General features: G+C 37.0%; 12 protein-coding genes and 2 long non-coding RNA genes across 16 annotated transcripts in view; 8 read left to right on the top strand and 6 right to left on the bottom strand.

Moving 5' to 3' along the window:
- The window catches only part of LOC115919452, a 19,354-nt gene extending 19,138 nt beyond the window's left edge, over positions 1 to 216 (bottom strand). The window contains exon 1 of the mRNA XM_030973306.1: positions 159 to 216. Coding sequence (XP_030829166.1) covers positions 159 to 216 — 58 coding nt within the window. The remainder of the gene's footprint in view (positions 1 to 158) is intronic.
- Positions 217 to 582: 366 nt separating this feature from the next.
- LOC115919446 (LDLR chaperone boca-like) lies at positions 583 to 3,759 on the bottom strand. Its single transcript, XM_030973281.1, has 3 exons — positions 3,484 to 3,759; positions 2,630 to 2,862; positions 583 to 1,233 (listed from the first exon to the last, which is right to left on the bottom strand). Exons 1-3 carry the CDS (start codon positions 3,652 to 3,654, stop codon positions 1,044 to 1,046), a joined length of 594 nt encoding a protein of 197 aa, XP_030829141.1. The 5' UTR covers positions 3,655 to 3,759; the 3' UTR covers positions 583 to 1,043.
- A 6,671-nt stretch (positions 3,760 to 10,430) lies between these two features.
- Positions 10,431 to 26,177, bottom strand: LOC115918069 (INO80 complex subunit D-like). The gene is made up of 10 exons (XM_030999871.1): positions 26,027 to 26,177; positions 23,063 to 23,300; positions 21,422 to 22,257; positions 20,581 to 20,671; positions 19,822 to 20,055; positions 19,134 to 19,237; positions 17,915 to 18,048; positions 17,431 to 17,557; positions 16,131 to 16,385; positions 10,431 to 15,615 (listed from the first exon to the last, which is right to left on the bottom strand). Exons 2-10 carry the CDS (start codon positions 23,278 to 23,280, stop codon positions 14,537 to 14,539), a joined length of 3,078 nt encoding a protein of 1,025 aa, XP_030855731.1. The 5' UTR covers positions 23,281 to 23,300; positions 26,027 to 26,177; the 3' UTR covers positions 10,431 to 14,536.
- Positions 26,178 to 31,049: 4,872 nt separating this feature from the next.
- Positions 31,050 to 37,377, top strand: LOC115919333 (snRNA-activating protein complex subunit 5-like). Its single transcript, XM_030972838.1, has 3 exons — positions 31,050 to 31,187; positions 33,558 to 33,638; positions 35,007 to 37,377. The coding sequence occupies exons 1-3, from the start codon at positions 31,098 to 31,100 to the stop codon at positions 35,292 to 35,294; spliced, it is 459 nt and encodes a 152-aa protein (XP_030828698.1). The 5' UTR covers positions 31,050 to 31,097; the 3' UTR covers positions 35,295 to 37,377.
- An 822-nt stretch (positions 37,378 to 38,199) lies between these two features.
- LOC752355 (transcription initiation factor IIA subunit 2) lies at positions 38,200 to 42,414 on the bottom strand. The gene is given in 4 exon segments (XM_030972831.1): positions 38,200 to 39,835; positions 40,357 to 40,376; positions 40,379 to 40,460; positions 42,259 to 42,414. Coding segments are annotated over 4 exon segments (324 nt in total). The 5' UTR covers positions 42,331 to 42,414; the 3' UTR covers positions 38,200 to 39,685.
- Positions 42,415 to 60,255: 17,841 nt separating this feature from the next.
- On the top strand, positions 60,256 to 73,052 carry LOC100890742. 2 transcript variants are annotated; one of them, XM_003724946.3, is made up of 5 exons: positions 60,258 to 60,473; positions 64,770 to 64,880; positions 67,488 to 67,599; positions 68,360 to 68,421; positions 71,710 to 73,052. In XM_003724946.3, exons 1-5 carry the CDS (start codon positions 60,443 to 60,445, stop codon positions 71,721 to 71,723), a joined length of 330 nt encoding a protein of 109 aa, XP_003724994.1. In that variant the 5' UTR covers positions 60,258 to 60,442; the 3' UTR covers positions 71,724 to 73,052. The 2 variants fall into 2 exon arrangements, with proteins under 2 accessions (XP_011667214.1, XP_003724994.1); XM_011668912.2 differs by lacking the exon at positions 71,710 to 73,052 and having other exon boundaries at positions 60,256 to 60,473; positions 68,360 to 69,789.
- Positions 73,053 to 73,874: 822 nt separating this feature from the next.
- Positions 73,875 to 74,867, bottom strand: LOC105439674. Its single transcript, XR_971369.2, has 2 exons — positions 74,724 to 74,867; positions 73,875 to 74,183 (listed from the first exon to the last, which is right to left on the bottom strand). It is a non-coding gene; the product is annotated as an uncharacterized LOC105439674 (long non-coding RNA).
- A 26,717-nt stretch (positions 74,868 to 101,584) lies between these two features.
- On the top strand, positions 101,585 to 105,988 carry LOC105438941. The gene is made up of 3 exons (XR_004066815.1): positions 101,585 to 101,629; positions 105,190 to 105,279; positions 105,899 to 105,988. It is a non-coding gene; the product is annotated as an uncharacterized LOC105438941 (long non-coding RNA).
- A 411-nt stretch (positions 105,989 to 106,399) lies between these two features.
- LOC105436454 lies at positions 106,400 to 111,434 on the top strand. The gene is made up of 5 exons (XM_030973312.1): positions 106,400 to 106,445; positions 106,945 to 107,034; positions 109,557 to 109,641; positions 110,402 to 110,714; positions 111,084 to 111,434. Exons 1-5 carry the CDS (start codon positions 106,400 to 106,402, stop codon positions 111,432 to 111,434), a joined length of 885 nt encoding a protein of 294 aa, XP_030829172.1.
- A 5,352-nt stretch (positions 111,435 to 116,786) lies between these two features.
- On the top strand, positions 116,787 to 140,237 carry LOC115919456 (delta-like protein D). The gene is made up of 6 exons (XM_030973315.1): positions 116,787 to 117,435; positions 126,154 to 126,295; positions 135,103 to 135,291; positions 137,172 to 137,285; positions 139,392 to 139,481; positions 140,098 to 140,237. The coding sequence occupies exons 1-6, from the start codon at positions 117,406 to 117,408 to the stop codon at positions 140,235 to 140,237; spliced, it is 705 nt and encodes a 234-aa protein (XP_030829175.1). The 5' UTR covers positions 116,787 to 117,405.
- Positions 140,238 to 145,513: 5,276 nt separating this feature from the next.
- Positions 145,514 to 150,490, top strand: LOC115919457. Its single transcript, XM_030973316.1, has 6 exons — positions 145,514 to 145,658; positions 146,286 to 146,431; positions 146,935 to 147,082; positions 147,633 to 147,717; positions 149,173 to 149,485; positions 149,856 to 150,490. Exons 1-6 carry the CDS (start codon positions 145,514 to 145,516, stop codon positions 150,213 to 150,215), a joined length of 1,197 nt encoding a protein of 398 aa, XP_030829176.1. The 3' UTR covers positions 150,216 to 150,490.
- Positions 150,491 to 163,463: 12,973 nt separating this feature from the next.
- On the top strand, positions 163,464 to 187,796 carry LOC105436968 (fibropellin-1-like). Its single transcript, XM_030973321.1, has 13 exons — positions 163,464 to 163,473; positions 164,037 to 164,225; positions 166,135 to 166,248; positions 168,220 to 168,333; positions 169,599 to 169,712; positions 170,976 to 171,089; positions 172,354 to 172,467; positions 173,731 to 173,844; positions 175,110 to 175,223; positions 176,489 to 176,602; positions 185,982 to 186,071; positions 187,144 to 187,233; positions 187,648 to 187,796. The coding sequence occupies exons 1-13, from the start codon at positions 163,464 to 163,466 to the stop codon at positions 187,785 to 187,787; spliced, it is 1,431 nt and encodes a 476-aa protein (XP_030829181.1). The 3' UTR covers positions 187,788 to 187,796.
- Positions 187,797 to 189,156: 1,360 nt separating this feature from the next.
- Positions 189,157 to 194,347, top strand: LOC100891709. Its single transcript, XM_030973324.1, has 6 exons — positions 189,157 to 189,310; positions 189,943 to 190,037; positions 190,889 to 191,099; positions 191,654 to 191,738; positions 193,310 to 193,622; positions 193,991 to 194,347. Exons 1-6 carry the CDS (start codon positions 189,277 to 189,279, stop codon positions 194,345 to 194,347), a joined length of 1,095 nt encoding a protein of 364 aa, XP_030829184.1. The 5' UTR covers positions 189,157 to 189,276.
- Positions 194,348 to 195,495: 1,148 nt separating this feature from the next.
- LOC584909 lies at positions 195,496 to 207,207 on the bottom strand. Of its 2 annotated transcripts, XM_030972449.1 has the most exons (9): positions 206,739 to 207,207; positions 204,434 to 204,559; positions 202,032 to 202,135; positions 201,296 to 201,369; positions 200,816 to 200,955; positions 199,212 to 199,387; positions 198,513 to 198,711; positions 197,846 to 197,895; positions 195,496 to 197,587 (listed from the first exon to the last, which is right to left on the bottom strand). In XM_030972449.1, the coding sequence occupies exons 1-9, from the start codon at positions 206,882 to 206,884 to the stop codon at positions 196,188 to 196,190; spliced, it is 2,415 nt and encodes an 804-aa protein (XP_030828309.1). In that variant the 5' UTR covers positions 206,885 to 207,207; the 3' UTR covers positions 195,496 to 196,187. The 2 variants fall into 2 exon arrangements, with proteins under 2 accessions (XP_030828309.1, XP_030828310.1); XM_030972450.1 differs by lacking the exon at positions 204,434 to 204,559 and having other exon boundaries at positions 206,739 to 207,206.
- Positions 207,208 to 237,680: the final 30,473 nt, after the last annotated feature.

A 237,680-nucleotide genomic window follows, 5' to 3' on the forward strand; every position in this document is an offset into this window, starting at 1 on the left:
AAAACATCATATTATCCATGAGACAGACTGAGTAAAAGAACATAACAAATATAAGTACCTAATGACCAAATATTGTAACGACATGTGCAACAACAAACTGAAACAATATAGGCAGTTCATGAGATTAAGATACATTAATGAAGTACACACAAGTCTACCTTCAACATTGATAGAACTTGAATATTTAGAATCTACAAGGCACTTTTCTTTGTACATAAAGACATACATACACGATTTTATAGCGAAATAAACAGCGACAAATAGATTTAAACAGTTTGATATTCATCTCTTTGAACAATAAAAGCCATGTTTCAGTTATATTCTGAGCTACAGGGCCTAACAATTTTGACAAATTATGGTACATGTATGAAATCAAAATGCACTGCTTACATGTTTTTATGCCACCCTCCAGCAACACAACATTCTAATGAAAAGCTACCTTAAATGCCATCAATGATTCAAATATTATTTTTAAGCTAAGCTACTTTGAAGCATGAGAAGAATTGAAATCTAATCCAATCTGAAAATGTCCTATCATTAGTGTCTACGATTTTGGTTGAATTTTGTAGTGTTATACGGTATGCAATTCCAAAAGCATGATCAGAAAGCAACCTGGTACTAATAAGACAGTTATGACAAAAACATGACGAGAAAGCAGATGTGCATCACTAACCATTGATTATATAGGGTGCATATGGAAATGGAAGGAATACATTTCATAAATACAAACAAAAAATCATTATTCAATTCATTTGATACACCTTATGAAAATATATAGTTTATGAAATGTTTACAGCATATTCAAAAAAGTTATTGCTCTAAGCTCTCACAATCAAATCATGATTGTATCACTGTCAAAAGAGAATGTGTTCACAATAGAGACAATACACACAATACACTTGTGTTACAGAACTTACACAAGACATTAAGAAACACAAAAGTACATGAAAGTGTTTTATTCTTTTGCTATCTACTTACAATTCTGTCTTATTATTTTCGATTTTAGTTTCCTTCTTCTTCTTCTTCCCCTTTCTTTCTTTGTCTTACTCTTTGAATCTTCTTTCCCCTGCAGGTTTGTTTTCATCCATCCTTCCAGAGCCCTTGCCATAATAGCTCTTGTTGTCGATAGTCACCTCCTGGCATCGATCCTGTTCTAAGAGAAAGTTTTTCATCTCCCAAGCAGTGGCACCATCTTTGGTGAGGAAGATGGCCCTGTTGCTGTCCACCATGTATCTGCATGTAATAAAACAAGTAACAAGTAATGAGAATTGCAGAAAAGATATACTTTGTCAAAGTATGAATTTCAATCATACTGTTGTACAATCTGAATACAGGTGATAAAAGCAAAAACAGAAAATGTTTTTAAAAAACATGACAGAATGATTGCACTAAAGTTTAAGTGAAGTTAATATATTACCCATTTCAATGGCATATACTTGCTCATTGTAAACACTTGTTTGTTGAACAACAATTGTGTTTAATTTTAAAAAAGAAAGAAAAAAAGAACAGAGTCAGTGCATTTCAATCTTATGACAAAAGTTTAGTACATTGTCGTACTATGTTAATATTATGACATACAACAATGTTGATGTTTAATTACGTTCAAGAATTAATGAATGTGAAAGATTTCTATCAATTGATTAAAAAAGGAACTTCAAAATACGCTAATTTAGGGCTGCTTCCATTTCATCAAATTAGTAATAGGGGAATACATTTTCAAAATAACTTTGATCCCCTGGCATATCGCCTCGTTTTCCCTTTACAGGTATTTCTTACCTGTATATCCTGGATATATTGTATATCCCGGATATATTGTATATCCCGGATATAAATACGAGATCTTCAAATTTTAAATCTTCACACTGGAGTTCAAGAACACAACTTTTAAAAGTTTTCAAATGTCAATATGAACAGGACTAGACTTCATCATGGTACCATTTCCTCAGCAGTGTGATACAGTCAAACCTGCTTTGGCAATCACTTGTCTATAAAGATCACATTTTTCTTTTTCTTTGAAAATGGTTTCCCACTGAAACCTGTACAAAAGGAACCTGTACATAAAGGCCACTTGCCTATAAAGACAATTTTTCATGTTTTCCTTAAGTGGTCTTTATGTAGGTTTCACTGTAATTACAAAATGGTAGTGTGCTTTGCCTCAGAGTCCATGTGTACAGTGTTTCTGTCTTGGAAACCATTAATGTATTATACAAAACCATCAATCTACAAAGATTTTTTTTTGGCATAAGCATTTTGTTGTTGTAGTTGAAACATATCTCAGAGAGGCTGTATTAGGATGATTCTTTGCAATGTCTTTCATACGGCATAAGTTACTATCTTTTATTTCATCCCACAAATAAAATCTCCTGAAATGACCATTGCCTACTGATTATCTGGTTTCAATACTATTTACAGTTTTACACTGTATAGTCAATGTGCATAAATGCGCATCAAAATACAGAAAACACATTCATGGAATTGTCCATTAGTGTTTTAGGACTAACATTACATACTATCTTGACTATGTACAGCTACAGATACCAATATGAGTATTCCCACAAACAAGGTAAATAGTATGGTTTGTATTGACTGTATTAAAATATCTGTTTGAAATGTTACCAATTTCAAATACCTCTGGATTTGATAGTTTGCATTGAATAGCTGATCTTGCCATCGCTGGGTGATGGTTTCTGCTTCCTCCTTAGTTGGATCCTCTGAGACAGTCACAAACATCATCAGGGTCTTGCCCTTCTTGCTCATCTGAAGGATACTCTCAGGATTGCTGGGATCCATCTTGGAGAAGTCGATCTTTGGTGCTGGTCTTTCATGTTCCATCAAGTCATCGGGATCTTTCTCTTCGTCTTCCTGAGCAATGATACAAACAAGGTAAAATGATAATTTATGTTTGAGATATTTGCTGATCCTCATTAGGGCACAGCCCATTGAGAATTTTTTGTTTGTTATTGTGGTAAACATTTTGTATGCAACTGACGAAAAAGTCATAAAATCAAGACCTTAATTCCCATATTGAATGAAGTTTACAGCTTATTTAACCCCCAAAACACAATCTACATTATCAAACATAAGATAGTTGCATAATTTGCAAGGCAAAATATCCCCCAATCAGTTTTAGAACTTATGCAAAAGACAGCAAAATGTGTTTGATAGTTTGTCAATATTTTCATTAAATCATACCCATTCCGTAGAATTTTTTTCTCTAGTCTAGTCTAGATCTTCAATCTTAGATTTTAGGTTCCTCTTTCAAATATTGGTGTTATCAGATTTTCAAAAATCTTACTGATTTTTTTAAATACAAAATTTTAGCCTGATTGCTGAGAAGTGATAAACAGCATTCTTCCAGGACCTCGGGTAAAAGTAAAGATAAAGAGAGCATAGCCCTCTTCCAGCTGGATCTAGTCTCATCTCACTCTTCGATAGGCACGGAGCGCGCTGGGGACGCGGCAAGCAGCAGGGCCGTGTCCTTACCTCCCACTGATCGAACAATCTTTCCAGATCTGCATCATTGTAATCTCGAATATCTTTCTTCTTCCACTTCTGTGACGGACCATCCTCCTCCTCTTCTGAAGCATCGCCACAATATGTTGTTGCTAGAAAAGTGACGAGAAAGACCACAATTAAAAAAGTAGACTTTGACATTGTTCTTGAGAATGTATTGACGTTCAGAGCAGATCAGCGGGCAGCACTACTCCAGCAAATCCGGTCGCAAAATACAATGCACAAGCTTTCGACCTCGGCCTACTATATCATCTGGCCGGATCATCGACGTCCAGGCCGCCGGGCGCCGGGCCAGGCAGCGTAGAGCTAGCTAGCTAGCTGGCTGGGGCTCAGGTAGGCGCGGCTGCGACACACACTAAATTCCTAGACAACTCGTCCACCAAAATCTCGTTCGTATATATTGGAAACGCGAATTTTACAACTAAAAGCTAAGGCGAGCGATGCGCGCGAGCTTGCGAAACGTAATATTTCATGTCATGAGCACTCGACTCGCGCCGTACCAGTGGCGGAAGAACTGGCCTAGTAAGTGCTGCACAATATTTCTTGGATACATATTCACTGTCGTCATAGGCGCCGAAAGTGGGGTGGCAGGGGGGGGGGGGGGGGGGGGGGGGGGTGGGGGGGGGGGGGGGGGGGGTGGGGGGGGGGGGGGGGGGGGGGCAGTTGCCCCCAATCAAAAAAAGTGGGAGGGCAAAACGTTAAATTTCCTAAAAATTGCGCATGCCACCTATATTTATCAATGGAGGTTTTTATAATAGCGATACGCGCCTATCGTGGACATATTTTGAGAGAATGGAAAGCGTGTCTGTTTTTGTTATAGGGGTGAGAAGACATGAGCCCCTGCGCATGAACGCTGGCGTACTGATGGGGGGGGGGGGGGGTATTTCTTATTCGCGACCAGTGATTTACAAATGTTGCTGACAATGAAATGAATTTTTTTTTGTAAGTCATACCTTTTTAACGTTTGTTCGAAAATCAGAAATTCCCCAATGTACAGTCGGGCGTAAAATATGCTAATTTAGCAGCCTTTATGTCATGGTCTGCAAAACCGCTGGGCTCGGGGGCTCGACCCCTCTCACTTTTCGAAAAAGTATGTTACAGAGAAAAAGAAAGAAAGAGAGAGAGAAAAAATTAAGTGACCTGCCAATATCACAAATGAGGTATCAAAATATGCATCTTGACCGTAATTAAAACTTGAAACCCCAGAGCTTACGGGGGCTCTGCCCCCGGACTCCACCAAGAGCCCTAAGGCGGTCCCCTGGATGCTTATCTGACCATAATAAAAAAAAAACCCGAGCTTCGGGGGCTCTGCCCCCTGGTCCCCACCAAGGCCTAAGGTGGGCCCTGGATGCTCATCTGATCGTAATTAAATACCTAAAATCCCTGAGCTTCGGGGGCTCTGCCCCTGGACCCCACCAAGGGCCCTATAGGCGGTCCCCTGGATGGTCATCTGACCTTAATTAAATACCTAAAACCCGAAGCTTCCGGGGGCTCTGCCCCCTGGACCCCACCAAGGGCCTAAGGTAGGCCCTGGATGCTCATCTGGCCGTAATAAAATACCTAAAATCCCTGAGCTTCCGGGGTGTCTGCCCCTAGACCCCACCAAGGGCCCTAAGGCAGGTCCCTGGATGCTAATCTGATCGTAATTAAATACCTAAAATCCCTGAGCTTCGGGGGGCTCTGCCCCTGGACCCCACCAAGAGTTCTAAGGCGGGTCCCTGGATGCTCATCTGACCGTAATTAAATACCTAAAATCCCTGAAATTAAGGGGGCTCTGCCCCCTGGACCCCACCAAGGGCCCTAAGGCGGGCCCCTGGATGCTCATCTGATCGTAGTTAAATATAAAAACCTCTGAGCTTCGGGGGCTCTGCCCCCTGAACCCCACCAAGGGCCCTAGGCGGGGCCCTGGATGCTCATCTGATCGTAGTTAAATATAAAAACCTCTGAGCTTCCGGGGCTCTGCCCCCTGGACCACATCAATGGCCTTAAAGAGGGACCCTGGATGCTCATTTAACTGTAATTAAATACCTAAAACCCCTGAGCTTCCGGGGGCTCTGCTCCTTGGACTCTCCGCCAATATTAGTGACCTGCCAGCATCACAAATAAGGTATCTAAATATGCTTATCTGACCGTAATTTAAAGCTTAAAACCGTGAGCCCCTGCCGAGGTTCAGGCCTGGACCCCAAGCCAATTTACGATCTACCTGATCGTTAATACTCCACTTTGAAAAACGTTCCGCAGGACCTGCATGTAATGTGTAATTAAGAGTGGTGGTAATCCAGATTTTTCTTCTGCCCCCCCCTTCCAAACTTTTTGGTCATTACATCACTGCCCCTGGAAGGTGAGCCCCCTGGAATGTTTGCCACCCCAATCCCAAACTGCTTCCGGCGCGCCTGACTGTCGTCATAGTCAGGCGCGTACACAGGGCGAGGGGGGGGGGGGGGGGGTTTGGGGTGTTAAACCCACCCCCCAGGACCAAAATCCAGTTGAAACCAATTGGAGCAAAACCAATTGAAACCAGTTGCCAACTGGTTTCAATAGGGAAATTGGAACAACTGGTTCCAATTGAAACCAGTTGCCAACTGGTTCCAATTGAAACCAGTTGAAACCAATTGCCAACTGGTTCCAATTGAAACCAGTTGAAACCAATTGCCAACTGGTTCCAGTTGCCTAATTGGTTTCAACTGGAACCAGTTGTTCCAATTTCCCTATTGAAACCAGTTGGCTTCAATTGGTTTCAACTGGTTTCAATTGGTTTCAACTGGTTTCAATTGGTTTCAACTGGTTTCAATTTGTTTCAACTGGTTTCAATTGGTTTCAATTGGATCCAATTGAAACTTACAGTTGGCATAAACTTAATTAGTTATAAGTTAATTAGCTCTTGCACCAATTATCGCTCATGTCAACACAGAAGCATTGTTATATGTGTCTACATTAAGTACAATGTAAAGGGCATTATAATATGCAGACCATATAATAAACTTAACAAGAAGGCATTGCCATTATATATGTTTGTATTTGATGTATTTTGTACATGGTTAGTGTTTTACTAATCAACTTATAATCTGTGTAATTACAAAAATATGTTACTAATGAACATGCTTTTCATTGCTAATTAATCTTTATATTTATCTAAAACAAATGCATTACTTGCAAATGAAAATTAATTAATAAGTACATTGTAAATCAAAATAAATTACATAAAACATTGATCTGCACACAAGCAGATAATATGCAAATTAACTGGTTTCAATTAGATCCAGTTGGGTAACTGGAAATATTTCCTATTGGAACCAATTGTGTAAATGGAAATGAATTCTAACTGGAACCAGTTGGGTAACTGGAAATTACTTCTAACTGGAAATGAATGCTAACTGGAACCAATTGGGTAACTGGAAATGAATTCTAACTGGAACCAGCTGGGTAACTGGAAATTACTTCTAACTGGAAATGAATGCTAACTGGAACCAGTTGGGTAACTGGAAATAAATTCTAACTGGAAATGAATGCTAACTGGAACCAGTTGGGTAACTGGAAATGACTTCTAACTGGAACCAATTGGGTAATTGGAAATAATTTCCAACTGGAACCAGTTGAGTAACTGGAAATGACTCCTAACTGGAAATGAATGCTAACTGGAACCAGTTGGGTAACTGGAAATGAATTCTAACTGGAACCAATTGAGTAACAGGAAAATCATCTTACTGTAGTTGGGTAACTGGAAATGACTTCTAACTGGAACCAATTGAGTAACCGGAAAAATTACCTTACTGGTTCCAGTTGCACTTCTTATTGGTTTGAACTGGAAATGAGTACCCATAACAATATTTTCCAGTTCGGCAATTGGTTTCAACTGGAAATTTTATATTCCAATTGAAACCAATTGAAACCAATTGAAATCAGTTGAAACCAATTGAAACCAGTTGGAGATTTCAACTGGTTTCAATTGGATTTTGGTCCTGGGCCTTTGGTATTTTTTGCGTGTAACCCCCCCCTAAAACCCCCTCCCATGGCTGACCTAAAATAGCTGATCTTACCCCCCCCCCCCCCGCTTATTCAGCGGCTGGGCTGAGTCGTTCCGAAATTTTCGGCCCGATTTATAAATGTTAACCCCCCCCCCCCCCCCTTGAAAAAATCCTGCGTACGCGCCTGGTCATATAGTATACATTTTATTAGGCAGAGAGTGAATGTTTTTTTTAGTTTTAAGGAGGAGGCCGATACGAGAGGCTAGTTATTCATCTTTAAAAGTTAATTGTGCAGCAAAGGCGTTAGAATATGCACTTAAAAATAATTGCAGTCAAAAAATATTTACAAAATATAATAACTTCATAATTATTGTTTGGGCAGGTTGAGCTTTTTCCAGGACGTGGAGTAAATTTCCAGTCTGTGCTCTTGATTTTCAACAAGAATGTGATTGTATATGTTTGTAAATTTGAGACTCTCAATTTGAGACTTTGAGTGCTATTTCAATTTTTTAACAAGCAGCTTTGTTGGTGAGATCGAGAGCTTACTATTTAAACAGTAGAATTTTATGCGGACGAGTTGTCTACAAACCTACAATACGTGCGGCGTTTACCGTAGTGAGCGTGTCGTTGTATTATTGGACGAAATCCTAGACATGTTCGCTACTCCTGTTGATATTTCCTTATAAGTTATAGATGTTGTTGAACGATATAATGAATGAAAACGATAGTTTACTTGTTTTGCTCCACGTTTCCATAGCATTGCCTTGAGATAAAATCAATTAAATGGTCGAGGTGCATGGCTCTAGCTATATTGCATGCCCCTAGCTATACCCAAATAATAAATAGAAAACATTTAGGCCTGCATGAATTTAGTGAGGTAATTCTACCAAGGAAAAAGAGAAAGAAAAGAAAAAAACATGACCTAGCATACTTGACTCAGAAGCCAAATTTTTTTTAACATGACATACCTATAATTGCTTTCATTACAGCAGCTTATAAACACATATCAGAATATCCACTGAACTAAAATATAGAACAAAGACACAAAAATGCGGTTATTTGATTTCTTACACCTGCCATAAACAGATTTAATGTTGACAATATTTTCCATCCTCTTTGTGGCAAAATAGTGTTTCTCTCTCTCTTGTAGAAAATATACCACAATACACAGGATGCAGACAGTGCTGCAATTCCTAATTCTCAATTACATATATTACAAAAAGTAAACAAGACATCAATTACACACATATATATCCATTTCAATAAACAAGTACATTCCTTACACAGCGAATAAAGATTCATGAACACATGCAGACTGCAATAGACTTGGCGTTCATGAGTTTCCTTCGACCAAAAGGCTACCTGAAACATTTCTACCCTTTTGAAAATCTCTCATTTTACAATAGAAAATGGTTCTTTATACTACATATAGGCCTACACGCATGTATTCTATAGTATTCATGTGATACACCACTGTTACAATCTATAGCTCTTGATTGTCCAGAAGTGGAACAGGAATCAAAATTGATGATCCCTGTTATTTTGTTTATCTGGCCATTAACATGATTTCTGTCAATTCATTGAATACATTGTGGTGAAAAGAATTGAACTAAAATGAGTGCATTAATGAATATTTCTTTTTATTAAGAGTCAGAAAGGCATTATTAACTCTAAGTAAAAGCTTAAATATCCTTCTGGCTCTCAGTTGGTTTCATTGGCCGACGGTTTTTACTTGGCCAGTACATGTCATACAAAGACGTCTAAAGTTCACTCCATGCATGCAGAGCATGATGCCTCGAGTTCAAATCTACCCAACAATCTTTTCTTATTAGGTGCTATCACACAAAAAATGTTTAACTTTTTCCTACAATCAGCCACTTCTAGACAGAAGACAGTCAGCTTATTACCCAAATAAAAACTAAAAAGACCTGTGGTTGTGGTTAAAAGAGATTTTCTCAAAAATAGCAACATGAACAACACATCTGAGATTGATGACTGAATTGAAATATTTACCATATTTTGAAAGCAAAAATATATAGATGAAACTGTGGAAAATGTATACATTTACACATTAACATGGTTGCATAGTACTATGTTTTTACTCCTTTACATAAGGAATAATAACTAATCATTTTGATTGTCTCAACAGCATCTTTATACATTTACTCCAAAACTGTTCAATCTTAGTTCTATATTCTCTCTACCCAGATTGCATGATACATTTACAATGCACAATATAGTGCAACAAACTTTGAAGAAGGAAAAAAGTCTAGAAATTTGGTTGAGAGGTACATGTACTACTAATAATAGCACTGGTGTATGTCGTGCTAAATTCAGACTAGTAAATTATACAACTCTTGATGATATACCTACTACGTGAGTAGTGGAATAAAGTATGTCTGTTTTCATGGATATTCCAAAACCTCAAAAATAATAATAATTTCATGTTCAAAATGTTGAAACCTATTAATAATTTATTGGAAAAAAGTTTGGAAATACAGCTGGCTTTTCCGTTAGGCATATTTTATAGAATGTTTGTTCGCAGACCTCAATGAAGGATATTCCATGAGTTATTTATTTAATTTTGCAGAAGGTATAGGGTTATACAGTGGAAATTATTGTAAACAAAATTTCTGGCCAATACCACGATGTGAACATTTTTCTAATCTTCATTCCATGCTATCAGTTATAATGAGTGTGTATTGTAGGAGACAAACACTGAATGAAACGTAACAAGGTGCAAAGCATACTCTTCCTTAACAGATAGATTTCAAAAGTCATCTTCGTAACTACAGTGGAACTGTAAAGCTCAATAAAACACACTACACCAATGTGGCAGACTTTGCAGTGCAGTACCATTCAAACATACATGTAGTAATATGATACACCAGTCACCAGCACATAATTTTGTTTACAACAAAACTTGTGAAGAAAAAATATGTGACTGCGAGCTAGAATTTGTCGACGTTTTTTTAATATCAAAATATATGATTTAAAAGCATACATGCATTGATATGCCCAAGTTTCTTGCACTTTCAAATATATTTTGAACTGTCAAAATATGAGAAAATATTAATATTGGCAAATTAAAAATGTGACGTAGGTAACAAAAAATAGTTATATGAATGAAGTTGTGATAAAAACTTCAATAAGCAATTGTTAAAGGCGACATTTTTTCAAGAAATCTCTGTGTGTATATGATATGGCATAAGGTATTTAACAGTAGAAACAATAATTGCAACAGTTGATATTTTATGCAAATGTTCTTAAGAATGTTCAATCACATCCCCCCTCCAAACAAAGAAATCTGAATTGTGTGTTGGCCACTTGCTGTACCCAATTCTAAGTGAGAGAAACAACACTTTCAGCATATTCTTCTACAGCCTTTTTCACTAATATAAAATGGGCAAGTACAATGGTTGATCTACATTTCACACAATGTCATAAATTTCTTTTGACAGGTCTTAATGTATCAGATAAGATTGTAAAGTAATCAACAACAGCAAAAAGAGTGTGGGGCGTAACATTTGTTAAGTCTTTTTGTGAAAAATACAATTTGCTTTATTACTCTATAGAAACAAGAGAAAAATACATTTGTTTTTAATTTTCATTGGCTTAATATCAAAGGTATGCAGGCTGGTAAGAGAGCAATGGTATGACATTCTTTTGAAGACATCAAAACAAAAATTAGAACAGAAGGAATAGTAAACAACGCACATCAAAAACATTTCTCCTCGCTATCCTTTCTTTAAAAATTGTTTGTCTCACTAAGTCTCACTAAAGGTTAGACTTTGAGAATATAATCAAAGTATTCAGTAATATATATTTTTTTTCTTCAGACCAAAGTATGCCCCTAAATATGCCAGCACTTTGAGATATAATTGCTTCATTCAATAATGGAAATTGATTCTGACAAAGTTATCAATATAAAACATTAACTTCAAAGATATAAGTATGCTGTAAGCCCACGTCTGAAGTTTACACCCCCTTCCCATATAGCTTTGTAAACATGTAACAATACCTTTTTCATACAAACATAAAGCATATGATTAGAATGAGACTGCAATAGTAGTTGATCACATGTGCCAAATTGTGATAAGATCTTAGAAATTTAATCAAATTCATCAAAAGTATGGCGGAAAGCCATTTTACCTGAGAAAATGTTTACACAATGTGAACTTGATGAATGATTGAGATGGCTTTGGAAGGTGAGTACAAGCAGAACAAATTAAATATGCAGCCTAGAAACTACTAGATTACACACACACACAGAAGTGCTTAAATCAACAGAAAAAGAGATTTATAAAGATCCTCCCCCCCCAAAAAAAAAGACAAAAATATACCACATTAGGACCATCTGTACTGCAATATTTTCTGTATTGTGAAGATGCTTCTACAGTAACAAAATTTGAATACCTTGAAAATCTAGGAAATAAATCATATTCATGAACTAAATAATTTGAACAGCCAGCTTGCCTAGATTTAGGAGATGAATAGGTGTAATTGCATTCCGTATATTACAAAAACACTTCAGAAAATCATGAATGATGATTAAAAACAGAATTACAGTACTTCTTCTATCAAATGGTAATTTTGTCTTGTTAATATTAATGTCTTTTTTGTCCTTTCTTTGTAGGAAACAGAGCGACAAATTCCATTTCTTGTCTACATCCATCCTTTGGCAGCCAAATAGTGCATACAATTTACTAATAATAAACAAATTAACAGATATGTAAGAAAATTGGTGTTATTACATTTTAACCAAGACAGGTGCCACATTACAATATATAAACTTTGAGATGAAACCAAGCTAGCCCTATTTCATATCTATACTCTAAAGCCAACCCTTTGCTCAGATGCACACAGTAAACACAAGTTGAATGCAACATGCAGCAACCACACTATATTGCTGCTACATAAAAATAGATTTGTATAAAAATAATTTACATAAATTTGGTCCAGCATATTGTTGAAATATGACAGCAGTATCAATCGTGAAATACACTGTACGCTCACATGCAATTATCTAAATAGAGTTCTGTTACACATGAAACAAAAATTGACTATTTCTGTGAAGGTGTGTGGCTTTCATATTATGCAAATGGTACGGTACCAGAATATGTTCATCTGTCATAAATACAACTTCAGTGGATCCTGGAAAGGTAAAACCTCGATTACACATTTATCACGAAAACTATGCTACTCTAATACAAAATTATACAAAGATTACAATAAACTCCACATACATTATTTCTAACAACATATGCATTACTTTTACACTGCTTCCAGATTATGTAGAAACAGAAGAACACCTTCCAGTTGTTGTACCCTTGACAGAGAGTGTAATGACATCATCAGCCAATGGAAGGGATCATCTTCCAACAACCTACAACAAACAGTTGCCATCGCTTCAAATCAATCGCAACCCTATACTAAAGAGATACGACTTTGTAAGTTTGCGATTGATTGGAGGCTTTGCGATCAATGTGGATCATTCGTAGCTGTTTAGACTGGCTGGAAGCCACAAGGTATCTACAAGTACATGCGCAAGCCGGATACGTTAAGTACTCCAATGCAGCAAGCAATGGTGGGGAAAAAAGTGTCCTGGTTCATATACCTTATTTATTGGGACTAAAAATTCTGTGTGACAGTGTGTGAAAAATAAATGAGAACAATTCTAAACATGCCTTAGGTTCTTCTATTTAAAAAATCATCAGTTCAGATCCAGAAGTGCATTATCTCTGTGTTAAAAGCATGTGAGTTAACACTCTTGTGGCTCAAAATTGAAAACTTGCAAGGTAGAAGAAACAGTGAAGGTTGAATTTGGAGAAACTGAAATATTGAGGAATAAAGCTAATACAGACCACTTTTGATGGGGGCAAATCAGTTAATTCTTGATAGCCATTTCATAGGAGAAAACCTAGTCTGAAATACCTTTCCAGGGTGTAATTCCATTGGGGCAGAAGAGAAAGAAAGAAAGAAAGACAGAAAAGATTAACTCATCCCTACACTGTACATCAAATGCAAAAAATAAAAGTAATAAATTCAACAGGTATGAAACTTGTAGATAAATTTGACACAAATTGCAGTTCAAGCAATTCCCTTAGAAATAATGTTTGAAATAATTCAAAAAACTGGCATGTCTTCTCATTTGGTCCCACAGACAGACAAAACACATTTCCTTGTTGAAATAACTTTCAACACCATGAAAAATTCATCCTTTTCAAACATGTAAAGAAAGTACCAGGTACAAAGAGAAGCAGATCAAGCTATGTGCAAATGTTTGTAAAAGAATACATGCACAGAAATACACGACATAAAAACAGGTAAACAAGGTGACACAGAGACTTACAGAGTGCAGAGTAAGGGTTGTATCATGTTCCTAAAACTACATGTAGTTCATCCTTAATTCCTTGTTGAAGGCCAACTGATTGTTGCTAACTTTGAGAGCTGTTATACAGCAACCATGAATAAGTTAATATGAAGATAAATCATATGTACCATAGTGATCTCACAGATTGAAAAAATATACAATGGTGCTAATTAAAATATGGCTCTCTATGGAGCACCGATAGAATCACTGCCTGATATATTTATATAAGTGCTCAACAAACTATACTTTGATGAGAATGAATGCTCAGCTGGCTCTCAATGCTTGAATCATCAAAATGGCACCTTTGTATTTCAATCTGCATAAAGTATAACTGTCTCCAAATTCTTCACCTTTTTAAAAATCATGGTTTCAGTTATTGTTTGATTCTCTGGGCTCCTTTCTGTATAACAGCTCTAAAAGTAACTCCCCACTATCAAAAGTAATTTACTTAATGAGGCACAGTAACGCCACATCTGTACCTGTCATTCTTGACAAAAATAAGAAATATTAAAGCATGGCTAATCTATTCAAAATGGCTTCTGAGAAAGAATTTAGGGTGTAAATATTCCAAATGTACATATGAATCTCAACATAAACAAATATACAAAACATTGTCAAACTAAAAAAATTGAATACTCTCGACATAAATTGGTAATATTTTATGAGCCACGAGCGGCTTGATATGTCACGTTCCTTGTTGTTTGATGATAGGAGGTATGTTTTTGATATTGGGTGCAGTGTAGGGAGGGGTAGGAATCCCACTAGTAGGTTGAGGTGAAGGCAGACCAGGTGCGAATCCACTTTGCTGCTGTGGAATATGGTTCTGGGTAATTCCTGCTACCACAGAGTTAAAACTTGGCAACTTCTGGGAACCCATTGACTGACTCGTATGCACGTTGTAAGGGAGTCCGCCATTAGAGTTGATGCCGTTCACAGCTGGTACACTGTTTGAATTGGTACGGCGCAAGGCATTCTGAATGTTGGAAACACTACTCCATGTTTGCCGGAAACTGGGTAGGGCTGCCTGATGAGCAGCCTGAGAAGGGGTTGGCGCTGATGCACTTGGGCTCATTCCAGATGAAGCGTTAGGGCTAGCTTGTGGCAAGGTGGTTGTGATGATTTGTGGACTCTGAGGTGACATCATAGGGTGAGGCACCTGCTGTCCTCCATGCGGAGACAACATAGGTTGAGAGATAGGGAACGAGGGCACCATTGCACGATTGCCACTTATGACTCCATTGAGGACAGTGTGACGCAAGGAATCATGATGGTTTTCTGTCGTTGCAGCTGTGGTGCTGAGGGTGTTCTGTGTCAGCAGAGATTGTGTCTGAGGGATTACAGGACCATTGAATTGAGCAACACTGTTCGTAAACACCCCATGGCCTGCCAGAGTGCTAGGTAGGGTGAAGGCCTGGCCAGATTGTGCTGTGGCAGACATATTACTCAAAGGCACTGCATTGGTGAGATTAGAGGACGGTGGCTTGATTGCATTATGATTAGAACCATCATTCGAGTTCTGTCTCATGGTATCAGCTATAAGTCTATTTGCTGCAGATTGAAGATCGCTGGGGAGTCCATCTGAACTATCCTGGCTGATGGCAGCCTCAGTCACATCTCCTGGCAGCGAGTTGCTATTTTCTTCTCCGTCGTTAAAGAGCTGCTCCAGAGAAAGCTTAGCATCATTGACATCCTCTGATGCTTGAAAGAATGCACGCTCCAAGGCTTCTGCCTCCTCCCTTGTAGGCAGGAAATCACCATTCCTTCCTGAAATGGTTCACAAACGGAAAAGGATTAAATATATGTTTACTTTCACTAGCAAGACAAATTTGACTTTTTTTATGAACCTAAATCTTGTTTGTTTTGTTCTTTTTTTGACATACAAGAATCAAGGAAGTTATGAGAGGGGGTAGGTTCATGTACCCTCCCAGTTTTCAGCCACAAAGATACAGCATTTTATCAATAAGCCCATGAAATTTCCTTTCTCTATCTCAAAGGTAAATTTGTTGTCAAAAGATTAGCAAATTTCCTGGCTACAGAGTCACATTAGCTCACAAGGATTTTCTTTCTTCCAAATACTGTTTGCAATGAATCTTTGGTGGAGAAAAGAATCTTTTCCTCTGGTATCTAGTTAAAAATATGACTTGGTTACATATCCTGCACCAAAGCCCAGGAAAACCTCAATAGTTTTTGATATCCGAGGATGTTATGCTGCTTCACAATCTAGTTGTTGTCTTTTTTTCTCCTGTTTTTTTCCTATTATATTCTAGTATCATGATTACCTTCAAAGATGTCATTCAGGTTTTGTAGAACGCTTGAAAGAGCTTCCTCCTCTGCATCTGAGTTGAGGTCTTCAGGAGGTGACTCCACTGCCTCTGCATTCATGACTTCTTCCAGAGCAGACATGTCCATCAGATGGACAGGGAGATCATGGGCACCAATGCTCCTGAATGCAGGGGTGTGAGGTGGGGGATGTGGAGTAGCCACAGGGATCACAGGGGTGCTGCTGATGGGTAGCTGGTAGTTTTGCAGAGGTTCTGAAGAGAAAGCAGGGAAGATGCAAATTATTTTACATACACTATGGGGTTATCAGCTACACTTGTAATGGCATGGTCTCCCACTACCATACCCTTTAGTAACAAGGAAACATTTACTAGTGGTGGTGGTTATTTTACCAGACTGCTAAGAAAGAATTAATGCTTGTTAGTAAGCAACCAGATGGCCGACGGCTTTAGGTCCTCTCCGAGGGACCTGGTAATGAAGATTAATGCCTTACCAAAGGGCACTAGCGCATCGACTTGTTTCGTACTCGGGTCACCGGATTACGAGGCCACTGCTCTACCAACTGAGCTATCGCGCCTCCATATTTTAATTGCTTTCAGGGTTGTAATCAATTATCTATAGATCATGGGTCTCGTGAGACATGACGTGCAAAACTTGACAGTCAAAATTGTACTCTTCTCGCTCAAGAATGGTATGAACTTGAACACCAATGTCACAGCAGACCAATATTTGTATTTTAAAAATATATATAATGACAGCTGGATTTTGAAGACGAAAAAAAATCAGTCTGAAGTCAAGTTGGCTTCAGCATCATGGATTGTAGCAGCCTTCTCAGTAGAATTGTTATATCCTCGCAAATTGATTGACTTAACCACCTTCTATTGAAAGGCATTGTGTTGCAGAACCTCATGCATTTTTAAGAAGTTAATGATGCACTGACATATCAACAACTGTTGTCAAGTTGACATTGCTTCTTTTATAATTACATTTATTTTGGTTTGATTATAAGATGGCTCATATACATGTATTTGAAAGGATCCTGTTTAGTAGTTGGTCCATGAATACAAGAATATTCTTGCATACAATTTTGGAAATAAAGCATTGGAGATTGAGGTTATAATGGGATATATTACAATTTTTACCCTTTGAATATCCACTTCAAAATAAGCCCTAAGGAAAAAAAAGAGCTTTTTCTAGAACTAGTGGCTGGAACAACAGGTAAATTCTCCAATTTAAAAAGAATTTAGTTCAAATTCTGACATGATAGGTCTAAGAAAGCATACAAAAGGAATGTCTTACCAAGTGGAGGTATTGGTTTCTGTGGTCGGTACTTCCTGCGCTGGTTCTTCTTTTTCTTCTTGAAAGGCCTGGTTAGAGCTGAAGGCTTGGTCTTCTTTCTTGGTCTCTTTGACTTTGGTTCCATTCGCTTCAAAGTTGAAATGGTTTCAAGAAATTGATTAGAAACTCAAGAACAATCAAACACAGCAAGAAGGATGTTTCAATGTAGTATTAGTATTTACCTACCGATTTTTCATGTGATAAAGTAATGCTTTTTGAAAATTGATAATTATAAGTTTTCATTATTGCCATATTTGTAAGTTGGCTATTCCCTGGCATCTGGCAAAGGCTGAGGTTATTGAATTGTCAAATGGAAACCTACATATAAGTCATTCTCAGCGAGTTTCCATAGGCATAGTGTTATTCTACAACACTTATAAAGATATGTAAAATAATATTTAGAGACAAAATCTATCATTTCATAAAATACATATAATATTCTTACCACTCTCTTGGCATGTTCCTGGCATAGAGGCTGCTCATTAAGCATGTCAAAACTTGGCTCAATACAGCGGAATCCTCCTGGGAATTCAGCACCACACTGGTAGAACAATACTTGATCTTCATCTTCAAGTACGTCTGTATATTAGTTTACTATTAAGGATTATATCTCACTTGATTTTTTAAACTTGTACTTCCTGCTTAAGCTCAATGCTTTAGAAGGTAATGCACACTGTTGATAAAAGTAAACTGGGTAACAAGAAGAAGAGTTTTTTATGTTCAGTGATTTCAGATTCACCTATGGGGGTAGAACGAGAGCTCCCAAAACTTTGCTCTGGAAATGCCTTCATTTTCGACAACTAACACATCTAGCAATGATCTCTAAGATGCATTCATCACAGCTATGGTATATATTTCATGTTGTGGCACATTTAACAAATTGTGAATATCGTAATTAACGTTGTATAAACCGCCCTCATGTATTAACCGCACCCCTCTTTTTCGCCCTCAAAAAGAAAGAAAAAAAAAGAAAACAAATTTGGGCGACTCTGTCGGCAGCAAGCCAGGTCCGTGTTAAAACCCACGCAGGAAGGCCTTTTATTTAACTGCTAAGTGCTGTTGAATGTGTAAGATCATTAATGTAAATTAAAAAACAGTAGAGGACCTAGGATAGAACCTTGTGGTACGTGTTTTGTGTAATAGAAGAAAAATTGGAGGAATTATTATTATAACCTACATATTGAGATCTATCAGAAAGATTACTTTCAAACCAAGATGACAGACAAATTTGAGTGTTGTTCTAGTTTTCGAGTGGTGAGTCAACACCGATTACTGAGCTGGGAGACTTTGCCAGGCATAGCGCCAGGTGGAGGGGCATAAATCAAAACTTTATTATTTTTTTTTTTTTTGTACCTGTGTATAAGACGCACCCCGACTTGGAATTTTTTTCGGCGGCAAAAAAGTTGGTTAATACAACGTTAATTATGGTACCAAAAAGATGAAATTGTCATGAGCAATTCAGAGATAGGCTTCTATGTATGTTGATAAATCTCAAGATAATGAAGGATTGGGAACCCCCCCCCAAAAAAAAAAAAAAAACAAAAACAAAAACAAAAAACAACAACAACAAAACCCCAGTGTATTAAAAAGAGGGATCAGCTCTTAAACATTTTGGCTCACATGGAGTTATATGTCAAAACATAACTCTTTGAATAAAAGGATACGTCTGAAGCAGTGCTTGCTGTATGGCATAGCCTCCTCTTGGCAAGGATCATCATTTTCTTCTTTACTGCAGCAGATCCTCTCTGGAGGGGCCTGAGGCTTGGGCCTACAACAATATTAGAAACTCAGTCAATTCTTGATCAATATCATCTCATGAAATAATAATGATGTAACAAGACAAGTAAGTCTGAGGTGAATCTCAATCATTTTCTACATTTACAAATCTAGTAGAATAATCAACACCAAGAACAACAATATTTGTTGATATCTAAGCATGTCTAGAAATATTCTACCTATGAAATCGTGAAACTAGTATCTAGGAGGACCATATTCAGATTGAAATCATATAGAATCATATTTTATCAAAGTAAATGCAGGTCATTTAAACAGCTACCATATTAACTACAAACACAATTTATTTGATAGAGACAATACTGCTAAAAACAATCAAATTTGGAGGATGAAATCATATGAAGTCTCTTTGGAATTTCAACTATCACACAATTTGCCTATTGATGTAAGACATTTTGTAAACACTAGAACAAGTATACATCCAAAATAGCCCAGATAACTCACATTAATTTTGCTCATAGCTAAGAATAATCATGGATACTAAATAAAAAATTAGAGAGAAACAGAAGATTATTGCATAATACCTCCACATTTCTTACAACACTATGTTGAGCGTACCTTTGTAATGTCTCTTCTTGAACCCTGAGTATAGATACAGCTGTTCCAAAGGGATGGTCTCTGGCAGCATCAGCTAGGAGTTTACTAGAACATCTCATGTCTCTCTGCTCATGCTCATCACATTGTATACCAAGTTCTAGCTTCCTTCTATCTCGCTGGAGGTGATTTTTCAGCTGCTTCAATCTGCTGTGCCGGCTCAATGGGCTATTGGTTTCATCAGTACTGGATATGTGACTGAAATACATACAATCAATTATTGTAATTGCTTTTTTATGTTTCATTCTCTTTAGAAACACTTTCTCTCCGAGATGTGTGAGTTTGTATTGGTATTTAATGAAAGAATGTCAATAAATACCATAACTAGATATTTAAAATCTTTGTCACATGCCTGTATGATTCATGTGATGGCTGAAAATAAATTCACAGAATCAGTCATCATACAAAACCAATACAGGAGCCACAGAACATTTTTGGAAATAGCATCCGGAGCATGCCAAGGACCATATTTTCTTTTAGTGCCCCAATATTGTAAGTGTCTCTAGCTGTACGAGAATCCTTTTTTTCTATTTCTTTGGAAATATAATGCACCTTTCTTGCGACCTCAAATTTCTAACTAACAAACTATAAATATTTCTAAACTTCTACCGAAATTTCCAAAATACTACTCAGGCAAAGATTTACAGTACATATAAGTAAATTGAATAATCTACGATAGGTTGGCATGTCTTGAGAACAGAAGACAAGGAAGACATTACTTACCTTACACTATATTGTTCTTTACATGTATTTCTACACCTTCTGTCTGTAACCTCCTCACTCTCTTCATCATCTGTGTCTGAAAAGTCTAAACCTGCAATAACAGAATGTCAGGGAAAGAAAGATCTATGTCAATCTAGACAATATTGTGAGCTTGTAATTTAAGGTTTTCATGGTATAAGATTGGATTTATTGAGTTAAATTTATCCTTTTACATGAATTTTGAGAATTTCATGTTAAATGAGCAAACAGTATAAGATACAAATGATACATCTACAGCAGTAACAGATTGACTAAGTCTAATTGATATTTTTCATGATATTTTTTAGAACTGCCCAGAAATATTAAAGAGAAATTAAAAACTTGACAGCAAATTGCTATGATGGAAAGCAGAGAAGCTAATTGGTGAATATTAGAATCATACTGAATAAAAAAAGTAGGTACATGTAGTTGTGATTGTTATTATTTGAAATCACTAGATATATTGGAATTACAGATTTGTGTTTTGGTATAAATGTCAAAGAGATGTAATGTGAGACCGATCTCCATTATGTCCTACACACAAATTCTTCCACATCTTATTGACATGGAGGCTCTTTCTTTATTGCAGAAAGTGAAAAGTCACATTGGAGATAAATGAACATTTTGGTAATTTGAGATTAGCATTAGTATAGAGGTCTGGGTTAACAAACATTCCACACCTTTCTCTTATTTATTCAGCTTCTTTCAAACTTTAACAAACTTGTGTCTCTTGATTTTTGTTTCATTAAACTGCTTTTTTAATTATTCATTTGTTCACAAGCTAGTATTCTCTAAAAGTTCAAAGGAATTAAATGCCACAAACCTAAGGGAAATATATCAGTCCTCTCATCTTCATCAAGCTGAAGACGTTCTCTTAGCAGGTCAACTGCTTTTGAGTCTAACTTGCGAGCAAAGAGATCTCTTGGGTGCTTCCGTTGAAGCTTCACAAATGCCTCCCTTGGCGAGGAAATATGCTGGGGCATCTGGGGCCATGGAAGGTTTGGGACTCGTCCTTTACCCTCAACCAATGGAGGTATGAGGGGAAGGAATTTCTGGGAATCGAGGTATGAAGAATTTTTGTACTGTGCTACTCCACTATCAAGTAGATTGTTAGTGTGTTCCAGGGAAGCAGCATTGGTGAATTGTGTGTGCTGCATAGATTTGGCAAGAATTTCTTTTTCTCGCTGTTGACGCAATCTTTGCTTGTTCCTCTCCAACTTCTCCTGAAGTCTTTCATGTAGCGTGCTGCCATCCCTCCTTCTCTTTGATTTCGTCTTGATTGCTCTTTCTATTGAGTTTGAGTGAATTGTAAGATTGTCAGCACCAATCACAGCACTGGCAAAATCTGGTGGCCTACTTCTGCACATTAAACTAAGGTCATTCAATTCAAAATTGCCTTTAGAGTTAAACATCACATCATCTAAAATTGATCTATTCCCCCTTTTCTTATGCTTTTCTTTCTTCTTCTTTTTCTTTTTCTTCTTCTTTTTGTCCTTTGATTTCTTTTTGTGCTTTTCTCTCTCTTGACTGCCTCCCTTGCTGCCTGCATTTGATGAGTCATTTCTGCAATCATTTCGACTGTCTGGAGATTGGTCCCCTTTTCTCTTTTTTCCTCTCTTTGGTACCAGTCCCAAGACCTGCATGTGGCTGTTACAAAATCTGAAAATAGCAAAACAGAGAGAGTAAATTAAGCACTACTAGAGTTCCTAGCATTTCTCAATAAAAAATATCTCCAGGAAGAAAGAAAGCAAATGTGTTGATAAAGCATTGCAAAACAAGTTATAGAGTGCTTATAGCAGTTGAGGAGTAGAGCAAGAACATTAATCATTTTAAATGTATGTGTACATTCTACAAACAAGATACAAAAATAGACCTTTACCATATTGAGGTAATTCATTTTACATTTGCACAAGTGGAAAAACAGGTTTAGTACACAACATAACATAAACATTAAGGTTCATTCATAATCGTTCACACTTTGTGGATAACTGATCTTACCAAGATAAAATTTGCATTTCAAGTATAACATGAAGAAACAACCCAGCACAGGCTGCACAGCACATGTACAATTATGACACCTGTACGAATATGACACATGTATCATTCATTAATGATGACCACAAGCACCAGACATAAAGCAAAAAGTGTAATAAATCAATAATATAGAAAATACTACCCCCTCCCCCCTTTCTCCATTACCAGCCAAACCCGGTGTGATCACGACCTGTGTACCGGTATGCTGTTCACTGTCTTGGAAAATATATCTACTGATTTGGATTTATTAGAATAGTCTGCAAGGGTTCTAAAAGGACTAAGCAACATAGTGCAACATTGTGTGCTGGATAAAAACAAGATGTTACTGTATGAAAAATATAAAAATATTCCAGAATGGAATGCCTGAAATTAATCTTGTAATGAAGTCAGATCATCGTCCAAATGCACAGCTATATTTACATGTACTTACTTTCTATTTTCTTCTCCAGGGATGGGATTGGTGCAGCGCAGTTTATTGTACTTTGCTTCAAACTCGCACTGCTTGAAGGGAGCAGATGTATCTTCCAACACATGGCGAATGCAAAAAGCATAGCCGTTGAGGCGCCGCTGCTTGCACAACTTGGCACTGTACGAACATAGTGGCTTGTTGTCAACTTCTGAGAAGTGAATATGCTTGCCTTCGTACATCACGTGAGTGCCAACATTGGCTGGAAAATGAAAGTATAAAGTATGTTAAGTCATTTCCCATCTAAAAATCAGGGAAATACGAGAATACATAATTCACATAAACTTAGATCAGTAGATACATGTAGACAGGTCACTGAAGTCGATACAATTACAATTGTACAGAGTACTGTAAGTCGGTACTTGACATTCATGATGAAATATATCAAATGAATAAAATTTATTTTCTGACAAGAAAAGAAAAAGAAGAAAAAAAATGGCTAAAGACTTGTATTTTATCACTTTGGTTGGAGCTACTGTAGTCGGCAGTGGCCATTTGCATTAAATTGAGAGGCTGACACATGTTCTTGAGTCAAACAGACCTGTTGAGAAGACTAATTGATGCATAGGTCCACGCTCACATCCAATAGAGTGCACACAGAGCCCAAACTGGACTTGGGTTCTGACGTTCTGTATGCAGTCTTTATTATCATGTATTTTCTTCATACGATAACCGTTAACCTATCAAGGCCAGGTAAAGTTTTTTCAAAGGTTAATTTGATACATTCTAGCTACATGTATACCGGTACACAAATCTATTTTTTAGGTGATCCGTTAACGTTAAAAATTGAGTAGCTTGGTGTTACTTTCAAAACAAGTGGTAAATTACCAAAAGTAGAGAGTCCTACATGTTTTTAGTCATGCACTACCGAGACTTACATTTTTGATGAATTTAATAGTGACATTTACATCTTAATATGTAGATCACTATTAACATTGGAGATTTTTTTAATCTAGTAGCATTGGGGATGTTTGTCTGGATGCTTGTAAAAAATAATGCCTAATTGAAAAGTATTCATCAATTGGCACTTACCAATTACCATCATAAATATTTGTCTTTATAATATTGTCCATCAGAAGTCTTAAAATATGTATGAAATTTGGAGTCAAACTTCCTAAAATTACTGTTTTAATTCAACTGTCTAGATAGACAATCAGTCCGGAAACATAAGGTCTGGGTATATACTGTGCTGTACGTTATCATTGAAATTTAAGGTTAGATTTTGGTTGAGGTCTCCAATAATAAACAAGATTGCAATGTGCATATTATACATATTCTATTTCATACTTGTATATGTGCATGTATGTGTAGTTCTGAACAAGGAATTACTAATACTAGGCAATTAAGCTTGCCAATTAGGCGACTTCTACTCTAGTTTGAACTTCCTATTATGGCCACTGGCCCATAAGCTGTATATCGATCTGCACCTTACAAATGCATGTGATGCAACACAAACTTAACTTCTGAGGTGACTGAGTGAGCAGATGACTGAGAATATCATTAAGGTTTGCCCCAAATTATATAAATTTTCGTTAATAAAGATTGTTCTATAATATAATCATTGGTTTAAATTTGAGGTAAAATGAACATTATACATGTATAGTTTTGTAATCAGTCACAAAATCAAGATTTGTATTCATTTATTACATAACAGACCCTTTAAATGTGACAAACAAATTTCACACAAGCATTTAGAGTGACTTGAAATTGTAGTGGTCTAGACCCTGTGTACATGTAAGTGTTATTGATGTTTGTCGGTTGTGATATTTTTCTCCAACTCAACCTAGAGATTAGGCAGAACCAATTTAGATAAACAAAAACACATATACTGAATTAGAGGATATGAAGCGTTTGAAAACAAGGTGGGAAGCTTAAACAGTTATAATAATATAGACAGTCGCCCACAATCATGCTCATCATCACAATGTAGTCTACAACCTGTATCACAACATGTGTCCAATTCTAAATAAAGTTTTCACAGACTGTACTAGACCTATATGGCTCTCGCTAGACCAAAAATTTCTGTCTCTTTCGTCCGTTAGCCTCTGATTTGGGTAGAGGAGCCGACCTTACCCAAATCAGAGGGTAACGAACAAAAGAGACAGACATTTTCGGTCTAGGCTCTCGCACTCACAGGTCTGTTTCCGTAATCTGCAGTGCAGCTCGTCATAATAACATTATTCTTAATCTTGCATTTAATTGCAGCCCAACTTTATCCTGATAAAACGTCAAGCGATATAAACATTATTAACACTGCATTATTTATCTAAATAATTTTTGTTAGTTAGTTTTACTTCAGATTTTAGTTTTAATCATTATTGTTAAAATTAGAAATTCATGATTGTCAGAACTTGTGCCAAATCACATGCCTACTTATTATGAGCATTTAAAAAATATCAGTCTGTGTAAAAATCTGAAGTTTTACTATAAAAAATAAAACATACTAGGGTCTATAGATAGAAAAATAAAAAATAAAATGTTCCCAGTGATATTTTTTTTCAGGATTGTGCCAGACGTGCATGCATAGCCTGATCATGGAGAAACCGATTACGCGAACTCACACGCACCGCGCCCTATCTAGCCCTGATGAAAATACCTGCAATATTCGCACACAACCACACACACACTTCAATGAGCTGTTAAGCCAGACCAACACACAAACAGACCACGCCCAAGATAAGAATTCCATAAGAAATACTTACAATATTAAGGATTGAAATTCATGATAAGATCACTAAAATTCCTGTCTTGTTTTCGTCATTAAAATTACATCGAATAATGGGGGAAATCCCATAAATTCCGCCTTCACACGACGAAGGGGAAATATTGCAATAATTTCACGAAAAAATAACAACATGATAAAGAACTATTTTCACTGAAATTTTGTCAATAATTATAATCCAGGGCCATAAAAATACAATGACTTACCGAAGCAAAAGTGGTAAAATACCGCAAACTTATGGCTAGAAATTGAACGATTTTAGGCGAAGACGTAATTTTCAAAATGGCGGCGGTGTTTGCGTGCTCGTCAGTGCATAATATAGGGCGCAGCAGCTGCTAACAATACAACGACAGTCCCGATCTCTGTGTATCATAATCTACATGAGGCATCTCGCTCAACTTGCATGCCTTGGCGTAGTAAGATCATTTAGGAAGACCTTATACATTTCCATTCTAAAATCGATGGAAATAAGTTTGAATTTACTTTTGAAACATCAAAATACATTCATTAGATATTAAGTCAAAGGACTGTTGTATTCAGAAGAAATAAATGTGCATTTTCTCATACTTAGAACACATTTTCATGAGTAAGTCAGCACAAGAAAACAGGTGAATTCAAGCAAATTTACGGGACAACCTGACACAAAATGAGAGACAGTATTCATTACTGATACCGAGTTTTACATATTTATATTATTTTTATAATTTGATTTCAAATCAAAATGTTGCATATTATGCATGGAACTTTGAAATATAAAATAAACACTACAGATTTTTTAATTTTATGAAACGACATTTTGCAATATATTTAGACACCCCTGCTTTGAATAATGAATTCGTCCACTCACAGAAATCTTTTCTTAAAGTTCAATTACCCATTATTGTCCGATATAAGTACAATATTGCATTTCATCCGGGTTATCTTGGTTCCATCATTATGATTCGTTGTATGGAAATATTGTTTTTAAACATTTTCATCGTGAAAAAAACAAACAGAAAAATGAAATAAGAAGCGCTAAAATAAAAATGTACATGTCAGTTCACTGGGCCGACCATTGCCAGACCTGGGGGGGGGGGGGGGGGGGGGGAGACCAAATTCGTGGAAAAATATTTAGCGGCGACTTAGCCAGCCGGTGAATAGGGGGGGGGGGGGGGGGGGGGGAGGGGAGGGGGGTAAAAGCACTTTTTTGTGAGTCGGGTCTAATTTGTGAGGAAATATTTTGCAGCGAATTATCCAGCCGGTGACTAATTAAGCGGGGGGGGGGGGGGGGGGGGGGGGGGGGGACACAATTTTGAAATCTTTCGTCTATGGCTGGCTGTCAAATTTGTTTGTTGCTACGACAAGCAGCCAGTGAAAACGAATTCTCTTCATACAATAATGGAAATGCAAGCACTAGTACTTTAAACAAACAGAACTTTGTTGCTCATTTTACCTGATTCGAGGTGTCATATAGGTCAGAAATGAACTTTCTAGAAATGTGATTTTCTCTTTGAAATTCAGATACCGTCCGCCAAATGGCTTTTTGGTAATAATAATAATAATAACAACAACATTTATAATGCGCACATATCCACCCCAAGAGATGCTTATGGCGCCTAACAATAAGGTTACATTTCACATAAGAAAGTACATGAGAATTTACAGAGAACGAACATAATTTAACATAATTCAATATAATTGAACAACATTAATTACATCAGATTGTGAAATATATTACGTCTTTACTAAGGAATTCAGACATTAGATAGGTTTTCAAATTTTGATATGATGACATTTTGATTGAATGTGGTAGGACAGGGAGTCCATAACCGGGGTGCAGCAGCTATAAAAGCTCTGTCGCCCCAACTCCTCTTTGTTCTTAATTGTATAATATTTGTTGAATTGGAGGAACGAAGACCTGCACGAGAACTTGAAGAGAGGAAATATATTCAGGGACAAAGCCATTTAGTGAACGGTATAGGTGAGTAGTAGAATGTTATATTTGATACGCTGTTCTATTGGAAGCCAGTGAAGGTTCTTGAGGAGTAGTAGGCCTATGGGTGGAACGTTTAGATTTAGTGACAAGGCGGGCAGCTGCGTTTTGAACCTTTTGTAGTCTGTGAATTTGGTATTTAGGAATAAAGGAGAAAGTTGTACAGTTAGCGAGATGAGATGTTACAAAAGCATGAATCATTATTGTTGAGTGGTTTGTTACAATTTCCTTATAGCGCAAAGATTACGAAGATGATAATAATTTTGAAATTTGTGCGTCAAGAGACATACTTGTATCGAAAATGACCGCACAAAGATTTCTTCAAATTGATTTTAATCACTCATGCGTGAAATAAAGAGGAGGATCTAAGCTTTACAAAACGTGTCATTTGTCAATTATGATAAAAAGTTATAAATAAAACATCGATAATTCTTGGTTTCGTTTTTTTGGGGGGACGCACTGTATAAAAAATGTAAACGCATGTAGGCCTAATACTGATATAAATTAGAAAAAATAAGGAATGGTTAACTGAAAGAATTTGGCTGCCCGATCTTGCCCGTCGTTATGTTAGAGCCGATTTCCCTTGCCACATTGCCCCGAAAAATTTGGGTTTTTGGGGTCCGCGGCTGAATCACGAAGGATTCGTGGTCATAAATCACAGCGCGAGGGGGCGCGTGACACTTGTTCTGACACCGCGGACCAAAATAAACACATTTTTCGGGGCAATGTTGCAAGGAAAACGGCTCTAACATCATAACGGGCAGAATCGGGCAGTCAAATCTGGTATCAACTTAAAGCTTAGACATCAGAGAAGATGTTGGTAATAAAATTTAAGCGAAAATCCCTGGAAATCCAAACATTTCCTCTGGATTTATAAAAAATAAATCCCCAAACATGAGTTTTGGCGCACTTTGGTTCCTCCATGGCCCACTGTGCGCCGTCCTCACCTCTGATAATTGCCCAATTCAACGGTGCCCCTTTTGCTTTGACATGCGCCCCTTTTGTAAAAAAGTGCCCCTTCCCTTTAATAACTACCCCTTTTTAACTCGGATAACTTTTTTTTTTTAGTTTTCCCTTTATTATTAGTGCCCCTTTTTCATTCTCATAAGTGCCTCTTTTCATATACGCGCCCCCTTTCCTTTCTAATAAGGAACCTATCCCTTTTGCATAAAGGCCCCTTTTCACTCTTATACAATAAAATTCCCCTATCAAAAATCTAATGGGTGCCTTTTTTCCGTCAAAAAAATGCCCATTTACCATTCTCAAATGTGCCTTTTTCATCCCTGGTGAGTGCCTCTTCTTTTTTTAGGTGTAATCAGAAGTACCCATTTTCACCTCTGATAATTAGCCTTTGTACTTTGAAACGTGCTCCATTCTTTTCTAATAAGTGTCTTATCCCTTTCGATAAGTGTCCCCTTTTCCTCTCATTATTAAATGTGCCCTTAATTTCAAGCGACTAAGAGCAATTTCTCCCAAAGCTCGATCGCTACGCTCGCTCGCGTTTATAGATGTTATATTATAATTATTTTATCAAAGATGTTATTTAGTCTTCCGTTATGAGAATGTGATATGCTTATAACCCCATCAGGATTGGGTTTTTTCCTCTCTGTAATCTTTCGCATTGCGACCTCACAAATTTTCGAATTTTTCCTCGCTCGCAAATGAATTTCCAGACCATCACACCCAACGTACTGCAAAGTATGCTAGCAATATATCTTATGATGTATAAAGAGAAACAAATATGGAAATCATCCCTGATAATGTAATCACAATATAGGGGTAATATACCAGCAGGCGCGTACGCAGGGGGGGGGGGGGGGGGGGGAGGGTTGAACCCCCTCCTCAAATGTTTTTATGTGTGTGTTTTGGGACCGTACCCCCCCCCATCCCAACTGAACGAAATATCGGTCGACCAAATTTTCGGGACCAAAAAATTAAATAAAATGTGCTCTTACCCCCCCCCCCCCCCCCGCTTATTCAGCGGCTGGCTGAGTCATTGCAAACATTTTCATCAATGCGTACGTCCTGTTAGTTAGTTTAGTATGTCAGCATTTATGTATGCATTAATCTTATCTGACGAGTTTGTTCTTTTAGGACATACTCATAAAGCTACTCATGAGGGACCTTAAATCCACAAGTCTTGCTTTCAACCAAGGTCACCTCATCTTTCTTTTGTAACTCCATACTTTGTTAACTTGTTACTATTCATGTCTAATTTGTAAATTGTATTATGAAAGAAAGATAAATAAAACTTGAACTTGAACTGTATACTAGTGCCTAAAAAATTGCATATTTTTGGTTAAAGATTCCCCTTTGCAGAACAGGTGCCCTTATTTTCTCCAGAAAGAGCCCCTTTTTTTGTTGTGCAAGCCCCCCCCCCCCCAATTAGGAAGTCGCCTATGACGGCACGCGTTATTTTTTTCTGCGGCACAGATTGGGGTTAGGTGCGTGTTGAGCCTATGGGAAAGTTTAGGGTTAGGGTTAGGGTTAAATCAAGACCTCTTAAAAAAAAAAAAGTCCCAATCTGTGCCGCAGAAAAAAATGACGCTGACGGCACGGGGTCCATGGGGTAGAGCTCCCGAAGCATAGATCTTGCTTTTTTGTCCGTTTTAGCATTTTTAAACACACGAAAATGGCTCTCCTCGCATATGCATAATACCCACACATTTTCAGTTGCTCTATAAGCTTCAGATGATACGCTTTTGATGTAGGCCTAAAACTCACTGAGCTAACATTGGGTATAAATCCAATTAGCTGTATGACGTTCAGGACATACCGGCGTGTGCCGCTCCAATGGGTGACTTTTTCACAAAAAACTCTAAACATGTTTTTTTTTAAACAAGAAATACAATTAAAAATGGGTCCGCAAGAGCGGGTGTTACGGGTGTTAGGGGTGTTTGCCAGGCAAATTAACACCAGAAAAACACCAGAATTTTTTGGAAAACGGGTCTTTTTTTTCGAGAAAAATGCCCGTATATGATCCCTAATAAGAGGTGTTTCGAGGCTTGAGCGGCCCACCCCAAATCCGAGTACCCCCCCGCCCCCCCCCCCATAAAATCCACACAATTTTCTCGCCTTTTGCTACTAGGAACGACGACGGAAAGCATATTTTCATTAAATACTTCTTTCAAATAGTAATTTTAGGCCCTGTGTGAATATGAAAACTTCTATACCTGAGTCCAAATATGTTATTTATTAGTTATCAAGATTTTGACCATTTCGATTTTTAAATCATTACGTAGACCTAATCGATCCAACAGGCAACAACGACCGCGACCCGTGGTCGTGGTGGATGATAACCCAAGATGTTGGCTAAACTTAAAGTTCTTCGACAAGAAGATAAAGCTTTACAGGAGATTGAGACGAAGCTTCGGGCACAACTCAATCGCTTGAAGGTATCGTTTTCCAACATTTTACAATCATTATGTCACAGTTGAGGATCCAGTGTGGCTTTATTTTTTTTCTTCAGTCCGACGTGTTCATAACCGTGTCGGGATGATCGAGGTTGGGTTGCACGTAAGAGAGCTCCGCTCCGTGCGCCCGCAGCAGGAGGCGCGGGGGAAAGTCCCGTTGAGTTACGTTCGTTGTGCATGCCCCGTAGGCGTTTTTTTTTCTGCGGCACAGATTGGAGCTTTTTAAAAAAGGGGTCTTGATTTACAGACTAATAATAGTGGTCGTGTGCGTACTAGTAGTAGAGGTCTGTTTTAATAGTGTTATGGTGGTGTGACCAAAGTTCGCGCGTGACCAAAGTTCGCGTACTAACACTAAAAGCGCTTAGGTCTATAACAGGAGAACGATACGCGATGCCTGTGTGGGACTGAGACAACGAAATCTTTGAGCACCGTCGACAACTCCAAAGGTCAAAATGCGGCATAAATATGTGAATAAGCTAGCTTTTTCACGCTTTTTATCATAACAAATTGTGTGTTTTTTACATGAAAATCAGTTTATTAGAGGGATCGACTCCGAAAAATAATGATAAAATTCCAATTTCTTACGCGAAAAACGGAACCTGCGCGCCTGCTTCCACCGTATCTGTGTTTGTGAATTTCAATGAATCTATGGTTCGTAAGAATACAAATTTAAAAGGGGAAAGAGGAGAGACAAAGAGAGAAAAGAGCGAGAACTCGTGTATGGCTGACATATAAAATGGAGACACATGATAATTTTTTCAAACAAACAAATGACATGCAGATAGGGACTACATTGACATTAACACATAAACATTGAAAAATATTGTCTTTTATTTGCAAAATTTAACAAGGGTATTTTTATCGGGCAATATTTCAATGATAGAGAGAAATTATTATATTTTCAAAGTTTCAATATAAAGTTCGGCTTCTGATTGAAACTACGTAACTTTTTGGAATGTTTACATATATAAAGCCCATCACAAGAGGGCAGTAAATATCATGCGCGAACTTAGGTCACACTTTTTGACGGACGTCGGTAGTGGTAAGGCTTCCGATATTCTCGTCTTATCATTGATTTGAAGTAAATAAAGCCTTGGAATGTTATATAATCTGATTATATGATAAATTACGAATCTTATGACGTATGGAACATGATATATGTTGATCTGGATTTTTTGAAATATGCAAGAAAAGAAAAATATCCGCGAACTTTGGTCACCCCTTCATACATGTAATCCACTACCGTATTGAAAATCATAACATCAACAATTAAAATGAAATTGGAAATCTGAAGAGGAGAACATCACAATTCAATAATTAGTCAATAAAACTTAACTAACTTGATATGACCCAGCAATTAAGCAAGATATAGCTGTAAAACAACTATGGTGCAAGACCCGGAAGCTGGGACATCCCCCCCCCCCCTTGAAGTTAGACCTGGAAGCTTGGCAGCTGGAGACGGCTTTCTTCCAGAAGCTTTTGGTATTCAAGGTATTCAAGGTATAACGAAGAGGAATGTTATCTAAACACATAGTTCGCGTTGGATATTCAAACTTCTTCGCAGCGCTATGCGCTAGCGAACATGACTAGTCTCACATACGTGCAGACACTATTCAGAAGGGAAAGAACATACTTCTCATAGGCTCAACACGCACCATGCCCCAATCTGTGCCGCAGAAAAAAATAACGCGCCCCGTAGGGCGCACAGTGCACAGTGCGTTGCGCTAGTATACCAGTGACTCGACTACCAATAATAATCACTCATTGATGTACGAGGGTTTGAGTTATTGAAAACAAATCATGATTATTCATTCACGAGAGTCACAAGACAATATCATGTTAAATAATAAATATGAACTAAAAGTAAAAGTCTCCAGGGGACTGGGGAGCTCTGACAACGATTAATATTTGCAAACAATGTGGTTGACCGAGTACTTTTGATTGTCTTTTTCTTGCATAGAATAATTTTTTTTCTTGTATATTTGTAAAGGTAATGTTACTTATAATATATGACCCAACTCCTCGTTATTTGACAGTGTATATAGCATTTTTTTGGGGGGACCTGAAACCGCTCTTACTTCTTAAGCAGAAAATGATTAAGCAAGAGATGAAAAAGGAGGAGATGTAAAATAAAGAGGAAGCGAAGAAGAAAACAAGAGAAGTAGTAGGAGAAGAGGAGACAGAGGTGAAGGAGAAGAAGAAGAAAGAGAAGATTATGATGATGGTGATGTGGAGTAGGTGGAGGGGAGGAGGAATAGGAAAACGGTGAGGAATTAGAGGAACATATATTCATGTATTTTATTAATCCTATGTCAATTATTGTCACTTTCAATTTGAATTTTATGAACACAGCAAGAGGAGCGTGTCTTAAGACGTCAAATGAGGAAAACTCATGAAAGAAGTTTGAGTGAGGATGATCAGGAAGTTACGAAGGTAAACAGTCATTTTATTTCCCAACTTACTAATCAGCCATAGCAACATATTGTACAGTTTCCATTTTATTTTAACCTTCCTTGTTAGACATGCTGTGGTGCTTTGTGATGACCACTGGTGTACTGATCGTGGGGGTTTGGGGGGGGGGGGGGGGTCGGGATGGTAGGGAAGGGAGAAAGATTGATGTTTGGAAAGGGAGATATGCATTTCATTTTTTGAGATTGTATATTTCTAATTCGATACCAGTGATTTACAGACATGATTTACTGGTTTTTTTCTCTCACTTTTTTTGTAAATGATATGCATTTTGTTTCTTTCTGCCCCCCCCCCAAAGTTTTTGCTCATTACGCCACTGGTGATGAATCTACAATGTAGAATTCAAAACAATTTTGGGTAATATTGTTTTCCTATCAAATACATTCCATTTCATTTTTTGCTGTATGTCAGGCTGATCTAATCAAGACTTCCCTCATGTTTGTAATTGAAATTTCAATAAAGTCCATCATTATTCAGATGAGAGAAAGTGGTGCTTAGGTAGTGACTTCAATGCTCGATGTACAATTAAAGATAGTCTGAAAATTTGAGTGAAAACGGACCATTATTAATGATACAAATTGGGAAAAACTGATCTGACTGATTCCTTAATTCTCCCAACTATATTATTACAATTTAATTACATTTTAGGTGAATGTAAATCGTCACAAGGCAATAAATTGGCTCTACATACTATTCCAGTCATTTAAGTGTCAAAAGATTTTTAATAGCCTGTTTTATTTATTTTTTCATCAAAAAATGGTTGGGAAAATTCAAAAATGGTTGGGAGAATTTACTGTTAATCACTGTTAGAGGGTGTTGCACAGTAATGCTTTCAAAGAAAACCATAGAAACCTTCGTGGTTGAAGAATTTTTTCAGGATTTTTGCATGTCAGTAGAAGGAATATAATAAGTAACATTTAATTCTAAAAAAAGCAATTTTTCATCAACCTTCAACTATGTTACTGAGTCACTCTAAAAGTTATTATGGCATTTAGATTTTATGCCATTCTTTGTAAAATCTAACCATCAGTTTAGATGAAATGTCAACATCAAAATTGGTAACAGCTAACAATGATACTTCATGATCAACTTATCTTACTGAACTGCTGAATGAAATGATTATTCAGTTAGGTTTGTTTCGTTTGGAAGTGCCATATTCACTTAAATTCAATTTGGCAGTTCAACTACATAAATGCACTAGCATAGTACATGAAGCGAGGTGCCCTTAAAGCCTTATCTTTTATATGAAGCAATCTTTGGTCCTAAATTGAACAATTGAATTTTAATGATTTACTATTTTTTCTGTAATTGATTTAAAAACATTAATTTCAGGACTCTGAGCCACACATGGACGACGAGATAATCAATCAAGAACCACTGCAGGATCTCAATGAGAGAGCAACTTCAATTCTGCAAATGTGTCAAGCACAATATATTGAAGAAAAGATGGATACAGAGGAAGAGGAAGACGAAGGGGAGGAAGAGGAAAATGACATTGATGAAGAGAATGAATATGATAATGAAGGAGGAGTTGAAGATGAAATTGGAGCCGAGTATAAAAAACTTTTTAAAGAGATGAGGGCTGAAGTAGACTATGAAGATGATTTTGAAGATTGCTGAGTCATGGTGACAAAAGGAATACTATCATGCAGGCCAAAGAAAAGAAGATGCAGGTTGAATGCAGAGGTTGAGGACCAATTTGCTTTTGGAGCAAGAAGCACGTATGGAGGCAAAACTTTCATCAGATGTCATCGGAATAATCAGAATTAACAAGATCACAAGACAGATGAATGTGGAGTAAATATCCTAAACAATTGGAGGGGGAAGTCTTTACGTCCTATATATCTGTAAAACTGTGAATGAAGAAAGGAAGATGCATTTAAGATTGAGGGCCAAGTCTTATTGGAGAATGAAGTATGGAATATGGAGTCAGAACCTTGATCATTTGTCATGGGACTAATCAAGGGATGTAAGCCAGATAAAGACACTTTATGACAGAGTAAATATCCTACAAGTCCGGACTGGAGGAGAGTTTTTATGTCTTGTAAGAAAGGAATATGCATTATGCATGCTGTATATTGTATGCAGAGATCAAGAGCAGAGTTTTGAGCATAAAGTGTGTAGGCAAACCCTTGAATATTTGTTATGGGAATAATTAACTGTTACAAACTTACAATATCAATGACGATATTAAATAACCTATAACCTTTGCATGATCTAGGTGCGAGATATATCTCCATCTTTGAGAAGTTCCATTCTAGCCTGAAGATTCATGCAGAACTGTTCAAGAAACTGTGGGTCACAAGGGTAGGGTACTTTGGGAGTGCCTGTGATGTGTCCTATTCAAGAACAGAATATTATGATAAATTATTATTATAAGGCTCCAATTACCAATACAGACTTAGATATCTGCCCTGTACTATGTCTGTTGAACACAAGTAAAATTGTTTTCAAAAATTGAATTCTTCGAGATGAATTGTGGAGAGATACATTGTAGGCATAGAAAGAATAAAGTTTGGTGCCTTACAATTGCAATAAGAGGATAGGTTGTATTACTTGTGTATGTTTTTTTTCTTCAGGGAACTAATTTTCTTGCCAAAGGGTGTTACCTGTTCAAGTTTCAAGCAACATTGTCTTTCATAAAAACTGCTAGGAGTATGAAGAGAATGGGTAGATGTATTCCGGTGCAAAAGATAAAAGTATTTAAATGTCAATAGAGACAACACTAAACTTCTTAAGGTTAAAAGAGAACCTATCCTTGAAAGAAAATCACTTTGAAAGAAAGGAGACAAGTCAGAAAAACAGAATGGTTCAGTTTGAATGAAATCAAATAGACAAAAGTAATGACATTCTTTGATGTGTCTAAGCTAAGCCGAACCAGGTTGAATTCCCTTTTATGCAATGTGACAATTGATTAGGCTTATATTAATTTCATACTGAAATATTTTGAGAGGGAGTCGGGAGTATAAAGACCAGCTCTCTTGTTTGCCAAAGTGAATGTCTGCCAGATATGTCGTTGAGATGACATATATTAGGCGCAAATGATAATTTGAACCCTTTTGGTACGACTCTCATCTCATTGGGTATTCGTCCAAAAATAAATCTCACTTGGGTGGATAGCCAAGATGCTTTGTACCCCCCCCCCCCCCCCCAAGAGAGGGAGGAGGGGGAGTGCTGCATGATCATGCCATTCATTACTTTATTGCTATTTATTTTATTATTATTATCAAATAGAAAATATGGTGTCTCGAATTGAGAGTTTATCTGGAGTTTTGTTAAATGACTGATATGCTAAATGAGAGAGTGTGTGTGTGTGTGGGGGGGGGGGGGGGAGGGTTCAGAAAACTTTACAGAACAATAAGGATCAAAAGTAAAGCTGCTGGTATATAATTGTGGCATTTAATAACTTTCTCTACTCTTTGATTTACATGCATGTTTACAGTTGAGAAGGAATAAACTTGTAAAAACCAAAAGAAGTATGCTGATTGCTGACAATGTTACATAAATCTCTTTGTAAACAAGTATCCTTTTTTATAACTCCTCATGTTAAGATGAAATTTGACCATCAAAACTGGTGATAATGATAATTCATGATTGCACTATCACTATCAAATGATCCAGACTATTTACAAGAGACTTTATACAAAGTTCTTTTTGGTGGTTTAAACACATGTTCATACTTGTATCTGTCACAAATCACTTACTCTACAAGATATAGAAATTTAATTTAAACAATTAAGAAACTGGAGAGTAATGAAAAGGTAATAATCTGTGAATTTCTTTTATTCTTAAAATTTAACAAAAATTTGACTGAAAGGGATAGTTGAGTTCTGTTTTCAGACCGCAAATGACTTCAAAGTGCATAGTTATTGCTCTTATTCTTATCTATGTAATTTTAGACCCCAAAATGTGTGAAATTTAGCCCATACGATCATACCAATTCAGATCCACTTTAAAAATTTGGTGACCGTTAATTAATTAATTAGTTAAAAATAACAATACATGGGCCAGCTGGTCGTGCATAATATACATGTAACCAACACGAAAAAGCCAACAAAAAAGTCAACATCGGCATTGGCTGAAATACGACGTAAAAGGCGTAAAAGAAATATTTCGTTTTTCAACGGCTTTTTCAAATTATTGAATATTTGTGGTCGTACACAAGCATTAAAAATCTATGGATATTTCAGCTGTCTCTGAACCGATTTTGTCTTTTAAATTGTATGTTCTTTCATATTTGACATTCATCTCTTTCATTATCTCAAAACAAAATATTTTGTGTAGCGCCCTCTGCAACAGAACTCAACTATCCCTTTAAAATTTGACATATCAAAATGTTCAATTTAGTCTTGATTTGTAGTAAATCACAATGAACATTTCTTCTTCTTTTTTTAAACCATAGGCTGAAATACAGAAGTCTTTTAATAATGCTCCACTCAAGAGTTCTAACACTGTCTCACACATTTTACATTTTTGTTCATATATAGACTCATCAAGATGACATATGATCTCAAAGCAAAACATGTTCACCACAAAGAATAGAGTTACACTTGAGTAATGATTCTTAAGGGTTGGCTGCTGGTGAGAGATTCTACAGTTTTCTCAAAATGGCCGGTTATTTTGCCTTGAGACCAGTTCATTCAAGGTAAAACAAGCTGGTTACAACAAAATTCCATGGCCAAAATTGTGATACCAGTCTATCTATCCCTAGCCATCTTGATCAACACAAGTCACCTCTTTATTGGTATACAGATTACAGACCTTTCATAACTGATCACAGTTACCGGTAAAACATGTCTATTTGTCTACAATAAGAAGAAAAAAATGCAGCTAATATTTTGGAACATGAAAATAAATACATAATACAAAAAATGTGCATATTGCACCAACATTACATAATGCATCCTTTTGAGAGAAAAATATTGATGGCACGTCAGGATCCACCTAATTAAAACATTGACGATAATGGATTTACTTGACAAATTTCCCTATGAGAAAAAAATTATAAATTGTGAAGTGCAGTAATTTCTACTTTACAACCAAATCAATTGATTACTTCACTACTTGTTTACAAATGAAATGCTTGCACATTAATTTAAATGATAAATTCAGCAAGTCATTTGAATCTACATGTAGTCCGCCTTGTTCAGGACCAATACACCAGCAATATCACACAATACATGATATGTTTCTCAGAAAAATGACAGTGGTAGGTAGTTGCAGCACAATTTTCCCTTCATTGTTTTGCAAAATGAATAAAGAAAAACCTGGAAAATTTGAATTGGATTTATTTCTAAATTTTACACCAGCAAATATTTCATTTGCAGACTTCCAGTAAGTTTTCTTTAACACAGTAAAAATGGATTTAAGCAAAATTCATGAGAGGGAAAATTGGCAACAAGTACAATTGTACCTTTATAGCTACACCTGACATTCAAGAACAATATCTAGTTGTGGTAGCAAAAAAGGAAAAGAATTTTAATTTGTTGATTAAGTCCTCATATTGTTACATCTGTATCAAAAACAAATGTTTGAATTCCTATTGGGTCTTATTAAAATTGTAAATGGGCTGTGGCACACTGTACCCTGTAAAGTTTCCTCCACCCATCCATTCTCTATATGGGTTGGGGTAAGTTCATCACCATGGAATACAGGAGACATATTCAATATAGCTTCTCTATATTAGCTATGGAATTGTAAATATTCACATGACGAAAAGTTGGAAGGAGTAGAAACCAATAAATACAAATTAATAAGACATTGTAGACCTGTCAGATTCTTGTGACAATATAATCTTTTAAGATTCACTTTCGCAACTTTAATAGGATAAATGGCCAGATGCAAGCTCCTTTCGTTACATGTATTTGCCAGCCATCAGCGAGAAACATACATTTTGGCATCACAAACATCCCCTGACTTCCTACATTCTAGCCAGCCATCAATTTGCACAGAAGATTCTTGCTTCACTAGTAGTCTTTTGAATAGCGTTCTCCTTTTTTCTGTACTGGGTGTCAGTCCTGCCCCGATGCTGCTGATATCTTGCCATCAACAGCCACAATCTTGACCTTGTCAACTGTCACAAAGTCACCATTACGGAAGTCCACATCGTTAAGAACAAAAGTCCAAACGTTGTCACAGAATCTGTAAGTATTTAGATGACCCTGAAAGAAATTGAACAAAGAAAAGGTTATAGTAATTCAAGACTTTACCAAAGCATGAATCAAGTTGAGTGAAAGGAATGTGATCATTCACAACAGTCTAATCATTAATTTTCTCCTATATCTTTCCTGTCAATGGAGAGACTACAGAAATATTAAAATGAACGATTGATGTAAGCAACAATGGGGGAAAACCTAGTTTGCCAGGCCTCCTATGTCGTCAGTTTCAGGAAAAAGTTACTTTGTTCAGTCATTTGGCGAGAGGGGGGTGGGGCACGAATGCTGAAAAAGGCTTGTATAACAAAACAAAAAGGTTGACCCGTATAGACTTTACACACCAGACTTTTGCAGAAAGGGGGGGGGGGGGGGGGGGGGGGGGTCGCTGGGAACACGCATATGTGTACCCTAAATAACACTGAGTGGGGGGGGGGGGGGCGGGACTATTTTAGGGAAAATGATCTTCAGTCTTGACTTAATTATTTTTTCTTCAAATAAGAACATACAAATCCAACTTTTTATTATACCTTGAAACTGATCTTGTTTTTAGTCTGTTTGCCAGAGCATCATTGATGGCACGATCAAACTTGAGCAGGACATTCAGAGCAAGTTGTGGTGTAATAAGCCTTGCCTGTATGGGAGAGAAAAAATGATTTTAATTAAGCACAGGATCAAGATACATGTTTTTTTAACTCACATACAGATTTCTCTCACTTGAGTTTCCCTGCATTTTACTCTTCCGAATACAATGCCTGACAGCTAGAACAGACCATAGCAGGGAAAAAATTAATATTTATTTTTCGGGGGCTACTTTTCAAACTTGCCTGCATGAAATCAACACTCTAAAATTTGTTTTGTATAGAACTCTAAGAAAAAATTTACAGGGGCTCTTTTCAGATTTTTAGGGGCTCTTTTGGGCATTTCGGGGGCTATTTCGCCCCGAGCCCCCGTGTATTTTTTTCACTGGACCATAGCTTGGTTTGCCAGACTCCTGATAAAATAGTTCACTTTCCCATAACCCATTCTCTATATAAATATAGGTCATTCATTCAGGATTCACAATGAAAGTATACCAGTTGCCAATACACATATTTTCACCTTTTGGCTTAACAAAAAATCTCAACGTTAAGGGCTTCAGGCATTCAAATATATTCTTTTACATGTACTGGTATGTCAAATATATCATTCAAAATTCCTTACATGTATATATCAAATATCCATCCAATTGTTTGAAGGGTGGGTTGTTATCCAATAAAAAATATATGTATGGAATGAACTCCCTGCCCTGTTGTCTGAAGTTCTTAGCCAAAAAAACCGGTAAGCCAAAATACCGGTAAGAAGGAAATGGGTATTTTTCCCCATTACTGAGAAAACAACTTCAATTAGATCTACAAATGATATAAATAAATATTTATCATTGGTAGTCACCGGAAGGAAAGCACCAGATATAAATAACTCATATTTTCCTTCCAATTTCTTTTCCCTTATTCTCATCTTATCATTCTATTCACCTGTCTTCTTTCCCCCTTATTATTTTGGTTCTTTTTGCTTTGTTAATTCCTCAAATCTCCTCTTCTGTTCACAGTGGATTCCATGCGTGCACCTCCATAGACTTAACTAATCACTCTTATTGTGAAATAAATATCAAATTGGAAACGCGAAAACAATTTTTTTCGTGTACACCTCATGTCTTTGCATTTAAGCCTGAACCAACATTGCGCACTCTTGTAAATTGTGCCTAGACTAATTATCATCATGCATCAGGAACACAAGGAAGGTAAGCAAATGGTTATCACTCCGGTACCAAAATCATGTATTTTTTGTTAAATTCTTGACAAATTTTAAAGTGCTTTAATTGAGAAGAAAGAATAGTCCAGTAGTCCACTAATGCTCATCATCAATTCAATGAGGATCTGAGATTACAGTCGCTAACTGCATGCACGACTTTGAAAAATTGAAATCATGACCATTAGACCCCCCCAAAAAAAATCAGTTGGCTGTCCTCGACCGTCCGCTCATCAATTTCGGCCCCCTCATATTTTGTTTTGTTTTTGGAGCAATTTTTGTCAAACATACCATTTTATTTTTATGCATAGTCTATTGCATGTTTGATGGTAAGATCAATCCACCGAACCCACTCCGTAGCGCCTATGGTTCGCTTCTGTCTCTAAAGAGAGGAGCCGACCTAGTCCAAGAAGTTACTAGCTAGTAACTTCTTGCCTAACAGTTAGTCAAATCAGAGGCTAACGAACGAAGCGACAGAAATTTCGGTCTAACCAAAAAGTTAGGCCCTAGATCTACACGTAGTGCAGCGCCTAGAGGCGAGCTAGAGCTGAGGTCAATACGCATTTAGCATTGATTCTAGATCTATGCTTCTATATTAAAACATTTGCATTTTGCTAAGCCTCTTCTGTCTTTAAGTTACTCACCTGAATTAATTCGTCCAGACTCTCTTGCAAGCTGTTTCCAAGGGCTGTGTTTCTATATAGTTGATGGCTCATCTTTGCTGTTAAAAGTGGTTGTAAAATGTCAAATTCTGGAGTAGACTACGATTAGTTATACACAACGCATATATCGCTTTTGGTGTCGCTGAGTGGACAAATTAAAATAGAAATGTAGTCTACGATGGTACTAATCGAAAACCCTATCGAATGGCAAAAAAACAGAAGAACAAAAGAGAGAGAGAGAGAGAGAGAGAGAGAGAGAGAGAGAGAGAGAGCTAGAGAGAGAGTGAGAGAGAGAGAGAGAGAGAGAGGGAGGGAGAGAGAGAGAGAGAGAGAAAGAGAGAGAGAGAGAGAGAGAGAGGGAGAGAGAGAGAGAGAGAGAGAGAGAGAGAGGGTTATTATATATATATTTTTTTTGGGGGGGGGGGGAGGAGGGGGAAGGGGGAAGGAGGAAGGGGGAGAGAGAGAGTAGAGAGGGAGGATACTACGTTCGTAATTAATTATACCGTTCTGAAACCGATGGGAAAGGTCAAAGGTGTATATATGCACCCGGCCAAGGGGGGCCCGTTTCTCGAAACTGTCATAAGTCTTACACTCAATGTTACACTATAACTTTGACATTGGTTATCCAATATATGTGTACAAAAATTATAACTAGGAGCGAGCATAGCAAGCGAGCTTTTGGCAAATTGCTCTCAGTCGCTTGAAATTAGGGGACACGTACTTATCGAAAGGGTTAAGACATTTATAAGAAAGAAAAGGAGCACGTGTCAAAGTATTAAGGCTAATTATAGGTAAAAATTGGCCACTTCTTGGACCTAAAAAAGAGGCACGCACCAGGGATGAAGGGGATTTTATGAGAAATGGGCATTTTTTGACGGAAAAGAGGCACCCATCAGATTGTGATAGGGGCATAAAGTGATAATTGGCATTTATGAAAACAGGGATAAGTTCCTTATTAGAAAAAAAAAGGGGTACATATCATTGTTAAAAGGGTAACTGTCAGAGGTGAAAAGGGGCACTTATCGCACATGCAAAGAGGCACTTATGAGAATGAAAAGGGGGCACTAATGATAAAGGGAAATGTGCATTTGTTAAAATAAAAGGGGCACCCATCACATTTTAATAGGGGCATTTATCGGAGGTGAAAGGGGGCTTATATGAGAAGGGGGGGGGGGGAGTGGCTCTTATTAAAAAGAAAAAGAGGCACATGTTAAAATAAACGAGACATTTATCAAAGATGAAAAGGGGTAATTATGAGAAGGGGAAGGGGCACTTATAAGAAGGAAAAGGAGCATTTATTAGAAAGGAAAAGGGGAACGTGTCAAAATAATAGGGGCTCCACTAGTCAAAGTAAAACGAGTATCTCTCAAAATTGAATAGGGTTATTTTAATAGATGAAAGGGCATTTATTAAAAAGGACAGGGGAAACATGCATGTGAAGAAAAAAAAGGTGCAGCTAATAAAAGGGGAAGGGGCACTTTTTACATAGGAAAAGGGGAACTTGTCAAAGCAAAAGGGGAACCTCTGATTTGAATAGGACAATTATCATAGGTGAAGGGGCGCTTATCAAAAGTGAAAAAGGGCACTTCTCGTACCTGAAAAGGGGAACTTACTAGAGATTAAAAAGGCAATTATGAGATTGGAAAATGGACACTAATGGCAAAGGAAAATGGGAACTTGTGAAAGGAAAAGGGGTATGTGTAAAAATAAAAGGGGCACTTATCAGAGGTGGAAAGGGGAAGGGGCAGTTAAACAATTAATAGGGGCACTTGTCAAAGTAATAGGGGCACTTTTCCTTCCGGGAGCACTGCCTCTATCCACGTAGTTAGACTTATGACGGTTTCGAGAAACGAGCCCCCTGGTATATATATTTAGAGGTCTATTATATGTTCATGGAGAACTCGATTTCTAAATGAGATGCAATGATTGAAACTATATAGCCTTTAATACAAATGTATAACAAAATGTATAGCAATATCCATTTGTATTATGACATTCTGCTTTCCTTTTGATATACATCTGATTGATTTACACAAAGCTTTTATAGAATCATTATAGTCCCCAACTGACAATTCTAAAATTCATAACCTAAACCATTTTAAAAACGTGTGCGAAGAAATGACTTTACTTATTTTGAGAGATTTATTATATTATTGTCCATAAATATCTACAAGTTTAACCGCCAAAGTGTGTATGAGATATAAAGCAAAAATACTGTACAGTTTATCAGCACGTCATGGGCATCATTTTCGTACATGACGTAATATGTGAAGTCTTCTATCAAGTAAATGTATTCAAATCTTGGATGCTTCCTTCCCAGATGTGTGTGGTGATGAAGTATCATTCCCTTGCTAAGTATTATCCCTTACAGAACAAAATCGTGAGATTCATCAACTATTCTGGTCCAAGAACTCATGTTGGCTTCATCCAACTTTCTAAAGCTGGTTTTTCTTGAAGTCAACCTTTGACCCTAATAAGGCCGGGGGGGGGGGGGGGGACATTATGGCCCCCCTCCACGATTTTTCTGATTGCTCAAGAACGCATATAGATGGCGCCCCGCCACTTGCTGACTTTTTTCTTTCGAGTCTTGCGCAACTTTTAAAAGAATTTTTTTGAAAATCGGACCTACGGTTACAATGTCACGTGACCTTTTGTCTTTGCATGTCAGCCCGAAAATCGCTCATTTTCGTGATTTGTGTACGAAACATATGGAAAAGTCATTTTTCCTAAAAACAGATCAAACATGGGTTATGGGTCTTGTTTAAAGTTTAGGTGGTTGTTTTGGGTGTCAAAATAGTTGAATTGTAGTAAGAAATGAAATAAAATAAAACAACAAAAACAATGAAATACGTAAGTTAAAAAAAAACAATGAAATACATAAGAAATTATCAAAACAAGGGATAACATAAGGAATAAGCTGGCTCTTCCAAATTTGTTTGTTGTATTATTATTCAGAATGGTCTAATGAATATATGTAGTGAAAAAGAATGCCTAATTATGAATAATATATGATTTATGGGTAAAAATGTGAGTTTTATGACTTTATTTGCATAAATTACCATAAATATGCAAATGAGTGAATTTTTCAAAAAATTGAAATTATCATATTATTCTATACACTTCACTTGACATGCGTGCAAATTTTCGCGAAGATCGGGCGCTTCGCGGCCGAGATCTTAAGGGGGGGGGCCATTATGGCCCCCCGGCCATACTAAGACCTCATATAGCCCGGCCTTATTAGGGTTAATATCAAAACAATTCGTATTGCATCACGTGCATAAAATATATCATACTAGGTCGAATCATATTCGATCCCACTTCGATCTTGTTACCGACTCTCATGATTATAATACAAGAAATAACCGATTCTACTTTAACTATTACCATAAAAAGTATAGGAAGTATTGGCATTCGTTTTATTACATTGCCATAAAACATTGGAATTCCCTTCCTAATGATATAAAGGAAAAAAAAAAACTTTTCTCATTTTAAGGGGAAATTAAAGGAATACCTTACACTTGAGAGACAGAGGAGAGAAGCGAATGACATGTTATATTATATGATTGAACTATAGCCTGAATACAGATTTTTTTTTCTTCCTGCTGATTCGTACTTTTTAATTTTGTATATTAAAAGGTCCAGACATCTTCCTCCGGCAGGTGACCTATACAACCATAAAGCTGAAAATCTCTCCTTTTAGAATATTTAATCAGCTCAAAGATTTAGGTGCCCTGACAGTGGGCACTTCATTTTTAATTATTGCTTGAACGGGATATGAATTGTTCGGAATAACCGAACTTTTTCAGAATACAGCCCAGAGCCGGAATTCCAGACATCTTCCTCCGGCAAGTGACCTATACCACCAGAAAGCTGAAAATATCCTCTTTTAATGAAAGGGATATAGCCATTGTGCGGAATGACCGATATTTTCAGAATACAGAGCTGATATTAAAGTTAAACAGTATTGAGTAAGGTCCAGACATCTTCCTCTGACAGGTGAGCTTTAACACTAGAAAGCCGGAAGTTATTACTCATTCGTTGATAATATTATTTTGAAATAGACGAGAAATATAATAATTTTCTAGCGAGAAGCATCTAACCAGATTAAACTTATAAAAAAGCAGAAACACGAAGTTGCAAACCATCCAGAGACTCCTAATAAATTGCATTACTGACTAATTAATTATGCCATTACAAATCTATATTATCAGTTTTCTTATGTATGCATGGCGTATATACTATATATTCAATACTACTGAATGAACGCCATTAAACTATTAACAACAATAACAACAGCATCTAAGGCCAGGAGAGACAGAAAGAGAGAGAGAGAGCGAGCGATATTTTTCTTTTTCTTTTCTTTCTCTTTACCCTTTTGACGACACCGTAAGTGGTAAAGGCGCGAAAGAACTTTTACAGCGCACGCAAGATTGAAGTTGGCCGGATTCCAGCCGGAAAACCAATTTGAGGAATGTGAAAAGTATAAGGGTCTAAGATTAAAATTGGATTAACGCAACTAAATGAATTATTTATTGACCTGATCTTGAATAAAAACGAAAAGTTTGCAAAAATATTTAAATGAAATATATTTTATATTAAACTGGAAAAAATAAGGCTAAAAAAGACGGTAGTTTTCCTATTACTCTATGTGTAATATAGAACAATCAGAGGGGGTGGGGTAACTTTGGATCGGTACGCTAGCGCTCAGAGAAAATACCTATTGATGAGATTAATGGAGGTTCAAGAACAAGGTCTCATTTTCCCCAAAAATGACATTTTATCAAAAGTTAAATGGTTCTTCGATAGCAGAGAAGTCTTTCTGCAGACGGTCATTTTCCTAACTCTACGTGTACTACCTATGGGACAATCGGAGGGGGAGGGATAACTTTGGATCGGTACGCTAGCGCTCAGAGAAAATACCTATTGAAGAGATTATTGGAGGTTCAAGGTAAAGGTCTCATATTCCAAAAAATGACATTTTATCAAAATTTAGATGGTTCTTCGATAGCAGAGTAGTCTTTCTACAGACGGTCATTTTCCTAACTCTACATGTACTACCTATGGGACAATCGGAGGGGGAGGGGTAACTTTGGATCGGTACGCTAGCGCTCAGAGAAAATACCTATTGAAGAGATTAATGGAGGTTCAAGGTAAAGGTCTCATATTTCCCAAAAATGACATTTTATCAAAATTAGATGGTTCTTCGATAGCAGAGTAGTCTTTCTGCAGACGGTCATTTTTCTAACTCTACGTGTACTACCTATGGGACAATCGGAGGGGGGGGGGGGGGGGGTAACTTTGGATCGGTCCGCTAGCGCTCAGAGAAAATACCTATTGAAGAGATTAAAGGAGGTTCAAAAAACAAGGTCTCATATTTCCAAAAAATGACATTTTATCAAAAGTTAGATGGTTCTTCGATAGCAGAGTAGTCTTTCTGCAGACGGTCATTTTCCTAACTTTACGTGTACCACCTATGGGACTATCGGAGGGGGGGGGGGGGGGGGGGGGGGGGAGATAGTGAACACATTTTTTTTTTTTTTTTTTTTTTTTTGGGGGGGGGGGGGGGGTCCCCGAAAATTAAAAAATTTGCACCCCTTGAGCGCCTGGGGGGGGGGGGGGCCCAACCCCCCAAAAAGTTGAAAATCACGTGGTTTTTACATGATTTTTCATATTGCTCCGTTTAGTCTCATTTCACAACGCCCCTATCGTCAGAGCATGATCAGAGTCAGCAGCCTAACATGTTAGCCTATGGACGTTTAAAAAAAAAAAAAAAAAAAAAAATCATTTTTTGTTTAAACGAAAAGCACATCCACCCGATGTACGTTATCACTAGCTCTTTCATTGGAGCCCTCATGTCTCATTGACTTTTGAAAGTTCACCCACGTAATTTTTCAAAATAGGTTGCAAGCTCATCATTGCCTATAATACACATGTGAAACAAGTCTAACTTTGGACTCAGTTTTCCAAGCGATTTGAAGATTATAGGTCGAGCACACGAAACATAAAAAGCATGAATTATTATAGATCACTTCTGCCTATTTCATTATGTCCATTTCATCCAACCCCCCACCGTAATTTTTCAATTTAGTAAAAGCAAACATGTAGCCGAGGTAAGCAAAAACATGAATATTCATGACACACCATGGACTATTCGGTTATTAACAGAGGGGTGCAATCGGTCATCACGTCAAACTCCCCTAATTGCCACCAAGTATTTCATATAATTATATAGTTTGGTATGTTTCTTTTACTCACTCATGAATTATTAAATATCAATGATGGTTTAAAGAAATGTAAAAGAAATTTTAGTTTATATTTATTAACAAAGTAATTTATATTTAGCAAAGCAATCTCACATACAAAATGACTATCAAGTGTCGTCTGCTACGCCGATTGTCGCATGCTTCGTTAAAGGCACATATTTATCGTTTGGACTGTAAGGTATACCAGGGAGATTTGTATTTTCCTGCAGTACAACGTATAGCAGGAAAACGTTGATTATGCAGATCCTTTTAATGATTACGTAATCGAAGTGGCGAGGCGGTATGGTTTGAATAACTTAGGCAGGTGAAAGTTATTGTATTGAGAAGGAAAGGAATGTTCAGAAAGGCATAGAGAGGGAAGTGGGCGTGGTAGTCATTCTAGCTTTGCACCTACATCAGTACAAGAATACACCCGACGGCGCGGTGGCCTGTACTTATAGCGCGCGAACACATCACACCCAATAGCATACACCCGGTACCCTGCAACACAGTGGAACATTCTAAGAAATTTAAAAATTATCTACAAAATGGACCTCTTGAATCATCTGAGAAGTAACTTACCCTATTCTGATTACTTCAATGAATGTCAAAATAACAATGGCTGCTTTTCCATCCAAAAATAAAACTAGTTGCAATTAGAAATAGTCAATTTCTCGATAATTTCACAAAATATATTTGCCGCCGCATTCAATATGACGTCATAATAATAATAATAATAGCCTAATAGTCCACTCCAAATTTTTATTAAACCGAAACGGAAATTCTTTTTGCCCAATTGATCGTGAGCCCGGCAGCCACTGAGCAGCGCCAGATCGACGTTGCTCTATCCCTTAATGTTGAACGCCTAACAAGGTAGCAACAACTCCCATCTTTTAACGTCTTTTGGTATGACGCGGCCGGGGTTCGAACCCACGACCTCCCGGTTGTCATTGACAGCTGATTGGCTAGTTTGGTAGTGACGTCGAACGAGCTATGTTAACTTTGTGCTGCAGTGATCGAGCGAGCGAAAATGAGACAATCGGAGCAAAATGTTTTCTCAAGGGGGGGGGGGGGGCGGCCCTCCCCCCCCCTGGATCCGCCACTGCTAGCTGCCCCTGCACCACACCCGGAAAAGATAGCTCAGAGCGGAGCTTCTCAAAGTCCGGACCGCCCTGGTGTTCATGTGTTTTTTGTTTACCTTACTGAAGAGAAACCCACATAGGCCCTCTATCAAAATGTGCAAATGGTACCATAATGTAGCGTCAAAAATCGTCGCGCTGCACACAGCTAAAATTAACATTTATCCCATATTATGTTCTGTAAACAATAGAGAATTGTCACTCCGCATATAATGTTAATTTGTACCATTTGAGACATAGATATGACATTTCATGGACGTATTCTTTTAGTTTTTAGTAAAAGAATTTTCATCATTCCATGGCCGAGATACAAGACTCATTTTCTAAGTTATAATTCCAGTACTGTAAGTTTTAGGAGTAGATTGTCTGAACATTTTTGCATCATGGCGATGCTTTCGTCTTGCAATCACTCAATTTGTGCCAAAGTTGGTTTAAGCAGCTTACATGTCGTAAACTAATGTAATTTTCCCTCTGGTATTAGCTACGTACATACCACTTTGATTGTCTTCACACTTGAAGTATTTATAAAATCACAAACTTATGTGTATGAAAGCAATTGATTAAAACAAAAAAAATTAGCCCATTGTTTAGGACCTTGGGGGGGGGGGGGGGGGAGGGGGTACTCAGATTTAGTTTTGACTGGGGGGGGGGGCGGCTGAAGCGTCTAAACCCATGTCCATTTTAAGGGTCATCTTGGCAGAAAATAGTACCCATTATTAGGGACTTTCATTCAAAACGCAAACCATGTTTAAAGGAATGCCGTATTCCATTGCATAAATGATATACACTTTCACGTACCGTAATCCCTTAATTTATTTAGAAACAGCTTTCCCAGTTTTTCCTCTAATTTCTTTTAAACGTTGCACACTTTCTTCTACTTCCCATCAGAGGCGGCGTTCCCGAGAGGGGAGGGGGCTCAATGCCCCCCTTTTTTGAAGTACCCCAAAAGTGCCATTTTTACGTAAGAAAGTGACCCTTCCCCTTTTAATAACTACCCATTTTTAAATCCGATAAGTGCACCTTTTATTTAACATATGCCATTTTCTTTTCTAATAAGAGCCACTTCCCCCTTCCGATAAAAGCCCCTTCAAATCTGATCGGTGCCCTTTTTCTTTCAACAAATGCAAATTTTTCTTTATTATAAGTGCCCCTTTTTCATTCTCATAACTACCCCCTTTCAAGTGCGATAACCCTTTTCACCTCTGATAATTTCCCTTTTAACAATGAAACGTGCCCCTTTTCTTTCTAATCGATCTATCCCCTTTTCATAAATGCCCCTATCAAAATCTGATGGATGCCCCATTTCTTTCGACAAATGCCTATTACCATTCTCATAAGTGCCTTATTTAATCTCTTGTGAGTGCCTCTTTTCAGTTATAAGAAGTGCCCCATGTTCACCTCTTATTATGTACTTAAACACATGCTCCTTTTCTTTTCTAATAGGTGTCTTATCCCTTTCGATAATTGTCCCTTTTCCCTCTCACCTAAGGCTCGCTCGTTACACTCACTCGCATTTATAGATGATATAATTATGTAACTTATCAGAGGCCTTTACCGTCTTCCGTTTGAGAATGTGCTTATAACCCCATCAGGATTGGATTTTTTCATCTTTTTAAGATGTAATTTTTCGCACTGTGACCTACCAAATCCTAAAATGTTTCCTCGCTCGCTCGCAAATGATTGTTCAGACCATCACACCCAACTGCAGAGTATGATGCTTAAGCAATTTCTTGTATGATGTATACAAAGAAACGAATATTGAAAGCATCCCAGATAATGTAATCACAATGTAGGGGTATAAACCAATTTCTAAAAAAAAAAATTCTTTCGCTTTGAGATTTCCCTTTGTAGGTGCCCTTTTTGTTGCCCCCCCTGCTTCCCATTGTGCTCCAGCCTCTTTAGCTTTTTTAAATAATTTAGAACCGATCAGTTTGTAACTATTATGTAGCAAATTGGAAAGGGCTTATGGGATAAATCAACAAAAGCAAACTGAGCAGCACACAGGAGCCGTACATCTCGAAAGTGCTCTCTTACTCTTGAATTATTAGTATGAAACCCCACAGAATTTTCTTTTGCGTACGCTCGAGTGGGGTGGGATTACCCGTTTATGTCAGAAGCGAATGAAAAAGCGAAATGATTTCAATTGTTTTTGCTAAATTTTGCATCTGGAATTGTCATTTTATCGAGATTATGGGTGAGATATTATCCTGAAAAAATAGTAACCCATGTTTAAGACCAAGATCTGAAAAGTGAGGGCACTTTTAGGGATTTTTGCAGCACAAATTACACCCCATGTTAAGGGATTTTTTGCAAAAAAGTGACCCATTAAAGCAGCACATCTCCTTATACCGTATTAGGTGAGTACCCCCCCCTCCCCCAGGCGCTATGTCCGTTCGCCATTACTGGGGGGGGGGGGGGGCTCCCCTGTACACGATACCCACGCATCGCCTACAACAGCGTACGTTCGCCATTACCGGGGGGGGGGGTCCCCTGTACACGATACCCACGCATCGCCTACAACAGCGTACGTTCGCTACAGTATCTTTTCGATTCGCTCATTATTAGCTTCTATTTTTACATCTTTTAGATAGAATAAAGCGCTTGGGCACTGAGGGATATCCTGACTCCACGTCTCCACCTCTCCCCTGTTACATTTAAGTTTATTCTTGACACAGGTGAACATGTGAGGAAAGTGTTTATGAAAAGGTATGAGTGCGCCCTCTGACTGAATATACATTATATTATGCCAGTTGACTAAATCACATAAACAGGATACTGCTACATCCTCCCTTATCAGCTTTGCGCTCGAGAATGTAAATATTTCTGGCGGTCAAAAATGTTTCAACCAAGAGCCAAATATACAAAAATAAATATTGTGGTCCAAAAGAGTTAACGTGATTTTTACAGAGTTTAAAAACATATTATTTTATGCAGAAAAAATATTTAAAATAAATTCGGTTTCTTTTATAAATTATTCCCTCTCAAACCGTTCGGTTTCAATATTCATTCCTTTCTCTTTTATTTTTATTTTTATTTAAGTCTCACAGTCAAATGGCCAAAATATGGTGTAGAAGGTTGCATTCAAGCAATAGATTTTTGTAGCTATAAAATTTCCATATGGAAATAGGAAAAATGTATAAGTCTCTCTTAAATGAAACTGTCCAGTTTATCATTAAAGTTCCGTCTTGAGGGCAAGGGCGTCGCTAGACCTTTTTAAGTGGGGGGGGGGGGGGGGGGGGGGTGTAGAGGCCAGCGATTACCGACAAAATGTAATGTCCCAATGTCTACAAATTCAACCCTTTAAACCCGGGGCCGAAGGCTAAATTGTTTTTCTTATGAAACTATACATACGTATGCGCAAATGGTCATTTTCCTCGACGACATAAGTTTAGGTATCATTTTGTCAACTTAGTCAGCATCGTAGCTATTTTAAATCCAGGCGCGTAGCTAGGATCTTATTTTATAGGGCGGTAGTAGGCAAGTAAATTACTAAAAGCCCAGTGGGTGAAGGTCCTCCCGCGTGAAGCGCGGAAGCTTAGTCGTTTCATTCAATTTTTTAGGGAAAGAAGACGATTCGTTGTACCGTTCTCGACTCTTCATACTGTCTGAATTCAGTTCCCCCTCCTTATAGAAAGAAGACGGTTTTTGGCGCCGTTCTCGACTCTTAATCCTTATTGTTGAATTCAGTTCTCCCCTCCCTTAGACGTTTCATTAAATTATTAGAAAAAGAAGACGATTCGCTGTACAGTTTCCGACTCTAAATTAGGCCTAATAATTATTGTCTGAATTCAGTTTCCCCCCTCCCCCGCGAAGCGCGGAAGCTTTGATGTTTCTTAAATTATTAGAGAAAGAAGTTGATTCAATGTACCGTTTCCGACTATTAATTAGCCCTAATAATTATTGTCTGAATTCAGCCCCCCTCCCGCGTGAAGCGCGAAAGCTTAGACGTTCCTTAAATTATTAGAGAAAGAAGACGATCCGTTGTACCGTTCTCGACTCTTAATCCTTATATGAATTCAGTTCCTCCCCCCTCCTGCGCAAAGTTTGAAGCTTAGACGTTTCATTAAATTATTAGAGAAAGAAGACAATTCGTTGTACCGTTTCCGACTAATAATCCTTATATATATATTCAGTTTCCCCTCTCCCGCGCGAAGACGTGCCTGAATTATTAGAGAAAGAAGTCAGACGATTCGTTGCACCGTTCTCGACTCTTAACCCTAATTGTCTGAATTGAGTTTACGAAGCTTTGACGTTTCCTTAAAATATTAGAGAAAGCAGACGATTCGTTCTATAGTGTTTTTGACACTCAATCCTTGTCTGTATTCAGCCCCACCCCTCCCCCACCCGCGAAAGCTTAGACGTTCCTTAAATTATTAGAGAAAGAAGTCAGACGATACATTGTACCGTTCTCGACTCTTAATTTACCCTAATTGTCTAAATTGAGTTTACCCCCCCCCCCCGCGCGAAGCGCGGAAGCTTTGACGTTTACCTAAATTATGAGAGAAAGAAGACGATTCATTGTACTGTTCTCGACTCTTTATCCCGTCTGGAATCAGTTTCCCCCTCTCACGCGAAGCGCGGAAGCTTTGACGTTTCATTAAACTATTAGAGAAAGAGGACGATTCATTGTACCGTTCTCGACTCTTAATTCTTGTTTGAATTCAGTTCCCCCCCCCCACTCTCTCTCTCGCGCAAAACGTTGACGTTTTATTAAATTATTAGCGGAAAGAAGACGATTCGATTTTATCGTTCTCGATTGTTAACCCTTGTCTGAATTTTCCAAATGTTTCCCTTTTTCTCTTCTCTCTCTCTCTCTCTCTCTCTCTCTCTTTGGCCGAGTTTTTTTTTTTGGGGGGGGGGAGTGACTGCCCCACCGCTCTTTTGTAGTTGTAGTCTCACTCGAAGTCGTCACATCCGATAAAAAGTCATAGTTCGTAGGGGGAAAAAAAATTTCCGGCCGACCGCTATATACATTTCTTCGACTTCAAACTTCTGCATTTATATAGTATTAGAGGATCAAGCAAGAATGTCGACACAGCTGACCTGACACAGCAACGTTATATGCGGTATCTTTCTGCTCCCTCCCAGGTCGAAATTCCAATACGATCCGATAGCCTATTAGACCATCAGAAACCATTCGAAATATTGGTGTCTATTGGTTTAGATAGCAGGCACGTAGCCACGGGGGGGGGGGGGGGGGGGGGCACGGGGGCACGGGGGCACGTGCCCCCTAAAAGTTCCAAGATCGGTTGAACTTTTTAGACCCCTTTTTGACCTCGATCGATTACATGTAGGTGACCCCCCCCAAAAAAACAAAAAAAAAAAACAAAAAAAAAAACATCGAACTCTGGCTACGTGCCTGTTCAATAGGGAAAGTGAAATATTGGACCCACAGAAACCAATAGAAAATATATATTGGACCAACACCAACCCACAGAAAAAATGCTGATGGACCAACAGAAAGCTTCTATTGGACCAACATCCACCCACGTCTTCGATGGGCTTATGTTGGTCCATTAAATATTTTCTTCTATGATGGGTTTCTGTTGGTCCATTAAATATTTCCTATGGGTTCCTGTTGCTCTATTAGAGATCTTTCTATGGGTTTCTAATGGTCCCATATTCTGAATTCCTTATTGAAAACCAATAGGCCTATTGGTTTTTAATGGTTCAATAATCCATTAGCTTTTATTGGTAAATCAATAATGGTAATTAAAAATCGATTTTAGCAACTGTCCGCCAAAAAGATATTTCTAATCTCAATTGCATTTAACTCCATCACAAAGTTCACTTGAAGTGAGTTTAAGAACATCCTTTATTCAACTAAAGGCTTGTACTATTCTATATAATATACATACATGTTGTTTCTTGGTTTAGTAATCATTATAATCAATATATCTATTGCTAAAACGTGAATGTAATTGTAACATGTAGCTTGTAGCTTGATGTGCATTGTCATAAGTTACTTAACAAACTATGATAAATGTATTTTTCTGTGAAAAACGTGTAAAGTAATCATTAATATGCATGAGATAGATTTAGCTGTTCGTTTCTATTGGTTTCGATTGGACCTAGACAAATAATCTTTTGGTCATTAATTGCCGAAAGAAAATAAAAATCACAAAATTGATGTGCATTGTCATAAGTTACTTAACAAATTATGATAAATGTATTTTTCTGTGAAAAACGTGTAAAGTAATCATTAATATGCATGAGATAGATTTAGCTGTTCGTTTCTATTGGTTTCGATTGGACCTATTGGTTTCTATGGTTTCTATGTGTCTTAGTTCTATTGGTCCCATTGGTTTCTATTGGTCTTATTGGTTTCTATTAGTCCTATTGGTTTCTATTGGTCCTATTGTTTCTATTTCTATTGGTTTCTATGCAAGGGTGTCGATTTGTATCCTCGGTTGGGGAGGGGGGGGGGGGGATGATAGGTGCCAAAATATTTTCGGTAATGGATCAAAGCAACCACGAGGTAGAGGCGTGTGGTAGGTTGCACCCCCTCCCTTCCAAGTTTTTAACTTTTTCAATAAAGATAAACATTAAGAGAATATGCATGGGACCCATGTATGTCCCACATGCATGCTACCTGGGTTATTATCATCTCAAGCATATAGGCAGGATTTTATTTTAGGGGGGCGGTAGTGAGCACCTCCTAGGGGGTGGGGTCCAGGGAGGGGGAGTTTTTCCTACCGCGCGAAGCGCGGAAGCTCTGATGTTTCATTAAATTATTAAAGAAAGAAGACGATTTGTTGTATCATTCTCGACTCATTATCTCTCTCTCCCACTCTCTTCTTCTTTTTTTGCACTTTTGCGCTTCGCGCTTAACATTTACTAAGCTCGTGTTCTTAACGCTGCGGCTTTGCATTTGGCGCACTGCATTTATATGATGCTGTTGATTGAACAAATTGAATAGATTCATCAGTCCCTGATGAAGCGAGAATTCGATTATTCTTGTCTCATATACGGTCGTCTCATTTACTTCGTTTTCTATTTATATATGTATGTATTATGAAAATGAGATAGCAAAATGTGTATATTGATGGTCCATTTTGCGAGTAATAACCATTAACTACTCTTCATTGGGCTCTCATCATTAATTTTTCTCATTTTCTTTTTTTTTTTTGATGGTGAATTATTGGGGGGGGGGGTGATTGTACAGGCCATCCCCCCACTGAAAATATTGGGGATATATCCCCCCAGGCGCGTACGCAGGATTTTTTCAAGGGGGGGGGGGGGGGTTTTTTAACAGTTATAAATCGGTCCGAAAATTTCGCAACGACTCAGCCAGCCGCTGAATAAGCGGGTGGGGGGGGGGGGGGGGGGGGGGGGGGGGGGGGGGGGGGTAAGAGGACACAATTTTTTTTTTTTTTTGGTCCCAAAAAAATCGCAACGACTCAGCCCCGACCGCTGAATAAGCGGGGGGGGGGGGGGGGGGGAGGGGGGGGGGGGGGGGGGGGGAGGGGGGGGGGGGGGGGGGGGAGGGGGGGGGGGGGGGGGGGGGGGGGGGGTAAGAGGACACTTTTTTTTTTTTTTTTGGTCTCGAAATTTGGAAGTTTGACATTTTGCTCCGTTGGGGGGGGGGGGTTAAGGTCACCTTTTTAGGTCGCCATGGGAATAATTTTTTTTTTTTTTTTTTTTTTAATAATTAAAAAAAAAAAAAAACAAAACAACAAAAGGGGGGGGGGGGTTTTAGGGTTTTTTTTAGGGGGGTTTACACAAAAAAAAATTCCAAAGGGGGGGGGGGGGGTTTACCCCCCAAACCCCCCCCCCCCCCCCACCTGCGTCGCGCTGATCCCCCCCATCCCCCCCGGATCGACACCCATGTTTCTATGGGTACTATGGTTTCTATTGGTTTTGATGGTTTGAATGGTCTCTATTGGTCTCTATGGGATTTTCGACCTGGGCTCGACGAGACGATCGACTCCACCCAACAACCCCCCTCTCTCTCCTTCATTCATCCGTTTCTTTTTTTTCCTTCTTCTTTCTTTTTTTTTTTCCTTTTCCTTTTCCTTTGCTTTTCTTTTCTTTCTTTCCTTTCGTTCCTCTTTTTCTGTTTTTTCTCTTTGTTTCTTCTCTCTTTTTTTCTTTCTTTCCCTTCCCTCTCATTTACCTCCCTTTTTCTTATTTTACCCGACCGGCAGCGCAATTTTAGCGACAATATCCCCCTTTAGCGACGCCCCTGCAAGCATTGCTTTTTCAGAATAAAGACTGTATACTCAAACATATATTATACAGAATTGCAATTATGACTTTTTCTTTCGTTAAAACACAATCTAACCCTAAAACCCTCTCCCTTCCTTTCACCTAACTCCAGGCACGTAGCCAGAGTTTGATGTTGGGGGGGGGGGGCACATACATGTAATCGATCGAGGTAAAAAAAAGGGGTTTAAAAAAGTTCCACCGTTCTGGAATTAGTGCCCCCGTGGCTACGTGCAGGCGCGCCGGAAGCAGTTTGGGATGGGGGGGGGGGGCAAACATTCCAGGGGGCTCACCTTCCAGGGCAGTGACGTAATGAGAAAAAAAACTCGGAAGGGGGGGGGGGAGGCAGACGGAAAATCTGTATCACCACCAGTCTTACACGTTACATGCAGGTCAGGTAGAGCGTAAATTGGCGTGGGGTCCAGGACATGAGCCTCGGCAGGGGGTCAAGGGGCTGAGCCCACGGAAGCTCAGGTTTATTTTTGTGTATTTATTTACGGTTAAATGAGCATCCAGGGGCCCCTCTTTAAGGCCATTGACGTGTTTCAGGGAGGTGGATAGCCCCCAGGAGCTCAGAGGTTTTAGGTGTTTAATTACGGGCAGATGAGGACAGGGGCCCGCCTTAGCGCCCTTGTGGGGTCCAGGGGCAGAGCCCCGGGAGCTCAGGGGTTTTAGGTATTTAATTAAAGGTCAGATGAGCATCCAGGGCGCCTTAGGGACATTTGGTGGAGTCCAGGGGTAGAGCCCCCGGAAGCTCAGGGGTTTTAGATGTTTAATTACGGTCAGATGAGCATCCATGGGCTCGCCTTAGCGCCCTTGGTGGGGTCCAGGGGGGCAGAGCCCCGGAAGCTCAGGGATTTCAGGCATTTAATACGTCAGATGAGCATTTTCTATACCTATTTTGTGACATTGGCAGGTCACTATTTTTTCTCTCTGTCTTTCTTTCTTTCTCTTTAACATACTTTTTCAAAAAGTGAGGGGGGGGGGGGGGGCTCGAGCCCAGCCACTTTGCAGATCATGACTTAAAGGCTTCTAAATAAGCGTATTTTTCGCCCGACTGTAATTTGGGGAATTTATTATTTTCCAACAAACGCATAAAAAGGTTTTTGACTTGACCAGAAAATCATGTCATAACAGTAACATTCGTAAATCACTGGTATCGAATAAGAAATACACCCCCCCCCCCATCAGTACGGCAGCATTCAGGGTCTCATGTCTTCTCACCCCTTAATAACAACAAAAACAGACACGCTTTCCATTCTCGTGATTGTGATTTAATTCAGGTTTTTATTATTGTTATGTTCTTTTGGGTTAAAAATACAAACGATGTTTACTCCTTACTGTTTTTTTTTTGGGAAGGGGGGGGGGGGGGGGGCGTTTTTTTTTTTTTTTTTTTTTTGGGGGGGGCAAAATGCGTTGCCCCCCCCCACTTCCGGCGCCTATGGCTTCGTGCCTGCCTAACTCTTCGGAATTACCCCCTCCCCCTCGCTTTACTTGGTGGATAGGGAATGCAATGCATTCTGGGACCAGTTTCTATACAATATCGAAATGTCTTCTTGACTTCCTTCACCTCTATACGCAGTGGATGGACCAGGGGGGCCCGGGGGGCCCGCCCCCCCCCCCCTTGAGAAAAAAAAATCATGTAAAATCACGTGATTTTTACCTTTTTTGGGGGGTTGGGCCCCCCCTGGCGCTCAAGGGGGGGGGGGGGGGGGGTGCAAATTGAAAATCCCCCGAGGACCCCCCCCCCCCCCCCCCCCCCCACCCCCCCCCCCCCCCCCCCCCCACCCCCCCCCCCCCCCCCCCACCCCCCCCCCCCCCCCCCCAACTGAGCGACTTTTCGGCCGGCGCGATTTTCAAATTTTCGGGAGCAAAACAAAAAGAAGAAAGTTGGGCCCCCTCCTTAAGAAATCCTGGATCCGCGCCTGTCTATACCTAGCTCACCCTTGAACTTCCCAGTTGTCCCATTTTCTAAGACATATAGGATACAACAATCGATTGATGGACTAAACGAATCAGAAAAATACTCGAACTCTGAAGCAAACAAGAAAGGAAAAGTGTAGAAAAAGAAAATCTACAAAAAATGGGACATATCTTTGATTTAGTAATAAGGAGTGTAATACGCCTGCACTAAGTAGTCTATTAGCCTTTATTTCCTGGGTGCTCATCCCTCCCCCCATTTTTTAGCCATTGATAACGAATAGTTCATTTCATGATTTATTTGTTACAACCAAAAATAGACGATCCTGAATTAAAGACTACGTCATTTGTCCTCGAGCAAAAATGAATATACTTCGGATACGTTTTTAGAATAGTGCTTCTTTGCACCAGCGCGGTCCGCATTCAGCGACAATCTCCGTGCCTTTTGCACTACGATGAATCGCTAGTTTCATAAAGTCATCACGAAATTGGCAACGTTAAATCGGCCTTTTTCGGATACCAATAATCTACGTGATTCCGGCCAGGATCAACGCACGGCACGTAAGGTACATACAAATACGTGTGTGGGACTAGCTACACGAGCTGGACTTTTTTGCGTTACTGAAATAGTGCTCAGAATTCAAGTAATTCATCTACTAAATGACCATAACAGACAAGAAACAAGTCAAAGGTAAGGACAAGAATCATTGCTTATCATTATAAAGAAATTTTGCATGAAATATCATCAGGAAAGCCATCTAAATTTGTCTCAAATTAATTAGCAGATTAGTAGACTAGTATAGACTAGATCTAACAGACAGTTAGAGTAGACTCTAGGCCTAGAGACGAACACACCACATTCAGCATGTTCAGCGCTGCAATCTTCTTCTTCCTATGAGTACAGACCTCTTTACAGAGTATTATCGTAGACCTACTATATTATTGGGGGTGTGTGCAGGTGAACCACTACACCGGGGTTTCCCCTAGACCTACTCTTAATTATACGAATAGTGCAGTGGGTTCTTAACGTGCAAGGTAGTGGTAGTCACTCCAGCTCCACCTCCCTGCTCCAGCAAAGCATATAGAGTCAATGCTAAAGCGTATTGACCTCTAGCACTGCATACATGCTGTGACTGTGAGGCAGGGACCTAACTTAGAAGTCTATACACAAATATACACACCACACAATATCGCATAGACTGTACACAATCATGTCGAGGCAGCTGTAAGCAAAGTTTGACACTAGACTTACAATTTGATTTTATAAATTATTCTTTTTAACATCAGTAAGTTAAAAAAAATATATTTACTGCTATTTAGGTGTCATTGATTGTCACTAGAGTACCGATTTTGAGTGAAATCAGTTGAGTTTTGTACAGTGGTGTTTGAAATGTTGAGAATCAAAAGCACAGCTTTTACTACACAGCCAGGATAGTGATGCTCCTATGTGTGGTGGTAGTGACTCTTCTCTACACGGGGCCTCCATTTTACGTCCTATCCGAGGGACGGAATGTTTTCCCCGTGACATAACCTGCGTCTACAAGGGAAGGGGCACGTTAACACACAATGCAGGCTTCAGTCATCCGCCTGGGTGGGAGTCGAACCCGGGATCTTTGGTTTGACAGACGGACGCTTTACCGACTGAGCCAACTCGCAATGGCACAAAACAATGTAAAATTCAACTTTTCATCCTCCAAATGAATAATATGAACACTTGCTTTATACAATCTTCTTCAATATCTGTATCACCATTATCGCAAACAATAACATCACAATCTATATGTAGAATCTACATCTAGTAATGAAGAAACAATGTAGCTAGATGTTACTTTGTTAGTGTTACTGTTACTGTTAGTGTTACTGTTTGTTAATAATTAATATAATAGCGTTACAAAAAAAATTAATTCTCAGTCAGAGTCAGAATTCAAGCTCTGTCTTGCTTTCTACCATCAAACAGAGCTTGATAAGATCTTTTATTTGATGCCTCATTTATCCTAATGGCCCAAGTAATAAGAAAGTTATGCCAATTCTAAACGCCCGGCAATCATGTATTTAATTGCTTTGTTTTCCTTTGTTTTTAAAACAAAAGCTGTGATCCCAAATGTGACTGAAAGATTCTATTTCATTACACAAAATGTATGTAAATTAATACGCGAAAACCGCTAATCAGGCTGTCATTTTTTCATGACATTTCACATTCCTCATCCCAAAAAACATATTTCCCATCCGTATATTTTGCTGAAATTTCACCAAAAGCAAATTCACATGTTAAATGATCAATTAAATACTTTTTTCTCAATTTCATTTCAGGATCAGGGTACAGAATAGCATTAAACACGGCTCTTGTGAACAGTGCAGCTAAACAAACTGCCGAAAACATAAATCATAGAAATTTTAGTATGAAATGAAAGATAACAATGTCATTAGTTTAAACATATTTGTGGCTTTCACCCAGTAAATAAGATCGATTGATCGATCTGTAATTGAAAAGCAAGTCAGAAAAAATCTTGGAACCAGCGGGATTTGAACCTGCCATCTACTGCTTGCTGGGCAGCGACTCTACCACCAGGCCATCACTGGTCCATGGCACAGTCACAGTCAGATCGCATGTGCACGATGTATATGCGATACACAAGACTTGATACCCAGTGCGGGGAATAAACACCAGACTATGGTACATGGAATTCAACTACTTTGTTAGTTTGTTTGCACTTAATGTGTGACAGTTCCAACCACTTCAAATTATAATTTGAAGAAGCCTTTGACGTGGAAAAAGGTTGATTCTTCGTCCTAACCCGACGTTTCATCTGGCCAACTAAAAAAAAAATAATAATAATCATGTTTAGCATAAAAGCATATCCAAGCTCGCTTCCTTTTTGGGGGCCACCTCCTTTTTAAAAATATTTTTTTAAAATTTGTTTAAATTAATAAAAACATGAAAAACAGGCGCTAGTACTGTTGACCCGTAACTCTGGCGTGGAAATACCCTACTAAAAGTAAAACATACTAAAAATTCAACTTAATTTTCGATTGTTCAAATAATGGTCATGAATGATATGAGTTGTTATATTTCTTACCCCTTTCATGTCAAGTTTCTCATCTTTTTTGGAGTATAATATGGCAGTCAACGTATCCAATTTAAAATTCTTCTCCTTGTCTTTAAAATCCGTAGAGGCTGCGGCGGCGGAGCTCCCTAGAGTTATAGTGGACTTTTCTTTCTTCTCATACAAAGCACTCTGAGCTGAGCTGAGCATACATTGGTCAAAGATTTAACCAAAAATGTGAATTTTTTATACCTCAGTGATAAGGATTTGCTTACCATCCACATGTTCCTGATGATAATAAGGTCAGAGTTTTTTTAAATATTAATCGCATATGCACATGTAAGCTCATTATCATCAGGTTCAACCGTTCAAGGTTTGTTGGGTGCCAGAATGGGTGATTACAGATGCATTTTAGGTTTTTGTACATCACTTTTCAAGCAGGGGTATGGGTGCCAATTAAGGATAGGTGATATCAATTTCATATTTCATATTATGACCTAACCCTTGACTTGCTAGCCAGGCAAGCACGTACATAGAGGTTAGCGTAGATTTAGCTGTAGATGATGATGATGATGATGATGCTGGGTCTAGATCTATTATTATTCTCAATATTAATATTACTAGTAGTAGTAGTAGTAGTAGTGTTAGTGGTGGTGGTGGTAGTAGTAGTAGTAATAGTAATAGTAGTAGTAGTAGTAGTAGTAGTAGTAAGGAGTAAAGAGTTTTAAGAGCTGGAAAGTACTGGAAACCCAACTGGCAACAATTATTCCAAGCAGCTGCCCTTTTCTAAGGTTGCACAATAGAATCTAATAATAATAATAATAATATTGGCATTTATATAGCGCTCTTACAGACATACATGTGTATCACAGCGCTTTACAACATATTATTATTACCCCGGTCATCGGATTCAGGCTTACCCGCACACAAGGTATGCACATTCTCCACTCCCTGGGGAGCATTCCAGCCAGTCGCCATTTTACAAGCGCCACTTGCTAATCAAACCACATTAGCTTTCGCATCCTACCGGGTACCCATTTTAACACCTGGGTGGAGAGTGGCAAATGTAGATCAATGTCTTGCCAAAGGACATTAGTGCCGTGGCGGGACTTGAACCGCGGACCTTGTGATCTACAGGTGTGCTGTACGCTTTGATTTCCGAGGTTCAAAGACGCCAATAAAGCCCAATATCATTGGAAAGCTTGAGAAGTGATTTTTTTTCACAAATAAAAATCCTTAATATTTCACTTCTTATTTGAACTAACAAAGGGAAAATCTAACAGATGATAAAATATGAATACAAAAGCCTAATTGTGTCAAGAAATTTGCTTACAATGTATGATAGCAGCTTTAATGTGTGAAGAATAGTAACATTTGACAATCATAAACCTGCAATTGACACTTTTCTGATTACTTCCGGTTCACGATAATAAAAAGTGAATTTGTTCATGTACAGTTCTTTATTATGTTATGTCAGGTTAGTGCCCACTCATGCCCAGTCAAGTAATTTTGATTAATATTTCAGGAAATTTTGCTCCATTTCCTATCGCTTGCCTCCTATAAAGGTTAGCACTGTGTACTGCTAGTATTATCAGACGAGTGGTAGCAAAAATTAATCATCAATACAAAAGAATATTTCCCTTTGAAAGTGGCCCATTAGTTTGCAGCTAGGCAAGAATCTTTAGTCTACGTAATTATCTGCAAGGAAGATCCACAGAAGCACATGCCTGAAATATTTTCTCCTGGCGGCATCGAAGATGGTACAAAGGGAAAGAGCTAGATATGACTCCATCTCTTAAAACTCATTGGTGGGCGTAGTAGTGGTGGTGGTGGTGGTGGTGGAGGATTAATATTTCAGAACCCACTGCCATATTATAAGAATATTTTATATTATTAACAATGATGATCATCTTTCAACTGTTGATCTAAAATTCTTTATTTAGACTACAGTGCCTACACTTCAGGAAGGATGGAAGATGTATGCTTGAACCCAAATGAGGACGTTTCAAGTTGCGGAAGCTGTCTTCGTGACTTTGCTACCCTCCCAGACAAACGTGAGTGTATTTATAGCTTACTATAGGCCTACTAAGTACATTCTGTAATTTGTAACGATCCATTAATGAAATAATTCAAGATGAATACACTACGGTATTCTCTATCATAAAGATGGACATTCTGATAAACTAAGAAAATGTACTCTTAGATGAGCTCTTACATATACTTTGCTAGTTTGCTAGTTTGTGTGCGTATATTTGGGTATTATGATGCTTATTGTGAATAACAAACGCAGCTGAAGACTTTTTGACTTTTTAGGCTCTACATAATCTGGGACATGTGATTTTAATTTAATTTTCTTACATTGTATGAACTACTGTAGATGTTGTAGATCTCCATAGTGTTGTTTTTGTATGGTGCATGAGAAACAACATACCGTACTAGAGGGATCATCTGAATTTTTTTGAGTATTAATAGTTCTGTGAAAAAGAGAAACCTACAAATGTTATCCATTTTAAATGACATAGAAATCCAGATGCCATCATTAACTTCTGTTCATTTGCATACAGATAGGCAAAACCTGGGAAGGAATTTTGTTACAAACTTACAAAAATAAAGATGTTTAATTGTTGGTTTATTTGCCAACATTTTGTAGACCCCACTTTTTTCCCCCCAATTCATAAGAAAGTACATTTATATCCATATAATTCTAAGATAGACCTGTATGTATACACAATTTTCATGATGCTTTTTTTTGGGGGGGGGGGGGGGGGGCAATCGTTGATATTATTTTGAAACACTATTTTTGAAATTACATATTTTCTAATACTTAGTGGTCTCTCCTGTTTTGTCTGTTCATTCTGTCACTCTTAAAATTTTTGTTCTTCATTTAATATGCCCAAATGTATACATGTACATTTCTTCTGTCAAAAAACAAAAGATTGTAGGATATTGTAGGATTCATCTAGTACACACAGCATAAAACATGCATATTCTGTGTACTTGACATTTCATGAATCGTCATTCCCAAATGCAAGGAGAACATTGACTATTTTATTACCATTTCTAGGTTTCCATTATCTGTTGGTCTTATTGCTATAAAGGTGAAGATATAGGCCTGAAGAATTGAAAAATAACATTTTCATGGAATTTATTGTGAGCGAAACTGCCTTGAAGACTCTGACTTGTAGATCATGTACTAAAATACATTTGGCCAATTGTTGTTTATTATTAGATTTTGGAATCATCTTCAGTTGCTAAAAATCACAGACCATTAAAACACAAGAAATAGATATGGATACATGAGACTAAACTACAGTAACATGTGGTATCAGAAAATCAAAAATTGGTACGAGTCTTAGACCCCGTTTACAGTGAGAAAAGGGCCAGGGCCGCGGCCGAGCCAGGCCTACTCGGCACCGCAATTTTGTGCGTTTACAGTGGCAGGCTCGGCCGCGGCCTGAATTGTAACCTTTCAATATTTTGTCAGAGTGGCGCTCTGCATGTAAACAAACGATTATTTGGGGGGGGGGGGGGGCGCGCCGGGGTTCACAGTGCAGATCCGGTCACGCGCGATTTGCAGTGAATCTTTTCCCCATTTTCCTATACACGGCGAACTTTCACTTCCAGGGTAACAGTTGGCTGCACATTTGGACCTGCGTGCGTTTACAGTGAGAAAAGGCCGGGGCGAGCTGCAGAGCAGGGCCAAATGCACGGCCAGTTTGGCCTCGCATTTGGCCTTTTGCGCGTTTACAGTGCTAGGCCGGGCCGCGTTATTTTTTTTATGCGGCACAGATTGGGGCTTTTTTTTAAAGGGGTCTTGATTTACAGACTAATAGTGGTCGTGTGCGTACTAGTAGTAGAGGTCTATTTTTAATAGTGTTACATGTAATCCACTACCGTATAGAAAATCATTACATCAACAATTAAAATGCAATTGAAAATCTGAAGAGGAGGCAGCACGTCAATAAGGAGAACATCACAATAATTAGTCAATAAAACTTAATTAACTTAAACGAAGAGGAATGTTATCTAAACACATAGTTCGCGATGGATATTAAAACTTCTTCGCAGCGCTAATGCGCTAGCGAACATGCCTAGTCTCACGTACGTGCAGACACTATTCAGAAGGGAAAGAACGTACTTCCCATAGGCTCAACACGCACCATGTCCCAATCTGTGCCGCATAAAAAAATAATGCGGCCAGGCCGCGGCTCGCCCAGCCGGCCTTTTTGCTCACTGTAAACGGGGTCTAAAACTCCTGCTAGTCATTTTGAATTAAGATAGCAGTTAAAGCTTATCTGCCATAGTTTACAGGAGGGATTAGACCGCCCTACAAGGTCACTGGACAGGTGGTTATCTCATCAACTCGGCTCTCAGTTAACATAAGAAAAAGAGGATCATGGGGGACCAATGGTCACCGATTAGGCATTGTTTGCTATATAGAGGGCGCAAGTAGCTACAAGTAGTGCAGTGGGCCTTTAAAGAGCAATGCTTTTTAGGAACATGGCATACTAGGATAATATTCCACATTTGAAAAAGCTCATAAATCATTTTTCACCTTAGGCTTAAACTAAATCCAGCTTTCTCTTTAACAAGATTATAAAAAATAATGTGTTCTCTGACAAGTCAACTTAACTTTTGTAATTTCTCAAATCTCTACTCAGCCTCTTGGTGTGTAGAAAGCAGGCCCCCCAAAAATCTACTGGCATTATGGATTATTCTTGCATTACTTATTGCCTTTGCTGTCTGCTGCATCTTATGTTATCATTTTTGGAAGTAAGTTTTGGAAACATTTATTCATAAGTTATACAAAAAGTACATTGTAGAACCTCTGTTGACATTAGTCTACCTGTTTAGAGATAAAGACCAGTTATGGTCATGCGATTGCATTGTGAAAGAAACGTTGTGGAATCGATCAGAAAAGGTTGATCATCTAGTATATGAGTATTGGTGTGTACTGCAAGGTTCTGGAATCAATCATCAAAATGAAAAGAAATTTGGCCCAGTCTTCGTAGAATTACAAGCACTGTACACAGAAAGATGTATATGGGACTACACACACGTGTGTGACACATGCATTTATCTTTCACACACCAATAGATAAACTTATTTACCAAATATATCAAAGAGTAGGCAGTTTTCTGGCAATTTTTTATCATCATGTATTAGTCAAAACATACTCTTTCACATGATTGGTAATAAGAGCTTCCATTTCATTTTTTGAAATTGGGGCGTTTCCAAGACTGGTCTTTACCTTTAAGCAAAAGATGGTTGATAAGCATAGATTTAAAAAAATTATGAATGGAAGAACTAATTAAGAAGGAAAAAGAAAATGGAAAATGATTTATAAAGCAAATGAAAAGGGAGCTACAGAGTATGTCAAACCGAAATGATATAGGACATTTCAAAATATATCAATATTAAGATCATATTTGCAAAACGTGTGATTACTATTTCATTGTTCCTGTAAGATATTCCATGTTGCTACGTGTAAGAATTCTATGATTTTTTTTATTGTTTTTTTTTTTACTTGTAGGAAGATCCGGAGGTGGACTCTGATTATCCGGATCATTCGCTGGATTGATCATATTAGAACTGGTACGGACACTACTGATTCTCCTCAGTCAGATCAAAACATTCCATTAGATAAAGGAAATGGATCAAAGGATGATAACATTGCACCTGAAAAAGGAGATAAAAAAGATACATCTCCTATGCTACCTTCTGAAAATTCTCCAACTCCTGTGTAACAGTGTAGCTTTAGGCCAACTTGATAAACAACAGTCCCGGCCTCCCGGGATTGAATTCAGTATTCGGATTGAGTCAATACTTTACTTAACACTTAGTTTGGCCAAGTGAAAGGGCTTAAGCCTTTTTTTAAATTCAGATGATTACATCATCCCCGAAGTTTTTTCCTTTTGAAAGCCAACCATTAGCCAAACTGCTCTCTTATAGTTATGGTGACACAGAACCAATCCAAAATTAAGCTTATGAAACATGTTGCATTAATTATGCAGGTTTAATTTGCTTTTGCGCAGATTATCATGACCGGTGTAATTGAAGGGGGAACCGGTCAAGGCGTTCAAAACATTGGCTCAAATCTGCTGGCCAGCTTTCTTAGATTTCAAGTAAAATACCTAGCCAACAATTCAACAGAATATCAAAAGTTGAAAAATACTTGAGGAAAATGGTATTTCTGATTTACATGTAGATATTGAATCAAATACCATCCCAGACCATAATGATTTATAGAAATGTATTTGTAGCACAAATTGAGGTTAATCAATCAAGCCCTGCATTTGTCAGTACATGGTGAATTTGTCTTGAATGTCTATTCTTCTATTTATGTTTTTTTAACATGAGGGATATATAGATGGGGTATTAAATATTTAAAGGTCTAAATTTTCAACAATTTTAATAACTGAATCAAAAATTGATGTTTAAAAAAAAAAAATCAGAAATTGCTGAAGCATAGCAATGATACTCTTGCCATATGAATTTATCTAAATGTAATGTTTATTTCAGAGCTATGTTGTATATCATGCTTGATAGAAAAATCAGATGGTATTTTAATGTATACTCTTTTTTTTTTATTACCAAGTTTTAAAAACATCATTTGACCACTCATTCATCAATTCTCATCGGTGGTGAATTAAAAAAAAAAATCAGTCATTAATACACACATGAATTGCCCCAAAATTGCCTTTTTAAGAGTTACTCTAACTTCCAAACTAACTGTATGTTGTATTCACCCTGTGTATACCATTGAATATTCTTGACATTTAAAGCCAGGGTAATAATCAGCCGCGCCAGGAGTGTCAAGTCAGACAGACATGAGCCCACTATTATTGTTATAAATGTAAGCTGCAAATGTGCTGCCATGCCTTATCAAAACCGACCAAGGATTTCATCATGAGAACAGTGTAGCCAAAAATTATTTGTGACACCCAGAAAAAATAAATCAAACTGAGATTTAAAAAAAAAAGATATCGACATATCATTTATTAACTGGCTGGAACATAATTGTTAAAGGTGTCCCCAGCAAATGAAACAGACTTAGTTTCATACTAGTTGGTCTAATATTTAGAGTTTTTCCAGTTTTGTGGTCACAAAAACATATAATTTTGACACATGGTGGTTTCTGGCGATTCAGCAAGTTCACAAGTCCTTGTTTAGTATGTGGTTGGTCCTCCCTTGGCTATTTTCACTGCATGTAGCCTCTGCGGCATGCTATCAACCATGTTGTAGCAGATCGCTGGGTCAAGACTCTCCCAGGTACGCTGACGCATGTCCTTCAGGCTCTGTTTCCTGCTGGGTGGTTCTGGGGGACGTGTCCGCTCTAACTCATCCCAACGATGCTCGATGTGGTTTATCTGGGGGCCACTTGAGGACATTCACCAATTTCTTCTGGAGAAAGGCCTGAACTTGCTTTGCAGACTGCTTCAGATCATTGTCTTTTTGGAAGATGAAATGGCGCCCAAGCTTTCCTTTTTTGTTTGTTTTTTGGTTTATATACTGAATTCTTACTATTGGACCTACTTATTATAACTGTTGTCTGCACTTCTACTGAGACAACCATGTTTTTAATTGCATATTTATCTAAAATACTTGCATAGAGCCATTATTCTTAAAGGTAATACAAAGTTTTGGGAAATTTAGAAAATTGGGTGGATAGTGATTCTTTACAATTTTGATATATTTGGATGCCCCTGAGGATGTATTATAAGCACCTCAAACACTTCTGCTTTCGAGAAAAATTGAATATAAAAAAAAAAAACGGTGCTCCTGGTAAATTTTGATAAATTTCAAATAGTGCCTAAGGCCGTAAAATGGTAGCTACAACCATGAAAATCTCAGAATATGTAGTTGTGATTTATAATTTCGAATCAAGAATAGCTAATCGGTCAAGAAACATCGTTTTATAGCCTAATTAATATCTTGACCTTGAGAGGGAGCTATACAACATAAAGAGTTAATTATTTACAATTTCATAACTTTAGACTCGATTTCAACGCGACAACGATCACTGAATATTAGGATCGCATATGCTTCCAATATGTTCATTTGAACAAAACTCGTGACCCTGTACCAAAACTTTTGTATTACCTTTAACAATATGTATAAAATATAATACAACAACTTGTCAAATACACTATGTAAATAGAAATAATTTTCATGTTTTATTGACAAGGCTATCGTGTTAATTGATTTGATTTGATTTATTGGTTTCTGCATCTTTTTTCTTTTTTTCATCATACATTTTCATGAACATAATATGGCTTGATACAATATTTCAAGTGTATATAATTTTATACAGATAATAAACGATATTAAACAAATATATTGAATTTAAACGTATACATTGAATGCATAATTAACATACATTAGATGCAGGGGGGCTACAGAAATAAGCAAAGTAGCTTGACATGCCGGCAGCCCTCAACTTAGATACAACAATACAAAATAAAAATAAAAAAGAGTGACTTGCAGAAAAGTTATCTTCATATCTACACTGGTCAGAAACAGTTTCCTTACTGAATTTTTAATTTTTTGCTGATTTTATTACTGGTTTTATAAACGTATCAACACTCTTTTATTACCATCAACCATACCCTCTTCAACCCTCTTCTTTTTCCCCTTTTTTAAAACTTTTTTTTTCCTCCTTTTTCTTCTCTTTCTTCTCCTTTCTATTCATTTATTGTATCAATCCCATTACTAAATATCTTAATTTCATATTCGCCTATTTTACAAAGGACTATTTGGATTTATTTTATATGTTGCAGTTTTATTTGTATATTTAAGATTTATCAGCTTTTAGCTGTGACTATGATATTTTGTCAATAAATCTTGTAGATTCAATTCAATTCAATTCATTTCTTGTGGCAGATGGGATCATCTGAGTGCACAGGATCTCCTGGTACATCTTGGCAATCATCGTCCCTTCAATAAAATGTAGGGTGCCCTCACCGGCAGCTGTGGTGCACCCCTATCCCATTATACTGCCACCCCCTTGGCCTTGCTTCACAGTTGGGTCCAGACATTGAGGGTTGCTTTCTTCTGCAGAATGTCGCCAAATTCTTTGGGGACCATCGGAGCCAAACATGTTGTTTTGGGACTCGTCGAACCATGAGGCGAATTCACAGAAATGCATAGACTTGCCAACATGTTTTTTTGCAAAGTTCAAACGTTTTTGTCTGTTTTTGTGTGTGCTGATATATGATTTCTAGCGCATGACTCTATCATGCATCCCACGTTCTTTCAACCTGTTCAAGTCTTGGTTGTGTGCATGCAGACCCGAAAACCAGTAGCCTCCTCCGCCTGCTTTAAAAGATCCTCTAGAGACAACTTCCTGGACTTCATTACCAATCCCTTGATGTAATTGTCTATCGTTGAACTGGGCGTCCCTTTTCTTCCATAATTGCCCACCAGATTCTTGATTCCCCCCTTTTTTTCTTGAATTACTAGATGGTATACTGCACGGTAGAGAATTTCATTTCCAATCTGGTTGCAATCTCACAGACAGAAAGTTGCTCCTCGTGAAACTCAAATACACTCTCACGCAATGTATGGGACATTTCTGTAGTTTAGCCATGTTTGCATGCTGAATAGACATACAAATGTGTTATACACCATAATGTTACAGTACATGGCTTTTAGTAAGGTACCCAATCCCATGCAAATGCTTATGAATATCAGAGAGAATAGCTTTTGTCTGGCATTAATACCTTTCATTCTCATCTTTTGCCCTAAAGCAGCAGGACTTTTGTGTATTGATGCATGCCAAGGAATGTCCGGGATAATTCTGCGATAGTGTTCAATACAGAAGAATATAGATTAGAATATGTCTGGAATATGTTCCCAAAGACCAGGTGTTCAAAAAATATTCTGCGACCCTAAAAGTCCTCTTTCAATGATAATTTCATAATGTTGGTACATAATATATAATCCCATTTTTCACTTTGCCGCATGAAATTCACTCTAATAATATTCAACCACTGCTACACAATCCCTGCTCAGAAGACATCACTCCGGAATTTTCGGCTACACTGTATAATATGAAGTGTTCAAATAACACTTAATTAAGAGAAATCAATCCAGTACAAGTCTTTGGTATCACTTTTGAAATGTGCAAACATTACTCTGACGAACAACACGATCCAAATATATGATTTCTGTGGGATAGCCAATTAAAGCTATCAAAATTGCCTTTAAATTGCATTCATGAAAATCTTTGCCTTCATGATTAGCAATTTCTGAATGTATTTTAACAGGTATTCTATCTGATTTATATGCATGTGAACAGTCTTTTTAAGTGTACTTCTTAGGGCAGTGTGGTTTTGCTCTATTTCTTCCTCCTATCAAAGGGTAAATCGACTGTTGTAACAAATTGTGAATTGTACCATCTGATATTTTTATAAATGACATCATTCATGTGTGCCCCAGATTTGTATCTTTAATTGACTCACAGTAACTTGCTTTAATGGTTGACTTGCCACTGGTCTATTATAATTATTGACATAGATCTATAAGTACACATAGTTGTGAGAAATGTCTTTTTGGTGTTAAATTATTATATATTCATTTATAATTTATATAGGTGTACAAATTTAGAATGACAAGGCTGTCATAAACAAATATATGTATATGCATTCATATAATGAAATTATTGACATAGATCTAGATAAAACAACATTTTAAATGCAAATGTGTGACATACGGTGGTGAACCTTTCTGAATATATGCCTAGCATGACACAGAGAGAGAGGGATAAATTCCGTGACCAGACACTTTCTCCTGCGGCAATCGCTCCGGATGTTATGTTGTCGAAGGTTCAGGTTTACAGTTGGAATTAGGTTGGGGTTAAGGTTTAGAATAGTGTTGTGTCGTGGTCGATGATATGAATAAGGTTAGAGTAGGAAATTGATTCAAGCATTTGTTGAATGAGCAAATAAACACATATTCACATAGGAAGGACTGCAGTGTGCTGGTAAATGTAGGATATGTGTATTTGGATTATTTTGATTATTGTAGTTTTTATACATCACTTCATTTAGATTTCTCATTGATATACGAGTTATGTTTATTTTTATATTATATTAATTAACTAATGATGTTTCCTTTTAAATCTTATCCAAAGGGATGGTAATACCCGAGACACCCACTAAACAGCTGTTCAAAACAATTGGATACTAAATGGAGCCCTATTATTTTGTCATTAATTTTGTTTGCTGTTTTCAGTTTACTTATAATCACTACTTAAGAAGTGACTTAAAATAATTATGTACCGGTAGATATTATCTGTTCCTAATCCTAAGGACTGTTCAGTGGTCTACAAGTTGAATTGAGCGCACTTTATACTGCTTTAAAGGTACTATGTCCCATTTGCAGGCCCAAAAAATTAAAAAGTTAAATTCCAACTGCATTTGAAAGATAATACTAATTTAGAACTTCCCTAAAAAAGGTGGGGCTTGAAAATGTCTTCAAGTGGGAAAATAATGACTATTAGTTGTCAAATCGACTTTAGGGCTATAGAGCCCAAAAGTAATAGTCTTGATTTTCAGACAATTGTACCGAATGGTCATACGTTTTATGCTGCGCAAAGATTCAATCAGTTTAATCTTGGCCATGACAAGAAGTGGGTTATTGATGTAGACAAATGCTCATGTACCCTTTACAACTCTTTTCATGTATGTTATTACCAAAGAAGAAAAAAAGCCAGTCAGTCACTCAATAGTGTCTGACAGTGAAGTCTAGCAAGTAAACGGATTTCCTTGCATAATTTGAATATGAGGACACTGCTAACGTTGAAATTTCACAGCTAGGACATAAATGACATATTCATAATTCCTGCAAACTGAGTTCTACAGAATTTGAGGTTGGCTGCAAAAGGGACATAGTACTTTTAAGTAAATGACTTATTGGTAAGGACAATTTTTACATGAAATGTATGAATGTTTCTGCACCTTCTAAATGTTTATTATTATTATTATCATTGTTATTGTTATTATTGGTATTGTATGCTTCCATTTTGGTTTTGGTTCACTGTAAAATTACTCTATAGCGGGGACATCGTTTTTTACTGCGCGCAGTCGAAGTTCCATTTAGTTGTGGATGGTTTGTGTGCGCCTATAGGCCACATTTCTCGAGGTATTTCGTTCAAATTTAGATGTCCATTGGTATTATCAACAAGCCTATAGATTTTGCTGATGCTGCGCCCAGTGCTCCGTCTTTTATAGGGTCAAATGTCATATTTTGATAGATATCTTGTGTGCACTCTAGTGTGCGGTCTAACTGCATCATGACAGATTTCTTTCAAATTGAGTATGGAAGTGTATGTTGGTAAAATCTATGCACCTTTAGTTTTTGGTGATGCTGCCACCAGTGTTCTGTGTTTTATAGGATCAAAAGGTTATATTTTGGTGGGTGTCTAGTGTGCGCTCTTTTGACGTATATCTTTCAAATTTTGCATAGAGAGTATTTTGGTACAATCTACACATCTCTCCATTTTGGTGATGCTGCCCTCATTTTTTCAATTTTTATAAGGTCTACAGTCATTTGTCCCTTTTGTGCGCTGTAACTGCCACATTTTTGAATGAATTCTTTCAAATTTTGTAAGGAGGTGTATCTTGATCGAATCTACATATCTTTCGTGTTTGGTGATGCTGCCACCAGTGTTCGTCTATTATAGGGTCAAAGGTCATATTTTGGTGGGTCTTTAGTGTGCGCTCTGCAGAACACATTTCATACCGGAATTCTTTCAAATTTTAAATTGGGATGTAATTTGGTACAATCTACATATCTACACGATGCTGCCCTCATTGTTGCGTCTTTTATATGGTCAAAGGTCATAAGTCTTTTATGCGCTCTAACAGCCACATTTCTTGACAGATTACTTTCAAATGTTGTTTCGAGGTGTGTCTTAGTACAATCTAAACATATTTAGTGTTTGGTTATGCTGCCACCTGTTTTCCGTCTGTTATAGTGCCAAGGGTCATATTTTGGTGGCTGTCTTTTGTGCGCTCTAACTGCCACATCTCTTGACCGGATTTCTTTCAAATTTTCTACAGAGGTGTATTATACTATAATCTATAAACTACAAACTACAAAGTTTTGGTAATGCTGCTCTTAGTCTTGACAATAGTGGCGATCTCTACATCATCCTTTGTTTCAGGGAGGGGAGAGGGGATGTTTGTCCCTCCTTCGAACATAAACATGACACAAAATCGCTGCCGCTGCCGGGGGATACATTCGCATTGCGCGGCAATACAGATTGCGATATTCCTAGTTATTCTTATTCTTATTCTTAATTATTCTCAATATCATTATTATCAGTTTTATATTTTCTACATTCGTTAGCCTGTTCTTGTATGTATAAATTAACTAGGTAGAGTCATCGTGATTATCTACAAATTTCATTTATCAACCATTAATATCCACCCTTTGAATATTTCGTCACGTCTAACAAAATACCCGTTGCACACGAGGCGGCATGCTGGATGCGCTCTGACGTAGGCTAATCAAACCAACAGACCAATAGGTTCATGCGCTAGTGACCCAACTCATTGTTAGCTCTGTTCATTTTGATAGTTTTTTCTACGACGGCGCTCCACATGGTGAGTCAAAGACCATGCTAGTCGATAACGCAGTCCTACGTCACATAAATGACGCTTCGTGTGCAACGGAAAGAATGATTCCCCAAATTCTTTATGGACTTAGCATGGTGTCCATCGAGTTTACAACCGATCAAACCATACGTTATCTGTTCGTAGCTGTGAGATAGAAAGCAGTATGAACACCCTAATGTTGTTATGTCTACATGTACTTCTGTTTTTTAAATTTATTATTTCAAAAATTTAATATAGGATTGATTTGTACAAATTTGATCAGGCATTTCGTCTTTAGGCCGTTATCGGAGACTGGGATTCAATGTGATTCTATGTCTTTTATTAATGTTATAAGAAATTTTTGTGCAATGCACAATGTATCTTAAAAAAGTCTTTTTAGTATTAACCGTTTTGCTGTGAATATGAAAGTGAAGGATTTTTCTAAAAAACCCTCTATATGTATGTTAACTTGCTTGTAAAAAGCGGCGGAAAGCTCTATATGCTCATTGCGTTGACTGTTACGAAAACATTAGGAAATGTTGTTCTTGTTTTAGCTTATACCCAAAAAATATTATCCCTCATTTTCTCCATTGTAATCTTTTCGTAAAACGCAAAACTTATTCTCCCATGCTTTTTTTTTTGGTCGTCTCTTTCTCTTTATATACCTGTTGTTAGTGCCCCAAATGTCATTACTGTCGACCTTTATTGCCTGCCACCCTTTTTGTAAACGACTGAAATCTTTTTGTTTTGTAAAACCTACATATGTTTTTAATAAAAACTTGTTTTGTTGCTATTTTTCATAACTTTGTATGTGGTTGCTTGTTTGTTGGATCAAGACACGTCCGTATCTTGCCAAGTCGTGAGAGAGACCAAAAGAGAAAGGGAGAGAGAGAGAGAGAGAGGGGGGGGGGGGGGGGTTCAGAGAGACTGACCGAGAGAGAAAAAGAGAGAGAGAAAGGGAAGCCTTTGGAAAGCATACGTCAAATTTAAATTTTACAATATCTGGATAACTAATTGATGAGCAGCGAGGGACCGAGTGTCTATTCAAAATGTATGACAGTACATGGTCCGTATTCTACTTATAAACCGGTTTATTAACATAGGCCTATTCAAATTTGTGGATGTCTCTTTTCTGGGGACTTGGTTACGAGGTATTCCATTAACATATTAAACTATTTATAATCCAGGCTGCATACATTACTTATTGCTATTTCGAGCAAGCGTTCTACTTGTCAAGAACAATTAACCTTTCTTAAAACAATATACATTAATCACGGTAGAGGTTTACGGTACACCATGTGTAAAGTCCTAGAGGGACTAAGGAAAGTGGATAGAAAATAGAAGTGAAAATAGAAAGGCGAGAAAGTGGAGGTTGGAAGGATCGAAGAGTATCTTTCAGAAGTGAGTATAGTCCTGAAAAAAAGTCGACACCCGACTCAAAGAACACAAGACCCACCACCGACGCAGCGACTGGGACAAGTCAGCCATCGTCAAGCACGCACAACAAGAGCTCCACCGCATTCACTGGGATAAAAGTCACCTCATCACCACCATCCGACATTGCACACACGAATTAGGGTCCGAGAAGCCATCGAGATCCACCAACACAACACCGTACCCCAAGACCCAGGCCTTCACATCAACAGCATCTGGCACCCAATCCTTCCTCACCATTCTACTTCCGACCAATCTTCAACCAACTCCACAACCAGCACGCCAACCACCAACACGTCACCTATCCATCCATCCGTCAGCCCAAACACCACCTGCAACCACCCAACCACTCCTACTCAAACAAGCACTACACGTTCTCAACTAGCCACTTCACCCACACAAGCACCGACCACGCCCACACCTCGCTACAACCTACGCCGACGAAACCGCCGACCAACACACACAGAGCGACACCACTAATAGCTGTCCTCACCGCCGATCGATACACCCACTCATCAGCCGACACACCGCCCGCTACTCCGCCGACACCAACCACACGACGTCCGCATAACCGCCGCCCACTCGTTTCCCGCCAATTCACGCAACCGAGCGCCACCACCGACAGCTACCTGCCAACCCGCCGAGCCCGCCGGCCCAGTGCTTTCCCCCAAGTCCGCACTCACGCCATTATAAGGACCGCCGCACGCATATATAGCGAACACTCACTCCTGAAGAGAAAAAAAAAAAAAGAGAAAGAAAGAAATTAATATTAAAAAGAAAGGCGTTGGTGATAATAGTCAGGTCTTGACTGATTGCCATTACAACAAAAAACAACAACAACGAAGACGGACAGTCAACCTGTCCGAAACGTCGAGTCTACTCTCCTGCTCCTGCTCTGCAACTCTACTCAACTCTCCAACTCAATCCAGTCTTCTACTCAAACCTCTCATCCTATCTACAACTTTCTGGTTTACAGTCCTTTTCAGGACTATACTCACTTCTGAAAGATACTCTTCCTTCCAACCTCCACTTTCTCGCCTTTCTATTTTCACTTCTATTTGCAATGACGACCTTCGTCATTGCCTTGTTTTCGTTCACATTCTGCCCCATTAATATTCTCCTTTTCCTCCTTTTCCTTTTCCTTATCCTTATCCTTATCGTCAGGAAATCGCATTCGTTTTGCACGTAATGTTTGTTATTCCTAGTTAGGTGCTTTTCTCATGTCCTTTTCCTTTCACATTTCATAGGCATAGTCTCTAACATCCCTTCAAGGTCACTACATTCTTCGATTTTCGAAATCACTCATGCATAACCGTCCAGGCGCCATTTTGTCCGTTTCTGGTCCATTTTAAGGCCTTTCTTTCTTCCTTCCTATCTCCACTATCCTAGATCCTACACATTTGTAACAAATTCCTCTAGATAGTCTAAGAGATGTTCTTTTATCTGCGACGTATAACCTGCCCTTCAAAATGCCATCTTCATACTCAAAATTCAAATCTGAAACCGACTCCGTCAACTATCTCTCAAATTCTTGAAAAATTGACACCTAAATAATCTAAAACTGCCATAACTTTCTCATATAAATTCCGTTTTGTATTTAAATCTCACAGTATCCTTATCTCATAATTGCACATAGCCATGCCAAATTTCACGCTCCAATGACTTTGCACAACATAAATAGCGCCCTCTAAAGTTCTGGGAATTGGCTTTCTCTCTGTGGCCGTATCTCCATAATGGCTTGGCAAACCCGTACCCTTTTTTGGATTTAGATACTTGAAGATATGCCCTTTCCAGCCATATACAAAATTATATACCCTATCACTGACCAAATTTGAGAAAATTGCCCTCCAAATTCGCCATTTTCAAGAAAATTCCAAAATAACTTCAACTTGCTCTAAAATTACGATCCTTTGACCTACGTCAATAAAACTTGGCACACACATGTATTTATATACGTGACAACTGTCCGCAAAGTTTGGTAAAATTTGATTATGTCAGCGCAAAGTTATCTCAAAAAATGATGTATTTACTATGCATTGCGTGATAGCGCGTTAAATGCGTGCAATACATTGCGCGAAGATAACAATGGTGTCAAACTGACCGCAATGAAGTGCCCTTTCGAATGATACCAAGTATAGTATATGTTCACACAGAAAATTGTGAATAAATCGCATTTGAACAAAGATCACTACACGAATTCCGCCGAGTTTCCGCCCGAATCTAACACGTATCGGCTATGACGTCATTTTTTCAGACTGCTTTTCGCCCCTTAAACGTCCTTTTTTTTCCTTGAAAATTTGCAGTGACATGCCGAGTTCCAATACGCAGGGCACCTCATGGCCGGATTTTTAAAATTGGTCAATGTGGCTATTTAAGACGCCATTTTGTCCTATAAATCTATTTTACATCACGTGTTTCGATAGGATTATCATGGGAAAAAAGAGAGTGGTTTACAATAACATTCATGAAATTCTCTTTCTAATGATACCAAATACGGCTCATAAAGAGACATAAAGAGAGAGAGAAAAAACAATCCTGTACGTTTTCCGCTCATGCATTACACGCATTGTCTATGGGGCATATCGGGTTCACGCTTTTGACCCCCAGAACGATCTTTATTGCAATGACGAACATGCACCAAATCCCCTTGGTTTTTGCACGCAGTGCTTGCGAGCCCTTTCCACGTCCTTTCCCATATCCCAATTTCTTTCAAACTTCGTAGGCATAGTCACTACCATCCCATCAAGGTCACTGTTGAGGCCTTTCTTTCGCCCTACCTATCTCCAATATCACAGAAGCTACAGACTTCGTACAAATTGCTCTGGATAGGGCGAGAGAAGCTCTTTCGTTTGACACGTAGAAACATGGCGTCATTGCACGCACATCGTTGTGACACGATTGCATTTCTAAGTTTCTATCCACTTTCCTTAGTCCCTCTAGGACTTTACACATGGTGTACCGTAAACCTCTACCGTGATTATTCATACCACCATGCAAACCTTCAAACATCATCGAATATACATTAAATTGAGTATGTTTGTAAACCGGGCTATTCATTTAAATCTGATCCAGGGTCGAAATCTTAGATCTTATAGATCTCGGACTAAGAACCCCTTTGTTAAATCTGATTTAAACAAAAATCAAAACCCGCCGTAGGGTTTATATAGATAGTAGAATACGAGTCCATGGGTATCGATTTAATGTAATTTCTCTATCTATCCAGGAAAGTGATAAAGAAGGAGTGGAGTCAAGCCGCTCTCCCCATGCTCCAAGCCGCCGAAAGGTTATGCACTAATCTACAACTGTTGACCAGGTGGTGAGATAAACGAGCGCATGAAATATCAGGATTTAGAATTCCTACATCAGAAAATGGTATCGCAACTTGTTCGCTGTCCCTTTCACTGATTTCTCATCAATTGTTGAATGTGTAATGAGTAGAACAAGCGAACACAAACTTGTGTAATTTCATCCTTTTTCCAACTGCAAAAATACACACACAAAAAAAAAAACGCGAAAACACGCATTAGCAAACTTCCCGGCAAACTTAAAGTTATCGAAGATTGTAAATCATGGATTAAATGACAGGACATTGAAACATCCGAAAATAAGCGCATTATCCTAAAATATTGACTTTTTGTCAGGATCAAATTTTTCTTTTACCAACTCTAGCACACAAATTATAGGAAGGGCGGAGTTCGCTTGTTCTACTCATTTATTAATGAGAAATTATTGAAAGGGACAGCGAACATTTGCTGGGAAACCATTTTCTGATGTAAGAATTCAAAATCCTGATATTTCGTGCGCTCTTTTATCTCACCACCTGGTCAACAGTCGCAGATTAGCGCATAACTTTTCGGCGGCCTGGAGCATGCGGGGTCAAAGGAGAGCGGCTTGATTCCACTCCTTCCTATCACCTCCCTGATTGCAACATCTCTCCATTTCTTTTGTAGTTTTAGTCCACTCCCATCAGTTCTTGACATTCTCTTCCCGGTTGATTCTAGGTCCCCTCACGGTTTAGTTCCTCCGCTCTTCCCTCCAACACATCCTTTAAAGAGGCTTTAATTGGTGCCTTTTAACATGACCAAAGCATTTGACTTTTCTCTCCTTAACTGATCCTACCAGTGCAATTTTGTTTACGCCCTGCCATGTGCAATATCTCTTTGTTGGTTTTCATTCGTTTCCAGGATTTTTTTCATCATTCTTCCGTAAACCCAAAACATTTCAAAAGATGTTATTCTATTTTCTATGGCCTTGCTTATTGTCCATGTTCCTGCTCCATTCAATAGGACATACCATATACCAATAGGACATACCGTATACGTACCAGGTTACTAGTCTGTTTTAATTAAAGTGAAACGCATTTAAGGCGAAAATAATAATTTGTATATAGGTGCCACTATGAACATGACTGACAAAGAAAGCGGACATAATATACAGTTCCTCATGCAGACAAAGGAACATCCCTTCACTGCTATTAAGTAAAAATGTGTAGAACAGGTGTCACTTGCATAATCTTCTTACATAATAGCAGTGAAGGGATGTTCCTTTGTCTACTTGAGGAACTGTATATTTTGTCCGCTTTCTTAATTGTTAGTCATGTTCATAGTGTGCATGCTTGGTTAGCTCCTCAACTATTATTGATCCCTAAATAAATACTTGCCATCCATCGATATGAGGCCTACATCAGAAAAGTAAAAATGAAATTTAACGTTCTATATTTCGCCGGGCAGAGCGTGGGTGCAGTCAACATTCAGACTTTTTCATCAGGATATCAAAATAATTCATGCATGCTTTCGCTTTTTAACTCGAAAACGCCACTGTACTGTTACGGCCCTCCATCTTAGAACGGGTCCTGGATGCTGGAGGGCTGGCCTGTCCCTTGCCCCTATCACCGTCATCTGACGAAGAGTTTGCCAGTCTGACTAATGCGAGCGGTTTCTATTTGGCTTGTAGTTTAGAGGCCCGGACGTGGCTCCGTTTTCCCAAAGTATATGAGTGTGGAGATTAGAGGTGTTTTGGATAGCGCTGGACGTGTATTCTCTATGAGAGGGTTATATCAAGCGCGTAGCCAGGATTTCATTTTAGGGGGGGGGGGGGGCGGTAGGGAGCACGCGAAGCGTGCGAATCACTAAAAGAGCGCGCATAGCGCGCTCCCTAGGGGGGTGGGTGCAGGGAGGGGGGAGTTTTGAAAGAAGACGATTCTTGTGCCTTTCTCGACTCATAATCCTTGTCTGAATTCAGTCCGCCCCTCATGCGCATAGCGCGGAAGCTTTGACGTATTATTAGACAAAGAAGATGATTCGTTGTACCTTTGACGTATTATTAGACAAAGAAGATGATTCGTTGTACCTTTGACGTATTATTAGACAAAGAAGATGATTCGTTGTACCTTTCTACCCTTAATCCTTATCTGAACTTTGAAGTTTCATTAAATTATTAGAGAAAGAAGACGACTCGAAGCTCCGTTCTCGACTCTTAATCCTTGTCTGAATTCAGTTCCCCCCTCCCCCCTCCTCCTGCGCGAAGCTATGACGTATTATTAGACAAAGAAGACGATTCGTCAGTGTACCTTTTCCGACCCTTAATCCTTATCTGTATTCAGTCCCCCTCTTTCAAAGCGCGGAAGCTTTGAAGTTTCATTAAATTATTAGAGAAAGAAGACGATTCGTTGTTCCGTTCTCGACTCTTAATCCATAATTTGAACTCAATTTCCCCCTTTTCGCGCGAAGCTCGGAAGCTTTGACGTTTTATCAAATTATTAGAGAAAGAAGACGATTCGTTGTACCGTTCTCGACTCCTTTTCCCTTTTTCTTCCTACGTCCTCTTCCTTTTTTTCTTCTCTTTCTCTCTCTTTTTTTTTTTCTGGCCGGCGTTTTTTTTTTTTTTGGGGGGGGGGGGGGGGGGGGCGACCGCCCCCACCGCCCCCTGGCTACGCGCCTGTGTTATATTACATCAGTCTATGGAGACTCAACTAATTACACGTTATGAAACGGTGGATTGTTTAACTGTATACTTCATTAATACAAACATAAGTCAACTCTCCAACACGTTATCATAGTTAACACCGACACCAATTACCTGGATTAATCTCAACAAGTTGTAAAGGCAGGGATTGCCTTTTGTAGGAACTCTATTTCTCGCTTCCAATCCTTTTCCTTATTTTAGCTCAACTGGAGTAAAGTGGAAAGTTCGCTATCTGACCAAGACGAGAGCCAGTGTCGAGGTGACGAATTCACCGTGAAATACTGCTATCTATAGTCTCCGAGACCTGCTTTACGCATGGTGCGTCCGTAATCGCGCTCTGAGCTCTTTCGCCCCAAACAAAGAGATTCGATCATACACAGTATGTCCTCCGTAGGCCCCAAAAGCTTACTACGCCCTCTACGTTTTCTGCAAGATAACTAATTGTAACAGACTGGTTCGTTACAGTACTTTGCAGACAGGCGCGTCATTTAATGTCAACGAATCAATGCATCAGGAACGGTTATTTTTTCTTTTATACATGGTAACAGATTCGTTTAGGAGCTAGTAGCTTCATGGTGGTACAACATATTTTGCTGGATATAAACTTTCACGTTGCATGCATATAATTCTGATTTGTCCACTTGTTATCATGAGTAGGAATCATCGTATAGTGTCTCCTGTTTGACTTGTAATTCGGTGTTTGTCGACATTTTCCAGCGTATTTGAACGTTCTTCCTCACATGCATTGACCTTGGAAGAAATAATTGGTGACAAAAAGCTTCTGCGAGGATTGAGGAAAGAAGGGTAATATCTACACGGGACATTAAAAGCACAAATCATGGGCCATTCCTAGTTTTCTCACGCACTGGATCAAAGTATAGACTACATTTATTATCATCCTCACACTTTTGCTCTACCAATCTGAATCATGGATATCAGCTGTTCTTCTAAAAGCATAGTTAGTATAATATTCATTCACCTTTTCCTCGGTCGCATTTCTTTTCCCAATATGTCGAATTCCCACCAAGCTCATTGCAGGGCTGTCAACGTTAGGGAACTGCTTCGAGGGAGATCGTATGCAAACATTTGTTTTCCTCAACGGTGGGGGGGGGGGGGGGGGGGGGGGGGGGTGGGGGGTTGTAGTAGAGTCAAATAATATGAAGAAAAAAAGTGCCCACTACTCCCCCCCCCCCCTTGAGCAAAGAAAAAAGGTAAAATTGTAGTTATCATATGTTTGTCGGGAGGTTTATTCATAAACCGGGAGATTCTACATCGAAGCGGGAGAGCGGGAGGAAGGGCGTGGTGGCGGGAGTCTCCCGGTGCGAGCTGGTGGGAGTGGGACGGCGGGAGAATGAGCGTGGTGGCGTGAGACTAACGCGGGAGGGTTGACAGCCCTGCTTATTGTATACCAGGAAGTAGGCCTGTCCCATGCTGTATTCTACACAAATCCATCCATGTATGCATAGGCACCGGAAGTGGGGGGGGGGGGGGGGGGCAAAGGCAGTTTCGCCTCCAAGAACCCCCCATCCTTTAAAAAAAAACAGTTAAGGAGTAAAGATGGTTTGTATTTTTTTAACCAATAAGAACATTAAAACATTAAAACCCGAATTGAATCACATACAAAATATATTCCATTCAAAGAAAAGGAAATTTAACAGGAATTAAAATCTCCTATACATTCCACATGCCCCTATAGGCCTATATATGAAGGCTTTTTGTAATAGCGATACGCGGCTATCGTTGAAATATTGTGAGAGGATGGGAAAGCGTGTGTTTTTAATATTATAGTGGTGAGAAGACATGAGCCCCTGAACACTGGCATACTGATGGGAGTGTATTTCTAATTCGATACCAGTGATTTACAAATGTTGCTTGAAATGACATGATTTTCCGGTATTTTTTCTCATTTTTGGGTGTAAATTGTACCTTTTTATGCGTTGGTTGGACAATCCCAAATTCCCAAGTTTACAATCGGGCGAAAAATTTTCTTTTTTAGAAGCCTATATGTCAGGGCCTGCAGAACGTCGGGACTTGGGGGCTCCAGCGCCCCCACATTTTTTTTAAATGGATGTTAAAGAGCAAAAGAAAAAAAGAGAGAGAACAAAAATGAATGACCTGCCAATGTTAAAATGAGGTATTAAAATATGCTTATTTGGCCGTAATTAAATGCCTAAAACCCCTGAGCTTATGGGGGCTCCGCCTCCTAAACGCCACCAAGGGCCCTAAAGAGGGCCCCTGAATGCTTATCTAACCATAATTAAATACCTAAAACCCCTGAGCTTCCGGGGGCTCTGCCCCTTGGATCCCACCAAGGGCCCTACGGCGAGCCCCTGGATGCTCATCTGGCCGTAATACCTAAAACCTCCGAGCTTCCGGGGGCTCTGCAAATAGATCACATTATAGGGCTTCATTGTATGATAATTTTGAAATATCTTCTTAAACATCCTACTGAGAGTTCCAAACTTCCAACAAAAGCTGGTGAAAGCGGGCTCATTTACATAATATGCTGCAGTACACTGTGCAACAAAATAGAAAGAAGCTTTGATTGCATTATCCTCCCTCATCTTCAATCATCCATAATCTAACATGTTGGAAAATGTAGTGGGTGAAGGATTTGCTTGATAACAAATTTGAGAGTTGTTGGAAATTAACTGAAATGTAACAGGGGGCGCGATAGCTCAGTCGGTATATAGAGCAGTAATCTCGTAATCCAGTGACCCGGGTTCGAAACCAAGGCGATGCGCTAATGCCCTTTGGTAAGGCATTAAACCTCATTACCAGGTCCCTCGGAGAGGACCTTAAAGCCGTCGACCGTCTGGTTGCTTATTACTTACTTATGCTTTCTTAGCAGTCAGGTAAAATAACCACTACCACCATGTCTATTTTTAGAGAATTTTATCAAGCCGTTGAACTATTACGGAAAACACACTCCTGAAAATAAAAAAAATTGTACAACCAGCTGATTCTATTAGAACATGGTACATTCTCAGAGAGGAAGCTGCATTTGACCTACTGGACAGACGATTTGTCAACACCAGTAAATAATTGTTCAAAATCCGTACAAGTTTTGTATCGGAAGATTGGCACAATAACAACAATTGTACTGTTTAATGATCTATTAAACTCACCCAATCCAGAATACAGATTATTTGAAGAAGTGATTCTTGAATTTGCTGTTCCACTAAAAGATATAAGAGGAAGTACACTTTTCTGATGACAAATATTCTTAGTTAAGGTGTAATGACCTAAATGAAGATGATATTGACGTGCTAGATAGGATAATATCAGAACTTATATACGAGAATGAAGAAAATTCCTAGACATTCACAATGATGTTTGAAAGGAATGTCTCAGAAAAACGTTATGACTATTGTAAGGATAGGTTATTATTCCAGTAGATTTAGACTGGGAGGAGGTACGTAATTTCAAGTGTCGTAATGACACTCGATTTCATTCTCTTTATTTCGAAGTGAGTCATAATACAATTGCACTGAACTACTTTTTACCTAAGATAAGGAGAAAGGGTTTCCCGAAATGAACCTTTTGTGATAAACAGTGTTACTTTTATTTGGTGGGTGTAAAATAGTAAGGCCAATCTGAAATTGGCTTATTTGTCACTTATACAAGCTTTTAATCCTTCATTATTTGAAAACTTATTTGATGTCCAGAAGTACAAGTTTTTGTCATTTATGTTTTTTGTCTAAAATACTATATTTATGTGTGCACATTTCAAAGTAAACATCCATATTACGTTGGTTTAAAACAATTTATCAATAATAAAACACAAACGTAATATTTCATTGCCAAAAAAGAAAGGTAAATTAACATTTCATTTTAGGAAGTGGAAGTTTGAATCTAATCTGACATCTTCACCATCTATTTCTCTCATATTGAAGAATATTTTGTTTAATGATTTTCATTCTACAGTATCAGTATTGTTATTATCTATATTTTTTGAAGGAGAGGGGGGGGGGGGGGGGTCCTTTTTCTGCTTTGTTTTTATTGTTTGTTTGTTCTTGTTTCATGATTCTCTTGTTCATGGTCATTATATTTTATCATGGTGTTACATTTTTTTAATTTTTATATCTTTTGCTTTATAAAACAAATAAAACACGTTACATTTGTTTTGTTGTATCTTTTGCTTTATAAAACAAATAAAAAATATATATTAATAAAACGTTCCTTATAATAACGTCAAAGCCTGTTAGAATACCAAATACTAATCTATGCTTTGTGAAATATCACTATAACAGAACAACACAGTGCTTTGGTTAATGATCTATAACAGGCACCAGTCCTTTGTATAGTGGGTCTGACTTCATTGTATGTGAAATTGGGGTTGATGTGAATTTCAAATAAGCTTGGTTTTTTGTTGTTTCGGTAAAGTGACGATACCATTCCGATGTGCTTGACGTCATTTCTTTTTTTAATAACGATAGAAATACAGGATAAAGGTACTATAGAAGCAAGAATAGTCCAGTTATACCACCTTTGACCAAGAGGTTTTCCCGAAATTTTGCTACGGACTCGCACATAATTTGCGTAAGCTATTATGTATAGACAAATATTTAGCTCTTAATCCAGTATATAAAGGATAAAGTGAGTTCAAAATTGGACAATCCCTATTAACAAGTGAGTAAAAGTGAGTTCAAAATTGGACAATCCCTATTAACAAGTGAGTAAAAGTGAGTTCAAAATTGGACAATCCCTATTAACAAGTGAGTAAAAGTGAGTTTAAAATTGGACAATCCCTATTAACAAGTGAGTAAAAGTGAGTTCAAAATTGGACAATCCCTATTAACAAGTGAGTAAAAGTGAGTTCAAAATTGGACAATCCCTATTAACAAGTGAATAAAAGTGAGTTCAAAATTGGACAATCCCTATTATTATATATAAATAGGGATTGTCCAATTTTGAACATAATAGGGATTGTCCAATTTTGAACTCACTTTTATTCACTTGTTAATAGGGATTGTCCAATTTTGAACTCACTTTTACTCACTTGTTAATAGGGATTGTCCAATTTTGAACATATAAAGTTTAAGATATTTGAACAAAATAAGTGAAAAATTGAACAAAATCGGGCAAGGAATAAGGAAGTTAAAGCTTTTTAAAATGACTAATTACTAGAGGGCGATATTCAATTTGATGACATTATTTTGTGGACAACTCTCCATGCCTTTTGTACATCAAATTTCACAAGTCTTTTGTTTTTTCCTATTTATTTGTGTTCTTGATCGGATTTCATAACATGTGAAGTAGAATATCATTTTGCATTCTATTATCTCAATCACAAGAAAGAAGGAAAAACATGAAATTTGATGTACAAAAGGCATGGAGAGTTGTCCACAAATGATGTCATCAAATTGAATATCGCCCTCTAGTGACTAGTCATTTCAAAAAGCTTTAACTTCCTTATTCTTTGCCCAATTTTGTTCAAATTTTCACTGATTTTATTCAAATATCTTAAACTTTACAATAAAAGTAACATGTATGAAGGTTTTGGTTCCCAGTTGTAAATTACCATATTCATGAATACCTATTAATTAGCATATGCACAAAATGCCATTTGTTTGGGTGTGTACAATTTTGTATGCAGTGAGGATTTTATAAATCTGTTTGTGTGTTCCTACTATGAATATTGTGCTGCTAATTATTTCAGAACAATATTTTCAGTTATGAGGCTAAAAACAAGTAAAATTATTAATAAATAGAGAATTAAAATCATATTTCCCGCTTTTTACATATTTACCGGACGCGCATCTTATTTACCGGACGGTATTTACCGGTATTTACCGCCGGTAATTACCGCCACCGGTATTTACCGCCCAACCCCGATTCAAACTGTTTAAAATGTTCTATGAACCTTGGCATTTGTAGAGTAAAGCTGTTTACATAAAATCTTGTACAAACATTCTCATAGTAAATGTAAATGCGATGTAAATATTTACTTTATTTACTCTGTGATGCTTGGACCATCAATTCAATTAATTAAATTCAGAACTTTATTTCAGACTCCGGGGGCGGGTCTAGCTTTTTGCTAAGGGGGCGGGTTGACCCAATTATGATGCAGAGCATCGCCCACGAGCCGCGTAGCGACGAGGCGATTTTTGTGTGGCTATTTTGAACCCCCGCGAAAGTGACGTTTTCCTTGCATCTACTAACACAATGGAGACCATAAAAAGCAGTGCACGATAACGTCAAGTAACAGTGTAATATACAGTTATATCCAGAGTTATCATGTGTTTGGTGTTTTTCTATGCACATCACATTTTCACCTGGCAGCCCAAAGTGGACTCAGCTGCACAAGGCAGAGGTCCATAAAATTTATGTTACATAATATAGGGACAAGAGCTGAGTATAGACATAATGAGTATGATGACAACAAATCTTACAAAGAGTATAACAAACTAAACTATACTACGTAACCTATATATAATCTAAACTTTAAGTGTAACATGTAACCTGTATCTGTAAGATTGATAACAGTATAGCAATCTAACTCTAAGATGTACCTGTAACCGTAAGATTGAAATAAGTACACGTATAATTACAATCTACTGAAAAGGGGCCTATGTATCGAGTGGTCTGCATACAGTACTGGATCATGCTCATTGCTCAGTTCTGTTTCCATTGACTGATTATTAATGTTAATGGTTAACACAAAGATAGATATGAATTGTACAAAGGATATAAAATAAAGGATAAGGCAGGGTAATCATTACTTTATGGGTTCTCCGTCCTTATGAATCTATAATTGACTTGCTCTTATATAGGCATACGGTATAAGGTATAAGTAATCACATACAGACATGTCTCCAAACAAAAGCACATCGGTAGCAAAAGCAGACTTTTGGAAAAGAAGAAATGGAACATCAGTCGCCTCCGCCATACTGTTAAGGACTACTATTGTGATTCAGTCAGAACATGGAATGTGTGGGCCGCTGTCAACTTCTAAAAGGGATAAGGAAAGAGAGACGAAAACACGCACAACGCACATCTTCAATCTATATCTGCCATAACCATACTGACCACCTTATGATAACTTCTGCCATTCTGCTAGTCAAATTTGCCTTGGCAATATCAATGGTTTGACAAAGGAGCACCTTGAAAGGGCTCGTTTCTTTGCATATTTGCGTGATCTGAATTTTTTTCTCAAAATGGTTTATGTGGGATAAAGAACACACTCGTCTACTTAAATGCTCAATACGATTTTGTCTCATTGTATTTTGTTCACTGTCATAATAATCACAAATCTCCGTGTCTCAATTCAATAATAATTTCCTTTACAACCAAATAAGTAAGGCCTGTAAACAAAAAAGAAGTACCATATACATGTAAGGATGGCGTTGGGTATTGGAAGAGGGGAAGTGTAGTAGCATCTTATTAGCAGTAAAACCATAATGTTATTGTCACTGAATCACAATAACAAATTGAATGTAATCTTTGTCCTATTTATTCCCTGCTTTGGCAGTCAGCCATATGCGTTGCAGTGCTGACCATGATGTATGTAGTGGCGCTATCCGATGAGGATGTGTGTATAAGAAAGGATGTGTCAGACAGCAACTGTACATGTTCTTCTCCATTGAAGCCACTACCCCGCAGTAAGTACAATGCATGTTGCACACGAGGTTTCATTAGGGACTTTTAGATTTGCACGTCTACAGCTTTGACTGCAACGTGTGACGTCATTTTAAGGCACTGCGCATGCGTTACGTCGTCTCAGTCGGCGATCGAGAATGCGTCAACCTTGATTTTCCTAAATCTAGTACATACATACATACATATTGGTATTTATATAGCGCCTTTACATGCTCAAGGTACTAGTATGCCGCGTGCGCATAAAATATACAGTTCCTCAGGTAGACAAGGGAACATCCCTTCCCTGCTATTATGTAAAAATGTGTAGAACAGGTGTCACATGCATATTCACCTGTTCTACACATTTTTACACAATAGCAGTGAAGGGATGTTCTTTTGTTGAGGGTAGAATGAGGAACTGTATATTTTGTCCTCTTTCTTTGTCCGTGATGATCATAGTGTTACTTCCTGCATGCATGTATATCGTCGAGTGCAATCTAAAAGATTTCTTATTGTAGTCAACATGGGCAATTAAGTACGTTGACACGCATGATTAGTCGGCGTTCGTCGTGTTCTCGTCCAGTCATTCTAAAAGTCCCTAATAGGGACTTTTAGATACGCACGAAGACAATAGGTCTATGCTACGATCGACGTCCTAATAATGCACTGCCTTGAATGGACGTCACACGTTTCAGTCCACTCAAATCTAAAAGTCCCTATTTATGGCCCGGTCACACATAGACGACGCACGGCCGGTGCATTGAAAATCGAAAAAAAGTCGTGAGCCCGACTTTTGTCAGGATTTGGGAGAAGCTAGCGAGCTGACACTGACTGAATGCATAGCGTGTTGCTAGCGCGCTGTGCGTATACAGGGCGTGGACTCCGCCTATCTCCGGCGTTGGTCTAGCGCGTTCCGCGCATGTCTGGCGTCCTTTTGGCGTTTACATTCATGCGTCGAGCTCCGCGCACACTTTTGAACATGCTCAAAAAATCCCGACGCACACAGCGAATGACGACGAATGCATAGCGTTGGTCCAGCCTTGGTCCAGTGCGCTCGACGAACGAGTAACGAATGATGACACACACCTAGCGTACGACAACGCACTGGCCAACATTGCAAATTTCCAATGCGCTGGCCGTGCGTTTTCCATGTGTCCCCTCTGTGTGAACGGGCCTTTATCTGACGTAGGACTGTGTCACGGAGTGCTGCAGCCTTTGATGCGCCATGCGAAGTGGTATCCTACAAAGGGTGGTTGCATAATAACAGGAGTAAACATTTTGTTTAAATTCCTGCGTATGGGCTTCTACCCTTATCAGCTCAATTGGACGCGGAATGTTTGACGCAATCAATATGACGCCTCATGTACCACGGGCATATCATTCAAAGCATTAGTTTTAGCTCCATTCGATCAGTAATGTAGAATAAATGCATAAAGGTGTACACTTTGGAAGATTTCCATCAAAGGTGATATTAAAATCGGGTCTTCAGTCGAAAGTAATTATCAACGTTTTTATTGCAATAGGAAATAACGAAATACAGATATTTGGGAGTATCCAATATACCTCTGATCCCCCCCCCCCCCCACCGTTTGGACTTCAGCTTGTTCCGACTGATTGCGCACATTTTGGCAAATATTTAACGAAATGTGTGTTAACATGATTGATATGTAAGAATTATATTACAACCGTCTTTAATAAAATGTTCATGAATGAATGACACCCATAGTCGTATTGTTATATACACATAGACTGGGGGCGATACGACCCTCTCTCGAGCTCGACGCTCTTCCTTACATTTTTAGGTGTTACCTAAAGCTATTGTTGGAATACACACTTTTCTCCCTTATGTAATCAGCTGAAATGCAAATTTCAAATTATAATGATATTTTGTCTTTTAAAAGTATTCTCTGTGATCGAGAACAAAAATAGTTGAAAGCCAATAGTTGTAATACAGTGTCTATATTTACCGGTCTGATTATTTCCTTCTCGTTCCCATGAAGCTGAATGCTATGTCGGGGAACTACCAGAGCACCTCACATCGCTGATTAATGGCACCTGCGAGACCAATGCTAATGTATCATGTAATACAGAGTGCATGTTTGAGTGTGACGCAGGATACACCATCACTCACAATGAATCCATCATCTGTAAGATAGGAATGTTTATACCTCGCATTCCATCGTGTAATGGTAAGATTTTTCATGAATATCCCCTAACTTTTTTCAGAAAGTTCAAATTCTTTGTCCTATTCATGTATATCTATAGTGGCGTAGCTACATACCAATGAGAAGCACGTACCCTCTTCCCATCAACTGGTGATGACAAATGAAAGAAAGAAAGAAAGAAGAGAGAGGGGGACAGAGAGAGAGAGACAGACATACAGACTCTGAGACAGATGGACAGAGAGAGGGGAGAGGAGGAAGAGGGGGAGAGGGGTAGAGGGGAAGAGATGAGGGAGGGGGAGGGGAGATTAATGGATGATGCGATATGAGAAGAAGTTTATTCGACTCCTCTCACACCCTACTTTTACTGTTTCTCTCAGGCGCGGATACAGGATTTCTTTGGGGGGGGGGGGGGGGGGGGAGCCCAAATTTGAAATTATGCGAGCCAAATATTGGTACGTAAGGGTGACCAGCAGTGACGTAATGCAGGGGGATGTAGGGAGGGGCGAGTTTCCCCCTCCCTCCTTCGCAAAGCGCGGAAGCTATATATGACGTTTCATTAAAGTATTAGAGAAAGAAGACAATTCGTTGTACCGTTCTCGACTCTTAATCCTTGTCTAAATTCAGCCCCCTCCCCCTCCGCGCAGCGCGGAAGCTTTGACGTTTCATTAAACTATAGCACACCAAAAATAAGTACAACAAACACATGTTATTTGATGATTGCAAATGATCAAGCTTTATGAAAGCTTCAAAAAACAAAAAAACAGAATTGAAATCGGTCAATGCGTTGTGATTTTATACCATTTTTTTTATATCGCAAAATTACCGAAAAACCTGCCAGAAATGGTCAAATTGGCAAAAATGGCAAAATTTGACAAAGTTGACAACTTAATTCATCACTTTCTTGGACACAAATAATAAATTAAATTATCAGACACTAAAATATCATCTTTGAGGTAAAAAATACAAAAAAAAAATTCATATATCTATTACCGTTTTGAAAACAGAAGCAAACAAAATAAGTCATTTTTGCCATTTTTGCGAATCTGCAGATATGAAAAAGTTGTGAAAATAACTAAGTCCGTCTAATTAATATGCGCATATTAATCAAATCAAAACCGAACATAATACATCAATGAAACCTATTTATATCAGACAGGTATGGAATTTATTATTTTTTTAAAGAAAAATAAAATTATGAATATTCATCAAATATGCAAATTAGGTCATTTCAGCTAATTATATATATATATATATATATATATATATAGAAAAGTCAAACTGTTCATTTTGTTGGCATTTTTTTTAATCATATATTTATAGATCATATTTACACCATATATTAACATTAAATTCCAAATATTTTTGCAATGCCAATAAAATATGGCGATGGAAATTACTTGGATCACTGTTACAGCTATTTCCTTATATGTTTCACAAATTATTCAGAAAACCGAACAAATGATAAGAATCTGCAGACTTTCAGATACATCACAGTATAGTTTCTTTTAAAAAAGATGTCAGATTTGAGGATTTATGAAGATTTTTCGAGAAATCATTTAATTCAACAGGCCATAACATTCCACAGGTACTGAATTTCAGAAAAAAAGAAAATTTGGTGACCCCAGTACAGTTGTGGCTACCTTGAGTGTAAATAACAAATTGATTCAATGAGTGAAACATATGAGGATATTGCATTTTTGTAGGGGAAATTTATACATTGACGTGCATTTTCACCACGCAGAATAACGGTCAATGGGCGATCAGCGGGCCATGTCACACTTGGCTAAAAAGACAATATTCTAATTAATAATTTAATATATTTCCCTTATGCCTATAACAATGAAACTACACAGAATTGTATTTAAAGGTATACTTGAAAGACATGTGAAATTAAAATTTGAAAATATTGTTCAGTTTTTTTAAAATAAATTTACGAAAATTGCTATTTCTACCAACTGACTGCTGTTGTTTGTGTGTGTGTGTGTGTATGTGCATGGGGCAGACTGTGTGCACAGGTAGTGTGACCACCCTACTATTAGTGATCACCCTACTATTAGTGAAAGAAGACGATTCGTTATAGCGTTCTCGAAAATTATCCTCGTTTGAATGCAATTTTCCCCTCCCACGCGAAGCGCGGAAACTTTTACGTTTCATTAAATCATTGACGAAAGAAACGATTCGTTGTACCGTTCTCGACTCTTAATCCTTGTCTTAATTCAGCCCCCCTCCCCCCTCTCGCGCGAAGCGCCGAAGCTTTTACGTTTCATAAAATCATTGGAGAAAGAAAACGATTCGTTGTATCGTTCTCGACTCTTAATCCTTGTCTTAATTCAGCCCCCCCCTCCGCGAAGCGCGGAAGATTTGACGTTTCATTAAATTATTAGAGATAGAAGACGATTCGTTGTACCGTTCTCTATACTCTTAATCCTTGTCTTAATTCAGTCACCCCCTCCGCGAAGCGCGGAAGATTTGACGTTTCATTAAATTATTAGAGATAGAAGACGATTCGTTGTACCGTTCTCTATACTCTTAATTCTTGTCTGAATTTCAAAGATGTTTTTTGTCTGCTCCTTTTTCTCCCTACGTCCTCTTCCTTTCCTCTCCTCTCTATTTTTTTCTATCCGACCCGGGAAGTTCAGGGGTTTTAGGCATTTGATTACGGTCAGATGAACATATTTTTATACCTTATTTGTGACACTGGCAGGACACTAATTGGCGTGAGGTCCAGCGGGCGAAGCCCCCAGAAAACAGGGGTTTTAGGCATTACATTTCCGTCAGATTAGCATCCAGGGGAGTCTAGGGCCCTAGGCGAGGTGCAAGGGACGAAACCCCGGAAGCTCAGGGGTTTTTAGGCGTTTAATTTCGGTCAGATGAGCAGCTAGTTAACTATTCTTTCTTTCTTGCTCTCTTTATTTCTATTTCTTTTTACTATACCTTTTCAAAAAAAGTGGAGGGGGGGGGGGGAGCTCGAGGCTTGCGATTCCAGCCGATCCCCGGGCCCTTACTTTTTTCAAGAATCATATTTCTTGCCTGACTGTAAATTTAGGAATTTGTCATTTTCCAACAAACGCATACAAAAGTATGATTTACTAAAAACTGAGGAAAAATCTCGGAAAGAATTCAGCATTATTTGTAAGCCCCCGTTATGGAATTAGAAATAAACCACGTTTGAATTTGAATTCCCCCAAGCCCCCCTATCAGTACGCCAGTGCCCCCTTTTCTTCTTTCTCTTTTTTTCTTCTTTCCCTTTCTCTCCTCCTTAAGGTTTGCCGAGGGGGGGGGGGGGGGGGCAAGGGCCTTTCGGCCCCCACCCCGATCCACACGTTGTTGGTGGGATTAACCGGAACTGATCTCCTGTTCTTTTCACCCTTTGGGGTAAGCGGACACTTTTTTTTTTGTCTCGAAATTTGAAAAAAAAATTTCGTTGGGGGGGGGGGGGGTAAGGTCAATTTACGTTAGCCGTGGGCATAATTATTATTATTATTTTTTTTTCAAACAAAAACAAAGGGGGGGGGGGGGTTTAGTTTTTTTAGGAGGGTTTACACACATAAAAAAATACCAAAGGGGGGGGGGGGTTTGAACCCCTAAACCCCCCCCCCCCCTGCGTACGCCCCTGCTTGGTGGGTTCCAGGGGGTAGAGCCCCCGGGAGCTCATGGACAAATACTGCCATTTTAGCAATACTTGTAAATCACTGGTATCAAATAAAAAATAACCCATGTTTAAATTGTATTGGGGGGGAGGGGGGGGGGGGAGAGGGTTACTGCCCCCCCCCCTCCATCAGTACGCCAGTGAAAGAGGCGGAGGTGACGGAAGGGACTACCCCCCATAAAGCTTTATGATAAGTCTTATATGTAAACCGTTCACAGGTTTTTGAAGTTTTGTTGTGTTACAAAATTACATTCTTTAGCAAAACTACAGCATAAAAACAAGCAATATACTTTTTTCACGCTTCACTTTTACTTTGCCGATATCTAGTGTGCATTCCGAAGGGTTGTAAATATTTACTAGGTAAATTTTAGTAAGTACTGAGCAGGAAGGGACTTCTTAAAAGAGCAAGCTGAATATTCATTTTTGGAACACTGATCTATTTCTATAACTTTTAATCTTGTTAGCATACAGTGTAAACTGTACATACGTGATACCAACAGAATACATATTTTCTACAATATTTACTTGTATATTTTTAGGATATTATGCGTAGCGACCGAGCGAGAAGATTTAAGCATTTATATTAGTCTAAACGCTGTACTCTTGGGCCCGCCAAAGCCTTAAAGCGTGTTGTAGTCTTTAGTCAGTATTTGCTATACATTTTGTTGGTGTGCACTTTTTCAAATTATCCATGGGGGACGATCCCCCTCAGAAAATTGAGGGAAGACGTGTACCCCGTCGCCGCCCCTGACTCGCACATTTCGCTTTCAATTGCAGAACGCTCTAGCTGTGTCCAAGAGAATAAATTCTCGGAATGTGGGGCATCTCGCAAAAGACATGGGGAAAAAAAATGTGTCGTGTGAAAAGCCAGGGAAGGTCACAGACACAAAGGCCCGAATTCACAAAGGAGGTTTGTAGACAAAACTATGTTTATGTGCGTCATAATTATATGACGCGTTTCAGACAAGGTTTGTCTAAACCTTGGTCTGAAACGCATCGAAACGCGTCATATGAATCACATAGATTTGTCGACAAACCTCCTTTGTAAATTCGGGCCAAAACCTCCATGGGTGCGATGTGACCTGTGTGGACGTTGGCTCCACCTATTTTGTGTTTTGCTCAAAAAACTATCCACAAAAAAGGACTATGTATGCCCCTTTTGTGAAGCGACCTATCAATATTAATGTTCACATATCAGTCCCTTTTTTGGATTGCCCTCCTCCCGTCCCCCCCCCTAAGAAAAAATATTATCACATTGTTACATGTGTGCACAATATATATTGATGTGTCAACCTTACGAAAGTGGTGTTTTTATAATGATTATTGACCTCCTTTAAATTTATATTTATATTAGGGTGATCACACTGCCTGTTCACACAGTCTGCCCCATGCACATACACACACACAACAGCAGTCAGTTGGTAGAAATAGCAATTCTCGTAAATTTATTTTAAAAAAACTGAACAATATTTTCAAATTTTAATTTCACATGTCTTTCAAGCATACCTTTAACTACAATTCTGTGTAGTTTCATTGTTATAGCCATATGGGAAATATGTTAGATTATTAATTAGAATATTGTCTGATATGTGTTATGTGTGACATGGCCCGCTGATCGCCCATTGACTATTATTCTGCGTTGTGAAAATGCACGTCAATGTATAAAACTCCCCTACAAAAATGCAATATCCTCATATGTTTCACTCATTAAATCAATTTGTTATTTACACTCAAGGTAACTGTACTGGGGTCACCAAATTTTCTTTTTTTCTGAAATTCAGTCCCTGTGGAATGTTATGGCCTGTTGAATTAAATGATTTCTCGGAAAATCATTAAAAAAAACCCAACTATACTGTGATGTATCTGAAAGTCTGCAGATTCTTATCATTTGTTCGGTTTTCTGAATAATTTGTGAAACATATAAGGAAATAGCTGTAACAGTGATCCAAGTAATTTCCATCGCCATATTTTATTGGCATTGCAAAAATATTTGGAATTTAATGTTAATATATGGTGTAAATATGATCTATAAATATATGATTAAAAAAATGCCAACAAAATGAACAGTTTGACTTTTCTATATATATATATAATTAGCTGAAATGACCTAATTTGCATATTTGATGAATATTCCTAATTTTATTTTTCTTAAAAAAAAAATTTTTCCATACCTGTCTGATATACATAGGTTTCATTGATGTATCATGTTCGGTTTTGATTTGATTACATATGCGCATATTAATTAGACGGACTTAGTTATTTTCACAACTTTTTCATATCTGCAGATTCGCAAAAATGGCAAAAATGACTTATTTTGTTTGCTTCTGCTTTCAAAACGGTAATAGATACATGAATTTCTTTTTTGCATTTTTTTTACCTCAAAGATGATATTTTAGTGTCTGATAATTTAATTTATTATTTGTGTCCAAGGAAGCGATGAATTAAGTTGTCAACTTTGTCAAATTTTGCCATTTTTGCCAATTTGACCATTACTGGCAGGTTTTTCGGTAATTTTGCGATATAAAAAAAAATGGTATAAAATCACAACGCATTGACCGATTTCAATTCTGTTTTTTGTTTTTTTGAAGCTTTCATAAAGCTTGATCATTTGCAATCATCAAATAACATGTGTTTGTTGTACTTATTTTTGGTGTGCTATACCTATTTATATGGAAGACTTAAGAAGACAACTGTTTACAGTCCAACTAAGGGTGTAGAGCATGCCGTTTAGACTAAAATGTGCAATGTTGTTCAATTTCTGAATTCTTTGTTTAAAAAACTTGCTTGCTGTCAATAGTGTATACATTTTTTATACATTTCAAACGTCTAGTCCGGTTAAAAATAGCACGTAATGATTTCATTATTTGACACGTACTTCACATTGATTTATCTTATCGATAAGCGAAACGATTTGCTTTAGTATCATATAACAAATATAACAGTAATGACAAGTATGGTTTTCCTGAAAATTGCATTATACAATGTATATTCATCGTTATGGAAAATGTTGTATAATATACAACAATGGGCATTAACATTTTCCAGACCAATGATTTAATTACGTTTAATATTGAAGCTGTTGCCCTTTGTATATACATGAATTTGAAATAATAAGTAGCCTTGAAAGTGTCGCAATAAATCATGTGTGAGTGAGCTTGAAGTTTAATGGTGTAGGTTTGTTTGATACTGTATAGCCTTTACTCTGTTTTTAATGAGATATATCTCCAATCAAATCAAATCAAACTGAGTGATGTTATCGTACAACTAAACAATATCAATCTTCTGTTCTCCTAAATAAGCCTGGGAAACTTGAAAATTGCATTACAATGTGAATTCATTGTCAGTGAAAATGTAATACAATACACAACAATGGGCAAATAATTGTTTCCAGACCAATGATTTAAGTAAGAAGAACTTACATTTTATATTGAAACTGTTGCCGTTGTATATACATCTTAGGGGGGGGGGGGCAAAACTTGAAATTATGCGAGCCAAATATTGGTTCGTAATGATGACCAGCAGTGACGTAATTGGGGATGGGTGGGTGCAGGGAGGGGCGAGTTTCCCCTCCCTCCTCCGCGAAACGCGGAAGCTTTGACATTTCAATAAATTATTAGAGATAGAAGACGATTTGTTGTACCGTTCCCAAAAAATAATCCTCGTCTGAATTTAGTTTTCCCCCTCCCGCGCTAAGCGGAAGCTTACGTTTCATTAAATCATTAGAGAAAGAAGACGATTTGTTGTGTCGTTATCCCCTTTTTTCTTTTCTTCTTTCTCTTTTTTCCTTCCCTGTATCTCCTCTTTTCCTTTTTTCTTTCCCTTTCCTTCCTTCTCTTTTATATTTTGATTGGGGGGGGGGGGGGGTGGTGGGGGCAAGAGCCTGGGAGGCAAGTCCTTTTGCCCCCCGATCTACTTCTTCCCTCCGTTCTTTTCTTCTTCCTCTTCTTTTTTTCCCTTTCTCTCCTCTTTCCCTTTCCCTTCTTTCCTTCTCTCTCTCTCCTTTTTTTTTTGCTGGGGGGGTGGGGGGGGCAAGGCTTGCTTGCCCCCCCCTCTGGATCCCGCCTGGTTTCTCTGTTTGGGTTTTTTTTTTCTCCCTCGAAGGTCTCCAATGCACCAGTGAGACAATTATACCTGAATCCACACTAACACCACTGTTTACACCTATCAATTTATATGCCCTCCCCCAAAACATAATATATACATACGTCTTAGCTAGTCTACTATCATATTTTGTCGACAAATTAGGCCAATTGCACATTCTGATCTCTACTTTTGTGACCTCCTACTTTTATCAGAGACGGATGAATGTGCTTCTAACCCTTGTGAAAACAAGGGTTCATGTGTAGATCTCTTTAATGACTATAATTGTACCTGTGTACCTGGTTATGAAGGCAAGAACTGTCAGAACGGTAAGTCGTTTCCACAATCTTTACGTTGTGTATGATTATTAAGGGGCCAGTCTAGTTTATTTAAGAAAACAAAAATCTCAATTTTTATTTTTAGTGTTTTAGTAGTAGTTTGATTATGCTCTTCATTTTTCAATTGCTGTTTTCATGATATATTGTAGTATTTGATTGTATTTTAGGGCAGAGAAAATTTCAGGGAAGCCAATAATCAGACCGGAATTGAAAAATTTGGTCCAAAATTATTTTTAAAAAACAGTCAAAATTGTACACTTTTTAGTGTTGCAATGGACCTTTGGATGTACCTGACAGGGTACTAATGTGTTTGCTGCCATCTAGTGGCCTTGTAGGTTCAGTGCATTTGAGTACGTGCTAAGAAAGCTGCGTCCATGGAGGCACTCTAGTGCAACTGAACTCGCGACTGCAGGTCAATTTATCCCAATTTGGATAAAATGTATTGTAGGAAACTGTGTTTGAAGTACCTTTATAATATGCTAATTATCTCTGAATTATAAATTTTTGACAAAAAATGCTGTAACTTGAAAAATATTCATCAGAATTATTTCAGAATAGGCAGAAACATAAGTTTTCATTAAAAAAACAATCCTATCATGTTTTGTGCACATACATACCTCACAAGCAAAATTATTTCCAAAAATCATTCGAGTTTTTTTTTCTTTGAAATATCATAATTTTATGTAAATGATGAAAACTATACAAACGTTGTCATAGGATTGTTGTGCATACAATGTACTATCAAAATCACAAAAAAGTGCCTTGATATCGTTATTACGACAACAGTAGTAGTACAAAGAACAAGCACTAGATATATTTTGAATATTCATGTCCTTAAGTAATTTGTATATAATTTGCATATTTAATGAGATAAATAATTTTCTCAATACTATTTCTTTCGTAGTACCGTACCAAAATTGTTCGCGATACAATTAACAAGTAGCAAAAACGATTTTTTTTTTTTTTCTTTAAATCTAAAAAATTAATAAAAAGAACAATTAATTGCAAATATAATGTTTTAAACATTTTAACAATTTTTGTTGAATTTAACGAACTTAATCAATTTTTGTTTTCAACTCCCTACTTTTTCAGAGCAACCTTAAAATGGTCGAAATATTTCTGGTCATGTGAAGAGCTCTCAACAAATCAAAAACCAATATATTTTTGATTCAGGATATAATATTGATTATGATAGGTTTTCTTTCCGTTTTTCATTCAGTTTCAAACCGTTTTCATTCAATCTCGTCCCGAAACTTCCTTTATATAAAACAGTCAATTTCGTCTTTGGTCATTCATTTTGGAACTTTGTCCAATTTTTAAAAATCATTTTACGTCCAATTTTGTCATGGCAGCTCTCTTGCCAATTTTTGTCACTTTTTAATCGATTTCATCAAAGCGTCGTTCAAGTTCGTCACTTGTTTGTTTGTTATAGTTATTACGCTTTGTCTTTTCAATTCTTCCTGAAACTTGCTGTATGTATATACGTTTGCATTATTTTTGAACAGCGTAGATCTAATAATATACGTTTTCAATACCATTAGCGTCGACAATTCCTTTTTTTAAAAAATACATGTAACTGAGTTTCACATTCTTAATTTTGGCTATGCATTGATTGTTCAAGTTTTAATCAGGTTGAATATACGATGAGTAACAATGTAAATTATTAGTGTGGATACAATGCAACCAATTAAGGGAATTCATTTCATTCACACAAAGTATGCTGTGGATAACAGCTTATGGGAAAAATCCATACTTTTATTTCTCTTGTCAAGAACAATCGACTAAAATATGCCTTCGTGTCATTCAATTCCATGAATTCCTTGATTCCATGAAAATTCATGAAAGAAAACCTGTCTGTACACCTGCCAATTAAAATGTGTATATTTGTACTTATCTGATTAAGAAACTTGATTTAACTTTGACGAAATTGGATGCAAAATAATTACATTGATCGGACAAAGTTCTGAAATCGAAATTGAGGTGTGCAAGATCACAAGGTTTTGTGACGAAATTGAATGAAAAAAGTGTTTAAATGGCTGAAAAACTTATAATAGAGATTTCAAATATTGCAAGTAAATTTTACACATTGCCGCAGTAGCTCACGGAACATAAGATGTGTGCGCATGATTCTTTCTTTTTTTGCGGAATGACGAAATGCGCATAAGTCCGTCGCTCAACAGGCACTAGGGACTTTTAGATTGAGTGGACGAGAACGCGATGAACGCCGACTGATCATGCGTGTCAACGTACTCAACTGCCCATGTTGACTACAATAAGAAATCTTTTAGATTGCACTCGACGATATACATGCATGCAGGAAGTAACACTATGAACATGACGGACAAAGAAAGAGGACAAAATATACTGTTCCTCATTCTACCCTCAACAATAGGCCATTTTCGTAATGTAACCAAATTTAATGCATCAGTCTTAGTGAAGTGCCTCAATACACATTATTTCATTCACCTGATAGGAATAATAGTATTTCAATAGTCAGAATGCAACTGCATATATTAAGTGTTGCTAAGTAGGTCAAGCTATAATGTTTGTCCAACCTGGCAACAACTAATGTATGCAGTTTGGATTCTGTCTATTGAACTACTATTATTCTTATCAGGTGAATGAAATAATTTGTATTGAGGCACTTTAAAAAGACTTTTGCATTAATTTGGTTACATTACGAAAATGGCCTATTGCTGTGGTAGAACATCCCTTCACTGCTATTATGTAAAAATGTGTAGAACAGGTGAATATGCATGTGACACCTGTTCTACACATTTTTAAATAATAGCAGGGAAGGGATGTTCCTTTGTCTACCTGAGGAACTGTATATTTTATGCGCACGCGGCATATACTACTACTGTACTAGATTTAGGAAAATCAAGGTTGACGCATTCTCGATCGCCGACGGAGACGACGTGACGCATGCGCAGTGCCTTAAAATGACGTCACACGTTGCAGTCAAAGCTGTCGACGTGCAAATCTAAAAGTCCCTAATATCTGCGTACGAACGACTGTGTCAGCGACTATTGCAATCTTTTGCGTGCCAAGTGAAATTAAGTTCATAATGGACAGTGCAAACTTCGCTTTTAAATGCTGTTAATTCACATCACACCCTTGAATGGCGCATGTAATACCGCAATCGAAAAGACGCCTCGTGTGAAATGGACTTTCTAATCTCTAAACCGCAATATGTAAAGGCTCACGATGAATAATTAATGTGACAGATTAACAAGAAGATGTATATAGGACCAGTATTATCTACCATAGGGCAATTTTTCTGTAGGCAGTTTTTTTCCCTTCAGAAATCATTTAACTGGAATTATTGTCATCTACTGCATTCATAGCAAGTACTCAAAACATTGATGTAGTTAATCTTTTTATTTAATCACATTGTGACATCCTATTTTTGTGATTGTGTAATGAAGAAAGACAAAATCATTTAATATTTTGACTTGTTGTGTGTCTCCATTTTCATAAAAATAAATACAAAATTATGACTACCAAAATATCATAATAATCCTGAGATTGTCTATGTTCTTCTCACACAGTGACCGTACCATCTACCGATACTCCAGCTTCTAACACTCCAACGGCATCGATGTCTTCACCATCATCAACCCCCTCATCGACAGAACCTGGTAAAAGATTATTGATTATTCCTGATATACAATTAACTCAATTGGCATAATGGTGAAGATGATGATAATGATAATAATGATAATGATGATGATGTTAAGGATAATAATAATAATAATAACAATAATGATATTCATGAAACTACTATTATACACTACTACTACTACTTCCACTACTACTACTACTACTACTACTACTACTACTACTAATAATAATAATAATGATAAAAATATTTAGATAGCGATCAATTTAACATGATAATGATAATGATGATCATGACCTTTACCTAATTACTATGAAAGCATGTATGCTGCATATAAGTAAGCTACCAACAGACCGACGGCTTTAAGTCATCTCCGAGGGAACTAGTAAAGAGGATCACTGCCTTACCTTGGTTTCGAACCCGGGACCCTCCGTTTACGGGACCACTTCTCTACTACTGAGCCTTTGCACCTTTTCCTTTTTACACCATATTTTTGTGTCATTTTGTAAATGATTTTCAAAATCGTTTCATATTTTTATCTGTTGTGTGTGTCCAATTTAATAAAAATGAAAAACCAGAATCTATGAATGGTAAAATATCATAATAATCCTGATATTATCTATGTTCTTCTCACACAGTGACCGTACTATCTACCGGTACTTCAGCTTCTAACCCTCCAACGGAATCGACGTCTTCACCATCAATAACCCCCTTACCAACAGAACCTGGTAAAAGAAGATTGATTATTCCTGATATACAATTAAATTAATTTGGTATAATGATGATGATGATGGTGATGATAATGATTGTGATAATAATGATAATAATAATGATAATGATAATAATAATGATAATGATGATGATGTTATTAATATTATTAATACTAATGATGATGATGGTAATAATAATAATAACAATGATGATCATGTTACTACTACTATACTACTATTAATACTACTTCTACTACTATTATTAATGCTATTACTTATACTAATGATAATATCAAAATAATGATAAATAAGACATGATAATAATAATCATAACGAAAATAATAACGAAATGATAATACTAGTAATGATATACATTAATCATAATACTAATCATGAAATTCATGAACAAAAGTGATAATACTTATGAAGATGTTGATTGTTCTACCTGACTGCTATGAATGCATGTATATTGCATGTAAGTAGGCAACCATGTGATTGACGGATATAGGTCCTCTCCGATGGACGCGGTAATGGAAATTGATACCTTACCAAAAGACATGAGCGCATTGACTCAGATTCGAACCTGGGACATCAGGTATTCGAGACACCCGCTCTACCATTGAGCCATCGTTCCTTAAGCTTTTGAACCCTATTTTTGTATAATTGTGTAAACAAAGTAAGATAAAATAATTTAATATTTTAGTTCAAGTTCAAGTTAAAGTTCGAGCTTTATTTCCATTTTACTAAGTAAATTACAAAAAACATTTTACAAAGTATACAAAAGTAATTATACAAGTGTACATGTTTTCTTTTCTTTGCTAAACAAAAACAAATATTTATATTATTCTTAATCAAGTTACAAGGAATTATAGAATAATCTTTAGTGTATCTCCGTTTTCATAAAAAGAAATACGAAATTATGAATGCTGAAACATCATATTAATCCTGAGATTGTCTTTGTTCTTCTCACACAGCGACCGTACCATCTACCGGTATTTCAGCTTCTAACCCTCCAACGGAATCGACGTCTTCACCATCATCAACCCCCTCATCGACAGAACCTGGTAAAAGATTATTGATTATTCCTGATATACAATTAATTCAATTTGGTATAAAATTGATGATGATGATGTTTTCACCATCATCAACCCCCTCACCTACAGAATCAAATAATTCACTTGGTATAATGATAATGATGATAATGATAACAACAGTAATAATAATGATATTCAATATACACAAACATTTGTGAAGTGCTTTTCACATCGTGATCTTTAGCTAGAGGTTCATTTGTAAGTTTACTATTTTGACGATCCTTAACAATTACGATACGCGATCATTCTTTATAATCATGTTTTCCTAATTATTTTTAGTCGTATTTTTTTCACTAATTCAGACATACATGTAATTATATTGAAAAATAACAGCAAATGAACAAAGTGTAACGTTTCAAAGTTTAAGTTCAAGGTTATTTTTCTCTTAAATGCAACATATTGCTCCGATTGTCTCATTTTCGCTCGCTCGATCACTACAGCACAAAGTTAACATAGCTCGTTCGACGTCACTACCAAACTAGCCAATCAGCTGTCAATGTCGTCATATTGAATGCAGAGGCAAATATATTTCGTGAAATTATCGAGAAATTGACTATTTCTAATTGCAAACTAGTTTTATTTTTGGATGGAAAAGCAGCCATTGTTATCTTGACATTCATTGAAGTGATCAGAATAGGGTAAGTTACTTCTCAGATGATTCAAGAGGTCCATTTTGTAGATAATTTTTAAATTTCTTAGAATGTTCCACTGTGTTGCAGGGTACCGGGTGTATGCCATTGGGTGTGATGTGTTCGCGCGCTATAAGTACAGGCCACCGCGCCGTCGGGTGTATTCTCGTACTGATGTAGGTGCAAAGCTAGAATGGCTACCACGCCCACTTCCCTCTCTATGCCTTTCTGAACATTCCTTCCCTTATCAATACAATAACTTTCACCTGCCTAAGTTATTCAAACCATACCGCCTCGCCACTTCCATTACGTAATCATTAAAAGGATCCGCATATACAACATTTTCCTGCTATACGTTGCAGGAAAATACAAATCTCCCTGGTATACCTTACAGTCCAAACGATAAATATGTGCCTTTAACGAAGCAGGCGACAATCGGCGTAGCAGACGACACTTGATAGTAATTTTGTATGTGAGATTTCTTTGCTAAATAAATATAAATTACTTTGTTAATAAATATCAACTAAAATTTCTTTATATTTCTTTAAACCATCATTGATATTTAATAATTCGTGAGTGAGTAAAAGAAACATACCAAACTATATAATTATATGAAATACTTGGTGGCAATTAGGGGAGTTTGACGTGATGACCGATTGCACCCCTCTGTTAATAACCGAATAGACTCCATGGTGTTTCATGAATATTCATGTTTTTGCTTACCTCGGCTAAATGTTTGCTTTTACTAAATTGAAAAATTACGATGGGGGGTTGGATGAAATGGACATAATGAAATAGGCAGAAGTGATCTATGATAATTCATGCTTTTTATGTTTCGTGTGCTCGACCTATAATCTTCAAATCGCTTGGCAAACTGAGTTCAAAGTTAGGCTTGTTTCACATGTGTATTATAGGCAATGACGAGCTTGCAACCTATTTTGAAAAATTACGGTGGGTGAACTTTCAAAAGTCAATGAGACATGAGGGTTCCAATGAAAGAGCTAGTGATAACGTACGTCGGGGTGGATGTGCTTTTCGTTTAAACAAAAAATGAATTTTTAACGATTTAAAAAAAAAACGTCCATAGGCTAACATGTTAGGCTGCTGACTCTGACCGTGCTCTGACGATAGGGGGCGTTGTAAAATGAGACTAAACGGAGCAATATGTTCATTTATTTTCCATCTGTGGCATCGAATAGCCTGGTCAGCACGAATGTCGTTAACATAATTTACTGCTAAACATTCATAATCTTTCAGCGTTCAAAGTTATCTCTTTTATTCAATTAATTTATTTTCCATTTGTGGAATGGGACACTCTGGATATCAGTGTCGTTCATATGGGGTCCCCAATTTTAGGGGAATTCAAATACATGTTTATATATAACATATTTAAGAAAATAACCTGTACAACAGCTTTGGCAACTCTCGTGGAAATAAATATAATGCGAAAGGAAACGTCCTAACCAATGGACTATGTACTTGACGATTAATGCCTTATTGTTTATATTTTTGAAATGCAGAATGAAAATGATAGGGGCATAATAATTGCTTAAATACCCGATGTAAATCGGTTATTTGTTATTTACGGTAGTTTTGAAAAAATAACGAACAGGAATTAAACTTGATTTGGGCGCAAGTTATATGGCTGGGATATGAATCAGCAATATGAATTTACCCTACATAAAGCAGGGGTATGTCTATTGTGAAATTAAATATGTGAATTACATTTATCCCAAATTTTGAACAGATGCAGGCTTATATGTCACGGTCATGAACGTATCAACCCCCTCACCGACGGAACCTGGTATGCGGTATATAGGTCTACATACATATAACACATATAAACATGTCAATTCCTCACAGATCTGGACGTACTTTGTTCCCCTACGCCCTGCAAGAACAACGGCGAGTGCCAGATTGACCATAACACCTTTGACTTAACTTGCGTGTAAGTCTCTTAATTTATGTGTTTCTCTATAACGACATCTTTCCCATATTGATTTTCCTCAATTTTAACCCACACTGCGATAGAAATTACTAACATGTCGTCGTCACATATTTCAATATCCGATTCTGCCATGATCGTATTAAGGAATAATTACATTTTGTCAAAAATAATGAAAACATTTAATAATATTTTTGGACATCCAATTAATATTGAGAGTAAAAGACAAATCAAATAAAGGCATGTTTGAGCTCAGAGATGTTTCGGGGGATTGTAACATTCATTAATGTCATAAATACTTTATCAAATGGAATATGTATAAACAAAACTAGATTAATCTGAAATCAAGTAAGAATGGTTAATAAATATACTTTTAAAAAAAATGGAGTTCTCAAAGGGAATCGACAATGGAATATACATACTTTATACTTAATTTAAATGGCCATTTTGTAAAAACGCATTGATATAGTTGTTTAAATCTGTTATGTCGATTGTGAGTACGATAAAATTTGCTTGTATTTTGTTAATCATTTAACCATACAAATTACAAGCTGATTGTTTAACAGTATCTAACCATTCTTCCTTTCCTTCTATATTACATTAGAGTGCTTTTAAATTGCGTTTATGTTACTGTGACACTGTGTAAATATAATTTGAATGCTTTGCTAAACGTGACGAAATGACTAGAAGAAAATAGATAATACTTTAAAATTTGAAATCATGAGGTATAAAACTTAATCTTGCGAATGGTCTTCCTTTTCAGCTGCGCCAGTGGATACTCCGGGCCTCAATGCTCTAACTCTTCTAACGTCGTACTCCTTGTTATCCTAGTCCCTATCACGATTCTCATCCTCCTCTTCATCATCTTCTTCGTCGTCCTCGTCGTATACTATCGTGTTCGTCTCCACAAACTGGAAGGGTATAAAAAGAGACCATTTCATTACGACAGGAATGCTCGTCGATATGAAGATGGCATGCAGCAGTTGTACTTCACAGAAGATAGGAGACACCAACATCAGGACCTAGAGACCTTCAAGAACAGCGCTATGGGCCTTCGATTCAGTAAAGAAATCAATGTAAGTAGTCATTCCTAAACTAGCAAATCAACGGTTCAGTTATCATATATCATACTAACCTCTGTAGTGCTAGTTTTGTATTTTCTGCACATTATCAATATTCGTGTTAATTAGCTTTGGGAGATGCAAGTGTCTTGTTCTATTTTGAGAAGATGGATAATGCAATATCACATGTGGGCAAAACACGTTGTCAAAGGATTTAGGAACCGAGCAAGGATCGAACCCAGGACGACTCAAATGACAATCCAGAGGCTTCGTCAAAATACCTCAGTGAATTCACTTCTATCGATTTTCCAAAACTAGAACAGCATTTGAAGTTATCTTGCAATTTTAGACTTCTACTACTGATTTGTACACTTCAATTTACAGGCTCGTATGCAAGTGAGATCTCAACAGATGGAATTACATGGGCATCACCCATCAGCATCTCGCCATGATCCTTCAGATAGGCATCGAAGTCGAACGGACCCGATACAGAGTGGACGAAGCCTTCACGACCGACCAGTGACAGGCGACCAAGGATTCCAGGGACATCGCTCAAACGGTATGCGCAGTCGGGGCAATCCTTCCCTGAGTCACGAGACGGTCAGCAGCAGCAGCAGCGTAGTCTACAACAAGGCGGCCAGAAGGAGCGTGATGGTCTCTTTAGGCAGATCGAGAAACGGGAGTATGCCGTCTGATGTGTACGTAGCTAACGGTTTTAACGACACACGTCTTTAAAACTGGGTTCTGTACAAGCCCATCAAATCAATATCCCTACCAAAATTGTATCACAGGAGAGACCTTTCGGACTGATTGCAAAATTCCTGAATCCGGCTGTAACTTTCTGGGATAGTTGTATGATTTTGATTCATGTACTTTAGGGATGCGCTGAACAATACTGGAAACCTTTCATTTTTAATTGAGGTTTTGTACAAGAAACTATATTTATACCCGCCTTTTTAAATTAAACCTAGACATTCGCAATTGTTTCTTTTTTAAAGATTATGTTCATCATATATACATATCTATTTTCAAAACTAGTTTTTATTTCGTTATGCAGATATTATAATCAATATAGTACTGGGTGTTTACTAAGTTGTTCAAATGTATTCTGTTTGTACACAGAATATTTTTTAAAGATGTATTTGTATTTTCTTTTGTTTACATTAAGCAATCTTAGTATAATGGATGTTTATGCTCTTCCTACTCTGCTACTGTACTGTTACTTGATACCAAAGTGGATATCTCTTGATTTAGTTTGTTTTATTTCAGTTTTGTGTAAATCCATATTTATGGTGAATGTGTATTTATTTTAGCATAAAAATGAATAACAAAACGAACACTACAATAGTATGCTCTGGAACACGTCAAGACTTACATCAAAATCAAATTAAAGCGTTGATAACATTACAATAAAAAGAACTGACATATAAATCATATCGTCAAGAAGTGGAGAGACAGATGGGGGCAATGGCTAACCGGTTGATTCACGTTTCCTTCAAAATCAAGACAAGTGAATAAAAACCGACCTTTTCCACGTAATCCATCAACTAAATTTGACTTGAAGGATTTTGCGAGGAGGCAGAAGAAATGCTTACAGGTTCGAGCAAGTGCCTCATCAAGGTAATTCCATTATAGGCGTCACATCAGAACAGGTGAAGAAAATTCCCTTTTAGGCTAAGGAGTGCCATTTGTCTGCCGCCCCGGAATTCGGTAACTTTTCAATCTGAAATGTTATTTAATCTATACAAAGAAAGACTTACAATCGATACTTGATATACGTTTTGTATCAGGTTCTGGTTTACAACGTAATTCATTGTTCCTTCATATTAGTGTTAGGATAAGTAAATTGTATGTTTTAGGATTAGAAGAACAAAAATGCATAGTAGACGTTGTAATTTTAAGCTATATTCAGGTATTTTGTATTTCTTCTACATATACATGTTTTTACACAGGCACTTTTTCATCCATGAATAAATTAAATAGAAATATAATAAACTGTATAAGCAACGAAGCTTTGGTAAGTGGTACATTTGGTTGATATGTCAATGGACAAATACATTATAGTGAGGCAATGGTGCATAGTTACATTTGGTTGATATGTCAATAGAAAAATACATTATAGTGAGGCAATGGTGCATAGTTACATTTGGTTGATATGTCAATAGAAAAATACATTATAGTGAGGCAATGGTGCATAGTTACATTTGGTTGATATGTCAATAGAAAAATACATTATAGTGAGGCAATGGTGCATAGTTACATTTGGTTGATATGTCAATAGAAAAATACATCTTAGTGAGGCAATGGTGCATAGTTACATAAGCTAATGTAAGCTAACAGAAAGTCTGGTAGTCAAATGGTATCCTATGAGAATTACGTATTGTTTTTATCACGGCCTTTTTCTTGTCTAGGCAAAACAAGAAGACCATGTGATATCGGACTACGAAGTTTTCGATGTACCAAGCTGGATTAATTATATAAACATAATAAATATTTTCGTGTGCATCAATAAAGAATCGAGAAAATTGATTATAGTTTTATGTCTACCTTTCAGTTTCAAGTGAAATCCATCGTGCTCTTTTATTTTTATGAACACAACATGGTGCACTATGGCCTACCAAGAGTAGACAATATGAATGTTGAAATTATATTCCATACGTTCTAACAGCGTTAATTACTAAAATACAATTTGTATTCGTAACTTGGGACTATATAATGATCATTGTTCATGAAATATCCGTTAATATCTTTAAATATGTTCGAAATGGACAGCAAATGTCCTTTCTTAATCTCCAAACGGTAAAATATCGTCATACAGTTTCTCACTCTCTTCGTCTACCTTTGTAGTTAGTAGAGGGAGTAAGTTATTTGCTCTTCGAAGCATAGCAGGAGTTCTTGATCTAGTTCTTTCCTTTGGTTTTTGTTTGGGAGATATAATACACCCGTTGACATATCTCGGATTGGACGAAACAGCTTGAAGTAGCTGAGTTTTCATGCTATGATCGGCTGTTGGATCGGGTGACAGCGGTGGGAAGTCCGATTAGCTTAAACTAGGAGGTATCATAGGACTTGGTGTTTGTCGTAGTTCAATAGAAGGTTTAGATTTTCGTTTCGTCGCTGGACGTCGCGGCTGTCGCCACCTGACTTATAATTTTTTTAGGACGAGATGACACGAATTTGTTCTCTGTGGCATATTATGTCACTCATACCCCGGGGACGTAATGAGGTAGTATTACCAATAGGTTTCACAACCGGTGACGCCCTTGGTCTCACCGAAGGAGGAACTTCCATTGACGGTTTTCTTGCTAAGGCAATAGTAGCCGGTGCGGTAGAACACCCACTACCAGGACCAGGAGTCCTTTCTGGGAATGAGGATTCCGTCCAAGATGATTGTGTTCCTGCAATCAAAGCTGTTTAAGTACCATCAAAAGGTAGATTTGCACGATGGGATGGAAGAGGGAATGGATCAGTGGGGGTTCTTCCATGATTACCTGCTTCTGCTAAGATATCACTCTCACGACTGCGATGGTTCTCGCGTTCATATTCCCCATCGTGCTGACTATTCATCGGTTTTTCGTTTTCTAGAACCACAGCATAAATCGAGTTGTCGTGTTCATGCGCACCAGGTCTCGATCTCTTCGTCTGAAAAAACGATCCAAACCCATTTGTATCTTGGCATTATCAGCATACGGATAATCATATTACTCGTCATCATAAGGTTCTTCATCATCCAGGTCACGGTGGTACATGGCACTACTGGTGGCACTATCCATCTCTATCTCGCAACCCTGGACGACTCTTGACATCGAACTCAACGTATCATTTTCGATGTAGCCACTGGCCATATCCTGGTTCCTGCGACTCTTTGCGGCAAGCGAGGATCGTACTTCATAGATGGTCTCTTCGGGCATTCGATGCATTGTTACAGGAGCAACATATACTGATGAAACATTGGTGCTTGATTTTGTGACTCCGGGTAGAGGGTCAAAGAGTAAGCTGCCTGGTAGTTCCCCAGTTTGCCGTAGACCAGTGTAGTTGCAGAGACTGGGAAGTCGGTATAAAGGTAAGGCGTGAGGTAATTGCGGATTGTGAAAATGGGTCCAATAAGTTGGCGCCACATGATTTGAATGGCCCCCTCTTCCTGCAAGTCAAATACAAATATAAAGCTTGTATTAATTTGCAAAATTAAATAATTTTGTATCATTCATGAAGAATTTGTCGTATCTTTTTCCTGGAGAAAATATAATATACTCATTAATATTATAAGAACTTATAATGCAATGCACAATGTATCTTGATAAAGTTTTTCTAATATTTACCATTTTCCTGTTAATATAAACGTGATGGATTTTGTACAATTTTCTGGATGTATGTTAAAATGTTTGGAAAACGTGTTTTTAAAACAATGCTCATTGCGTTGACTGTTTTGAAAACATTATTAAATATTGTTCTTGTTTATACACATAATTCATGGACAACAAATTATCCCTTATTTTTTCGAATGTAATGTTTTTATCAAAACGCAAAACTTTACCCCCATGTTGCCTGTTCCTTTGTTAAGCCTTTCTCTTTTTTACCTGGGATTTGAGCCCCGAATCTAATTATTGTCGACGTACTGTGTTTTGCCTGTCACCTTTTTGTAACTAGGTGAAATCTTTTGTTTTTTAAAACCTGCATTTGTTTTTAATAAACTTTTGTTTTGTTGCTATTTTTCATAAAATCGTGTGTGCTTGCTTGTTTGGTATATCAAGACACGTCTGTATCTTGCCAAGTCGTGAGAGAGACCAGCATAGAAGGAGAGAGAGAGAAAGAAAGAGAGAGAGAGACCGACAGAGAGAGGGAGGAAAGAGAGAGAGAGAGAGAGAAAGAGAGAGAGAGAGAGAGAGAGAAAGAGAGAGAGAGAGAGAGAGATACAGAGACAGAGAGAGAGAGAGACAGGCAGAGGCAGAGGGAGATAGGACGATAGAGACACATAAACAACTAGAAAGATAAATAAAGAGAAGGAGACAGATATTGCGTATGAACAGAAGAGAGAAAGAGAGAGAGAGAGAGAGAGAGAGAGGGAAGCCTTTGGAAATCGTACGTCAAATTGAAATATTACAATATCTGGATAATTAGTTGATGAGCAAGGAGGGTCTTCTAAAAATGATGACAGTAATGGTCCGTATTTCACTAATAGACTGTTTTATTGAAATATTCAAAGTTATGGATGTTTCTTTCCTGGGGACTTTGGTGACGAGTATTCCTTTAGCCTGTTACTAGTGAGATTTTAGATTTGGGTGGACTGCTACGTGTGGCGTCTCTGCGTTGTGCAGGTGGACCTCTACCCGGGGTTTCCCACTTCTCTTATACGAATAGTGCAGTGGGTTGTTAACGCGCAAGGGTGATGACTCTCCTCTACACGGGGTCCCCATTTAACGTCATGTCCCAGGGACGGAGTGTTTTCCACTTAACATAGCCTGCGTCTATGAAACAAGGGGAGGGGCACGTTAACACACAACGCAGGCTTTAGTCATCCGCATGGGTTGTATTCAAACCCGAGATCTTTGGTTCGACAGGTAGACGCTTTACCGACTGAGCCAACTCGACTCCTCCTTAATTAAAGTGAAGCGCATTTAAGGCGACAAAATTGTTGGTGCATGGTTAGCTCCTTAATACAATTGATCCCTAAATATATTTGCCATTAAAATTAGGTCAGGAAAGTACAATGAATTTCAGAATAGTATTATTTTCACCAAGCAGAGCGTGGGTCCAGTCTTAGGGGGGGGGGGGGGGCATCCGTAAGGCTAGGGAGGGGGGGGGGGCACCAGTCTCATTCCATGTATTCGCTGACTGAAATGCAAATAAGGAAGGTCAGCGGTCATGGGCGTGTGTGTGTGTCCTTTCATATCTTTCCAATCTTTATCCTTCTATTTCTTTAAACCCTTTTTCTCCTTTTTCTTTCTAGTTTGTTTTAAAGCAATTCGATACCGATAAGTTGCACATCCCGTGCTCCCATTTAGTTACGTCACTGGCTCTGTTTTTTCCATAAATGATGCAGCCATGCTGATAACTCAAACATTATAGTACACATAGAATTGTGATTTACTGGTCCAAAGACTCTGAACGCATGGTCACATATTTGAGGCGTTTTTCCTAATATTTCATCAGAAAATGAACAATAATTCATGCATGATTGCGCTTTTGACAATGAAAACGCCCCTGAACTTTGTACACAGGCGTTTCATTTAGTGTCAACGAACCAATGCATCAGGACTGTCGATTTTGTGTACATGATAAAAGACCCGTTCATGGGCTCCATATTGTCACATTCGCGAACTTTATGCTGCCGTGATCATGGGGGTATAATATATTTTGCGGGACATATATTTTCACGATGCATGTACATACTTCTGGGAATTATTTGTCCACGTGTTAGCATGAACATGATCAAATCGTGTAGTGTCTCCTGTTTGACTCCTGTAGTTCTGTGTTTGTCGACATTTTCCAGAGTCTTTGAACACTTTCCCTCACATGCATTGACTATGTATGGTGGAAGAAATAATTGGTGACAACAATCTTCTGCGAGGATTGAGGAAAGAAGGGTATATATCTACACTGGACATTAACAGCACAAACAATGAGCCAATCCTAGTTTTCTCACGCACTGGATAAAGAAGACTACATTTATTATCATTCTCACACTGTTGCTCTACCAATCCGGATCATGGATATCAGCTGTTCTTCTAAAAGCATCGTTAGTATAATATTCGTATCATTTTCCTTCTGGTCTGTAGCATTTCTTGTACCAGTATGTCAAATTCCCCTAAACTCATTGTCTACCTGTAAGTAGGTCCGTCCCATGCTGTATTCCACACAAGTTCATTCCATGTCTGATGTATGTGTCCATCAGACACTCAAGATCAAGTCTCATTATTGAATACACCAATTCAGTTAGGAGATTATGGTATATTAAAGGCTATTAACTCTCATATGATCAGGGTTTGATCCTTGGTGCTGACATCCTTGGAACAAGATGTTGTCACCTACGATTGTCCCTCTCCTACCAGGTGTATAGGATATGGGTATATAGCCTAGTTATGCTGGGGTAATAAAAGGTTCAGGCCCTCGGGAAGAAGAGTATTAATTTTGATTAATGAATAATCTTATCATTATAGTTTATCATAATAGTTTATTGTCATTGTTGCTTCAACAGTTCCAGATTGGAGAATGCATGCACATAACTCTTTATCTGTGCCTACATTAAATCCAATTTCATCGGCATTATAATACTGCTAAGACTGTGTACGAAAACCTACATATTATCTTTCATAATACATATTATGTCACGTCGAATCGATAGATACGGTGAATAAAATCACAGGTTTTCGATCATATCCTTTTCAATGAATGAAATTTTGTCGTGGCGACCCAACTGTTCGATATTCCCAAGGTCTATAAACAGCTTATGGTTACATATGTTGGGAAAATAATACCATGCATCGAAATCAGCTGTACCGGACGTTGGCAACCTGATTTGCAATATGATTTGTTTTTTTTGTATGAACTTTTTTTATGAGGTTTTTTTTTTCTCGAAATTATTCAACAGAGTTTCGAATATAGACATAATGTTCAACACGTTTATTCCATTTATAGGTTTTTACACATACTCCTAAATCAATTGAGAAACTAAAAATATAATACAAACGGAAACAAGAAACAAATGTCTGTAAAAACTACTTCTTCATACCAAATAATATTACTAAAAGTATCTAATGAAAGCACGAGAAATATTTCTTTGATTGTAAAATATGCGTTATTAAATCTCTCCTCCTACGACAATTAATGTATCTTTTTTTCTTGGGGTTATGTGTTAAAATTCTTGCATCCTTTTTAAGAATCTGAATAAACTCTTATAGATTCATTGGGAATGGAGGCAAAGACAGAGTTCAGAGAAAATTGCTGTGTAACGATTATAATCTTATGGTCTATGCATGACTGGTATCAGTACACACTTGCACTAGCTTAGAAAACGAAGTGGGTGAAAGATTTGTTCGATACAAAATTTGAGTGTTGGTGGAAAGTAAATTGAATGTTTATAACACTAACAGTAAAACGTGTTAGAATACTCTAGACTAATCTATGCTTTGTGAATAATCATTTACAGAATAACACAGTGCTTTGGTTAATGATCTATAACCAATATTTTGTATAGTAGGTCTGAATTCATTGAAGGTGAAATTGGGGATATTGTGCATTTTAAAATAACCTACATGCCTCACCTCCAAACCGGGTCCATTGTTGCTTTGATAAAATGACAATACATACATTCCAAATTGCTTGACGTCATCTCTCTGTTTAGCAACAATAGAAATACAGGATAAAGGTACAATAGAAGCAAGAATAGTCCAGTTACCACGTTAGACCAAAGGGGTTTTCCCGAAATTTTGCTACGGACTCACACATTATTCCGTAACCTAGTTATTTTATAGTCAAATATTTAGCTCTTAGTCCATTGTCCAAGAGAAGTTTGATGCCCCCCTGTCACATATATTCTTATGTGTATAGGTTTCTGAATTTGGGCAATGTAATTTTTGAAAACAGTCCTTCTTTGCCTTTTTGAAAAAGTGTTTTACATATAACCCAAAACATTCTGTTCAGTTATGATCACAAAGTATTCATGACAAATATAAATGTATTTAAACTGTTTAAAATGTGCTATGAACCTTGGTATTTGCAGAGTAAACTGTTTATATAAAATCTTGTACAAACATTCTCATACGAGTAAATACACTTGTAGCTCGTTTACACCAATGTCTAAGATCGTGATTTGACTGAAGTATGGACATCTTTCACCGAAAGGAACTCGTACAACAAGAGTATCCTATGTATGCATTTATTTTGCCTTACAAGTTACGACCCCGTGGTCTAAGTTCCATCGTAATATCGGGATGTTGGAGAAATGGCGATGCTTGGACCATCGTGTAAAAGTGCCAGTACATCGAGTGGTCTGCGTACAGTACTGGATCATGCTCAGTACTGTTTCCATTGACTGATTATTGATGTGAATGATTAACACAAAGAAAAAATATGAATTGTACAAAGGGTACAAAATAAAGGATACGGCAGGGTAATCATTACTTTCTGGGTTATACGTCCTTATGAATCTATGATTGATTTGCTCTTGAATAGGCATATGGTATAAGGTATAAGTAATCACATACAGACTGTTCATGTTTGGCGGGTGTTTGGTTAGTAAAGGTAACAACAGTTTGTCATCGAAAGAACATCTTTGATTCTCTATTGGGTGGGCACGCCTCATGGGTTTAGGGGGCTGTTAGAGGAGAGCAGCCCATAAAAGGACATGTCTCCGAACTTCAAAGCACATCGGTAGCAAAAGCAGACTTTTGGACAGAAAAGAAGAAACGGAACATCAGTCGCCTCTGCATACTGTTAAGGACTACTACTGTGATTCAGTCAGAACATGGGATTTGTGGGCCGCTGTCAACTTCTAAAAGGGATAAGGAAAGAGAGACGAAAACTACATTCAGTTACTGTAACTTTCCTGTTTCACCTCTTATAATTATTAATGATATTAAAAGAATGACAATAATTTTGATTCATATATATATGTATATATATATATAATGTAAAAATAAATGGTTCTGCGTCGGTGCATAAAATGAATAGGACACAAGGTAGATAAATAAAAACACCGGAGAAGTGAATATTCCACTGACGTTTCGGGCATAGCCCTTTATCGAAGTGATTCAAGCATAAACAACAATATACAAAATCAAAAATATATAGGCGACGCTTGGTAGTCAAGATGCAAAGGCGCGTGAGAGTACGCGAAAGAAGAGAAAAAGAGATAGAGAAACGTCACAAAGCTCAAAAGTTGGACCATTGTGACGTGAGAAAATAGGAGAAAATTAGAAATATAGGGAGCGTTAGAAGAGCGTATCTCCAGGGGAGATACGCGGAAAGCAAAAGAAAAGGAAAAGAAGAGGCGCACAGAAAGAAAAATAAGCAATTGAAAAAGCATTATGACGTAATAAAGATATTAAAGTTCAACAAAGTTCAGTGTGAGTTAGGGAAAGATCTGAAAGTGGCGTTCATCCCGTCCGGATCATAATGCTGATGACCTTCAAGTATGTGTGCTGAAATCTTGCCGAGATGAGAAAGAAAGGAAGCTAATGGAGGAGAGGATAATCTTCAAACTTGGCACTCTCCACCCGGACGGGATGAACGCCACTTTCAGATCTTTCCCTAACTCACACTGAACTTTGTTGAACTTTAATATCTTTATTACGTCATAATGCTTTTTCAATTGCTTATTTTTCTTTCTGTGCGCCTCTTCTTTTCCTTTTCTTTTGCTTTCCGCGTATCTCCCCTGGAGATACGCTCTTCTAACGCTCCCTATATTTCTAATTTTCTCCTATTTTCTCACGTCACAATGGTCCAACTTTTGAGCTTTGTGACGTTTCTCTATCTCTTTTTCTCTTCTTTCGCGTACTCTCACGCGCCTTTGCATCTTGACTACCAAGCGTCGCCTATATATTTTTGATTTTGTATATTGTTGTTTATGCTTGAATCACTTCGATAAAGGGCTATGCCCGAAACGTCAGTGGAATATTCACTTCTCCGGTGTTTTTATTTATCTACCTTGTGTCCTATATATATATATATATATATATATATAGCGCTCAACACAATGCCTTTGTTGGCTTTACAGTACAGGCCTGACCTGATCATTCTGATCCATGAACACGCACAACGCACATCTTCAATCAATTTGAGTGTTTATATCTGCCATAACCATACTGACCACTCTGTAGGAATATACAAAAGTCACTTATGATAGCTTCTGCCATTCTGCTAGTCAAATTTACCTTGGCAATATCAATGGTTTGACAAAGGGGCGCCTTGAAAAGGCTCATTACTTTGCATATTTGCGTGATCTGAAATTCTTTTCAAAAATGGTTATGTGGGATAAAGTACACACTCATCTACTTAACCCTAATAAGGCCGGGGGGGGGGGGGCATTATGGCCCCCCTCCTCCACGATTTTCCCGATTCTTCGGGAACGAATATGGATGGCGCCCCACCGGTCGCTGAATTTTTTCTTTCGAGTCTTGCGCATCTTTAAACAATTTTTTTTTGAAAATCGGACCTACAGTGTCAAGGTCACGTGACCTTTTGTCTTTCCATGTCAGCCCGAAAATCGCTCATTTTTGTGATTTGTGTACAAAACATATGGAAATGTCATTTTTTTCTAAAAATAGATCAAACATTGGTTATTGGGTCTTGTTTAATGATTATTTTTTTTTTTTTCAAAAGACTTTATTTTCTGCAATCAAACAAATCAGTTATACAACAAATATGGATAATTATATAAAACATAAGGTATGCAAACAATATACAAAATATAGAAACAAATGTATAATACATGAGTAAGAGTAAACTTATACGTTGGGCCATTGCGTGTATAAAGAAAGAAAGCAGAAGGTCGCCGTTATAAGCAAAAGCTTGAGTAGACGGTCAACCGAGCTAAAATAAAAATGAGATGTGAAATATTGGCAAATTAACAAGAAGAGGGGGCCATGATACTCAAATGATATATATTACAATTAAATGTGAATATAGACAGTTGTATTCAATATAAATAATTATAGAATTAGCATATGAATCTCATATTTATATGGCTACTGATATTATACGTTAATGACAGAGATAAGAGAGAAACTAAACAAAAACAAGGGTGCAAGTGGTGCGTGTGTGTGCAAGTGCAAGTGTCCTCAAGCGCCAAAATGTTGAATCATCAGTATTACTATGTAACGTCAGACCAAAATTTAATGTAGTTTCTAAAGTTTTAGAAAAAACGCTTTAAATTTTTTTTTTTTTTTTTTTTTTTTTAAACCTTTATACATTATATTGTGAAATAATGTGTTTTTTTAGTGTAGCTTTAAATGAATAGAGAGATGTACACTGTTTAATATGTCTAGGGAGTGCATTCCAAATGTCTGGACCGTGATATCTTATGGACTTAAGCGCTAACAAAGTTTTAGGATTGTGTAAATGAAAATCAGTACAATTACGCGTTGGATATGAGTGAACATGGGAATTAGGAATAAATACGTCATGAAAAAGAGGAAGTGAATTTTGTGTGTATTTAAACATACAGATTGCTGTTTGATATAAGTGCAAATCACTCACTTTTAAAATGTTTAATCTATAAAATAACGGATTTGTATGAGCTAAGTAATTAGAACGAGTACAAATCCTAAGTGCTCTTTTTTGCAAGAGAAAAATTATATTTATCTTAGTTATACTACAGTTCCCCCAAACTACATTACAGTATGTAAAATAAGGTAACACTAATGCATTATATAATGTATAAAGTATTTTCTCGGGTACAAGATCCCTCATTTTACCAATTACCCCAACTGCCCTTGAAATTGATGTTGTAATATTATTTACATGATTATTCCAAGTAAGCTTTGAATCCAAAGTTATACCTAAAAATTTTGTCGATTTCCTTTCAACTATAGAAATATCATCAATAACAATGTTTATAACCTGATCAAAGTGTGTTTGGGAAGCACAAAAATTTATAAAACATGTTTTATCTAAATTGAGTGACAATTTATTGCATTTAAACCATGTTGAGATTTTAACTAATTCATTATTGAGAGTATAAATTAGAGTATTCAAGCATTTATGAGAATAAAATATGTTGGTGTCATCTGCGAAAAGCACGTAAGTAAGAAGTGGTGATGACTTTACTATGTCATTAATATAAATAAGAAAAAGAAGGGGGCCTAAAATTGATCCTTGTGGAACACCACATAACACATTTAAGTTAGGGGAATTAACTGACTGAAATGAAACAAATTGCTTTCGATTAACTAAATAATTCTTAAACAAGTTTAAGGCTGTGCCTCGTATACCATAATGAGTAAGTTTTTGCAACAAAATGTTATGATTCATGGTGTCAAAAGCTTTTGACAGGTCCATAAAAACCCCAATTATATGTTCCTTATTATTAAGTGTTTGAGTTATTTTATCACAAGATTGTATCAAAGCATAATCAGTAGAAAAACCTTTTCGGAATCCAAACTGATTGCAAATAAGAGTATTATTTTCTTGTAAAAAAGAATAAAGGCGTTTATAAACAATTTTTTCTAAAATCTTGGAAATGACCGGCAATAGCGAGATAGGGCGATAATTTTTTATTTGAGTTAAATCATCTTTTTTATGAATAGGAATCACTTTGGCTATCTTTAAGGAGTCCGGGAAAATGCCTGTCGATAGTGATAAATTACAAATATGAACTAGGGGAGAGGCCAAACAATAAATAATTTTCTTTAATAAATACACACTTATTCCATCATAACCGCATGATCTACTCATCTTAAACGATCCAACTATCTCTAATATTTCATTTTCATTCACTGGAATAAAAAATAATGAATTTTCATTAGCATCAAATAAATAATCCTTAAAGTTTTCATTTGAATGTATTGTCGAGGCTAAACGTGGACCTATACTAACAAAATAGTTATTGAAAGCAGTAGCAATTGAATGAGGGTCCGTGATTTCATTACCACTTTCAACTATCATATCAGAGCATACTTTCTTTTTAGTTTTTAAGAGATCATTAATTGTTTGCCATAATACCTTTACATTCCCTTGATTAGATTCTATTTTATTTGAATAATACCGTTTACGTGATACACGAATTAAAGTTGTTAATCTATTTCTATAATGTTTATATCTATCTTTATTCTGAGCAGTTGGTTTACGCAATGATATTTTATACAAACGATTGCGAGTTAAAATTGATTTCATTAACCCCCGAGTAATCCATGGCTGTTTTATACTTATATTATCTTTTTTTTTAATAAATGGCATATTCTTATCTATATAAAAAGAGAGTTTATGCAAAAAGTTTTGATATGATATTATGTGGTTGTTCAGGGGTCAAAATAGTTGAATTGTAGTAAGAAATGAAATAAAACAACAAAAACAAAAAAATACGTAAGTTAAAAAAACAATGAAATACAAAAGAAATTATCAAAACAAGAGATAACATAAGGAATAAGCTGACTCTTCCAAAAAAAAATTGTCGTATTATTATTTTAAATGATCTAATGAATATATGTGGTGAAAAAGAATACTTAACTATGAATAATATATGATTTATAGGTAAAAATGTGATTTTTTTTGGACCATATTTGTATAAATTACCATAAATATCCAAATAAGTGAATTTTCAAAAAATTCAAATTATCATATTATTCTATACACTTCACTTGACATGCGTGCAAATTTTCGCGGAGATCGGCAGTTTCACGGCCGAGATCTTAAGGGGGCCATAATGCCCCCCGGCCGTATTAAGACCTCAAATAGCCCGGCCTTTTTAGGGTTCAATGCTCAATATGATTTCGTCTTATTGTATTTTGTTCACTATCATGGTCACATATTTCTGTGTCTGAATTCAATAATAGTTATTTAGTAATTCGCCGGCTCAAACGGAAATAAATACTTTCCTATTTAACCTGCCGTGTGTTAGAACTATGTTAGTAAACATCTTCTCCTTATTATTATTTTTTGCACCGAACTTCAGTGACGAGCACTAGACGCGCGAACGAAACATGTTTGCATGACGTGTTGCATATCGGAGGACTTACCAGAGTCCAGGTAGGCATCAGGGGGAGTAATCCCTGTCAACACCTGTGTTCTAATCAAGAAAACTATGTTATTAATATGACATGCAATCGAATATATATGTACACACACTATATCCATCATAATATGATTCTACATGGGTTTCATGTCACCTCCTGCACCGCATCACCGGCGCGTCACGCTCCAAGTGAACAAACACATAATAAAATAATCATGAATAAAAAGAATTCATGTACAAAAGTAAATACGTGTCGAACATTGACACCGTAAAGTAAAGCAAGACAACATCAATACATTAACAACGTATTGAAAAATGTATAATTCACGTCCATCAACCTCAACTACATTGACAGAACTGAACTATAACCACTCCTCTTAAAAAGTATATATTTGGTTATTTTTTTAACGGCGTCTAGCTCGCTCATCGTCGAATAAGGTCAATGGCGTCTCACGTCACGTACTCAACGTGTAAAACTCCTGTGAACGCTCAGGCATGAGCGCCTCCTCATTTACATAAATTCCAACCAACTTTAGGTACCAATAGGAAATTGTATTTCCTTTACAACCAAATAGGTAAGGCCCGTAAACAAAAAATAACAATCATATACAATCATATACAATCATATAAGGAAGATAAGATTAAAACAAAGAAGGTAATAACAGTGTCATTAGGCGTTGAAAGAGGGGAAGTGTAGTAGCATCTTATTCGCAGTAAAACCATAATGTTATTGTCACTGAATCACAATAACAAATTGAATGTAATCTTTGTCCTATTTATTCCCAGCTTTGGCAGTCAGCCATATGCGTTGCAGTGCTAACCATGCTGTATGTAGTGGCGCTATCCGATGAGGATGTGTGTACTGTGCCAGAGAGCAACTGTACATGTTCTTCTCCATTGACGTCACGACCCCCCAGACCTTCATTTGGTGAGTACAATACATGTTGCACACGAGGTGTCATTAAGCTGACGTAGGGCTGCGTAATGGATAATGGAGTGCTGCAGCCTTTGATGCGCCACGCGAAAGTGGTATCCTACAAAGAGTGGTTGCATAATAACAGGAGTAAACATTTTGTTTAAGTTCCTGCGTATGGGCTACTACCCATAGGAAAGAAATGAGCCTGCCGCATACTCCTGCGGCAGACTTGCCGCAGATCTGCAGCAGACCTGCCGCAGACAGTCATCTTTTTCACATGCAAATTAGTTTTGCCGCAGACTTGCCGCAGACTTGCCGCATACTCTTTCAGTATGATGAAGAGTCTGCGGCAGGTCTGCCGCAGACTTGCTGCAGACTTGCCGCATACTCTTTCAGTATGATGAAGAGTCTGCGGCAGGTCTGCGGCAGACTTGCTGCAGACTTGCCGCATACTCTTTCAGTATGATGAAGAGTCTGCGGCAGGTCTGCCACAGACTTGCTGCAGACCTGCCGCAGACTCTTCGTCATGAATATTCACATCTCATTTAGACCTGCTGCAGACCTGCCGCATACTCTTTCATATCCAGTACGTGGCAATAAAGTATGCATGTAGAAGAACCAGTGATAAACTGATTGATACTTCATAATCGATAATGGCAATATCAATATTACCAATTAGGTAATACCAATATATATATATTACCAATTAGGTATATTCTATTCTCAATTGTATTAACTTCATCACATTGATCATTTGAAGTGTATTCAAGAGTAACATTTAAAGTGACACAGGCTCGTACACATATATATACTAAATATGTATATTGTTTCTTGGTTAGTAATCATAGTTTCTTGGTTAGTAATCAATATCTAATGCTTAAACGTGAATGTAATTGTAACATGATCAGTCAAAATAATCTATTGGTTAATAATGGCAAAAGGAAAATAGAAATCACAAAAATGATGTGCATTGTCTTAATTTGCTTAACAAATCATGATAAATGTATTTTTCTGTCACACGTGTAAAGTAATAATGAATATGCATGAGATGATTGGTTTCAATTGGCCCTATTAGACTTTGATGGGATTTCCTGTGGCAGACCTGCCGCAGACTGTTCCTGTGGCGTACTGGTATGCGGCAAGTCTGGAGCAAAGTTTCGCCCTGCCGCAGATCTGCCGCAGACTGTTCCTGTGGCATACTAGTATGCGGCAAGTCTGGAGCAAAGTTTCATCCTGCCGCAGATCTGCCGCAGACTGTTCCTGTGGCATACTAGTATGCGGCAAGTCTGCAGCAAAATTTCATCCTGCCGCAGATCTGCCGCAGACTGTTCCTGTAGCATACTAGTATGCGGCAAGTCTGCAGCAAAATTTCATCCTGCCGCAGATCTGCCGCAGACTGTTCCTGTGGCATACTGGTATGCGGCAAGTCTGCAGCAAAATTTCTTTCTGCCGCATACTTCGGCATACTCTTTGCCGCAGACTAAAAGTCTGCGGCAGGTCTGTGGCAGATCTGCGGCAGGTCTGCGGCAGGTCTGCGGCATACTTTTCACTTTCCTATGGGTACCCTTATCAGCTCAATTCGATGCGGAATGTTTGACGCAATCAAAATAACGCCTCATGTACTACGAGCACATCATTCAAAGCATCAGTTTTACCCAGATAACAATACGACGTTACGCCAACGTGGGGCCAACGTAAGTTGTAACGTTGGTCCAACGGCGCCAACATGATGTTGGGCCGACGGCTTTCTTGTCGGCGGGCCAACGTTAGCCCGACAGTGACAAAATGACATTAAGCCAACATCGGGCCAACGTTATGCCAACCCCTATCCGACCACATGTGTCGATGTCCTCCCGACATTGAACCAACGTTATGCCAACCTCTTTTCCACCGTATGCCGACGTCTTTCCGACATTGGAACAACGTCATCCCAACCTTTTTTTAACCATGTGCCGACGTACGACCAACGTTATGCCAACCCCTATTCCACCATGTTCCGACGTCGTTCCGACATTGGATAAACGTTATGCCAACCCTTATCCCACCATGTGCCGACGTCTCCTCGACATTGGCCCAGCGTTATACCAACCCCTTTTCAACCATGTGCCGACGTCTCCACGACGTAGGGCCAACGTTATTCCAACCCCTATCCCACCATGTGCCGACGTCGTGGGCTGTTACGTTGGTCCATTGTCGCCAATATGATGTTGGGCCAACGGCTTTCTTGCCGGTGGGCCAACGTTGGCTCGACAGCGACGAAATGACATTAAGCCAACATCGGGCCAACGTCCCCCCGACGTATGACCAACGTCATGTCAACCCCTATCCCACCATGTGCCGACGTCTCCCTGACGTAGGACCAACGTAATGCCAACCCCTTTTACACTATATGCCGACGTCTCCCCGACGTTGTCCTAACATAATGCCAACCCTTTTCCCACTAAGTGCCGACCCCTCCTCCACCATGTGCCAATGCTAGACCAACGTTATGCCAACCTCTTCTCCACCATTTGCCGACGTAGAAGCAACGTTATGCAAACCCCTAGCCCATCATGTGCCGACGTTGTACCTCCCCTTTCCAGTTCATGCACACATCCTTCTGACATTACCAACACCAACTCAACAACATATTCACACCAACATCAGTCGTCCGTTCATAAGAACATCGTCAAGATCATACTACATCGGACATGTACAATCATTCAAACACATGCATCACAACGTGACAAGGAAAATCCAGGTAGTTTAAGATTGGATTAAATAAATAAACAGAGCAAAATCCACAAAATGAAATACTAACAAATCCATCAAAATTAGACTGAATTTGAGAAAAGTTCATTATAGAACTCGACTTACATCCCTCCGGAACATATGTATAATAACAATATTGCAGCAAGAGGGACATGTTATTTTAATTTCGTCATGTCTATGATCTGGTACATTTTAATCACTATCAAAATTTGATAACAACTTATTTGTCCAATTTTAAAGAAAAGTTCACCATCTTGCTTCTTAGAATTTGCTCTGAATACATCCCCCTCCCTCCAAAACAAAAGCACAAGGAAAATAAACTGATTTTGTGATAAATCATACTTTATTTTATGTGTAATAAACAAACTGTTGTAAATGTGAATACAATTATTGTACGTCTTTCTTTGGTATTTTCGTTTGAATTAAAAAAAGATGTAAACATAGTTTCAAGTTCAAGGTATCTCAATGTGTCACAATAAAGGCCTACTATCAATGAATGCTAGGACGATATGAGCTGTTATAAAATGAAGTGTCGCTTACATGTAACACAACATAACATACTGAAATTCATTGTACGAATATAATAAACAATCCTCACAACTTCCCGAGTAAAACAAAACAAACTTTCTGGCAGACGAACACGATTGCTTATGACAAGATTCCTCTACATATGTACAGCACAAAAATATAAAGAAATTAATAAAGTATCCATCATTTGCATACCAAGAACTAGGCAATTAATGTAAACAATTTTCCATAAAAAATAAAAAATAAAATTCAGAGAAATTGCCAACATTTTTGTTGCTTAGGCATTTCAGAGATGCTGATACATTTCGTCGCCATATCTATTATTAACACATCTACAAACTGTTTTTTTTTCCAGGAGGGATAGGTTACATTGCTTGAATGTGTGAAGTAAAGCAATCGCTAAATGTTTATATAACAAGAGAGGAAATTTGAAAGAGAAAATAAGAAAGAGCAGAGCTTGTAAAGGGAAAAACACAAGTTTCTTCTATTTAATAACAAAAGTTATTGTTTATGTTGTGTACAAAACATATGCCTGCAGAGCTGGCTAGCGAGCACCATAGCTTGCCTAAGCGGAGATCGTTCTTGATATAACATCACTTATCCTTTGGTCAATCATTCAGAGGAACTCTGAGAATTGTAAGGGGAGGGGTCCACCATTAGACGAGCAACTTGGAGAGGTTTTCAAAAATTTGTAAAAAATATAAGGAGGCATTTTTTATGAAACAATTGTTATTATGTTGCTTTAAAAGGGTCTTGATACAAGACGTAAAAGTTTTAATTTCCTAAGGCAGTGGACCTTTAAAGAATGGGTTAGTCGGAATAAAAATCTTGTCTAGCTTGTGGTAGTACAACTTCGGCATCTGCGGCAAAAAAAGAAGAAGAAAGAAACCAAACAAGATTTAAAAGCAGATCATGGAAACATCACCTTGAAATAGTACGGATATTAATCAAATAGTACGGCATTCAAGGGAAGAAGTCCTGAGTGGCACATCCTCCCTAGTTTTGATTAAATTTCATGGATAGAAGTACTCTGTCATGAAAATAACTTCGTTCAAACTTTAGAGCGAATGACCCAGTAGTATGGAAATTAGAAAGGAATGGATTTCTTTTATAGCATCAAACACTCTTCTTAACAAAGGAAATATACATTTTAAGTAAAATGACAGTGATATTCTTCGAATAGAAAGAACCAATTTATAGTATCTGCTTGCTCAGTGTTGAGATGCTTGATTGATAACAGTTTAAAGCCCCTCTTAAATGTTGGATCCCAAAATTAGCCAAAGAATAGATGGCACAATCTCACTTAAATGGTATGATGTAAAAGAGGATGTCATTAACACCCGGACACTTCTGCAAACAGAATATTGCCCTAACAAATGTGTTTGAAGTAAAATATGGATGAAAGAATACAAAATTTGCGTTTTCTGCATACAACACAAAACCCTAAGTTAGTAACTTTGTATTCTTTCTTATTTTAGGACAAATGTTTGAAGAAGAGTGGCATTCTCTTTCACATCATTATAAAATTGAAGTGAAATGTGAAGCTCCCAATACTTGAGAGAGCTCGAGAGGCTTCAAAGTAGACACAAAAGCACAAAGCTATATCATTAGTTGCTTATACAAGAAACAAATCAATTGACTGTGTTTTTTTTGTGGCACCCTGCATTCAGAATTGTTTCCCCAAAAATACTGCTATAAGCAGTATTTCATGATTTGTTGTTGTTGAATAGTTTTGTAAGTGATCACAATGCAGTTTCTCAATATAATCAGGAAAAAGATACTTGCATCCGTTAGCAGCTATGTCATACACAAACGTACATTAATCCAGTACATTTGTACTTTGTGTGCAGGGCACAACTACAACGAATACTACGAAGTGCATTAGCTATTCTGTCTACATGTATAACTAAATAAAAAATGAATAAAATGCCAAATGACATACCCATATTTCTGAACGTTGAGGTCAATGGGGTCGATGTCGAAGGGGTCCTTGGTGCTGTTGATGCTGTTCCGGATGATCGAGGTAGGGGTAGCTGGATCTGGACGGGTAGAGGAATCTGGAATTTGTTGTGAAGTTGACGATATGAAATGCAGGATTTGATATTTAAATTTCAGAATTGTAGGGATTATAGGAGAAAAAAGTATTGGGATTTGGAAGAGCTTTATAGATTTGAATGTATTAATAAATAAAGAACGGCAGAATTTAAAAATAAATAATATTTACCTTAAGTTCAAATTATAGCAATTTAATATACATGTGCATAAATAATAAAAACTGATTTGAAAATGAGAATAAAAATGCAGCAATAATCAAATTTGTGAATGAAAATTTTGAATGAAAATTATGGGATCGATCAGTGTTACTCCCGCCCCCAATAGCTTTTCCTATTTACTATTCGATCAAATTGAGGTTCTTGGCCAATTGTGACTTTAAATGATTGCAAATGCCAAAATGAGGGTAATTCCCACCAGCTACCTCTTTCACATCACACTCACAATCCACTAAATGTGTTGATACAAAGTTCTTGCATATTTTGGCAGACTTGGCACACTCTCTTGTAAGATTTCAGGAGGCTAGAAACATGTACTAGCGGGATATCTGAATTCACAGCCCAATCTCGTAATTGATTCCTTTTCGAACTGAATCATCATCAGCATTATCTATATTGAGCTACTACAGAGTATAGTAGACCTACTTCTAAATCTGAAAGTATCAGAGACTATAATATCATTTAGATATGCATACAAAAATGATGCGTCTTCCCATTCAGCTCTATATATCAAGATCAGTATTTGATTCAATTGGTCTTTCAAACAATGCATCAGCACCTTCAACACTTGAAACACCAACAGATTCACAATCATTTGATTCATGGTCGATATTGCATATTGGGATGAACATCATCACTGTCACGGACGCTGTAACATGGTGCATCAATACATCACCTAGGTCTAACCAGGGCATGTGAGTTAAAAGTCTCACCTCCCTGGTCTAACTCTAAGTCAGGAACATATTAACATTTATCACGGCAAACATTCAATGCATCTGATGCCGACACTTCGGCCCCCCATCATAGCCATCATAGCCATCACTCACACTTCAATTGCACGCAGCGGGTGTGCATGCTAAGCGTACGCCGAGCGGTACACTCGTACTCACTTTCACTTTCATTCGGACAGGGAATTATCAATGATTACTTTAACAATTACTCATGCTATTTCCCTCGCTTTGTGACGGGGAGTTCTCACACTATACAATTTATCAGTTTCACGCGACATGCTCACAAAAATAACGTTGAAAGAGAAAGAAAATCATTCATTTACCATGCAGTGTTGGTACTCCCCGGCAACTGATCCAGATAAATGGACAGGAAATGGCTGACGTACGTTGCAATTGCATGAGCACATGGGAATATTCGCACGCATGTAATTTTTTTTTGGCCCAACGTCATATACCCTACCAATATATTCATGCACTATTTATCAGTAAAGATGGAGACAATGGACCAACGTTAAGCCAAGGTTGGCCCAACGTCGCGTATAGCCAACATATCCACCATTTCTCAGTAAAATTTGAAACGATGGACCAACATTGAGCCAACGTTAATAGCCCAAAGTCGAATAGCCAACCAACAGCCAAAATTTATCAGCAATAATTGAGACGATGGACCAACGTTCACCAACATTGGCCCAACGTCGAATAGCAAACCAATAGCCACCATTTATCAGTGAAAATGTCGACAATGGACCAACATTGAACCAACATTGGGCCAACGTCGAATAGCCATCCAAAAGCCAACATTTAAAATTTAGAATTGAGACGATGGACCAACGTTCAGCCAACGTTAGCCAAACGTCGAATAGTCAACCCAAAGTCACTATTTATAAGATAAAATTGAGACGATGGACCAACATGAAGCCAACATTGGCCTAACGTCGAATAGCCAACCAAACGCCAACAGTTATCAGTAATAATTGAGACAATGGACCAACGTTCAGCCAACATTGGCCCAACGTCGAATAGCCAAACGATAGCCACCATTTATCAGTGAAAACGGAAATGGACCAACGTTGAGCCAACTTTAGCCCAACGTCGAATAGCCAGCCAATAGCCACCATTTATCAGTGAAAATGGTGACAATGGACCAACGTTCAGACATCATTAGCCTAACGTCGAATAGCCAACTAATAGCCACCATTTATCAGTAAAAATGGCGACAATGGACCAACGTTCAGCCGTTGGCCCAACGTCAAATAGCCAACCAAAAGCCAACATTTATCAGTGAAAATGGCGACAATGAGCCAACGTTAGCCCAACATCGAATAGCCAACCAAAAGCCAACATTCATCAGTAATAAATGAGACAATAGACCAATGTTCAACCAACATTGGCCAAACGTCGAATAGCCAACCAATAGCCAACATTTATCAGTGAAAACGGAAATGGACCAACGTTGAGCCAACTTTAGCCCAACGTCGAATAGCCAACCAATAGCCACCATTTATCAGTGAAAATAGTGACAATGGACCAACGTTCAGCCAACATTGGCCCAACGTTGAATAGCCAAATAATAGCCACCATTTATCAGTAAAAATGGCGACAATGGACCAACGTTCAGCCAACATTGGCCCAACGTCAAATAGCCAACCAAAAGCCAACATTTATCAGTGAAAATGGGGACAATGGACCAACGTTCAGCCAACATTGGCCCAACGTCGAATAGCCAACCAATAGCCACCATTTATCAGTGAAAATGGCGACAATGAACCAACGTTCAGCTAACATTGGCACAACGTCGAATAGCCAACCAATAGCCACCATTTATCAGTAAAAAATGGCGACGATGGCCCAACAATTAGCCAACGTTGGCTTGCCGACTTCGACTCTGCCGACCGTGACCGACGTCGGCCCAACGCCGTATTGTTATCTGGGTAGCTCCATTCGATCACCAATATATAATAGATGCCTAAAGGTATAAACTTGGGAAGATTTTCACCTTTCCAAGGTGATATTAAAATCGGGTCTTCACAAGTTTACAGTCGATAGTAAGTATCAACGTTTTTATTGCAATAATAAATAACGTGATAGAGATATATGGAAATATCCAGTATACCTCTGATTTCCCCCTCGTTTTTTAATTCAGCTTGTTCCGACTGATTGCGCAACTTTGTGTAAATATTCAACGAAATGATTGTTAACACGATTGATATGTTAGAATTAAATTAAAACCGTCTTTAATAAAATGTTAATGAATGGACGACTCCCATAGTCGTATTGTTATATACACATAGACTAGGGGTGATACCACCCTCTCTCGACGCTCTTCCTTACATCTTTGGGTGTTACCTAAAGCTATTGTTGGAATACACACGCTTTTCCCTTATGTAATCAGCTGAAATGCTAAATTAAAATTAAAATGATATTTTGTCTTTTAAAAGTATTCTCTGTAATCGAGAACAAAAATAGTTGAAAGCCAATAGTTGTAATACAGTGTCTATATTTACCGCTCTGATTATTTCCATCTCGTTTCCATATGAAGCTGATTGCTCTGTCGGGGAACTACCTGGGAACCTCACATCGCTGATTAATGACACCTGCGAGACCAATGCTAATGTACCATGTAATACAGTGTGCATGTTTAAGTGTGACGCAGGATACACCATCACTCACAATAAATCCATCATCTGTAAAATAGGAATGTTTACACCTGACATTCCATCGTGCAATGGTAAGATTTTTCATGAATATCCCCTAACTTTTCTCAGAAAGTTCAAATTCTTTTTCCTATGCTTCAAGGGAGGGCTTCAAGGGAGCGCTTCCACCAAGCATCTAGACAAAGAACTAGATAGTTTATTCCTCAGCACTACATCCTGACTTATGGATCCTGCTGAGTATCGTCGTAGAAGTAGAAGTATATCTATAGTGGCGTAGCTATAGACCAATGAGAAGCACGTACCCTCTTCCCATCAACTGGTGATCACAAATGAAAGAAAGAAAGAAGAGAGAGGGGAGAGAAGAGGGGGAGAGACACACAAACTCTGAGACAGAGAGAGAGAAAGAAAATGGACAGAGAGAGGGAAGAGGAGGAAAAGGGGGAGAAGGGTAGAGGGGAAGGGATGGGGGAGGGGGAGGGGAGATTAAGGGACCATGCGTTATGAGAAGAAGGTTTTACGACCCCCTCTCACACCCTGCTTTTACTGTTTCTCCCCCGAAGGTCTCCAATGCACCAGTGAGACAATTATACCTGAACCCATCCTAACACCACTGTTTACACCTAAATATATGCCCTCCCCCCAAAAATAATGTATACATACGTCTTGGCTAGTCTACTATCATATTTTGTCCACAAATTAGGCCAATTGCACTTTCTGATCTCTACTTTTGTGACCTCCTACTTTTATCAAAACCGGATGAATGTGCTTCTAACCCGTGTGATAACAATACTACATGTGTAGATCTCTTAAATTTTTGTTTTTAGTGTTTTAGTAGTAGTTTGATTATGATCTTCATTTATCAATTGCTGTTTTCATCATGTTCTGTAGTATTTGTAGGGCAAAGAAAATTTTGGTCCAAAATTATTTAAAAACAGTCAAAATTGTACACTTTTTAGTGTTGCAATGGACCTTTAGATGTAACTGACAGGGTACTAATGTGTTTGCTGCCATCTATTGGCCTTGTACGTTCAGTGCATTTGAGTACATGCTAAGAAAGCTGCCTCCATGGAGGCACTCTAGTGCAACTGAACTCGCGACTGCAGGCCAAGTTATCCCATTTTGGATAAAATTTATTGCAGGAAACTGTGTTTGTAGTACCTTTATAATATGCTAATTATATCTGAATCATAATTTTTTGACAAAAAATGCTGTAACTTGAAAAATATTCATCAGAATTATTTCAAAATTGGCAAAAACATAAGTTTTTATGCAACAAACAATCCTATCATGGTTTTTGCAACATCCTAACGTCACAAGCAAAATAATTTTCAAAAATCATTCGAGTTTCTGTTTTTTCTTTGAAATATTATAATTTTATGTAAATCATGAAAATTATACAAATGGTGTCATAGGATTGTTGTGCATATAAATGTACTATCAAAATCACAAAAAAGTGCCTTGATATCGTTATTACAATTACAGTACTAGTACAAAGAACCAGCACTACAATATTTTTTTGAATATTCATGTCCTTGAGTAATTTGCATATAATTTGCATATCAAATGAGATAAATAACTTTCTCAGAATATTTTAGATTCTCCATTGCCTCAGCTCTCCAGAAATAAATGGTTTATAGTAGTTTACTATTAATATCACGTAATGATCTATTACGAATTCTGTATCAATTTGCATTTCACTGTATTTTACCAGACTGGTCCCCTCAAACATAAAGGTACTAAAGCAAAGCAATACTATTTCGTAGTACTGTACCAGAAATGTTCGCGATACAATTAACAAATAGCAAATCATTAAAATATATGTGAATACAACATACTGAATTGTTAAAGAATGAGATCAAGACAATAAAAATACATGCACTGTTCATACAGTCGAATTAATGCAACTTGCACTTTGTGTTTAAAATACATTTCTATTTCTTCTTACTTTTATCAGAGACGGATGAATGTGCTTCTAACCCGTGTGTTAACAACGGTACATGTGTAGATCTCTTAAATGACTATAATTGTATCTGTGTACCTGGATATGAAGGCAAGAACTGCCAGAACGGTAGGTCGTTTCCATAATTATATACGTTGTGTATGGTTATTACATATAAAGGTACTAAGCAAAGCAATAGACGTGTCTTTCTTTCGTAGTACCATTTTAGAAATGTCCATGATACAATAAACAAGTCGCAAATCGTTCAACTAAGCGTAAAACCAACGCACTGAATTGTTAAAGAACAAAATCATTAAAAATGAAGATGTAAGCATCGCTCATAATAAAATAGTCGAGATAATGCAATTTGCACATTGTGTTTAAAATATATTTCTATTTCTTCTTACTTTTATCAGAGACGGATGAATGTGATCCTAACCCTTGTGGTAACAGTGGTTCATGTGTAGATCTCTTTAATGACTATAATTGTACCTGTGTACCTGGATATGAAGGCAAGACCTGCCAGATCGGTAAGTCGTTTCCATAATATATACGTCGTGTATTACTATTAAACATATACATATTAAGCAACGAGATAAACATCTCTCTCTTTCGTAAGTACCGTACCAGAATGTTCATGATTGATCTTTTATTTATTTATTGGCTCCATTAGTAGTTAAATACTGTTTTCCGTGAAGGCCCTACAACAAAAATACAACATTTGCAAACATATCGATGTAAACAATACAAATCGAGACAAAATAAATTTCGGTACAACATTTTCGAACAAAGGAAAAGAAACAAAAAACAACATAATGGACCAGTTCATTTATTAAGATAATCATAACGCCAAAACAAAAGAGTAAATTAAGAATTTGATGGCTCATTTCTTTACAAATTAGGTAAACTATTCCAAATAGCCGCACCATGTTTTCCCATCTATGTTTTTATTTTGGGTAAGATTAATCTGCGCGTTCTAATGTTATGTACATATTGGGATTTTTGAATCATTTGTAAAATATAGACCGGAGTTTGATTTTCCAAAACAGAATAGCTCATTTTGCATTTGAAATAATTTCACCTATTTCATTTACATATTAATGCATTAAAAGATTTTAGGAGTTTCCAAAGTTTCCGGGGGTTTGTCTTATTTTCTCGAACACCAGTTTCATAATACTTCTTTTTCAAGGTAGTTCGCAAATTGTTAAGGTGATTTCGAACCCCTCTGTATGAAACAATAAGGTTAGGGGCGCAGCCCCGAAACAAATAGTACTATTGGAGTCACCAAGTGCCTCGGAAAGAAGGCAGGGGGTATTTGTTTTATATCCTGCATCAAAAATTACAAACACAAACAAGAAATTCTTTTTTCTTCTTTTTATTTTCTTTAAATCTAAAAAATTAATAAAAACAACAATTAATTGCAAATATAACATTTTAACAATTTTTGCTGAATTTAACGAACTTTATCAATTTTTGTTTTCAACTCCCTACTTTTTCAGGGCAACCTTAAAATGGTTGAAATATTTCTGGTCATGTGAAGAGCTCTCAACAAATCAAAAACCAATATATTTTTGATTTAGGATATAATATTGATTATTATAGGTTTTCTTTCCGTTTTTCACTCAGTTTCAAACCGTTTTTATTCAATCTCATCCCGAAACTTCCCTTTTATAAAACAGTCAATTTCGTCTTTGGTCATTCATTTTGGAACTTTGTCCAATTTTTAAAAATCATTTTACGTCCAATTTTGTCAAAGTAAAATCAAGTTGGTCATTCACAGCAGCTATCTTGCAAATTTTCGTCCCTTTTTAATCGATTTCATCAAAGCGTCATTCAAGTTCGTCACTTGTTTGTTTGTTATAGTTATTACGCTTTGTCGTTTCATTTCTTCCTGAAACTTGCTGTATGTATATACGTTTGCATTATTTTTGAACAGCGTAGGTCTAATAATATACGTTTTCAATACCATTAGCGTCGACAATTCCTTTTTTTTTTAAAATACATGTAACTGAGTTTCACATTCTTAATTGCTAATTAATGGCTATGCTTTGATTGTTTAAGTTTTAATCAGGTTGAATATACGATGAGCAACAATGTATTGTGTAATGAAAAAAAAACAAAATCATTTAATATTTTGACTTGTTGTGTGTCTCCATTTTCATAAAAATAAATACAAAATTATGACTACCAAAATATCATAATAATCCTGATATTATCTATGTTCTTCTCACACAGTGACCGTATCATCTACCGGTACTCCAGCTTCTAACACTCCAACGGCATCGGTGTCTTCACCATCATCAACCCCCTCATCGACAGAACCTGGTAAAGATTATTGATTATTCCTGATATACAATTAACTCAATTGGCATAATGGTGAAGATGATGATAATGATAATAATAAAAATTATGATGATGTTAATGATAATAATAATAATAATAATAATAATAATAATAATAATAATGATATTCATGAAACGACTACTATATACTACTACTACTACTACTACTACTACTACTACTACTACTAATACTACTAATGATAACAATATTTAGATAGCGATCAATTTAACATGATAATAATAATGATGATCATGACCTTTACCTAATTGCTATGAAAGCATGTATGCTGCATATAAGTAAGCAACCAACAGTCCAACGGCTTTAAGTCATCTCTGAGGGAACTAGTAAAGAGGATCACTGCATTACTTTGGTTTCGAACCCGGGACCCTCCGTTTACGGGATCACTTCTCTACTACTGAGCCATTGCACCTTTTCCTTTTTACACCATATTTTTGTGTCATTTTGTAAATGATTTTCAAAATCATTTCAAATTTTTATCTGTTGTGTGTGTCCAATTTAATAACAAACGAAAAACCAGAATCTATGAATGGTGAAATATCATAATAATCCTTATATTATCTATGTTCTTCTCACACAGTGACCGTACCATCTACCGGTACTCCAGCTTCTAACACTCCAACGGGATTGATGTCTTCACCATCATCAACCCCCTCATCGACAGAACATGGTAAAAGATTATTGATCAGTCCTGATATCCACGGAGCCATCGTTCCTTAAGCTTTTGAACCCTATTTTTGTATTAATGTGTAAGATATTGAAAATAATTTAATATTTTAGTTCAAGTTCAAGTTCAAGTTCAAGTTCAAGTTCGAGCTTTATTTCCATTTTACAAAGTATACAAAAGTAATTATACAAGTGTACATGTTTGTTTTTTCTTTGCTAAACAAAAAAGAATTATATTATTCTTAATCAAGTTACAAGGAATTGTAGGATAATCTTTAGTGTATCTCCGTTTTCATGAAAAGAAATATGAAATGATGACTGGTGAAATATCATATTAATCCTGAGATTATCTTTGTTCTTCTCACACAGTGACCGTACCATCTACGGGTACTCCAGCTTCCAACCCTCCAACGGCATCGATGTCTTCACCATCATCAACCCCCTCACCGACAGAACCTGGTAAAAGAAGATTGATTATTCCTGATATACAATTAAATCAATTTGGTATAATGATGATGATGATGATGGTGATGATAATGATTGTGATAATAATGATATAATAATAATGATAATATTATTATTATTATTAATATACTAATTATGATGGTAATAATAATTATGATGATCATGTTACTACTACTAAAATAATGATAAATAAGATATGATAATAATAATAATCATAACGATAATGATACCAAAATGATAATACTAGTGATGATATACATTAATCATTATAATAATCATGATGAAATTCATTAAACAAGTGATAATACTAATGAAGATGTTTATTGTTCTGCCTGACTGCTATGAATGCATGTATGTTGCATGTAAGTAAGCAACCAAGTGACTGACGGCTATAAGTCCTCTCCGATGGACGCAGTAACGGGAATTAATACCTTACCAAAGGACATGAGCGTATTGAATTAGATTCGAACCTTGGACCTCTGGTATACGAGACACCCGCTCTACCACGGAGTCATTGTTCCTTAAGCTTTTGAACCCAATTTTTGTATAATTGTGTAAATAAAGTAAGATATTAACAATAATTTAATATTTTTGTTCAAATTCAAGATCAAGTACAAGTTCAAGTTCGAGCTTTATTTCCATTTTACAAAGTAAATTACAATTTTCTTTTACAAAGTATACACAAGTAATTATGCAAGTGTACATGTTTTTTTTATCTTTGCTAAACAAAACAAAATATTTATATAATTCTTAATCAAGTTACAAGGAATTAAAGGATAATCTTTAGTGTATGTTCGTTTTCATAAAAAGAAATACGAAATTATGAATTCTGAAACATCATATTAATCCTGAGATTGTCTTTGTTCTTCTCACGCAGTGACCGTACCATCTACCGGTACTTCAGCTTCTAACCCTGAAACAGAATCGATGTCTACATCATCATTATCCTCAACCCCCTCACCGACAGGATCTGGTAAAAGATTATTGATCAATCCTACAATTAATTCAATTTGGTATGAAATTGATGATGATGATGATGATAATAATGATAACAATGAAAATGTTGATGATATTATATAGTATTAATGACTGCTTTGAGAGAAATAGTTGTTTTTATACGCTCAAGGGAAGGTTAAAATTGTGCTATTGCCCCGAGGCGTGCCGAGGGCAATAGCCCAATTGTAACCTTCCCGAGAGCGTATAAAAACAACTATTTCTTGAATATTAAAGCAGTCATTAATACTTTTATATGCCAAAAACAAAAGAGTCAACTAATGACACCACCTTGGCCTTTCTCTAGTTTATCTGCACGGTTGTTTTTTTATGAGTGTATCTTTGAGAGTAGACTAGATTTAGATTCTAGTCTAAGCAAGATATTTTTACAATTTTGGGGGTGGGCCGGCCCTGTGGGGAATAGAGAGAAGAACTTGCGCTTTCATATGACACCTCACTTATTGAGTATCACCTTCAGGATCACAACAGATAAAGGTTTGAATCTCGAATTGAAAAAAAAACTTGACTTTTTTTGCATGGTCCCGCAATGCACGTAGACTGCATAGAGACTGCATTGCGTGTAATCTCTATGGGAAGAATACAGCACACAACATCGGGTGCGCGATCAGACACCCTGACAACTGGTACTCTATTTTTAGCAACTAAACGAACATGTTTATGGATAATTTCACGTACCTTTTTTGTTGTTCTTGCTGTCAGCGAGTCTTGCATTTGATAAGTTGAAATATTGGGACAGTTTCTTTAGCCATTTTTGTCTTGTTTGGAATTGTCTTATCTTGTATGAAAATACCGACCAATTCTTCGCACACGTACGGTATCCTCGATCGCTCAAACCATTTTTTAACATGTAAACCTATGGGGTAACCATGGAGACTGAACTATTTTAGAACTGTTTTAACCATGGTTACTGGGAATTTTACAGAAATAGTTAAAGTTTATGAATGCAATTTCGACCAATCAGATGGCTGGATTTCTTAAGTGAGGTATATAAATAATAATATTAATACTAATGATGATGGTAATAATACTAATGATGATCATGTTACTACTACTATAATACTTTTAATATCACTACTTTTACTAATGCTACTACTAATACTAATGATGATATCAAAATAATGATAATAAGACATGATAATGATAATAATAATTAAAATAATTATAACAACAACAACAACAATAATAATAACAATAATCATGATAATCATAACGATAATGATAACGAAATGATAATACTAGTGATGATATACATAATAATAATAATAATCATGATGAAATTCATAAAAAAGTGATAATACTCATTATGATGTTGATTGTTCTACCTGATTGCTATGAATGCATGTATGCTGAATGTAAGTAAGCAACCATGTGACTGAAGGCTGTAAGTTCCCTCCGATGGACGCGGTAATGGGAATCGATACCTTACCAAAAGACATGAGTGTATTGACTTAGATTCGAACCCGGGACCTCTGGTATACGAGACAACCGCTCTACTACGGAGCCATCGTTAATTAATTAATAATAATAATAATAATATTTAATTTTTATATAGCACTTAATAAAAATGTCTCTAAGCGCTTTACAAATATACTATTACCCCGGTTATTGGATTCAGTGCTTTTGAACCCTATTTTTGTATAATTGTGTACACAAAGTAAAATAAAATAATTTAATAATTTAGTTCAAGGTTTAAGTTACAGTTCGAGCTTTATTTCCATTTTACCAAGTAAATTACAAAAAACATTTTACAAAGTATACAAAAGTAATTATACAAGTGTACATGTTTTCTTTTCTTTGCTAAACAAAAACAAATATATCATTCTTAATCAAGTTACAAGGAATTATAGGATAATCTTTAGTGTATGTCCGTTTTCATAAAAAGAAATACGAAATTATGAATTCTGAAACATCATATTAATCCTGAGATCGTCTTTGCTCTTCTCACGCAGTGACAGTACCATCTACCGGTACTTCAGCTTCTAACCCTCAAACAGAATCGATGTCTACATCATCATTATCCTCAACCCCCTCACCGACAGGATCTGGTAAAAGATTATTGATCAATCCTGATATATACAATTAATTCAATTGGTATGCTAATGATGATGATGATGATGATGATGATGATAATGATGATAGTGATAACAACAGTATACAAATGATGCACAGGTTTGAGTGCGTCGGTAGGGATTGTGTGAACAAGGTACCTTTGAATGGTTTTAGACCAAATTCAAAGGTACCGCGTACACACAACTCCACCGACCCACGAATTAAACCTGTGCATCATCTGTTTTATAAGATGGGGCCCCAAAAATGGTCAGAAATACAAAATTTTGTTATTTTACAGATTTACCGCATGCATGGCAAAATCATGCTCTGGTAATTACCGGACGCATGATCATGAAATTAAAAAAAAAAATAATAATAATTGTCAGTGCACATTAAACTGTAAACAGATTATAATTATCAAAAAACACGAAAAACAAATCATTATCATCAACAAAATCATTAAAAAAAAAAATTTATTAAAACAAAATTATTAAAAAAAGAGAAAACAAAAAGAGAATTATTAAAAAAAAAAGAGGATATCGATGGTATCGCGTGCATCCAGTAAAAATAATTACAGTTTTTTTTTCTCTTTACCTCTTCAGAGGGACTTTATTGTTCCATTTCAAAATACATGTATATTATTTACAAAACAAGTAAAATGAAACATGAATTATATACAAGATCAACATAATATCTTAAAATTATCATTTTAAAATTTCTAATACTTTCTTAACTTCCTCAATATCGAAGTATTTTATATTTTCTTTGTATTTCAAATAACATTTTAATGATGAAATAAAATTATTTATTAACCTCTTTGGATTGGTTGGTACTTCTCCAAAGATCCGCTTTACGTAGTCTTTGTATATAACCAGTTGAGCATAATTTATCCAAAAATTAAGTAAAGTAAACTTTCGGTTATCTATTTTATATCCAATCAATAACATTTTCATATCAATTTCAATTTCTATTTTAAAAATGAAATATATAATTCTTGAGATAATTTTCCAGAAAACTCTTAATTTCTTGCAACGAAATATAAAATGTTCAATAGTTTCTTTTGCACGACAAATTTCACATTCGTTAGATTGTACGATTTTCCATATAAAGAGATTGTCTTTAGATGTCAATATTCTATGAATTAATTATAAATTATATTGTTTGATCTTATTGTCTCTTATGTTATTAAATTTGAACTGAAATACATCTTTCCATACAAATGTTTCTGGTAGGCCTAAAATATTTTGCCAAAAATTGAAACCATTTTTTTCTTTTTTTCTTTTCTAGCATTAAAATATAATAACTTTTCGCCGTAGTAAATTCAACGTTTATAACATCTAAAGTTGTCTCAATGTAAAAAATAATTACATGGTAATTGACCAATCAAATTGCAGGGATTCTTCTACCCATCTTATAATACGAATAATGATATCCAATATACACAAACCTTTGTGAAGTGCTTTTCACATTGTGATTTTTAGCTAGAGATTCATCTGTAGGTCTACTATTTTGACGATCCTTAACAATCACGATACGCGATCATTCTTTATAATCATCTTTTCCTAATTATTTTTAGTCATATTTTTTCACTAATTCAGACATAGTATGTAATTATGTTGAAAAATAACAGCAAATGAACAAAGTGTAACGTTTCAAAGTTTAAGTTCAAAGCTATTTTTCTCTTAATTGCAATTCATTTATTTTTCACCTGTGACATCGAACAGCCTGGTCTGCACGAATGACTTTAACATAATTTACTGCTTAACATTCATAATCTTTTAGCGAAAGAATGTACAGTGCCAATGGATGTAGCTGACTCGACCTGTGATAGGAGCGTCTCACAAAGGACAAAGTGTAGCTTCAAATGCAGTGAAACCGGTGACGATGTTCGTACGGTCACGTGTGAAGCTATGGGATCATGGAATAAGGGACTTCCTAGATGTGGAAGTAAGAATTTCAAGTTCAAAGTTATCTCTTTTATTCAATTCATTTATTTTCTACTTGTGGGATGGAACACTCTGGATATCAATGTCGTTCATATGAATTTTGACAATTCAAATACACGTATATATAACATATTTAAAGAAATAACCTATACAACAGCTTTGGCAAGTCTCGTGGAAACAAATACAATGCGAAAGGAAACGTCCTAACCAAGGGACTATGTACTTGACGATTAATGCCTTATGGTTTATTTGATGGTTTCGAGCCTGGGAGCTCTTTGTTAGGTGACTCCTTCACTGTCAGATTACCACGTACTCATCGATATAATTATCTCACTCTTTCAAATAACATTATCTGTCAAATGAAATTAAGGAGAATTTTATTTTTTAAAATACAGAATGATAATGATATAGTCATAATAATTGTTTAGATACCCGATGTAAATCAGTTATTTGTTATTTACGGTAGTTTAACAAAATAAACGAACAGAAATTAAATTTTATTTGGGTGCAAGTTATATGGCTGGGATATGTCTCATCAATATGAATTTACCCTAGATAATTGTGAAGCAGGGGTATGTCTATTGTGAAATTGAATATTGGAATTACATTTATCCCAAATTTTGAACAGGTTTAGGCTTAAATGCCACCATGAACATGACCATGAACATGACCATGAACATGAACGCGAACATGACCATGAACATGACCGCACGAAGAAAAAGACGCGAAACTTTGCCCTTGGACAAGCAAGATGTTCTAACAGTTCAAGAAACGGTAAGATACTCATGGCACACCAAAGCCTTCTCAGTTGGAATTATATAAGAAAGTTCATTGTCCGGAACATCCCAGTAGACCGACAGCCCACGATACCGACAGCCCACGAGACCGACAGCCCACGAGATCTACATCACACGAGACCGACAGCACACGAGATCGACAATGTCAGTTAAGTGAATTCTTCACTAAGTTGTCTGTCTCGTTGGCTGTAGGGTCTAGAGGGCCTTCTGACTATTTTGTAGAAGGGGCACTAGACCGACATTTTGATTATGGAAATCGCTTTGGTAAACTTCCTAAAAGACAATGCATGTGAAATATGATAATTTAGTTTTTCATAATTCAACATAATTTTCATAACATAATTTAATACGATGTAATTACATTGTACGCGTCTTTTTTCTTTCTTTTCCCATCCAACACGTGAATTGTGTCAGTTTGAATCGGTAATACTCGGGATTCCTACAACATATTTTGTTATTGTGACAACCATCAACGCTCAGAGTTTGTCAAACGGCGAGATGCAAATAAACTTACTCATAGGCGTCATGTACATGTCAGAAGTAACTGTTGAACGTTTGATAGAACAGATCAAAGTAGCTCTTCTTCTAGAAGTGGATGAATTCAGCGTTGTTTCAGTTGGTGTAACAGGTAGGGAGCATAAGCCTACATTATTTTTTATTTCTAAGTCTGTGTATAATGCTTTTGATGTACTTTCTAGCAAAACTTTGCTTTTCATTGTTCCTGTGAGAATGCTGCATGCTCATTCCTGTTTGGATGAATTATTACCATCAATAATTCTGGTTATCCTACCATTAAAGAGTAAGATCTACATTAAAAATTCAGACCCAGGTACAACAAAACATATTCAGTTAATTAACCTATATTTATATTCTTATAATTCCTTTTTTTCCTTTCATTTAATACAAAAAAACGATAATGCCGTGAATGGCAAGATACTGTTAAAGGGGGACAGCTTGAAGACAAGCCCCACATCCTTTTTCAGAATATCCGTACACAAATTGCAAAAGTGTATGTACGTCGTAAACCGCAACATTTGATTTTGATTTCGTTTCCACACGATTCATTCAAACTGAATATCAGATTAATCAATCAAAACGCACTGATATGTTAGTTGTTTCACAGTTATTGTATGCGGTATATAGGCCTAAATATATGTCGGCATGTTAATTCCTCACAGATCTGGACGCACTCTGTTCCCCGACGCCCTGCACGAACAACGGCGAGTGCCAGGTTGACTATAACACCTTTGATTTCACTTGCGTGTAAGTCTTTTTATTTATGTGTTTCTCTAATTATGATTAAATTCAAACCCAGCAAAGACATAGCGTTATCGGGAAGTATTTAAAAAAAAAAAAAATTTAGTAAATTTCCATTGCCACGAGTGCCTAATAACAAAGAAGTTGTAGGTATGCATAATTACGCATAACCCTCTTTTGGTCTTGATCGGTTACATGACAGCCTCTTTATCACCTATAAGGAGTAATTTAATACTCCAAGTCCTGAGATAAAGTTAAAGATTTTGTTTAAAGTAATACAAAGTTTTGGTAAATTTTGAAAATTGGCTGGATATTGATTCCTTACAATTTTGATATATTTGGATGCCCCTTCGGATGTATTATAAACACTAAAAAAAATAGCCCGTAAAACACTTCTGATTTCGAGATTTAATGAATATCAAAATTTCAAACAGCGCCTACGGCAATACAATGATAGCTGCGACCATGAAAATCTCAGAATATGCAGTTGTGATATATAAATTCCAAACGGGGATAGCAATCGGTCGATTTTAGACAAGAAACATTGTTTTATAGCTATATCAATACCTTGACCTTGAGAGGGAGCTATACAACATAAAGAGCTTATTATTTAAATTTTCATCACATTAGACTCGATTTCAACCGCGACAACGATCACTGAATATTGGAGGATATTATGCTTCAAATATGTTAATTTTAACCAAATTCAAGACCCTATACCAAAACTTTGTATTACCTTTAAACGTACCTATTTAGAAAAAGAATGTGGCGCATAAAGAATTAACGTCCAAGGAACGTTCTGTGTTCCTGGGGGGGGGGGGGGGGGGGGTTATAACGACATCTTTCCCATATTGATTTTCCTCAATTTGCCATGATTGTATTAAGGAATAATTACATTTCGTCCAAAATAATAAAAACATTTATTCGTATTTTCGGACATCCAATTAATATTGAGAGTAAAAGACAAATCAAATAAAGGTATGTTTGAGCTCAGAAATGTTTCGGGGGATTGTAATATTCATTAATGTCATAAAACTTTATCAAATGAAATATGTATAAACAAAACTAGATTAATCTGAAATCAAGTAAGAATGGTTAATAAATATACTTTTTTTAATGGAGTTTTCAAAGGGAATCGACAATGCAATATAAATACTTTATACTTAATTCAAATGGCAATATCTTAAATCTGTTATGTCGATTGTGAGTGCGATAAAATTTGCTTGGATTTTGTTAATCATTTAACCATACAAATTACAAGCTGACTGTTTCAACAGTATCTAAGCAATCTTCCTTCTATATTACATTAGAGTGCTTTTAAATTGCGTTTATGCTACTGTGTAAATATAATTTGAATGCTTTGCCAAACGTGACAAAATGACTGGAAGAAAATAGATCATACTTTAAAATTTGAAATCATGCGGTGTAAAACTTAATCTTGCGAATGATCTTCCTTTTCAGCTGCGCCAGTGGATACTCCGGGCCTCAATGCTCTAACTCTTCTAACGTCGTACTCCTTGCTATCCTAGTCCCTATCACGATTCTCATTCTCCTCTTCATCATCTTCTTCGTCGTCCTCGTCGTTTACTATCGTGTTCGTCTCCACAAACTGGAAGGGTATAAAAAGAGACCATTTCATTACGACATGAACGCTCGTCGATATGAAGATGGCATGCAGCAGCTGTACTTCATAGAAGATAGGAGACACCAACATCACGACACAGAGACCTTCAAGAACAGCGCTATGGGCCTTCGATTCAGTAAAGAAATCAATGTAAGTAGTCATTCCTAAACTAGCAAATCAGAAACGGTTCAGTTATCATATATCATACTAACCTCTGTAGTGCTAGTTTTGTATTTTCTGTACATTATTAATATTTCCATTAGTTAGCTTTGGGAGTTGCAAGTGCCTTGTTCTATTTTGAGATGGATAATGCAATATCACATGTGGGCAAAACACGTTGTCAAAGGATTAATAGGAACCGAGCAAGGATCGAACCCAGGATATCTCAAATGACAATACAGAGGCTTTGTCAATATACCTCAGTGAATTCACTTCTATCGATTTCCAAAACTAGAACAGCAATTGAAGTTATCTTGCAATGTTAGACTTCTACTTCTGATTTGTACGCTTAAATTTACAGGCTCGTATGCAAGTGAGATCTCAACAGATGGAATTACATGGGCATCACCCATCAGCATCCCAACATGATCCAACAGGTAGGCATCGAGGTCGAACGGACCCGATACAGAGTGGACGAAGCCTTCACGACCGACCAGTGACAGGCGACCAAGGATTCCAGGGACATCGCTCAAACGGTATGCGCAGTCGGGGCAATCCTTCCCTGAGTCACGAGACGGGCAGCAGCAACAGCGTAGTCTACAACAAGGCGGCCAGAAGGAGTGTGAATGATAGGAACATGGTTTTTGTAGGCAGATCCAGAAACGGGAGTATGCCGTCTGATGTGCACGTAGCTAACGGTTTTAACGACACACGTCTTTAAAACAGGGTTCTGTACAAGCCCATCAAATCAATATCCCTACCCAAATTATATCACAGGAGAGACCTTTCGGATTGATTGCAAAATTCCTAAATCCGGCTGTAACTTTCTTGGATAGTTGTATGATTTTTATTCATGTACTTAGGAATGCGCTGAACAATACTGGAAACCTTTCATTTTTAATTGAGGTTTTGTACTAAAAATTATATTTATACCCGCCTTTTAATTAAACCTAGATATTCGCAATTGTTTCTTTTTTTAAAGATTATGTTCATCATATATACACTGTTGGTCATAATGTTGGAATATTTATTTTTACCCCAGTTTAGGGAAGGATTTTTAAGAATTATTTATTTCTAATAGATCTAGATAATGGCATACATTCTCAGATTTTATTGAATATTAATATGCGAGTGTTTGCTTTGTGTGACTGCTTAATCATATGTGTGCTACTATGCTAATCAGCTAAGGGACCTACGTCCTTAAGTCATAATTGACAGTAATGAGGATTAATGCCTCACAAAAGGGCACTAATATATAGCTGATCGACACGATTTTTATCTTGGGGCCTCACAGTAACGAGGCCATTGCTTAGCCCCTGAATCATGACTGTACGCAGTGTTTGCTAGGGTACGCGGCCCCTTCTACAAATCCCCCAAAACGAAGAAAATGCAATAAATTGTCAAAAATTCATTGCATTTTCCCCCGGCCCCCAACAGGAAAAATTCCTCTGTAGGGCCATGCATTATGGTTCAAGGCATGGCCACACAGATTTTTCCTGTTGGGGGCCGGGGGAAAATGCAATGAATTTTTGACAATTTATTGCATTTTCTTCGTTTTGGGGGATTTGTGGGGGCGGCCGCGTACCCTAGCAAACACTGCGTACAGTCATGATTCAGGGGCTAAGCAATGGCCTCGTTACTGTGAGGCCCCAGGATAAAAATCGTGTCGATCAGCTATATTAGTGCCCTTTTGTGAGGCATTAATCCTCATTACTGTCAATTATTATTTAAGGACGTAGGTTCCCTAGCTGATTAGCATAGTAGCACACATGTGATTTAGCAATCACGCAAAACAAACACTCGCAAATTAATATTCAATAAAATCTGAGAATGTATGCCATTATCTAGATCTATTAGAAATAAATAATTTTTTTAAATCCTTCCCTAAACTGGGGTAAAAATAAATATTCCACCATTATGACCAACAGTGTACATATCTATTTTCAAAACTAGTTTTTATTTCGTTATGCAGATATTATAATCAATATAGTACTGGGTGTTTACTAAGTTGTTCAATTGTATTTTATTTGTACACAGAATATGTTTGTAACATGTATTTGTATTTTCTTTTGTTTACATTAAAGGTACTATGTCCCTTTTGCAGCCAACCTCAAATTCTGTAGAACTTTGCAGGAATTATGAATATGTCATGTATGTCCTATTTGTGAAATTTAAACGTTAGCAGTGCCCTAATATTCAAATTATGCAAGGAAACCCGTTTACTTGGTAGACTTCACTGTCAGACACCATTGAGTGACTGACTGGCTTTTTTTCTTCTTTGGTAATAACATACATAAAGTGAGCTGTTAAGGGTACATGAGCATTTGTGTACCTCAATAACCCACTTCTTGTGATGGCCAAAATTAAACTAATTGAATCTTTGCGCAGCATGAAACGTATGACCATTCGGTACATTGGTCTGAAAAGCAAGACTATTACTTATTGGCTCTATAGCTCCTAAGTCGATTTGACAACTAATAGTCGTTATTTTCCCACTTGAAGACATTTTCAAGCCCTACCTTTTTTAGGGAAGTTCTAAATTAGTATTATCTTTCAAATGCCATTGGAATTTAACCTTTTCATTTTGTTGGCCTGCAAATGGGACATAGTACCTTTAAGCGATCTTAGTATAATGGATGTTTATGCTCTTCCTACTCTGTTACTGTACTGTTACTTGATACCAATGTGGCTATCTCTTGATTTAGTCTGTTTTACTTCAGTTTTGTGTAAATCCATATTTATGGTGAATGTGTATTTATTTTAGCATAAAAATGAATAACAAAACGAACACTACAATAGTGTGCTCTGGAACACGTCAAGACTTACATCAAAATCAAATTAAAGCGTTGATAACATTACAATAAAAAGAACTGACATATAAATCATATCGTCAAGTAGTGGAAAGACAGATGGGGGCAAGGGCTAACCGGTTGATACACGTTTCCTTCAAAATCAAGACAAGTGAATAAAAACCGACCTTTTCCACGTAATCCATCATCAAAATTTGACTTGAAAGATTGTGCGAGGAGGCAGAAGAAATGCTTTCAGGTTCGAGCAAGTGCCTCATCAAGGTAATTTCATTATATGCGTCACATCAGACAGGTGAAGAAAAATTCCCTTTTAGGCTAAGGAGTGCCATTTGTTTGCCGCCCCGGAATTCGGTAACCTTTCAATCTGAAATGTTATTTAATCTATACAAAGAAAGACTTACAATCGATACTTGATATACGTTTTGTATCAGGTTCTGATTTACAACGTAATTCATTGTTCCTTCGTATTCGTGGTAGGATAAGTAAATTGTATGACTTAGGATTAGAAGAACAAAAATGCATAGTAAACATTTGAGTTGTAATATTAACATATATTCAGGTGTTTTGTATTTCTTCTACATATACATGTTTTTACACAGGCACTTTTTCATCCATGAATAAATTAAATAGAAATATGATAAACTGTATAAGCAACGAAGCTTTAAAATTACCATACAAGTGTTACATTTGGTTGATATGTTAATGGACAAATACATTATAGTGAGGCAATGGTGCATAGTTACATAAGCTAATGTAAGCTAACATAAAGTCTGGTAGTCAAATGGTATCCTATCAGAATTACGTATTGTTTTTATCACGGCCTTTTTCTTGTCTAGGCAAAATAAGAAGAACATGTGATATCGGACTACGAAGTTTTCGATGTACCAAGCTGGATTAATTATATAAACATAATACATATTTTCGTATGCACCAATAAAAAATCGAGAAAATTGATTAAAGTTTGATGTCTACCTTTCAGTTTCAAGTGAAATCCATCGTGCTCTTTTATTTTTATGAACACAACATGGTGCACTATGGCCTTCCAAGAGTCGACAATATGAATGTTGAAATTATATTCCATACGTTCTAACAACATAAATTACTCAAATTCAATTTGTCTTCGTAACTTGGGACTATATAATGATCATTGTTCATGAAATATCCGCTAATATCTTTGAATATGTTCGAAATGGTCAGCAAATGTCCTTTCTTAAAGGTAAAGACCAGTTATGGTCATGCGATTGCATTGTGAAAGAAACGTTGTGGAATCGATCAGAAAAGGTTGATCATCTAGCATCTAGCATCTGCAAGGTCCTGGAATAACCAAAATGATAAGATATTTGGCCCATTCTTCGTAAAGTTACAAGCACTATACACAGAAAGATGTATATGGGACTACCCTATATCTCTCACAAACCATGAGAGAAACAAATTTACCAAATATATGAATTAGTAGGCGGTTTCCCGGCAAATTTTTTATCATCATGTATTAGTTAAAAAACATATTCTTTCACATGATTGGTAATGAGAGCTTCCACTTCATTTTTTGAAATTAGGGCGTTTCCAATACTGGTCTTTACCTTTAATCTCCAAACGGTAAAATATCGTCATACAGTTTCTCACTCTCTTCGTCTACCTTTGTAGTTGGTAGCGGGAGTACGTTCTTTGCTCTTCGAAGCATAGCAGGAGTTCTTGATCTAGTTCTTTCCTTTTGTTTTTGTTTTGGGGGATATAATACACCCGTTGACATATCTCGGATTGGACGAAACAGCTTGAAGTAGCTAAGTTTTCATGCTATGATCAGCTGTTGGATCGGGTGACAGCGGTGGGATGTCCGATTCGCTTAACCTAGGAGGTATCATAGGACTTGGTGTTTGTCGTAGTTCAATAGAAAGTCTAGATTTTCGTTTCGTCGCTAGACGTCGCGGCTGTCGCATTGAAGAAAATGCTCGAATTGCAGTCGTATAGCCATTAGAATCCACCTGACTTATAATTTTTTTAGGACGAGATGACACGAATTTGTTCTCTGTGGCATATGAGTTACGAAGTATGTCACTCATACCCCGGGGAGGTATTGAGGTAGCGTTACTAATAGGTTTCACCACCGGTGACGCCCTTGGTCTTACCGAAGGAGCAACTCCCATTGACGGTTTTCTTGCTAAGGCGATAGTAGCCGGTGCGGTAGAACACCCACTACCAGGAGTCCTTTCTGGGAATGAGGATTCCGTCCAAGGTAATTGTGTTCCTGCAATCAAAGCTGTGTAAGTACCATCTTGGCATTATCAGCATACGGATAATCATATTCCTCGTCATCATAAGGTTCTTCATCATCCAGGTCACGGTGGTACATGGCACTACTGGTGGCACTATCTATCCCTATCTCGCAACCCTGGACGACTCTTGACATCGAACTCAACGTATCATTTTCGATGTAGCCACTGGCCATATCCTGGTTCCTGCGACTCTTTGCGGCAAGCGAGGGTCGTACTTCATAGATGTTCTCTTCGGGCATTCGATGCATTGTTACAGGAGCAACATCTACTGATGTAACATTGGTGCTTGATTCTGTGACTCCGGGTAGAGGGTCAAAGAGCACGCTGCCTGGTAGGTTTCCAGTTTGTCTTAGACCAGTGTAGTTGCAGAGACTGGGAAGTCGGTATAAAGGCAAGGCGTGAGGTAAGTGCGGATTGTTAAAGTGGGTCCAATAAGTTGGTGCTACATGATTTGAATGGCCCCCTCTTCCGGCAAGTCAAATACAAATATAAAGCTTGTATTAATTAGCAAAATCAAATAATTTTGTATCATTCATGAAGAATTTGATGTATTGTTTTAAAGTAAAGATCCCAATGAAATCGTCAATGATCATCTAAAACATTCCTACAAAATTGTCAAAATTAATGACAAAAGCAAACATATCTCAAGTGGATTTAGAAATATATTTACCTTCATCCCTCTCTCTTTGCTGTTTCAAAATCGCTGCTCGTATCTTTTTCCTGGAAAAAATATAATATAATCATTAATATTATAAGAACTTTTAATGCAATGCACAATGTATCTTGATAAAGTTTTCTAATATTTACCATTTTCCTGTTAATATAAACGTGATGGATTTTGTATAATTTTCTGTATGTATGTTAAAATGTTTGGAAAACGTGTTTGGAAAGTTCTAAAACAATGCTCATTGCGTTGACTGTTATGTAAACATTAGTACATATTTTTCTTGTTTTAGCTTATACACATAATTCATGGACAACAAATTATCCCTTAGAAACGCAAAACTTTACCCCATGTTGCGTGTTCCTTTGTTAAGCCTTTCTCTTTTTTTACCTGGGATTTGAGCCCCAAATCTAATTATTGTCGACGTACTGTGTTTTGCCTGTCACCTTTTTGTTGTTATTTTTCATAAAATCGTGTGTGCTTGCTTGTTTGATATATCAAGACACGTCTGTATCTTGCCAAGTCGTGAGAGAGACCAACATAGAGGGAGAGAGAGAGAGAGAGAGAGAAAGAGAGAGAGAGAGACACCGAGAGAGAGAGGGAGGAAAGAGAGAGAGAGAGAGAGAGAGAAAGAGAGATACAGAGAGAGAGAGAGAGAGATACAGAGACAGAGAGAGAGAGAGAGAGACAGAGGGAGATAGAGACACATAAACAACTAGAAAGATAAATAAAGAGAAGGAGACAGATATTGCGTATGAACAGAAGAGAGAAAGAGAGAGAGAGAGAGAGAGAGAGAGGGAAGCCTTTGGAAATCGTACGTCAAATTGAAATATTACAATATCTGGATAATTAGTTGATGAGCAAGGAGGGACTTCTAAAAATTATGACAGTATGGTCCGTATTTCACTAATAGACTGTTTTATTTTTTATGGATGTTTCTTTCCTGGGGACTTTGGTGACGAGTATTCCTTTAGCCTGTTACTTGTGACTTTTAGATTTGGGTGGACTGCTACGTGTGACGTCTTTTTAAGGCACTGGCAGTCACGTGTGACGTCCCTTTAATGCAATGGCAGTGCGTTGTTCAGGTGGACCTCTACCCGGGGTTTTCCCCTTCTCTTATACGAATAGTGCAGTGGGTTGTTAACGCGCAAAGGTGGCGACTCTCCTCTACACGGGGTCCCCATTTAACGTCCTATCCCAGGGACGGAGTGTTTTCCACTTAATATAGCCTGCGTCTATGAAACAAGGGGAGGGGCACGTTAACACACAACGCAGGCTTCAGTCATCCACCTGGGTTGTATTCAACCCGAGATCTTTGGTTCGACAAGTAGACGCTTTACCGACTGAGCCAACTCGCCTCCTCCTCAATTAAAGTGAAGCGCATTTAAGGCGACATTATTGTTGGTGCATGGTTAGCTCTTTAGTATTGATCCCTAAATATTTGCCATTAAAATTAGGTCAGGAAAGTACAATGAAATTCAGAATAGTACATATTTCACCAAGCAGATCGTGGGTCCAGTCTTAGAGGGGCACTGGCATCCGTAAGGCTAGGGAGGAGGGGGGCACCAGTCTCATTCCATGTATTCGCTGACTGAAATGCAAATAAGTAAGGCCAACGACGATTGGCGTGTGTGTGTGTCCTTTCATATCTTTCCAATCTTTATCCTTCTATTTTTTTAAACCCTTTTTCTCCTTTTCCTTTCTAGTTTGTTTTTAAGCAATTCGATAGCGATAGGGTGCACATCCCATGCTCTCATGTAGTTACGTCACTGGCTCTGAGTATAGTCTTCTAGAACTGTTGATATGGGCGATGTCTCTGTTTTTTCATAAATGATACAGACATGCTGATAACTGCTGATAAAATTATAGTACACATAGAATTGTGATTTATTGGTCCAAAGACTCTGAACGCATAATCAAACATTTGAGGCGTTGTTCCTATTATTTCATCAGGAAATAAACAATAATTCATGCATGATTGCGCTTTTGACGATGAAAACGCCACTGAACTTTGCACATAGGCGTTTCATTTAGTGTCAACGAACCAATGCATCAGGACTGTTGATTTTGTGTACATGATAAAAGACTCGTTAATGGGCTCTATATAGTCGCATTCGCGAACTTTATGCTGCCGTGATCATGGGGGGATAATATATTTTGTTGGACATATATTTTCACGATGCATGTACATACTTCTGGGAAGTATGTGTCTACGTGTTATCATGAACATGATCATATCGTGTAGTGTCTCCTGTTTGACTTGTAATTCTGTGTCTGTCGACCTATTCCAGCGCCTTTGAACATATTTCCTCAGATGCACTGACCATGTATGTTGGAAGAAATAATTGGTGACAAAAACTTCTGCGAGGATTGAGGAAAGAAGGGTGTTTATCTACACTGGAAATTAACAGCACAAACAATGAGCCAATCCTAGTTCCTGGATAGAGAAGACTACATTTATTATCATCTTACACTGTTGCTCTACCAATCCGGATCATGGATATTAGCTGTTCATCTAAAAGCATCGTTAGTATAATATTCGTATCATTTTCCTTCTCGTCTGAAGCATTTCTTTTCCCAAAAAGGTCAAATTCCCTTCAAGCTCATTGTCTACCTGTATAATGTAGGCCTATCCCATGCTGTATTACACACAAATTCATTCCATGTCTGATGGATATGCCATCATGCAGGCCCTCAAGATCAAGGCTCATCATTGAATACATCAATCCGGTTAACTCTCATAAGAGATATTTCAGTCTAGATCCTTGGTGATGTCATCCTTTGGACAAGATGTTGTCACCTACGATTGTCTCTCTCCTACCAGGTGTATAGGATATGGGTATATAGCCTAGTTATGCTGGTGTAATAAAAGGTTCAGGCCCTCGGGAAGAACAGTGTTAATTTTGATTATTGAATAATCTAGTAGTTTATTTATTGTCATTGTTGCTTCAACAGTTCCATATTGCAGAACTCAGGCATGTAACTCTTTATCTGTGCCTATGTCAATTCCAATTTCATCGGCATTATTATACTACTAACACTGTGTACGAAAAACCTACATATTATCTTTTAAATACATATTATGTCAAGTCGAATCGATAGAAATGGTGATTAAAATCACAGCTTTTCGATCATATCCTTTTCGACGAATGAAATTTTGTCGTGGCGACCCAACTGTTCGATATTCACAAGGTCTATAAACAGTATATGGTTACACATGTTGGGAAAAAAATACCATGCATAGAAATCAGCTGTACCGGACGTTGTCAACCTGATTTGAAATAGGATTTGTTTTTTTTATGTAGTTTTTATAAAGTTTTTTTCTCGAAATTATTAAACAGAGTTTCGAATATTAACATTATGTTCAACATGTTTATTCCATTTTATAGGTTTTTACACAGTTCTACTCCTAAATTAATTGAGAAACTAAAAATATAATACGAATGGAAACAAGAAACAAATGTATAGCTGTAAAAACTATTAGAAGTTTGAAATCTAATCTGACATCTTCACCTTTTATTTTCTGTCATATTGAAGAATATTTAAAAAAAAAAGTATTTCCACACTACATTATTATATCTTTTTGTTGGAAGGGGGAGTGTCCTCTTTTGTTGTTGTTTGTTCTTTTTAAAAATTCCTAGATCATGAACATTATATTTCATTATTGTGCTATATCTGTTTTGTTTGCTTTTTAAAACAAATAAAACATATTAAGTGAATAAAATGTTTCTAATAATAACATTAACACGTTTTAGAATACCCTAGACTAATCTATGCTTTATGAATGATCATTTACAGAATAACACAGTGCTTTGGTTAATGATCTATATCCAATACTTTGTATAGTAGGTCTGAATTCATTGTATGTGAAATTGGGGATATTGTCTATTTCAAAATAACCTACATGCATCACCTTAGAACCGGGTCTTTTGTTGCTTTGATAAAATGACAATACATATATTCCAAAGTGCTTGACCTCATCTCTCTGTTAAACAACAATATAAATACAGGCTAAAGGTACTATACAAGCAAGAATAGTCCAGCTACCACGTTAGACCAAAGGGGTTTTCCCGAAATTTTGCTACGGACTCACACATTATGTCCGTAACCTAGTTATTTTATAGTCATATACTTAGCTCTTAGTCCAATGTCCAAGAGAAGTTTGATGCCCCCCTGTCACCAATATCCTAATGTGTATAGGTTTCTGAATTTGGGCAATGTAATATTTGAAAACAGTACTTCTTTGCCTTTTTGAAAAGTGTTTCGCATATAACCAAAAATATTCTGTTCAGTTATGATCACAGAGTATTCATGACAAATATAAATGTATTTAAACTGTTTAAAATGTGCTATGAATCTTGGTATTTGCAGAGTAAACATTACTGTTTATATAGAATCTTGTACAAATATTCTCATACGAGTAAATACACTTGTAGCTCGTTTACACCAATGTCTAAAATCGTGATTTGACTGAAGTATGGAAATCTTTACACTGGAAGGAACTCGTACAACAAGACTATCCTATGTATGCATTTATTTTGCCTTACAAGTTACGACCCCGTGGTCTAAGTTCCATCGTAATATCGGGATGTTGGAGAAATGGCGATGCTTCGATCATCGTGTAAAAGGGTCAATACATCGAGTGGTCTGCATACAGTACTGGATCATGCTCAGTACTGTTTCCATTGACTGATTATTAATGTTTATGATAAACACAAAGATAGATATGAATTGTACAAAGGGTATAAAATAAAGGATAAGGCAGGGTAATCATTACTTTATGGGTTCTACGTCCTTATGAATCTATAATTGACTTGCACTTAAATAGGCATACGGTATAAGGTATAAGTAATCACATACAGACTGTTCATGTTTGGCGGGTGTTTGGTTACAGTAAAGGTAACCACAGTTTTTCATCGAAAGATTATCTTTGATTCTCTATTGGGTGGGCACGCCTCATTGGTTAAGAGGCTGTTAGAGTAGAGCAGCCCATAAAAGGACATGTCTCCGAACTTCAAAGCACATCGGGAGCAAAAGCATACTTTGGACAGAATAGAAGAAATGGAACATCAGTCGCCTCTGCATACTGTTAAGGACTACTAATGTGACTCAGTCGGAACATGGGATGTGTGGGCCGCTGTCAACTTCTAAAAGGGATAAGGAAAGAGAGACGAAAAGTACATTCAGTTACTGTAATTTTCCCGTTTCACCTCTTATAATTATTAATGATATTAAAAGAATGACAATAATTTTGATTTATATATGTATATATATATATATTTAGCGCTCAATACAATGCCTTTGTTGGCTTTACAGTATAGGCCTGACCTGATCATTCTGATCCATGAACACGCACAACGCACATCTTCAATCAATTGGAGTGTTTATATCTGCCATAACCATACTGACCACTCTGTAGGAATATACAAAAGTCACTTATGATAACTTCTGCCATTCTGGTAGTCAAATTTACCTTGACAATATCAATGGTTTGACAAAGGAGCGCCTTGAAAGGGCTCGTTACTTTGCATATTTTGCGTGATCTGAAAATCTTTTCAAAATGGTTATGTGGGATAAAGTACACACTCATCTACTTAACCCTAATAAGGCCGGAGGGGGGGGCAATTATGGTCCCCCCCGCCCCCTCCACGATTTTTCCGATTCTTCGGGAACGCTTATGGATGGCGCCCCGCCGTTCGCTGACTTTTTTTCTTTCGAGTCTTGCGCATCTTTAAAAATTTTTTTTTGAAAATTGGACCTACAGTTTCAAGGTCACGTGACCTTTTGTCTTTGCATGTCAGCCCGAATTTCGCTCATTTTTGTGATTTGTGTACAAAACATATGGAAATATCATTTTTTTCTAAAAATAGATCAAACATTGGTTATTGGGTCTTGTTTAATGATTAGGTGGTTGTTTTGGGGTCAAAATAGCTGAATTGTAGTAAGAAATGAAATAAAACAACAAAAACAAAAATGCATAAGTTAAAAAAGCAATGAAATACATAAGAAATTATCAAAACAAAAGATAACATAAGGAATAAGCTGACTCTTCCATTTTTTTGTCGTATTATTATTCTAAATGATCTAATGAATATATGTGGTGAAAAAGAATGCTTAACTATGAATAATATATGATTTATAGGTAAAAATGTGATTTTATGACCTTATTTGCATAAATTACCATAAATATGCAAATAAGTTAATTTTTCAAAAAATTGAAATCATTATATTATTCTATACACTTCACTTGACATGCGTGCAAATTTTCGCGGAGATCGGCCTTTTCACGGCTTAAGATCTTAAGATCTTAAGGTGGCCCATAATGGCCCCCGGCCGTACTAAGACCTCAAATAGCCCGGCCCTTTTAGGGTTAAATGCTCAATATGATTTTGTCTTATTGTATTTTGTTCACTGTCATGATCACATATTTCTGTGTCTCAATTCAATAATAGTTATTTACTTATTCGCAGGCTCAAACGGTAATAAATACTTTCCTATTTAACCTGCCGTGTGTTAGAACTATGTTAGTAAACATAATCCTTATTACCTTTTGGGGAGCACCGAACTTCAGCGACGAGCACTAGACGCGCGAACGAAACATGTCTTTGCATGACGTGTTGCATAACGGAGGACTTACCAGAGTCCAGGTAGGCATCAGGGGGAGTAATCCCTGTCAACACCTGTGTTCTAATCAAGAAAACTATGTTATTAATATGACATGCAATCGACTATGTATGTACACACAATATATCCATCATAATATGATTTTACATCAATGGGTATCATGTCACCTCATGCACCGCACCACCGGCGCGTCACGCTCCAAGTGTACAAACACATAATAAAATAAACAAATTGAATTCAGGAATCATGACTGTGATGTCTAATTTATTAAAAAAGTAAATACGTGTCGAAAATTGACACCGTAAAGTAAAGCAAGACAACATCAATACATTAACAACGTATTGAAATACGTATAATTCACGTCTATCAACCTCCACTACATTGACAGAACTGAACTATAACCTCCTCTTAACTCACCCATCACTATGTTATAAAAGTATTTATTTGGTTACTTTTTAAACGGCGTCTAGCTCGCTCATCGTCGAATAAGGTTAATGGCGTCTCACGCCACGCATTCAACGTGTAAAATTCATGTGAGCGCTCAGGCATGAGCGCCTCCTCATTTACATAATTTTCAACCCACTTTAATTAGGTACCAATAGGAAATTGTATTTCCTTTACACAGTAGCGGATCCAGGGGGGCCCGGGGGGCCCGGCCCCCCCCCCCCCCGTTGAGAAAAAAATCATGTAAAATCACGTGATTTTTACCTTTTTGGGGGGTTGGCCCCCCCCCCCCTGGCGCTCAAGGGGGGGGGGGGGTGCAAATTGAAAAATTTTCGAGGACCAAAAAAAAAAAAAAATTGTGCTCACTACCCCCCCCCCCCCCCCCCCCCCCCCCCCCCACTGAGCGACTTTTTGGCCGGCGCGATTTTCCAATTTTCGGGAGCAAACAAAAATGCAGAAAGTTGGGCCCCCTCCCCTAAGAAATCCTGGATCCGCGCCTGCCTTTACAACCAAATAAGTAAGGCCCGTAAACAAAAAAGAACAATCATATACAATCATGTAAAGAAGATAAGATTAAGATTTAAAAAAAAAAGGTAATAACAGTGGCATTGGGCGTCAGAAGAGGGAAGGTGTAGTAGCATCTTATTGGCAGTAAAACCATAATGTTATTGTCACCGAATCACAATAACAATATTGAATGTAATCTTTGTCCTATGTATTCCCAGCTTTGGCAGTCAGCCATATGCGTTGCAGTACTGACCATGCTGTATGTAGTGGCGCTATCCGATGAGGATGTGTGTACTGTGCCAGACAGTAACTGTACATGCTATTCTCCATTGACGTCACGACCCCCCAGACCTTCATTTGGTGAGTACAATACAATCATGTTGCACACGAGGTGTCATTTAGCTGACGTAGGGCTGCGTCATGGAGTGCTGCAGCCTTTGATGCGCCATGCGAAAAGTGGTATCCTACAAAGAGTGGTTGCATAATAACAGGAGTAAACATTTTGTTTAAGTTCCTGCGTATTGGCTACTACCCTTATCAGCTCAATTCCATGCGGAATGTTTGACGCAATCAAAATAACGCCTCATGTATTACGAGCATATCATTCAAAGCATCAGTTTTAGCTCCATTCCACCAATGTATAATAGATGCCTAAAGGTATAAACTTGGGAAGATTTCCACCTTTCCAAGGTGATATTAAGATCGGGTCTTCACGAGTTTACAGTCGATAGTAAGTATCAACGTTTTTATTGCAATAATAAATAACGTGATAAAGATATATGGGAATATCCAGTATACCTCTGATTTCCCCCTCGTTTTTGAATTCAGCTTGTTCCGACTGATTGCGCAACTTTGTATAAATATTCAACGAAATGTTTGTTAACACGATTGATATGTTAGAATTAAATTAAAACCGTCTTTAATAAAATGTTCATGAATGGATGACTCCCATAGTCGTATTGTTATATACACATAGACTAGGGGTGATACCACCCTCTCTCGACGCTCTTCCTTACATCTTTGGGTGTTACCTAAAGCTATTGTTGGAATACGTTTTTCCCTTATGTAATCAGCTGAAATGCTATATTCAAATTAAAATGATATTTTGTCTTTTAAAAGTATTCTCTGTGATCGAGAACAAAAATAGTTGAAAGCCAATAGTTGTAATACAGTGTCTATATTTACCGCTCTGATTATTTCCATCTCGTTTCCATATGAAGCTGATTGCTATGTCGGGGAACTACCTGGGAACCTCACATCGCTGATTAATGACACCTGCGAGACCAATGCTAATGTACCATGTAATACAGTGTGCATGTTTAAGTGTGACGAAGGATACACCATCACTCACAATAAATCCATCATCTGTAAAATAGGAATGTTTACACCTGACATTCCATCGTGCAATGGTAAGATATTTCATGAATATCCCCTAACTTTTCTCAGAAAGTTCAAATTCTTTTTCCTATGCTTCAAGGGAGGGCTTCAAGGGAGCGCTTCCACCAAGCATCTAGACAAAGAACTAGATAGTTTATTCCTCATCACTACATCCTGACTTATGGATCCTGCTGAGTATCGTCGTAGAAGTAGAAGTAGAAGTATATCTATAGTGGCGTAGCTATAGACCAATGGGAAGCACGTACCCTCTTCCAATCAACTGGTGATGACAAATGAAAGAAAGAAAGAAGAGAGAGGGGAGAGAAGAGGGGGAGAGACACACAAACTCTGAGACAGAGAGAGAGAAAGAAAATGGACAGAGAGAGGGAAGAGGAGGAAAAGGGGGAGAGGGGTAGAGGGGAAGGGATGGGGGAGGGGGATTAAGGGACCATGCGTTATGAGAAGAAGGTTTTACGACCCCCTCTCACACCCTGCTTTTACTGTTTCTCCCCCGAAGGTCTCCAATGCACCAGTGAGACAATTATACCTGAACCCATCCTAACACCACTGTTTACACCTAAATATATGCCCTCCCCCAAAAGAATAATGGATACATACGTCTTGGCTAGTCTACTATCATATTTTGTCCACAAATTAGGCCAATTGCACTTTCTGATCTCTACTTTTGTCACTTCCTACTTTTATCAGAACCGGATGAATGTGCTTCTAACCCGTGTGATAACAATGGTACATGTGTAGATCTCTTACATTTTTGTTTTTAGTGCTTTAGTAGTAGTTTGATTATGCTCTTCATTTATCAATTGCTGTTTTCATGATATTCTGTAGTAGTAGGGCAAAGAAAATTTCAGGAAAGCCAATAATCAGACCGGAAGTGAACAATTTTGGTCCAAAATTATTTAAAAACAGTCAAAATTGTACACTTTTAGTGTTGCAATGGACCTTTAGATGTAACTGACAGGGTACTAATGTGTTCGCTGCCATCTATTGGCCTTGTACGTTCAGTGCATTGAGTACATGCTAAGAAAGCTGCCTCCATGGAGGCACTCTAGTGCAACTGAATTCGCGACTGCAGGCCAAGTTATCCCATTTTGGATACAATTTATTGTAGGAAACTGTGTTTGAAGTACCTTTATAATATGCTAATTATCTCTGAATTATAAATTTTTGACAAAAAATACTGTAACTTGAATTCTTGAAATCAGAATTATTTCAAAATTGGCAAAAACATAAGTTTTCATGCAACAAACAATCCTATCATGGTTATTGCACATACAAACGTCACAAGCAAAATCATTTTCAAAAATCATTCGAGTTTCTGTTTTTTCTTTGAAATATCATAATTTTATGTAAATGATGAAAATTATACAAACGGTGTCATAGGATTGTGTGCATACAAATGTACTATCAAAATCACAAAAAGTGCCTTGATATCGTTATTACAATTACAGTACTAGTACAAAGAACCAGCACTACAATATTTTTTTGAATATTCATGTCCTTGAGTAATTTGAATATAATTTGCATATCAAATGAGATAAATAACTTTCTCAGAATGTTTTAGATTCTCCATTGCCTCAACTCTCCAGAAATATATGGTTCATAGTAGTTTACTATTAATATCACGTAATGATCTATTACGAATTCTGTATCAATTTGCATTTCACTGTATTTTACCAGACTGGTCCCCTCAAACATAAAGGTACTAAAGCAAAGCAATACTATTTGGTAGTACCGTACCAGAAATGTTCGCGATACAATTAACAAATAGCAAATCATTAAAATATATGTGAATACAACATACTGAATTGTTAAAGAATGAGATCAAGACAATAAAAATACATGCACTGTTCATACAGTCGATATAATGCAACTTGCACTTTGTGTTTAAAATACATTTCTATTTCTTCTTACTTTTATCAGAGACGGATGAATGTGCTTCTAACCCGTGTGTTAACAACGGTACATGTGTAGATCTCTTAAATGACTATAATTGTACCTGTGTACCTGGATATGAAGACAAGAACTGCCAGAACGGTAAGTCGTTTTCGTAATTCTTTACGTTGTGTATGGTTATTTAAGGGGGCCAGTCTAGTTAAAAAAAAAAAAAAAAATCTCAATTTTTGTTTTTAGTGTTTAAGTACTAGTTTGATTATCGTCGGCCTTATGCCAAAAGGGCCTTAACTGCTTTTGGCCATTCCGAGATAATCGCGTTTAAAGGTTTTGGCCTCTCTAATAATCAAAAGTTTGTGGTCGTTTTTTTGCTTTTGAAGCCAATTTCGATAAATGTGTTAAGTTATTAAGTTTTACATGAAATGTGTTAAATTTGTTATAAAATATTCAGAATTGTACATGCTATGTGCAAAAAATATGTTAGGGCCTTTTTGGCATGAGGCTTGAATGTAGCGTATGTTAGCGTATGTTATGCCAGAAGGGCCGTAACCTACTCGGCATTATGCCAAAAGGGGCGTAACCTACGCGGCGTTATGCCAAAAGTGCCTTAACCTGCCGTTATCGTACGCGTAACTATGCGCGTAACTATGCGCGCGTACGCGCGCATAGTTAGCGCCCTTTTGGCATAAGGAAATTTTCTTGTTTCGCAACACCTTTGGTTTGCCAGAAAGGCCCTCCTAACGCAAATGGATCATCCGTGTAGGTTAAGGCCCTTTTGGCGTAAGGAAAAAGATGAGATACGCGTTAAGGCCCTTTTGAAATTCATAATTATCTTCATAAATAAATCGAATTTCAACAAGTGAAGCACATCATTTTAAAGAGAATGATGAAATCTACAAGGTGATATTAATAACTCAATAACCCCCAAAATCGGGTTAAGGCCCTTTTGGCATAAGGCCGACGTTATGCTCTTCATTTTTCAATTGCTGTTTTCATGATATTCTGTAGTATTCGATTGTATTTTAGGGCAAAGAAAATTTCAGGAAAGTCAATAATCAGACCGGAAGTGAATAATTTTGGTCCAAAATTATTAAAAAAAACAGTCAAAATTGTACACTTTTTAGTGTTGTAATGGACCTCTGGATGTAACTGACAGGGTACTAATGTGTTTGCTGCCATCTATTGGCCTTGTACGTTCAGAGTGCATTTGAGTACATGCTAAGAAAGCTGCCTCCATGGAGGCACTCTAGTGCAACTGAACTCGCGACTGCAGGCCAAGTTATCCCATTTTGGATACAATTTATTGTAGGAAACTGTGTTTGAAGTACCTTTATACTATGCTAATTATCTCTGAATTATAAATTTTTGACAAAAAATGCTGTAACTTGAAAAATATTCATCAGAATTATTTCAAAATTGGCAGAAACATAAGCTTTCATACAACAAACAATCCTATCATGGTTTTTGCACATACATACGTCACAAGCAAAATCATTTCCAAAAATCATTCGAGTTTCTGTTTTTTCTTTGAAATATCATAATTTTATGTAAATGATGAAAATTATACAAACGGTGTCATAGGATTGTTGTGCATACAAATGTACTATCAAAATCACAAAAAATTGCCTTGATATCGTTATTACAATTACAGTAGTAGTACAAAGAACAAGCACTACATATTTTTTTAATATTCATGTCCTTGAGCAATTTGTATATAATTTGCATATTTAATGAGAAAAATAACTTTCTCAAAACAAATTATTGTCTCAGCTTTCCAGAAATATATGGTTCATAGTAGTTTGCTATATCAAGTAATGATTTATTAAGAATTCTTTATCAACTTGCATTTCACTGTATTTTACCAGACTGGTCCCCTCAAACATAAAGGTACTAAAGCAAAGCAATACTCTTTCTTTTGTAGGACCGTACCATAAATGTTCGCGATACAATTAACAAGTAGCAAATCATTCAAATATACGTAAAATAAAACACACTGAATTGTTAAAGAACGAGATCAAGAAAATGGAAATGCAAGCACTGTTCATATACAGTCAAGATAATGCAACTTGCACTTTGTGTTTAAAATACATTTCTATTTCTTCTTACTTTTATCAGAGACGGATGAATGTGCTTCTAACCCGTGTGTTAACAACGGTACATGTGTAGATCTCTTAAATGACTATAATTGTACCTGTGTACCTGGATATGAAGACAAGAACTGCCAGAACGGTAAGTCGTTTTCGTAATTCTTTACGTTGTGTATGGTTATTAAGGGGGCCAGTCTAGTTTAAAAAAGAAAAAAAAAAATCTCAATTTTTGTTTTTAGTGTTTAAGTACTAGTTTGATTATGCTCTTCATTTTTCAATTGCTGTTTTCATGATATTCTGTAGTATTCGATTGTATTTTAGGGCAAAGAAAATTTCAGGAAAGTCAATAATCAGACCGGAAGTGAATAATTTTGGTCCAAAATTATTCAAAAAACAGTCAAAATTGTACACTTTTTAGTGTTTCAATGGACCTCTGGATGTAACTGACAGGGTACTTATGTGTTTGCTGCCATCTATTGGCCTTGTACGTTCAGTGCATTTGAGTACATGCTAAGAAAGCTGCCTCCATGGAGGCACTCTAGTGCAACTGAACTCGCGACTGCAGGCCAAGTTATCCCATTTTGGATACAATTTATTGTAGGAAACTGTGTTTGAAGTACCTTTATACTATGCTAATTATCTCTGAATTATAAATTTTTGACAAAAAATGCTGTAACTTGAAAAATATTCATCAGAATTATTTCAAAATTGGCAGAAACATAAGCTTTCATATAACAAACAATCCTATCATGGTTTTTGCACATACATTCGTCACAAGCAAAATCATTTCCAAAAATCATTCGAGTTTCTGTTTTTTCTTTGAAATATCATAATTTTATGTAAATGATGAAAATTATACAAACGGTGTCATAGGATTGTTGTGCATACAAATGTACTATCAAAATCACAAAAAAGTGCCTTGATATCGTTATTACAATTACAGTAATAGTACAAAGAACAAGCACTACATATTTTTTTAATATTCATGTCCTTGAGCAATTTGTATATAATTTGCATATTTAATGAGAAAAATAACTTTCTCAAAACAAATTATTGTCTCAGCTTTCCAGAAATATATGGTTCATAGTAGTTTGCTATATCAAGTAATGATTTATTAAGAATTCTTTATCAACTTGCATTTCACTGTATTTTACCAGACTGGTCCCCTCAAACATAAAGGTACTAAAGCAAAGCAATACTCTTTCTTTTGTAGGACCGTACCAGAACTGTTCGCGATACAATTAACAAGTAGCAAATCATTCAAATATACGTAAAAAAAAACACACTGAATTGTTAAAGAACGAGATCAAGAAAATAGAAATGCAAGCACTGTTTATATACAGTCAAGATAATGCAACTTGCACTTTGTGTTTAAAATACATTTCTATTTCTTCTTACTTTTATCAGAGACGGATGAATGTGCTTCTAACCCGTGTGTTAACAACGGTACATGTGTAGATCTCTTAAATGACTATAATTGTACCTGTGTACCTGGATATGAAGACAAGAACTGCCAGAACGGTAAGTCGTTTTCGTAATTCTTTACGTTGTGTATGGTTATTAAGGGGGCCAGTCTAGTTTAAAAAAGAAAAAAAAAATCTCAATTTTTGTTTTTAGTGTTTAAGTACTAGTTTGATTATGCTCTTCATTTTTCAATTGCTGTTTTCATGATATTCTGTAGTATTCGATTGTATTTTAGGGCAAAGAAAATTTCAGGAAAGTCAATAATCAGACCGGAAGTGAATAATTTTGGTCCAAAATTATTCAAAAAACATTCAAAATTGTACACTTTTTAGTGTTTCAATGGACCTCTGGATGTAACTGACAGGGTACTTATGTGTTTGCTGCCATCTATTGGCCTTGTACGTTCAGTGCATTTGAGTACATGCTAAGAAAGCTGCCTCCATGGAGGCACTCTAGTGCAACTGAACTTGCGACTGCAGGCCAAGTTGTCCCATTTTGGACACAATTTATTGTAGGAAACTGAGTTTGAAGTACCTTTATACTATGCTAATTATCTCTGAATTATAAATTTTTGACAAAAAATGCTGTAACTTGAAAAATATTCATCAGAATTATTTCAAAATTGGCAGAAACATAAGCTTTCATATAACAAACAATCCTATCATGTTTTTTGCCCATACATACGTCACAAGCAAAATCATTTCCAAAAATCATTCGAGTTTCTGTTTTTTCTCTGAAATATCATAATTTTATGTAAATGATGAAAATTATACAAACGGTGTCATAGGATTGTTGTGCATACAAATGTACTATCAAAATCACAAACAAGTGCCTTGATATCGTTATTACAATTACAGTAATAGTACAAAGAACAAGCACTACATATTTTTTAATATTCATGTCCTTGAGCAATTTGTATATAATTTGCATATTTAATGAGGAAAATAACTTTCTCAAAACAAATTATTGTCTCAGCTTTCCAGAAATATATGGTTCATAGTAGTTTGCTATATCAAGTAATGATTTATTAAGAATTCTTTATCAACTTGCATTTCACTGTATTTTACCAGACTGGTCCCCTCAAACATAAAGGTACTAAAGCAAAGCAATGCTCTTTCTTTTGTAGGACCGTACCAGAACTGTTCGCGATACAATTAACAAGTAGCAAATCATTCAAATATACGTAAAATAAAACACACTGAATTGTTAAAGAACGAGATCAAGAAAATGGAAATGCAAGCACTGTTCATATACAGTCAAGATAATGCAACTTGCACTTTGTGTTTAAAATACATTTCTATTTCTTCTTACTTTTATCAGAGACGGATGAATGTGCTTCTAACCCGTGTGTTAACAACGGTACATGTGTAGATCTCTTAAATGACTATAATTGTACCTGTGTACCTGGATATGAAGACAAGAACTGCCAGAACGGTAAGTCGTTTTCGTAATTCTTTACGTTGTGTATGGTTATTAAGGGGGCTAGTCTAGTTTAAAAAAGAAAAAAAAAATCTCAATTTTTGTTTTTAGTGTTTAAGTACTAGTTTGATTATGCTCTTCATTTTTCAATTGCTGTTTTCATGATATTCTGTAGTATTCGATTGTATTTTAGGGCAAAGAAAATTTCAGGAAAGTCAATAATCAGACCGGAAGTGAATAATTTTGGTCCAAAATTATTCAAAAAACAGTCAAAATTGTACACTTTTTAGTGTTTCAATGGACCTCTGGATGTAACTGACAGGGTACTTATGTGTTTGCTGCCATCTATTGGCCTTGTACGTTCAGTGCATTTGAGTACATGCTAAGAAAGCTGCCTCCATGGAGGCACTCTAGTGCAACTGAACTCGCGACTGCAGGCCAAGTTATCCCATTTTGGATACAATTTATTGTAGGAAACTGTGTTTGAAGTACCTTTATACTATGCTAATTATCTCTGAATTATAAATTTTTGACAAAAAATGCTGTAACTTGAAAAATATTCATCAGAATTATTTCAAAATTGGCAGAAACATAAGCTTTCATATAACAAACAATCCTATCATGGTTTTTGCACATACATTCGTCACAAGCAAAATCATTTCCAAAAATCATTCGAGTTTCTGTTTTTTCTTTGAAATATCATAATTTTATGTAAATGATGAAAATTATACAAACGGTGTCATAGGATTGTTGTGCATACAAATGTACTATCAAAATCACAAAAAAGTGCCTTGATATCGTTATTACAATTACAGTAATAGTACAAAGAACAAGCACTACATATTTTTTTAATATTCATGTCCTTGAGCAATTTGTATATAATTTGCATATTTAATGAGAAAAATAACTTTCTCAAAACAAATTATTGTCTCAGCTTTCCAGAAATATATGGTTCATAGTAGTTTGCTATATCAAGTAATGATTTATTAAGAATTCTTTATCAACTTGCATTTCACTGTATTTTACCAGACTGGTCCCCTCAAACATAAAGGTACTAAAGCAAAGCAATACTCTTTCTTTTGTAGGACCGTACCAGAACTGTTCGCGATACAATTAACAAGTAGCAAATCATTCAAATATACGTAAAATAAAACACACTGAATTGTTAAAGAACGAGATCAAGAAAATAGAAATGCAAGCACTGTTTATATACAGTCAAGATAATGCAACTTGCACTTTGTGTTTAAAATACATTTCTATTTCTTCTTACTTTTATCAGAGACGGATGAATGTGCTTCTAACCCGTGTGTTAACAACGGTACATGTGTAGATCTCTTAAATGACTATAATTGTACCTGTGTACCTGGATATGAAGACAAGAACTGCCAGAACGGTAAGTCGTTTTCGTAATTCTTTACGTTGTGTATGGTTATTAAGGGGGCCAGTCTAGTTTAAAAAAGAAAAAAAAAATCTCAATTTTTGTTTTTAGTGTTTAAGTACTAGTTTGATTATGCTCTTCATTTTTCAATTGCTGTTTTCATGATATTCTGTAGTATTCGATTGTATTTTAGGGCAAAGAAAATTTCAGGAAAGTCAATAATCAGACCGGAAGTGAATAATTTTGGTCCAAAATTATTCAAAAAACATTCAAAATTGTACACTTTTTAGTGTTTCAATGGACCTCTGGATGTAACTGACAGGGTACTTATGTGTTTGCTGCCATCTATTGGCCTTGTACGTTCAGTGCATTTGAGTACATGCTAAGAAAGCTGCCTCCATGGAGGCACTCTAGTGCAACTGAACTTGCGACTGCAGGCCAAGTTGTCCCATTTTGGACACAATTTATTGTAGGAAACTGAGTTTGAAGTACCTTTATACTATGCTAATTATCTCTGAATTATAAATTTTTGACAAAAAATGCTGTAACTTGAAAAATATTCATCAGAATTATTTCAAAATTGGCAGAAACATAAGCTTTCATATAACAAACAATCCTATCATGTTTTTTGCCCATACATACGTCACAAGCAAAATCATTTCCAAAAATCATTCGAGTTTCTGTTTTTTCTCTGAAATATCATAATTTTATGTAAATGATGAAAATTATACAAACGGTGTCATAGGATTGTTGTGCATACAAATGTACTATCAAAATCACAAACAAGTGCCTTGATATCGTTATTACAATTACAGTAATAGTACAAAGAACAAGCACTACATATTTTTTAATATTCATGTCCTTGAGCAATTTGTATATAATTTGCATATTTAATGAGGAAAATAACTTTCTCAAAACAAATTATTGTCTCAGCTTTCCAGAAATATATGGTTCATAGTAGTTTGCTATATCAAGTAATGATTTATTAAGAATTCTTTATCAACTTGCATTTCACTGTATTTTACCAGACTGGTCCCCTCAAACATAAAGGTACTAAAGCAAAGCAATGCTCTTTCTTTTGTAGGACCGTACCAGAACTGTTCGCGATACAATTAACAAGTAGCAAATCATTCAAATATACGTAAAATAAAACACACTGAATTGTTAAAGAACGAGATCAAGAAAATGGAAATGCAAGCACTGTTCATATACAGTCAAGATAATGCAACTTGCACTTTGTGTTTAAAATACATTTCTATTTCTTCTTACTTTTATCAGAGACGGATGAATGTGCTTCTAACCCGTGTGTTAACAACGGTACATGTGTAGATCTCTTAAATGACTATAATTGTACCTGTGTACCTGGATATGAAGACAAGAACTGCCAGAACGGTAAGTCGTTTTCGTAATTCTTTACGTTGTGTATGGTTATTAAGGGGGCCAGTCTAGTTTAAAAAAGAAAAAAAAAATCTCAATTTTTGTTTTTAGTGTTTAAGTACTAGTTTGATTATGCTCTTCATTTTTCAATTGCTGTTTTCATGATATTCTGTAGTATTCGATTGTATTTTAGGGCAAAGAAAATTTCAGGAAAGTCGATAATCAGACCGGAAGTGAATAATTTTGGTCCAAAATTATTTAAAAAAACAGTCAAAATTGTACACTTTTTAGTGTTGTAATGGACCTCTGGATGTAACTGACAGGGTACTAATGTGTTTGCTGCCATCTATTGGCCTTGTACGTTCAGTGCATTTGAGTACATGCTAAGAAAGCTGCCTCCATGGAGGCACTCTAGTGCAACTGAACTCGCGACTGCAGGCCAAGTTATCCCATTTTGGATACAATTTATTGTAGGAAACTGTGTTTGAAGTACCTTTATATTATGCTAATTATCTCTGAATTATAAATTTTTGACAAAAAATGCTGTAACTTGAAAAATATTCATCAGAATTATTTCAAAATTGGCAGAAACATAAGTTTTCATACAACAAACAATCCTATCATGGTTTTTGCACATACATACGTCACAAGCAAAATCATTTCCAAATTTCATTCGAGTTTCTGTTTTTTCTTTGAAATATCATAATTTTATGTAAATGATGAAAATTATACAAACGGTGTCATAGGATTGTTGTGCATACAAAATGTACTATCAAAATCACAAAAAAGTGCCTTGATATCGTTATTACAATTACAGTAATAGTACAAAGAACAAGCACTACATATTTTTTAATATTCATGTCCTTGAGCAATTTGTATATAATTTGCATATTTAATGAGAAAAATAACTTTCTCAAAACAAATTATTGTCTCAGCTTTCCAGAAATATATGGTTCATAGTAGTTTGCTATATCAAGTAATGATTTATTAAGAATTCTTTATCAACTTGCATTTCACTGTATTTTACCAGACTGGTCCCCTCAAACATAAAGGTACTAAAGCAAAGCAATGCTCTTTCTTTTGTAGGACCGTACCAGAACTGTTCGCGATACAATTAACAAGTAGCAAATCATTCAAATATACGTAAAATAAAACACACTGAATTGTTAAAGAACGAGATCAAGAAAATGGAAATGCAAGCACTGTTCATATACAGTCAAGATAATGCAACTTGCACTTTGTGTTTAAAATACATTTCTATTTCTTCTTACTTTTATCAGAGACGGATGAATGTGCTTCTAACCCGTGTGTTAACAACGGTACATGTGTAGATCTCTTAAATGACTATAATTGTACCTGTGTACCTGGATATGAAGACAAGAACTGCCAGAACGGTAAGTCGTTTTCGTAATTCTTTAAGTTGTGTATGGTTATTAAGGGGGCTAGTCTAGTTTAAAAAAGAAAAAAAAAAATCTCAATTTTTGTTTTTAGTGTTTAAGTACTAGTTTGATTATGCTCTTCATTTTTCAATTGCTGTTTTCATGATATTCTGTAGTATTCGATTGTATTTTAGGGCAAAGAAAATTTCAGGAAAGTCAATAATCAGACCGGAAGTGAATAATTTTGGTCCAAAATTATTCAAAAAACAGTCAAAATTGTACACTTTTTAGTGTTTCAATGGACCTCTGGATGTAACTGACAGGGTACTTATGTGTTTGCTGCCATCTATTGGCCTTGTACGTTCAGTGCATTTGAGTACATGCTAAGAAAGCTGCCTCCATGGAGGCACTCTAGTGCAACTGAACTCGCGACTGCAGGCCAAGTTATCCCATTTTGGATACAATTTATTGTAGGAAACTGTGTTTGAAGTACCTTTATATTATGCTAATTATCTCTGAATTATAAATTTTTGACAAAAAATGCTGTAACTTGAAAAATATTCATCAGAATTATTTCAAAATTGGCAGAAACATAAGCTTTCATATAACAAACAATCCTATCATGGTTTTTGCACATACATACGTCACAAGCAAAATCATTTCCAAAAATCATTCGAGTTTCTGTTTTTTCTTTGAAATATCATAATTTTATGTAAATGATGAAAATTATACAAACGGTGTCATAGGATTGTTGTGCATACAAATGTACTATCAAAATCACAAAAAAGTGCCTTGATATCGTTATTACAATTACAGTAATAGTACAAAGAACAAGCACTACATATTTTTTTAATATTCATGTCCTTGAGCAGTTTGTATATAATTTGCATATTTAATGAGAAAAATAACTTTCTCATAACAAATTATTGTCTCAGCTTTCAAGAAATATATGGTTCATAGTAGTTTGCTATATCAAGTAATGATTTATTAAGAATTCTTTATCAACTTGCATTTCACTGTATTTTACCAGACTGGTCCCCTCAAACATAAAGGTACTAAAGCAAAGCAATACTCTTTCTTTTGTAGGACCGTACCAGAACTGTTCGCGATACAATTAACAAGTAGCAAATCATTCAAATATACGTAAAATAAAACACACTGAATTGTTAAAGAACGAGATCAAGAAAATAGAAATGCAAGCACTGTTTATATACAGTCAAGATAATGCAACTTGCACTTTGTGTTTAAAATACATTTCTATTTCTTCTTACTTTTATCAGAGACGGATGAATGTGCTTCTAACCCGTGTGTTAACAACGGTACATGTGTAGATCTCTTAAATGACTATAATTGTACCTGTGTACCTGGATATGAAGACAAGAACTGCCAGAACGGTAAGTCGTTTTCGTAATTCTTTACGTTGTGTATGGTTATTAAGGGGGCCAGTCTAGTTTAAAAAAGAAAAAAAAAATCTCAATTTTTGTTTTTAGTGTTTAAGTACTAGTTTGATTATGCTCTTCATTTTTCAATTGCTGTTTTCATGATATTCTGTAGTATTCGATTGTATTTTAGGGCAAAGAAAATTTCAGGAAAGTCAATAATCAGACCGGAAGTGAATAATTTTGGTCCAAAATTATTCAAAAAACAGTCAAAATTGTACACTTTTTAGTGTTGCAATGGACCTCTGGATGTAACTGACAGGGTACGAATGTGTTTGCTGCCATCTATTGGCCTTGTACGTTCAGTGCATTTGAGTACATGCTAAGAAAGCTGCCTCCATGGAGGCACTTATAATTGTACCTGTGTACCTGGATATGAAGACAAGAACTGCCAAAACGGTAAGTCGTTTCCATAATATATACGTCGTGTATTACTATTTAACATATACGTACTAAGCAAAGCAATAAACATCTCTTTCTTTCGTAGTACCGTACCAGAATGTTCGTGATTGATCTTTTATTTATTTATTGGCTCCATCAGTAGTTAAATACTGTTTTCCGTGGAGGCCTTACAACAAATACAACATTTGCAAACATATCGATGTAAACAATACAAATCGAGACAAAATAAATTTAGGTACAACACTTTCGAACAAAGTAAAAGAAAAAAACAACAACACAATGGACCAGTTCATTTATTAAGATAATCATAACGCCAAAACAAAAGAGTAAATTAAGAATTTGATGGCGCATTTCTTTACAAATTAGGTAAACTATTCCAAAGAGCCGCACCATGTTTTCCCATCTATGTTTTTATTTTGGGTAAGATTAATCTCCGCGTTCTAATGTTATGTACATATTGGGATTTTTGAATCATTTGTAAAATATAGACCGGAGTTTGATTTTCTAAAACAGAATAAATCATTTTGCATTTGAAATAATTTCACATATTTTTAATGCTAACCCTCTTAAGTCTATCAAAATTTTCTTCAGTCGGGGTTCTTACCTGCAAGATTACTCTGACCATTTTCTTGTGTTGTTTAATGACTTTTGTGAACTATATTGCTGTACGAGTTGACAAGTTGAAGAATCTAGTAAGTTGCTTGTAAATTACCGGAGTAGCTATTTTTATCAGTAGACCGCTTATCCTATGAATACGGAAGCGTTAAAGCGCCATTCTACTTGACGACATGACGAGATATTTCATCTTGTCAAGTCGACTTAATATCCATATCATGTCGACATGTAAAGATATTTAACCTACCATGTCGACTTATCAACTTTTATTAGTCGACATGGCGACATAAATTATCTTGCCAAGTCGACTTCACAAAAAGTTCATGTCGTCATGGCGACATAAGTTATCTTACCAAGTCGACTTCTAAAAAAATACATGTCGTCATGGCGACATATATTATCTTACCAAGTCGACTACCCAAAAAGTAATGTCGACATGGCGAAATAAATTATCTTGCCAAGTCGACTTCACAAAAAGTTATGTCGACATGGCGACATATATTATCTTACCAAGTCGACTACCCAAAAAGTAATGTCGACATGGCGAAATAAATTATCTTGCCAAGTCGACTTCACAAAAAGTTATGTCTACATGGCGACATATATTATCTTACCAAGTCGACTACCCAAAAAGTAATGTCGACATGGCGAAATAAATTATCTTGCCAAGTCGACTTCACAAAAAGTTCATGTCGTCATGGCGACATGTATTATCTTGCCAAGTCGACTTCACAAAAAAGTTCATCTCGTAATAGCGACATAAATTATCTCACCAAGTCGACTTCCCAAAAAGTATATGTCGTCATGGCGAGATATGTAGTGTGACGACTGTTTCATGCAGCGCGCGTATATGGCAAGCCCTTTGTGTAAAAACCAGAAAAAAAACTGTGTTTATCAATGATAAACTCAGTTTATCAACAGATAAACAGAGTTTATCAGATAAACAGAGTTTATCAGAAAAACTCAGTTTATCAGTTGATAAACTGAGTTTATCATTGATAAACTTAGTTTTTCTTGATAAACTGAGTTTATCAACTGATAAACTCTGTTTTTCTCAGATAAACTCAGTTTATCAACAGATAAACACAGTTTATCAGAAAAACTCATGACGACATGAACTTTTTGTGAAGTTGACTTGGCAAGATAATTTATGTCGCCATGTCGACTAATAAAAGTTGATAAGTCGACATGGTAGGTTAAATATCTTTACATGTCGACATGATATGGATATTAAGTCGACTTGACAAGATGAAATATCTCGTCATGTCGTCAATTAGAATGGCACTTTAACGCTTCCGTACTATTTCTCTAGTTAAAAATGTTTTGTATATTTTATCTCTGTCCCCTGGTAACACGACTAAATTGCAATTCTTATCTATGTATTCATATCTGTTTTGATGATGTTTTGAGAGAGTCCAAACAAAGCCCTGAACTATATATCAAAGTGTTGTGTGAAAGTCCACAAAAAGTTCATGTCGTCATGAGTTTTTCTGATAAACTGTGAGTATCTGTTAAACTCTGTTTATCTGATAAACTCTGTTTATCTGTTGATAAACTGAGTTCATCATTTATCAACACAGTTTTTTCTGAGAAAAACAGAGTTTTTCTGGTTTTTACACAAAGGGCTTGCCATATACGCGCGCTGCATGAAACAGTCTTCACACTACATATCTCGCCATGACGACATATACTTTTTGGGAAGTCGACTTGGTGAGATAATTTATGTCGCTATTACGAGATGAACTTTTTTGTGAAGTCGACTTGGCAAGATAATACATGTCGCCATGACGACATGAACTTTTTGTGAAGTCGACTTGGCAAGATAATTTATTTCGCCATGTCGACATTACTTTTTGGGTAGTCGACTTGGTAAGATAATATATGTCGCCATGACGACATGTATTTTTTTAGAAGTCGACTTGGTAAGATAACTTATGTCGCCATGACGACATGGACTTTTTGTGAAGTCGACTTGGCAAGATAATTTATGTCGCCATGTCGACTAATAAAAGTTGATAAGTCGACATGGTAGGTTAAATATCTTTACATGTCGACATGATATGGATATTAAGTCGACTTGACAAGATGAAATATCTCGTCATGTCGTCAATTAGAATGGCACTTTAACGCTTCCGTACTATTTCTCTAGTTAAAAATGTTTTGTATATTTTATCTCTGTCCCCTGGTAACACGACTAAATTGCAATTCTTATCTATGTATTCATATCTGTTTTGATGATGTTTTGAGAGAGTCCAAACATAGCCCTGAACTATATATCAAAGTGTTGTGTGAAAGTCCACAAAAAGTTCATGTCGTCATGAGTTTTTCTGATAAACTGTGAGTATCTGTTAAACTCTGTTTATCTGATAAACTCTGTTTATCTGTTGATAAACTGAGTTCATCATTTATCAACACAGTTTTTTCTGAGAAAAACAGAGTTTTTCTGGTTTTTACACAAAGGGCTTGCCATATACGCGCGCTGCATGAAACAGTCTTCACACTACATATCTCGCCATGACGACATATACTTTTTGGGAAGTCGACTTGGTGAGATAATTTATGTCGCTATTACGAGATGAACTTTTTTGTGAAGTCGACTTGGCAAGATAATACATGTCGCCATGACGACATGAACTTTTTGTGAAGTCGACTTGGCAAGATAATTTATTTCGCCATGTCGACATTACTTTTTGGGTAGTCGACTTGGTAAGATAATATATGTCGCCATGACGACATGTATTTTTTTAGAAGTCGACTTGGTAAGATAACTTATGTCGCCATGACGACATGGACTTTTTGTGAAGTCGACTTGGCAAGATAATTTATGTCGCCATGTCGACTAATAAAAGTTGATAAGTCGACATGGTAGGTTAAATATCTTTACATGTCGACATGATATGGATATTAAGTCGACTTGACAAGATGAAATATCTCGTCATGTCGTCAATTAGAATGGCACTTTAACGCTTCCGTACTAAAAAAAAGCAATTAAAACTTGCTATATCATTACTCGAAAGCATGTCACCCCCCAATGATTATAGTAGTTAAAAGTCATGCGCTATATAAATAATCTCATGAACTAACTCATATAAACTAATAAAGCCCACAAGTGTTTTGCTTATGCAGTTGTCTTTCTCCTAATAAATAAATAAACCCTCTAAACATACAGGTACACGACGCCCCCTTGTCTATGCCAGAGTGACCTAGGTTGAGTTTATCAACCGAGAAGCGTACGGCGTAACATAACTCGCTGGGCTGGTAAGAAGGCATCATAGAAAGGACAGGGCCAGCGTGAGTTGGAACTGTGTGCGGATCGTGGTTTAATTTGAAATAATTTTTTGTTTTTATTTTTTTGTAGACTATGACTAATATTATATTAAAATGAGATTGGAAAAAGAAAGAAAGAAATAATAATTTTACCAAGACATTAAAAGAAAGAGATGCGATGAAATTGGCAACAATAGTCAAATTTGACTAATAGCCATTATAATACCAAACGAACAACAACAACATCTAGTTAAAAATGTTTTGTATATTTTATCTCTGTCCCCTGGTAACACGACTAAATTGCAATTCTTATCTATGTATTCATATCTGTTTTGATGATGTTTTGAGAGAGTCCAAACATAGCCCTGAACTATATATCAAAGTGTTGTGTGAAAGTCCACAAAAAGTTCATGTCGTCATGAGTTTTTCTGATAAACTGTGAGTATCTGTTAAACTCTGTTTATCTGATAAACTCTGTTTATCTGTTGATAAACTGAGTTCATCATTTATCAACACAGTTTTTTCTGAGAAAAACAGAGTTTTTCTGGTTTTTACACAAAGGGCTTGCCATATACGCGCGCTGCATGAAACAGTCTTCACACTACATATCTCGCCATGACGACATATACTTTTTGGGAAGTCGACTTGGTGAGATAATTTATGTCGCTATTACGAGATGAACTTTTTTGTGAAGTCGACTTGGCAAGATAATACATGTCGCCATGACGACATGAACTTTTTGTGAAGTCGACTTGGCAAGATAATTTATTTCGCCATGTCGACATTACTTTTTGGGTAGTCGACTTGGTAAGATAATATATGTCGCCATGACGACATGTATTTTTTTAGAAGTCGACTTGGTAAGATAACTTATGTCGCCATGACGACATGGACTTTTTGTGAAGTCGACTTGGCAAGATAATTTATGTCGCCATGTCGACTAATAAAAGTTGATAAGTCGACATGGTAGGTTAAATATCTTTACATGTCGACATGATATGGATATTAAGTCGACTTGACAAGATGAAATATCTCGTCATGTCGTCAAGTAGAATGGCACTTTAACGCTTCCGTATATGAAGGCCAGATGATTTATTGGTTTATTGGTACAGGGCAACTTTAAAATGGTGGAAATATTTCTGGTCATGTGAAGAGCTCTCAACAAATCAAAAACCAATATATTTTTGATTCAGGATATAATATTGATTATTATAGGTTTTCTTTCCGTTTTTCATTCAGTTTCAAACCGTTTTTATTCAATCTCGTCCCGGAACTTCCTTCATATAAAACAGTCAATTTCGTCTTTGGTTATTCATTTTGGAACTTTGTCCAATTTTTAAAAATCATTTTACGTCCAATTTCGTCAAAGTAAAATTAAGTTGGTCATGTACGGCAGCTCTCTTGCAAATTTTCGTCACTTTTTAATCGATTTCATCAAAGCGTCGTTCAAGTTCGTCACTTGTTTGTTTGTTATAGTTATTACGCTTTGTCTTTTCATTTCTTCCTGAAACTTGCTGTATGTATATACATTTGCATTATTTTTGGACTGCGTAGGTCTAAAAATATACGTTTTCAATACCATTAGCGTCGACAATTCCTCTTTTTTAAATACATGTAACTGAGCTTCACATTCGTAATTTTGGCTATGCATTGATTGTTAAAGTTTTAATCAGGTTGAATATACGATGAGGTGTGCAAGATCACAAAGTTTTGTGACGAAATTGAATGAAAAAAGTGTTTAAATGGCTGAAAAAACTTATAATAGAGATTTCAAATATTGCAAGTAAATTTTACACATTGCCGCAGTAACTCACGGAACATAAGATGTGTTCGCATGATTCTTTCTTTTTTTTGCGGAATGACGAGATGCGCATTTAAGTCCGTTGCTCAACAGGCACTATCTGCGTACGAACGACTGTGTCAGCGACTATTGCAATATTTTGCGCGCCAAGTAAAATTAAGTTCATAATGGACAGTGCAAACTTCGCTTTGAATCGCTGTTAATTCACATCACAGACTTAAATGGCGCATGTAATACCGCAATCGAAAAGAAGCCTCGTATATGAAATGGACTTTCTAATCTCTTAACCGCAATATGTAAAGGCTCACGATGAATAATTAATGTAAAAGATTAACAAGAAGATGTATATAGGACCAGTATTATCTACCATAGGGTTACCTTTTTGTAGGCAGTGTTTTTTTCTTCAGAAATCATTTAACTAGAATTATTGTGATCTACTGCATTCATAGGAAGTACTCAAAATATTGATGTAGTTAATCTTTTTATTTAATCACATTGTGACATCCTATTTTTGTGATTGTGTAATGAAGAAAGACAAAATCATTTAATATTTTGACTTGTTGTGTGTCTCCAGTTTCATAAAAATAAATACAAAACTAGAAATGCAATCGTGTCACAACGATGTGCGTGCAATGACGCCATTTTTCTACGTGTCAAACGAAAGAGCTTCTCTCGCCCTATCCAGAGCAATTTGTACGAAGTCTGTAGCTTCTGTGATATTTGAGATAGGTAGGGCGAAAGAAAGGCCTCAACAGTGACCTTGATGGGATGGTAGTGACTATGCCTACGAAGTTTGAAAGAAATTGGGATATGGGAAAGGACGTGGAAAGGGCTCGCAAGCACCGCGTGCAAAAACCAAGGGGATTTGGTGCATGTTCGTCATTGCAATAAAGATCGTTCTGGGGGTCAAAAGCGTGAACCCGATATGCCCCATAGACAATGCGTGTAATGCATGAGCGGAAAACGTACAGGATCTGTAATTATGACCGGAGTTAAATTGTTTTTTCTCTCTCTCTCTTTATGTCTCTTTATGGGCCGTATTTGGTATCATTAGAAAGAGAATTTCATGATTGTTATTGTAAATCACTCTCTTTTTTCCCATGATAATCCTATCGAAACACGTGATGTAAAATAGATTTATGGGACAAAATGGCGTCTTAAATGGCCCCATTGACCAATTTTAAAAATCCGGCCATTAGGTGCCCTGCGTATTGGAACTCGGCATGTCACTGCAAATTTTCAAGGAAAAAAAAGGACGTTTAAGGGGCGAAAAGCAGTCTGAAAAAATGACGTCATAGCCGATACGTGTTAGATTCGGGCGGAAACTCGGCGGAATTCGTGTAGTGATCTTTGTTCAAATGCGATTTATTCACAATTTTCTGTGTGAACATATAATATACTTGGTATCATTCGAAAGGGCACTTCATTGCGGTCAGTTTGACACCATTGTTATCTTCGCGCAATGTATTGCAGGCATTAAACGCGCTATTACGTAATGCATAGTAAATTCATCATTTTTGGCGATAACTTTGCGCTGACATATTCGAATTCTACCAAACTTGGCAGACAGATGTCACGTATATGGATACATATGTCTGCCAAGTTCCATTGATGTAGGTATAAAGATGGCTATTTTAGAGCAATTTGAAGTTATTTCTCAATTTTCTTGAAAATGGCGAATTTGGAGGGCATTTTTCGCAAAGTCGGTCAGTGTTAGGGTATATAATTTTGTATATGGCTGGAAAGGGCATATCTTCAAGCAGGGAGGTGAAAGAACAGGAGGCGAAACTCTTGTGATTTATTCAAACGCATTCTTGAGTTCTAAAGCGTAACAATGGGATGTGTAACATTCCACTTGGCTTTGAAGTTCCATGCTCCGAACCGCGCTTCCACTGCGGGGAATTTCGGAAGCCAGGCACCAGTTTTACATTTATTACAAAATATTAAATTACCGGCAAAATTACAGTGTAAATTAAAAACTTTATATGGGAATTTTATTGGGAATAGTGCATCGAACAAATTTTCAAATTTAGAACTCCGTCCTGCCTTTAAATTGTGTGCCAGAGTTGGTAAAAGAAAAATAACATCCTGTCAAAAACTCAATATTTTAGGATGATGCGCTAATTTGTGCATGCTTTAATGTCCCGTTATTTGATCCATGATTTACAATCTTCAATAACATTAAGTTTGCTAATGCGTGTTTTCGCGTGTTTTTTGTATTTTTCAAGTTTAAAAAAGAATGAAATTACACAAGTTTGTGTTCGCTTATTCTACTCTTTACACATTCAACAATGGATGAGAAATCATTGGAAGGGACAGCGAACAGTTGCTGTGATACCATTTTCTGATGTAGGAATTCTAAATCCTAAAATGTCATGCGCTCTTTTATCTCACCACCTGGTCAACAGCTGCAGATTAGCGCATAACTTTCCGGCGGCTTGGAGCATGGGGTCAAAGGAGAACGGCTTGATTCAAGTCCTTCTCTATCACGTCCCTGCTTCAAGTATCTAAATCCAAAAAAGGGTACGGGTTTGCCAAGCCATAATTGAGATACGGCCACAGAAAGAAAGCCAATTCCCAGAACTTTAGAGGGCGCTATTTATGCTTTGCATAGTCATTGGAGCATGAAATTTGGCATGGCTATGAGCAATTTTGAGATAAGGATAATGTGAGATTTAAACACAAAAAGGAATTTATATGAGAAAGTTATGGCAGTTTTAGATTTTTAGGGGTCCATTTTTCAAGAATTTTAAAGATTTTTGATCGAGTCGGTTTCAGATTTGAATTTTGAGTACGAAGATGGCATTTTGAAGGTCAGGTTATGTGTCGCAGATAAAAGAACATCTCTTAGACTATCTAGAGGAATTTGTTAGAAATGTGTAGGATCTAGGATAGTGGAGAAAGGAAGGAAGAAAGAAAGGCCTTAAAATAGACCAGAAACGGACAAAATGGCGCCTGGACGGTCATGCATGAGTGATTTCGAAAATCAAAGAATGTAGTGACCTGGATGAGATGCTAGAGATGATGCCTAAGAAATTTGAAAGGAAAAGGACTTGAGGAAAGTACCTAACTAGGAAGGACAAGCACTACGTGCAAAACGAATGGGATTTTTGGACGAAAAGGAAAAGGAAAATATTAATGGGGCAGAATGTGAACGAAAACAAGGCAATGACGAAGGTCGTCATTGCAATTATGACTACCAAAATATCATATAATAATCCTGAGATTGTCTTTGTTCTTTTCACCCAGTGACCGTACCATCTACGGGTACTTCAGCTTCTAACACTCCAACGGAATTGATGTCTTCACCATTATCAACCCCCTCACCGACAGAACTTGGTAAAAGATTATTGATTATTCCTGATATACAATTAACTCAATTGGCATAATGGTGAAGATGACGATAATGATAATAATAATAATGATGATGATGTTAATGATAATAATAATAATAATAATGATATTCATGAAACTAGTACTATATACTACTACTACTACTACTACTACTACTACTACTAATAATAATGATAACAATATTTAGATAGCGATCAATTTAACATGATAATGATAATGATGATCATGACCTTTACCTAATTGCTATGAAAGCATGTATGCTGCATATAAGTAAGCATCCAAGGGACCGGCGGCTTTAAGTCATCTCCGAGGGAACTAGTAAAGAGGATCACTGCCTTACCTTGGTTTCGAACTCGGGACCCTCCGTTTACGGGACCACTTCTCTACTACTGAGCCATTGCACCTTTTCCTTTTTACACCATATTTTTGTGTTATTTTGTAAATGATTTTCAAAATCATTTCATATTTTTATCTGTTGTGTGTGTCCAATTCAATAAAAATGAAAAACCAGAATCTATGAATGGTGAAATATCATAATAATCCTGATGTTATCTATGTTCTTCTCACACAGTGACTGTACCATCTACCGGTACTCCAGCTTCTAACACTCCAACGGGATTGATGTCTTCACCATCATCAACTCCCTCACCGACAAAATCTGGTAAAAGATTATTGATCAATCCTGATATCCACGGAGCCATCGTTCCTTAAGCTTTTTAACCCTATTTTTGTATAATTATGTAAATAAAGTAAGATATTGAAAATATTTTAATATTTTAGTTCAAGTTCAAGTTCAAGTTCAAGTTCGAGCTTTATTTCCATTTTACTAAGTAAATTACAATTTTTTCTTTACAAAGTATACAAAAGTAATTATACAAGTGTACAAGTTTTCTTGTCTTTGCTAAACAAAAACAAATATTTATATTATTCTTAATCAAGTTACAAGGAATTATAGGATAATCTTTAGTGTTTCTCCGTTTTCATAAAAAGAAATACGAAATTATGAATGCTGAAACATCATAATAATCCTGATATTATCTATGTTTTTCTCACACAGTGACCGTACCATCTACCGGTACTCCAGCTTCTAACACTCCAACGGGATTGATGTCTTCACCATCATCAACCCCCTCACCGACAAAATCTGGTAAAAGATTATTGATCAATCCTGATATCCACGGAGCCATCGTTCCTTAAGCTTTTGAACCCTATTTTTGTATAATTGTGTAAATAAAGTAAGATATTGAAAATAATTTAATATTTTAGTTCAAGTTCAAGTTCAAGTTCAAGTTCAAGTTCAAGTTCAAGTTCGAGCTTTATTTCCATATTACAAAGTAAATTACAAAAAACATTTTACAAAGTATACAAAAGTAATTATACAAGTGTACATGTTTTGTTTTTCTTTGCTACAACAAAAAAATATTTATATTATTCTTAATAAAGTTACAAGGAATTATAGGATAACTTTTAGTGGATCTCCGTTTTCATGAAAAGAAATACGACATTATGAATGGTGAAACATCACAACAATCCTGATATTATCTATGTTTTTCTCACACAGTGACCGTACCATCTACCGGTACTCCAGCTTCTAACACTCCAACGGGATTGATGTCTTCACCATCATCAACTCCCTCACCGACAAAATCTGGTAAAAGATTATTGATCAATCCTGATATCCACGGAGCCATCGTTCCTTAAGCTTTTGAACCCTTTTTTTGTATAATTGTGTAAATAAAGTAAGATATTGAAAATAATTTAATATTTTAGTTAAAGTTCAAGTTCAAGTTCAAGTTCAAGTTCAAGTTCGAGCTTTATTTCCATATTACAAAGTAAATTACAAAAAACATTTTACAAAGTATACAAAAGTAATTATACAAGTGTACATGTTTTTTTTTTCTTTGCTACAACAAAAAAATATTTATATTATTCTTAATAAAGTTACAAGGAATTATAGGATAACTTTTAGTGGATCTCCGTTTTCATGAAAAGAAATACGACATTATGAATGGTGAAACATCACAACAATCCTGATATTATCTATGTTTTTCTCACACAGTGACCGTACCATCTACCGGTACTCCAGCTTCTTACACTCCAACTGGATTGATGTCTTCACCATCATCAACTCCCTCACCGACAAAATCTGGTAAAAGATTATTGATCAATCCTGATATCCACGGAGCCATCGTTCCTTAAGCTTTTGAACCCTATTTTTGTATAATTGTGTAAATAAAGTAAGATATTGAAAATAATTTAATATTTTAGTTCAAGTTCAAGTTCAAGTTCAAGTTCAAGTTCGAGCTTTATTTCCATATTACAAAGTAAATTACAAAAAACATTTTACAAAGTATACAAAAGTAATTATACAAGTGTACATGTTTTTTTTTTCTTTGCTAACAACAAAAAAATATTTATATTATTCTTAATAAAGTTACAAGGAATTATAGGATAACTTTTAGTGGATCTCCGTTTTCATGAAAAGAAATACGACATTATGAATGGTGAAATATCATAATAATCCTGAGATTATATTTGTTCTTCTCACACAGTGACCGTTCCATCTACCAGTACTTCAGCTTCTAACACTCCAACGGAATCGATGTCTACATCATCATCAACCCCCTCACCGACAAAATCAAATAATTCACTTGGTATAATGATGATGATGATGATGATGATGATAATGATGATAATAATAACAACAGTAATAATAATGATATCCAATATACACAAACCTTTGTGAAGTGCTTTTCACATTGTGATCTTTAGCTAGAGGTTCATCTGTAACTCTACTATTTTGACGATCCTTAGCAATCACGATACGCGATCATTCTTTATAATCATGTTTTCCTAATTATTTTTAGTCGTATTTTTTCACTAATTCAGACATACATGTAATTATATTGAAAATAACAGCAAATGAACAAAGTGTAACGTTTCAAAGTTTAAGTTCAAGGTTATTTTTCTCTTAAATGCAATTCATTTATTTTCCATATGTGGCATCGAATAGCCTGGTTAAAAAATTAACGAACAGGAATTAAACTTTATTTATATGGCTGGGATATGACTCATCAATATGAATTTTCCCTACATAATTGTGAAGCAGGGGTATGTCTATTGTGAAATTGAATATTGGAATTACATTTATCCCAAATTTTGAACAGATGCAGGCGTAAGTGTCACGGTCATGAACGTATCAACCCCCTCACCGACAGAACCTGGTAAAAGAAGATTGATTATTCCTGATATACAATTAAATCAATTTGGTATAATGATGATGATGATGATGATGGGATGGAACACTCTGGATATCAATGTCGTTCATATGAATTTTGGCAATTCAAATACATGTATATATAACATATTTAAGGAAATAACCTATACAACAGCTTTGGCAACTCTCGTGGAAATAAATACAATGCAAAAGGAAACGTCCTAACCAAGGGACTATGTACTTGACGATTAATGCCTCATGGTTTATTTGATGGTTTCGAGCCTGGGACCTCTTTGATATGGGACTCCTTCTCTGTAAGATTACCACGTACTCATCGATATGATTATCCTACTCTTTTAAATAATCTGTCAAATGAAATCAAGAAGGAGAATTGTTTATATTTTTGAAATGCAGAATGAAAATGAAAATAATTGCTTAAATACCCGATGTAAATCGGTTATTTGTTATTTACAGTAGTTTTGAAAAATTAACGAACAGGAATTAAACTTGATTTGGGCGCAAGTTATATGGCTGGGATATGACTCATCAATATGAATTTACCCTACATAATTGTGAAGCAGGGGTATGTCTATTGTGAAATTGAATATTAGAATTACATTTATCCCAAACTTTCAACAGATGCAGACTCAAGTACCACGGTCATGATCGTACAAAGAAAAAAACGCGAAACTTTGCCCTTGGACAATCAAGATGTTCTAACAGTCCAAGAAACGGTAAGATACTTATGGTACACCAAAGCCTGCTCAGTTGCAATTATCTAAGAAGTTTATGTCCGGGACATCCCAGTAGACCGACAGCCCATGAGACCGACATCACACGAGACCGATATCACACGAGACTTAAACCCCACGAGACTTACAGCCCACGCCAGACTTACAGCCCACGAGACCTACAACACACGAGACCGACATCACACGAGACTTACATCACATGGGACTTACAGTCCACGAGACTTACAGCCCACGAGACTTACAGCCCATGAGACCTACATCACACGAGACCGAAAGCACACGAGATTTACATCACACGAGACCTAAATCACACGAGACTTACAGCCCACGAGACCTACACCACACGAGACTTACAGCCCACGAGACCTACATCACCCGAGACCTAAATCACACGAGACTTACAGCCCACGAGACCTACACCACACGAGACTTACAGCCCACGAGACCTACATCACCCGAGACCGACATCACACGAGACTTACAGCCCAAGAGACTTACAGCCCACGAGACTTACAGCCCACGAGACCTACAGCCCACGAGACCTACAGCCCACGAGACCTACATCACACGAAATCGACAATGTCAGTTATAAAGTGAATTATCCACGAAGTTGTCTGTTTCGTGGGCTGTAGGGTTTAGACGGCCTTCTGACTATTTTGTAGAAGGAGCACTAGACCGAAATTTTGCTCACGGAAATCGCTTTGGTAAATTTCCTAAAAGACAATGCATGTTCATAATTAAACATAATTTCATAACATAATATAATACGGTGTAATTACATTGTACACGTCTTCTCTCTTTCTTTTTCCCTTCCAACGCGTGAACTTTACCAGTTTGAATCGGCAATACTCGGGATTCCTACAACATATCTTGTTAACGTGACAACCATCAACGCTCAGAATTTGTCAAACGGCGAGATGCAAATGAACTTACTCATAGGCGTTATGTACACGTCAGATGTAACTGTTGAAAGTTTGATAGAACAGATCGAAGAAGCTCTTCTAGCAGTGGATGAATTCAGCGTTGTTTCAGTTGATGTAACAGGTAAGGAGCATAAGCCTACATTATTTTTAATTTTTAAGTCTGTGTATAATGCTCTTGATGTACTTTCTAGCAACACTTTGCTTTTCATTTTTCCTGTGAGAATGCTGCATGCTCTTTCCTGTTTGGATGAATTATTACCATCAGTAATTCTGGTTATCCTACCATTGAAGAGTAAGAACTACATTAAAAATTCAGACCCAGGTACAACAAAATATATTCAGTTAATTAACCTAGTATATTTATATTCTTATAATTTCCTTTTTTCCTGTCGATTAATACAAAAAACGATAATGCCGTGGATGGCAAGATATTTTCAAAGGGGGACAGCTTGAAGACAAGCCCCACATCCCTTTTTTCAGAATATCCGTACACAAATTGCAAAAGTGTACGTACGTCGTAAACCGCAACATTTGATTTTGATTTCTTTTCCACACGATTCATTCAAAATGAATATTAGATTAATCAATCAAAACGCACTGATATGTCAGTTGTTTCACAGTTATTGTATGCGGTATATAGGCCTAAATTTATGTCGGCATGTTAATTCTTCACAGATCTGGACGCACTCTGTTCCCCCACGCCCTGCAAGAACAACGGCGAGTGCAGGGTTGACTATAACACCTTTGATTTCACTTGCGTGTAAGTCTTTTTATTCATGTGTTTCTCTATAGTTATGATTAAATTCAAACCCAGGAAACAGAAAGCGTTATCGGGAAGTATTTAAAAAAAGGAACATTTAGTAAACTTCCATTGCCACGAGGGCCTAATAACAAAAAAGTTGTAGCAGTGCATAATTACGCATAACCCACTTCTGGTCTTGATCGGTTAATTGACAGCCTCTTTATCACCTATAAGGAGTAATTTTATACTCCAAGTCCTGAGATAAAGTTAAAGATTTTGTTAAACGTACCTATTTAGAAAAAGAATGTGGCGCATAAAGAAGTAACGTCCAAGGATCGTTCTGTGTTCCTGGGGGGGGGGGGGTATAACGACATCTTTCCCATATTGATTTTCCTCAATTTTAACCCACACTGCGATAGAAATTACTAACATGTCGCCGTCACTAGTATTTCAATATCCGATTCTGCCATGATTGTATTAAGGAATAATTACATTTTGTCCAAAATAATGAAAACATTTTTTCATATTTTCGGACATCCAATTAATATTGAGAGTAAAAGACAAATCAAATAAAGGCATGTTTGAACTCAGAACTGTTTCGGGGGATTGTCACATTCATTAATGTCATAAATACTTTATCAAATGAAATATGTATAAACAAAACTAGATTAATCTGAAATCAAGTGAGGGTGCGTTTATTGACAATTTTTTTGCCTAGAATCAGGTTTCTCAAACGTCTTTCAGGCAAATTTTGAAGGTGATAAACGCAAAGCCTTTTTTAAAGGTCTTTAGATATGGGCATATCTAAAGACGCAAAAAGGTGTGTTTTGAATGTGACATACAGCCAGAATCACGTTTCTGAGAGATGATAAACGCAAAGCTGTTTTGAACCCCACACACAAATCGGACCTCCCAGGTTAATTTCCGGTTCGGAGGCTAGCGCGCGCCATGTGTTGTGTCATGTTGTTGTACAAGCACGTGTGTGTAGTTGACCTCCGAGAAACTGTCTGCTTCCCGGGTCAAACGACGCTGAGCAGCTGCGCAGAGACAAGGCCTTTATTGTGAATCGTGAAGAGACGATAAACGCGACATCCCGCAAATCACGATCTTAAAGTGGGGTTCGATAGTGGGGTATGATAGTGGGGTACGATATGTACATATCTAGTGGCAAGACCCATAAACGCACCCTATGAATGGTTAATAAATATACTTTTTTTTAAAATGGAGTTTTCAAAGGGAATCGACAATGTAATATAAATACTTTATACTTAATTTAAATGGCCATATTGTAAAAACGCATTGATATAGTTGTTTTACATTTGTTATGTCGATTGTAAGTGCGATAAAATTTGCTTGTATTTTATTAATCATTTAACCATACAAATTACAAGCTGATTGTTTTAACAGTATCTAAGCATTCTTCCTTCGATTACATTAGAGTGCTTTTAAATTGCGTTCATGCTACTGTGTAAATATAATTTGAATGCTTTGCCAAACGTGACAAAATGACTAGAAGAAAATAGATGATAGTTTAAAATTTGAAATCATGCGGTGTAAAACTTAATCTTGCGAATGATCTTCCTTTTCAGCTGCGCCAGTGGATACTCCGGGCCTCAATGCTCTAAGTCTTCTAACGTCGTACTCCTTGCTATCCTAGTCCCTATCACGATTATCATCCTCCTCTTCATCATCTTTTTCGTCGTCGTCGTCGTTTACTATCGTGTTCGTCTCCACAAACTGGAAGGGTATAAAAAGAGACCGTTTCATAACGACATGAAAGCTCGTCGATATAAAGATGGCATGCAGCAGTTGTACTTCACAGAAGATAGGAGACACCAAAATCAGGACCCAGATACCTTCCAGAACAGCGCTATGGGCCTTCGATTCAGTAAAGAAATCAATGTAAGTACTCATTCCTAAACTAGCAAATCGGTAACGGTTCAGTTATCACATATCATACTAACCTCTGTAGTGCTAGTTTTGTATTTTCTGTACATTATTAATATTTCTGTTAGTTAGCTTTGGGAGTTGCAAGTGCCTTGTTCTATTTTGAGAAGGATGATGCAATACTACATGTGGGCAAAACACGTTGTCAAAGGATTTAGGAACCGAGCAAGGATCGAACCCAGGACATCTCAAATGACAATCCAGAGGCTTCGTCAATATACCTCAGTGAATTCATTTCTATCGATTTCCAAAACTAGAACAGCAATTGAAGTTATCTTGCAATGTTAGACTTCTACTACTGATTTGTACACGTCAATTTACAGGCTCGTATGCAAGAGAGATCTCAACAGATGGAAATACAAGGGCATCACCTATCAGCATCTCAACATGATCCAACAGGTAGGCATCGAAGTCAAACGGACCCGACGAAGAGTGGACGAAGCCTTCACGACCGACCAGTGACAGGCGACCAAGGATTCCAGGGACATCGCCCAAACGGTATGTGCAGTCGGGGAAATCCTTCCCTGAGTCACGAGACGGGCAACAGCAGCGTAGTCTACAACAAGGCGGCCAGAAGGAGTGTGGATGATAGGAACATGGTTTCTTTTGGCAGATCGAGAAACGGGAGTATGCCGGCTGATATGCACATAGCTAACGGTTTTAGCGACACACGTCTTTAAAACTGGGTTCTGTACAAGCCCATCAAATCAATTTCCCTACCAAAATTATATCACAGGAGAGACCTTTCGGATTGATTGCAAAATTCCTGAATCCGACTGTAACATTCTGGGATAGTTGTATGATTTTTATTCATGTACTTTAGGAATGCGCTGAACAATAGTGGAAACCTTTCATTTTTAATTAAGGTTTTGTACTAAGAAACGATATTTATACCAGCCTTTTTAATTAAACCTAGATATTCGCAATTGTTTCTTTTTTAAAGATTATGTTCATCATATATACATATCTATTTTGCAAAACTAGTTTTTATTTCGTTATGCGGATATTATGATCAATATAGTACTGGGTGTTTACTAAGTTGTTCAAATGTATTCTATTTGTACACAGAACATTTTTTTTAACATGTATTTGTATTATGTTTACATTAAGCGATCTTAGTATAATGGATGTTTATGCTCTTCCTACTCTGTTACTGTACTGTTACTTGATACCAATGTGGCTATCTCTTGATTTAGTCTGTTTTACTTCAGTTTTGTGTAAATCCATATTTATGGTGAATGTGTATTTATTTTAGCATAAAAATGAATAACAAAACGAACACTACAATAGTGTGCTCTGGAACACGTCAAGACTTACATCAAAATCAAATTAAAGCGTTGATAACATTACAATAAAAAGAACTGACATATAAATCATATCGTCAAGTAGTGGAGAGACAGATGGGGGCAAGGGCTAATCGGTTTATTCAAGTTTCCTTCAAAATCAAGACAAGTGGATAAAAACCACCCTTTTCCACGTAATCCATCATCAAAATTTGACTTGAAGGATTTTGCGAGGAGGCAGAAGAAATGCTTTCAGGTTCGAGCAAGTGCCTCATCAAGGTAATTCCATTATATGCGTCACATCAGACAGGTGAAGAAAATTCCGTTAGGCTAAGGAGTGCCATTTGTCTGCCGCCCCGGAATTCGGTAACCTTTCAATCTGAAATGTTATTTAATCTATTCAAAGAAAGATTTACAATCGATACTTGATATAAGTTTTGTATCAGGTTCTGGTTTACAACGTAATTCATTGTTCCTTCATCTTAGTGGTAGGATAGGTAAATTGTATGTCTTAGGATTAGAAGAACAAAAATACATAATATACATTTTGAGTTGTAATATTAACCTATATTCAGGTATTTTGTATTTCTTCTACATATACATGTTTTTACACAGGCACTTTTTCATCCATGAATAAATTAAATAGACAGATAATAACTGTATAAGCAATGAAGCTTTAAAAATACCATACAAATGTTACATTTGGTTGATATGTCAATAGACAAATACATTATAGTGAGGCAATGGTGCATAGTTACATAAGCTAATGTAAGCTAACATAAAGTCTGGTAGTCAAATGGTATTCTATCAGAATTACGTATCGTTTTTATCACGGCCTTTTTCTTGTCTAGGCAAAACAAGAAGACCATGTGATGTCAGACTACGAAGTTTTCGATGTACCAAGCTGGATTAATTATATAAACATAATAAATATTTTCGTATGCATCAATAAAGAATCGAGAAAATGTATTATAGTTTTATGTCTACCTTTCAGTTTCAAGTGAAATCCACCGTGCTCTTTTATTTCTATGAACACAACATGGTGCACTATGGCCTACCAAGAGTAGAAAATATGAATGTTGAAATTATATTCCATACGTTCTAACAACATTAATTACTCAAATTACAATTTGTCTTCGTAACTTGGGACTTTATAGCGATCATTGTTCATAAAATATCCGCTGAGATCTTTGAATATGTTCTAATTGGTCAGCAAATGTACATAGACATTACTTTCTTAATCTCCAAACGGTAAAATATCGTCATACAGTTTCTCACTCTCTTCGTCTACCTTTATAGTTGGTAGAGGGAGTACGTTTTTTGCTCTTCGAAGCATAGCAGGAGTTCTTGATCTAGTTCTTTCCTTTGGTTTTTGTTTGGGAGATATAATACACCCGTTGACATATCTCGGATTGGACGAAACAGCTTGAAGTAGCTGAGTTTTCATGCTATGATCGGCTGTTGGATCGGGCGACAGCGGTGGGATGTCCGATTCGCTTAACCTAGGAGGTATCATAGGACTTGGTGTTTGTCGTAATTCAATAGAAGGTCTAGATTTTCGTTTCGTCGCTGGGCGTCGCGGCTGTCGCATTGAAGAAAATGCTCGAATTGCAGTCGTATAGCCATTAGAATCCACCTGACTAATAATTTTTTTAGGACGAGATGACACGAATTTGTTCTCTGTGGCATATGAGTTACGAGGTATGTCACTCATACCCCGGGGACGTATTGAGGTAGCGTTACCAATAGGTTTCACAACCGGTGACGCCCTTGGTCTTACCGAAGGAGCAACTCCCATTGACGGTTTTCTTGCTAAGGCAATAGTAGCCGGTGCGGTAGAACACCCACTACCAGGAGTTCTTTCTGGGAATGAGGATTCCGTCCAAGGTGATCGTGTTCCTGCAATCAAAGCTGTGTAAGTACCATCAGAAGGTGGATTCGCAAGATGGGATGGAAGAGGAAATGGATCAGTGTGGGTTCTTCCATGATTACCTGCGTCTGCTAAGATATCACTCTCACGACTGCGATGGTTCTCGCGTTCATAATCCCCATCATGCTGACTGTTCATCGGTTTTTCGTTTTCTAGAACCACAGCATAAATCGAGTTGTCGTGTTCATGCGCACCAGGTCGCGATCTCTTCGTCTGAAAACGATCCAAACCCATTTGTATCTTGGCATTATCAGCATACGGATAATCATATTCCTCCTCATCATAAGGTTCTTCATCATCCAGGTCACGGTGGTACATGGCACTACTGTTGGCACTATCCATCTCTATCTCGCAACCCTGGACGACTCTTGACATCGAACTCAACGTGTCATTTTCGATGTAGCCACTGGTCATATCCTGGTTCCTGCGACTCTTCGCGACGAGCGAGGGTCGTACTTCATAGATGGTCTCTTCGGGCATTCGATGCATTGTTACAGGAGCAACATCTACTGATGTAACATTGGTGATTGATTCTGTGACTCCGGGTAGAGGGTCGAAGAGCACGCTGCCTGGTAGGTTCCCAGTTTGCCGTAGACCAGTGTAGTTGCAGAGACTGGGAAGTCGGTAAGGCAAGGCGTGAGGTAAGTGCGGATTGGGAAAGTGGGCCCGAGGAGTTGGTGCTACATGATTTGAATGGTCTCCTCTTCCTGAAAAGTCAAACAAAATATAAAGCGTGTATTAAATTGCAAAGTTAAATAATATGTTATAACTTATGAAGAATTTGATGTATTATTTAAATTAAACATCCTACTCGCCCTACTGAAATTACCTACGAAATCGTACATAATCATCTATAACTGTCAAACGATATTGCTATCTTATAAAACTGTGAAAATGAATGACAATATTTTGTTCAGGACATACAAATAAAAACAAATCTTATGTGGATTTTAAAATATATTTACCTTCATCCCTCTCTCTTTGCTGTTTCAACATCGCTGCTCGTATCTTTTTCCTGGAAAAAATATACAGATCGAACGATGTTATATTTATTCATGGTAAACTACGTTTTTCGTAAAGAATACTTTAGAAGTTATCTTGATGAGATGAATGCATCTGCCTTATGATTTGAGCACTTGAGAAATTCGAGAAAATCACATTAGTACATAAAAATCAAAATTATACAAAAAACATGTAAGAATGAATGGTGGGAACTCGGGACAATCCATTCCAATCCAAGTTTATTTGATATAGCAAATTTTCATTGCAGTGCCGAAGAATTAACATAAAATAGTGAGTTCTGATATATATTTCCATCATCATTGATCATTAAATTGGTATACATCACACTTTAACATAAATTCTCATGAAGTAGATGAAATGCTTGGACAATACCGTATGCTGAGAGCCAAAGGGGCGTAAATTCTTCTAAAGATTTGAGTTAGCACCCTTTTGGCTCTCTGCAGATGATACGAACTTTGAACAACAAAATACAATGACAAACCGATTTTGAATTTATTTAATTTTTAATTCTTTTAGAATTCTCTTTTTACCATGACCCAGAATGTCAAAAATTGCCATTCTTTTAATTATTCCATATTGTGTAACTAAATAAAAGGGAAATTAAATTACCTCTGCAGACAAATACATGGTCGGTTCCTGAATTTCCGGTAAACGTAGATGGCGAGTATCAAGGATATGATCATCAGGAGGACGCTTACAGCACCGGAAATACCAAGACGCATTGCCTTGACCTGTAACGAGTTCTTCCGCTCAGGGTTTATTATGGATGGACTCTCTGTGTCATACTGGAAGAACTCATGAAAGGTATCTGCCCAAGAGAATAATGGTGAATAACATCAAAGAACACTTCTTGACAGGGTAGACAGTATATCAGTACACACAATGTCACCGATTAAACAGAAAATATAGACCATGAAGTAATATAACTTTTCACGACCTTCACAACACAGCAATACCAGCATCATCGTAATGCGAACTTGTCGTACTCAGGGTGCATGGATAGCAGATGCATTGGTTGCAGTTTTGTTATCCCCAATGTTACACCCTGTGGCATCTTCGGGATCTAATCTTGAACCCAAAAGCAGGGTGCATTATGTAGGCCTGAAAATATGCATCTTATAACGTATCCTTTCCTGTGTATGATAGAATCCATTGAAACAACTTTCCTTCAAGTTAGAAAAGAATGGACAGGATTGAGGATGTGGCTAAATTATCGTGATTGAAATGGCCTGTAGGCTAGGAGCAACGCGGCCATGTTGATGTTTTCGTAATGAGAAGTCTTTGTGAATATCCTTTACACGCACTTACCCGTACTTTCCAGCATCGTCGAATCGTAGACTTTCCGAGTCGTTGGTGGCAGGGTCGGTTCAGTACAGTTTCCTGTCATAGAGTCACACAGGATTTCACCGATCACGGAGAATGGACACTGGCAAAAGTCAACACAGTCAGGTCCAAAGCGACCGGGAGGGCAGGGCATGACACAGCTGGCAAGGAGAAATGTAAACAATCACGTATCTATTTGAAAAACCGTCCAAATCTTATATAAAATGAAATCGAGTCAAATATTCGTTAAGTCTTAGACTGACTTAGAATTTGTTGATTACGACATCGCAGATAGATCAAGTTACAAACTAAACACGTTGGATAATTATCAATCATTGAAGTGAACACAAAGATCAAAAACTGAAATAACATTCCTCGTTTAGAACTATTGTAATTTACTGGTTTAATTTAGAACACATTAACATAAGCCTGAACAAAATTTAATTATAGAAAATGTGTACCTTAAAGAAGGCCTAGAGAATCTTGTTTTGACAGTGAAAATTGTGGGAAGTAAGAGAAGGGGAAGAAGGGGGATACTTTGGATGAACAGTCTGCATAAATTGTTGGAAGAGAGAGGAGTGAAAGAACTGGGAGTGGTGCTAATAGAGTAGGCTAGGAAGACCGAGGGTTGTGGAACAGCATGATCGCCAAAGTCAATCGAAATGGCACTTAGAGAGCGAGAGTACCTTAATACCAATCAGACACTGGGTATCATTATTTCTTTAAACCTACAGGACCATCTATAAATCTTGCTGCATGGTAAAGTACAAAGCAATGACGGTCATCAAATGATTTAGACCTCCATGTCGTTATGCAGTTAAAGGGAGACATGCTAAATGAAAGGGCAACATGTCTCGGTCACGACAGAACATTTGATGTAATACTTTCTTTAAATTTAGAATCGGGATAATCTTGGGGAAGCTGCTAGGTCAAAAGGATGACGATCAAATGTCCATTGATTGTTTCCCAGTGTGATCCACTGTCCCGTCTCTCTTTTACCCCTTCAAATAGACAATCACCCCATATGCCATTAATGACGTCATGAATGTGAGATAAGGTGAGAAGTGGCTTTATGATGCGCACTTCCCATTTACACACCTCTCCGTAATTGAACCGACCATATCTTCACGCCCTTCTCTGATTACAATTTACATGTCTCATCACGTAAAATAATTATGCTCTCGCATGACTGGCTCATTCAGGATCTCGTCATCGTGACTTTGAAGGGTTTTCGACATTGTTTTAAAGTGAGGAAAGGGAAATGAAAACGTTATACTCGAATGAATAGAACAACCAGTTTCAAAGAGAAAATGCCAGGTGACTGACGATGCACAAGATCAAAGACCCACGAGTATTTCGTTTTCATACCCCTCTCTTTCTTTATGTTTTTATCTACGTTTCTTTCTTTTTGTAATTTGATAGTCAATTGGGGCAACTCCCCCTCATGTTATTTTCTACGAAACTAGGCCACTGTTCAGCCACATGGATGGAATTCATAAAACCTACTAAAACAAACAGAGAAACAAATATTGCACCTACTATTTGACTTTGACCACCCCCATCCACCTTTTCCAGTCCTCTTTACTTACTTGGGGCCCATGTGTCCCGATGGGCAAGCAGGTGTACATCTACCCATTGCGGGGTCACATTCTCTCTGCCCACAGTTGCATTGTTGCTCACAGAATGGTCCATATCGTCCACGAGGGCACGGGAGCTCACAACGTATACCCTAAACGAAACAAACGAGCCACGATGATTCATTTATAGACTAGAATCATGTGATTGAAATCTATGCGAACACATTTGGCATAAAGTTAAGTTCTTAAACGCAAATTCAATTTCACTTTGATATATTAATTGCCATGTTTTTGGTATCTCATTGTGATCGATTATTCGTCATCCAAAATGAAGGATGTTTCAAATACGATGAAGGCAATGAAACGATAAAAAGAGAGCCCCTACAATCGGAATGATGTAAAAATGAATTAATGCACTTGGTAACAGATATAAACATGAATTGCAATCTAATGAGGATGGTGATTATTTGATGTTGGACTCCAGAAACTTACCATAAACCCTGGTTCACAGGAACACATACCCGGCGCCGTACAGTTTCCATGCTGGCATCCTTGACTACACACAGCTACATCGTTATAACAGATAAAAGAAGAAAATAATATTCATGATGAATATCTTTTACGCAAATTGAATGATAACGAAAATTATAACCATAAATAATTGTAGGAATGTCATACTTTATTGCTTTGTTGTCAATCGTGCTGTACCACAAAACGCGATATTAAGACAAAAATACCCATTCATTGATTGAACTAAGTTGCCGACTACAAAATAAAACTGCCTTTGTGAGAAAAATTGAACAGAGTAATATCAGGTCGTCCAGTAAGATGTGAACGTACAGCTCCATCATCATATGATCAATAAGTATACTCTGGCGACAATTGCTCCGAAATTTATTTAATCAAAGATATAGAGTTAAGGTTAGGGTTGCGATTTGATTAAGTTTAGTTAATGATTCGTATAGTGTAAGATGTTGAGAGCGGAGCAATTGTCGCCGGTGCATGTATTCATAACTGTATACAAAGTATTAAGGCTTTAATCTCTTAGTACATGCAAGGAGCAACATTTTAGACGTACATAATTATGACACTCTGCACTTTCATGCCTTTTGTGACACACATACCCCCTCCCCCATTCATCTGCAAGAATCTTCAGGAGTGAAGGAGGCAAAAAGTTAATAATAAGAAGAGGAAGACGCAAGGTAGGATGGTGGGCTGTTCTACTCACCTATGGGACAATCTCTACCATTTGATCGCCAACCCTCACAGCAGTGATATACAGTCTGATTGATTAGTCGTGCATATTGTTTTCCAATCACCAAGTGGGAGTTCCTGAAAATGAAAAGTGAAATATGCAAAATCAAACAAGAAGAAGCTTAATCTAGGAAAGCTCGAAATAAGTGTATGAGAAAAACATCTGTAATACAGAGTAGAGAGCTATATTTGATCAAATATGGATCAAGAGCAACAAAGTGACATAAATGAGATATTAACAACGACAACGTTTACATTAAATTCCATTAAATGCATACAATATCACATCTTGTTTGCAACAATGTATATTTGATGTCCATATCTATACTTGTACCTCTTCTTTGCTACAAAATACCACCTCACTAACAGTTATTTATTAGTAATTCCTGTAATCTCATGAATGGATTTCTAAAAATTTGACCTCAAACTGAAAATGACTCATGAGGACAACTGACCGAGAAGTTTAAAGAACTTATTAGACTGACCGCAATCAAAGATCAATATTAACCTTAGCATTTTTGATATTGTATGTCAACAATAGTATTTGTTGTTCCTTCTGCAAATGACGTGGAATGTGTTATGTTGCCATATACAATGTACATGTTTTCAGCAAGTAGTAGAAGTTGTCTGTATGTTGTGACGATCGCATGACATATTTGCCAGCAAGAGAGGCTAGTCTGACCGGAAGTAATTATAGCCCGAATGGACATTTCTCTCCAGTCATTTCCGGGTCGGTTGAGAGAGTGTTTATCACGGTATGTCTTCATGATGACATCATGATCATATACTTTAAGGATGTTCACGATAACGACTACTATGATGTTTGTACCTCACCATGGTCTGAATTACACGAAACCTGATGAAGATGTGCAAGGATAACCTTTCAAAGAAACATTAAAGAGCACTTTTTTGTTTCGTGTCAACATGTTATTTGTACGCGTTGATGGTTTATCTTTTTTTTGTGTTCATTAATTGACACAAGCGGTATAATTAGGAATAGTATAGTAGTAACAGTAGTAGTCGTTAATGATAGTAGCAGCAGCATCGGTAGTAGTAGAAGTAGCACCAGCATTATTAATAGCAGTTGTAATAGTATCAGTAGTAGAAGTAGTAAAAGTAGTAGTGGTAGCAGTGTTAGTTCAGTTCAGTTCATTTTATTCAAAACCACACAAAGCATGATATAATCTGTTACATAAAAAAGAGACTGGTAATAGTACATCAATTAACATATTCTAACTTGATTACATCAAGTAGTGGTAGTAGTAGTAGTAGTACATAGTAGTAGTAGTAGGAGTAGTAGTACATAGTAGTAGTAGTAGTAGTAGTAGTAGTAGTAGTAGTAGTAGTAGTAGTACATAGTAGTAGTAGTAGTAGTAGTACATAGTAGTAATAGAATCAGCAGCAGTAATATATGTGATAGAAATTGTTAAACCAGTTAGTGAATATGTTGTTGTTTGAATTCAGGCTATAACCGTGAAACAAAATGATGTCAGTAAACCTCAAAATTAGTATGAGACTTAGATGAGGTTTTCTCCGATAAGCAATTGAAATAGCCTGCGAATCATTTTGTTATAAAGACGTGAAACTCCCGCAATCCCTATCACGCATTTCAATCGCGTAGTTGACCATCATCACTTTTATAAGCCATTAGGTCTCTGATGGCAACGACCTTCGCTAATTTAAAGTTGTCAAGATAAATTTGGTTGTCTTGACCGGAACAACTCGAGAGGGCAAAGACCTGTATATAGTGCGCTGAACTCCGAAGTTTTGTGAAAATACTTGGTTCAACAAAAGTTGGGGGAGGCTCCCACAGATGGTATCTACTGTTGTTGTCATTATTAGTTTAATAAAATAATAACAAATCAAATATAAGAAATGTGTGTAAAGATGAGATGAGAAAATGACAATGATTGTGCAGTGTTTTGCTGTTTACTCCGACAATTGTAGTGTTGATTTACGTAGTTGAATATTTGTATCATCCTCTTTTAAGTTCGCATCTGATAGACACACCATGAGTATGACTACCAGATCCTTTTCTTTTCTTTTCATGAATCCCCATCATCATTACCATGAGGCATAGACATCCTATCAGCCTGTTGGGGAGAATGTGCGAGGGAGATATGGCAAACATGTTATAAGGGGTAGTTGGCCCAATTTAATAACACTGTATTCCGAAATTATCGGAGGGAACAGACCTTTGCCCTCCAATATCGGCGCCCCTTCCTTGTTATGTTGGCCTAACAGAAATAAATCCCTTGGTTACATTGACAAGAATTATTCCTTTAATTTCGAATGTGTGACAGCATTTCCCCCGAAAATATGAAAATGCTATTGCTTTATATAAATAATCCCATTAGGGCAGTGGTATTTTCTCACCTGGTGGGGGCCCCCCTTATACCTCCTTCTCTAAGTTTATCTTCCTCAGCGGAGTCGTAGTCACCCACCGGTTCATTCTGGTATGACGAGTGTGACAGCTCCGGTAAGAACTGGAACTCTTGTATTCTGAGTTGGTTGAAATCAAATTAAAACGATTAGTAAGAATAATGTGGAATCACACCAAAGAAGGTTTATTTTTCTTGCAAAAGATGATTTAGTATTAATATGAATCGCTTGGAAACTAGGGGTGTAATCATATTTATATAGTGTCCCATTAGATATACCAATTTTCTTCTGGTACAAATGTTATATTTAATTAGAAAGTAAGAGAGGAAGAGAGAGAGAGAGAGAGAGAGAGAGAGAGACAAAGAGAGGGGGGTACAGAGACAGAGAGACAGATAGAGATAGACATACTGAGAGAATGAGGGATAGGTATGTTAAATGTGAATCCATTTTGTTGTGCGGTGTACTTTATATTATGTCTAGGTGGAAACATATGGTTGAGAGTACTTCTTTTACACCTATATCTACATGGGTATACATCAATTATAAATAAGAGAAAAAAAGAATTAACCTCTAAAAGTTGTTGGTAGCAGATAACATAATTCCCGTAATTTTCTGATGAACTTCATGATGGATCTTGTGAGCTCGTTCAACTTTTAAAATGACAATGTAGATTCAATATGTTTTTCTTACAGAAGAAACTGCCTCCTATCGTAGGTTGTTTTCATTGCTTCTTTCTTTCTACATTAATCAATCAGATCATCCTTGACAATGGCCGCATGTAGTCTGAGAGGGATGAAACATGATCTACCATAGCTTTGTCAACTTCCTACCATGCGTCTTCAAAAAGTACACTCGTACTCCAAGGATTTTAAGGCTATCTGATTTCATTTTCGGTAAGCTAATGTTTTGATACGGCTTCATTCCCTTTTGGATATAACGGAATAAAGAGAATTATAATTCCCTAAGAAGTAAAGATCCTAATGGGAACGATTGTTTGACTATTATTATCATATTTTTGTTTAAATATTATTCATGGTGTGTGGTATTAGAGAGTAAGCTATATTTTAAAAGAAAATAAAAGTACTTTGGGTGAACTAAAATAAGTTTTTTGGCAAGTCATAGAGCGTCCTCGACCAAGCCAATGGGCGTTTTAGATGTCATATTTATTCAATAAATTTGTCTAAGCAGGATATAACCCTGACTCACAATCTTCATCTTAGGGCAGATTCTTCTCTTTCTGCCGTAGACAGTATTTTGAAAACAGTGGGATACCACATGATTCAGCCTCTTCAAGATGAGGGAATGACATGGTAAGGACAGACCTCGGAATACATCGTGACATCAGGCTTCTTCAGTGTAACTATCTTGTCGTATTTCTTGGTAATTTTATTGACAAGAAGAAAGGAATTAAATTACAATTTCTTTTGCTGTAAAATTGATTTACCAAGACAATTCTATCCATCATGAATATGATAAGGAAAGAATGGAATATAGAACCTTTTTAATATGAGGGGTAGATGATGAGCAAAATGATGATTTCTGTCACCTAGATGGGGAGGTGAACACGCCCAAGATACATCAATTCAGAGTGGACGAGAATATTTGATAGTAACAGATGTACTCCATTTACACTCTGTTGTACCTTAGTCACTTTATTAAACCATCTATACGAACATGTAATCAAACTCTCATGAGACACCAGAGTGCTTGATTACTTTACATAATCATCATCATATTGCTTTTCAGTCTGATGAATTAAAACCTTTATTAGTGTAGTGAACCTTAAACCTAAAAAGTAAATGACAGTAAAGAGTACTTTATATAAAAATATATCGTAATGTCTTTACTATACACAGCATGGAGGATGACCAAGGTAAACAAATCATAGCATAACCAGTAATTTCTATTTAAATCTTTCAAGAGTCACTTTATCATGTGTTATTTCGTTAACCCTGTTGATAAGTATGCGCATGGAAAATGAAAATACTTCTTAAAGATGTCAGTAAGATCAGTTTCTATGCACAATGTTTCAAAAGATTCTGTATCGATAGCGTGTACATTAACAATATAGCAAACAAACAAGCAGTCATCCCATTATATTCTTTGACCCATGATGATGAGATGGTCGTTTTTTTATTACTTGACCCTGTGTCTTTCTAGACGGCCTACAGAGTACAAAACAAAAGTTTGAGAGAGAAAAATTGACATAATGTAACGTAACAAAAGTATGCAATGTGGAAAGTTTGACATCACAATCACATATAAAATAAATTAAAAAAAAATAAAAACGTTGTCTCACCGTCGGGTTGTGGAACAAACATTTCGTCCATCGGGGTTCAGACGATAACTGCTGGCGGACACACACAGCGAGTGGAGGTGAATATGCAACACGAGAGCCAAGGAGAACAGACGCCATCTTGTCTCGTATCCCACTCCTGACATCATTTTCTCTTTGCTGATAATATCTTAGTCTCTCTGACCATCACAAATACAGCGACCAGACGTTTTAATTTCTCGAGAGGAAAACCCTTGATGGATGAATTGGTAGGAATAAGAAACTTCTCCCAGATAGACCCAGAGAAGCACGTACGACTCTGCATGCAGACTCTTCCGCATTGGGGTCCAAACGAATAGTCCTTAACCTTGTCACGTGGAGTTGATTCACCAGATATTTGTCACTAATGAGCCCTAAGATTCACTATCCTTCGTTATTGTTGACTAATAATTACTTCGAAAATGAGTATTTTCCTCGATGTATCGTGCATGAGAGAGTGACACCCTCCTTTAGCCATTTCCTATGTATACGGCCCGGGCAGGATGGCGTGTTTTTAGCGTATTTTCTTCTCCAGTGTTTCTCTCTATTGTTATGAGAGGGTGTATACTCGTCATCCCTTTGGCCTAATTAGCACGGTAGTAGTCAATCAACAAGGGCCGGTTTCTCAAGACATGGTCACAACTTGTGTCTCATGTAGGTTACTTGCATGTTATCAAAACATAGGCTCTCTCAAATCATAGCATGTGCTTGTGCTCTAATTTTGTTTTACTTTGAAGTTACATGTGAATTTTTTGTGTACGATAAAAACAGACTTGACAACTGAGAAAAGCTTACACACAAAAAAAATATTAAAATAGTAGGTTAAACTTCATTCGACAATTTGCGCTCTTGCATTTAAAAGCATTTCAATTACATTATGGTTTTTTACAATCAGTATATTAACAGGCGTTGTATTAAACGAAATGTCTTTTAATATTCACCTCTATCTCTTTCTACCGACATGACGTTGCCTTCATCATCATTTTCCTATCTACTAATGCTAGGCATTACTTATAAATTTTACCTCCAATTCTTAATCAGTTTCAGGCAGAATTCACATTTTTAATTTATAATATATTTTGTCATAATCACAAAAACTAATGTGTTCATGCTCATACCATTATCATGATCATGTATCAATAAGTCAAGTATTCTGGTGTATATAGACGATTACAAAAGGAATATATGTATTAAACTTCGCATTTGGCATTTGATAAAGGACGCATCACTTGTCGAGAAACCGACCCCGAATAGCCGGGTATCGGAGGACGGAGGAGTATCATTAGACGTAAACAGGTAGCGTGTATTAGACCCGGACTTCCGAGTAGCTGGGCGTGATTGCCGGTTACAATCAAACAATCACTATCCATAATTGCAAAAAATATGAAAAACATTTGAGAAAGAACGTTGAGCCAGACATATGCATGGTTCTGGTGGATGTACCGCAGGTCTTCAACCTTCGTTGAAATACGTCGTGGTAAAAAATGGTTGAAGCGACTGAACTGTGCAGAATTAAAAAAAAATTCTCTAAAAACATCAAGGCCTTGAACATAATAATGGTTGACCACTTTCTTAATTTGTTACGAAGCCCTCTTCTTGTCCAGACAGGGACTCTGCATGTCTTGAGATTTCGGCCAAACTGTAATTGGACACCTACTATCTTCTTATTATCTCGGAAGCTTCCTTCTTCGCATTTTTAGCACCGGAGGGACGAAATTTTAGTAGCTGATCAAGTTTTTCCGTGTGAAAAAAACGCGTTTTGACAACACGGTATACAAAACGAACCCAGAACATGCATATTTCTGTTTTAATTGATAATGATCTACGTTTTGAAAACATTTAACAGCAATTACAGAAAAGATACTCTGAATGAATAAGGGTTGATTTACAATAAATATGTGATTTAGATAGAGATTGTAGCTTAAGAATATTTGACAGCGTATAGATTATCATATTATTATACTAGACATAAAGCGAAACAAAAATGATTGATTTAGAGAAAAGTAAAATAAATTGTTTTACTGCGAATGGCCTCGGTGTTTTTGTGTGTAGTGTTTTTGTGCAAAATTCAACATTATATATTCTGATTTGAGGTACAGTTTTATGATTTGGTATTGAGAATTTGTTGAGATGTTGCCATTTTTTTCATGTCTGTTGACATAATTTATGGAATTTCTCTTAAAATAATATCAGTAGATACTCGCATAATCATTATTTTTGATATATTTTGGTAAATTGGTTGAAGTAAAAATTTGACAACTTGTATTCCTCAGACTTATTCCTCTTAATTTCTTATTTCTAAGTGATGAGACTCTTATTTTCAACATCATTACGACGCTAGCAAACAAATATTGTGCTTGTTAGATACAAGTTAGTAATAGATATTCAAAGTGAAAATGAATTGAGAATTACACGTGTCAATGGGTGCTAATGCGGTGGAAAGGAAAAGTTTTCCCCTCGGATGCACCACCCCTTCTTCAAATTGAATTACACGAGTTCCTACATAACTAAATTAATAACTCTCCGGTACAGATAAGTTTTACAGTTGTCAGTTTTAATTAGGCTAATTTTGAAATATCATTGGTCGGACACAAAATTTATAAAAAAACAGGATAGTTTCGGTAGATGGAAACTGGTCGAATTAAGAAATGAAATGATTTGTATTTTACGAGACTTTTTAAAGGCGTAAGTCATTGTTTTCTAAGTTCTGAGACCTATGTAATTCAATTTTAGTACAAAAAGGAAAGTCACATCACATGCAGAAATTGAATTTTGATTTTGAACATCGATAACAGTCGTAAATTACATGTACAAGTCTGTTTCCAGAGAAGTTGAAATCATTCATAGCAAGAGTTTTATCGGAGGGCTCTGGTCATATTCATAGCCATCTATACACATACTGAAGATGGCTCTGTTCATATTAAAACAATAGCGCCCTCATTCGTCAATAAGTCCTTGAACCCTCCGTCACACCCTACATCTCCTACAACTATTTTATCATATCAGATTTATAATTATGATTCTTCAGTCTGATTTTAAGTGTAATGGAAATGAAGAGGTAACGATATTTCTTTATTTCTTTATTTATTTCGTTGATATCATTTGATTATCATCTCCAAGTAAATGGTGTGCTGGTATGACATAAGACAACACAAAGTGTTTTTCATATTTACTCATGTTAGAAATAATGATAAAGAAATGAACATAAAATTGTTCCCCTTTCATTCATGTCTATGTTAGGCTTATAAAAGGTGGACAATGAACGTACATTCTATAGTCAGCACTATCCAGTGGCGAATCGCGCGTAGAGGGTGACATGGGGCACGTGCCCCAAGCGGCAGTTGAAGGGAGCGCAAAAACAGAGAGAGAGAGATAGAGAGAGAGAGAGAGAGAGAGAGAGAAACGGAGAGAGAGAAAGAAAGAGAGATAGAGAGAGGCGGAGAGTGAGAGAGAGAGAGAGAGAGAGAGAGAACATGAGGAAGAAAAAGCTAGATCATTTGGTATTGTGCGCCCGCAATACGAAGGGTGATTTGTATATTATGGAAATTTTTTTGTGAAGGTTTAATATGCGAACATTAATTCACTAAAGCTCGGTCGCTTAGCCCTCTCGCACGTCTTGTTTTAGGAGCTCACTTGTACAGTTATGTAGGTAAGTTTGAGCGGGCAGGGTAGGGAGTGCGCAATTTAAATGCTTGCCCAGGGCAAAACACCTAGATTCGCCACTGACTGCACAATACTGTCTATAATGAACTTGAGCAGTTTCGTGTCACTCTATAAAGAGGATGAGAGAGAGAGAGAGAGAGAGAGAGAGACAGCTAGCTTCGATAAGTCCCTTTCTTTATTCAATTTACAATTGATTCCATCGACCAAACAGTAACATTGAACTCCTCCCCCCAATTAGGCGCTTTAAGGTTCGTTCCTACTGCCTTCAATTTTGTAAGACGATCTCCTTGTGGTGAGCAGCTATACAGAGCATACAGAGAGAGTCTGTAAAAGGAATTCCGTTCCTCACTCTCCCTTCACTGTTATTTTTCAACTGCTCTACTTTTGCTGATCTATTTTTCGAATTTGATGGTTAAAACTGGCTTGTATTATATAAGTTGTTAATGACCCTGGGATACGGCCTTCATATTTGCAATGCAATACTACGTTTGGAAGTACAAAACACGTTTCATAACATACATAATCTATCTGTGCGTTGTCTTCATGAAGAGATTTAACATATTTGATAATGCAATTATTAAAATGAGTTGGCATTGTATAGAGTAATTTATTGCAACCGTCAGGTTATTTGATGATAATAATTGTGATGATATCGATTGTTGGATTTATCATACGTTTTTCCTTGAAGATACAAAGCGCCGAATACTATCGATACCCTGAAGACAACCGATTGGCCATGATGAAAAGGTGCTTAAGCATTACAGTAAGTTCTTCCTCTATTGGATGGGTCTGTATAGAACATACCCATTGTATCCCTCCTGGGTCAAGAGTGGCAAGTTCATATCTAATGTTTCTTCAATAAGGTTCACATAGGCAAACAAACATCAAACAACGGATACACGAACCAAGAATTATGAGCAATGTGAACGTTGCAGTGATCACATGGTGCGCTATCCATGTCGAATCGACTCGATTGTCTCTATCTTAAGGTCACACGGATATTGTCTTAAATTGAGCTCGTGTTGAGAATCCCTTTTCTTCTAATCATATTAAAAGCAGATTCTTCAATATTAACATGATTTAGCAGGATATAAATCTGCATCTTTGTGAGGATTGCCATCGCATCAACCGTTTCAGATCTATTTCCGAGATCTGAGATCCCTCGCATGACAAGTGGGCTTTCCTTTCCGTTTGCGTCAGCGGCCAAAGAATGAGTTTAAGAACATTTCATGTTGGAAAAGAATAATTGCTATCGGCATAGCCGGGTTGGGAGGTTTCGTAAGGTGGACATTATCAAGGTTTGTTTCCGTCTGTGTAGCTAACTAATTACAATGAGTTTACGTGACAAGGAGAATGTAACTTTACAGAGGTCGAAATAAGGACATGGTGATAGTAACATTTTCCAAGCATAATGTGATATTTAATAAAATTGAAATAACAGTTTTCTATAACCTCCCCCAACCCAAGTATTCAATAAAAAAAGACACAAAGTTAATGCATCCAAGGAACCCATAAGTGTTAAAGTATTCGATGTTAGTTTCCATTCATTAATCGAAATTAACCTCTTGAATATTGTCGAATGAGCACGTATTTATTTATTTAATAGTTTTTATTATTTGTTATGGCAAAGGCGATCTCTATCAGCTATATTTGTATTTGCATGTATATATTTTTTCCTTCAAAATAGATTATGATAAAATGCATTCTAACTAAAATACACGTATTTTAATCTAAATGCTGTGGAATTTTAAATATAACTAACCATATGCTTCATATCACATGCTATTTTGTTTTACGAGAGAGCCTAATAGAATGTGAACTAAATTAGAAAGTGAAACATGTAATAAAACGTCAGTGACAAATTCAATTTCCAAATTCCCAGTTTAGTTTTTGAAAATTTCTTTGATATTATGAAATAAAAAAATGTGCGGGATAATGTAATAACTGTTTTTGTTTAAAAGTACAGTCAAACCTGTCTACCGCCCAAGGTAAACACAAACAGTGGTCTTTGTAGACAGGTTCCTTTAGTACATGTTTCAATGAGAAACCGATTTCAAGGGAAACAAAAAATGTGCCTGTTGTAGACAAGTGGTCTTTGTAAACAGGTGGTAAAGCAGGTTTGACTGTATTACACATTTTTTCGAAGTCTGAATGTTGTTTACAAACTCTAATTTTACGTATCGTTATCCTATTCTTGACCATTCCAAAATTACATTACAAGATATTTTGTTTTAAAAAAATATTAAAAAATCATTTGTGTTGATGATTAGTGTTAGTGATAAGGTGATTATATATAGATTATCGGTTCCTTAATTCCTTTCGTCCCTCATCTGATATCATCTAAATTAGGCGAATACATTGATTGTTCAATGCAATCGAGATAATGTTCATCATAGTTCGGCAATGATTAAGCCCCACATTAGTGATTCAGTGTGTTGTCATGGTTACTAGTTAATATCTTCCTGTAATTGATAAATATAAACATCGACGAGGGAATCGAATCCACGCCTTTCTCCTCTCACGTAAACCCTCGTTCAGATCGCATTTCCTCCAAGGCAGATTCTATCTTCTAGATGACACCTTCCGTCTCTCATCCAGGTTTTAACCGGTAAATATCTCTAAAACAGCTCAAACTAAAATGTACCGGTAACTGTAAATCTGTATAAACTGTATAAACAGATAAAAAAAATGCTTTCTGATTTTATCTAAATCTACGATCCCTCATTCTGCTTTTGCTCGCTATATTTCCCATTCCTGTCTCTTCCTTGCTCTCGATCACTTTCATTACTTTCCTCGTTTTCCCGCTCCCTTTCGCTCTTTGCAATTTATCTCAATCTACGAGCCCATATTCTGATTTTGCTCACTTGTACTCCCTTTTCTCTATCTCTCCACTGCATTCACTCTCCGTACTTTGCTCATCTTTCCGGCTCCCGGCCGTTAGCTCTTTGCAGTGTTCTTTTCTATAATTTTATCTTTATACTTATTCAGTCAATCAATAATCAAAGAAAGAAAAGTATTTATGATTTTAGTATTTATGATTTTAGAAATACTGAAGGCTACGTGCCTCAATTTTATGATGAAGAAGATCTAGGAAAATTAGATATATAGATAAGGATCAGCAAGCAGAGAGGGAGAGAGAGAGGGGGGGGGGGGGGGAGAGGGGAGCATTATCGAATAGAGAAACTGAGAAGATATCATATTATTTGAATTGAGATATAAGAATCACGAGCAGAATCTGCAGACATAACAATACTTATATCCTTACCCAGGAGCTCTTCCTGATTTCATCCTCATAAACCCTCCTTCAAATAAACCTTCAAATTGTGTGATATTTTCCCAGTCATAGACATTCACCCCAATCCACTTTCTAACCGAAATATGAACTTCCCGAAAAGAGAGATTGGTTTTGGAAAACCCTAAATAACGTGTTTGTCTGACCGATTATTCCCTCTAGATTTCGTGCATAGTCGAGCTGACGTAATCTGCAGGGATTCCACTTTGCCAAGCCAGTCTACCTTTACAAGGTGTTTCGATTGTGTTTTACCTCAGTCACGCCGCCTATACCCAACTCCACGCCGAACGAGTCATAGCCATTCAGTGTAATGTATGTGTTCTGTCTGATGTCGGTCTGTTAACGGTCTCGTTGGTGTGACTGTCGTATACAGAGCATACACCTCTGTCACACCAACGAGACCGTCACCAGACCGACTGCAGATGTAACATAATAATACATTACACCAAATAGCGAAGAGTCGGTCCGTTTGGAGTCGGTTTAGCGGTGTGACCGAGGTATTAATAATAATAATAATAGTGGGTTCTTGTATAGCGCTCATGTCAGTCAGATTTGACCCTCCTGGCGCTCCCGATTATTACCCTGGCTTTAGCACGGCTGCCATACGACGCTCTAGCATTTCAAGGAATAAATTCCTACCAGGTACCCATTTACTTCACCTGGGTGGAGTGTGGCAAATGTAGATCAATGTCTTGCCAAAGGACATTAGTGCGGCGGCGGGACTCGAACCGCGAACCTTGTGATCGACAGTCCGGCGACGTATCCACTCGACCACAACACCTCTACTTGATTTACTTGATTTTCATTCATGTGTTATCATCATGACTTGCTGAATGCTTGCCATTGTCATTCCAGTACCAGTGGGATAGAGGGAATAAGAAAGGAAACGTTATGTGTAAAATACCACGCATGAGTTATTCAAAGGAGACAATCAAATACAGACATCCGACAGTTGAAAGGAGTTTACCTCCACACCAAGGGTCAGGAATGAGATCCCTATGAAATGATTTGCATAGCTGCTTTTCGTTATCGTCATGTGAAATATGGAATGAATAAAATGATTATTGTTAACTTCTTTTCATTCATAGTAATAGTACAACATAAAAAGACCAGCATCAAATAAATTCCCTAAAAGTCTTACCTTACCGCTAATTAGACTTGTTTCAACTGATGAAAATGATATAAGAGCGCTTTGAGGACAAATGAGTCGCAAGCTTCTACCTCTAATGTCTTTCATGGGCTTTTAAATAATCCCCCTCAAGTTATTTTTAAAAACTTTTCCATGTATTTAAATTTCGTTATAAGTGACATTTCATTTCTATAAGAGCTTTAAAACATAATGATTGTTTTTTATATAGAAAAATTAGAAAGAAAATGGAATTTTGTATAAAATAAGTTTTTTTTTTTACACAGAATAATATTAAAAATCAGTGGAAGGTTGAAGCTGATAAGGCAAAACGTCGGGAGGAGAAAAAAAAGAGTGACAGCATGGTGAAGAAAAAAATACGTAATTGAATTATGCAGCCTTCAAATATAAATAAGTGAAACAGTGAAGATAGACTCTTTTAAGCAGACATACGAGTTCATTGACCTGTCTCTCAATCTCAGACAGTCGCTTGCTATATGCTATACATGTTCTTGTAAAGCTCGACCTCGAGTCACCGGCACACCACCACTACTGAAGGAAAAGTTTTCCTTAGAATGATGCATATCTTTGCGGATTTCATTTAATAAAGGTAGGTATAACATTTTGAACATTAAGTCTCACTCGCAAATTTGTCACTCTTCCGTTGACTAAGAGTATCAAAATTTAATGACACAACTCCTAATTTAGCAGTAATTTCCGAGATTACATAATTTGTCAAGCTAAAATGTTATCAGGAATCTCTAATCAAAGGGAGGCAGTGCTTCTTTCATTGAATTTTACTTTAATAATTATAGAATGATTCATACAGCGTCTTAAAACAATACCACATTAATAGGGATGTCGGCAAATTTTCAAATCTGAGGTGTCCCGTTTTTCCCCGTTATTTCCTGCATAGAAAAATACTCTTGACAAACTTGTTATCCCTCATTCAACATGTTCCACCGATACCTTTTTCACCAGTAACGACACAAATCCTTACTCGCTCACATTCACCCAACCTGTACATTTTTGTCTGTCCATCGACAATCATTTTCTATCTAAATTTCCATATTTTTTTGTGCAGAAGGGTCAGCAAACAAGAATTTCTGAAAACATTTGAAAGCATGTTTTTTCTCGGAAAAAAGTGCAACATTTTGCTGTCCGGGCATTCTCTCGCGCACATCTCCTGAGCACGTGAAGAGAAACCTGCCTAAATGACCGCCGTTATAGAGAGACTACCTGTTTAAAAAGACCACTCTATTATGTTACCTTTGAAAAGTGATTTACATTGACAGGTGTATTCAAGGAACCTGTACATATCACCTACATGTAAAGACTCGTCTCCCTTCAGGTGGTCTTTATGTACAGGTATCATCATTAGCTTGTCCATCAAGCAACATTATAGTCCAAGTAGGCCTAATTCATAAACCTCAATCATACCTGTCCGTACAGCACACCTCGTCTTATCTTTGACGGACATTATCTTCCACATCATCTGTAAGCTGTCAGCAGGTATCAGCACACGTCGAACACGGACACGCCGACCAAGCCTGGCGTGATGTCCGAAACCGACCTCCTACTCTCAACACATTGATGAGTGAAAAAGAGGTCTGAAGTCTTCAATAAAGATGACATTTCTAAAATTTACCCAACGCTTAAATTCTCTTTATAACGATGCATAGTGCGAGAGAAAAAAGTAAAAACAAATTATAGGCCTATATGAAACAAATTATCATACAATTTCGGTTTTCACAGACGGTTGTCAATCAGATATGATTATTTTTAAGTGTACGCACCGATATTTAGTTTTACTAAGCTAAAATGTGATCCGAAATTTGCTCTGCCGACGATTGCCCAGGAATTGTCTCGTCAAAGATGTACCGTTATATTTCGGGATGAAATTGGGTTCTAGGATACAATGTAGGTTTGGGGTTAGGATAAGGATTAGGTATACTGTTGGTCACAGGTTGTAGTTAGGAAGTTGGTTCGTGTCAAAAAGTGACCATGGAACCAAATGTTGGAGGAGCATGTGCCTTACAACTTCCAAGAGACGGGACTCTGTTTCGAACCGTGGTCCGTCAGAGTTGGTTTGTAGGCGAGAACAGAGAGGTAACCACTCGGCCAAGTCGCATCTTCCTGTAATATTGTTTCTAATCGATCTTGATTTCAACAGTTTTCTTTGCTGCAAAGTGTACTTCCATATGAGGTCAGGGGAGCACCCCTTATTCTAAATCATTACTCAACAAAACGTCTGTTAAATTGGGTCCACCCCCGAGGAACTGTCTCACCGCGGTATTGAAATCCTTTTCCCCGCTTCCGCCCATTAATATTTTGACGAGAAAGCACTCTTAACCCTTCAAATGAAAATATCACAGATGGATATTTATCGTTATTATTTCAATATTTCAGAGGATATTAAAGTAGCCAGTCAGAATATTTATTGAATCCGCCCTATCCGAAGGTGACTTTTCAATGAACTATTATAAATCAAAGAATTGACCTATCGCTCTATATTACAGATTCGTCATACAAATCTCTGTCATAGTAAAGTTTGCATCTTATTATATTGGTCATATAAAGACAAAGGGTTTATATATATATATATTATTGTAATAATTCAAAATCTCGTTGCACATAAACTTAGTTTTCCATTACAAATCTTCATTATTTCCGTGATTGACTACCTGTAAAGCTTACTCATTTCAGACAGGGTAACTTTTAACAAATCGACCCTTACCGTTATTCGATTTTAAAACATCTTTCGACACATCTAACATTCTGTTGGCAAACAACATCCCGTTATTCCATTACAATTTTAGGTAAGTTCGTTAAAGTGCTTCCCCTCGCCATGAGGAAGCTAGATTTGGTCACGCAATTATATACGGTTAAAGATTAAATCCTCCATTATGATAAAAGACGCGAGGCTCTCAAAGCTGAAAGATATTGCGATGGATTACATCGAAAGAATGAATATTCATTTCGAGGGTTGAATATTTGTGATGGTTTATCAAAAATGTAATGCAATGTGATAAAACTCCGATTATGGAGCTATTCATTATAATGTGAAATATGGCTTTAATTAGGATAATACTCCCATAACAAGTAAGAGTAGAAATTTGATATGAAATTATAAATTAAATGAAATCAAATGTATTGAGTGTAACTAGCAATAACTAATTCGTTGGAAAGCGACTGATGGAAGTGCTTTTTTTTTTTTTTTTTTACAATGAAGTGAATTGAGATATTAACTCTTTTACCAGCTAAAATATCTAATGATTATCAATCGAAGCTAAACAATCTCAGCCATATCCTTTCCCAATACAAAGATGGATTTAGTTTACCAATGACAAGTGAGGAATACTAATATTCCTTTATTTTTGTTTCAGTCCGGCAGTGTCACATGTCCTTGCCTTCTATGAGACGAAATGAATGGTATACCGCCCTCTCGATTGCAAACTGCAGCAGAGTAGCTCTGCCCAAGCACCCCTCACGATAACTTTCCATGTTTTATCTGATACACGCATATATTTTTGAACCCGCCATGAAGCGCAATTGATTTATTCAAGCTTGCAGATAACGGCTCAATGACGGTAATTGTATTTGATAGAATATATGGAAATGTGTACATGATAATGATACCAGAAAATACAGCGTATTATGGAATTGCTAAGTGTACAGTAGTTCTACGCCCACTGGATTTCAAGTGTAGATGTTGCCAGTGAGCAAAGCTACCTACCCCCACAATCTTTCCTTTTCCCAGTAGTTGTTCTTAATAACAAACAAGGACACATCCTTTTGGCCAAAAAATGTATTGCGTGAGTTGCTGTCGCCACGCCCCTACGCGTATACGAAGGGCACTTGTACGGGGGTCTTAAACATCTCTTCAACATTGTGTTTAGTAACTCTCTGATAGGACGCACATGGCATAAAACTTGTTATAACTAATCTTTGGTAGTAATAATGATATAGTGAGTGCAATATCTAAAATTCCGTATCCTGTTCTCTGGGTAACTTTACATAAATAGGTCTTTCTCAGTCTGTGAGTTTGATACTACCGATTTTCTTTATACAGCTTCAAAAGTACTTCGACTATCGCTCTCCGTGGGAATCATTCAAAAGTAGGTTGTCTCTATCTATATTATTTGACCTTTCCTGTAGACGCCCCGATTTTATTTTGTTTATGGTCAGTCTTAACCCTATTTAGCCCGGGGGGGGGGGGGCTTTAGAAGCCCCCCCCCCCTCGATATTTTTCGCGATAATTTTCTTAACGCAAGAAAATCTGGCACTGAAATTTTGTGACTTTTTTTTTTCGAGTCTTGCGCATCTTTTAAAAGAAATTTTTCGAAAATCGGACCTACCATTGCAAAGTCACGTGTCGTTTTGTCTTGGCATGTCAGCCCGAAAATCGCTCATTTTTGTGATTTGTGTACAAAACATATGGAAATCTCATTTTTCAAATAAAGAGATAAAACATTAGTTATTTGGTCTTGTTTATAGTTTAGGTGTTTATTGTGGGGTCAAAATAGTTAGAATTATAGTTGGAAATGAAATAAAACAACAAAAACAATAAAATACATAAGTTAAAAAAACAACGAAATACATAAGAAATTATCAAAACAATAGATAACATAAGAAATAACCCTGGTTTTTCAATTGTTTGTGTTGTATTATTATTCCAAATGGTCTAACAAATATATGTAGTGAGAAAGAATTCTTAAATATGAATAATGTCTGATTTATGGGCAAAAAAGTGAATTTTATGACCTTATTTGCATAAATTACCATAAATATGCAAATGAGTGAATTTTTCAAAAAATTGAAATTACCATAGTATTCTATACACTTTACTTGACATGTATGCAAATTTTCGCGGCGATCGGGTATTTCAAGGCCGAGATCATAGGGGGCCTTTATAGAAGCCCCCCCCCCCCCGGGCTATGCAGTTTCAAAATAGCCCGGGCTAAATAGGGTTAATGCCCTCAATGAGTAAATTCAGTTCAGGTTGAAATTGATGAAACTTATTAAATTGTCGGTCGTTCATATTTAAATAAATGATTGAGAAATTTATTCCCCTTCATGAAATATTAAAAGGTGTAACGGATAAGCGAATTCAAATAAAACTTGCAATCTCTGCTTCAAATTATAAATAAGTCAGAGGCTACATGACTTTGTATTTGAAAATGATAAAACATGTATGATGTGGTTTTGGAACTTAACCTTCGGCTTTGGGGAGGTTCAGAAGACGAAATTATGACGAAAAGAGGAAGAGAGAAAAGAAAGGAAGGGGCATATAAGGAGTAGGATAGAGAGGGATAGAGAATGGAAGGCAGGGGGCAGACACAAAGAGGGAGGCAGAGAGAGAGAGAGAGAGAGAGAGGCTTATCAGAGAGACATGCATAACAAGCATGTCGCTATTAATATATTTCATGTATGTGCCATTTAGCGTGTGACGTCATCATTCTTAAAGTAATTTTGATTTTTTTTTTTTTTTTGTTGTTGTTGTATAAATAGATTGAAGGGAATGAGTACACCTTGTCACGCCAGACCAACATTAATAATATTTGTTTTATTTTTATTGAATCTATTCTAATCTAAGATGTGGTGAGAAGTAAATGAAAATAATATAAGTTCCCAGAGCTTGGCATGCAAACCTTGAAAGGGAATTTGGGAAAGCGGAAGTTAAATCAAGAGCTTTGAGGTATGGAAAGGGGAAAGATGAAGCTTATGAAACATACGAAAACTGCATGTAATACGATTCCCTTCAAAATGTTACGTTGAAAATCACAAATCATTTAAAATGAAAACAGCTATTTTCAACAGAACACAATATTCTTGATTTTCCACCCAAGATTCTCAGTTAATGCAAAAGAAGATGATCTGGCGAGAATTGTTGTGATGAGTGTAAATCAAATTGTATATCGTTTTACTTGTCATACCATGTGTTGAAAAGACATAGGAAATAATTTTGATGGCCATTCCGGTCAAGATTTCTTAGTATCTCCTAATTCATCGGAACTCTTTGTCACAATGACATGTGAATCATTGTTCAGGTAAGATTGTTGCCAGGATAAAAAAAAAATGACAAATCTTGGTTGTATCGCATTTTTTGTACCATAATAACTTACTTTTCATACGAAAACTAAACGTATAAAACACACAGCACCATTTAACTTGCCGAAATCTATTAAAGTGAGTCATGTAAGTAAATCATAAGATCATGGGTGAGTTGGTTAAGTGGTGTTTGATCTTCCTACAAAGTGGCCCGAGTTCGAATTTTTGTTTTCGTTCTTCGGATAGTCACATTTTAGGTCGGTGCCAAATGATATCGATCACACACACCACCACCACACATACGCACACCCATATGCGCTATATGCGCACGCACATACGCGCACACCTTCTCTCCCTCTCTCGCTTGGGTCGAGTTCCTCCACAACACCTACCTAATTTGATCCCGAAAGAACATGCTATTCGGCTTACTGATTTATTTCATGTCCGTTTCAAATTGGTGTTTTTCAAGATCTTATATAAGAAATGCAAATTGAGAATTTTTACCAAATACTCTCCTACTCTCATCAAAAGCGCAGCACTGTTATGTACAGTAGATTGTATAAGTTAATCTTATCTGATTCCTTTCAAAATTACCTATTTGATGCCGAATATAGAAAGGATTCGCAACCCGGCCAAGATCATATACAAGAAGGGCGTCCTGAAACTTCTCACTTCCAATCATGTACTATCCAAATAAGGTCAAGGTCATGATATTGGCAGTCTCTTACCGCTGGCCAGTCTCTTTACAAAGTACAAATGTATCATCAAGAGACTTCGAAATTAAGTGGCCTGCGTGTTGGCAAGTAATTATTGTCGGTTATAAGAAATATCTCCAGAGATCATCATGAATAATGATATTTACTCCCAAACTTATCCTGTATCCTGTATTTGAGTAAGTAAAACACTTCAAGGTTCTTGGACTTCTTTAAAGTACCCCCCCCCCTATTTTTAGGCGTAGCCACTTTTTGTTTAATCGAATACAAGTGCACTCATGAAAAATCATTCTACCTGAATATATCTTTATAGTCTTTTGCATACGTCGTTGTTAATTCACCCTTGACTAGGACTAGTGATGTTTGATACAAACATCCAGACGATTCAAAGACCTGAATAGATTATAGATTTCTTTTCTTGCTTTTGAGTTTGAGTTTGAGTTTATTGATTTCACATTTCACATGCAGAAATAATACAGATAACAAAATATACATAAAATACATATCGTTTCAGAATTTAAAAAAATGATAATATTAATTGACAAGGTAATCATCACATTTGTTTGACAACTAATATCATTTAAAGGAAACCCAGACAAAAGTACAAACTGTGAAATGTGCAGGAACCTATAGAAAAGCAGAGCTTGTAAAGAATAGGTTCCTGGGAGACTTGAAAAATAACAGGGACAGAAAATGTTTACTGTAGCGAGAGGTACACAATCAAAATTAAGACGGCAGTAATTTGACAAATAATTGTTTGCGAGTTCAATACAATACAATACAGAAAAAAGAAAGAAAAAGAAATACATTAAAACGAAGAGGAGTAACGAGCCAATATTATAGCAGAGTATGCACCTATCTCTACCACACATGTTTGCACCACCTGAACGTTTACAATAACCGAACAATAGAAATCATGAATTATTCATTATTCATGACTGCAGTGCTGGAGTAGGAGGTTCAAAGGCAACTGAATGTTTTGGAGTAGTATTGTATTGCATTTGCTGATGCATAATTTGAATTCATAGACCATAGGCATAAGGGCACATTTTTCGCCAATGTAAACGATTCCTCTTGACCAAATATAAGGTTTCCTGATTTATTAGAAAATAATCTTATTATAGTAAATTTGGTATTTGTCAGCCATATACACTAGGTAATATCCCAAATATACAATATGCGGGTAACAAGCTGCCCGAACACGTGAGGTGACGGATACCCGAATACTGATGTTTTCGATATTTCTGAGGGAGGGAGGGGATGCAGCCCTAATTGAGCCCCCGCCTCTTATGCGTATGAGTGTAATTGCAGACATCTAATTGTTTATGATAACAATTGAAGTGAAAATTCAGTGTGGGATGGAGCGTTCACAATTACCCGGAGATTGATGGGGTGTTTTCATATTTTTACACAAGGGTGTTATACTATCATATTATAAATATTTTACAATACCAATAGAACAAAATAAAACAACAAACAACAACAAACAATGATAAAAACATTATTTAAGTGACCCAATTAAACATTTGTCACAGACGGTACGACGAAATACAAATTCGAATTAGCCACGTAATTGACCGAGACAAGTCACATAACATGTTATTTTAGTCGATTGGTCTAGCTAATCAATCTGTGATGTTTCGGAAAAAGGAAGTAATCATTCTAGATTTTGACACGGTTGAATCAGAATGAATTAAGATGAAAGTGGATAATATTTACGATTACAGAGAGTTACCCTGCCCTTGACTCTTTGACTGTACAGCACGGAAGGCGGGTTGAGTAATGCCGGACTCCCATATATAGAAAATGCCCAGTATCCAGTTTATTTCGCCTTTTTATTAGAGAGAGCCTAAAAGGATAATGGGTGGGAGGGTGTGGGAGGCGGACGATTACGCGAAAGTTCTTTTTTTTGTTAAAGAATCCATGAAATCTGATGTTGATATGAACATAACTCGCTCTTTATCATATACACAATACCATCAACAACCCGTGACGGTGGATACGGGACACTGCTCTCACTTCAGAGCATATTGATTCCCGTCAATTTGTGAGAATTCCTATTTCAATATGAAAATGACTTTTTCTCTATCATCACAAAGGGCAGAAAACGACCTTTACAGACTGAAAAGTTGGATTTAAGAAGAATTGTTATCACAATATGATATACGGCAAACTATGCCAAGTGCTCTAAGCAAATTCATTACAAACATATAGGTGGTGATATTTAAATTTGAATTCAAAATTTAGAAATTATTGTCCTTTCGGAAATTTCCTTTTTCTTTGGTATAAATTTACAAGGAGAAGTAACCGTATTATGCTTAGACAATGACAGTAATGGTTGACAATTACAAAAGAAAAAAATATATATAATCATAATAGATTGTAATCAATTACATACGACGATGATGCAAAGCAGAGTAAGTGAGGGGAAAAGATTCTTATGTAAGCAGAGGAAGAGAAAGAATTCATGACGCATACAATGTTGTTGAGCTCCTAGCTTGCACTGACATAATGAGGAAAATTAAATGTAATGTTCATGAGAGTCCACGCAGAGTAAGACTTTCATAGTGAAGAAGCGGTAGCTTGCAAGTGTATAATCTGATCCATTAAGATCCGCCCATGGTTTTACCCATGCCATAATCCAAAAATCAAGACCAAAAGGGTTTATTTAAGAGTTATAAATTGATGATGAAAACGGTAATGTTCATACAACCTTTTTCCCATCACAATCCGGGTATATCACTGTGATAAAGATAACAACAAATAATGTCTATGAACATAGGAGATATTTATGCATTTCCAATTAAAAGAATGAAGCAAAAACAAAGTTAGAATTGAACGAGAGATGGTTAGGGATAGAAAAGAGGGGGATTACAGTTTTGAATACAATTTAAATAGCTATGGAACCCCAATGATGATTTGATCAATCATCAAAATCAGATAATTACTAAAGCTGGGCGTATTGTAAGTCTCATGGGATACATTAATTCTGTAAACTTGGCGTTATGCCGAAACCGCAATCAAACGTTGCAGTAGCATATTTTATACATGAGTGTCTGTAGTTATCACGCGAATAACATATTTTACATCAGTTTTGATGATAAGCCATAATTTAGACATCTATAAAAGTTATATATGCTCCAGCTTTATTACAACTTGGCTCGAAGCCATTAAAATGGCGTGAAAAGTAGCTCAGAGAGTTAAAAATATAAATCAATTTTCATTGTATTGAGCGTCGAGTCCTTCATTTCTAATTAGTTCTTCACAGAAATTAGTGATTAAATAATATGGGGAAAAGATCATTAGACAAAGAAACATAAAGTGACAGATGGTGATGAGACGGTAAAGGAGAGAAAGAGAGGGAGAGAGAGAGAGAGAGAGAGAGAGAGAGGGGGGGGGGGGATAGGGTGGGGGAAAAAAAGCTTTGGGAGTGAATGACTAAACCTTTCCGCCAAGGAAATAACCGTGACAGGTAGTCTTTTGCTAATGAGTGCAGATTCGTTGTTTGGTAGAAAGAGTAAAGTGTTAGAAATGAAATAACAGTTTGTGCTGTCGAAGGGTATTAATTAATATTACTCACGATGAATTTTTATTTGATAATGATTGAGGAGTAATGACGTTCGTTTGAGATATATATATATTTCCTTTTTGGGGTTACTCTTTGTCTAGAAAGTGATACTGATTTATTTTATAAACAATTTCGATGCTTAATTAGGATTAATGCGGTAAAAATAATCTTATTTTATATAGAATGTCTTATGTGTTGAATACATTCATTCGCATGTATTGCGGGGGTTCTTGTTTTGAAATAGGCTGACACTGATTAATGACATCCCCAGACCTGAGCACTTTACGAATGTACTATATTAGTGCATGGACCTAATTAGTAGGTCCATGGTTAAGGTGATAACTGACGAACAGGTGCTAATTGATTTGCAACAAGATATCAGTGAAAAAGACGTGAACAGATCCCAAACCAAGCATTCATTAACTTCAGGCAATGTTAGTATAGACACTCTTAACTGTGTCAAACGACCAGACAGCATTGAAGTATGTGAATTGGTGAGATCGATTTTGGGCTGAAAATGTTTGGAGATGAATAGGACATTAGTGTAAGTATATATAGGACTGGGATGACGTGATTTTTTTCGCTTTGAAACGAAAACATAGTAAATAACATAAAAAGAGAAAGCAGAAAAAACAAGCAAACAAACACAAACAAAACAAAAAAATCTTCTTAAGCGTCTATGTACTGCCAAGAGCATGAGTCCAGTTATGTATATACTTCCTCCTTGTATAGTTCTAGTGTTGTGAGTTTCTTTCAGATGTCAATCAAGTGAGTATTTAGGGCATAACGATGAGTATGTCTAGAGAAGGTTGTCTGCCAAGTCACTAAATTATCTTGTCCTTGAAACCCCCTCTACCCTGTAGTCAGTGGTTAGAAACAGTGACACCCGGCCGTTCCCTCCTTCCCGTCCAATTCATCATTTCATCATCACCCATTTTTTCTTAATATCCGGGATTAAACTTTATCGGATATTCATATTTTGGTTAGCAAGGTATTCTTTTTCTCAGGCCTAAAGGTTGAATGGTTCCATCTATTGTTTTCCAAATGTAATTAAAGAGTAGTCATCAACTTTACACACTATTTCACCGTGTACTAATCATGCCAATAATACACAAGGTCAGTTAAAGGTAATACCAAGTTTTGGTATGGGGTCGCGTTTGTAATGGAGTCATTAGTTATGAAATTGTAAATAATAAACTCTTTATGCTATATAACTCCCTCTCAAGTTCAAGATATTAATTAAGCTACAAAACAATGTTTCTTGACTAAAATCGACCGATCAGCTATTCCCGTTGGGAATTATATATCACAAATACATATTCTGATATTTTCATAGTCGCAACTACATTTGTACGCCCGTAGGCGCCATTTGAAATTTATCAACATTTACCGGGAGCACCGGTAAATTTTTATATTCAATTTTTCTCGAGAGCAGAAGTGCTTTATGGCCTAAATGTTCTAGTGCTTATAATACATCCACAGGGGCATCCAAATTAATCAAAATTGTAAAGGATAACTATCCCCCCAATTTTCAAAATTTTCCAAAACTTTGTATTACTTTTAAGAATAATGGCGATTCATCATATTCTAGAATAAGAGCAAGCCCCTACATTATAACCAATTATTTTTTACAAAAATATTAAAAAAAATGACCTTTTAATAGAAATATCTTACTGTTCTCGTTTCCTGGAATCGTTTGCGAAAGGCAAACCTAGTTGATACCCCGTTGTCCTTGATCGTTTCTTCTTTAACCATGCAGACATGAGACAAGGCGCTGCGTGAATAATATTTGACAAAGAAAAACAGAAAGGGTCAGGTGAAGGGATGTCTTGATCATCGTGCACGCATGGTGCGTCATACGTAAATGCCAAATTTGGATGAGATGCCCAGTTTTAAGTCTTATCTTTTATATTTGTGTCTCTCTACTCATCGGAGACGGTACGGAGCCCTAGAGAGAGAGACGGTCGAATTTCCTTCATGATGTGCCCTTGACCGAATAGGGTATTTAATATGATATAACGAAAACACAACGTCTTCTTCCTTGGCGTGATAAAAGAAAACACGATGGGATGATAGTTGCATGATGATATAAAAAAATAGAAACTGGAGTGTGTACCAACGATTACAAGAACAAAGATCGAGATTACGATTGTCGATAGCCACATGATGTTGTCCGATGTATGTACAACTCATCCAGGAATAGCATATCCCAGGTATCATGATTAGAAAGTGATAAAGGTCATCTAATATTATATGAAAGATGGTATCATGCATGCCTATAGAGCTTCTTCAATAATCAGTTTAAAATATTATGTTAAAGTACTAACTAACTAGCCTTGCATCTTGAATTCACCTCTGAAATATGGTTGAAAGGAACGAGTTGATAAGAAGGGAAAGCCTTTTAAAAATGTTTCAAGGAAAGAGTCTATTAATAGGAGAGACAAATAGTTTGTGAGTTTGTCCATTTGATCTATTATCATGTGGAATAATTTACGGTAAGCATTATCTCATACAAAAAGCTCAATCTTGAAATGCCCTCTCTTCGCTTTATTCGAAACATAACAAGAAATAGTTTCAAACTTTGGAACTAGTTTAGATACCAGATGATGAACATCCATGTGTTTGGAGCGAGTTTTAGTAATATTGAGTAAATTCCCTATCATTTTGACGATTGATACACAACGCAACAACAAAATACAACAATATTCTGACGAATTATATAATTAACCCTTATTTACAATGCTCTCGACTACCACCACTCAACAAATCATAATCTTTCAAACTGAAAAGCATCGCTTCCCTGCATGATTACGGGAAGCCTTTTCCCCCTCTTTTCCCCGCTTAACCCTGAAACTTACAAAGTCATTTTCAACCCTGAGGAAATTTTCCTTGCAAAAGTTTGCAGTCGCCACGGGCAACGTAGCAGACCAGAACGCATCGAAGGTGTCGAACCTGGATAAATCTTGTGATTTAATTTGAATTTTTTTCTGGTTTATCGTATTTATAGGTTTTCATCACCGGCGCTCCTCTAAGCTGAATTCATGTCTTCATTTAAAGCTTCTGCTACCCACCCCCGTTTCCGTCTCTCAGCCGGACGAGTAAGATGAAAGAATTAATCTGGATTCATCGAAAAACATACTTTGGCTACCTTGGCCTTTCAAGATAAATGTCTGCCCTCTGTTATTACATGTGTTTTGAAATAACACAGATAATATTTGAAAAGCCGATAAAGAAACAAAAATTATAAATTGTTAAAGTTCACTATGCGAAGAATGAAGCCGGGGCAGAAAAATTTCAAACATAGAATATATCATAATGAACACAGGAAAAGATAAGAAGAAGACTGGGGTTTGAAATGTCTAATGACATGATATGATTTATTTCGGGCAGTCCAACATCACCCGTTGGTTGTACGAAACTGTGCGACAAATGCTCCACGTTATTTTCCTGCATGCACCGATTGTAGTAGTTCAGCCCTAGACCCAACTCTAACCTTACCCTAACCCTAAACCAAACCTAACACCCAGCCCTATTACCCTACACCTCTGACGAAATACAGCCGGGAGCAATTTTTGCAGGGGCAAATGTCGGGTGTTTCACCAGTGGCGTAGCGGCAAGGGGACATTTGCTACAATCGAATGCTGGGCGATAGGGGAGGGGGGAGGGTGATAGTGATAGTGAAAGAAAAAGGGAAATTCAACGTGAAAACAGGATGAAAACGCAACCATCCACCCCCTACCCCATCCCATCGAGAGCTTTGTTTTATCGGTGACCAACCAATGACACAAGCGCCCCTCTCGATTTGTCTGGACCCCTCTTTCTCCATCAAAGCTATATTTTCACCATCTAGATTAGATGTTGAAGGGGGGAAAAGGGTCTTAAGTCTTGAGGTCTGAATTTCTCACTTTAAAGCAGTCCTATCAGTTCTCGGAGTAACACCATGCCGCGTCAGGAATGGTATCCGACCAGCCAGTGTCAGCTTCACCAGGCCGTGGTGATCGGATAAACCAACCTATTACTTGGTGATCTTGAGACGTGTTACCTCTAGAGAGTGGGGATGACTGACTGTTAATTATGCCATGTGATGATAACATTTAGGAGGTTGTACGAACGATCATAATAACAAGTGCAGGAGAAAAAATTTCATAGTGGATAAAGTTATAATGAGACGCGCCTTAAGCATAATGATATTGACGTTTCTTTTCTGAAAAGGAGAAGATAAGTTATAATAGAAAAAAAGAAGGAAACAGTAAAATTATTTTGTATTACTTTACCCCTAAAATATGTTTACAGCCCCGGCCTTATGAGGAGGGCGGAGGGGGGGGGGGGGCATGGGTCTGTTCCGGTAAATAAAAAGCACACCATTGGCTGAATAGTATAGTGTTCGTACTTAGGTTTATAACGACAATCCTGATGTGTGACACAAATCCTCTCAAGGGACATGAAGATGATTGAACTGCTGCCCTCAGCGTCCAATTCCGTTATGACGAGTCCATCACAGTCCCTGATTATGGACAATAGCATATATATTTGTAATGGTTAAAAGAAATAAACGCCTCATATATATCGGACAGATAAATTATCAAATCAATCAATCAGTCAATCAGCAAAATGTTCCATAAACATTATTGACTGTCACATAATAACTGACTTACCCTGGGTATGCTCCCTTTATCTCATTTCCCTTCGGGTTAAAGGTATCACAAAGTTTTGGTATCATGAATTTGGTTCAAATTAACATATTAGAAGCATACACGATTTTACAATATTGAATGATCGTTGTCGCGGTTCAAATCGAATTTAAAGTGACGAAATTGTAAATAATAAACTCTTTATGTTATATAGCGCCCTCTCAAGACTTTAATTATTTTATCTTTAAAACAATGTTTCTTGGCTACAATCGACCGATTTGCTACTCCCGTTTGGAAATTATATATCAGAACTGTTTATTCTGAGATTTGCATGGTCGCAGCTACCATGGAATGGCCTTAGGCGCTATTTGAAATATTTGAAATTTACGGGGAGTACCGGTAAATGTTTGATTATTCAATTTCTCGAAAGCAGGAGTGTTTTAGGGGCTGAATTTTCTAGTGCTTATTAAACACATACATGGGCATCCATATATATCAACATTTTAAATAATTACTATCTATGCAATTTTCAAAATTTCCCAAAACGTTGCATTACCTTTAAAGACAAGCTTAGATGATAAATTCTTATTCATCTTTCCGAGTAATGCCAGCCCACATGATGTATCGGAATAACTGTCTATCAATCGGCACAAAATATTTTGAGAAAGAGGGCGAATGACTCTGCACAATTATGAATACCTGGCTGTATCAACTGTCATTTTCCCCCATCAATTAATTTTCGATGTGCAAGAGCGTTTGATGAGCCCTGTCCTTGACATCGTTGGAACTGTTATGACGAGAGGGAAGAGAGGCAGAGGCAGAAAGAGAGAGAGAGAGAGATAGAGAGAGAGAGTGAGTGGGTGAGAGAGTTAGATAGATAGAGAGAGAGCGAGATAGAGAGAGAGAGAGAGAGAGAGTGAGTGAGATATATATATATATATATATATATATATATATATGTATATATATAGAGAGAGAGAGAGAGAGAAAGGAGAGGATGGTTAAGGGGAGGGATAACAATATTCTTTCATTTATTGTCCATTCGAATGATTACTCTCTTCCATGCAGTAGACGTCCTAAAAGTAACTAGTGTAATATGTCATGCTGGTAATAGTTGTCCGGATGGTATAGTGTTTAGTCGTGCGGTAGTTGTCTGAGGAATAGTTTTATAGGGGGGGGGGGGGCGTTTCCTTACTTTTCCTAGTTGCTTCATTTTTTAAATAATGTTGAAATCTTTCATGTAGTTGGAAGAAACAAAAATCAATAACTTAAGGCAATTAATGTCAGAAAAATAATTTTAGGATATTCACAAAATAAATGTTTCGTTATTTTAAGAGAGCTTTGACTCTTTGTTTTTCTCTTGTTATCCCTCATCAATACAGTTAACGTATTTGAAATTGTCGTTAATATCCTCGAATCTCGCTTAACAATTAAAATAAAGCACTTTTTAATCTGCGGATCGTCCTGTCAAAACTAATCAGTGATACATGCATCGACATATATAATGGTACAAGTATTTTGTCAGGTTTCTTCTGATGTTGTTTTATAAATTCAACAAAGTTGAATACATTTTGCTTTCACCAGAACTTATGAATCGGGACATCATCCATTAATTTATCAAATAGCCACCATCGGTAATCACTCGCAACCATTGTAGAGGTCCGGAATTTTTGTCTAGCCAAACGAATGCATGGTCCTGATAACTCCTACGACTTGAGGAACTATTTATAAATATATATATATATCGATGGTATCACCTTAATTAAGAATATCACTCGACCTATCCCTCGTTGAAAATGGATTCGACAGCTTTAAGAACTGAGGTGATAAAAATTAGTGATCGAAAATAGGAAAATAAAGGAAACTAAAACCTTAATTAAATCGCTTCTCAGGTAGATGTTATTGGGATTTCTATCAGGTTTGTCTGATTTGGTTTGGGGTAAGGAGCTTGATATGAATCCTCGGTCTGACACAGTTTTATTTTTCTTTGGTGATCTGGGAAGCGATGGTATCTGGATAGTGTTAAAGTACTTAAGTCAGTTTCCTGGAGCGTCAAAGCAGTCTTGTACACTGGCTTAAGACCTCATCTCGCCGCTAATAGACAAACATGCGTGCTCATCGCTTAGCCTCGGGCTAAAAAACCTCACCTCAGGTCAATATTTAAACCCCCTTTAGCTAAGGTACCTTTCGAGCAGTCAGATGTGCTTTTTGGTAAAACCGACCTTTTCAACAAATAAGGATGAGCACATGTTTACTCAAAATAAGATCACTATCGCCGCTATGATAAGTACAGGACATAAAATCAAGTATTTTGGCAGAGGTTTGCTCTAAATCTGAGATCGACTCATGATTACAGACTAAGCTTTTTTAAGGCTTGGGCGGTTGAGAAAATGGTGCAATTTATAGTTTGTCTGTATGCATTGCTGCTCACGAATATATATTTAAATATATATATATATATATATATATATATATATATATATATATATATATATATATATATAAATATACATATACAAATACATATAAGATATAATGATCCTACCTTCTAGAAGAAATTGTTTGACAATTTTTCGCCTTTCAGGGCTTTAACCTATCATTATCATTATCATCGTATCATTATTGTTTTGTTTTTGGGTATTTACTCAAACTCCGAGCAGAACTCAATTCTTTCCTCTATTGCATACATATATATGCGTGTTTATGCGGATATGTGTGTGTTTATGTTGATGTGTGGGTGTGTGCGTATGTATGTGGTTATAAATATTTGAGAAAATGGAATAAGATGGTAAATATAAGTAATTCTGTGAATTGTTTGAAACTTTGAATTTTCGCACATTGGGCTTCATCACGTAACATGCACACACATACAAATACACACAAACCCACGCAACGCACAAACACACGCACAAGCACACACATATATTCATCTATGTGTATAATAGGTAAATGCTTGATTTAATGGAAGGCGAGACAATCATTGTCTATTTTTAGCTTTCAATTTGAAAACTATATTTAGATTCAAGGCTTAAATGGAACAAGGCAACTGAGTCAAAACTTTCAGTATCTATTTCATTTTTTCTTTCTCGCTCATTTGTATTCTGTTATACTTTCAGTACCTCAGACAACATCCGTTAGTACATGTAAAAGCAAATCATCATCCTTCATAGAAGGAAATCGGTGGTTATATGAAATTGCTCATGCTTAAGAAAAAAAAGTGCAAAGTTCTTGAACTACGTTGCAAGCCCCATCAGTCGCCAGCTCTTTCTTTTTTCTCTAATGCATCTCGGATATACCTCGAGGCGCGGGATGGGATATTTTCGGAGCGCTAAAACCCAATTTGGGAAACAACTCAAAACTTAACGCGCATGACGAAGTACATTTCCGTGGAACAATATGCCTTTTGTGCCTGGGAGTGATATGAATGAATGGCGACGGTAGTGTTCTGGAACAGTCAAGAGTGTGAAATCTCTCAGCTGGTAAACCACTTAGAAGTATCCTAAGGGTGAAGACCGTCTGCAAGTATATGCCGCCACAAATCTGTTAAGCACGACGAACTTTGGCGACTGTATTGTTGTTAAAATGTTGTAAGGATCGGTGCTAAAAACGAATATTATGAAATCTTACTCATATCCTCAGGTGCTATGAACTTGCGTATAAAATTAGGTGTCTTAAAAGTGGCGTCAAAACGACCTTGCTACATCAGCGGAAAGGATTGCCGGATTGCGATCATAATAGAGGGCCTTCATCCAACACAATCCCCCTAAACATGAGTCAATGAACTTGATCTATCAAATACATTTAAAAAGCAAACGTGTTTTTTTCTTCATCTAACAGTTAATTGTCATTTTGGGAACAATATTTTCATTGTTTTTCGTTCCTATAGAAACAAAATGATTGCCGGTAATCCAAGTGAATTGGAGTTTTACCAGTTCTTTGTTGTATTTCTAATGGCAGTGTTGAATTTGTATTCAACGAATACTTTCATAGAGTGAACAGCCTCAAAATATTAGTAACAAATGGAAAGGCAGAGAGACAGAAAGAGAGAGAGAGAGAGAGAGAGAGAGAGAGAGAGAGAGAGAGAGAGAGAGAGATTGAGAAAGAAGAGAGAGAGAGGAGGAAGATTGAAATTGAAGATTTTGAAACAAAACTGAAAAATTGATTATTTACAAAATATATTCAGAGATAGACGAAGTAGAATATACGACATCGTGTTCAACTTCTAAAGGTTTCTGAGCATCAAACATTATTTGAAAAAATCTTCATGACCTGATTTTCAATCAAAGATGTTCATAGAAAGAAAAAGAAGGATCACACCTGAAACTGTCACTATGGTGATTGTCACCGTCTGAAACTTGGACAGGTCTTTTTCAAGGATTGAATCCCTATGCAGGAAATCATATTCACCTTCAGGAGCGTAGTACAGTGAGAGGCACAAGGGCACAAGGGCATGTTCCCCTAATCGAATGGAAAGAGAGAGAGATAGATAGAGAGAGAGATAGAAAGAGAGAGAGAGAGAGAGAGAAAGAGAGAGAGAGAGAGAGAGAGAGAGAGAGAGAGAGAGAGAGAGAGAGAGAGAGAGAGAGTAATAGGGAGGGTGATGGGTTAAGATTAAGTAGATACATGACTGTATAAGGAGTCAGTACCCGTCCCGCACCCCTTATACCGTTGGCCATGTTTTAACCTGCGAATTACATTCATACACCGACTAGGCTGCTTGGTGCCCTCCCCCTCCCAGAATGATATTGACACTTTACAATACACTGTCTGGACCTGCCTGCCACCGTCAAGAATATTTTCAGGGTTTCATCCCTCTTACCTGTGGTTATTGTTAAAGTTTCTCTTCATCATTTCCATTTTATTTATTTTAGTTCTTTGAAAAGCTAGATGTGATTAAAAACACGCCACCAGCCAGACGTCAGGAGTTATTCCCCGGGGTTAGAGAACTAATTGAGGAAATTAGGTCTCTAAACTTGGATGGGAGGGGAATAAGAACGAAACCAGGGGGTCTATGTGTACCTCTACCACCAGCCACAGGTATACAGGTAACTTGGTTATGATATACTACAGCCGTCAGTTGTATTTATAGAGTTTACATGCTGGGTTAACCCTCCTCTTCTGGCAGTCCAAATCAGATCACAAAACCCCTTGATGATAACCATATAACTACGCACATACAACACATCTTTTAAGGAACATCGATAAAAAAGGTAAGTGCATGACGTTCCCTTTTTCATAAGTTCAGAAAAGGGTCTAGCAAACCTGAAACATACGCTCAGACGTAAACCATTTTAGCTTCTACAAAATAAGATATCTATAAGTAGTGGGATGACAATGAATATTATGCAGAAAAGAATATGTGTTTTACATAACAAGGTAAAGCTAAAATGAAAAGCGGCTACAACTCAAAGATGATACCAAGGAGGAGGGGTTAAATACACGACATGAGATGAGTCTTAACATCTTTTCAATCAACGGTGACGCGTTAGAATGAAGATGAGTCGATGATGCATGATTTCTTGATATTCGAGCCGTATAATTATTATCAGCTCCCTGAGTCATGGTGCTTTTATAGCACAGAATCCCGGCTTTTCACGGACAATTTAAGCTCTAAGTCAAGTATAAGTTCATGTAATCACGAGGGATACAACCGATGACAAGGGAATGATTAAGTAGATCTTAAGACAGTCACATTAAAGGTCCTCTATGTTGTGTATAGAAACCTTGATAACAGCGTAGTGTGTCCCTCATAAATTATATACGTTTTAATCTACCTTTGACAAAAGGGTCTACTTCAGGTTTATTGTATTTATATGCAAAGGGGCGTATGCATGAAGTCCGAAGTCCCCGAGATCACGCGCCTTATCTTACGGCAATAAAGTGAGAAGACGAAGACGAATAAGAAGCACACAGGACAACAACAAAATACAGATATACAGGCTTCTCGATTGCTTAGTTTCTTTGCATTTCCTTTTTTCAAAAACCGGCCTCATTTAATGACCTTCTGTCACTATTTTGATATGACGCCAGAACAACAAAACGTTCTTATAATGTCCGTCAACCTTTACAAACTTGTATGAGATGGGTCATTTGAATTTGTAATTCGGTCAAAAAAGCGTTAGTAATGGTCAATATCGAAAAAAATTATTGATGGAAATCTATGTTACCCCTAGGGCTCTATAGACAGGAAATGTCTCCATCTTCTTGCCCTTCAGGCTAAGCCCTCATTGTATTCTCTGAGGGTGAGGACAACTTGAAGAGAGAGTCAAAGGGAGGGAGTTAGACTGAGATAGTGAACAGGGAAAGATTATGTGTGGGTGTGCGTGTGTGTTTGTGCGACAGAGACAACTGCGTTGAAAGACAGAGGATGCGCTTATTTGTGTGTATGTGTGTGTGTGAGGGGGGGGGGGGTATGCGTCGTGTGTGGGCATGTGTGTGTGTGCGTATGTTTGCGTGTAAAGATATATATATAGAGAGAGAGGGGGAGAGAGAGAGAGAGAGATGACGACGACGACGATGTGGACGGGGACGTCTAGACAGGGATGCGTGTAAACGGGCACGAAGATGTTTTTTTTTTAAATTGCTTGATGAGAGAGAGAGAAAAAGATTAAGAATAAAAAATGATTTTTTGTTGTTGGGGGGGGGGATGGGAAGGTATCGAGATGGTAGACAGACAAGTAGGTAGATAGTCAATGAGACATAATATATCATCCAAGCTTGCTGTTTGAGGATGGAACCTGGCTTCGTTCTCCATAAATCATGTAAGTTATTGGGTAACATATCATTTCTAGCTGTCATCATCGACTAGCCAGGAAGTATGAGATCCTCCTCGCTCTTCCCCCTTCATATTAAAATTGAACTTTGCAATTCAAATCAGACGTTCTCATCAGTGTCATCACAAGACCGTCCAATGAATGGAATCCGTCCATTTTCTCCAAGCACTCTCCACCCCTCCCCCTCCCTCCATTATCATGGAGAGTATGGTCATACAACAATTCAAATTGATAGTTTATTTAGCCAGATCATCAAAAATTAACCAAACACGAATTCATTCTAATGTTATTTTATTGAAATAAAACAAATGACATGAAGGAAATTTTAACAAACCATAACAAAAACATTTTCAAAGCATTCCAAGGAAACGGATGAACAAAAAGAGCAAATCGCATGAAGAAAACGAAAATCATATAACTACTAGGTCCATACACAAATATTTCTTAGGAGGAAAGGAACAAGCAGCCTTCATGGCAAACAAAATAGAACGTGTGGTACACTAGTACGAATCTTTCATTTTTCTGAGAATTTAAAAAAAATCCAGTTTAAAATTTTATTCGATTGATTTTTCATACTTCACTCGACTGAAATATTTGGCTCCCAACAGATAAAATTATGTTAACATAACAGGACCAGATGATCCATGGACTAAATATTGTTTTGGTTTTTCTCGTTCTTTACTCCCCCCGCCTCCCCCAAAATGCACATAATGGGGCGGGTTTGTGTATGCCTCTTTGGTGGAACAGTGGCGGATCCAGGAGGGGGGGAGCGGCCCCCCCCCCCCCTGTGAAAAAAACACGTTAATTCTACTTTTTTTTTAAAAGATGGGCCCCCTCCCTTGGCGCTCAAGGGGGGGGGATGCGATTTTTCAAATTTGCGAGGGCCAAACAAAAAATTGTGCTCACAACCCCCCCCCCCCCCCCCCTCCACTGAGCGAATAATCGGCCGGCTGTTTCGCCGCCAAATATTTTCTCACGAATTGGGTCCCCTGCCGCCGGCTGGATCCGCCCCAGTGGTGGAAATGCAGAGTTCAATGCAAAGTTCAATTGGCCCCATCGTTATATGAACAATGCTGGATAGGTCAGACTGCATCCATTTGTGTTATGGCT

The sequence above is a fragment of the Strongylocentrotus purpuratus genome, unplaced genomic scaffold, assembly GCF_000002235.5.
Source record: "Strongylocentrotus purpuratus isolate Spur 01 unplaced genomic scaffold, Spur_5.0 spur5_scaffold_6, whole genome shotgun sequence".
Classification (NCBI taxonomy): Eukaryota; Metazoa; Echinodermata; class Echinoidea; order Camarodonta; family Strongylocentrotidae; genus Strongylocentrotus; species Strongylocentrotus purpuratus.

Bases quoted from the DNA above. Each gene is read 5' to 3' on its own strand.
- LOC105436968 (XM_030973321.1), top strand. The intron at 164,226-166,134 runs GTAAGATATTTC...TACTTTTATCAG, and splicing joins TGACATTCCATCGTGCAATG to AGACGGATGAATGTGCTTCT. The intron at 186,072-187,143 runs GTAAAAGATTAT...TTTCTCACACAG, and splicing joins CCCCTCACCGACAGAACTTG to TGACCGTACCATCTACCGGT.
- LOC115919333 (XM_030972838.1), top strand. From the start codon at position 31,098: ATGTTGGCTAAACTTAAAGTTCTTCGACAAGAAGATAAAGCTTTACAG. The intron at 31,188-33,557 runs GTATCGTTTTCC...TTATGAACACAG, and splicing joins CACAACTCAATCGCTTGAAG to CAAGAGGAGCGTGTCTTAAG. The intron at 33,639-35,006 runs GTAAACAGTCAT...CATTAATTTCAG, and splicing joins ATGATCAGGAAGTTACGAAG to GACTCTGAGCCACACATGGA.
- LOC115919457 (XM_030973316.1), top strand. From the start codon at position 145,514: ATGGATGTAGCTGACTCGACCTGTGATAGGAGCGTCTCACAAAGGACA. The intron at 145,659-146,285 runs GTAAGAATTTCA...AATTTTGAACAG, and splicing joins GGGACTTCCTAGATGTGGAA to GTTTAGGCTTAAATGCCACC. The intron at 147,083-147,632 runs GTAGGGAGCATA...AATTCCTCACAG, and splicing joins TGTTTCAGTTGGTGTAACAG to ATCTGGACGCACTCTGTTCC.
- LOC584909 (XM_030972449.1), bottom strand. From the start codon at position 206,884: ATGATGTCAGGAGTGGGATACGAGACAAGATGGCGTCTGTTCTCCTTG. The intron at 202,136-204,433 runs GTGAGAAAATAC...TTTCATTTTCAG, and splicing joins ATAAGGGGGGCCCCCACCAG to GAACTCCCACTTGGTGATTG. The intron at 197,896-198,512 runs GTAATTTAATTT...TATTTTTTCCAG, and splicing joins CCATGTATTTGTCTGCAGAG to GAAAAAGATACGAGCAGCGA.
- LOC100890742 (XM_011668912.2), top strand. From the start codon at position 60,443: ATGACCATAACAGACAAGAAACAAGTCAAAG. The intron at 64,881-67,487 runs GTGAGTGTATTT...ATCTCTACTCAG, and splicing joins TGCTACCCTCCCAGACAAAC to CCTCTTGGTGTGTAGAAAGC. The intron at 67,600-68,359 runs GTAAGTTTTGGA...TTTTACTTGTAG, and splicing joins TTATGTTATCATTTTTGGAA to GAAGATCCGGAGGTGGACTC.
- LOC115918069 (XM_030999871.1), bottom strand. From the start codon at position 23,280: ATGTACGAAGGCAAGCATATTCACTTCTCAGAAGTTGACAACAAGCCA. The intron at 20,056-20,580 runs GTAAGTAATGTC...TATGTATTTCAG, and splicing joins AAAGAACAATATAGTGTAAG to TCACATATCCAGTACTGATG. The intron at 19,238-19,821 runs GTACGCTCAACA...ATATTGTTGTAG, and splicing joins CAAGAAGAGACATTACAAAG to GCCCAAGCCTCAGGCCCCTC.
- LOC105436454 (XM_030973312.1), top strand. From the start codon at position 106,400: ATGTTGATTGTTCTACCTGACTGCTATGAATGCATGTATATTGCAT. The intron at 109,642-110,401 runs GTAAGTCTCTTA...CTTCCTTTTCAG, and splicing joins ACCTTTGACTTAACTTGCGT to CTGCGCCAGTGGATACTCCG. The intron at 110,715-111,083 runs GTAAGTAGTCAT...TTCAATTTACAG, and splicing joins GATTCAGTAAAGAAATCAAT to GCTCGTATGCAAGTGAGATC.
- LOC100891709 (XM_030973324.1), top strand. From the start codon at position 189,277: ATGAACGTATCAACCCCCTCACCGACAGAACCTG. The intron at 191,100-191,653 runs GTAAGGAGCATA...AATTCTTCACAG, and splicing joins TGTTTCAGTTGATGTAACAG to ATCTGGACGCACTCTGTTCC. The intron at 191,739-193,309 runs GTAAGTCTTTTT...CTTCCTTTTCAG, and splicing joins ACCTTTGATTTCACTTGCGT to CTGCGCCAGTGGATACTCCG.
- LOC115919446 (XM_030973281.1), bottom strand. From the start codon at position 3,654: ATGTCAAAGTCTACTTTTTTAATTGTGGTCTTTCTCGTCACTTTTCTA. The intron at 2,863-3,483 runs GTAAGGACACGG...ATCATTGCTCAG, and splicing joins GATTGTTCGATCAGTGGGAG to GAAGACGAAGAGAAAGATCC. The intron at 1,234-2,629 runs GTATTTGAAATT...TATTACATGCAG, and splicing joins GCAAACTATCAAATCCAGAG to ATACATGGTGGACAGCAACA.
- LOC115919456 (XM_030973315.1), top strand. From the start codon at position 117,406: ATGGATATCAGCTGTTCTTCTAAAAGCATC. The intron at 135,292-137,171 runs GTAAGATTTTTC...TACTTTTATCAG, and splicing joins TGACATTCCATCGTGCAATG to AGACGGATGAATGTGCTTCT. The intron at 137,286-139,391 runs GTAGGTCGTTTC...CTTCTCACACAG, and splicing joins AGGCAAGAACTGCCAGAACG to TGACCGTATCATCTACCGGT.